Source organism: Oncorhynchus nerka, linkage group LG25 (assembly GCF_034236695.1).
Source record: "Oncorhynchus nerka isolate Pitt River linkage group LG25, Oner_Uvic_2.0, whole genome shotgun sequence".
Lineage (NCBI taxonomy): Eukaryota > Metazoa > Chordata > Actinopteri > Salmoniformes > Salmonidae > Oncorhynchus > Oncorhynchus nerka.
Genome location: NC_088420.1, coordinates 15,642,823 through 15,931,180, shown reverse-complemented (window position 1 = coordinate 15,931,180; position 288,358 = coordinate 15,642,823). Strand labels below are relative to the sequence as shown.

The following is a 288,358-nucleotide window of genomic DNA, read 5'->3' as shown; positions in this document are numbered from 1 at the left end:
AACCGTGGATTGATGGCAGCATTCGCGTGAAACTGAAAGCGCGAACCACTGCTTTTAATCAGGGCAAGGTGTCTGGTAACATGTCCGAATATAAACAATGCAGCTATTCCCTCCGCAAGGCTATTAAACAAGCTAAGCCTCAGTACAGAGACAAAGTGGAATCTCAATTCAATGGCTCAGACACAAGAGGCATGTGGCAGGGTCTACAGTCAATCACGGACTACAAGAAGAAACCCAGCCCAGTCACGGACCAGGATGTCTTGCTCCCAGGCAGACTAAATAACTTTTTTGCCCGCTTTGAGGACAATACAGTGCCACTGACACGGCCTGCAACGAAAACATGCGGTCTCTCCTTCACTGCAGCTGAGATGAGTAAGACATTTAAACGTGTTAACCCTCGCAAGGCTGCAGGCCCAGACGGCATCCCCAGCCGCGCACTCAGAGCATGCGCAGACCAGCTGGCCGGTGTGTTTACGGACATATTCAATCAATCCCTATACCAGTCTGCTGTTCCCACATGCTTCAAGAGGGCCACCATTGTTCCTGTTCCCAAGAAAGCTAAGGTAACTGAGCTAAACGACTACCGCCCCGTAGCACTCACCTCCGTCATCATGAAGTGCTTTGAGAGACTAGTCAAGGACCATATCACCTCCACCCTACCTGACACCCTAGACCCACTCCAATTTGCTTACCGCCCAAATAGGTCCACAGACGATGCAATCTCAACCACACTGCACACTGCCCTAACCCACCTGGACAAGAGGAATACCTATGTGAGAATGCTGTTCATCGACTACAGCTCGGCATTCAACACCATAGTACCCTCCAAGCTCGTCATCAAGCTCGAGACCCTGGGTCTCGACCCCGCCCTGTGCAACTGGGTACTGGACTTCCTGACGGGCCGCCCCAGGTGGTGAGGGTAGGCAACAACATCTCCTCCCGCTGATCCTCAACACGGGGCCCCACAAGGGTGCGTTCTGAGCCCTCTCCTGTACTCCCTGTTCACCCACGACTGCGTGGCCACGCACGCCTCCAACTCAATCATCAAGTTTGCGGACGACACAACAGTGGTAGGCTTGATTACCAACAACGACGAGACGGCCTACAGGGAGGAGGTGAGGGCCCTCGGAGTGTGGTGTCAGGAAAATAACCTCACACTCAACGTCAACAAAACTAAGGAGATGATTGTGGACTTCAGGAAACAGCAGAGGGAACACCCCTATCCACATCGATGGAACAGTAGTGGAGAGGGTAGCAAGTTTTATGTTCCTCGGCATACACATCACAGACAAACTGAATTGGTCCACTCACACTGACAGCGTCGTGAAGAAGGCGCAGCAGCGCCTCTTCAACCTCAGGAGGCTGAAGAAATTCGGCTTGTCACCAAAAGCACTCACAAACTTCTACAGATGCACAATCGAGAGCATCCTGGCGGGCTGTATCACCGCCTGGTACGGCAACTGCTCCGCCCTCAATCGTAAGGCTCTCCAGAGGGTAGTGAGGTCTGCACAACTCATCACCGGGGGCAAACTACCTGCCCTCCAGGACACCTACACCACCCGATGTTACAGGAAGGCCATAAAGATCATCAAGGACATCAACCACCCGAACCACTGCCTGTTCACCCCGCTATCATCCAGAAGGCGAGGTCAGTACAGGTGCATCAAAGCTGGGACCGAGAGACTGAAAAACAGCTTATATCTCAAGGCCATCAGACTGTTAAACAGCCACCACTAACATTGAGTGGCTGCTGCCAACACACTGTCATTGACACTGACCCAACTCCAGCCACTTTAATAATGGGAATTGATGGGAAATGATGTAAATATATCACTAGCCACTTTAAACAATGCTACCTTATATAATGTTACTTACCCTACATTATTCATCTCATATGCATACGTATATACTGTACTCTAGATCATCGACTGCATCCTTATGTCACTAGCCACTTTAACTATGCCACTTTGTTTACTTTGTCTACATACTCATCTCATATGTATATACTGTACTCGATACCATCTACTGTATGCTGCTCTGTACCATCACTCATTCATATATCCTTATGTACATATTCCTTATCCCCTTACACTGTGTATAAGACAGTAGTTTTGGAATTGTTAGTTAGATTACTTGTTGGTTATCACTGCATTGTCGGAACTAGAAGCACAAGCATTTCGCTACACTTGCATTAACATCTGCTAACCATGTGTATGTGACAAATACAATTTGATTTGATTTGATTTGATTGGTAGATGGGTAAATAAAAGCAGGCATTGGATATCCCTTTGAGCATGGTGAAGTTATTAATTAGGCTTTGAATGTTGTATCAATACACCCAGTCACTACGATGATACAGGCATCCTTCCCAACTCAGTTGGGAAGTAAATTGGCACATTTCTAGCGGCAAATGTGTTAAATTATAGCCATGATATAAAAAGGGTTATAATCAACATCCACTGAAGTAGCTAGGAAGTTTACTAGATAGCTACAGTAGTTGCCTTGGTAACCAAATACACAGACTTGCCAAGTAAGCTAACCAAACCATCAGTCCAAGCTTGCTATTATGAAAATCTAATTCAGCAATGCCAATAATGTTTCAATTTGACTTTTGCTTTCAAAAGCAGCTCAAACATAGAACATGCAAGAATTAACTATATAATTGAATTCTACCGTGCTGACATACTATGCGTTACAGGGAAATAATGCATGCTCTAGAATACCCTTCAAGATAATCAGAAACAGGTATTCAACAATGCCATGGTATAAGCTCAATTATAAACTGGTTGATTCGATCCCTGAGTGCTGATTGGCTGACAGTCGTGGTAAATCAGACCATATACCACGGGTATGACAAAACATGTATTTTTTTCTGCTCTAAAGTATTCAGATCCCTTGACCTTTTCCACGTTACAGCCTTATTCTAAAATGGATGAAATTATCCCTACCCCCATCAATCTACATAATGGCAAAGCAAAGACAAGTGCAGAACGCCACATGTGCTGGTCAAGGGCAGTCAAGTCTGGGGTGAACCAAGGGCTATATCTGTTCTTAGTTCTACATTTTTTGAACTGGGCATGCATATTTAAGATGGAGAGGAAAGCACTTTTGAAGAGCAACCAGGCATCCTCTACTGACGGGATGAGGTCAATATCCTTCCAGGATACCCGGGCCAGGTCGATTAGAAAGGCCTGCTCACTGAAGTGTTTTAGGGAGCGTTTGACAGTGATGAGGGGTTGTCGTTTGACCGCGGACTCATTGCGCACGCAGGCAATGAGGCAGTGATTTCTGAGATCATGGTTGAAGACAGCAGAGGTGTATTTAGAGGGCAAGTTGGTCAGGATGATATCTAAGAGGTTACGGATTTAGGGTTGTACCTGTTAGGTTCCTTGATCATTTGTGTGAGATTGAGGGCATCAAGCTTAGATTGTAGGACGACCGGGATGTTAAGCATGTCCCAGTTTAGGTCACCTAACAGGTGGTCTACACGGACAAGTTCTGGCCTGGTTTAGATCTTATCTGTCGGAAAGATATCAGTTTGTCTTTGCGAATGGTTTGTCATCTGACAAATCAACTGTAAATGTTGGTGTTCCTCAAGGTTCCTTTTTAGGACCACTATTGTTTTCACTATATATTTTACCTCTTGGGGATGCCATTCGAAAACATAATGTTAACTTTCACTGCTATGCGGATGACACACAGCTGTACATTTCAATGAAACATGGTGAAGCCCCAAAATTACTGCTAACCTACAAAGCATTACATGGGCTTGCTCCTACCTTTCTCTCTGATTTGGTCCTGCCGTACATACCTACACGTACGCTACGGTCACAAGACGCAGGCCTCCTAATTGTCCCTAGAATTTCAAAGCAAACAGCTGGAGGCAAGGCTTTCTCCTATAGAGCTCCATTTTTATGGAATGGTCTGCCTACCCATGTGAGAGAGGCAAACTCGGTCTCAACCTTTAAGTCTTTACTGAAGACTCATCTCTTCAGTGGGTCATATGATTGAGTGTAGTCTGGCCCAGGAGTCTGAAGGTGAACGGAAAGGCTCTGGAGCAACGAACCACCCTTGCTGTCTCTGCCTGGCTGGTTCCCCTCTTTCCACTGGGATTCTCTGCTCTCTAACCCTATTACAGGGGCTGAGTCACTGGCTTACTGGTGCTCTTTCATGCCGTCCCTAGGAGGGGTGCGCCACTTGAGTGGGTTGAGTCACTGTTGCCCCCCCCTTGGGTTGTGCCGTGACAGAGATCTTTGTGGGCTATACTCGGCCTTGTCTCAGGATGGTAAGTTGGTGGTTGAAGATATCCCTCTAGTGGTGTGGGGGCTGTGCTTTGGCAAAGTGGGTGGGGTTATATCCTTCCTGTTTGGCCCTGTCCGGGGGTATCATCGAATGGGGCCACAGTGTCTCCTGATCCCTCCTGTCTCAGCCTCCAGTATTTATGCTGCAGTAGTTTATGTGTCGGTGGGCTAGGGTCAGTTTGTTATGTCTGGAGTACTTCTCCTGTCTTATCCGGTGTCCTGTGTGAATTTAAGTATGCTCTCTCTAATTCTCTCTTTCTCTCTTTCTTTCTCTCTCTCTCGGAGGACCTGAGCCCTAGGACCATGCCTCAGGACTACCTGGCATGATGACTCCTTGCTGTCCCCAGTCCACCTGGCCGTACTGCTGCTCCAGTTTCAACTGTTCTGCCTGCGGCTATGGAATCCTGACCTGTTCACCGGTCGTGCTACCTGTCCCAGACCTATTATTTGACCATGCTGGTCATTTATGAACATTTGAACATCTTGGCCATGTTCTGTTATAATCTCCACCCGGCACAGCCAGAAGAGGACTGGCCACCCCTCATAGCCTGGTTCCTCTCTAGGAGAGAGGTTTCTTCCTAGGTTTTGGCCTTTCTTGGGAGTTTTTCCTAACCAACGTGCTTCAACACCTGCATTGCTTGCTGTTTGGGGTTTTAGGCTGGGTTTCTGTACAGCACTTTGAGATATCAGCTGATGTAAGAAGGGCTATATAAATATATTTGATTTGATTTGATTTAACAGTACGAATTCTGAAGATAGATGGGGGCGATCAATTCACATATGGTGTCCAGGGCACAGCTGGGGGCTGAAGGGGGTCTATAACAAGCGGCAACAGTGAGAGACTTGGACCTCAATTCCTTCGACCTCATGGCTTGGTTTTGCAATGACATGCACCGTCAACTGTAGGACCTTTTATGGACAGGTGTGTGCCTTTCCAAATCATGTCCAGTCAATTGAATTTACCACATGTGGACTCCAAGGATGATCAATCGAAACAGCATGCACTTGAGCTCAATTTCGAGTCTCATATCAAAGGTTCTAAATACTTATGTAAATAAGGTATTTCTGTTTTTTTTTATTTTTATAAAAATAATTTTAAAAACAATTAAAAATGTTTTGCTTTCTCAATATGGGGTATTACGTGTAGATTGATGAGGAAAATGTTTTATTTAATTTTTAGAGTAAGGCTGCAACAACCAAATGTGGAGAGGTCTAAATATTTTCTGAATTCACTGTACACTGGAGTTACTTAACAAGATAACGTTGAATGTTCCTGAGTGGATAGTTACAGTTTTGACTTAAATCAGCTTTAAGATCTATGGCAAGTCTTGAAAATGACTGTCTTGCAATGATCAACAACCAATTTGTATTTTAAAGAATGATGGACAAATTTTGTATATTCCAGGTTTGCAAAGCTCTTCGAGACTTACCCAGAAAAACTCACAGCTGTAATTTGCCGCCAAAGGTAATTCTAACATGTATTGACTCAGGGCTTTGAATACTTATCTAATCAAGATACAGTATAACGCACGCACGCACGCACGCACGCACGCACACACACACACACACACACACACACACACACACACACACACACACACACACACACACACACACACACACACACACACACACACACACACAAACACACTTTATTTGACTCTTATTACTATCTATCCTGATGCTTAGTCACTTTACCCTGCCTTCATGTACATATCTACCTCAAATACCTTATTATTATCTATTCTGATGCCTAGTCACTTCACCCTGCCTTCATGTACATATCTACCTCAAATACCTTATTATTATCTATCCTGATGCCTAGTCACTTCACCCTGCCTTCATGTACATATCTACCTCAAATACCTTATTATTATCTATCCTGATGCCTAGTAACTTTACCCTGCCTTCATGTACATATCTACCTCTAATACCTTATTATTATCTATCCTGATGCCTAGTCACTTTACCCTGCCTTCATGTACATATCTACCTCAAATACCTTATTATTATCTATCCTGATGCCTAGTCATTTCACCCTGCCTTCATGTACATATCTACCTCAAATACCTTATTATTATCTATCCTGATGCCTAGTCACTTTACCCTGCCTTCATGTACATATCTACCTCAAATACCTTATTATTATCTATCCTGATGCCTAGTCACTTTACCCTGCCTTCATGTACATATCTACCTCTAATACCTTATTATTATCTATCCTGATGTCTTGTCACTTTACCCTGCCTTCATATACATATCTACCTCAAATACCTTATTATTATCTATCCTGATGCCTAGTCACTTTACCCTGCCTTCATGTACATATCTACCTCAAATACCTTATTATTATCTATCCTGATACCTAGTCACTTTACCCTGCCTTCATGTACATATCTACCTCAAATACCTTATTATTATCTATCCTGATGCCTAGTCACTTCACCCTGCTTTCATGTACATATCTACCTCAAATACCTTATTATTATCTACCCTGATGACTTGTCACTTCACCCTGCTTTCATGTACATATCTACCTCAAATAGCTTGTACCTCTGGACAGAGATCTGGTACTGGTACTCCCTGTATATAGCTGCACAGTGATCTGGTACTGGCACTCCCTGTATATAGCTGCACAGTGATCTGGTACTGGCACTCCCTGTATATAGCTGCACAGTGATCTGGTACTGGCACTCCCTGTATATAGCTGCACAGTGATCTGGTACTGGCACTCCCTGTATATAGCTGCACAGTGATCTGGTACTGGCACTCCCTGTATATAGCTGCACAGTGATCTGGTACTGGCACTCCCTGTATATAGCTGCACAGTGATCTGGTACTGGCACTCCCTGTATATAGCTGCACAGTGATCTGGTACTGGCACTCCCTGTGTATAGCTGCACAGTGATCTGGTACTGGCACTCCCTGTATATAGCTGCACAGTGATCTGGTACTGGCACTCCCTGTATATAGCTGCACAGTGATCTGGTACTGGCACTCCCTGTATATAGCTGCACAGTGATCTGGTACTGGCACTCCCTGTATATAGCTGCACAGTGATCTGGTACTGGCACTCCCTGTATATAGCTGCACAGTGATCTGGTACTGGCACTCCCTGTATATAGCTGCACAGTGATCTGGTACTGGCACTCCCTGTATTATAGCTCCATCTTAGTGTATTTTATTCATCCTGTGTTACTACTTGTTTTTTAAACTTTTTAAAAAACGTTGCATCGTTGTGAAGGGGACATAAGCAAGCATTTCACTGTAAAGTTGACAAGTAACAGCTGATTTGATTTGGATTGTTACTCTGCTGAATATGTAATATAATCAATATCTGAGCTGTGTGTGTGTGTGTGTGTGTGTGTGTGTGTGTGTGTGTGTGTGTGTGTGTGTGTGTGTGTGTGTGTGTGTGTGTGTGTGTGTGTGTGTGTGTGTGTGCGTGTGTGTGTGCATGCGCGTGAGTGTGTGCATGTCTGTTCGTGCATGTGTGTTTGTACAGGCATGGGTGAGAGTATGTCCCTGTCGGCTTGCCTGCCAACTTACAGACCAGGTCTAGTTCGTTTATAGCCACCTTACAGACCAGGTCTAGTTCGTTTATAGCCACCTTACAGACCAGGTCCGGTTCGTTTATAGCCACCTTACAGACCAGGTCTAGTTCGTTTATAGCCACCTTACAGACCAGGTCTAGTTCGTTTATAGCCACCTTACAGACCAGGTCTAGTTCGTTTATAGCCACCTTACAGACCAGGTCTAGTTCGTTTATAGCCACCTTACAGACCAGGTCTAGTTCGTTTATAGCCACCTTACAGACCAGGTCTAGTTAGTTTATAGCCACCTTACAGACCAGGTCTGGTTAGTTTATAGCCACCTTACAGACCAGGTCTAGTTAGTTTATAGCCACCTTACAGACCAGGTCTAGTTCGTTTATAGCCACCTTATAGACCAGGTCTAGTTAGTTTATAGCCACCTTACAGACCAGGTCTAGTTCGTTTATAGCCACCTTACAGACCAGGTCTAGTTAGTTTATAGCCACCTTACAGACCAGGTCTAGTTCGTTTATAGCCACCTTACAGACCAGGTCTAGTTCGTTTATAGCCACCTTACAGACCAGGTCTAGTTCGTTTATAGCCACCTTACAGACCAGGTCTAGTTAGTTTATAGCCACCTTACAGACCAGGTCTAGTTAGTTTATAGCCACCTTACAGACCAGGTCTAGTTAGTTTATAGCCACCTTACAGACCAGGTCTAGTTCGTTTATAGCCACCTTATAGACCAGGTCTAGTTAGTTTATAGCCACCTTACAGACCAGGTCTAGTTCGTTTATAGCCACCTTATAGACCAGGTCTAGTTAGTTTATAGCCACCTTACAGACCAGGTCTAGTTCGTTTATAGCCACCTTACAGACCAGGTCTAGTTCGTTTATAGCCACCTTACAGACCAGGTCTAGTTCGTTTATAGCCACCTTACAGACCAGGTCTAGTTCGTTTATAGCCACCTTACAGACCAGGTCTAGTTCGTTTATAGCCACCTTACAGACCAGGTCTAGTTCGTTTATAGCCACCTTACAGACCAGGTCTAGTTCGTTTATAGCCACCTTACAGACCAGGTCTAGTTCGTTTATAGCCACCTTACAGACCAGGTCTAGTTCGTTTATAGCCACCTTACAGACCAGGTCTAGTTCGTTTATAGCCACCTTACAGACCAGGTCTAGTTCGTTTATAGCCACCTTACAGACCAGGTCTAGTTCGTTTATAGCCACCTTACAGACCAGGTCTAGTTCGTTTATAGCCACCTTACAGACCAGGTCTAGTTCGTTTATAGCCACCTTACAGACCAGGTCTAGTTCGTTTATAGCCACCTTACAGACCAGGTCTAGTTCGTTTATAGCCACCTTACAGACCAGGTCTAGTTCGTTTATAGCCACCTTACAGACCAGGTCTAGTTCGTTTATAGCCACCTTACAGACCAGGTCTAGTTCGTTTATAGCCACCTTACAGACCAGGTCTAGTTAGTTTATAGCCACCTTACAGACCAGGTCTAGTTCGTTTATAGCCACCTTACAGACCAGGTCTAGTTCGTTTATAGCCACCTTACAGACCAGGTCTAGTTCGTTTATAGCCACCTTACAGACCAGGTCTAGTTAGTTTATAGCCACCTTACAGACCAGGTCTAGTTCGTTTATAGCCACCTTACAGACCAGGTCTAGTTCGTTTATAGCCACCTTACAGACCAGGTCTAGTTAGTTTATAGCCACCTTACAGACCAGGTCTAGTTAGTTTATAGCCACCTTACAGACCAGGTCTAGTTCGTTTATAGCCACCTTACAGACCAGGTCTAGTTAGTTTATAGCCACCTTACAGACCAGGTCTAGTTCGTTTATAGCCACCTTACAGACCAGGTCTAGTTAGTTTATAGCCACCTTACAGACCAGGTCTAGTTAGTTTATAGCCACCTTACAGACCAGGTCTAGTTCGTTTATAGCCACCTTACAGACCAGGTCTAGTTCGTTTATAGCCACCTTACAGACCAGGTCTAGTTCGTTTATAGCCACCTTACAGACCAGGTCTAGTTCGTTTATAGCCACCTTACAGACCAGGTCTAGTTCGTTTATAGCCACCTTACAGACCAGGTCTAGTTAGTTTATAGCCACCTTACAGACCAGGTCTAGTTAGTTTATAGCCACCTTACAGACCAGGTCTAGTTAGTTTATAGCCACCTTACAGACCAGGTCTAGTTCGTTTATAGCCACCTTACAGACCAGGTCTAGTTCGTTTATAGCCACCTTACAGACCAGGTCTAGTTCGTTTATAGCCACCTTACAGACCAGGTCTAGTTCGTTTATAGCCACCTTACAGACCAGGTCTAGTTAGTTTATAGCCACCTTACAGACCAGGTCTAGTTCGTTTATAGCCACCTTACAGACCAGGTCTAGTTAGTTTATAGCCACCTTACAGACCAGGTCTAGTTCGTTTATAGCCACCTTACAGACCAGGTCTAGTTCGTTTATAGCCACCTTACAGACCAGGTCTAGTTCGTTTATAGCCACCTTACAGACCAGGTCTAGTTCGTTTATAGCCACCTTACAGACCAGGTCTAGTTCGTTTATAGCCACCTTACAGACCAGGTCTAGTTCGTTTATAGCCACCTTACAGACCAGGTCTAGTTCGTTTATAGCCACCTTACAGACCAGGTCTAGTTCGTTTATAGCCACCTTACAGACCAGGTCTAGTTCGTTTATAGCCACCTTACAGACCAGGTCTAGTTAGTTTATAGCCACCTTACAGACCAGGTCTAGTTCGTTTATAGCCACCTTACAGACCAGGTCTAGTTAGTTTATAGCCACCTTACAGACCAGGTCTAGTTCGTTTATAGCCACCTTACAGACCAGGTCTAGTTAGTTTATAGCCACCTTACAGACCAGGTCTAGTTCGTTTATAGCCACCTTATAGACCAGGTCTAGTTAGTTTATAGCCACCTTACAGACCAGGTCTAGTTCGTTTATAGCCACCTTACAGACCAGGTCTAGTTAGTTTATAGCCACCTTACAGACCAGGTCTAGTTCGTTTATAGCCACCTTACAGACCAGGTCTAGTTAGTTTATAGCCACCTTACAGACCAGGTCTAGTTAGTTTATAGCCACCTTACAGACCAGGTCTAGTTCGTTTATAGCCACCTTACAGACCAGGTCTAGTTAGTTTATAGCCACCTTACAGACCAGGTCTAGTTAGTTTATAGCCACCTTACAGACCAGGTCTAGTTCGTTTATAGCCACCTTACAGACCAGGTCTAGTTCGTTTATAGCCACCTTATAGACCAGGTCTAGTTCGTTTATAGCCACCTTACAGACCAGGTCTAGTTCGTTTATAGCCACCTTACAGACCAGGTCTAGTTCGTTTATAGCCACCTTACAGACCAGGTCTAGTTCGTTTATAGCCACCTTACAGACCAGGTCTAGTTCGTTTATAGCCACCTTACAGACCAGGTCTAGTTCGTTTATAGCCACCTTACAGACCAGGTCTAGTTCGTTTATAGCCACCTTACAGACCAGGTCTAGTTCGTTTATAGCCACCTTACAGACCAGGTCTAGTTCGTTTATAGCCACCTTACAGACCAGGTCTAGTTCGTTTATAGCCACCTTACAGACCAGGTCTAGTTAGTTTATAGCCACCTTACAGACCAGGTCTAGTTCGTTTATAGCCACCTTACAGACCAGGTCTAGTTAGTTTATAGCCACCTTATAGACCAGGTCTAGTTCGTTTATAGCCACCTTATAGACCAGGTCTAGTTCGTTTATAGCCACCTTACAGACCAGGTCTAGTTCGTTTATAGCCACCTTACAGACCAGGTCTAGTTCGTTTATAGCCACCTTATAGACCAGGTCTAGTTCGTTTATAGCCACCTTACAGACCAGGTCTAGTTAGTTTATAGCCACCTTACAGACCAGGTCTAGTTAGTTTATAGCCACCTTACAGACCAGGTCTAGTTCGTTTATAGCCACCTTACAGACCAGGTCTAGTTAGTTTATAGCCACCTTACAGACCAGGTCTAGTTAGTTTATAGCCACCTTACAGACCAGGTCTAGTTAGTTTATAGCCACCTTACAGACCAGGTCTAGTTCGTTTATAGCCACCTTACAGACCAGGTCTAGTTCGTTTATAGCCACCTTACAGACCAGGTCTAGTTAGTTTATACCTTACAGACCAGGTCCTTACAGACCAGGTCTAGTTCGTTTATAGCCACCTTACAGACCAGGTCTAGTTAGTTTATAGCCACCTTACAGACCAGGTCTAGTTAGTTTATAGCCACCTTACAGACCAGGTCTAGTTAGTTTATAGCCACCTTACAGACCAGGTCTAGTTAGTTTATAGCCACCTTACAGACCAGGTCTAGTTCGTTTATAGCCACCTTACAGACCAGGTCTAGTTCGTTTATAGCCACCTTACAGACCAGGTCTAGTTCGTTTATAGCCACCTTACAGACCAGGTCTAGTTCGTTTATAGCCACCTTACAGACCAGGTCTAGTTCGTTTATAGGGACTTAGTTTGTCTTCTTCTTTCCTTTCTGTCGATGTAGAAGGTGTTGTTTTTCATCAGTGGCCTCTTGTATTTTTCTGTCCTTCCTCACAATAAATCTCCCTATTCCATGGTTGACAATGGGACAACAGAGTACTGGGGAGTCCATTGGAGGAAACACACAGAGAGAGAGAGAATGGGAGGAAGTGTTTTAGTAAGGTATTATCTATTAAGGTCCTAAGAGATTCTACTAGGTGATTGAAATGGTCTGTGTGAACACTGTGAAAAGAGAGAGGCATTCGACCACAGAACTCACATGTAGAGTTGGGCTACATCCCAAATAGTACCTTATTCCCTACCTAGTGCACTATGGCCCTATGGCACCTGTGGGCTCTGTTCCAAAGTAGTGCACTATGTAGGAAATAGGGTACCATTTGGGATGCATCCCTGGAAGAGGAGTATTTCCCTTAGTCATTACTCTTCATTGGAGTCCAATAACTCTTTCTTTATTGAGGTCAGTTCACCAGCCTGTGGTAAAATGGATGACGCACACACACAGGCACACACATACACACACACACACACACACACGCACACACACAGGCACACACACATACTCTCTCTCTCCTCTCATTTCTCTCCTATCCCTCCCTCCCAAAATGGGGGTCGGTGAGAGGTAGGGCCCCAAATTCATTAGACCAATTTCATAATTTCACATCTTAACAGTGACCATTCACATCTTTTGCAGGCTTAGTGATTTTTGTATTTTAGTTTCTATCCGACTGAGGTCATGAAGGTTAGCCCTCTGGCTGCCAAATGTAGATCTCCACAACGTATTAATGCAAGGCCCGGGCGTGTTAATATTCTGCCAGAGTCCAGACCCAGACATTGTAGCAGGAGAGGAAAAAAGAGAAAGAGCCAGCAATCCATTTCTTTGTAAAGTAGTGCTGTCACAACCGTCCACTGTGTTGGGTAAAGGAGAGTAAGCGTGCTTCAGACTGGCTGCCAGGCTGGGCCGCAGTAGAAGGAATATGCACGGCAGTATGCATGGAAGCACACTGTGTGTGTGTGCGTGCGTGCATGTGCGCGTGTCTGCCTATGAGCCACCCCCCCCCAAAACAGGTGCTGCTTATTTCACGCCCGCTGCCTGTTTTTAAGTGGCTTGGCGGGCACAGAGAGAGATTAAATGGAAGACTTTGATAAGGCCTGTGTGTTATTGGTTTGGTTTATTTACCCTCTTGTTCTTCATATTGAGTCATTGAGCTTTTGTTAATATCCCAGCCCACATGTGCATTATAGTCTTACTGATTGACTGAGTGAGGCCACAATGAGGGTCTTTGTCAACCCCCTTCTGGGGGCTTTAAACACACACCCCTACTGCAGTTTGAGCTGTTGCTACGTGGCTCTGTTCAAAACGTCTTCCCTACTTCCATCAGAGACCTGAATGTCTTGAAGAAATGTGTTTCCACCATTGTGCAGGTGGACACATCCCTTAAGATGAGATCCAGAGGGATTTGTATTGCTTTATTAGAGCAGAACGTGAGGTTTAAGAACTGCATTTAAGATCTGCATTTAAGGGAGCAGGGGTAACCCAAAGCAATATGGGCATCATAACAATAATATACCATAAACCACCCACAGTCCCCCACCCGCCGTGACATAGTGCCCGCGGCGCCACTCTCATGCCAGCCTCCTCCAGCGCCAGGTTCCTGCTGGCAGGGAAGCCAAGTATCAGCTGAGTCGCTATGCCATACCATGCTATGCCTGAGCGCATGTGTGATTATTGAACTGGCTTATCTGGTACCACGCCAGCCTGAAATGGAAAACTAAAAGAAAGGGATTAGGAAGGGAGAGAGAGAGAGAAGGGGAGGGGGGCTGGGGGGAGAGAGACGGCAGGGCCTGAGGATTTATTTATTTATTAGCTCCTTTGATCAACACTTTATGAAGCCTGTCACCTTATCAGTGAATTCCTCTCCTGCACTTGGTCATGAGCGAAGTAACTGTAATTTCATGGCTTCTGTAACCTACGCAAATGTGCCAGTGAGGGGTGTTATGGGGGGGTAAACCATACTAAATCAAAATGTTGTTACTTTCCTTTTTTGTGTGCATTTCTTTACCACACCAACAAACAAACAAGGAAATTAAGTTTTATTTCAGTGATTAAATATCTCGTCTGGTGGTGACAGTTGACGTTGTCATTCTTTAAAGGGCTTTAATACTTGACCAATGTAGTCGAGTGGAGGAGACACCCACCCAGCTAGCATACAGACTCTGAGGAGGAGTCATTTCTTTATCCATCCTAAACAGATTGTTATTGAACAGCAGATTTCATCAGCCCCAGGGAGGGATGCGTAATGGAGTAGAGAGGAAAGGGTGTAAAATGGAGTGAGCCAAGATGAGGAGGAGGGAGCCAAGATAAGAAGAGAGGGAGCAAAGATAAGGAGAGAGGGAGTGAGCCAAGATTAGGAGAGAGGGAGTGAGCCAAGATACGGAAAGAGGGAGTGAGCCAAGATACGGAGAGAGGGAGTGAGCCAAGATAAGGAGAGAGGGAGTGAGCCAAGATAAGGAAAGAGGGAGTGAGCCAAGATACGGAAAGAGGGAGTGAGCCAAGATACGGAGAGAGGGAGTGAGCTAAGATAAGGAGAGAGGGAGTGAGCCAAGATAAGGAGAGAGGGAGTGAGCCAAGATAAGGAAAGAGGGAGTGAGCCAAGATACGGAAAGAGGGAGTGAGCCAAGATACGGAGAGAGGGAGTGAGCCAAGATAAGGAGAGAGGGAGTGAGCCAAGATAAGGAGAGAGGGAATGAGCCAGGAAGATGTTTGTGTGTGTGTGTGTGTGTGTTTGTGTGTGTGTGTACAAGAGAGGGAGATGAGGGTATTACATGCAGTGTTTCTAACGGTCCTCAAGTAGTTTATCTCTGATATTGAGACACATTTTTGTTCAAGTGTGTAAGATGAGAGAAAGAAAGAATGTGTAGTGGAAAGGTGTGTGTGTGTAGAAGAGGAGTAGAGAAAGTGTGTGTGTGTGCGCGCACAGGGTAAGGAAAAATAATTAGCTTATTGAGCAGTTTCAGACCACACCATTATCGCTGTGCACAGGGCCACGGTCCAATGAGACTGCAACATGACCTCCAGCCCTCCAATCAGCACATGATCAGGAAGTAGAAATGAGTTGTGACAGAGTCAACAAGCAGCTCTCAGAAGGCCTGGCGATGCACATGAATCAGTCTTGACCTGTGCTTACCAAACTGAACAGGGGTAATGAAAGCCCTCCTTTGGGCAGTAACGCAGGCACTGTGTGTGTGTTTGCTTGCGTGCCTGAGCATACTGTACGCCTTTGGGTGTGTGAGTGTGCACCTTTTCTTTTGTATGTGTGAGTGTGGTTTTGTGCATACGCCTGTGTGTGTATGTCTATGCATGTATGTCTGTGTGCGTACATCTGTGTGTGTACAGTAGGCTCATGCGTTGGAGGCTATGGGCAGAACAGTGCGCTCAAATACCTCAGAGAACCTTTAGCACAGGAAGTGATTCATCATAACATGTGTGGGGGAGATATTGTCCCCATACTGAACCAATTAGGGCCTGTCCTCTATGACCTGGGATGTGTCCCAACATAGTATTCCCACTAGGGAACCATTTGGGATGTAGTCCTGCTGCTGGGCTGAGAGGAGCTGAGGGGGCTCTGGAGCGTGGTACACTGCAATAATTACGTTGTGATTAAACACACATGGCTCGTGACCCTGCATGGATATACAGAGAGTCGTGACCTGTCCAGATATCTCTCTCTCTTGCTCTCGTTTTTCTCTTTCAGAGCTGAGAAGTTGCCAGAAACCAGGACGTACTTAAGGAGTGAAGGAGTGAAGGAGGGATGGACGGAAAGATGTATGAACTTTATGAAAATCAGGGACAGCTGGAGAACAAAGATTGCTTTATGTCCCAGCTGGCCACTGCTGCGGCTGTTTTGCTGCACTAGCGAACATGATGTGAAGCCTGGATATCTTCTCTAGTGTTCTACTGGAGCTGAAGACTAGGGCTCTATCCCAAATAATACTCTATTCCCTACATAGTGCACTACTTTTAGACCAGGGCCCTATGTAGGGAATAGGGTAACCTACATTTACAATGCGACCCCCCCCCCCACACACACACACACACACACACACACACACACCTCCAGCATGACGGTACAACACAGTCAGACTTTCAACTATCATAAGACTTTATAAAAATAGAATACAGTTTTATTCCCATTCAGTGCTCAGCTTTTCACCCATTGAAGTCTGTTTAAAACACAGCTGGTTTCTCAGGTAGAACTTAAGTCTCTAGTTAAAAGGCTTGGACTAAAACCACAGTGGTGCACTACTAGACTGGTTAAACTACTAGCCTGGTTAAACTACTACTCTTCCAATAAGGACAGACCCCTGGCTGTAGGCTCTTCCAATGACAGACCCCTGGCTGTAGGCCCTTCCAATAAGGACAGACACCTGGCTGTAGGCCCTTCCAATAGGGACAGACCCCTGGCTGTAGGGCCTTCCAATAGGGACAGACCCCTGGCTGTAGGCCCTTCCAATAGGGTTCTATTTGGGACATACCCCTGGCTGTAGGCCCAAGCCTTCCAACCCTGTCTCTGAGTAACCAAACCAGCTGGGACTCTCCCTGTGCCACTTTATGATTTCACTCACTTGACTTCTATAAAGACGAGCAAACGTTACTGAGGGGCCGGTGACATCATCCCAGCCTTCCTGTTATTTCAGCTTAGACTTTTCTCACAGTCCACTGTAGAGGTGCCTATAGGGGACAAGTTACTGCAGGGCCTCTCTGATTCTGAGAATGGAGTGTGTGTGTGTGAGAGAGAGCCTGGGAGAGAGGGAGGGAAGGGGGGATTGTGTTTAAACTCCTTGACATCAGGGTTTGCTTGGGTGTCAGTGTGAGTCTGTAGAGCAGCTACATCCTCCTCAGTCTGATTCAACTAGCACACACTAAGGCCTGCATGCACTTCACAAATCACTGCAGACCAAACTATTATCTACTCATCTCTCCCCACGCTCCTCTCTCTCCACGCTCTCTCTCTCTATGCTCGCTCCTTTCTCTCTCCTCTCTCTCCATGCTCTCTCTCTCTATGCTCGCTCCTTTCTCTCTCCTCTCTCCATGCTCTCTCTCTCTCTCCAGTCTCCATTGTCAGGCTGTGGGTGCAATCGATGGGGGTTGCAATGCAGGAGAATTTCTCCAAAGGGGTTGAGATTGTTTTCAGGGGAGCAGGTTTGGAGCGGGTGCTGGAGTCTGACAGTCTCTCCTCTCCTCTACACTCTGTGTGTGCTCTGTAATATCAGTGTTCCACACTAGAGGAATGTGAGGCTATAAAGCACTCTGCTATATGAGAAATGGCCCCCTCTTTGTCAGGCGTGTGGTGTGAGGGAGGGTTAGGCCCAGCTCAGCTCAGCCTCTACTCTGCAGCTCTCTCCTCTTCTGGGAAGTGCCCTATAAATCTCCTCACTCTTATCCCTGTACTGTATTGATGAGCTCTGGCTAGGGCGAAGGAAGAGGGAGAGTTGGGGTGAAGAGGTGGAGGGAGAGTTGGGGAGTGGAGGTGGAGAGCGAGACAGGGGAGTGGATTTGGGGGAGTTTTGAAATGAACTTAACCACTGTGTTTCAGACCACCACTTGGTTCTTTTCATACTAAAACAAACTTTATTCAGTTTAACTGCTAACAAGTTCCTTCCTTAGGATTGACCCATTATTGAACTTTAAAAAGTTATCCCTTCATAAAAATGTATTTCGCAAAGAAACCTTGAAAAGAGACTTCAAGTCCCACTGTCATTGAATATTATACATGTGCATCTGTAAACACACACTCAGCTCCTACACCCTGAAACAGTCAAAACAACACCGCGACACAACTCTTGCTATAACAAATTGCATGAGCCACTGTATCCACCACGGTGGTGTTGGACATCCATACTGACACATCTACAATCTCCAGCTGCACACTGTTGCCTTCTATTGCAGTGTTGATTAGGAGTGTCACATCCATACTGACACATCTACAATCTCCAGCTGCACACTGTTGCCTTCTATTGCACTGTGTTGATTAGGAGTGTCACATCCATCTAAAGATGGCTTTCAGGCTCCCGTATCCTGTATCAGGCCGTTCACACTATGGGTTGTGTTCCAAATGGCACCCTATTTTAACTCTAGTGCACTTCTTTTCACCAGCCTTATGGGCCTTGGTCAAAAGTAGTGCACCGTGAAATGATGATGCCATTTGGGACACAGCCTGTATCAGGTACCCGATCAGGCAGACACACAGCAGGAAAGCTCTGCCTTGTGACTCTTCCCAAGAACCCCCACTTGGACCCTTTGTAATAAAAATGACACGAGGGATGGTTCTGGGGGGAGCGGGAGAAGATCTGTCTTCATCTGCAGGATGATGCCGAGAGCTAGCGTGTCATTTCTTTGACCTCTGAACTCCCTGCAGGACAATCGGTCACTGCCACAGTTCCTCCAATGAGCTCAGAGTTCGCTAAATTAACTGCTACTGCTCTGTGTTGGACTTAAACGGCAAGTTTGAACAAAACTTAATTTACAAAAAGCGTCCATTTTCATAAAATTAAAATTTTATTACAAAAAAATAATAAAAATAAATCGCTAATGACAAATCAACAAAACAGTCACACAGAACATAAATAGTTCCCTTGCTGCCAAACATACTCAAATAATGCAATATATGACATATTTACAGAACTGTTCTCAGTGCAGATTCTAGATTCTTATAGGAGTATAACGATGACTTGAAGCTCTACGGCAGTGGTCATCAAGTCCTTGGTCCTGGAGAGCTACAGGGTGTGATAATGCTGGGTTGGAACAAAGGTCTGTACTCCTAACGCTCCAGGACCTGAGCTGGTGACCGCGGGTAAATATTAGTTTTTGCTTGATTCATTTGCCACCTCTATCCTCATCTCCTCTGATCTTTTAAAATGTGTTTTGAGGAGGTGGCAAGGAATGAAGGAAAGACTAAGGAGATGCTGGGTAAAGTCTAAACCAAAATGAACCTTCACTCTTAAGAGTATCCATTTTAAAAAGCCGAGCTTCACCACATTGGGGTACATGCAGACAGGATCAATGATCAATGTGTTGACTGGGATGGTCTTAGTGTCCGTGTATCGGAATGATCAAGTGAAAAAGATCCCAAAAAGAGCGGCATAATCGTCATGACAGGGTTGAGGGTAACGATAGTTGTTTTTCACTTTGGTCCTGAAACGAGAGAAAACAGGTTGTAAACAGTTGAACTTGGATACTCGAGGCAGTCAGTGTTACATTTTTATGTGGCCCTGAGATACATGCAGTAAAATGAAGGACTGAGAGACTGAAGAACTGTAGAGGTGTGGATGAAGACTTCATCTCTCTTTCTCGCTCTCTCTCTATTTGTCTGAGCGTAAACACTCAAGGGCTTGTAATGGACTCCACATGTGTATAATTGAACCCAACACCCCCGTCACCACAAACACACTGCAGCTTCTATAATACTAACCAGAAACTAAGGAGCCACAGACAACAGAGTGGGAGAGAGAAGGGAGAGCTGAAATCTTGGAGACTTAAAAATGTAGATATTTTGATGTTGTTGACAAACTGTGTGAAAGGGTGTGACTCTCGTTGCTCTGTGGTAGAGCTCAACCGATGAGGGACACCTATGCCAGGTATAATAACTGCACTCTCACGACCCTTTTCCCCCTCAGTCCTGAAGTGCCACCCTCCCCAAACATTTACTTAGCAGGCTGACATTTAAAAATTCCCTCCCCAGGGTAGAAGAACCGTCCTGGAGTACCAGAGGGGGGGGCAAGTTGTCCTTGGCTGGGTGTTTGCCTTTACCCCCCATAGGTCATACAAGCTACAGAGTGATGCAAAACCACACAACCTTGGGATCTGGTTCACTTTTAGTGTTTGAGCCGTTCAGAGTTTGTCTTTCCACTTGACTGTGTACATGTCATTTGGTATTTTATTTAACTCAGCAAGTCAGTTAAGAACAAATTCTTATTTACAACGACGTCCTAGGAACAGTGGGTTAACTGCCTTGAGCAGGGGCAGAACGACAGATATTGGGTTGTTAATTTCTGGGAACGTTCAATAGATTGGAAGGATGTAGAAGGCCAAAACATCAATCTTTTAAACTTGTCTAATAAAACTAGAGAGTGTTGTGAACTTCTCAATAGATTCCCTGGTTTTCCTGAAATCCCAGTTGGAGGGATTCATAGAATTATGAGGTAATAAGCAGGAAATCCAGAATCCTCCAGCAACGACTTCTGGAAAACCAGGGCATTTATTGAAAGTTAGAGAATTTCGCAACACTATACAGATGTAATAAATAGACAATCAAATGTACATTAATACAGGGGCAGGTGGAAAGACAAACGGTTACAGTGAATAATCATTTGTGGACAGACTACGTAATATACGTTGAAAGGTACAAAACATTAGGAACATCTTCTCTTTCCATGAAATAGACTAACCAGGTGAATCCAAGTGAAAGCTATGATCCCATAGGGCCTCCCGTGTGGCGCAGTGGTCTGTGCCACCAGAAATTATGGGTTCGAGCCGAGGCTCTGTCACGACCGGGAGGCCCACGGGGCGGTCACTTCAATCACTTCAATCAGTGTAGATGAAGGGGAGGAGACAGGTTAAATAAGGATTTTTAAGCCTTTAGACATGTATGTGTGCTATTCAGAGGGTGAATGGCCAAGACAAAAGTGCCTTTGAACGGGGTATGGTAGTAGGTGCACCGGTATGAGTGTGTCAAGAACTGCAACACTACTGGGTTTTTCACGCTCAACAGTTTCCTGTGTGTATCAAGAATGGCCCACCACCCAAAGAACATCCAGCCAACTTGACAACAGTGGGAAGCATTGGAGTCAACATGGGCCAGCATCCCTGTGGAACGCTTTCGGCACCTTGTAGAGTTCATGCCCCGACCAATTGAGGCTGTTCTGTCGGCAAAAGGGGGTGCAACTCAATATTAGGAAGGTGTTCCTAATGTGTTGTACACAGAGTACATGTAAATGGTAGCTGATGTTACATACAATTTTAGTTCTGAGTTTCCACAATTACACAGGGAATGACTCACCAAAGCCTATTGTCTGTCTAACTAACATGTTACTAGTGTAGCTACCTTCAGGGAGACATCTGGGTTCTTCTGTAAGTCTCATTGGTGATGGAGAGGCGTGTGAGTCTGGCACCGTAGTAGTCCACTACGTAGTCAGACTTATCTGACGGACCCACAATCTAAAGGAAGGAACGAGAAGAGACATCAGGGTACAGACGGTGAAAACCTAGGTACAGCAGGTAACACATATCTGGCAATCACAGCTGAGGGGGAGCAGTGACAGCACTCCACCTACTAGACTCTAGACCAACAGCACTCCACCTACTAGACTCTAGACCAACAGCACTCCACCTACTGGACTCCAGACCAACAGCACCCCACCTACTGGACTCCAGACCAACTTCAGCTCGGCTACCACTCAACTATGATGCATTCCAGCCTATATTTAATCCATAGCAGGTAGTGGCTTTAGTGATTGGGTTTTCAGAAGTGGGTTTGATTTTCACAACAACGTATGCCGGCCTGGAAACCCACTACCTTGTATTATTTAATCCCGTGCCTGACACACAGCTCCCTCCGTTCACGTTCCATCTATCTATCACATCTGTCTAGCTCCTTCCTCTGCCCAGTTTGAGAGTAAATTGGAAAATTCCCCAACATCATTCATCTGGTGTGGACCTCGGTCTTTCGATAGAGAGAAAGAGAGAGAGAGAAGCCTCAAACAAACGCTGTCCGGTCTCCTTTCCTCAAGCCCCGTCCAGCCAGAATCTATTAATAATAATCCCATTAGTTCATCTTCTCAAAAATGCATTTGCCCGCTCCGACTAGTTAGTCTTTCAAATATAGGGCAACGCCTCGCGCGAAGTTTAAATAGGTTCTCCGGACACGCAGAACTACTTATCAAAAGTGTCACTTTTACAACAGTTGAGCGAGCTCAGAGGCAGTGTATACACCTAATTGACAATGTAAGTGTTGCGCTGGGGCGTGCCAGCCAAAGCAGCATAAAAGCATTCCTCTCTCAGGGCCTTCAGTAATACATTAGGAGAACAATAAACAGTGTGACGGTCACCTCGTTTAATCAAAGTGGCCGAACGGACGCTGCTGCCGTTTTCAAATGAAATAGCGACTTTATACAGGCCTGCTACACAGTGGGATGTAGTGTAGAACTGGAGAGGAAGAGGAAGGGGTTAAATAGAGGAAGAGGGGTATTCTGTTTCTTTGAAGGGTGTATCATGATGTGTGTTTTGGTCTCAGATGTGATACAGGGTGACTCCAGCAGCATAGACCTTTGTTGAAATATTATTCAAGATGAAGGCATACAGTCCTAAAACTACACACACCACCACTAGTCTATATGACAAACTAATATATTTTTTCAAGGAACACGAGAAAAAAAATTAATCCCAAACAAATAAGCCTACTTTTCATTATAAACACATCCCACCATGTTGACGGAGTTCAAGCTGAAGGTCTGCTCTATATGCGTGCCGATGCTTGTCGTATTCATTAGTCAAATCAAATCGCATTAGTCAAATGCACCGAATACAACAGGTGTTGACCTTAGTGAAATGCTTACTTACAAGCCCCTAACCGACAATGCAGTTAACACAAATACGGATAAGAAATAAAAGTGGGGTACGAGTACAGAGTCAATGTGCAGGGGCACCGGTTAGTTTAAAGTATGTACATGTAGGTAGAGTTATTAAAGTGATTCTGCATAGATGATAACAACAGAGAGTAGCAGCGGTGTAAAGAGGGGGGGGGGGGGCAATGCAATAGTCTGGGTAGCCATTTGATCAGATGTTCAGGAATCTTATGGCTTGGGGTTAGAAGCTGTTTATAAGCCTATTGGACCGGGACTCAGCGCTCCGGAACTGCTTGCCGTGTGGTAGCAGAGTGTGGCTGGAGTCTCTGACAATTTTTAGGGCCTTCCTCTGACACCGCCTGGCGGTGGCCCAAGTGGTGTACTAGGCCGTACGCATTACCCTTTGTAGTGCCTTTGCGGTGGAGGCAGAGCAATTGCCATACCAGGCAGTGATGCAACCATGCTCTCGATGTTGGAGCTGAAGAACTTTGAGGATCTGAGGACCCATGCCAAATCCAGTTGCAGAGGGGAGTGTTTAGTCCCAGGGTCCTTAGCATAGCATCCTCACGTAGGTATTCCTTTTGTCCAGGTGGGAGAGGGCAGTGTTGAGTGCAATAGTGATAGAGATGGCAGGAAGCTTGGCCCCAGTGATGTACTGGACCGTTCGCACTACCCTCTGTAGCGCCTTGCGGTCGGAGGCCGAGCAGTTGCCGTACCAGGCAGTGATGCAACCATGCTCTCAATGGTGCAGCTGTAGAACCTTTTGAGGATCTGAGGACCCATGACAAGTATCTTTTCAGCCTCCTGAGAGGGAATAGGTTTTGTCGTGCCCTCTTCACGACTGTCTTGGTGTGCTTGGACCATGTTAGTTTGTTGGTGATGTGGACACAAAGGAACTTGAAGCCCTCAACCTGCTCCACTCCAGCCCCATCGATGAGAATGGGGGCGTGCTTGGTCCTCTTTTTCCTGTAGTCTACAATCATCTACTTTGTCTTGATCACGTTGACGGAGAGGTTGTTGTCCTGGCACCACACGGCCTACCTCTAAGTCCTCCTCCCTATAGGCTGTCTCATTGTTGTCGGTGATCAGGCCTACCACTGTTGTGTCATTGGCAAATTTAATGATGGTGGTGCAGTCGTGCCTGGCCATGCAGTCGTGGCTGAACAGGGAGTACAGGAGGGGACTAGGCACGCACCCCTGAGGGGCTCTTGTGTTGAGGATCAGCGTGGAGGATGTGTTGTTACCTACCCTTACCACCTGGGGGTGGCCCATCAGGAAGTCCAGGATCCAGTTGCAGAGGGAGGTGTCCTTAGCTTAGTGATGAGCTTTGAGGACAATATGGTGCTGAATGCTGAGCTGTAGTCAATGAATAGCATTCTCACATAGGTGTTCCTTTTGTCCAGGTGGGAAAGGGCAGTGTGGAGTGCAATAGAGATTGCATCATCTGTGAATCTGTTGGGGCGGTATGCAAATTGGAGTGGGTCTAGGGTTTCTGGGATAATGGTGTTGATGTGAGCCATGACCAGCCTTTCAAAGCACTTCATGGCTACAGACATGAGTGCTCCAGGTCGGTAGTCATTTAGGCAGGTTACCTTAGTGTTCTTGGGCACAGGCACTATGGTGGTCTCCTTAAAACATGTTGGCATTACAGACTTGGACAGGGAGAGGTTGAAAATGTCAGTGAAGACACTTGCTAGTTGGTCAGCGCATGCTTGCAGTACACGTCCTGGTAATCCATCTGGTCCTGCGGACTTGTGAATGTTGACCTGTTTAAAGGTCTTACTCACATTGGCTGTGGAGAGGGTGATCACACAGTTTTCCAGAACAGCAGGTGCTCCCATGCATGTTTGTGTTATTTGCCTTGAAGCAAGCATAGAAGTAGTTTAGCTTGTCTGGTAGGCTCATGTCACTGGGCAGCTCTCAGCTGTGCTTTCCTTTGTAGGCTGTAATGGTTTGCAAGTCCTGCCACATCTGACGAACATCAGGGCCGATGTAGTACGATTCAATCTTAGTCCTGCATTGACGCTTTGCCTGTTTGATGGTTCTTTGGAGGGCATAGCGGGTCCGGGTTAGAGACCCGCTCCTTGAAAGCGGCAGCTCTAGCCTTTAGCTCAGTGCGGCTGTTGCCTGTAATCCCTGGCTTCTGTTTGGGGTATGTACGTACGGTCACTGTGGGGACGACATCATCGATGCAGTTATTGATTAAGCCAGTGACTGATGTGGTGTACTCCTCAATGCCATCGGAAGAATCCCTTAACATATTCCAGTCTGTGCTAACAAAACACTCCTGTAGCTTAGCATCTGCATCATCTGACCACTTCTTTACTGGTCGAGTCACTGGTGGTTCCTGCTTTAATTTTTTGCTTGTAAGCAGGAGGATATAATTATGGTTAGATATACCAAATGGATGGCGAGGGAGAGCTTTGTATGCGTCTCGGTGTGTGGAGTAGAGGGGGTCCATTTTTCCCCCTTCTGGTTGCACATTTAACATGCTGATAGAAATTTGGTTAAACGGATTTAAGGTTCCCTGCATTAAAGTCCCCGGCTACTAGGAGCACCGCCCCTGGGTGAGTGTTTTCTTGTTTGCTTCCTGCTCCCACACTGGTTCCCCAATGAGGATGGAGAGGGGTAAGAGGGGTGAGGCCCTAACAGGGTGAAAAATGGATTGGCTTCTCTCCCTGTCAGGCTCTGTGGACTAAACAGGTTAGGGGGGTCCTGGGGGAACGAGGGACGGGGGGGAGAGAAGCCCTTCTGCGAAAACAAACCAGTCTCATTAACCCCCATTTATAGAGAGCTTAGTGCTGAGAAGAGCAGAGGGCTGCGGCTGCACTGATTGAGATACAGGTTCACTCTGAATACAAACAGACATTCACGCACGCACACACACACTCCTCCTGACTGGCTTGGCTATGCTTCTGCGCAATGTTCCATGGTTTACTCTGATTGGAGTGTGTGAAGCATGACCATTGTAGCAAAGCCCAGGCTGCTCTGTGATGAACAAAATGTGCTCCACTTCATTGATTACCACCACTGTTAGTGGGAGAAGGAGCTATGGTTTATACACGAGACTGTGCCCAAATTGAGCAACTTGTTTTTGAAATCTTAGAAGTTGTTCTGAAATCATACAATTATCAAACTTGCATGAAATCCATCCGATTCTGATATCACAGTTGTTCCCTAACTCACTTTGCAGTGTAACCCAACTCAACTTTTGTGTCTTGTGACCAACCAATGTAATCATCAGCTGTGACCCAATAGGAGTCAGCTTCTACCCAACATTAGGGAAACACTGACCTAACCCACCCTTGTCATCAACACACCACATAAACCATTCCTTTCATTTACATTTACATTTAAGTCATTTAGCAGACGCTCTTATCCAGAGCGACCTACAAATTGGTGCTTTCACCTTTCATGGTTACTGTGAAAAGAGCATCTTCACAGACATAACCAACAGATAAGAGGCATTACCTAACAGCTCTGTGTTCCACAGCTGTCTCCTGAACGCCACTCACCTGCATTGAGATCAACATGAAATCCACCAAGCTCCCAATCCCACAGAAGCCAACTGTGCAGAATTTGAGCAGCCCTAGAAAGAGAGAGAGAGAGAGAGACATGTTGGAGTTAAATAGGGTATAAAACAGGGAGGCCTCTCCAACCGTGTTACTGGAGAGCTACCCTCCCGTAGGTTTACACCAGGGCTCTCCAACCGTGTTACTGGAGAGCTACCCTCCCGTAGGTTTACACCAGGGCTCTCCAACCGTGTTACTGGAGAGCTACCCTCCCGTAGGTTTACACCAGGGCTCTCCAACCGTGTTACTGGAGAGCTACCCTCCCGTAGGTTTACACCAGGGCTCTCCAACCGTGTTACTGGAGAGCTACCCTCCTGTAGGTTTACACCAGGGCTCTCCAACCGTGTTACTGGAGAGCTACCCTCCCGTAGGTTTACACCAGGGCTCTCCAACCGTGTTACTGGAGAGCTACCCTCCTGTAGGTTTACACCAGGGCTCTCCAACCGTGTTACTGGAGAGCTACCCTCCCGTAGGTTTACACCAGGGCTCTCCAACCGTGTTACTGGAGAGCTACCCTCCCGTAGGTTTACACCAGGGCTCTCCAACCGTGTTACTGGAGAGCTACCCTCCTGTAGGTTTACACCAGGGCTCTCCAACAGTGTTACTGGAGAGCTACCATCCTCAAATCAAATCAAATCTTATTTGTCAGATACACATGGTTAGCAGATGTTAATGCGAGTGTAGCGAAATGCTTGTGCTTCTAGTTCCGACAATGCAGTAATAACCAACAAGTAATCTAACTAACAATTCCAAAACTACTGTCTTATACACAGTGTAAGGGGATAAAGAATATGTACATAAGGATATATGAATGAGTGATGGTACAGAGCAGCATAGGCAAGATACAGTAGATGGTATCGAGTACAGTATATACATATGAGATGAGTATGTAAACAAAGTGTGTAGTGGCTTCCTTTAGTCTTTACCATAGCCACTGCCCAAGCCTGAAGCGGGTTGTTTGGTACGCATACAGTCCACAGTCAAGGTTTCCAAATGGCCAAACATTCAATGACATCCAGGGATATGGTGCAACAAAAATGTTTATTCTTCTTATATCTAACAAATAAATGATTCTTCAATCAACTTGAAGCATAGAATACTTTATATGGAAAATACATATTATGACCTGTCTGTATGTCTGTCTATATGTCTGTATGGTCAAAAAACTATACCGCTCCCGCATCTAGCAAGGACTCTTCCCCTCCCGAAGGCCCAACTTCCTGCCTTTATCCTAACACACTTACCACAATACAATGAATAGGCAAGAGGGGGGGCCAAAAACTAAGTTACACTAACAACAAATGAATATATCTCAATCAGGTAAATATAAATCATAAAGGTACGTACCTAATATTTCATCATTTACATTATTATTTAATATATTTACACAAATATACAGGAGCTCCATATGTTCGGTCTTTTATACAAATATGTCCAAATCGGCTCTAACATACCGGCCCTAATTGTTGACTGCACTGAATGCACAACAATTACTTAATATTCAAACATAGAGCCAATACACAAAACATTCTATACCAGAGCACTATTACAGTTCATAGCTATATACAAATATACAAGGTGCCATATAGGAAAATAGTCCGTAGATCTCAGTCTGAGTTGAAAAATGTCAAGAGTTTGACGTCCAAAAATGTATGACATCAAAGAATGTAAGAGTACAACATCAACGAATCAGAGGTGCACGTGATTCTAAGATGGAGCACTGTGTGTGTGTGTGTGTGTCACTCCGTTGCCTCAAGGAGCAGACAGAGTTTATTGATAGGTCTCTGTAAGATATTGGTCTTAGTCTTAACCATGACGCTCCGGACAAGACCTTTGGCCCCTGGCAAAGCCTCCACCACACGCCCCATTAACCAAGAGTTCCTTGGGGCGGTGTCATCGACGATGACCACGAGGTCACCAGGACTGAAGTTTCTCTTAGTTTTGTTCCACTTGTTCCGCTCCTGCATAAGTGGAAGATACTCCCTGATCCATCTCTTCCAGAAGAGGTCAGTGATATATTGTACTTGCTTCCATCTCCTTCGTGAGTATAGGTCGCTTCTCTGGAATAGTCCTGGTGGCAGGACTGGCTTAGCTTTCAGATGAAGCAGATGGTTCGAGTCAGGGTTCTAGATCATTAGGGTCATTTGTTACAGTAGTGATTGGTCTGTCGTTCATAATCGCCTCAACTTCACACAAGGCTGTCTGCAAAGCCTCATCATCCAGTACTTGCTCTTTAAGGACTGAATAGAGGATCTTTTTCACCAGTCGGATCAACCTCTCCCATACCCCCCCATGCTGGGCTCCAGAGGAGGGTTGAATGACCATGTCACTCCTTTCTTCAGTAATTCATTTTGAATCTTGTTGTGATCCAGCTCTTTCATAGCTTCTCCTAGCTCTCTGTGTGTTCCAACAAAGTTGGTGCCATTGTCTGTTCTGATACTTGTTACTGGGCCCCTTCGACAGATGAACCTGCGCAGGGCATTGATGCAGGAATCAGTATCCAGATAACTAGCAACTTCTAGATGGACAGCTCGACTCACAAGGCAAGTAAAGATCACACCATAACGCTTCACATGAACGCGGCCTCGCTTCACCTCTATGGGGCCGAAGTAATCTATGCCCACATGGGTGAAAGGCGGCAAATCAGGTGACACCCGATCTTGTGGAAGGTCGGCCATCTTCTGTTCTCCAGCTCTAGCTTGCATCCGCCTGCAAAAGATACAGCTCTTAAGGATCTTCCTTGCTAAAGAGTTGGCACAGGGTATCCAATATCGCTGGCGAAGTCTAGAAAGCATGTGACCTCTCCCAGAGTGGCCAACCTGCTCATGGATGTGGAGTAAGATCAGTCTAGAGATGTAGGAGTCTTTGGGCAGGATCATAGGGTTCTTTAGTTCCGTAGGCATAGCAGCTTTGCTTAACCTTCCTCCTACTCTCAGAATGCCATTGTCAATAATTGGATCAAGCTCACAGATTGAGCCACTTCTCTTGGCACATTGTTTTCCTTTCACAACTAGTGCAATTTCTTGTTTAAAGTGCTGTCGTTGTTCAAATCGAATGATGACCTTTTCTGCTTCTTCTAGGTCATCCACAGACAGACTTTCTTTTCCAAACGTCAGTTTGAACTTGTCAATTTGTTCCTTCAGTGAGTTTGTCAGACTCTGATCTGATCTTGGATCAGTTTGAGAGAGAATGTTCCTTTTCTGGCTTAACTGTAGAAGACGTTTCTTCAGTTTCAGCATCCAGGCAACTGCTTTCTTCAAGCTGTTCCATGTGGAATAGTACTCAATCAGTTTGCTGGTTGGACACTTTTCTTCCACACTTGTATGGTTTACGATTACGTCTTTTCTCACCTCTGGATCGTCCGGAGGGATGGAGCTAAGCTCCTCGGGGACTTTCGGCCATTGAGTTTCTGGTTTCTCCAGGAATTCTGGTCCTTTGCGCCATCTCTTTGAGTACAGGAACATTTCAACATGTAATCCTCTTGAGGCATCATCGGCTGGGTTGTGTTTTGAGTTCAAATACCTCCTCTGTTTTGCTTTCGATAGGTCACGGATCATAGCAACCCTATTAGCCACAAAGGTATGGAATCTCTTGGTATCATTGCGGATGTATTTTAGCACAGACTGGCTGTCCATCCAAAAAGTTGACTCCTCAAGTTCAATCTGGAGTTCCAACCTTAACATCCTGTCCACTCGCACTGCCAATGTTGCTGCAGCAAGTTCCAGTCTGGGGATTGTCATCTGCTTGAGTGGAGTCACCCTTGATTTCCCCAGTATGAATGCAATGTGAACCTTTTCCATACCGTTTGTGAACCTAAGGTAACTTGCCGTGCCATAACCTTGTTCACTTGCATCACCGAAGTGATGCAGCTGTGCAGTCTGGACTTGACCAAAGTTCTCAGGCATCATACACCTGTCTATCTGGAATCTGGAGAGCTGGTCCAGCTCTGAGAGCCATCTCTGCCATGAAATAGAGTGTTCTTCAGGGATGACTTCGTCCCATCCACACTTTAGCTTGCAGAGCACTTGAAGAATTTGCTTTGCCTTTAATACAAATGGGGCGAGGAAACCTAATGGATCATAAATAGAGCTGACAGTTGAGAGAATACCTCTTCTTGTAAGGGGTCTGTTCTTGACAGTGACTCGGAAGGTAAATGCATCACTTTCAATGTTCCATCGGATTCCAAGTGCTCTTTCAACAGGCAGCTTTTCTCTGTCCAGGTCCAGTTCTTTTATCTGCTTGGCTTTGTGTTCATCAGGGATAGAAGCCAGCACAGTGCGGCTGTTGCTGACCCACTTGGTCAATTTGAACCCACCCTGAGAGCACACATCCCTGAGGTTTTCGTGAGAGCTATGGCTTGTTCTTCTGTGGCCACTGACTTGAGGCAGTCATCAACATAGAAGTTGGACTTGACTGTTTGAATTACCTCTTCATCGTACCTCTCACAGTTGTCTTCTGCAGTCTTTCGCAGTGCAAAGTTTGCACAACTTGGAGAGGATATAGCACCGAAAAGATGTACCGTCATTCTGTACTCCTCCAATCTTTTGTTAGTATCACCCTCCGGCCACCATAGGAATCGCAGGAAGTCTAAGTAATCTTCATGGACACGTACTTGATGGAACATTCCTTCGATGTCTGCCATCATGGCAATGTGCTCTTGCCGAAATCTTAGCAAGACTCCTATAAGCGTGTTTGCCAGGTCAGGGCCTTGAAGGAGTTCACTGTTAAGAGATATACCTTTATAGGATGATGAACAGTCAAACACTACTCGTATCGTTCCTTTGCGCTTATGGTGAACGCCATGGTGTGGTATGTACCATACCTTGCCTTTCTCTCTGAGGAGCTGTTCTTGTGGTACCTTCTCGGCGTAACCTTTTGTTATCATCTCTTCCATGAAGCCTTTGTACTCTGCAGCGTAACCTTTGTCCTTCTTGAACTTCCTGATAATATTTAGAGCCCGCTGCTTTGCCATGTCACGATTGTTTGGCAGGACTACATCTGTTTTGCGAAAGGGCAACGGTAAGTAGTAGTGATGGTCTTTGAGGGTTATGGAGCTTGATACGATCTCCATAAACCTACGATCCTCAGCTGACATCTCACTTTTCTCTTCATACCCTCTCTCAGGGAAGTCATGGTTGTACTGATTTACAAGAAGAACCCCCAGGTCGGCAATTGAGATACGATTGGCCATCACTGTAGGATGCCCAGATTCTTCTGCCATGGTACAATTGTTAAGAGGACCGTTCATCACCCATCCAAAGAGGGTTTTCACTGCATACGGTCCGTTGCCTTGACTATTTATGATTTTCCAGGGTTCCATTGCCTTTGGAGCATTTACGCCAATCAGGAGTTCGACGTCGGCGTCAATTTCCTTCAACTGAACTTCTTTCAGGTATGGCCACCTTTTGAGATCTTTCTGAGTGGGAATGTTCTCTCTTGTCACTGGGATCTTATTTTGGGTGTAGACCTTTGGTAATGCAAGAAATGTGTCACCTTCCACATTGCCAATCTCTAATCCAGATATCTCAAAACTCTTGGTAGGACTCTCCTGCCCCATTGTGCGTAGCAGAATTTCAGTCTCGCTGCCTTTAGCTTGCAACTGCCTCATGAGTCTCTCCGTACAAAATGTTGCGGAGCTACCAGAATCGAGAAATGCATAGGTTAACGTAGACTTGCTTCCATTTGCCATCTTTACTTGTACTGGCACAATCGCAAGTGCACAATCTGTACCGGCCCCGGTATCTTCACCAGCTTCCAGGGAAACAAGAGCACTGCTGACAGTCTCCTCCCGCTTTACTGCTACACCCCTCGTATCTGCCTTCAGAGATCTAAATCTCTCTCTTCCTTCAATGTGCAGGATAGTGGGGTGCCTTCTTTGACATTTCTGACAGGTCATCCTTCTTTTACATTCTTTGCTTAAGTGTCCTCTCATCAAACAGCCAAAACAAAGGGCTTTTGATCTCAGAAACCCAACCTTGGCTTCGTGTGGCTGTGCCTTCACCTGTTGGCAGTCGACCAGGAAATGCTCACCAGCGCAAAATACACATGAGACACTGGGAGCATCAGAAGGGTAGGCGCCTGGTTTCTTGATTTTGAATGTTTGTTCTTTTAGAGGTTTTCCGAGTTACAATCTGCCACTACATCTACTGCAGTGGCAAAGCTGCTTCCCTACTCTTGGATTTGAACTGCTGTTTAAAGTCAGCTTCTGTTTTGGTTTTAAAAAAACTTTTTGTTGGACAGGGGATCTTGGATATCTCCGTACAACGGATCCTGCAGTATTTTGGCCTGTTTTTCCATGAACGTCACAAGGTCACTGAACTGGGCCCTCAGGTGGCTTCTCTCTAAAATATCACATGCCGTAGACCTCCATTTTCCCCTTAGTTTGTAGGGAAGTTTTGACATGATCAACTTTATGTTGGAGGGAAGATTAAGCTCTTCCATGTTCTGTAGGTCTTGCATAGCGTTACAGCATCCTCTAAGATAGAGTGCATAGCCACCCAGTCCCTTTCCATCATCCGGTTTGATGTTTATCCAGTTCCAAGCTTTTTCCATGTAAGCAGTGGTGACTTTGATTTCATTGCCAAAGTGTTCCTTTAACAACCTCTTAGCCTCTGTATAGCCTCTTCTGGCTTCCATATGCAGACAACTACGGACCAGATCCTTGGGCTGACCAGAGGTGTACTGTTCCAGGTAATAGAGCCTATCCTGGTGACTGCTTGTTTTATCTTCTATTCCATGCTCAAATGCACGCATAAATGGCCTAAAGTTTAGAGGATCACCGTCAAACATAGGTATCTCCCTAACAGGGAGTGTGGCCTGTTTGTGCTGTAGTACAAGGAGGTCAGCAATTTCATTCTGCCTTTGCATGACAGTAGAGAGGTTATCATGGCTGGTATTATGGCTGATACCCGCAGTGTTGATTCTGTGTTGATTGCTAGACCTTGATGTTGGCTGCTGAAGGGTGTGGTTTATGACTGTTTTCTGAATAGGTTTTGATGGCTTTGTGGTCGGTTGTTGTAAAACTCTTTGTTGTGGGGTCTTTGGAACTGCACCTAATGCAGCAAACTCAACAGGTGATGGTTCAGGTTCCTTATAGACCTTGGGTTCCTGGTTCTCATAATAAGAGTTCATTCCATCTTCTTGGCTTAGAAAATGGGCTGCCACAGAATGGGATTGAGAAGTTGACTCACTCTCCAGAACCTTCAGTTTGGCATTATATGCTGCTATGTCCGTTTCCAGTGCCATTTTTTCCATCCTAACATTCAGTTGAGCTTTCTGTTGTTCCAGTTGAGCTTTCTGTTGTTCCAGTTGAGCTTTCTCCAGTTCCAATGCATGCTTGTCCTGTAATGATGCTTGGCGAGCTAGTAGAGCTGCTCGTTCTGCCTCAGCTTTTAGGCGTGCAGAGGACACTGAGGAAGCAGTTTTAGAAGACTTCGTTTTACTTGATGTTTTTGACACATTGGAAATGCTGTCGTGTGGTTCAATGAGCGTTTGTGGCTCGATTTCAGCTTTTTTCCATATTTCCACCTCTTTCAGGAAATGTTCATAAGTTCTCATTCTTGGTTGATAATAGTTAATGCTCTCCTGTTCGTGTTCCTCCTCTGTGACCAGCTCTAGCACAGAATCATGAGCATTCTTAAAGTCATTGAGAACAGCATGAAATGCTTCAAGACTCTCATCCACAGTTTCAATGTTTCCTCCATCAACAAGAAGGGCTTTTATTTCATTCATTTTGCGTGTACACACTCCAAGTTTGCCTCTCCGGGCTGCATAGAGTGAATTTAGATGCTCCTCTGCCCTCTCCAGTGGAGTCTTATTTGGGATTTCATCCTCCATCATTCACTTTTAGTTCACTCAATTTACAATGACACAGTTGTTGGTTTTTGATTGTTAAATGTAATGCCCCTTTAACCTCCTTTAATGCTTTAAAACACAGTCCTCCATTTCAGCATATCTGATCCATTTTGAATTGAACATGTGCAAGTTCGGCATTTTAGATGCGTTTTAAACATTTCATCCCATTATAAGTTGTCCCTTTAATGAAGTTTAAACACGCAGTATCTTTAGATCCTTAGATTGCATTCGTTGCGTTGATGCATTGCATTTCCACGTTAGGTCAAATATTAGACATAAGATTAGGCTACATTGTGCGTAGGATCTCAGTGTTTCCCAAACTTAAACTTCTTAATTGTTTTCACAGCGCGGTCTTTTGAATTCCATTCCCAAGTTTATCAAACATTCCAATTAAAAGCACATTTGCGCTTCCATAATATGCATGATCAAATGATCGCATTGAACAGGGCAGCTCATTCATTCGCAGTGGTTACTCACGGCTGGCGAATTCTAGGAGTTCAAATCCTTCCAAGCGAGCTGTCCTTACAATCCGAATGCAATTACAAATAGAACAATATCCAGCGTGTGTCCGAACCGGAGATTTCCTTCCGATAGTAATCCTTCCCGGAGTTTTTTGACTTGAATGTAGTGGCTTCCTTTAGTCTTTACCATAGCCACTGCCCAAGCCTGAAGCGGGTTGTTTGGTACGCATACAGTCCACAGTCAAGGTTTCCAAACGGCCAAACATTCAATGACATCCAGGGATATGGTGCAACAAAAATGTTTATTCTTCTTATATCTAACAAATAAATGATTCTTCAATCAACTTGAAGCATAGAATACTTTATATGGAAAATACATATTATGACCTGTCTGTATGTCTGTATGTCTGTCTATATGTCTGTATGGTCAAAAAACTATACCGCTCCCACATCTAGCAAGGACTCTTCCCCTCCCGAAGGCCCAACTTCCTGCCTTTATCCTAACACACTTACCACAATACAATGAATAGGCAAGAGGGGGGGCCAAAAACTAAGTTACACTAACAACAAATGAATATATCTCAATCAGGTAAATATAAATCATAAAGGTACGTACCTAATATTTCATCATTTACATTATTATTTAATATATTTACACAAATATACAGGAGCTCCATATGTTCGGTCTTTTATACAAATATGTCCAAATCGGCTCTAACAAAGTGGCATAGTTAAAGTGGCTAGTGATACATGTATTACATAAGGATGCAGTAGATGATATAGAGTACAGTATATACGTATACATATGAGATGAATAATGTAGGGTAAGTAACATTATATAAGGTAGCATTGTTTAAAGAGGCTAGTGATATATTTACATCATTTCCCATCAATTCCCATTATTAAAGTGGCTGGAGTTGAGTCAGTGTCAGTGTGTTGGCAGCAGCCACTCAATGTTAGTGGTGGCTGTTTAACAGTCTGATGGCCTTGAGATAGAAGCTGTTTTTCAGTCTCTCGGTCCCAGCTTTGATGCACCTGTACTGACCTCGCCTTCTGGATGATAGCGGGGTGAACAGGCAGTGGCTCGGGTGGTTGATGTCCTTGATGATCTTTATGGCCTTCCTGTAACATCGGGTGGTGTAGGTGTCCTGGAGGGCAGGTAGTTTGCCCCCGGTGATGCGTTGTGCAGACCTCACTACCCTCTGGAGAGCCTTACGGTTGAGGGCGGAGCAGTTGCAGTACCAGGCGGTGATACAGCCCGCCAGGATGCTCTCGATTGTGCATCTGTAGAAGTTTGTGAGTGCTTTTGGTGACAAGCCAAATTTCTTCAGCCTCCTGAGGTTGAAGAGGCGCTGCTGCGCCTTCTTCACGAAGCTGTCTGTGTGAGTGGACCAATTCAGTTTATCTGTGATGTGTATGCTGAGGAACTTAAAACTTGCTACCCTCTCCACTACTGTTCCATCGATGTGGATATGGGGGTGTTCCCTCTGCTGTTTCCTGAAGTCCACAATCATCTCCTTAGTTTTGTTGACGTTGAGTGTGAGGTTATTTTCCTGACACCACACTCCGAGGGCCCTCACCTCCTCCCTGTAGGCCGTCTCGTCGTTGTTGGTAATCAAGCCTACCACTGTTGTGTCGTCCACAAACTTGATGATTGAGTTGGAGGCGTGCGTGGCCACGCAGTCGTGGGTGAACAGGGAGTACAGGAGAGGGCTCAGAACGCATCCTTGTGGGGCCCCAGTGTTGAGGATCAGCGGGGAGGAGATGTTGTTGCCTACCCTCACCACCTGGGGGCGGCCCGTCAGGAAGTCCAGTACCCAGTTGCACAGGGCGGGGTCGAGACCCAGGGTCTCGAGCTTGATGACGAGCTTGGAGGGTACTATGGTGTTGAATGCCGAGCTGTAGTCGATGAACAGCATTCTCACATAAGTATTCCTCGTGTCCAGATGGGTTAGGGCAGTGTGCAGTGTGGTTGAGATTGCATCGTCTGTGGACCTATTTGGGCGGTAAGCAAATTGGAGTGGGTCTAGGGTGTCAGGTAGGGTGGAGGTGATATGGTCCTTGACTAGTCTCTCAAAGCACTTCATGATGACGGAGGTGAGTGCTACGGGGCGGTAGTCGTTTAGCTCAGTTACCTTAGCTTTCTTGGGAACAGGAACAATGGTGGCCCTCTTGAAGCATGTGGGAACAGCAGACTGGTATAGGGATTGATTGAATATGTCCGTAAACACACCGGCCAGCTGCTCTGCACATGCTCTGAGGGCGCGGCTGGGGATGCCGTCTGGGCCTGCAGCCTTGCGAGGGTTAACACGTTTAAATGTATTACTCACCTCGGCTGCAGTGAAGGAGAGACCGCATGTTTTCGTTGCAGGCTGTGTCAGTGGCACTGCATTGTCCTCAAAGCGGGCAAAAAAGTTATTTAGTCTGCCTGAGAGCAAGACATCCTGGTCCGTGACTGGGCTGGATTTCTTCTTGTAGTCCGTGATTGACTGTAGACCCTGCCACATGCCTCTTGTGTCTGAGCCGTTGAATTGAGATTCTACTTTGTCTCTGTACTGACGCTTAGCTTGTTTGATAGCCTTGCGGAGGGAATAGCTGCACTGTTTGTATTCGGTCATGTTACCAGTCACCTTGCCCTGATTAAAAGCAGTGGTTCGCGCTTTCAGTTTCACGCGAATGCTGCAATCAATCCACGGTTTCTGGTTAGGGAATGTTTTAATCGTTGCTATGGGAACGACATCTTCAACGCACGTTCTAATGAACTCGCACACCGAATCAGCGTATTCGTCAATATTGTTATCTGACGCAATACGAAACATATCCCAGTCCACGTGATGGAAGCAGTCTTGGAGTGTGGAGTCAGCTTGGTCGGACCAGCGTTGGACAGACCTCAGCGTGGGAGCCTCTTGTTTTAGTTTCTGTCTGTAGGCAGGGATCAACAAAATGGAGTCATGGTCAGCTTTTCCGAAAGGGGGGCGGGGCAGGGCCTTATATGCGTCGCGGAAGTTAGAGTAACAATGATCCAAGGTTTTCCCACCCCTGGTTGCGCAATCGATATGCTGATAAAAGTTAGGGAGTCTTGTTTTCAGATTAGCCTTGTTAAAATCCCCAGCTACAATGAATGCAGCCTCCGGATAAATGGTTTCCAGTTTGCAAAGAGTCAAATGAAGTTAGTTCAGAGCCATCGATGTGTCTGCTTGGGGGGGAATATATACGGCTGTGATTATAATCGAAGAGAATTCTCTTGGTAGATAATGCGGTCGACATTTGATTGTGAGGAATTCTAAATCAGATGAACAGAAGGATTTGAATTCCTGTATGTTTCTTTCATCACACCATGTCTCGTTAGCCATAAGGCATACGCCCCCGCCCCTCTTCTTACCAGAAAGATGTTTGTTTCTGTCGGCGCGATGCGTGGAGAAACCCGCTGGCTGCACCGCCTCCGATAGCGTCTCTCCAGTGAGCCATGTTTCCGTGAAGCAAAGAACGTTACAGTCTCTGATGTCCCTCTGGAATGCTACCCTTGCTCGGATTTCATCAACCTTGTTGTCAAGAGACTGGACATTGGCGAGAAGAATGCTAGGGAGTGGTGCACGATGTGCCCGTCTCCGGAGTCTGACCAGAAGACCGCCTCGTTTCACTCTTTTTCGGAGTTGTTTTTTTGGGTCGCTGCATGGGATCCATTCCGTTGTCCTGTTTGAAAGGCAGAACACAGGATCCGCGTCGCGAAAAACATATTCTTGGTCGTACTGATGGTGAGTTGACGCTGATCTTATATTCAGTAGTTCTTCTCGACTGTATGTAATGAAACCTAAGATGACCTGGGGTACTAATGTAAGAAATAACACGTAGGTTTACACCAGGGCTCTCCAACCGTGTTACTGGAGAGCTACCCTCCTGTAGGTTTACACCAGGGCTCTCCAACCGTGTTACTGGAGAGCTACCCTCCTGTAGGTTTACACCAGGGCTCTCCAACCGTGTTACTGGAGAGCTACCCTCCTGTAGGTTTACACCAGGGCTCTCCAACCGTGTTACTGGAGAGCTACCCTCCCGTAGGTTTACACCAGGGCTCTCCAACCGTGTTACTGGAGAGCTACCCTCCCGTAGGTTTACACCGGGGCTCTCCAACCGTGTTACTGGAGAGCTACCCTCCCGTAGGTTTACACCAGGGTTCTCCAACCGTGTTACTGGAGAGCTACCCTCCTGTAGGGCTCTCCAACCGTGTTACTGGAGAGCTACCCTCCCGTAGGTTTACACCGGGGCTCTCCAACCGTGTTACTGGAGAGCTACCCTCCCGTAGGTTTACACCGGGGCTCTCCAACCGTGTTACTGGAGAGCTACCCTCCCGTAGGTTTACACCAGGGCTCTCCAACCGTGTTACTGGAGAGCTACCCTCCTGTAGGGCTCTCCAACCGTGTTACTGGAGAGCTACCCTCCTGTAGGGCTCTCCAACCGTGTTACTGGAGAGCTACCCTCCCGTAGGTTTACACCGGGGCTCTCCAACCGTGTTACTGGAGAGCTACCCTCCCGTAGGTTTACACCAGGGTTCTCCAACCGTGTTACTGGAGAGCTACCCTCCTGTAGGGCTCTCCAACCGTGTTACTGGAGAGCTACCCTCCCGTAGGTTTACACCAGGGCTCTCCAACCGTGTTACTGGAGAGCTACCCTCCCGTAGGTTTACACAAGGGCTCTCCAACCGTGTTACTGGAGAGCTACCCTCCCGTAGGTTTACACCGGGGCTCTCCAACCGTGTTACTGGAGAGCTACCCTCCCGTAGGTTTACACCGGGGCTCTCCAACCGTGTTACTGGAGAGCTACCCTCCCGTAGGTTTACACCGGGGCTCTCCAACCGTGTTACTGGAGAGCTACCCTCCCGTAGGTTTACACCAGGGCTCTCCAACCGTGTTACTGGAGAGCTACCCTCCCGTAGGTTTACACCGGGGCTCTCCAACCGTGTTACTGGAGAGCTACCCTCCGTAGGTTTACACCGGGGCTCTCCAACCGTGTTACTGGAGAGCTACCCTCCCGTAGGTTTACACTCTCCAACCGTGTTACTGGAGAGCTACCCTCCCGTAGGTTTACACCAGGGCTCTCCAACCGTGTTACTGGAGAGCTACCCTCCCGTAGGTTTACACCGGGCTCTCCAACCGTGTTACTGGAGAGCTACCCTCCCGTAGGTTTACACCGGGGCTCTCCAACCGTGTTACTGGAGAGCTACCCTCCCGTAGGTTTACACCGGGGCTCTCCAACCGTGTTACTGGAGAGCTACCCTCCCGTAGGTTTACACCGGGCTCTCCAACCGTGTTACTGGAGAGCTACCCTCCCGTGGTTTACACCGGGGCTCTCCAACCGTGTTACTGGAGAGCTACCCTCCCGTAGGTTTACACCGGGGCTCTCCAACCGTGTTACTGGAGAGCTACCTCCCGTAGGTTTACACCGGGCTCTCCAACCGTGTTACTGGAGAGCTACCCTCCCGTGGTTTACACCGGGGCTCTCCAACCGTGTTACTGGAGAGCTACCCTCCCGTAGGTTTACACCAGGGCTCTCCAACCGTGTTACTGGAGAGCTACCCTCCCGTAGGTTTACACCGGGGCTCTCCAACCGTGTTACTGGAGAGCTACCCTCCTGGTTTACACCGGGGCTCTCCAACCGTGTTACTGGAGAGCTACCCTCCCGTGGTTTACACCGGGCTCTCCAACCGTGTTACTGGAGAGCTACCCTCCCGTAGGTTTACACCGGGGCTCTCCAACCGTGTTACTGGAGAGCTACCCTCCCGTAGGTTTACACCGGGGCTCTCCAACCGTGTTACTGGAGAGCTACCCTCCCGTAGGTTTACACCGGGGCTCTCCAACCGTGTTACTGGAGAGCTACCCTCCCGCAGGTTTTCGCTCCAACCGCAGTTGTAACTAACCGGATTCACCTTCTGAATCTGCTAATTATTAGAATCCGATGCGCTAGACTGGTTGAGTGTAAACCTATAGGACCGTAGCTCTCCAGGAACAGGGTTGGAGAGCCCTGGTATAAAGCTTTATGGGGTACTCCATGCCTCTTTAAAGTTGGCATAAATTAATCATAATTTGCTAGCTATTGTGTGAGGCGACTGGGCAAGGTTTCAGTTTATTCCCCATGTTCGGTTCCAACTTTGCCCATGTGTGGCTGAATGGGAAATTAACTTGCGAGGCAAAGGTGAACGATATTGAACTCTTTGACTGCTGAGCGGCGGAGTGGAGAGGCTATGTGGGTGTCTGGGTATTGGGTGTTTAGTTGTTTGCTGCCTGATTTGCTTTCAGAGGGAAATCGTGCCAAGTCAACTTTGTGTCCAAAACAACTTTGAGGATTGGGAATAACAGGTCTTTATCGTTGAGAGGAGCAGAGAAGAGTAAACATGAATGTGTGCAACTGAGCCGCTGTGAGCAGCTGAGGGTGTGAATTGGATGTATGAAAACACAGAGCACGGCGAGCAGGTCATTCAACTTAACACATCATCCTGTTAACATTCACACGGTCACTGACACAACTATGTAACATAACTGTAAGGTAGACCCGGAGATGACACTACTGCATGTCGGGGAGTACTCACTGCATCACTGGGAAATGACTACTGGCACTCACTAGCTCACTGACACACACACACACACACACAGCTAAAAACCACAGAGAATCTGAATTGCAGGCAAATTATGGAAACACCAACTCCAAATAATTGTTAACACTATTGTAAATTGCTCCATTGGGAGGTAACAGGGGTAGCTTTGTTGATTCCAGGGTGGACGTTTTTAAAAACAATGCCAGTCGGGTGGCTACTCTACAAAGCAGAAGCCCACTTAATAACCCACCGTTCCATGGTGATGCCCAAGCCAAGCCAAGCCAACCGTGCCAAACCAGGCCAGGTGTTGCTCAGTGCAGCCTCTAAAGCCGGCTCATGCCCGTCCTCAGTGTGGCTCTGCGATGCCAAAGTACTCCATGCTAGTTGGAAAAACTAACCCCCCTCCCCAAAAGAAAAGAAGGCAGGGCTTTCAGCCACCAGCCACTGTGTAATCTTGCAGGTGCCTAATTAAGAACAAGAATTAAGGAAAGGGAAGAAACAGCAGTGTTTCACTCCAGTGTCTGGGTTTACCACTGTTTTATAATGTCATGTAATAGTGGTTTCTTTCAGGTCCTCACAGGAAGTAGTGACCCTCTGTTTCTTATAAACCTGCTTCATTGATTAATGCTCAACTTTGATAAATGGTCTACTTTATACTAATCCACAAACATGCAAGTTGCGTTTCTGTCCAAAACCAGCAGATCTTTTCAAACTCTCTAATATCAATAAATCCAATAAATGAATGGGTAGCTAGTCATGCATTTAGACATGTGTTCTTCCTTTTTTTACAAAAGCAATTACAAAGAAAATCTTTCATTGTATTTAGACCGGTTTGTTAGCAGCAGATTTGAAAATGAATCTACATATAAATATAATATAAATTCATCCATTGCACCCCCATGTCAGTTATTGAACAGCAATAACAACAGTCAGACTGTACCTAAAGCTGGGTATCCCAAGTAGAAGCGATCTGCTCCTAACCATCCCAGGAAGAGCGACAGGGCCACCGCTACTTTGTAGGAGTAACCGCTCCTGTAAGGAAATAACATGTTAGCTCAAAACAGTTCAATAATGTTTCACATTTGTACAAAAACATCACATATGATGGTATAAGATTTAGCCTAATCAATATCAATTGAAAATAAAACATGTTCAGGGTCATCATAGCTAAAACGTTTTGCTATGGTCTGCCCTAATGAATACAGCCCTGACACAGCCTATACAAAACATTAAGAACACCTGACCAGGTGAAAGCTATGACCCCTTATTGATGTTGCGTGTTAAATTCACTTCAAATCAGTGTAGATGAAGGGGAGGAGACGGCTTAAAGACAGATTTTTAAGCATTTAAACAATTGGAGACATGGATTGTGTGTGAGCCAGTCAGAGGGTGAAAGGTCAAGACAAAAGATGTAAGTGCCTTTGAACGGGGTATGGTAGTAGGGGCCTTTGAACGGGGTATGGTAGTAGGGGCCTTTGAACGGGGTGTGGTAGTAGGGGCCTTTGAACGGGGTGTGGTAGTAGGGGCCTTTGAACGGGGTGTGGTAGTAGGGGCCTTTGAACGGGGTGTGGTAGTAGGGGCCTTTGAACGGGGTGTGGTAGTAGGGGCCTTTGAACGGGGTATGGTAGTATGGGGCCTTTGAACGGGGTATGGTAGTATGGGGCCTTTGAACGGGGTATGGTAGTATGGGGCCTTTGAACGGGGTATGGTAGTAGGGGCCTTTGAACGGGGTATGGTAGTAGGGGCCTTTGAACGGGGTATGGTAGTAGGGGCCTTTGAACGGGGTATTGTAGTAGGTGCAAGGCGTACTGGTTTGTGTCAAGAACTGCAACGTTACTGGGTTTTTCACGCTCAACAGTTTCCTGTGTGTATCAAGAATGGTCCGCCACCCAAAGGACATCCAGCCAACTAGACAACTGTGGGAAGCATTGGAGTCAACATGGGCCAGCATCCCTGTGGAACGCTTTCGACACCTTGTAGAGTCCATACCCCGACAAATTAAGGCTGTTCTAAGGGCAAAGGGGGTGGAAGTCAATATTAGGAAATTGTTCCTAATGTTTGGCATACTGGGTGTACACGTGCAACACTTCCACAGTGTCTGGTACTGTACATACACATTCCTGCAAGGGAGGCTTTTGTTAAAGCCCACTTCCTCTCCACTGAATCGAAACTCCGTCCCATTGGACAAGCGGCAGCTGACATTTGGAGAAGGTAGGCATTCCACTGAAAACCACAACAGATGGTTTAGGACAAAGCGACACAGAACAGCAGTTATGTGGGTTTCAATTTGTGTAGATTCTAATGGAAATACACATTGATAAAAGTCTTACAAAATATTATGACAGTTAAGAACCAGGACCTAAATGACCTATCAGGGCTTATAATTTCTTGTCCCTGCAAATTAGTCTTTCAATTTGAGTTAAGCTACGTGGTACCTCCATGCATATACTGTGTCAAATACATTCTAATTACCAAAGTCCTTATAGATGGAGAAACTATTAGAACCAATCATTATGGTGGTCCTCTGTAGCTCAGTTGGTAGACCATGACGCTTGCCGCACCAGGATAGTGGGTTCTATTCCTGGGACCTTCCGTACGTAAAATGTGTGCATGAAAGACTAATGGTCGTACAAACTCAAAAAGCACAAAAGAGGATTTCACCACCCATCATCTAAGATGGTTCTAAAATAATTGATGTTAGAAACAGATATGATTAGCAATCATTAAGTTCATTGATTGCATCCAAATTGGCCATTTCTCTTTTTAGGATTCATATAATACTCAATAAATATAGTACCTAACATCCAATTTTGGACCTAACTTTGTTCTGACAATGAGTTAGACATTGGTCAACAGCCACCCACGGACTCCCCACGCCAATCCCACCCCAACAATTGGTATATAGTATCAGTTCTGTGTCTGACCAGTAGTATGGAGCTGCGGCTCTAAGTGTTGTTTCTTCATACTATTCAATGTATTACCAGGGAATTTGGTGATGTTTGTTCTGAGAAATGTGTCATTTAAGTTGTTAGGTTAATGTCCCATCTTACATCCGGATATTACCGGATTCTGACCACTAGACGGTGCTGTTCCGACTATTAAGTTAAAGTTTCAAGACCCCAAACCCCCACCCTCAATGTTAAATGGATAGTTCACCCAAATGACTAAATTACATTGTTTCTTACACTGTAAGCAGTCTGTTGACAAGGTATGGCAGAAACATATGCTTTGGTTTTGTTGGCCACTGTTTGAAATGCTAACTTTTTAGAATTTGTGGCACAAACCCAATGCAAGTCAATGGTATCTCCATTAGCATTGTCACATGTCATGTTCAAATCATCCTAAAGTATCTAGAAATGTATTGCGTAACTCAATGGATGTTACTTATAGATGGATAGGAAGCGAGAAAATGCTAATATAGATAACATTGACTTGCATTGGATTGGTGCCACAAAATGCTAAAAAGTTACCATTTGAAACAGTGGCCAAGTAAACAAAACCAAAGCATAGGTTGCTGCCATACCCTGTGAGCAGTCTATGGACAAGGTAAGGAAACCAGTGGAACTTTGTCATTTGGGTTAACTATCCCTTTTAACATTGGGGTGGGGGAATTGGAACTGATGCTATATACTCGTTCTTGGGGTGGGATTGGCGTGGGGGGGGGGGGTCCGTGGGTGGCTTCTAAAAATGTCTTTGGAATCCTCATGTCTTACTAATTCTTAGAAAAACATAAGATACTATATTTATTGAATACTAAATGAATCATACAAATCTTTAAAAAAAAAATGATGTTTCAGGAATGCTTATCTATCTACAGAAACGATTTCAGAACAATCTGAGATGGTGGGTGCTAAACGGCATATTATTATTACAATGAACAAAAATAAACAACATGCAACAAATTCAAAGATTTTACTGAGTTACCGTTCATATAAGGAAACCAGTCAACTTAAATCCATTAACTAGGCCCTAATCTATGGATTTCACATGACTGGGAATACAGATATGCATCTGTTGGTCACAGATACCAAAAAAAAAAGTAGGGGCGTGGATCAGAAAAACAGTCAGTATCTGAGGAGACACCCATGTGGTCATGCACACATCTCCATCACATAGAGTTGATCAGGCTGTTGATTGTGGCCAGTGGAATTTTGTCCCACTCCTCTTCAATGGCTGTGCGAAGTTGCTGGATATTGACGGGAACTGGAACACGCTGTCGTACACGTCGATCCAGAGCATCCCAAAAATGCTCAATGGGTGACATGTCTGGCGACAGGTAGCCTAGTGGTTAGTGTGTTGGGCCAATAACAGAAAGGTTGCTGGATCGAATCCCCAAGCTGACAAGGTAAAAATCTGTCATTCTCCCCCTGAACACGGCAGTTAACCCACTGTTCCGCTGTCATTGTAAATAAGAATTTGTTCTTTAACTGACTTGCCTAGTTAAATAAAGGTTAAATATATAAAATAAAAATATGCAGGCAATGGAAGAACTGGGACATTTTCAGATTCCAGGAATTGTGTACAGATCCTTGTGACATTGGGCCGTGCATTATCATGCTGCAACATGAGCTGATGGTGGTCGATGAATGGCACGACAATGGGCCTCAGGATCTCTTCACAGTATCTCTGTGCATTCAAATTGCCATTGATAAAATGCAATTGTGTTTGTTGTCTGTAGCTTATGCCTGTCCATACATTTATCTGACCACCATGGTCACAAAGTTGACATCAGCAAACCGCTCGACCACACGATGCTGTCTGTCACCTGCCCGGGACAGTCGAAACCGGGATTTATCCATGAACAGCACACTTCTCCAGTGTGCCAGTGACCATTGAAGGTGAGCAGTCTGTTATGATGCCAAACTGCAGTCAGGTCAAGACACTGGTGAGGACAACGAGCACGAAGATGAGCTTCCCAGAGACGGTTTCTGACAGTTTGCGCAGAAATTCTTCAGTTGTGCAAACACAGTTTCATCACCTGTCCAGGTGGTTGGTCTCATCCCACAGGTGAAGAAAGTGGATGTGAGGGTCCTGGGCTGGCTTGGTTACATGTGTTCTACAGTTGTCAGGCCAATTGGACATACTGCCAAATTCTCTAAAACACTACTTATGGTTGAGAAATTAACATTACATTCTCTGGCAACAGCTCTGGTGGACATTCCTACAGTCAGCATGCCAATTGGACGCTCCCTCAAAACTTGATACATCTGTGGCATTGTATTGTGTTCCAAAACTGCACATTTTAGAATGGCCTTTTATTGTTCCCAGCACAAGGTGCATCTGTGTAATGATCATGCTGTTTAATCAGTTTCTTGATATGCCACACCTATCAGTTGGATGGATTATCTTGACAAAGGAGAAATGCTCACTAACAGGGATGTAAAAAAAATTGTTGCCAACATTTGAGAGAAATACGTCTTTTGTGCATTTGGAACATTTCTGGGATATTTTATTTAAGCTCATGAAACCAACACATTACATATTACACATTACAAAATGTTTCTAAAGTATATTATACATCACACAACCAGAACCACTTACCCCAAGCAATCATGTCCTTGCAATTCTCAGGTTCTTGAGTGGCATCATCTATCCTTGGTTCTTTACAAATATACTTGAACAGTATTAAGGCAACAACAAACTGTCATCCACAGCATAGTAAATAATGTTTGGACACACCTACTGAGTGTTAAACAAATCAAAATATATTTTAGATTCTTCAAAGTAGCTACCATTTGTCTTGACAGCTTTGCATTCTCTCAACCAGCTTCATCTGGAATGCTTTTCCAACAGTCTTGAAGGAGTTCCCACATATGCTGAGCACTTGTTGGCTGCTTTTCCTTCACTCTGTGGTCCAACTCATCCCAAACCATCTCAATTGGGTTGAGGTCAGGGGATTGTGGAGGCCAGGTCATCTGATGCAGCACCATCACTCTCCTTCTTGGTCATATAGCCCTTATTTAACCTTTATTTCACTATGCAAGTCAGTTAAGAACAAATTCTTATTTACAATGACGGCTTATCCCGGACGACACTGGGCCAATTATGCGCCGCCCTATTGGACTCCCAATCACGGCTGGTTGTGAATCGAACCAGGGTCTGTAGTAGCGCCTTTAGCACTGAGATGCAGTGCCTTAGACCGCTGCGCCACTCGGGAGCCCTCCATCACTCACCTTCTTGGAAAAATGATCCTTGCACAGCCTGGATATGTGTTGGGTCATTGTCCTGTTGAAAAAATTATGATAGTCCCACTAAGCGCAAAACAGATGGGATGGCGTATCGCTGCAGTATGCTGTGGCTGGTTAAGTGTGCCTTGAATTCTAAATAAATCACTGACAGTCTCACCAGCAACGCACCCCCAAACCACCTCCTCCATTCTTCACGTGGGAACCACACATGGAGATAATCCGTTCACCTGCTCTGCGTCTCACAAATACATGGCTGTTGCAACCAAAAAAATAATCAGACCAGAAGACATATTTCCACTGGTCTAATGTCCATTGCTCGTGTTTCTTGGCCCAAGCAAGTCTCCTCTTCTTATGGGTGGCCTTTAGTAGGGGTTTCTTTGCAGCAATTCGACCATGAAGGCCTGATTCACACAGTCTCCTCTGAAAAGTTGATGTTGAGATTTGTCTGTTAGTTGAACTCTGAAGTATTTATTTGGGCTGCAATTTCTGAGGCTCTAATGAACTGATCCTCTTCCTTTCCTGTGGAGGTCCTCATGAGACAGTTTCATCATAGCGCTTGATGGTTTTTGCGACTGCACTTGATGAAACTTTCAAAGTTCCTGAAATTTTCCAGAATGACTGACCTTATTTCATCAAGTAACAATGGACTGTTGTTTCTCTGCTTATTTGAACTGTTCTTGCCATAATATGGACTTTATTTTCTACCAAATAGGGCTATCTTCTGTAAACCTTGTCACAACACAACTGATTGGCTCAAACACATTAAGAAGGAAATTAACTTTTAACAAGGCACACATGTTAATTGAAATGCATTCCAGTTGACTACCTCAAGAAGCTGGTTGAGAGAATGCCAAGAGTGTGCAAAGCTGTCATCAAGGCAAAGTGTGGCTACTTTGAATAATCTAAAATCTAAAATGTGTTATTTCACAGTTGTCTTCACTATTATTCTACAATGTAAAACAAATAGTAAAACTAAAAAATGGAAGGTAGGCATGTCCAAACTTTTGATTGGTACTGTATATTCATCCATTCAGTCATCAGCATCGCTCAAGGGAACATATCCACATGATATTACAAAAATGCATACCAATGAATAATGGTTGACAGAAGAGTGGCGTTAGTTATCTATCTTACACATAATGAAACATGCGGTCAATAAAGACCCGAGAACATATATTGATGAAAAAACAAGACTCTTGCCAAGAGTTAACGTTACATGGAAGATGACTGGTGAATACAAACGAGAAAACATAGCTATACTATTCATCTGTTTCAAAATCGGATTAGTTATATTTTCCAAAAGTACACAACATGCAGGCTTATGTTTGCTAGCTAGCTAAATAAATGCATGCTAACGTCAGTTAGCCAGGTAACATTAGCTAGCTAGCGTGCATGAAAACCCTGTCATATTTTCGTGATTTGCAAGTAATCACGTATAAAAGGATATTGTCCCAGGCGTAGACTTTCACAACTATCGACATCATTTGCGAGAACAAATTGGAAATGGCAATACGTACAGTAAAACAAAATGCCCAACGACATGGTCCGTAAAGAGAACAGCCGACTTCCGGGAAACGCCATGTTGACGACGCGCCCACTCGGTCACGTGACATCGTTTTTAAACCTCTGTCTGAGTCCAAAACCAAAACCTTGTGAATTCGTACCAGTAAGACTTGTTTTCAACGTTAAAAGTAGTTTAACTGAAACATCTGAACAGGTTAAGCTATGAGATTGTTACAATGCAAGTGCTCAATAGAAATTTAATTAATGTATCATTGTAGTAGGATAATCTTACCCCATTTGCACACACTGTATATATATATTTTATATTGTGTTATTGACTGTACGTTTGTTTATTACATGTGTAACTCTGTTGTTGTTTGTGTTGCACTGCTTTGCTCTTGGCCAGGTCACAGTTGTAAATGAGAACTTGTTTTCAACTAGCCTACCTGGTTAAATAAAGGTGAAATAAAACAAAAAATAGTATGCAAAAACATGTTAGCTAGCAAATCAGTTTCTGTATCGCAACAGCTGGCTAATGTTAGCTAAATAGAACAGTAGCTGACTCATTTAAATTGGCTAGCTACTGACTGCTAGCTGACTCACTGAAGTTAGCGGAACATTTCGAGAAGCTCATTTAAAAGTTGTTTTATGGAGTTATTTGATGTTCAGACTAAGCTCCTGTTAAAGAGAACCTACACTTACTTAAAACAAAAGTTTAGTTCATAGATTTAGACTAGCTATGCTAGTTCGCTGGACAGAAAGAGATGATGATGTGCACCTGCTGATTGTAAAGCAAAGCAAGTGTTTGCTAACGTTGCTAACGCTAACTACATCTCTACATTTATAGGGCTCTCACAGCTTAAACCTTGCTCACAAACAAAGTGATAGTTCAGTGATTTTTGTGGAGCAGTTTCTCCAGTTTGTTATTTTTCTCTCGCCCCACTGATTCTTTTAAAACTTTACATCCTGGTTCAGGTAAGGGGCGGGTTCATTTATTAACTTCCGCTGTACCGGTAGGGTGGAACAAAGTCATATCTCTTCCTTTAGCTAGATAATTTAGTAGCTAGTTAGCTAGTTTTATCTTCTTTTGGGTTTAGCTAACACATTTGCTGTGGTTTGTTACCTTGAGACATCTGTGGCATTTGTGTTACTTGGCAAATATAAACGTGGCTTAGTTTACCTGTCGAAACTTGTTTACCACTGGCTATGTAAATAGTTAACCCATGCTAATGGCTTGCTGACTGACAGAAGGACAATTTGTGTATTTCTCACAAAGATTTGAACGTATACTTTTAGTGTTGTATTGTGAAGTGTTGCAAAAGGGCTGTAATTGTGATGATGCTTAGCCAACTTGATGGACCCAGCTCAAAAGCAGTACGGCCTTGTACTCCGTAGGAATGGAGACGATCACTAATTGTTCTTGATAGGCCTTTTATTCGATTCATCTGCCTAAAGATGATTAGAATTGTTGTTATGAGCTTTGTTTTTCATGTAAACTTGCCCTGCTTCCTCACAGGCTGCATCACAAAGATACTCTGAGACCGAGTTAGGACAATGTATGAAAATGTCCCAACAGGTACATTTAAGTCTGCTCCCATTAGTGAACTGTTTTATGAACAGTACTGGATATAAATGTGATACAAATTAACTTTTTCATAATCAACATTGTGTGTGTGTGTGTACGAGCACATGGGGCTGTGTTTTTATGATGTGTTTGTCAGTCTCCACAGTGGAGCGCCAGCAGGTATTGCAGGCTTTGGAGCGGCTGCAGGCCAAGATGGCCCAGAGGGAGGAGTGGACCCACAGTGAGAGGCTGGGGGTGCTGAGGGATGCTCTACAGAGCCCACTGCTAGGACACATCCTCACGCTGCAGCATTCAATCAAACAACTCAAAGACCAGGTAATGCTGAATACCTGCAGAGAAAGGGAAAACCTAATATTAAGACCCATGGCTTGTGAATAGCACATAGGATATTTCATTAGTGAGGGAAAGGGGGATACCTTGTCAGTTGTACAACTGAATGCATTCAACTGAATTGTGTCTTCTGTATTTAACCCAACCCCTCTGAATCAGTGAGGTGTGGGGGGTTGCCATAATCAACATATGTGTCTTCTGTGCCTGGGAACAGTGGGTTAACTGCCTTGCACAGAGGCAGAACGACAGATTTTTACCTTGTCAGCAACCTTTCGGTTACCGGCCCAATGCTCTAACCACTAGGCTACCTGCCACCCCATGTGGCCACATGATTATACTATGATTAAGCCAACTGTTCTGCTATTATATGTGGGCTTGAGCTTACATGCAGCAAGACAATGATCCAAAACACACAATCAAGTCTACATGAAAATGGCTAAAAAGCTAAAATTTGAAGTTTTGGAATGGAAGTGAAAGACCGGACCTAATCCTAATTGAGATGTTGTGGCAGGACTTGAAACGAGCAGTTCATGCTTGAAAACCCACAAATGTTGTTTAGTTAAAGCAGTTCTGCATTGAGGAGTGGTCCAAAATTCCTCCACAGAGATGTGAGAGACTGATTAAAAACTACAGGAAGTGTTTGAGTCATTGCAGCTAAAGGTGGCACAACCAGTTATTGAGAGTAAGGGGGCAATACATTTTTCACACAGGGGAATAATTTTGTTTATGAAATTAATGAAATAGGTATGTCATTTGTGTTATTTGTTCACTCAGGTTCCATTTATCTAACATTACAGTAGGTTATGGTTGAAGATCTGATAACATATAGTATAAAAATATATGCAGAAGAAGATCATTAGAAAGGGGGCAAATACTTTCACAGCACTTTAGCAACAAATAAACCTTGTTTTGGAATATGTAACATTTCAGATTGTGATGAAATGGTAAAACCACTCAATGTCAGTGTGCTTTATGTCTCCAGAACACAGCATTCTAAACCTTTTACTTGTGCTTAAAAGGAGGCATGGGAAAAACCGCCCAGCCACACTCCAATTCATTTGTATTCAGGTTGCATTATTATTGATGTAAAAAAAGAACCCTTAAAATAAACTATCCACATGCCAAATTAAGATAATGGCAATAACCAATGCCTGTCTTCATATTCTAAGTGCTGCGAAGGTCAGCCGAGTGTCTATGAATGCTTCAGGTAAAAACGTATGGCGTGATAGCGTGGCGGAGGGGCTTTTCTGTGCATCTATCAAGCTTTAATATCTACTGGCGCGGCTTGAGTAAGTGCCTTGTCCGAGATGTATTGATGAAATGGTGGAGGAAGGCTGCGTCGTCAGCCCGGGCAAAATGAGCAAGGAGACTGATAACTTTCATTAATGCAGTACCTGTTTGGGACCGGCCAGAGCTGCTGCAGAGGATTTTATTGCCCCCCCCCCCCTACCCTACAGTAGTGCTAATATGTGAAAGAATGTGTCTTACGGTTGTTGGTGAACGAAAGCAGCTTAGAATGTCTGCGTTTCCTTGGAGACTTTTTTTGTGTGGGTTTATCGAAATAGATGTTTCTGAACTATCTTAGTTCACAATCACATTAAATAATTCTACTGAATTTTTGTAAACAGTAAACAAAGCAGCTCTACCTTAGCTTTCTTTGTATCCTCCTCCACTGTGAAATGACATACCAAACCTCCCTCTCCTCCTCCTCTCCTCCCCCCCAGCTGAACTGCATGCCTCCAGACACCTGCAGTGATTTCAGCTTCTCTAGGAAGGGCCAGCTGATTGTCAGTGCCAGCCGCCCAGCCAGCAGCCTGTGCACGTCCAGCCCCGGCACTGTGTTGTCCAACGGCTCGGCCCTTGCCTCCCCCGACCAGCTCCAGAGATGGTTCTGCACCTCCGCTAAGGTGGGCGGCTGCACCGGTTCTGCCCACACACACCGCCCACCTGATGCTATGGTCACAGCTAGCTAGGATACTCCACGGTGGAGAGATGATGGTTTTAGAGTAGACTGTCATTTGTGTGTTGGTGTGCTGTAATTGGTGGAGAATCAAGACAATTATGGGTTTAAATAGTTTTACCTGGGTGTTTTATGTAGGGAAAACAGAGGTTAAATGGTTTGAATTGTTTTACTGCATCAGGGATAGGGTACACAGATGTTTCAGCTTTACAGCTTTCTTCAGTGTATAGGTACAATTTTCTTTCATTCAAAACAGCATTTACAAAGAACAACGGATGAGCAGCTGGTGCCTCTAATTAGGGTTTCCGCTCATCTGCCAATCCAACATATTGGTTAAATCATACGGGGTCAGAGAGAAAAGGATGCTTCCCCTGTAGATCGTGTGTCTCTTGTTGCACCATAAGGAAATGTTTTAACTTTGTATGCCCTCAGACTTCTAGGACCTATAAGATAAAGTCGTGTATAACTTGCACTACTAAATTAGTTATTTATATGTTAGTGTTCTTGTAGTAAGATTTTATATTGGAAAAACATCCCGCGCCTTGAAAGTACGTCTTGGAGAACATAAATCCGCTATTAGACGTCAAGATATCACCTCGCCAGTTGCGAGACACTTTATAGAACAGAATCATTCTATTAATGAATTGTGTTGAGTCGGGATGGAAAAAGTTCATCCAGCACGTAAGGGGAGGTAACTATGACAACAAAATACTGTGGCTATATAAATCACATTCTTTATCTCCACACAGTTTAAACAAAGAATTCGATTTCACCTCCTTCCTACGAGACACATTCAGACTGTTATACAAGAACACTGTCCATATCAGATTTAGCATTTAGCTTATGAGTTGGCCCCACATGTTTATGAACGGCTGTGCCTGATGTCCTTTGTGGTGGGCGATCTCATGAATTGATGTGATGTATTTAGGTGAGCAGACATCTGGGGCAATTGATTTGTGAGTTGCCCTTCATGCCTGCTCCCATAACCTATAATTCTGTATCTCTTTGTGACTCATTTGAATACAGTTAGGGTAGAAAAGCCACTTCCCTGATTGGCAGATGAGTGCCAACCCTGATTAGAAACACCTGCTGCTCATCTGTAGTTCTTTACAAATGCTGTTTTGAATTAAATAACATTGTACCTACGCACTGAAGAAGGCTGTAAAGCCGAAACATCTGTGTACTCTATCTCTAATGCAGTAATATCTATATATTTGTAAGAATGAGTTAAGTTTTATGCGACATACACCTCTTTTTGCTTGCCTGAGTTTGTGCGTTTTACGCATCAGCCAAGCTTCTGGGAAAGCGCCAAGGTTCCCTGTTGATTATGTAGGCCTACTGCTGTTGGTGGAGATATACATTCACCGGACAGTTTATTAGGTGGCTTGCTATATAAAGCTGGAAGACGGGAATCAAGGCATTCAGTTACTGTTCGATTGAACGTTACAATGGGCAAAACAAGTTAACTAATCGACTTTGAGCGTGGTATGATTGTCGATGCCAGGCGTGCCGGATCCAGCGTCTCAGAAACTGACACCCTCCTGGGCTTTTCACACACCACAGTGTCTAGGGTTTCCAGAGAATGGTGTGACAAACAAAAAACATCCAGTTAGCGGAAGACCTGTGGGCGAAAACCGCTTGTTGATGAAAGAGAATGGCCAATTCTCCCAGCGTCATCTCGGAACGCACAACTCGTCAATTCTTGTCACTGATGGGATTTTGCAACAGACGACCACACTGGGTTCCACTCCTATCAGTGGAAAACAACAAGAAGAAGCAGCTCAAGTGGGCTCGTAATCACCTACCTTGGACAATCAAGGAGTGGAAAAACATTGTCTGGTCCGACAAATCCCGATTCAGGATTTGGCGCAGGCAGCATGAGTCCATGGACTCATCCTGCCTGGTGCTAACGGTACAGGCTGGTGGTGGTTGTGTACCGCCGTCCAATATGCCACAGGGACCAACATCCCTGTGGAACATTTCCGACTTCTAGAATCCATGCACAAATAATTCAGGTTGTTCTGGAGGCAAAGGGGGGTCTGAACCAGTACTAGATGTGTGTACCTAATAAACTGGCTGGTGAGTGTAGCTTAAGGTTTTCCCTGGGTATTTGCAATGTGTAAATTATGACCTGATTTCAGATTTCTGGGATTGTTTTGGGATTTTTATTTGAAAGTGTTGACTGATGATTAATTCATTACCTATTTATTCACTGTGTCTTCTTGTGATGTAGGGGAGGCAGACAGAGCACATCAGCCTGCCTAAGCCCTTGTCTGGGGGCCTGGGCTTCAGTGTGGTGGGTCTAAGGGCCGGAGGGACAGGGGACCACGGGGTCTTCATCAGACACGTCCAGCCTAGGAGCATCGCACACGGGTACCGCCTACTCTCTTACCAGCTCCTCCTCTTCAATCTCTTTACCAAGCCAACACAATATTAGTCAATGATAACTCATGCTGATTTAGAATGTTTGACAGCTCGTATTAGAGCCCCTTTTAAAGGAAACATTTTTTTTTTTAATTGAGCATGCATGCACTCAACAATCATAAATGCTTCTATCAGCTCATGTTAACAACAAAGAGTATGCAGTGACATTTGTAGTTAAATTAGCACAGCTTGTAAAGGCACTGCCAAAAATGAAATACACAGACCTCATACCGTTCTAGAAAAAGTCACATGAACGTTACATGAAAAAAACATACAAGATACACTTCTTGGTAGCGACTCCTGTGGCTGGCCGGCCGCATGCACGCTGACACAGTCACCAGGTGTATGGTGTTTCCTCCGACACATTGGTGCGACTGGCTTCCGGGTTAAGTGGGCATTGTGTCAAGAAGCAGTGTGGCTTGGCGGGGTTGTGTTTCAGAGGACGCACGGCTCTTGACCTTCGCCTCCCCTGAGTCCGTACGGGAGTTGCAGCGATGGGACAAGACTCTTAACAACCAATTGGATACCACGAAAAAGGGGGTCAAAAAAGTACATACATTATAATATAGAAAAAAGTGTATATATAAAAAATAAAAATACACCTTTTGGGTTTTCTTGCTCTTTGGGATCAAGGCGGGGTTACTGTAAAAATACTTAGTGACCATTTCTGATGTACAAATTGCTTTATAAATACATTTGATTGATTTGTGTTCTGTGTGCCGGCAGGGATGGGCGCATACAGGTGAACGACCAGATCCTGGTGATCAACGGGACGCCCCTGGACCAGAGTGTCACCCAGCATCAGGCCATCGCTCTCCTGCAGCAGCCTGGGGACAGGGTGGATCTAGTGGTGGCCAGGGATCCTGCCGCCATCACACAGCATACACACACCCTCCCGCCTGGGCCCAGTCACAAGGTAAGTGTGGAGTACACATTTATGTATCTCAGTATGAAAATGTTTTTCTACTGCCATGTCTTGGTGCTATCAATCAATTAAGCTAGCATGGTGCTATCAATCAATCAAATGTATTTTGCAAAGCCCTTTTTACATAAGCAGTTCATTGGATTTAATCCTTAGAATAAATACCTTTAAGCCATTGCGTTTTCACTGTTTTCAGTGTTGCACGTGGGACTGTGACAATCATGGAATTTGGGAGGACTGTAATTGTCCAACCAAATGACTGTGGTGTCTGTAATAACCGTTTGGGAAAAAACTAAAACATTTACACACATTTTCTCCTCCTCTCCTGACTGCATGTGCTGCTATAGAAATATAATTAATAAAATGGGGAAACCCATTCAAGTCAATGATGGCTTAAGTGTGGACTGGCAACCACGGATGCAGTGAAGAGGTCAATCGGTAGAGGTCAATAATAGAATGCAGATGTTACATTGACCAGATTGGCACACATTCAACCATTGTTGCCAGGCCTACCTAGTTGCATGACACATAATCCGCCATTTAAGTGTCTTTTTCTCAGTTACATAAGTAGGTGAGAGAAATTCAGGAAACCCGTCAGAGAATATAGGAGGCAACTCTTTCTCATTTGAAAAGTTGTCGATTTATTTTGGTACATTTATTGTGGTACATTTTTTTCTCTCATGGTCTTCTGGTCAATGTTTTTAACCAGACCAATAAAGTACTAGAAAGGAGTATGGTCCAGAACAATGCGCTGTGGTTTCTGGCTGCACATCAACTCATGTTGTCTACTGACCTCTCGCCATTTGACTCCTATGCAGTGGTCAATAGGTCACAGGACGTTGTTATGTTTAACTTTGTCATAAAGTCTATTTCCTGTCACTCAAAATAGGCACTTGACCATCACTGGAGACTAACGTTTGGAGTTCAGTTTTTAGGTGACTACTTAACTCTGTAGCAGTCAAAATTCTGATTTATGCAGTATGGTACCGGACTATGGGCTGTTGACATTGAGTGTATGATGTTGATGTCCTTATAGCCTATAGGAAATTGAGTTAGTGCTTCATTTGCAGCTTTGCCCTGACTATCTATTGAAGTTCTACACAAATGTTTTTTTTTTTTTTACGGTTATGACTGTTATTTTAATTTAATGACAGTCTGTCCAGATCTGGAAGGACAACAGTATCTCTCATCTCCAGAGGTGTTTTCACTGTACTGTGTGGGAGGTATTTGGTCTCCAGGGGTGTTTTGACTGTACAATGTGGGAGGCAGTTTATGCTGAGGGTGATAGACAGGCTTTAAGAGATGTACAACGTGAGATCAAAAGACAGATACTGGTGGACAAGGAGGCACACAAGCAAAGGGTGGAGGGGACCCTCTCCTCAGGAAACGCAAGGGTGGCCTGGCAAGGGATTAAATCCATGGCTAGTGCCCCCATATAGACAGGGGAAAACCCAGTGCTGACCTTAGGAGACATGAGGGCCAGAACATGGCTAATGAACTGAATGTTTTCTTCTCAAGATTTGATTCAGACAATTTTGTGTCGGAGGTAAAACAAATGGAAGCATAATTACATGTTTGAGATGGTTGTTGTTAAACAGGCTGACGTTTGGAAGTTGCTCAGGGGATGTAACACACAAAAGCCCAGACAAAATAAGTGGACGTGTTAAAGTACTGTGCTGAACAATTGGCTGGTGTTTTTACAGACATTTTCCAATCCTTGCTCGACCACAACACGTGCCAGTATTGTGGAAAACCTCTAATTATACTCATTCCTAAAGCATCTAATCCCTCTGTGCTGAATGACTACCGCCCTGTTACCTTGACATCCTTAGGAATGAAATGCCTTAAGAAAATTATGAAAAGTCATATTCTCAGCGACACCCAGAAGCTCCTCGACCTGTTTCAGTTGACCAATCAGCCCAGTAGAGGAGTTGATGATGCCATTCTTACTCTCCTCAACATGGTCTATAGACATCTGGAGGGAGCCAAATCTCATGTCAGGGTTTTGTTGTTTGACTTTTCTTCTGCCTTCAACACAATCCAGCCTTACCAATAGATTATGTACAGCTGCAGCGATCGGTTAGCTGCTCAGATAGCTGATGTTTGAAGTTGGTGAGGGAGATCAAAGTCTCCAACTTCAGCGATTTTTGCAATTCGTTCCAGTCACAGGCAGCAGAGTACTGGAACGAAAGGCGGCCGAATGAGGTGTTGGCTTTAGGGATGATCAATGAGATACACCTGCTGGAGCGCGTGCTACGGATGGGTGTTGCCATCGTGACCAGTGAGCTGAGATAAGGCAGAGCTTTGCCTAGCATGGCCTTGTAGATGACCTGGAGCCAGTGGATCTGGCGACGAATATGTAGCGAGGGCCAGCCGACTAGAGCATACAGGTCGCAGTGGTGGGTGGTATAAGATGCTTTAGTAACAAAACGGATGGCACTGTGATAAACTGCATCCAGTTTGCTGAGAAGAGTGTTGGAAGCAATTTTGTAGATGACATCGCCGAAGTCGAGGATCGGTAGGATAGTCAGTTTTACTAGGGTAAGCTTGGCAGCGTGAGTGAAGGAGGCTTTGTTGCGGAATAGAAAGCCGACTCTTGATTTGATTTTCGATTGGAGATGTTTGATATGGGTCTGGAAGGAGAGTTTGCAGTCTAGCCAGACACCTAGGTACTTATAGGTGTCCACATATTCAAGGTCGGAACCATCCAGTGTGGTGATGCTAGTCGGGCAAGTGGGTGCAGGCAGCGATCGGTTGAAAAGCATGCATTTGGTTTTGCTAGCGTTTAAGAGCAGTTGGAGGCCACGGAAGGAGTGTTGTATGGCATTGAAGCTCGATTGGAGGTTAGATAGCACAGTGTCCAATGACGGGCCGAAAGTGTATAGAATGGTGTCGTCTGCTTAGAGGTGGATCAGGGAATCGCCCGCAGCAAGAGCAACATCATTGATATACACAGAGAAAAGAGTCGGCCCGAGAATTGAACCCTGTGGCACCCCCATAGAGACTGCCAGAGGACCGGACAACATGCCCTCCGATTTGACACACTGAACTCTGTCTGCAAAGTAATTGGTGAACCAGGCAAGGCAGTCATCCGAAAAACCGAGGCTACTGAGTCTGCCGATAAGAATATGGTGATTGACAGAGTCGAACGCCTTGGCAAGGTCGATGAAGACGGCTGCACAGTACTGTCTTTTATCGATGGCGGTTATGTCGTTTAGTACCTTGAGTGTGGCTGAGGTGCACCTGTGACCGGCTCGGAAACCAGATTGCATAGCGGAGAAGGTACGGTGGGATTCGAGATGGTCAGTGACCTGTTTGTTGACTTGGCTTTCGAAGACCTTAGATAGGCAGGGCAGAATGGATATAGGTCTGTAACAGTTTGGGTCCAGGGTGTCTCCCCCTTTGAAGAGGGGGATGACTGCGGCAGCTTTCCAATCCTTGGGGATCTCAGACGATATGAAAGGATATGAACAGGCTGGTAATAGGGATTGCAACAATGGCGGCGGATAGTTTCAGAAATAGAGGGTCCAGATTGTCAAGCCCAGCTGATTTATATGGGTCCAGGTTTTGCAGCTCTTACAGAACATCTGCTATCTGGATTTGGGTAAAGGAGAACCTGGAGAGGCTTGGGCGAGGAGCTGCGGGGGGGCTGGAGCTGTTGGCCGAGGTAGGAGTAGCCAGGCGGAAGGCATGGCCAGCCGTTGTGAAATGCTTGTTGAAGTTTTCGATAATCATGGATTTGTCGGTGGTGACCGTGTTCCCTAGCCTCAGTGCAGTGGGCAGCTGGGAGGAGGTGCTCTTGTTCTCCATGGACTTCACAGTGTCCCAGAACTTTTTGGAGTTGGAGCTACAGGATGCAAACTTCTGCCTGAAGAAGCTGGCCTTAGCTTTCCTGACTGACTGCGTGTATTGGTTCCTGACTTCCCTAAACAGTTGCATATCGCGGGGACTGTTCGATGCTATTGCAGTCCGCCACAGGATGTTTTTGTGCTGGTCGAGGGCAGTCAGGTCTGGAGTGAACCAAGGGCTGTATCTGTTCTTAGTTCTGCATTTTTTGAACGGAGCATGCTTATCTAATATGGTGAGGAAGTTACTCTTAAAGAATGACCAGGCATCCTCAACTGACGGGATGAGGTCAATGTCCTTCCAGGATACCCGGGCCAGGTCGATTAGAAAGGCCTGCTCACAGAAGTGTTTTAGGGAGCGTTTGACAGTGATGAGGGGTGGTCGTTTGACTGCGGCACCGTAGCGGATACAGGCAATGAGGCAGTGGTCGCTGAGATCCTGGTTGAAGACAGCGGAGGTGTATTTGGAGGGCCAGTTGGTCAGGATGACGTCTATGAGGGTGCCCTTGCTTACAGAGTTAGGCTTGTACCTGGTGGGTTCCTTGATGATTTGTGTGAGATTGAGGGCATCTAGCTTAGATTGTAGGACTGCCGGGGTGTTAAGCATATCCCAGTTTAGGTCACCTAACAGAACAAACTCAGAAGCTAGATGGGGGGCAATCAATTCACAAATGGTGTCCAGGGCACAGCTGGGAGCTGAGGGGGGTCGGTAGCAGGCGGCAACAGTGAGAGACTTATTTCTGGAGAGAGTCATTTTTAAAATTAGTACTTCGAACTGTTTGGGTATGGACCTGGAAAGTATGACATTACTTTGCAGGCTATCTCTGCAGTAGACTGCGACTCCTCCCCCTTTGGCAGTTCTATCTTGACGGAAGATGTTATAGTTGGGTATGGAAATCTCTGAATTTTTGGTGGCCTTCCTGAGCCAGGATTCAGACACGGCAAGGACATCAGGGTTAGCAGAGTGTGCTAGAGCAGTGAGTAAAACAAACTTAGGGAGGAGGCTTCTAATGTTGACATGCATGAAACCAAGGCTTTTTCGATCACAGAAGTCAACAAATGAGGGTGCCTGGGGACATGCAGGGCCTGGGTTTACCTCCACATCACCCGCGGAACAGAGGAGGAGTAGTATGAGGGTGCGGCTAAGGGCTATCAAAACTGGTCGCCTAGAGCGTTGGGGACAGAGAATAAGAGGAGCAGGTTTCTGGGCATGGTAGAATATATTCAGGGCATAATGCACAGACAGGGGTATGGTGGGGTGCGGGTACGGCGGAGGTAAGCCCAGGCACTGGGTGATGATGAGAGAGGTTTTATCTCTGGACATGCTGGTTGTAATGGGTGAGGTCACCGCATATGTGGGAGGTGGGACAAAGGAGGTATCAGGGGTCTGAGGAATGGGACTAGGGGCTCCATTGTGAACTAAAACAATGATAACTAACCTGAGCAACAGTATACAAGGCATATTGACATTTGAGAGGGACATACAGCGAGGCATACAGTAAACACAGGTGTTGAATTGGGAAAGCTAGCTAAAACAGTGGGTGAGACAACAGCTAATCAGCTAGCATAACAACAGCAGGTGAGATGGCATTGACTAGGCAACTCGGCCGACAGATAAAACAAACAAGCAGAATGGAGTACCGTGATTAATGGACAGTCCAGCGTGCATCAGCTATGTAGCCAAGTGATCAGAGTCCAGGGGGCAGCGGTGGATGGGGCAGGGGGGCTGGGCTGGCGAGTGTTATCCAGGTTAAGAAAACTAACAATGACTAAATAGCTTGTAGCTAGCTAGCTGGTTAGCTTCTGGAGGTTCTTGAGTGTGTTCTAAAAATAAAGATAATAGCGATTCCGTATCACATTGGGTGAGGCAGGTTTCCGGAAGGTATAAACAATTTTTTTTAAATCGGGAAGAGATAGAGTACATATGGGCCACTGCGTTTTTGGGACGCGGCGATGAAGACGGTTAGCAGGCCTGTGCTAACAAGCTAACAGATTAGCAGGCCGGGGTAAACAAGGTAGTAGTTAGCGGACCTGGGCTAAACAAGCTAGCAGTTAGCATGCCGAACTAGCAAGCAATGAGATAGCGAGGGCTAGAGAGTTAGCCTTTGGAGGACGTCGCGATGGGGTGAGTCTGCTTATTCCTCTTCATGCAGTGATATCGATAGACCGGTCGTAGTCAAGGTATTGTAGCCCAGGAGTATGCTAGGAGCTCTGGCCGGGCTAGCTTCAAGCTACGTGGGTGGGGGGAGGGGAGCTGGTTTTGTGGCTGGTGGACTTCCTGAGCCAGAGGTCACAACACAGCGGGTCAAAATAGGTCCCCACTTGTCGGACATACGCACCACCATCACAGGCTCTCCTCAAAGATGTCTTTAGTCCCCACTCCACCACCATCACAGCCTCTCCTCAGGGATGTGTTTCGTCCCCACTCCACCACCGTGTTCAGCCTCTCCTCAGGGATGTGTTTAGTCCCCACTCCACCACCATCACAGGCTCTCCTCAAAGATGTGTTTAGTCCCCACTCCACCACCATCACAGCCTCTCCTCAGGGATGTGTTTAGTCCCCACTCCACCACCGTGTTCAGCCTCTCCTCAGGGATGTGTTTAGTCCCCACTCCACCACCATCACAGCCTCTCCTCAGGGATGTGTTTAGTCCCCACTCCACCACCAACACAGCCTCTCCTCAGGGATGTGTTTTGTCCCCACTCCACCACCAACACAGCCTCTCCTCAAAGATGTGTTTAGTCCCCACTCCACCACCATCACAGCCTCTCCTCAGGGATGTGTTTAGTCCCCACTCCACCACCAACACAGCCTCTCCTCAGGGATGTGTTTAGTCCCCACTCCACCACCATCACAGCCTCTCCTCAGGGATGTGTTTAGTCCCCACTCCACCACCAACAAAGCCTCTCCTCAGGGATGTGTTTAGTCCCCACTCCACCACCAACAGAGCCTCTCCTCACTCCTGTACATCTTGTTCACTAATAGTTGTACTTGTTCCCATCCTCACAGCCTCTCCTCAGGGATGACACCGTTTCAAATCAAATCAAATCAACCACCATACACATGCCTAGCAGATGTTAATGCAGGGATGCTTGTGCTTCTAGTCCCAATGCAGTGATAACCAACACCAACAACAATTCCAAAACTACTGTCTTATACACAGGGGGGATGTATGTTTATATGAATGAGTGATGGTCCACCACCAACAGTAGCCTCTATCACTACAGTATATCTTGGGATGACTAGACAAAGTAAACAAAGTGGCATAGTTAAAGTGGCTAGTGACATAAGAATGCAGGACACCTAGAGTACGTTAAGTATGCATATGAGATGATAGACAATAGTGTAACATTATATAATAGCCTTGTTTAAATGATGGCTAGTGAACACCATTTCCCATTCCCAGATTAAAGTGGCTGGAGTGGTGTCATGAATCAATGACAGTGTGGTCCTCAATACAGCAAGACCAAAGAGATTGTTGTTTAACAGTCTGAGGCCTTGAGATAGAAGCTTTTTCAGTCAACACCTACTTGTGCAACATCCTATCAGAGGTCAGAACAGAAATTTGTGTTTGATGTCCTTGAATCTTTATGGCCTTCCTGTAACATCTGGTGTGTCCTGGAGGGCAATAGTTTGCCCCAGTGATGTAAATGTGCAGACCTCACTATCTGGAGAGCCTTAGGTTGAGGGCGGAGCAGTTGCCGAGAGGCTGTGCCCGCCAGGATTTCGATTGTCAAAATGGTGGGATTTTTGACATGCTGAGCCTGAGGTTGAAGAGGCGCTACTGACTCTGTTTTACAAATCAGTTTCATTGAGAATATTTGAACTTTTGTATTCCACTTTGATCCATCGTTTGGCAATGTTCCACTGCAGCCAGATAAATATGCTTAGTTTTGAAGGATTATCACCACAGCAAGCAAGGTCCTCCCTGGAGTCAAACAGACCAGTTGCCTGGAAACTGATGATCTTTAAGGTCAGGGCCCTCCGCAAGGCTCAGAAAATCATTTTAGACCTAAGCCACCACCTGTGGGCCCGGAAGTCCAGTACCCAGTTGACACGGGGTCGAGACCCAGGGTCTCTGGGTTGCAGGGTACTATGGTATTGAACCCCGAGCTGTAGGAAGAACAGCAGAACATAGGTATTCAATCCATTTAGGGCAGTGTGCAGTGTGGTTGATATCCTGTGGACCTATTTGGGCTAAATGGGGGTCTAGGGTGTCAGGTAGGGCTGGAGGTGTATGGTCCTATCCACCTTCAGTAAGACCAGCAGGCTAATGTTCCTATCCACCCAGTAAGACCAGCAGGCCCTCTTGTTCCTATCCAACAGTAAGACCAGTAGGCTAATGTATGTCCGTAAACCACCCCAGCTGGTCTGACCAGCAGGGCTAATGTTCCTGCATCCACCCAGGGTTAGACAGCGGCTAAATGTTCTATCTCACCCAGTAAGACCAGAGGCCAATGTTTTCCTATCCACCCAGTGGCAGATCCTCAGCAGGGCAAATGTTCCTAGTCCACCTGGGAGCAAGACCAGCAGGCTGATCAGCCTGTTCCTGATCCACCATGGCCCAGTAAGATCAGCAGGCTGTGATGTTCCATCCACCCAGTAAGACCAGCAGGCTCATGTTCCTATCCACCCAGTAAGATCAGCAGGCTCAAATATGTTCCTCCACCCAGTAAGACCAGCAGAGCTAATGTTCAGACTATCCACCCAGTAAGACCAGAGACTGTGCTTTCTCAAAATGGTGGGATCTGATGGTACCTGACTCTGTTTTAAAATCTTTCAGAGGAACTTTTTGTATTGTTTGTTGGTTTGGCAATGCCACCCAGTAAGATCAGAGGCTAATGTTATCACCACAGCAAGTAAGACCAGTCAAACAGGGCCTGGATGTTCCTATCCACCCAGTAAAAATCATTTTAGGCCTAATGTTCCTTTGAACTCCACCTCTGGGTGCAGGTAAGATCAGCAGGCTCAGAACAGAACTATCCAATCATTTGTGCCAGTAAGATCAGCAGGCTCATGTTCCTATCCACCCAGTAAGACCAGTAGGCTAATGTTCCTATCCACCCAGTAAGACCAGCAGGCTAATGTTCCTATCCACCCAGTAAGATCAGCAGGCTAATGTTCCTATCCACCCAGTAAGACCAGTAGGCTAATGTTCCTATCCACCCAGTAAGACCAGCAGGCTAATGTTCCTATCCACCCAGTAAGATCAGCAGGCTAATGTTCCTATCCACCCAGTAAGATCAGCAGGCTAATGTTCCTATCCACCCAGTAAGATCAGCAGGCTAATGTTCCTATCCACCCAGTAAGATCAGCAGGCTATGTTCCTATCCACCCAGTAAGACCAGCAGGCTAATGTTCCTATCCACCCAGTAAGATCAGCAGGCTAATGTTCCTATCCACCCAGTAAGACCAGCAGGCTAATGTTCCTATCCACCCAGTAAGATCAGCAGGCTAATGTTCCTATCCACCCAGTAAGATCAGCAGGCTATTGTTCCTATCCACCCAGTAAGACCAGCAGGCTAATGTTCCTATCCACCCAGTAAGATCAGCAGGCTAATGTTCCTATCCACCCAGTAAGACCAGCAGGCTAATGTTCCTATCCACCCAGTAAGACCAGCAGGCTAATGTTCCTATCCACCCAGTAAGATCAGCAGGCTCATGTTCCTATCCACCCAGTAAGATCAGCAGGCTAATGTTCCTATCCACCCAGTAAGACCAGCAGGCTAATGTTCCTATCCACCCAGTAAGACCAGCAGGCCAATGTTCCTATCCACCCAGTAAGACCAGCAGGCTAATGTTCCTATCCACTCAGTAAAATCAGCAGGCTAATGTTCCTATCCACTCAGTAAGATCAGCAGGCTAATGTTCCTATCCACTCAGTAAGATCAGCAGGCTAATGTTCCTATCCACCCAGTAAGATCAGCAGGCTAATGTTCCTATCCACCCAGTAAGACCAGCAGGCTAATGTTCCTATCCACCCAGTAAGATCAGCAGGCTAATGTTCCTATCCACCCAGTAAGACCAGCAGGCTCATGTTCCTATCCACCCAGTAAGATCAGCAGGCTCATGTTCCTATCCACCCAGTAAGACCAGCAGGCTAATGTTCCTATCCACCCAGTAAGACCAGCAGGCTAATGTTCCTATCCACCCAGTAAGACCAGCAGGCTAATGTTCCTATCCACCCAGTAAGATCAGCAGGCTAATGTTCCTATCCACCCAGTAAGATCAGCAGGCTAATGTTCCTATCCACCCAGTAAGATCAGCAGGCTAATGTTCCTATCCACCCAGTAAGACCAGCAGGCTAATGTTCCTATCTACCCAGTAAGATCAGCAGGCTAATGTTCCTATCCACCCAGTAAGACCAGTAGGCTAATGTTCCTATCGACCCAGTAAGACCAGCAGGCTAATGTTCCTATCCACCCAGTAAGACCAGTAGGCTAATGTTCCTATCCACCCAGTAAGATCAGCAGGCTAATGTTCCTATCCACCCAGTAAGATCAGCAGGCTAATGTTCCTATCCACCCAGTAAGACCAGCAGGCTAATGTTCCTATCGACCCAGTAAGATCAGCAGGCTAATGTTCCTATCCACTCAGTAAGATCAGCAGGCTAATGTTCCTATCCACCCAGTAAGACCAGCAGGCTAATGTTCCTATCGACCCAGTAAGACCAGTAGGCTAATGTTCCTATCCACCCAGTAAGATCAGCAGGCTAATGTTCCTATCCACCCAGTAAGACCAGCAGGCTAATGTTCCTATCGACCCAGTAAGATCAGCAGGCTAATGTTCCTATCCACTCAGTAAGATCAGCAGGCTAATGTTCCTATCCACCCAGTAAGATCAGCAGGCTAATGTTCCTATCCACCCAGTAAGATCAGCAGGCTTGTCTCTTTTTATTGGTATGTAACTGTTATGAAAGTTGTATTGTCAATTTGTTTTGTATTTAAATGCCACGTTAAACGTGTACATGACACTGGAACAAAATGTCCCCATGGGAACAATAAAGTCAGTGAAGTCGCTGTACACTGCTTTAATCAATGTAGACATGAGATGGAAGTCAAAGAGATGGAAGCAGAGAGCGTTAGAACACGTAGACCTAGATCACAGATTTACTGTTCTTTTTAAAACTACGGTGAGCGATATGGTTCAATGTGCCGATATATCAACACAATCTACTTTTTTAATTTAAAAAAAAACTTTATTTCACCTTTATTTAACCAGGTAGGCAAGTTGAGAACAAGTTCTCATTTACAATTGCGACCTGGCCAAGATAAAGCAAAGCAGTTCGACAGATACAACGACACAGAGTTACACATGGAGTAAAACAAACATACAGTCAATAATACAGTATAAACAAGTCTATATACAATGTGAGCAAATGAGGAGAGAAGGGAGGTAAAGGCAAAAAAGGCCATGGTGGCAAAGTAAATACAATATAGCAAGTAAAACACTGGAATGGTAGTTTTGCAATGGAAGAATGTGCAAAGTAGAAATAAAAATAATGGGGTGCAAAGGAGCAAAATAAATAGAGGTAGTTGTTTGGGCTAAATTATAGGTGGGCTATGTACAGGTGCAGTAATCTGTAAGCTGCTCTGACAGTTGGTGCTTAAAGCTAGTGAGGGAGATAAGTGTTTCCAGTTTCAGAGATTTTTGTAGTTCGTTCCAGTCATTGGCAGCAGAGAACTGGAAGGAGAGGCGGCCAAAGAAATAATTGGTTTTGGGGGTGACTAGAGAGATATACCTGCTGGAGCGTGTGCTACAGGTGGGAGATGCTATGGTGACCAGCGAGCTGAGATAAGGGGGGACTTTACCTAGCAGGGTCTTGTAGATGACATGGAGCCAGTGGGTTTGGCGACGAGTATGAAGCGAGGGCCAGCCAACGAGAGCGTACAGGTCGCAATGGTGGGTAGTATATGGGGCTTTGGTGACAAAAAGGATTGCACTGTGATAGACTGCATCCAATTTGTTGAGTAGGGTATTGGAGGCTATTTTGTAAATGACATCGCCAAAGTCGAGGATTGGTAGGATGGTCAGTTTTACAAGGGTATGTTTGGCAGCATGAGTGAAGGATGCTTTGTTGCGAAATAGGAAGCCAATTCTAGATTTAATTTTAGATTGGAGATGTTTGATATGGGTCTGGAAGGAGAGTTTACAGTCTAACCAGACACCTAAGTATTTGTAGTTGTCCACGTATTCTAAGTCAGAGCCGTCCAGAGTAGTGATGTTGGACAGGCGGGTAGGTGCAGGTAGCGATCGGTTGAAGAGCATGCATTTAGTTTTACTTGTATTTAAGAGCAATTGGAGGCCACGGAAGGAGAGTTGTTTGGCATTGAAGCTTGCCTCGAGGGTTGTTAACACAGTGTCCAAAGAAGGGCCGGAAGTATACAGAATGGTGTCGTCTGCGTAGAGGTGGATCAGAGACTCACCAGCAGCAAGAGCGACCTCATTGATGTATATAGAGAAGAGAGTTGGTCCAAGAATTGAACCCTGTGGCACCCCCATAGATACTGCCAGAGGTCCGGACAGCAGACCCTCCGATTTGACACACTGAAATCTATCAGAGAAGTAGTTGGTGAACCAGGCGAGGCAATCATTTGAGAAACCAAGGCTGTCGAGTCTGCCGATGAGGATGTGGTGATTGACAGAGTCGAAAGCCTTGGCCAGATCAATGAATACGGCTGCACAGTAATGTTTCTTATCAATGGAGGTTAAGATATCGTTTAGGACCTTGAGCGTGGCTGAGGTGCACCCATGACCAGCTCTGAAACCAGATTGCATAGCAGAGAAGGTATGGTGAGATTCGAAATGGTCGGTAATCTGTTTGTTGACTTGGCTTTCGAAGACCTTAGAAAGGCATGGTAGGATAGATATAGGTCTATAGCAGTTTGGGTCAAGAGTGTCCCCCCCTTTGAAGAGGGGGATGACCGCAGCTGCTTTCCAATCTTTGGGAATCTCAGACGACATGAAAGAGAGGTTGAACAGGCTAGTAATAGGGGTGGCAACAATTTCGGCAGATAATTTTAGAAAGAAAGGGTCCAGATTGTCTAGCCCGGCTGATTTGTAGGGGTCCAGATTTTTCAGCTCTTTCAGAACATCAGCTGAACGGATTTGGGAGAAGGAGAAATGGGGAAGGCTTGGGCGAGTTGCTGTTGGGGGTGCAGTGCTGTTGACCGGGGTAGGAGTAGCCAGGTGGAAAGCATGGCCAGCCGTAGAAAAATGCTTATTGAAATTCTCAATTATGGTGGATTTATCAGTGGTGACAGTGTTTCCTATCTTCAGTGCAGTGGGCAGCTGGGAGGAGGTGTTCTTATTCTCCATGGACTTTACAGTGTCCCAGAACTTTTTTGAGTTAGTGTTGCAGGAAGCAAATTTCTGCTTGAAAAAGCTAGCCTTGGCTTTTCTAACTGCCTGTGTATAACGGTTTCTAGCTTCCCTGAACAGCTGCATATCACGGGGGCTGTTCGATGCTAATGCAGAACGCCATAGGATGTTTTTGTGTTGGTTAAGGGCAGTCAGGTCTGGGGAGAACCAAGGGCTATATCTGTTCCTGGTTCTAAATTTCTTGAATGGGGCATGTTTATTTAAGATGGTTAGGAAGGCGTCTTGAAACTAAAGTTGGGTTCATGTATATTCTGCTAATGACCATACCAAAAAGAGTAATGTACAATACAGCAAACTTAGCAAAACAAGGAATTAGTGGTAAGTGCATGGGAGCTGCCATCTTCATGCACCTCAGCTATTGCAATCATTAGGCCTACAATCTGACAAAATGCAATACTTAACCTAACACTTTTCAGCAATATTAATCTTGAAACTCTATGACTATAGCAAGCTCTGTTTTTTAGTGAATCCATTTTTCATTCAAACAATTAAATGAGGTTTACACATATTATGGTGATTCAGTGTAGGGTGACCCATACTTAATTCAGTGTAGGGTGACCCATACTTAATTCAGTGTAGGGTGACCCATACTTAATTCAGTGTAGGGTGACCCATACTTCATTCAGTGTAGGGCGACCCATACTTAATTCAGTGTAGCACGACCCATACTTAATTCAGTGTAGCGCGACCCACACTTAATTCAGTGTAGGGCGACCCACACTTAATTCAGTGTAGGGCGACCCACACTTAATTCAGTGTAGGGCGACCCACACTTAATTCAGTGTAGGGCGACCCACACTTAATTCAGTGTAGCGCGACCCACACTTAATTCAGTGTAGGGCGAACCACACTTAATTCAGTGTAGCGCGACCCATACTTAATTCAGTGTAGGGTGACCCACACTTAAGCAAAGAGCAGCGGTCTATTAACAAAGCATAATTATCATTCATCTCAATAGGATAAAATGGGTGGTAATTTACATCAGACCTGACAAGCAAAGGGAGGAGTAGAATGAAAAGCAACACAGACCGGCTGACCCCTCTGTTTTCTTACGGACGGAAAATAAACGTGAGCGGATGAAAGCGAGACTGGGATAGATCAACACTGGGGTGATCGACATGATTAACCTGAAGCTCCGACAACAAACAGAACCAGCTCTACCCGCCACAAGTTTAATTAAATAACCCCAAAGAAAAGCCTTCAGAAATCCCTCCTGAAAAACAATTATCGTGGGGATAAAAATATGAGAAACTAGTGCCAGACGCCCAAATCTTAGTTTAATGAGAAGGATACGTCACAGACAAGTTAGGCTGCCTAGTTCCAGCCATTATTATAATGTAGTGCCTATTTCTTGGTCATTACTGTGTGCTATTTCACTCTTCCTGTTGTTTTTAATCCTGTTTGGATCCAGGCCATATCCTGCATTGTATCAAGCCTGGGCCTTGTGTTTTATTCATGTGCTGTTTCTCTTGAGGTTGTTTAATGAAACGCTGGTTTAAAAAAAAGACTGATGTCTGGATTTGATTTTTATTGCCGTTTTCCCCGGCCTAACTACCTGTCACCCGAGCCAAGCTTCTACAAAAACCCAGATTCCGGCCCTGAGTCTCTTTATTAAAATGTTTAAGTGTCAGCTTGGCACCACTCCCTCTATTAGCTCTCTCCGTTCTGATTTGTCAGAAAAACCTGACAATAAATACTGAAAATGTGGGAATAACCAACTCTTGAAAAGCCATTTTAAATTACTTATACAGAACAAAAATATAAATGCAACATGCTTAATTTTAAAAGATTTGACTGATTTGCAGTTTATGAGGAAATCAGGCAATTGAAATAAATTCATTCGGCCCAAATCTATGAATTTCACATGACTGGGAATACAGATATGCATCTGTTGGTCACAGATACCTTAAAAAAAGGTAGGGGCGTTGATCAGAAAACCAGTCAGTATCTGGTGGGACCACCATTTGCTTCATGCAGCGCAACACATCTACTTCACAGAGTTGATCATGGTGTTGATTGTGGCCTGTGGAATGTTGTCCCACTCCTCTTCAATGGCTGTGTGAAGTTGCTGGATATTGGCAGGAACTGGAAAACTCTGTTGTACATGTCGATCCAGAGCATCCCAAACATACTCAACAGGTGACATGTCTGGTGAGTACGCAGGCCATGGAAGAACTGGGACATTTTCAGCTTCCAGAGATTGTGTACAGATCCTTATGACATGAGGCTGTGCATTATCATGCTGAAACATGAGGTGATGGTGGCGGATGAATGGTGCGACAATGGGCCTCAGGAACTCATCACGGTATCTCTGTGCATTCAAATTGCCATTGATGAAAATGCAATTGTGTTCGTTGTCCGTATGTCTGCCCATACCATAACCCGACCGCCACCATGAGACACTCTGTTCACAACGTTCACTTCAGCAAACCTCTTATCCACATGACGCCATACATGTGGTCTGTGGTTGTGAGACCGGTTGAACGTACTGCCTAATTCTCTAAAACAACATTTGAGGTGGCTTATTGTAGTGAAATTAACATTCAATTCTCTGGCAACAGCTCTGGTGGATATTCCTGCAGTCAGCATGCCAATTGCACACTCCCTCAAAACTTAACATATGTATTATATGTTATGTGGTATTTCATACTGTTGATGTGTTCACTAGTATTCTACAATGTAAAAATAAACAAAAACCCTTGAATGAGTAGGTATCTAACCTTTTGACTGGTACTGTATATCAGAAGTCAAATCGCTCTGCCGCGATCATGTTTATTTGCGTGTTTATTCTGTCATTGTTTTCCGTCTGTACAGGACCCTGTCACACTGACAAATGATCTCCTCTTTCCTCTTGAGGAACTCTACAGGCAACCTGAACTCCGCACGATGAGTCGCATGTCAATCAAAGATGTCATTCTGCCCCTCTCAACCCCAATACCCATTAAGTGATTGTTCCCCTTAAAAACAAATGTTCCTAATCCCTACTCTCCCCTTTAAACAAGCCCCCCTGCCCATCCAAACCGGCTCTCTAATTGTGAAAAGCTGAGAAAATATTGAGTTAGGTTGGCTTCAGGGATTCGTTCCCTTCCGTGCCTGAAATGGCAGATTGCACAGTCTGTTTCTCTGGTGCGTTGCTCGCTCTCATACACCCACCTGACCTCATACCTGTCATTCTCACCGAACATGGCTTCTAGAGGTTGTTGCCGTTGTCTTGAACCCTAAGTTCCTTGAAACATTTTAAAACAAGTCTGACATCCATTTCTACACTGAAATGAGAGGCAATATTCACAGTGTCAGAGTAGGAGTGCTGATCTAGGATCAGTTTAGCCTTTTAAGTCATGATAAATAGTATTATATTAACAAGGGTGATCTGATCCTAGATCAGCACTCCTACTCCAAGATGAATGATCTAGATGCCATGTTGTCCCAGGTTCACAGTAGAACAGTTTTTTTTCTTTTCTTCCTGAAACAGAGTGCCTGGAATTCACGTTCCCATTATGGCTTTCTCATTAAAACCGGCATTAACCCACATTCTCTGTTTGTCTAATAATTCTGTAACGTCTCATGGGGCAGAACTGTCAATATGGAAGGGCATGGAATTTTAGGCCAAACCTTGCAATCAGGATAAGGTTTTGTATGTGTGGTTGAGATTATCTCGAATATGTTTAGTATTTAGTTCCTTTAATGAAGTGTGTTTAATTCAATCTCATAATGTGTAGTGAATATTTAATGTCCTGACAATCATAATTCTGTTTTCTGATCATTCAGACTCTGTTCCATTGTCATGTTAACCCAGTAGTATATAAACATACCATATTTCGGTGCTCAAATGAATTAAGCCACAGAATGTCTTTTTGAATACTGTAAAACCAGCAAGTAGACTCTCTTCACATCTAGATGTTGAGTCTTCAGCAGGGCTATTTTTATATAGAATAAATTCAAAAAATTCAAATGTAAGATTTACTGCAATGTTCCAAATTTCTATATCGCAAGAATCAATTTATTTTTATTTTTTAATGAGTGTTTGTCTTTTTGTCCTCGTCTCCTCCCCCTTCAGTGCTGTGTGCACTGTGTACCTCCCCACTCACACAGACACCAAGCCCCTCCTCCTGTGCTGTGTGCACTGTGTACCTCCCCACTCACACAGACACCAAGCCCCTCCTCCTGTGCTGTGTGCACTGTGTACCTCCCCACTCACACAGACACCAAGCCCCTCCTCCTGTGCTGTGTGCACTGTGTACCTCCCCACTCACACAGACACCAAGCCCCTCCTCCTGTGCTGTGTGCACTGTGTACCTCCCCACTCACACAGACACCAAGCCCCTCCTCCTGTGCTGTGTGCACTGTGTGCCTCCCCACTCACACAGACACCAAGCCCCTCCTCCTGTGCTGTGTGCACTGTGTACCTCCCCACTCACAGACACCAAGCCCCTCCTCCTGTGCTGTGTGCACTGTGTACCTCCCCACTCACAGACACCAAGCCCCTCCTGTGCTGTGTGCCTCCCCACTCACACAGACACCAAGCCCCTCCTCCTGTGCTGTGTGCACTGTGTACCTCCCCACTCACAACAACAAAGACGAAAGACGTCTGCCTCTCTGACAACAAGCAATTTCAACTCGCTCTTTGCATTTGAGGTTCCAACAGAATCGATCTATTCCCCTTCCAACGATAACGTTTTAAATATCAACTCCCAAAATTTAGAACAGAGCAAACCCTACTACAATGGGAGTATCAATTAACATGATTGTGGAAAATGTGTTTGCCGCCCATGGCATTGCGGTACCAAGTACTGCTAACAGCCTTTTAGTCTCCTGCTGTTATGTGCTGTCTAAGCTGTGTTTATAAATGTGCAATGACTGTAAAAATACACATTTATATAAGGAATTGGCAATTCATTCTCATTCTGAGAAATAAGCGTCTTCTTATCCAGGTAGGCCACTGGATTTCAACATGGTAACAAAGTGAACAGGCCATGTTGTTGAAACAGTTGGAGACGGACAGGAGGGTCTATTCATACGTTTTACCTGGTTAGAAAGCAAATACATCTGAGTTGTCCAGACCTTAAATACAAAGATTAGCTGGCTACTAAGTAGCACATGGGCTTGTACTTGAGAGATTGTTTATGAGACCTGTGTTAATTTTCTATAATGTTTGCTACCAGAAGTGGATCATTATTAGTGAATGTGCATGGTTCTGGTTAAATTTGTCAAAAAAATACATTTTCATCGACAGACTTGAAAGCCAGATCCGTAATTATTTCAAAACAGCATGTTTAAACTATTATGGTAAATGGAATACAGTTATTAGTGGGTGTTATGGTTGTGGAAGTCTTATTTAGCCGTGGTATCATTTTACAAGCCCTAAACTCATTAGGTTATTCCTGACTGTTTGAAATGCGATGTATTGACCATTAATTGTGCAACAAAGCCTTTTTTAGAGAACTTTTTGTTGTTGTTGATCTACAGTATATTGTGAATCACCCATAAGTTGGGAAAAAAATCAAGAACGTGTCTTATTTTCAGAGTAAACTCTCACAGACCGTACAAATTGTCAAACAATCTGTACGGAATTTGATGTTTGATGGAATCTGTTGTTTCACGAAATTGCTTATTGAACTAAACCAAGCCTGCTTTACATCTCCACTTGTAAGGAAACAGGAAACACTTGTTAATTTGGCCTGAAAGCTGTAGACGAAAACCAGCCCTCGACAACAACAAAAAACACATCTGTGTTACTGACTGTGAAGCTCCACTTCTTATCTTGGGAAATGGCTCTTAGTCTTTCCCGTAGACGGGATGAGCAGTGAGCAGGAGGAGGAGAAAAGCTTTGTCTCGCCAGGGGCTGCAGTACGTAAGACACCACAGTAAGGTTTCATTAGATAGAGAGCAAACTGCACAGGAAGTTAACTATCAGATAACGCTGTGTAATAAGAAAAAGAGCTGCTGTGATTGCAGCCTGCTGGTTGGTTAATAAAGAGCCTAGGAGGAGACGTTGTGGTGATTAGGCTGGGGATAGTGTGTGTGTGTGTTTGTGATCAAGGAGGTAGTAACGGGGGCTAGACAACAGGACACAAGGGATTCCCTGACCTGGACATGAATCAGCCTCTGCTGCTCGTTTGTATTTCAAACGTTTAGAGAAAACCATTAAAAGTTGGTCTGATAATGCTCCACAGCCATGTGCAGTTAGACACAATGGTTAAGTTAATATCGCAGGTCACGTACGCACTGATAATTATTAAGGCTTGACTCTGGCAGGGACCAGACTAAATGTTCAGAGCTGCTTCTAGTGAATGTATGGTGTGTCAGTGGACCTGCTGTACCATCCTACATGTATGCACAAATGTATGCATCGTCATTGGAGATGTGATTTCCCCCCGATTTAATCAGGTTTACCTGATATTTTTACCTGAAAAAATCTGTAATACTTACATCTGTGTTTTATCATTAAACTGGACCAGTAGCCTTTAATCACAGCTTCTTTATTGTACCAATCACGGCCCTCCTTAGGCTATATCTTGGGTTATATCCACCAATCACGGCCCAGTTTAGGCCATATATTGAGTTATATCCACCAATCATTCACGCTGTCTTCTCTTTATCTCTTCCTCTATTGAGCGTCCAGGAGCAGTGGGGCCACATGGAGGAGATGGAGCTGCTGAACGACGGCTCGGGCCTGGGCTTTGGGATTGTTGGAGGCAAGGCCACTGGGGTGGTGGTGCGGACTCTGGTTCCAAACAGTGTGGCTGACAAGGTACGATACTGGACATTACATACACTCTAAACAATCAAAGCTAACAGACAAAGCAGTCTGCTAAGACTGGTACCTGGGTTGTGTTTATTAGGCACTAAACAGAAGAAAACGGTCTAATCTGAACTGGTCCAATAAGACATGGGTTTTCAAACTTTTCTTGACCAAGGACCCATGCTCCGGCAAACTGGCGACCCAGGGACCCCCATCGTATGTTAGCAAGAAATGGTCACGTCTTTGAAAACCCATGTCTTATTGGACCAGTTCAGATTAGACCGTTTTCTTCTGTTTAGTGCCTAATAAACACAACCCAGGTACCAGTCTTAGGTGAATGATCATGGCAAGTAGAAGTAATCAACATTTTAAAAGGAATAGATTTGGAACCAGAGTCCTGTTTCAATATGAAACAGTCTACCGCAGTTCATTGGAAGAGGAAGTGTAAACTCTAATAGTCTATTACCTAGAAAGGTAATGGTATCTTGGTGGCGTAGAGGAAATGTTGCTGTTGTAAAGCACATTTTCTGCAATATATATTTATTTATTTTTTAGCTGAGAGACAATTTAGCAATTTTGAAGCTCATTTCCAGCAATTATCTATAGTTTATCATGGAACTGAGACTATTCGGCAGTTTAAAGCACATTTTCTGCAATTCTATGCATTTTGCCATGGCTAATACTGTTTTCCTCTGCTTAAACATTGTAACAATCAATGGCCATGTGCCCTGAATGCCTGATTCTGCCTGACTGTCTAGCTTTTATTTAATTCTTAGTTCTTCTCAAGATGGTATTATTAAAACACATATATATATATATATATATATATATATATATCTTAATATCTTAAAATGAAGAATGAAGATGATCTGGGCTCCACAATCCCCCAACCTCAACCATAATATATATATATGTGTTTTAATAATACCATCTTGAGAAGAACTAAGAATTAAATAAAATCTAGACAGTCAGGCAGAATCAGGCATTCAGGGCACATGGCCATTGATTGTTACAATGTTTAAGCAGAGGAAAACAGTATTAGCCATGGCAAAATGCATAGAATTGCAGAAAATGTGCTTTAAAACTGCCGAATAGTCTATATATATATATATATATATATATATATTATGGTTGAGGTCGGGGGATTGTGGAGGCCAGATCATCTTCATTCTTCATTTTAAGATATTAAGATAAATCGACAAGACGATTAAGATATAGGCTGTGAACTTGCACATTGCACAACAGTTCTCCGCAGTAGGCCTACTAAACCATTACATACTCGGGGCTTCCTTCTCTCTCTTCCTCCTGATCCTTTGGTAACAGACCGGTCTTCCCCTATGAATAGTAACAGCCAGTTTAGCTGAATTAATGCTGAGCGTGTCCCATAAAGGGCTCAGTTACATTATAATAGCCATTGAGCCGGAGGGAAAAAAATGATCACCTTGTAAGGGGATTACATCCTGGCTACACAGAGCACGCTAGGCCTGCATCCGGCTCGAAGGACCACTTTTCTGTTCACAATTACAGAGATGTTGGCGAAAGGTTTATTCGCAGACGCCCAAAGTCCCTGACACAGCCGATGCTCATTTACAAGCAGACCCTTTCTTTTCTCTTCCCACTTAGCGCTTGGCTTTTGTCCTTCGTTTTGTGAGCTTGGGGTGTATTCAGTTATTCAGCGAGTTAACATGGGAACATGTCATTTGATTTGTAAAAAAAAAAACAGTCTGTCGGTTATAACCTTTTATAATAAAGTGTTATCCAAGAGGGATCTGGATTTAAAAAACCTTATCCCTTGTTTCTGAAACCGCTTTGCACCACTCCTCTCTTTTTTCTTTCTCTCTCGCTCTCGACCCCTCCCTCCTTTCCTTTTCACTCTCTCTCACTCTGTCTACCACACCCTCCCTTTCTCTCTGTCTCTCTCTGTCTCTCTCTCTCTTTCTCTCTTTCTCTTTGAATGTCCAAGAGAGCCCAGGCTGGGCAACAAAACCCCGCTTGTTCAAAAGGCACAGTGCAGCATTTCACACATCACTGGATCTTATGCTCCAAAAAAGCTGTCAAAATTGGGTCTTTGTTAGACCCTGGCGTTTCCCATTTCAATGTTTAATGGCCAGGGCTGGCTTCAATGCGCCCCCGTTGTCCCGTGCACAGACCCAGGGAGAGAAGTTGGGGAGATTTCCTGCACCACGGTTATGCATCAAACACTTTTCATCCCTCTTTCCACAAAGGATGCTGTTCTCCCCTCTCTTTTGACTTTTTCCTATTTTTCCCTCGCTGAGTTTATTCTGCTTGACCTGCGAGTCGGTGAATACATTTCCCAGCTTAGTACCGCGGGCCAGGCCCAGACCAGGGTGGGACTGGCCTGTTCAAGTGGGATGTAAAATGCGTTGGACAACATTGGCTGAAATTATCAAATGGTCCAACTAAGCGAAATGTTGAATATGAGCACATTTTTGGGGTAGTCCTTTCATGTACTAGCAACCAACAGTGGTGGATAAAGTACCCAAATGTCATGCTTGAGTCATTTTCTATTGACGTATCTTTTCTTTTACTCAAAGTAAAAGTCACCCAGTAAAATTCTACTTGAGTAAAAGTCTAATTAATTGCTGTTATTGCTAGACCCTGAACTTAACTATAATGCATTGTGTATTATTCATATTTCCAGTTTGTACAAATGTTAACATTGTCTTTCTTTCTTTCTCCCCCCCCCCTATAGGATGGGCGCCTGCGTACAGGTGACCACATCCTGCGTATTGGTGAGACCCCCACTGGTGGCTTGACCAGCGACCAGGTGGTCAAGGTGCTGCAGGGCTGCGGGAGCCACGTGTGCATGCTCATCGCCCGTGACCCCTCAGGACAGTACTCCACCTCCCCCGCCGCCCCCTCCCCCGCCCTCCGCCAGCCCCGTCTCTGTCTCACCCTCTGGAGTCGAACCCCAGAGTAGGATCCACAGGACGGTGAGTGAGACAGGAGCATGGGGAACGCACACACACACACACAAACCTAGACATGCACACACCTTCTCCTGTGGCCCCTGCCCCTCCACTGCCCTACCTATTGTGGTGAATATGTCCGTGACATTAGAACGTCAGTACATGTACAGCATATCTCTATGGTTTTCCAGCCCAACCTGGAGGGTTATGAGATCCATAAAGTGCCTCTGAGGAAGAAGGAGGGCCAGAGCCTGGGGATCACCATCATCGGATACAACTCCTTAACCCGCGAAGGTAGGCCGATGCCCAATACCATGTCAACTCCTGGCTCCCTAGCCTTTTACCCTTAACCCAGCCCCCTAGTTCTAGTCCCCTAGCCTCTTACCCTTAACCCAGCCCCCTAATCCTAGTCCCCTACCCTTAACCCAGCCCCATAATCCTAGTCCCCTAGCCTCTTACCCTTAACCCAGCCCCTAATCCTAGTCCCCTACCCTTAACCCAGCCCCCTCATCCTAGTCCCCTAGCCTCTTACCCTTAACCCAGCCCCTAATCCTAGTCCCCTACCCTTAACCCAGCCCCCTCATCCTAGTCCCCTAGCCCCTATTTGTACTCCGATCCTGTATTGTTGACTCTGTTTGAGATGTATTGTTTTGATGGTGTCTTGTCTCTCTATTCCCCTCTCCTTGGTCTCTCTCTCTGCTCTCTCATTCTTTCCTTCCATCTGTCTCACTTTCTCCACCTCCCCTTCTCTCTCTCCTAGACGCGGTCGGGGTGTTTGTGAAGAACGTGGTTCCTGGGAGTGCCGCTGAGCAGAGCGGAAACATCCGGATCTATGACAGGATAATAGAGGTGAGACCATTAATCAGATTTTAATGAGCGCAACCCTCATTAACCCCAAGGTGTGTGTGCTAGAGAGAGTGAGAGAGTGAGAGTGAGAGAGTGCGTGAGAGCATTAGAGTGAATGAGTGAGCGAGTGTGAGAGAGTGAACCATACACCACACTATAACACAACCATATTGGGTCTTCATTGTCAGTTCAGATTTCTATTGAAAATCTGTTCTCACTGTCTTACCTGCTTAAAATAGAAAAATGTCAGAAACCCCCTGTCAGAGTTTACGGGGACAAGGGTGAGAATTAATTTTGGCCTGTTTCATTGTGCCAGCTGGACGGGGTGAGCCTGCAGGGCTTCACTAACCAGGAGGTTCTGGAGGTGATGAAGCAGACAGGCCAGACGGTCCTCCTCACCCTGGTCAGGAAGATAGCCTCGCCCAAACCGTCACTGGAGAGGTCCCTGGACAAAGGTAAGGACTACTAGTACTCTTTACCAGTTACCTGTGAGTGTGTATCACTAGTCCTACTAGAACAGAAATACAGCCGGTATTATGTGTTTTGCATCTCATAATGCTACATTTTGCATCACATAAGGATCTGTTTTGCGTCACGTCAGAGTGCGTTTTGCGTCACGTCAGGGTGCGTTTTGCGTCACGTAAGGGTGCGTTTTGCGTCACGTAAGGGTGCGTTTTGCATCACTTAAGGGTGCGTTTTGCGTCATACCGGCTGTATTTCTGTATTTTGAAATGTGTATATATATCTTGATAACTTGATTGCTGACATGAAAAACATTTTGGGACTATATCAACAATGGACTAATGAAACAAATACCAATTTGGTGGAATTTTCCTGTAAGACCAATGGACTTATTCAGAAATGCAGACTTTCATAAGGGTACATTGGTGGCTCGGAATGTGCACCGGTGTAATTAGTGAAAGGACATCCCTAAACCCTCGGGAGTGTACATGTAACTGTGACAGGATGATAAGGTGGACACGAAGACAGGGCCTTTTAAACTACCATCCTAATAGATACGTACTCCACTGTCCTGCAGTCCAATGAGTTCAACCTTCCTCCTGCCATCTGCAGTCCAATGAGTTCAACCTCCCTCCTGCCATCTGCAGTCCACTGAGTTCAACCTCCCTCCTGCCATCTGCAGTCCACTGAGTTCAGCCTCCCTCCTGCCATCTGCAGTCCACTGAGTTCAGCCTCCCTCCTGCCATCTGCAGTCCACTGAGTTCAACCTCCCTCCGGCCATCTGCAGTCCACTGAGTTCAGCCTCCCTCCAGCCTTCTGCAGTCCACTGAGTTCAACCTCCCTCTGGCCATCTGCAGTCCACTGAGTTCAACCTCCCTCCGGCCTTCTGCAGTCCACTGAGTTCAACCTCCTCCGGCCATCTGCAGTCCACTGAGTTCAGCCTCCCTCCGGCCTTCTGCAGTCCACTGAGTTCAACCTCCCTCCGGCCATCTGCAGTCCACTGAGTTCAACCTCCCTCCTACCATCTGCAGTCCACTGAGTTCAGCCTCCCTCCTACCATCTGCAGTCCACTGAGTTCAACCTCCCTCCAGCCTTCTGCAGTCCACTGAGTTCAACCTCCCTCCGGCCATCTGCAGTCCACTGAGTTCAGCCTCCCTCCGGCCTTCTGCAGTCCACTGAGTTCAGCCTCCCTCCTACCATCTGCAGTCCACTGAGTTCAACCTCCCTCCAGCCTTCTGCAGCCCACTGAGTTTAACCTCCCTCCAGCCTTCTGCAGTCCACTGAGTTCAGCCTCTTTCCTGCCATCTGCAGTCCACTGAGTTCAACCTCCCTCCAGCCTTCTGCAGTCCACTGAGTTCAGCCTCCCTCCTGCCATCTGCAGTCCACTGAGTTCAACCTCCCTCCGGCCTTCTGCAGTCCACTGAGTTCAACCTCCCTCCGGCCTTCTTCAGTCCACTGAGGTCAACCTCCCTCCGGCCTTCTGCAGTCCACTGAGTTCAACCTCCCTCCGGCCTTCTGCAGTCCACTGAGTTCAACCTCCCTCCGGCCTTCTGCAGTCCACTGAGTTCAACCTCCCTCCTGCCATCTGCAGTCCACTGAGTTCAACCTCCCTCCGGCCTTCTGCAGTCCACTGAGTTCAACCTCCCTCCTGCCTTCTGCAGTCCACTGAGTTCAACCTCCCTCCGGCCTTCTGCAGTCCACTGAGTTCAACCTCCCTCCAGCCATCTGCAGTCCACTGAGTTCAACGTCCCTCCTGCAGTTCACTGATTTCAACCTCCCTTCTGCAGTCCACTGAGTTCAACCTCCCTCCTGCCATTTCTAATTACCATCCAGCATCAGAGGGGAAGATTACTGTGACAAATTTGTTTACTACTCTATACAGTAATTTTCAAAACGTCTCTGGGAAAGCATCCAAAGATCTATGAACTAATTTCCTGTGACTTCTCAGATGCTTGCTGCATTGGTCACTTCATTGGCCATTGGTCAGCTGAGCAGTGTGACAGAGGTGATTTAGAAGAGGTTGAATCACTGTGGAACTCTTATCTCTCCTGGGCTCTTTGTTTCATTACACCGGTTAGGGAGAGGGATACAACACCCTCTGAGCTAACTGGAGACTGCTAACCTTGTAAAGTGAGCGGTCTGATTTCACACACGCACGCGCACACACACACACACACACACACACAGGCACTGGTGTTTTCCCTCACGTACAGTCTGCTTGACTTGTCGTACTTGGATGGCCCAGTGCCTTCAGAAAGTATTCACACCCCTGGACTTTTTACATATTTTGTTGTTACAGCCTGAATTTTGTCAACACACAATACCGCATAATGAAAACGTGCTTCTATAAATTCTTGCATATTTATTGGAAATAAAATACAGAAATATCTGATTTTACATAAGTATTCACACCCCGAGTCAGTACATGTTAGAATCAACTTTGGCAGCGATTACAGCTGTGAGTATTTCTGGGTAAGTCTCCAAAAGCTTTGCACACTTTGATTTTTACAATATCTGCACATTATTCTTCAAGCTCTGTCAAGTTGGTTGTTGATCATTTCTAGACAGCTATTTTCAAGTCTTGCCAAAGATTTTCAAGTCGATATAAGTCAAAACTGTAACTAGGCCACTCGGGAACATTCAATGTCCTCTTGGCAAGCAACTGTATATTTGGCCTTGTTTTAGGTTATTGTCCTGCTGAAAGGTGAATTTGTCTCCCAGTGTCTGTACAGCAGGGATCATCAACTATACTGAACAAAAATATAAACGCAACATTTGACAATTTCAATGATTTTACTGAGTTACAGTTCATATAATAAAATCAGTCAATTGAAATAAAGGAATTAGGCCCAAATGTATGGATTCCACATGACTAGGAAGGGGCGTAGCCATGGGTTAGGCCCAGGCCCAGCCACTGGGGAGCCAGGCCCAACCACTGGGGAGCCAGGCCCAACCACTGGGGAGCCAGGCCCAACCACTGGGGAGCCAGGCCCAACCACTGGGGAGCCAGGCCCAACCACTGGGGAGCCAGGCCCAGCCACTGGGGAGCCAGGCCCAGCCACTGGGGAGCGCCAGGCCCAGCCACTGGGGAGCCAGGCCCAGCCACTGGGGAGCCAGGCCCAGCCACTGGGGGCCAGGCCCAGCCACTGGGGAGCCAGGCCCAGCCACTGGGGAGCCAGGCCCAGCCACTGGGGAGCCAGGCCCAGCCACTGGGGAGCCAGGCCCAGCCACTGGGGAGCCAGGCCCAGCCACTGGGGAGCCAGGCCCACCCACTGGGGAGCCAGGCCCAGCCACTGGGGAGCCAGGCCCAGCCACTGGGGTTTATAGCTGTGATTGAAGAAAACAATGGAGGATGGATCAACAAGATTGTAGTTACTCCACAATACTAATCTAAATGACAGACGGAAAGAAGGAAGCCTGTACAGACTAAAAATATTCCAAAACATGCATCCTGTTTGCAATAAGGCACTAAAGTAATACTGCAACTAATGTGGCAAATAAATGTACTTATTGTCCAGAATACAAAGCATTATGTTTGTGGCAATCCAACACATCACTGAGTACCCTCTGTTAAAATGTTCAAACATGGTGGTGGATGCCTCATAATAGGGGCATGTAATCAGCAAGGACTAGGGAGTTATTTTAGGATAAAAAGAAACAGAATAGAGCTAAGCACAGGCAAAATCCTAGAGGAAAACCTGGTTCAGTCTGCTTTCCAACAGACATTGGGAGACAAATTCACCTTTCAGCAGCACAATAACCTAAAATACAAGGCCAAATATACACTGGAGTTGCTTACAAGATGACATTGAATGCTCCCGAGTGGCCTAGTTACAGTTTTGACTTAAAAATCTATAGCAAGACTTGAAAATGGCTGTCTAGCAATGATCAACAACCAACTTGACAGAGCTTGAAGAGTTTAAAACAGAATAATGTGCAAATTGTACAATCCAGGTGTGCAAAGATCTTAGACTCACGGGTGTAATCGCTGCTAAAGGTGATTCTAACATGTATTATTTACTCAGGGGTGTACAAAAATACATTTGCACAAAATATTCCAAAAATCTGTTTTTACTTTTTCATTATGTGCTATTGTCTGTAGATGGGTGTGACAAATTCAGTCTGCAACAACAAAATGTTGAATAAGTTATTGGGTTTGAATACTTTCTGAAGGCACTGTACATGTCTCCCCTTTTCATGTGTCTGGTGTTAGCTAGTTACTGGATGGAACAAAAGAGGGTTATGATTTTGGAAAGAGATGTACGACGATCAGGTGTCCACATACTGTTGGTCATGTAGTGTATGTTTGTCTCATTTAAAGGTGATAGCTAGGGAAGTAACACCTGAAGCAGAAATACATGAGTTCTGTCCCAAATGGTAGTAAGTACCAGGCGCACCGATTTTTTTTGAGTGTGTCAAGAACTGCAAAGCTGCTGAGTTTTTACACGCTCAACAGCTTCGTGTGTCTATCAAGAATGGTCCACCACCGAAAGGACATCCAGCCAACTTGACACACTGTGGGAGGCATTGGAGTCAACATGGGCCAGCATCCCTGTGGAACACTTTCAACACCTTGTAGAGTCCATGCCCCGAGTGCAACTCAATATTAGGAAGGTGTTCCTAATGTTTTGTACACTCAGTGTATAGTGCACTTATTTTGAACAGAGCCCTATGTGCTCAAAGTAGTGTCCTAGGGAATAGGGTGTCGTTTGGGACAAATACATGCGTTGTTATATGTATTAGAATCATTGAAAGTTGAAGATGTTAGAAACTGATTCTAGTCTATTCCACTGCAGAACAACTGTTGGCTGATGTCCACGTGGAGGTTTTGAGTGAGTCTTAACTGAAGCGCTGATGTGGGCTTTTTAGTTTTTACTGTAGTTCAGTGTAGTGGCACAATGAGCTGTCAATCACGTAGAACAATGTATGTCTGAACCATTGACATTCACAGTACATTACACAACACATTTGCAAAAATATCTCTTACGGTAGTGCCACTGTGCCAGTACAGTAACTTAACACTTGAACCAGTCTGATTGTGCTCGTCCACCCTGACTCCACCGTCCACCCTGACTCCACCGGCCACCCTGACTCCCACGTCCACCCTGACTCCAACCTGGCTCTACCCTGACTCCCACGTCCACCCTGACTCCAACCTGGCTCCACCCTGACTCCACCGTCCACCCTGACTCCACCCTGACTCCCACGTCCACCCTGACTCCACCCTGACTCCCACGTCCACCCTGACTCCACCCTGACTCCACCCTGACTCCCATGTCCACCCTGACTCCACCCTGGCTCCACACTGACTCCACCGTCCACCCTGGCTCCCACGTCCACCCTGGCTCCCACGTCCACCCTGGCTCCCACGTCCACCCTGGCTCCCAAGTCCACCCTGACTCCCACGTCCACCCTGGCTCCACACTGGCTCCACCCTGACTCCACCCTGGCTCCACCCTGACTCCCACGTCCACCCAGGCCCCCACGTCCACCCTGGCTCCACCCTGACTCCCACGTCCACCCTGACTCCCACGTCCACCCTGACTCCCACGTCCACCCTGACTCCCACGTCCACCCCGACTCCCACGTCCACCCCGACTCCACCGTCCACCCGACTCCACCGTCCACCCCGTCTCCACCGTCCACCCTGACTCCACCGTCCACCCTGACTCCACCGTCCACCCTGACTCCACCGTCCACCCTGACTCCACCGTCCACCCTGACTCCACCCTATCTCCACCCTGACTCCACCGTCCACCCTGACTCCCACGTCCACCCTGGCTCCCACGTCCACCCTGGCTCCCACGTCCACCCAGGCTCCACCCTGGCTCCCACGTCCACCCTGACTCCCACGTCCACCCTGGCTCCACCCTGACTCCACCCTGACTCCCACGTCCACCCTGGCTCCCACGTCCACCCTGACTCCCACGTCCACCCTGGCTCCACCATGGCTCCACCCTGACTCCACCCTGACTCCCACGTCCACCCAGGCTCCCACGTCCACCCTGACTCCACCGTCCACCCTGGCTCCACCCTGACTCCACCGTCCACCCCGTCTCCACCGTCCACCCCGTCTCCACCGTCCACCCCGTCTCCACCGTCCACCCCGACTCCACCGTCCACCCCGACTCCACCGTCCCACCCTCGACTCCACCGTCCACCCTGACCCACGACTCCACCCCGACTCCACCGTCCACCCCGACTCCACCGTCCACCCCGACTCCACCCCGACTCCACCGTCCACCCACGACTCCCACCCGTCCACTCCACCGTCCACCCCGACTCCACCGTCCACCCCGACTCCACCGTCCACCCCACCCCGACTCCACCGTCCACCCCGACTCCACCCCGACTCCACCGTCCACCCCGACTCCACCGTCCACCCCGACTCCACCCCGACTCCACCGTCCACCCACCCCGACTCCACCGTCCACCCCGACTCCACCCCACCTGACTCCACCGTCCACCCCGACTCCACCCCGACTCCACCGTCCACCCCCGACTCCACCCGTCCACCCCGACTCCACCCCCGACTCCACCGTCCACCCCGACTCCACCCCGACTCCACCGTCCACCCCGACTCCACCGTCCACTCCACCGTCCACCCCGACTCACACCCGACTCCACCGTCCACCCCGACTCCACCCCGACTCCACCGTCCACCCCGACTCCACCGTCCACCCCGACTCCACCCCTTCTCCACCGTCCACCCGACTCCACCGTCCACCCCGACTCCACCCCCTTCTCCACCGTCCACCCCTTCTCCACCGTCCACCCCGACTCCACCGTCCACCCCGACTCCACCCCTTCTCCACCGTCCACCCCTTCTCCACCGTCCACCCCTTCTCCACAGTCCACCCCGACTCCACAGTCCACCCCGACTCCACAGTCCACCCCGACTCCACAGTCCACCCCGACTCCACAGTCCACCCCGACTCCACCCCTTCTCCACCGTCCACACCTTCTCCACCGTCCACCCCTTCTCCACCGTCCACCCCACCCTGACTCCACAGTCCACCCCGTCTCCCACCGTCCACCCCGTCTCCACCCACCCGTCCACCCCACCCCTCTCCACCGTCCACCCCGTCTCCACCGTCCACCCCTTCTCCACAGTCCACCCCGTCTCCACCCCGTCCACCGCCACCCTGACTCCACCGTCCACCCCGAGACTCCACCGTCCACCGCGACTCCACCGTCCACCGCGACTCCCCGTCCACCCGACTCCACCGTCCACCCCGACTCCACCCTGTCCACCCCGACTCCACCCCGACTCCACCGTCCACCCGACTCCCCCGTCCACCCTGACTCCACCGTCCACCCCGACTCCACCCCACCCCGTCCACCCTGACTCCACCGTCCACCCCCACCGTCCACCCTGACTCCACCGTCCACCCTGACTCCACCGTCCATCCCGACTCCACCCGACTCCACCGTCCACCCCGACTCCACCCGACTCCACCGTCCACCCTGACTCCACCCGACTCCCACCGTCCACCCCTGACTCCACCGTCCACCCGACTCCACCGTCCACCCTGACTCCACCGTCCACCCTGACTCCACCCCGTCCACCCTGACTCCACCGTCCACCCCGACTCCACCCGACTCCACCGTCCACCCCGACTCCACCCGACTCCACCGTCCACCCCGACTCCACTCCGACTCCACCGTCCACCCCGACTCCACCGTCCACCCTGACTCCACCCCTCTCCACCGACTCCACCGTCCACCCGACTCCACCGTCGACTCCACCGTCCACCCCGACTCCACCCGACTCCCACCGTCCACCCCGACTCCACCCCACTCCTGACCCACCCCGACTCCACCGTCCACCCCGACTCCACCGTCCACCCTGACTCCACCCCGACTCCACCGTCCACCCCGACTCCACCGTCCACCCCGACTCCACCGACTCCACCCCACTCCACCGTCCACCCCGACTCCACCGACTCCACCCTGACTCCACCCCGACTCCACCGTCCACCCTGACTCCACCGTCCACCCTGACGCCACCCGACTCCACCGTCCACCCCACCCCGACTCCACCGTCCACCCCGACTCCACCCCGACTCCACCGTCCACCCCGACTCCACCGTCCACCCCCACCCCGACTCCACCGTCCACCCCGACTCCACCCACCGTCCCACCCCGACTCCACCCCGACTCCACCGTCCACCCCGACTCCACCGTCCACCCCGACTCCACCGTCCACCGACTCCACCCCGACTCCACCGTCCACCCCGACTCCACCGTCCACCCCGTCCACCGACTCCACCCCGACTCCACCGTCCACCCCGACTCCACCCCACCCCACTCCCACCCTGACTCCACCGTCCACCCTGACTCACCGTCCACCCTGACTCCACCGTCCACCTGACTCCACCGTCCACCCTGACTCCACCCCGTCCACCCCGACTCCACCGTCCACCCCGACTCCACCGTCCACCCCGACTCCACCCTGACTCCACCGTCCACCCGACTCCACCCGACTCCACCGTCCACCCGACTCCACCGTCCACCCCGACTCCACCCGACTCCACCGTCCACCCTGACTCCACCTTCCACCCGACTCCACCGTCCACCCTGACTCCACCCCGACTCCACCGTCCACCCCTCCTCCACCGTCCACCCCACCCCTGACTCCACCCGACTCCACCGTCCACCCCGACTCCACCGACTCCACCGTCCACCGTCCACCCTGACTCCACCCGACTCCACCTTCCACCCCGACTCCACCGTCCACCCCGACTCCACCCCGACTCCACCGTCCACCCCGACTCCACCGTCCACCCCGACTCCACCGTCCACCCTGACTCCACCCTGACTCCACCGTCCACCCCGACTCCACCGTCCACCCCGACTCCACCGTCCACCCCCCCACCCGACTCCACCGTCCACCCCGACTCCACCGTCCACCCTGACTCACCCGACTCCACCGTCCACCCCGACTCCACCCTGACTCCACCGTCCACCCCGACTCCACCCGACTCCACCGTCCACCCTGACTCCACCCCGACTCCACCGTCCACCCCGACTCCACCGTCCACCCCGACTCCACCCCGACTCCACCGTCCACCCCGATTCCACGTCCACCCCGACTCCATCGTCCACCCCGACTCCACTGTCCACCCCGACTCCACCGTCCACCCCGAGTCCACCCCGACTCCACCGTCCACCCCGACTCCACCCCGACTCCACCGTCCACCCCGACTCCCACGTCCACCCTGACTTCCACGTGCAGCTGTTCTCTTTCTTTCTCTCTTGCCTCTCTCTTCCTTCCCTCTATTTGTCTTTGCTAACTGACTGAAATGTATTGTAAATATTTAGGGTGTGTGTATTACATTCATCAGGGATGCCCATTAGCTGTTGCCAAGGCAGCTACTCTTCCTGCGGTCCGAACACATTAAGGCACCCAACTTTGTGGCAACAGTTTGTGGTGGGTATGTGTGTTTGTGCGTGTCCTCCGCCTGGCCCACAGATGTTCCTTCCTTCTTGACATCCCAAAACCATGTATTAGGCTATTTATTCAGTGAAACATTGGAGAGGAATTGCTCAGCGGCGAGTGGTTAGCCATGTTAATTAATCAGGTACAGTACTGGAGCTCATGTCACAAGCCTTTGGGTTTTTATACACTGGGCTGACAGAAAGCGAGAGAGACACACACACACCATGTAGGACTCAAACGGTTCCATATGTGTTGGGAGTGGTTGTGGTCAGTCCCAGGGAGCTAGCTCTGAGGAGTTTCTCTTTACATCTTTACACTGGTAATGAACACGCAGCGTAAAATAATTCCTCCTTCATGTCCTGCTGCTGATTTCCCCCCAGGTTCACTGTAAAAAGTCCTACAGTACAGTTGTGGGGGAGCCGAACTCATGTCTCTCATTACTTCCTGGATCACAAGCAGCAATCTTGTTACCCTGTCAGTGTCCCGGGGTTGACTTCTCACTCAGTTAAGCTTAAAGGGAAATTCTGCCACCAGGATCTGCGTAGACTATGTGAAAACAGCAGGTTTCTATAGTCTGTGGTTAAAAATACTGTATAATAAGAATGGTCCTAAAAAAAAATGCTTCTCTGTGACAGGTAGGATTAAAAGTAAAAAACAATGATTTCTTAGCCCAAACAAGTTTTATTTTGTTTGAACTTTTGCTGTTTTCTACAAAATGTAAATGTGCCGTTTTCACACATGTTGACGCTGGTATTGTGCCGGGGATGATGAAAGTGAGGTTGTAAAGTGGTGGAATTGCCCTTAACAGCGAAGTTCCACTCAAAATACAATTGAACATGTTTTGTGTCGTTCCTCACGTCCCAGAGTTATTAACATGTGCATTGACACTGTCCTTGTGTCCTACAGGTGTGGAGGAGATCTCTCTGTCTGAGCTGAAGGACAAATGGGAGCAGTCTCTGGGGCCACAGTACGATGTTCTGGTGAGATTCTAACTGACAGCAGGAAATGAACATATGGACAGAATACCAACACACCATAGACAAGCTCAGAGAAATCAGTCTTGTCAATCAGTAACAGTTTGATTTGATATCAAGCAAGGTTTGATCATCCCATAGGGAAGGAATTATATAATTAAGCAATAAGCTACGAGGGGTTGTGGTATATGGCCAAATATACCACAGCTAACATGCTGACCAGACCGCTCGCACAACCGCTATCACACGCATGTTGATTTTGTTCACCCACACCAGACGCGATCAAGACCCATGTTGCTATATCAAAATGAACTCTGAACCAACTTTATTCATTTCTTTCAATTTAGCTAGCTAGCTTGCTGTTGCTAACTAATTTGTCCTGGGATATAAACATTGGGTTGTTATTTTACCTGAAATGCACAAGGTCCTCTACTCCGACAATTAATCCACAGATAAAAAAGGTAAACCGAGCCTGTTTCTAGTAATCTTTCTTCCTTCAGGCTTCTTGGGATTTTATATGATGGTTGCAACCAACTTTAAGGTGCATCACCACCACCAACTGGACTGGAGTGTAAACCTTAGTTCATCTTTCAATCACCCACGTGGGTATATGCTCCTAAAATACAATGAGGAGATGGGAGAGGCAGGACTTGCAGCGTGTCAAGCGTCAAATAAAACCACTATTTTAGCGCCTGGCTACGCAGGTGCTTGTTGACGTGCGCGATCAGTGTGGGTGCAATGATTGAATAACATGTATGTGTACATTTATTTTGCCATGCTTATGTACGCGTCAGCATGTAAGGGCTGTCCTTGGACGTGGATACAGCCTGTTGCCGTGGTATATTGGTCATATACCACAAATTATTGCTATTATAAACTGGTTACCAATGTAATTAGAACAGTAAAAATAAATGTTTTGTCAGCCAATCAGCATTCAGGGCTCAAACCACCCAGTTTATAATGACCATTGTTTGTGTGTTTTCCCTCCCAGGTGGTTGAACTGGACCCTGTTATTGAAGATGATGCTGAACTACAGAATTACTCCAAGGTGACCACCAGTTACCATAAAATATTGGAGCTTAATGCTTATGCCACACAGTTCCCTTTGACAAAACGTCCCCAGTTATCACAGGGATGTTAAAGAAAGGCGCCGGAGGGGGATGACTGCCATTTACGGGCTCCCAACCAACTGTGCTATTTTGTGTGTTTTCTCACGTTGTTTGTAACTTATTTTGTACATAATGTTGCTGCTACCGTCTCTTATGACCGAGAAGAGCTTCTGGACATCAGAACGGCGATTACTCACCTCGAACTGGATGAAGATTTTTTCCTTTAATGAGTCTAAAGCAAAGGACATACTGTTTCTCCGAGACCAGGCCCAAATCCCCATCATTCACATGAAGAACAGACTGAGGTACAGGGTGTGGAGATCGATGTGCCTTGTGAACATTTGTTGGTGAGTGGGTAAGAATAAACTGGATGAGGTCCGTTCGAGACTATCCTACCAGCGGGACATTAAAATTGTGATATCTGATGTTTTGCCAAGTCATGGCTGAACGACGATACGGATAATATGGCTGGGTTTTCCATGCACTGGCAGGACAGAACTGCTACGTCCGGTAAGACGAGGTGTGTCTATTTGTCAATAACAGCTGGTGCGCGATGTCTAATATTAAGCCTTGAGGTATTGCTTGCCTGAGGTAGAGTACCTCATGATAAGCTCGGTTTTGTTATTTTGGATTAAAACAAAACCACTATTCATTAAATACGAATACCTAACTTGTTTTTGCGTGAATTCCACGAAGCGGTTAGCTTTTAACAGCTAGGACCGCTATTTTTTTGTCCCAGAATCCTGCTTAACAGACAGGTTGAAGCCTGCTTGACAGAGACGCTACGCTGCCATCAAGCTAACGAAGTTGCTACCAGATGAGTTTAGCAATGGAGCCCTCTTTGTCTGGAGAAATAAATCAACGGTTCCTGCGCTGTAGGAGCTGTATCTACTACGCTTTGTTTCGGGACAAACCGGATCACTCAGAGTTCCGATGTGGCAATTGTTTGCTTGCCGAGGATTATAGGCTTGAGGTGGCTTCCTTGATCACGCAGGTCACCAGCCTACGTAAGAAACTGGGGAAAACGCAGAGTGGAACATTTACTTGCGCTGGTGGCTGGAAGGCGTTCCTGCATGTTGGATGTAAACAACAAATATTTTGGCCGTCCTGGATCTTCTTGCACCTTCGTCGCTGGGGTGCCTGTGTCTTGTCGGCCGCAGTGCCTACTACGATTTTGAAGTCGATATCGCCAACCTTCCGTCCCTGCTCTGGATCTCCATCTGACGGAGGACTGCGCCAGGAGAAATGAGCTCAAGTTATCCTTCTTCCTGCCCGTCCATAAAGGGTTCTCTGAATTCTGTGAAGCAAGGGTGTGGGCGGATTTCCTTGTCATTCTTGCCAGCTGTGATTTTGGGCAGCTCCATGGTAAGGAATGTGACTGTTTTTGCACCAGGAACAATGTCCTATCCAGGAGCTTGAGTAAAGGACGTGGGTTTTAATTACATGAAGGGTAGCTCTGAACAGTTGAAACTGGATTTTAAAGAGCCGATTGACTCTCTGCTAGACCCATCTGGCCCTGTGCCCTCTCTGAATCATGGCATTAAATGCTTAAGCAGGATTATTTCTCTTCACAACTGGCTATGTGATTATTGCAGCTCAATGGGTATAACTTTTGTTGACAATTTCAATACCTTTTGGAAACAAAACACGTTTTATAAGGAGGATGGGATCCACCCAAATCATTTGGGATCCTGGATCCTTTCACAGCATTGTAAGGCTGCGTTGAGACAATGATTTATCAATGACCCAAGCCCAGCTCAGCTCATCCCTACCATTGTGACGTGGAGTTGTCATAATGCTTCAGCAAATGTACATTACACCAGAGGCGTTGGTAGACCCAATCTTCCCAGTAACGCAATGAAAACAAGTAAGCATCCCTGAAGAAAAGTGCTCACAATAGCCCACTTTAACATGAGAGGCTTAAGAAACAAGGTTCATGAAATCAATAATTTGCTAGACTTCAGTGTGGCTTTTGACATTATCGAGCATAGCCTGCTGCTGGAAAAATGTATGTGTAGGCTTTACACCCTCTGCAATATTGTGGATCATTTTTAATTTTTTTATTTTACCTTTATTTAACCAGGCAAGTCAGTTAAGAACAAATTCTTATTTTCAATGACGGCCTAGGAACAGCGGGTTAACTGCCTGTTCAGGGGCAGAACGACAGATTTGTACCTTGTCAGCTCGGGGGTTTGAACTTGCAACCTTCCGGTTACTAGTCCAACGCTCTAACCACTAGGCTACCCTGCCGCCCCAGGGGTACCTGTCTAACAGAACACAGAGGATGCTATTTAATGGAACATCAGTTATTCCCCAGGGCAGCTGTCTAGGCCCCTTACTTTTTTCAATCTTTACTAATGACATGCCACTGGCTTTAAGCATTATTTCAAATCAAATCAAACTTTATTTGTCACATGCGCAGAATACGGGATGTGTAGACTTTACCGTGAAATACTTACTTGCAATCCCTTAACCAACAGTGCAGTTCAATAAAGAATTAAGAAAATATTTACCAAATAAACTAAAGTAAAAATAAAAAGTAACACAATAAAATAACAGTAATGAGGCTATATACAGGGGATACTGGTACTGAGTCAATGTGCGGTGGTACAGGTTAGTCAAGGTAATTTGTACAGTTAGGTAGGGGTGTAGAGACTATGCATAGATAATAAACAGATTGATTTGGGACAAATCATTCACTAAACCCTAAACTTCACTAAACCCTAAAATTAACTAAATCTTGTAATAAATAATGTGGAATTTATTTTATTTTATTTCACCTTTATTTAACCAGGTAGGCAAGTTGAGAACAAGTTCTCATTTACAATTGCGACCTGGCCAAGATAAAGCAAAGCAGTTTGACACATACAACAACACAGAGTTACACATGGAGTAAAACAAACATACAGTCAATAATACAGTAGAAAAATAAGTCTATATACATTGTGAGAAAGTGAGGTGAGATAAGGGAGGTAAAGGCAAAAAAGGCCATGGTGGCGAAGTAAATACAATATAGCAAGTAAAACACTGGAATGGTAGATTTGCAGTGGAAGAATGTGCGATAATGTAGAGATAGAAATAATGGGGTGCAAAGGAGCAAAATAAATAAATACAGTAGGGGACGAGGTAGTTGTTTGGGCTATGTACAGGTGCAGTAATCTGTGAGCTGCTCTGACAGCTGGTGCTTAAAGCTAGTGAGGGAGATTGAATTGAGCAAGTTGAGGTGACTAAACTGCTTGAAGTAACCCTGAATTGTAAACTGTCATGGTCAAAGCATATTGATACAACAGTAGCTAAGATGGGGAGAAGTCTGTCCATAATAAAGCGCTGCTCTGCCTTCTTAACAGTACTATCAACAAGGCAGGTCCTACAGGCCCTAGTTTTGTCGCACCTGGACTGCTGTTCAGTCATGGGGTCAAAAAGGGACTTAGGAAAATTGCAAGGACCAGCACGGCTGGATGTACACCGAGAGCTAATATTAATAATATGCATGTCAATCTCTCCTGGCTGAAAGTGGAGGAGAGATTGACTTCATCACTACTTTTATTTGTGAGAGGTGACATGTTGGACGCACAGAGCTGTCTAAACTACTGGCACACAGCTCAGACACCCGTGCATACCCCACAAGACGTCTCTTCACAGTCCCCAAGTCCAGAACAGACTATGGGAGGCCCACAGTACTACAGAGCCATGACCACATCAAGTAACCGATGCAAGTAGTAAAATTAGATTTAAAAAACATGTAACAAACACCTTATGGAACAGGGGGGACTGTGAAGCAACACAAACATAGACACATACACACACACACACACACACAGGATAACATACGCACTGTACACACACGTACACATGGATTTAGTACTGTAGATATGTGGTGGAGTAGGGGCCTGAGGGCACACAGTGTGTTGTGAAATCAGTGAATTTATTGTAATGTTTATAAAATAGTTTTTACACTGCTGCTACTCACTTTTTATTATCTATGCATAGTCACTTTACCCCCACTTACATGTACAAATTACCTCGACTTTTACCCCCGCACACTGACTTTGTATATAGCCTCGGTATTGTTATTTTATTTTTGTTACAATTTTTATAAAATTGTACTTCCATTTATTTAGTAAATATTTTCTTAACTCCATTTCTTGAGCTGCATTGTTGTCTACTACACCTGTTGTATTCGGCGCATTTGATTAGATGATAAAGTATTCTATTATTTTTTTTAATCCTAGCTGCTACCCATCCACACCATGCGTCTGGGGGTGGAGTTGGACTCGTTTGACGGCCACCACTACATCTCCTCTGTGGCCCCAGAAGGCCCTGTGGCCAAACACGGCCTCCTGAGACCAGAGGACGAACTACTAGAGGTACTGGACAGGCATCAAACAACAACACACCACATCGAACAACAACACACCACATCGAACAACAACACACCGCATCGAACAACAACACACCGCATCGAACAACAACACACCACATCGAACAACAACACACCACATCGAACAACAACACACCGCATCGAACAACAACACACCGCATCGAACAACAACACACCGCATCGAACAACAACACACCTCACAACACACACACACAACATCGAACAACAACACACCACATCGAACAACAACACACCACATCGAACAACAACACACCTCACAACACACACACACCACATCGAACAACAACACACCACATCGAACAACAACACACCTCACAACACACACACACAACATCGAACAACAACACACCGCACAACACACACACACAACATTTTCCTTGTCTAAAGGCATACAAAGTAACCAAACCATGACATTTAAAATTAGATGGGATGTAGCATAAAGATCAGGAAGTGATAGAAAACCCGTGATCTGTCAGTCATAATGCACTGGTTATACATACAGTCTTTACCTGGCAGAACCTCTAGATTATGGTAGCACACATCTAATGTGTCATAACTTCAAATCATTTCCTAGTATATTTTGTTCCCTATCACCTTGAGCCTGTCCAATGACCTTGGTGGTCAGGCGATGTCTCTGGCTCCAGTTCAGATGTAGCTGTGACTGGAGGGGGTTAGTTAGACCCGTGTCTAATGTACACTACAGGGGAACTCTGGGCTGTTGTATTTTCTGTTGTTCATTGGGCTTTTTTGCATTATAGGTGTGTGTGTTTGTCTATGTGAGTGTGTGGTTGGGGGAGTGTGTGTGTTTGTCTATGTGAGTGTGTGGTTGGGGGAGTGTTTATGTGTGGGTACATACTCCTGTGAAGAGGGGTTAGCAGGCTAACCGAGGCCATCTGTACGTCTCCCTCGCCCCCTCCGTGCCACCCCCTGCGCACCCCTACCCCTCTTCCTGCCCGCTCCCCTCCCTGGCACGGCTTGGTGCAGATTCACCACTGTGCCCTCAGCCTGTTGCTGTTGGCAGTCGTGGCAGAAGCAACCACCATGGTACTGTCGCACAGGACAGGAATACTCTGTGAGAGGAGGAGAGGAGAGCGAGGAGGGAGGTTAGTTTGTAGAGCTCCAAATGTATTGCTAGATTCATGTTTTAAATGCCCGAAGGTATAGCTCAATTTTATGTCAGGCTTCGTCACATCCCCAACCCTGCATACTAGTACACACACATTTGTCTGAGCCGCAGTCTCCCGGTAAGATGGCAGGCCGCTAAACCTTAGTAGAGGTGGCCAGGTTTCACCTACATCTCTGGGCAGATGGCACGGAGCAGCCAGCGTCAGCCGGGCTCTCCAGATGCTCCTGCACATCCCGCTCCATTAAACAGCAATCAAGAGGCCCAGCGGCTCCCTGAGTCCCCTCACTGAGAATAGGGCTATACCACTGGGTTGGCCCCTCTGATCTCACACACGCGCGCACACACACACACACACACACACACACACACACACACACACACACAGGCGCGTGTACAGGCGCACACACAGGCGCAAGTACCAACACACACCCTCCTGCGGGCTACTATATCTCTCTTGGTTCACTTCATTAACAGTGAGAGAACCTTTGTTGGGAATTGTTGAAGTCACAAATTGACCTCCATTAGCTTCTGATGTCTTACACTACATGACCAGAAGTATGTGGACACCTGCTCGTCGAACATCTCATTCCAAAATCATGGGCATTAACATGGAGTTGGTCCCCCCCCTGCTGCTATAACAGCCTCCACTTTTCTGGGATGCCTTTCCACTAGATGTTGGAACATTGCTGCGGAGACTTGTTTCCATTCAGCGACAAGAGCATTAGTGATGTTACTGATGTTGCGCGATTAGGCCTGGCTTGCAGTCGGCATTCCAATTCATCCCAAAGGTCTTCGATGGGGTTGAGGTGAGGGCTCTCTGCAGGCCAATCAAGTTCTTCCACACCGATCTCGACAAAACATTTCTGTATGGACCTTGCTTTGTGCATGGGGGCATTGTCATGCTGAAAGAGGAAAGGGCCTTCCCCAAACTATTGTCACAAAGTTGGAAACACAGAATTGTCTAGAATGTCATTGTATGCTGTAGCGTTAAGATGACAGCTTTGCACACTCTTGGCTTTCTCTCATCCTAGAACTCCTTCAAGACTGTTGGAAAAGCATTCCATGTGAAGCTGGTTGAGAGAATGCCAAGAGTGTTCCATCAAGGCAAAGGGTGGCTAAAATCTCAAATATATTTGGATTTGTTTAAAACTTTTTTGGTTACTACAGGATTCCATATGTGTTATTTCATAGTTTAGATGTCTTCACTATTATTCTGTGTCCAAACTTTTTGAATTGTACTGTATAGTGTATCTTCCCTTTTGAAGCTGGTCACCAGTGTATTTACTCTAAGTGAATTGTGTGTGTGTGTGTGTGTGTGCACACTGTGCAGGTGAATGGCCTGCTTTTCTGTGTGTCTGCCTTGTGCAGGAGATAGAGCACCTCTGTGTGTTATTGTGTTTATGATAACTTAAGGGAATTTCCTGTACGCTACATGTGAATTGTGTTTGTGTCGCTGAACGTGCTTACTTGTGTCTCTGTCTACAGGTAAACGCGGTGCAGCTGTACGGCAAGTCGAGGCGCGAGGCGGTGGCGTTCCTTCGTGAGGTTCCCCCTCCCTTCACCCTGGTGTGCTGCAGACACCTGACAGAGGAGAACTCAGACTACCAGCATGACCGGGACGATAAGTGGCGCTCGCCCAGCACTGCTGCCAGCCTCTCTGAGGTCAGGACACACATTCAGACAGTCACACACGTGCACATACACACACTCACATATGTAAGCATGCACACACATGTACACACACACATACGTATGATAGCCATGCTGCATGTCCTTCTAGATGGAAGCCAAGCTGTCTTCTGTATGGGTTAGTCAGGCATACCGCCGAGACCCTACTATTGACCAGCTTCAGGTATGCTACTCTATAATTTCACTGCAGTGCTGACACTTACTGGACAGCTTACTGTGTGTAACGTAGCCAATGACGGTTGCCAGGTGATAGTCTGTGTTGTAGCATGATGTACTGCAGTACAACACATATCTGTTTTTATCTGGTAAAGATGTTCTGGAATCTAAAATATCCTGTCTTAAACGTGTTCATTTTTCACCCAGCAGGACCGAGCCACCCTAAAGGAGATCTCAGAGGAGGACCAAGCCACCCTGAAGGAGATCTCAGAGGAGGACCAAGCCACCCTAAAGGAGATCTCAGAGGAGGACCAAGCCACCCTGAAGGAGATCTCAGAGGAGGACCAAGCCACCCTGAAGGAGATCTCAGAGGAGGACCAAGCCACCCTAAAGGAGATCTCAGAGGAGGACCAAGCCACCCTGAAGGAGATCTCAGAGGAGGAGCAAGCCACCCTGAAGGAGATCTCAGAGGAGGAGCAAGTGCCCACATGGAATGAAGAGGGAGAGCTGGCTCTGTGGTCCCCAGACATCCAGTTGTTGGAGCTGGAGAAGAGAGAGAGAGGCCTGGGCTTCAGCATACAAGACTACCAGGTAGGGAGGGAGAGAGAGAGAGGCCTGGGCTTCAGCATCCTAGACTACCAGGTAGGCAGAGAGAGAGAGGCCTGGGCTTCAGCATCCTAGACTACCAGGTAGGGAGAGAGAGGCCTGGGCTTCAGCATCCTAGACTACCAGGTAGGGAGAGAGAGGCCTGGGCTTCAGCATCCTAGACTACCAGGTAGGGAGAGAGAGGCCTGGGCTTCAGCATCCTAGACTACCAGGTAGGGAGAGAGAGGCCTGGGCTTCAGCATCCTAGACTACCAGGTAGGGAGAGAGAGGCCTGGGCTTCAGCATCCTAGACTACCAGGTAGGGAGAGAGAGAGAGAGAGAGGCCTGGGCTTCAGCATCCTAGACTACCAGGTAGGGAGAGAGAGAGAGAGAGGCCTGGGCTTCAGCATCCTAGACTACCAGGTAGGGAGAGAGAGAGAGAGAGGCCTGGGCTTCATCATCCTAGACTACCAGGTAGGGAGAGAGAGAGAGAGAGAGGCCTGGGCTTGAAAAGTTGAAACAGAAGAGGAAAACGAGCGCGTTTTATTGTCGTCCCTCCCTATTTTTCATTTTGGTGCCTAATCAACACGACCCGACCAAAGTCTTCCCCCTCGGCAGGTTCTCTTCAGGGATTGGGGGATGCAACAGGAGGAGGGAAAATAAGCTAATGAAATTCCGCTTGTCTTTTCTCCTATAGTCCGATCGGAAAAGGACGTGTGCACGACCTTGTCACATGTCATCGAGTAAGGGACAACAAAAGGAAACAGTCTGTAGTTGGGCTTGGCAAGGGGCCGCGGTGTTGCCTGGAGCTGGGCCAACCGCCCAACATCACACACGTCAGACACAGGCACCCAGCTCCATATCAGTTCATTGTGACTGGAAACTTTTTGCCCCCTTTCTGATTTTCTCTATTTTTGCATATTTTTGATTCTGAATGTTATCAGATCTTCAACCAAAACCTATTAGATAAACGGAACCTGAGTTTACAAATAAAGATAAGTATACTTCATTTTTTTCTTCACATTTCTTACTTATTTAATTTATTATTTAATTGTTGTTATTTGATCACTCAGGTTCCTTTTACCTAATATTAGATTTAAGGTTGAAGATCTGGCAAAACATTTGGTATAATAATTTTTTTTTTAAAGTAGAGAAAATTAGAAAGGGGGCAAGTACTTTTCACAGCACTGCATAATAAGGCCTTAATCACAGTCAGTATGAAATCATTTTAAATGATCAATGGAGTAGACCTAGGGTACTGTTCAATCAAAATCTGATATCCAGGTATACCAGATAACTAAAAACTTTTCAATATAACATTCACCTGCTAACAATACAAACAGAACACTCACCCGCTAACGATACAAACAGAACACTCACCCGCTAACGATACAAACAGAACACTCACCCGCTAACGATACAAACAGAACACTCACCCGCTAACGATACAAACAGAACACTCACCCGCTAACGATACAAACAGAACACTCACCAAACAGAACACTCAACGAACACTACAAACAGAACACTCACCCATGCAAAACAGAACACTCACCCGCTAACGATACAAACAGAACACTCACCCGCTAACGATACAAACAGAACACTCACCCGCTAACGATACAAACAGAACACTCACCCGCTAACCATACAAACAGAACACTCACCCGCTAACAATACAAACAGAACACTCACCCGCTAACAGTACAAACAGGACACTCACCCGCTAACAATACAAACAGTGTCTTCATGTTGGCCACCATTGGCAGCAGAAAGGATGCATCGTTAGCCTTTATTTCTTAGTGTTAAAATAAAAGTCACAACAAAAGTTAAGGCTACACATCACCACCTCATAACTATTACCAAGAGTCGTTCAGGAATGAGTGAAGTCAGAAAGAACGAAGTCGCTCACAAATGAACTAAAGGAAGAATCCATAGGACTACAGTGCCTTCAGAAAGTAGTCATACCTCTCAACTTATTTCACTTATTGGCCTAGTATTTGGTGTCACTATGTACCTCATCGTTGTGATTGTCTAGCTCTTTTTCTCATTACTTTAGTTTGCAACAAGCTTGAAAACACAAAGACAACTGAAATACGCAGCATTGGGAGAAATAGGACATTTAAAAAGTATTATTCATATTGTCCCAATTTCTATCATTTATAGATGGCATTGAACAGATAAGACAAGACACAAGATTAGATGAGAGAGATTCAAGGAAGATGGGAAAGACTGTTGTGAACAAGTCAGAATTGCAGAGGCTTTATATGAAGGGTTTAATGGATTGTTTGTGAATGTGTTATGGGGCCCCTTGTGTTTAAGAACAACTGTATCCTGGGGCCTTGAATCCTTAAATATAGGCATAGCTTCACCTCGAACACCTCTATTTCTACTCTCTCTCCCTCCTTTCCTACTCCACTCCTCTTCTCCTCCTTCTCTCTCTCCCTCCTTTCCTACTCCACTCCTCTTCTCCTTCCCTCTCTCCCACTTCTCCTCCAGCCCTCTCTCCCTCCTCTCCTCCTCCAGCCCTCTCTCCCTCCTTTTGTCCTCCAGCCCACTCTCCCTCCTCTCTTCATCCTCCGTCTATCTCTCCCTCCTCTCCTCCTCCTCCGTCTATCGCTCCCTCTCCTCCTCCAGCCCTGTCTCCCTCCTCTCCTCCTCCACCGATCTCTCTCCTCTCTCTCTCTCTCTCTCTTGCGTCCCTCTTGCCCTCCCCTCCTCCATTCCTCTCTCCCTCCTAATGGAAGTTACGCATCACTGCATATTAATGTAAAGAATGAGGTGTTCACACACTAATTAATATGAATGAGATGAGGCTTTGTACATTGACAACAATAACACAAGTTATATCATAGCAGCACGACATAGTTAAAGTGTCGGTCTTGCCTTATCACTCTCTCTTTGTCTTTTGCAGTCTCTCTCCTTCCCTGTTCTCTCTCCCCCTCCTTCCCTGTTCTCTCTCCCCCTCCTTCCCTGTTCTTTCTCTCGCTCTCTCTCCTTCCCTGTTCTCTCTCTCGCTCTCTCTCCTTCCCTGTTCTCTCTCTCTCTCTCTCTCCTTCCCTGTTCTCTCTCTCGCTTCTCTCCTTCCCTGTTCTCTCTCTCTCTCGCTCCTTCCCTGTTCTCTCTCGCTCTCTCCCCTTCCCTGTTCTTTCTCTCGCTCTCTCTCCTTCCCCGTTCTTTCTCTCGCTCTCTCTCCTTCCCCGTTCTCTCTCTCGCTCTCTCTCCTTTCCCGCTCTCTCTCCTTCCCTGTTCTTTCTCTCTCTCTCTCTCCTTCCCCGTTCTTTCTCTCGCTCTCTCTCCTTCCCCGTTCTTTCTCTCGCTCTCTCTCCTTCCCCGTTCTCTCTCTCGCTCTCTCTCCTTCCCCGTTCTTTCTCTCGCTCTCTCTCCTTACCCGTTCTCTCTCTCGCTCTCTCCTTACCCGTTCTCTCTCTCGCTCTCTCTCCTTCCCTGTTCTCGCTCTCTCCCCTTCCCCGTTCTCTCTCTCGCTCTCTCTCCTTCCCCGTTCTCTCTCTCTCTCTCTCCTTCCCCGTTCTCTCTCTCGCTCTCTCTCCTTCCCCGTTCTCTCTCTCCTCTCTTCTCCTTCCCCGTTCTCTTCTCTCTCTCTCTCTCCTTCCCGTTCTCTCCCGTTCTCTCGCTCTCTCTCCTTCCCCCGTTCTCTCTCTCCTCTCTCTCCCTCCCCGTTCTCTCTCTCGCTCTCTCTCCTTCCCCGTTCTCTCTCTCGCTCTCTCCTTCCCCGTTCTTTCTCTCGCTCTCTCCTTCCCCGTTCTCTCTCTCGCTCTCTCCTTCCCCGTTCTCTCTCTCGCTCTCTCTCCTTACCCGTTCTCGCTCTCTCTCCTTACCCGTTCTCTCTCTCGCTCTCTCCCCTTACCCGTTCTCTCTCTCGCTCTCTCTCCTTACCCGTTCTCTCTCTCGCTCTCTCCCTTCCCGTTCTCTCTCTCGCTCTCTCTCCTTCCCCGTTCTCTCTCTCTCCTTCCCCGCTCTCTCTCTCCTTCCCGTTCTCTCTCTCCCTCCTTCCCGCTCTCTCTCCTTCCCGTTCTCTCTCTCGCTCTCTCTCCCTTCCCCACTCTCGTTCTCTCTCCCCGTTCTCTCTCTCTCTCTCCTTCCCGTTCTCTCTCTCGCTCTCTCTCCTTCCCCGTTCTTTCTCTCGCTCTCTCCTTCCCGTTCGTTCTTTCTCTCGCTCTCTCCTTCCCGTTCTCTCTCTCTCCTTACTCTCTCCTTCCCGTTCTATCTCTCGCTCTCTCTCCTTCCTTACCCGTTCTTTCTCTCTCCTTACCCCGTTCTCGCTCTCTCCCCTTACCGTTCTCTCTCGCTCTCTCCCCTTACCCGTTCTCTCTCTCGCTCTCTCCCCTTACCCGTTCTCTCTCTCGCTCTCTTCCCTTACCCGTTCTCTCTCTCTCTCTCGCTCTCTCTCCTTCCCCGTTCTCTCTCTCGCTCTCTCTCCTTCCCCGTTCTTTCTCTCGCTCTCTCCTTCCCGTTCGCTCTCTCTTCCCGTTCGCTCTCTCTCCTTCCCGTTCTCGCTTCTCTCCTGTCTCGTTCTCTCTCTCTCCCTCTACCGTTCTCTCTCTCGCTCTCTCTCCTTACCCGTTCTCTCTCTCGCTCTCTCTCCTTCCCCGTTCTCTCTCTCGCTCTCTCTCCTTACCCGTTCTCTCTCACGCTCTGTCTTCCCCGTTCTCTCTCTCGCTCTCTCTCCTTACCCGTTCTCTCTCTCGCTCTCTCTCCTTACCCGTTCTCTCTCTCGCTCTCTCTCCTTCCCCGTTCTCTCTCTCGCTCTCTCTCCTTCCCCGTTCTTTCTCTCGCTCTCTCCTTCCCCGTTCTCTCTCTCGCTCTCTCCCTTCCCCGTTCTCTCTCTCGCTCTCTCTCCTTCCCGTTCTCGCTCTCTCGTTCCCTGTTCTCTCTCTCCTTACCCGTTCTCGCTCTCTCTCCTTACCCGTTCTCGCTCTCTCTCCTTACCCGTTCTCGCTCTCTCTCCTTACCCGTTCTCGCTCTCTCTCCTTACCCGTTCTCGCTCTCTCTCCTTCCCGTTCTTTCTCTCGCTCTCTCTCCTTCCCCGTTCTTTCTCGCTCTCTCCTCCTTCCCCGTTCTCTCTCTCTCTCTCTATCCTTCCCCTGATCTCTCTCTCCCCTTCCCGTTCTTTCTCTCGCTCTCTCTCCTTCCCGTTCTTTCTCGCTCTCTCTCCTTCCCGTTCTTTCTCTCGCTCTCTCTCCTTCCCTCCTTCTTTCTCGCTCTCTCTCCTTCCCGTTCTTTATCTCGCTCTCTCTCCTTCCCGTTCTTTCTCTTTCTCGCTCTCTCTCCCCTTCCCCGTTCTCTCTCTCTCTCTCGCTCTCTCTCCTTCCCGTTCTCTCTCTCGCTCTCTCCTTCCCGTTCTTTCTCTCGCTCTCTCTCCTTCCCGTTCTTTCTCTCGCTCTCTCTCCTTCCCGTTCTCCTTCCCCTTCCCGTTCTTTCTCTTGCTCTCTCTCTTCCCCGTTCTTTCTCTCGCTCTCTCTCCTTCCCCGTTCTTTCTCTCTCGCTCTCTCCCCTTCCCGTTCTTTCTCTCGCTCTCCCCTTCCCGTTCTCTCTCTCCTCTCTCTCTCTTCCCGTTCTTTCTCTCGCTCTCTCTCTTCCCGTTCTTTCTCTTCGCTCTCTCTCCTTCCCGTTCTTTCTCTCGCTCTCTCTCCTTCCCGTTCTTTCTCTCGCTCTCTCTCCTTCCCGTTCTTTCTCTCGCTCTCTCTCCTTCCCGTTCTCTCTCTCTCCCCCCTCCCCGTTCTTTCTCTCGCTCTCTCTCCTTTTCCCGTTCTTTCTCTCGCTCTCTCTCCTTCCCTGTTCTCGCTCTCTCCCTTCCCGTTCTCTCTCTCGCTCTCTCTCCTTCCCGTTCTCTTCTCGTTTCTCTCTCCTTCCCCGTTCTCTCTCTCGCTCTCTCTCCTTCCCCGTTCTCTCTCTCGCTCTCTCCCCTTCCCCGTTCTTTCTCTCGCTCTCTCTCCTTCCCCGTTCTTTCTCTCGCTCTCTCTCCTTCCCCGTTCTCTCTCTCGCTCTCTCTCCTTTCCCGCTCTCTCTCCTTTCCCGCTCTCTCTCGCTCTCTCCCCTTCCCGTTCTTTCTCTCGCTCTCTCTCCTTCCCCGTTCTCTCTCTCTTCTCTCTCCCCTTCCCGTTCTCTCTCTCGCTCTCTCTCCTTCCCGTTCTCTCTCGCTCTCTCTCCTTCCCGTTCTCTCTCTCTCTCTCTCCTTCCCCGTTCTCTCTCTCGCTCTCTTTCCTTCCCCGTTCTCTCTCTCGCTCTCTCTCCTTCCCCGTTCTCTCTCTCTCTCTCTCCTTCCCCGTTCTCTCTCTCGCTCTCTCCTTCCCCGTTCTCTCTCTCGCTCTCTCTCCTTCCCTGTTCTCGCTCTCTCCCCTTCCCGTTCTTTCTCTCTCTCTCTCTCTCCTTCCCGTTCTTTCTCTCCTTCCCTGCTCTCTCTCCTTCCCCGTTCTTTCTCTCGCTCTCTCCTTCCCGTTCTTTCTCTCGCTCTCTCTCCTTCCCGTTCTCTCTCTCGCTCTCTCTCCTTCCCGTTCTTTCTCTCGCTCTCTCTCCTTCCCGTTCTTTCTCTCGCTCTCTCCTTCCCGTTCTCTCTCTCGCTCTCTCCCCTTCCCGTTCTCTCTTCTCGCTCTCTCCCCTTCCCGTTCTTTCTCTCGCTCTCTCCCCTTCCCGTCTTTCTCTCGCTCTCTCCCCTTCCCCGTTCTTTCCCCTGCTCTCCCCTTCCCGTTCTTTCTCTCGCTCTCTCTCCTTCCCGTTCTTCTCGCTCTCTCCTTCCCTGTTCTCTCTCCCTTCCCGTTCTTTCTCTCGCTCTCTCTCCTTCCCGTTCTTTCTCTCGCTCTCTCTCCTTCCCGTTCTCTCTCTCGCTCTCTCTCTTCCCTGTTCTCTCTCTCTCTCCCCCTTCCCGTTCTTTCTCTCGCTCTCTCTCCTTCCCGTTCTTTCTCTCTCTCTCTCCTTCCCGTTCTTTCTCTCGCTCTCTCCTTCCTCTGTTCTTTCCCTGTTTCTGCTCTCTCTCCTTCCCGTTCTTTCTCTCGCTCTCTCCTTACTTTGTCTCTCTCTCTCTCTCTCCTCCTCCCTCTTCTCTCTCTCGCTCTCTCCCTTCCCGTTCTCGCTCTCTCTCTCCCTTCCCGTTCTCGCTCTCGCTCTCTCCCTTTCCCGTTCTCTCTCTCGCTCTCTCTCCTTCCCGTTCTCTCTCTCGCTCTCTCCTTCCCGTTCTTTCTCTCGCTCTCTCTCCTTCCCGTTCTTTCTCTCGCTTCTCTCCTTCCCTCTCTCTCGCTCTCTCTCCTTCCCCGTTCTCTCTCTTGCGCTCTCTCTCCCGTTCCCTGTTCTCGCTCTCTCCCCTTTCCCGTTCTTTCTCTCGCTCTCTCTCCTTCCCCGTTCTTTCTCTCGCTCTCTCTCCTTCCCCGTTCTTTCTCTCGCTCTCTCTCCTTCCCCGTTCTTTCTCTCGCTCTCTCTTTCCCGTTCTCTCTCTCTCTCTCCTTCCCGTTCTCTCTCGCTCTCTCTCCTTCCCGTTCTCTCTCTCGCTCTCTCTCCTTCCCCGTTCTCTCTCTCGCTCTCTCTCTTCCCGTTCTCTCTCTCTCTCTCTCCTTCCCGTTCTCTCTCTCGCTCTCTCTCCTTTTCCCGCTCTCTCTCTCGCTCTCTCTCCTTCCCTCCCCGTTCTTTCGCTCTCTCTCCTTCCCCGTTCTTTCTCTCGCTCTCTCTCCTTCCCGTTCTTTCTCTCGCTCTCTCTCTTCCCGTTCTCTCTCGTCTCTCTCCTTCCCGTTCTTTCTCTCCCATTCTCGCTCTCTCTCCCCTTCCCCTTCCCTCTCTCTCTCCTTCCCCGTTCTCTCTCTCGCTCTCTCTCCTTCCCCGTTCTCTCTCTCGCTCTCTCTCCTTCCCCGTTCTCTCTCTCGCTCTCTCTCCTTCCCCGTTCTCTCTCTCGCTCTCTCTCCTTCCCCGTTCTCTCTCTCGCTCTCTCCCTTCCCCGTTCTCTTCTCTCTCTCTCTCGCTCTCTCCCCTTCCCCGTTCTCTCTCTCTCGCTCTCTCTCCTTCCCCGTTCTCTCTCTCGCTCTCTCTCCTTCCCTGTTCTCGCTCTCTCCCCTTCCCCGTTCTTTCTCTCGCTCTCTCTCCTTCCCCGTTCTCTCTCTCGCTCTCTCTCCTTCCCCGTTCTTTCTCTCGCTCTCTCTCCTTCCCTGTTCTTTCTCTCGCTCTCTCTCCTTCCCGTTCTTTCTCTCTCTCTCTCTCCTTCCCCGTTCTTTCTCTCGCTCTCTCTCCTTACTCTTCGCTCTCTCTCTCTCCTTCCCCGTTCTCTCTCTCGCTCTCTCTCCTTACCGTTCTCTCTCTCGCTCTCTCCTTCCCCGTTCTCTCTCTCGCTCTCTCTCCTTCCCCGTTCTTTCTCTCGCTCTCTCCTTACCCGTTCTCTCTCTCGCTCTCTCTCCTTACCCGTTCTCTCTCTCGCTCTCTCTCCTTACCCGTTCTCTCTCTCGCTCTCTCTCCTTACCCGTTCTCTCTCTCGCTCTCTCTCCTTCCCGTTCTCTCTCTCGCTCTCACCTTCCCGTTCTCTCTCTCGCTCTCTCCTTACCCGTTCTCTCTCTCTCTCTCTCCTTCCCCGTTCTCTCTCTCGCTCTCTCTCTTACCCGTTCTCTCTCTCGCTCTCTCTCCTTCCCTCTCGTTCTCTCTCCCGTTCTCTCTCTCCTCTCTCTCCTTCCCTGTTCTCGCTCTCTCCCCTTCCCGTTCTTTCTCTCGCTCTCTCCTTCCCCTTCTTTCTTCCGTCTCTTTCCCTTCTTTCTCTCTCCTTCCCGTTCTTTCTCTCGCTCCTCTCCTTCCCTGTTCTTTCTCTCGCTCTCTCTCCTTCCCCGTTCTCTCTCTCGCTCTCTCTCCTTCTCGCTCTCTCTCTCTCCCCTTCCCCGTTCTCTCTCTCGCTCTCTCTTCCCCGTTCTTTCTCTCGCTCTCTCTCCTTCCCCGTTCTCTCTCTCGCTCTCTCTCCTTCCCTGTTCTTTCTCTCGCTCTCTCTCCTTCCCCGTTCTCTCTCTCGCTCTCTCTCCTTCCCCGTTCTTTCTCTCGCTCTCTCTCCTTCCCGTTCTTTCTCTCGCTCTCTCTCTTCCCGTTCTCTCTCTCGCTCTCTCTCCTTCCCGTTCTCTCTCTCGCTCTCTCTCCTTACCCGTTCTCTCTCTCTCTCTCTTCCCCGTTCTTTCTCTCGCTCTCTCTCTCCTTCCCGTTCCTCTCTCTCTCTGTTCTCCTTCCCGTTCTCTCTCTCGCTCTCTCTCCTTCCCGTTCTCTCTCTCTCTCCTTCCCGTTCTTCTCTCTCTCTTCCCGTTCTCTCTCTCGCTCTCTCTCCTTCCCGTTCTCTCTCTCGCTCTCTCTCCTTCCCGTTCTTTCTCTCGCTCTCTCTCCTTCCCCGTTCTTCTCTCGCTCTCTCTCCTTCCCCGTTCTTTCTCTCGCTCTCTCTCCTTCCCCGTTCTTTCTCTCGCTCTCTCTCCTTCCCCGTTCTTTCTCTCGCTCTCTCCTTCCCCGTTCTCTCTCTCGCTCTCTCTTCCCTTCTCTCTCGCTCTCTCTCCTTCCCCGTTCTCTCTCTCGCTCTCTCTCCTTCCCCGTTCTCGTTCTTTCTCTCGCTCTCTCTCCTTCCCGTTCTTTCTCTCGCTTCTCTCTTACCCGTTCTCTCTCTCGCTCTCTCCTTCCCTCTCTTCTTCTCTCTCTCCCTTCCCGTTCTTTCTCGCTCTCTCTCCTTCCCGTTCTTTCTCTCGCTCTCTCTCCTTCCCCGTTCTCTCTCTCGCTCTCTCTTTTCCGCTCTCTCTCCTTCCCTGTTCTTTCTCTCGCTCTCTCTCCTTCCCCGTTCTTTCTCTTTCTCTCTCCTTCCCGTTCTTTCTCTCGCTCTCTCTCCTTCCCCGTTCTCTCTCTCGCTCTCTCTCCTTCCCCGTTCTTTCTCTCGCTCTCTCCTTACCCGTTCTCTCTCTCGCTCTCTCTCCTTACCCGTTCTCTCTCTCGCTCTCTCTCCTTACCCGTTCTCTCTCTCGCTCTCTCTCCTTTCTCTCTCTTCCCTCTGTTTTCTCTCTCTCCTTCCCGTTCTTTCTTCTCGCTCTCTCCTTCCCGTTCTTTCTCTCGCTCTCTCTCCTTCCTTCTTTCTCTCGCTCTCTTTCTCCCGTTCTCTCTCTCCTTCCCGTTCTCTCTCTCGCTCTCTCTCCTTCCCGTTTCTCTCTCGCTCTCTCCCTTCCCCTCTCTCTCTCGCTTTCTCTCTCTCTCCTTCCCTTCTGTTCTCTGCTCTCTCTCCTTCCCTGTTCTCGCTCTCCCCTTCCCGTTGTTTCTCTCGCTCTCTCTCCTTCCCATTCTTTCTCTCGCTCTCTCTCCTTCCCGTTCTTTTCTCTCGCTCTCTCTCCTTCCCGTTCTTTCTCTCGCTCTCTCCTTCCCGTTCTCTCTCTCTCTTCTCCTTCCCTCTCTCTCTCTCGCTCTTCTCCTTCCCTCGTTCTCTTCTCTCGCTCTCTCCCTTCCCGTTTCTCTCTCGCTCTCTCCCCCCCGTTCTTTTTCTTCTTCTTTCTCTGCTCTCTCCCTTCCCCGTTCTTTCTCTCGCTCTCTCCTTCCCGTTCTTTCTCCCTGCTCTCTCCCTTCCCTTCTTTCTCTCGCTTCTCTCCTTCCTTCCTTCCTTCTCTCTCTCGCTCTCTCTCCTTCCCGTTCTCTCTCTCGCTCTCTCCCCTTCCCGTTCTTTCTCTCGCTCTCTCTCCTTCCCCGTTCTCTCTCTCTCTCTCCTTCCCCGTTCCCCGTTCTCCTTCTCGCTCTCTTCCTTCCCTGTTCTCGCTCTCCTTCCCTTCCCCTTTTTTCTCTTCGCTCTCTCTCCTTCCCCGTTCTCTTCTCTCTCCTTCCCCGTTCTTTCTCTCGCTCTCTCTCTTCTCCTTCCCGTTCTTTCTCTCGCTCTCTCTCCTTCCCGTTCTCTCTCTCGCTCTCTCCCTTCCTCGTTCTCTCTCTCTGCTCTCTTCCCCTTCCCCGTTCTTTCTTCTCTCTCGCTCTCTCTCCTTCCCGTTCTCTCTCGCTCTCTCTTCCCCGTTCTCCTCTCTCTCTCCTTCCCCCGTTCTTCTCGCTCTCGCTCTCTCTCTCCTTCCCGTTCTTTCGCTCTCTCTCCTTCCCCCGTTCTCTCTCTCGCTCTCTCTCCTTCCCCGTTCTTTCTCTCGCTCTCTCTCCTTCCCCGTTCTTTCTCTCTCGCTCTCTCTCCTTCCCGTTCTCTCTCTCGCTCTCTCTCCTTCCCTCGTTCTCCTTCGCTTCTCTCTTTCCGTTCTCTCTCTCGCTCTCTCCCTTCCCGTTCCTCTCGCTTCTCTCTTCCCCGTTCTCTCTCTCCTTCCCTGTTCTCTCTCTCTCTCCTTCCCTTCTTCTCTCGCTCTCTCCCCTCTCTCTCCTTCTTCCTCTTCTCGCTCTCTCCCTTCCCGTTCTTTCTCTCGCTCTCCCCTTCCCTTTCTCTCTCTCGTTCTTTCTCTCGCTCTCTCTCCTTCCCGTTCTCTCTCTCGCTTCTCTCCTTCCCTGTTCTTTTCTCTCCTCTTCTCTCTCTCGCTCTCTCTTCCCTTTCTCTCTCGCTCTCTCTCCTTCCCCGTTCTCGCTCTCTCCCTTCCCCGTTCTTTCTCTCGCTCTCTCTCCCCTTCTCTCTTCGTTCTTTCCTTCTCCTTCCCGTTCTTTCTTCTCTCTTCCTTCCCTTCGTTCTCTCTCTCTTTCCTCTCCTTCTCCTTCTTTCTCTCGCTTTCTTCCCCGTTCTCTCTTTCTCTTCTCTTTCCTTCCCCATTCTCTTCTTCTCTCTCGCTTTCTCCTTCCCGTTCTCTCTTCTCTCTCTCTCTCTTCCCCGTTCTTCTCTCTCGCTCTCTCTCCTTCCCGTTTCTCTCGCTTCTCTCCTTCCCGTTCTCGCTTTCCTCCTTCCCCGTTTTTTTTTCTTCGCTCTCTCTCCTTCCCTGTTTCTTTTCTCGCTTCTCTCTCTTCCCCGTTTTTCTCGCTCTCCTTCCCCGTTCTTTCTCTTCGCTCTCTCTCCTTCCCCTGTTCTCTCTCTCGCTTCTCTTTCCCTCGCTCTCTTCTCCTTCCCGTTCTCTCTCTCGCTCTCTCTCTTCCCCGTTATTTCTCGCTCTCTTTTCCCTCGTTCTCTCTCTCGCTCTCTCTCCTTCCCTGTTCTTTCTCTCGCTCTCTCTCCTTCCCGTTCTTTCTTCTCGCTCTCTCTCCTTCCCCCTCTCGCTTTCTCCTTCCCCGTTCTTTCTCTCTCTCGCTTCTCCTTCCCGTTCTTCTCTCGCTCTCTCTCCTTATTCCCGTCTTTCTCTCGCTCTCTCTCTTTCCCCGTTCTCTCTCTCGCTCTCTCTCCTTCCCGTTCTTTCTCTCGCTTCTCTCCTTCCCGTTTCTTTCTCTCTCTCTCTCTCTCCTTCCCTGTTCTCTCTCGCTCTCTCCTTCCCGTTCTCTCTCTCGCTCTTTCTCTCCTTCCCCGTTCTCTCTCTCGCTCTCTCTCTTCTCTCGTTCTTTCTTCTCGCTCTCTCCTCCCCCTTCTGTTTCTCTCGCTTTCTCTCCTTCCCTTCTCTTCTCTCGCTTTCCCCGTTCTCACTTTCCTTACTTTCCCTTCCCCGTTTCTTTCTCTCGCTTCTCTCTTCCCCCTTCCCGTTCTTTCTCCTTCTCTTCTCTCTCTTCTTCCCCGTTCTTCTCTCTCCTTCCTCTCTTACACCTCCTTTTCTTCGCTTCTCCTTCTCTGTTCTTTCTCTCGCTCTCTCTCCTTCCCGTTCTTTTCTCTCGCTTCTCCTTCTCTCTTTTCCCGTTCTCTCCTTCCTCTTCTCTCTCTCGCTTTCTCTCCCTTTTCTCTCTCACTCTCTTCCCCGTTCCCTTGTTCTCTCTTCTTCCCCTTCCCGTCTTTCTCTCGCTCTCTCTCCTTCCCCGTTCTTCTCTCGCTCTCTCTCCTTCCCCGTTCTCTCTCTCGCTTTCTCCTTCCCTATCTCTTCAGCTTCTCCTTCCCCGTTCTCTCTCGCTCTCTCCTTCTCCCGTTCTCTCTCTCTCTTCTCGCTTCTCCTTCCCTTCCCGTTCTTCTCTCTCTCTCGCTCTCTCCTTCCCGTTCTTCTCGCTTTCTCTTCTCCTCTCTCTCGCTCTCTCTTCCTTCCCTGTTCTTTCTCTCGCTCTCTCTCCTTCCCGTTCTCTCTTCTCTCTCTCCTTCCCGTTCTCTCCCCTTCCTCCGTTCTCTTCTCGCTCTCTCTCCTTCCCCGTTCTCTCTCTTTGCTTCTCTCTTCCTTCTCTCTCTCTCTCCTTCCCACTGTTTCTTCTCTCTCCTTTCCTTCTTTCTCTTCTCTTCTTTCTCTCCTTCTCTCTTCTTTCTCTTTCTCTCTCCCCGTTCTCTCTCTCTCTCTCTCTGTTCTCTCTCTTTCTCCTTCCCCGTTCTCTTCCTTCTCTCTGTTCTCCTTTTCTTCTCTCTTCCCCTTTCTTTCTCTCGTCTCTTTCCCGTTTTTTTCTCGCTTCTCTCCTTCCCTGTTCTCTTCGCTTTCTCCTCCTTCCCTGCCTTTCTCCTTCCTCTTTCTTCTTCGTTCTCTCTCCTTCCCCGTTTTTTCTTCTCGCTCTTCTCTCCTTCCCGTTCTTCTCTTCGCTTTCTCCCTTTCCCTTCTCTCGCTCTCTCCTTCCGTTTTTTCTTCTCGCTTTCTCCTTCCCGCTTCTCTTCTCTCTCCTTCTTCTCTTCGCTTTCTCTCTCTCTCTGCTTCTCTCCTTCCCGTTCTTTTTCTCGCTCTCTCCTCTTCCCCTTTTCCCTCTCTCTCTCCTTCCCCGTCTTCCCGTTTTTTCGCTCTCTCTTCTCTTCTTCCCCGTTCTCTCTCTTCTCTCTCTTCTCCCGTTCTCTCTCGCTTCGCCGCTCCTTCCTCTCGCTCTCTCCTTACCCCTGTTCTTCTCTCGCTCTCTTCTAATCCATCTCTCACTGCAAGCCGAGGCAGGCTGCCCTGGGCGAGAGGGTGAATTGATTTTTCAGATCTGTATGAGTATCCGTTAGAGGCTTTAGGCTGATGAGACTGAATGGGATCCACTGTGCAGTCTGCAGCACCACTGTCTGTAGACACACTCTGGGCTGTAGTCTGCAGTACAGGAGGCTGTGTTTGTCTGTCTGCTGAACGAATGTTGGGGTCAGCAGCAACAGACACACACACACAAATAATCACACAAACTATCCCCGCACAGTTCAATATAGTGCACAATACATTCAGCACACAATTTATGCCCCTAGGGCTATCGTTTGTTAAATGTTTCATTAGTACACACTGTTGTAAAAGGTTTTGCAACGGCATACGAAAATAAATGTTTCTTATTTGACGCGTTCCCGTTTCCCAGGACAGTACAACTTCATTCTTTTAAATTTATGGAACGGACCTCATCATAGTGAGATGTCATATGGCGTTACACCACGACCAGCGGCTTCTCTCTCTCGCTCTCTCCCCTTCCCCGTTCTCGCTCTCGCTCTCTCCCCTTCCCCGTTCTCTCTCTCGCTCTCTCTCCTTCCCCGTTCTTTCTCTCGCTCTCTCTCCTTCCCATGAGACAGCATGTCACGGTTGTCGTAAGAACCGGGACCAAGGCGCAGCGGATATTGAGTTCCACATATTTAATCCAAAGTGAAACATAAGCCAAAACAATAAATCAAATAAACGAACAACGGAACGTGACTACGTGGTGCACAAACACAGAATAATATCCCACAAACACAGGTGGGAAAAAGATCTACTTAAATATGATCCCCAATTAGTGACAATCATTCACCAACATAGGAAACATAAACTGGAACACAACATAGAAATTATCAACTAGAACACCCCCTAGTCACGCCCTGACCTACTACACCATAGAGAAACAAGGGCTCTCTATGGTCAGGGCGTGACACAGCACGCGTGTTTTAAAGGCGTGACAGGGATCAGAGCTAACGTTAGTGGGGAGGAGGGACCCCTCACCGGCACCTCTTAATGGAGATAAAGGGCCGCTTTTCAAACGGCCGTTTGGCGCAGTGGGCCCAGGCTTAGTTTTACTTCAGTGGTATCAGGTTTGACCCAGCTCTTCTTACGACCCAGACATTTAAAAGTCCTTATTCTCTTGTTCTCCCCATTTATTTTACTGAGTGGCGTAATCCGTGAAGTCATAGGATTTCCTTCTCTGTAAAGGATCTTGATTGAGGACCCTGTGTGTGCGCGTGTGCGTGTGTGTGTGTGTGTGTGTGTGCGCGTGTGTGTGCGCGTGCGTGTGTGTGTGCGCGTGCGCAGCTGAAAGTGTGTGTTTTGCGTTCATTTGTTCAGTATCACTTGTTCCAATTAGGGATCAAAGGTCAACCTACTGTTTTGAAATCCTTTTACACACACTATGACCTGTATGTTGTTGGCATTGGCCTGTTCATTTCTATATGATGCAGACGTTGCAAAAGTGCACTTTGTAAATTCCATAGAACCAAATATTTGAGACAAAAAAGGGAAGCTTCCACCCCTTTGTAGTCTGTGACTACAGCCAAATGTTTTGTCTCAAATGGCACCATCTTCCCTATGTAGTGCACTCCTTTTGTTGTGTGCCCTACATAGGGAAGTTGTGCCCTACATAGGGAATAGGGTGCCATTTGGGACTCACTCAGACAAAATAACTGTACTTCCGACCTTGTCATAAACCAATGCTATGTTTAGTTTAGTTCTCCCTATATAAATCAGTGTGTGGCTACGTTCCCTTTGTTGGGACAAATGTACATTACCTCCATGCCAAAATAAATCACTGGGAGGAGTAAGAAACCGAGAATTCAGTCTGAAACGGAATCCATTTTGAATTTTCGACCGGCAGTTGAAAAATAGCCTCACATGCACATCAATACAGCGTTTAGTTCAGGACAAACATAAATCATCCTCTGTATTTGTTATTACTTAATTATACAGTTGTTACTGTAGCTCCGGTAGAATCCGGTCAAATAAATGTTATTTACGTGAGTGGTCGACTGGTAAATCGCTGAGTAAGTTAGATTGGATGACGATGGACATTAAAACGCATTGCTAAGCAGATGGCTTCGTCACACACTGCAATGATAAACAATAGTCCTAAGCACAGATCTAGGATCAGATAACCTAGCCCTAAAGTCTAGCCTTAACTGTTAGGTAGGAGGATTAGATCTGAACCTTGGTCAGTCGTTGGGGGCAGCTGCTATGTTATTAAGTGTGGCTGTCGGGATGTTATGAAACAGGTTCCCAGCATACACATATCAGGGATGTTGGAGGAGGAAGAGGTGTGTGTGTGTGTGTGTGTGTCTCCCTCTGTCTGTGTGTGTGTGTGTGTCTCCCTCTGTCTGTGTGTGTGTGTCTCCCTCTGTCTGTGTGTGTGTGTGTGTCTCCCTCTGTCTGTGTGTGTGTGTGTGTCTCCCTCTGTCTGTGTGTGTGTGTGTCCCTGTGTGTGTGTATGTCTCCCTCTGTCTGTGTGTGTCTCCCTCTGTCTGTGTGTGTGTGTGTGTGTGTGTCTCCCTCTGTCTGTGTGTGTGTGTGTGTGTGTGTCTCCCTCTGTCTGTGTGTGTGTGTGTCCCTGTGTGTGTGTGTGTGTGTGTGTCCCTGTGTGTGTGTGTGTGTGTGTCCCTGTGTGTGTGTGTGTGTGTGTGTCTCCCTCTGTCTGTGTGTGTGTGTGTGTGTGTGTGTGTGTCTCCCTCTGTCTGTGTGTGTGTGTGTGTGTGTCTCCCTCTGTCTGTGTGTGTGTGTGTGTGTGTGTCCCTCTGTCTGTGTGTGCCAGGGTTTCTGTCAGGAAGTGTTAATTTACTGGACATTAGACAAACCGTATGCATTGGGTGCGTAACCTGATTAGGACATCCACCCACGGTGCTCAGAATGACAGAAGATTATTGTCTTTCATATTAACAGAACATGCAAGTCGAGGATGCAACAATGTGCAGTCCTTCCTACCCAATTCTGTTCCTACCCAATTGTGACTCCAATGCTTCCCACGGTTGAGTGTGATAAATCCAGCACCTGCTACCATACTCCGTTCAAAGGCACTTACAGTGCATTCGGAAAGTATTCAGACTCCTTGACTTTTTCCCACATTTTGTTACCTTACAGTCTTATTCTAAAATGGATGCAATAATTTTTTTCAGTCATCAATCTATACACAATGCCCCATAAGAACAAAGCAAGAAAAAGTCTGCAGAGAAGATGGGAGAAACTTCCCAAATACAGGTGTACCAAGCTTGTAGCATCATTCCCCAAAAGACTAGAGGCTTTAATCTGCCAAAGGTGCCTCAACAAAGTAATGAATAAAGGGTCTGAATAAATGTCTAAAAACATGTTTTTGCTTTGTTATTATGGAGTGTTGTGTGTAGATTGATGAGGGATTATTTAAAACAATTCAAATTAAATTAGAATGAGGCTGTAACATAACAAAATGTGGAACAAGTCAAGGGGTCTGAATAATTTCAGGATGCTCTGTAAATCTTTTGTCTTGCCCATTCACCCTCTGAATGGCTCACAATCACAATCCATGTCTCAATTGTCTCGAGGCTTAACAGTCCTTCTTTAACCTGTCTCCTCCCCTTCATCTACACTGATTGAAATGGATTTAACAGGTGGTATTAATATGGATTCATAGCTTTCCCCATGAATTGACCTGGTCTGTCATGGAACGGGCCGTTGTTCCTAATGTTTTGTACACTGTGTCCTGTGTATTCACGCCCCTTAACTTTTCCACATTTTGTTGTGTTACGGCCTGAATTTAAATGGATTTAAATTGATATTGTGTATTGCCTCCCGAGTGGCGCAGTGGTCTAAGGCACTACAGATCCTGGTTCAATCCCAGGCTGTGTTGCAGCCGGCCGCGACTGGGTGACCCATGAGGCGGCGCACAATTGGCCCAGCATCGTCCGGGTTACGGGAGGGTTTGGCCAGCCGGCTTGTCCTTGTCCAATCACACTCTAGCGACTCCTGTGGCGGGCCGGGGCGCAGTGCACGCTGACACGGTCACCAGGTGTATGGTGTTTTCCTCCGACACATTGGTGCGGCTGGCTTCCGGGTTAAATGGGCATTGTGTCAAGAAGCAGTGTGGCTTGGCGGGGTTGTGTTTCAGAGGACGCACGGCTCTCGACCTTCGCCTCCGTACGGGAGTTGCAGCGATGGGACAAGACTTTAACTACCAATTGGATATCATGAAATTGGGTAGAAAAGGGGGGTATTTAAATAAAAAAAATACAAATACATTAAAAACATATTTAAAAAATAATTGATTGTGTCACTGGCCTACACACACAGGACAGTTTCTGAGTAACCTAGTTACAGTTTTGACTGCTGTTGGCTTGAGAATCTATGACAAGACTTACAAAATGGCTAACGAGCAGTGATCAACAACCAACTTGACAGATCTTGAAGAATTTTAAAAAGAATAATGTGCAAATATTGTACAATCCAGGTGTGCCAAGTCTTAGAGACAAAAAACCTCACAGCTCTAATCGCTGCCAAAGGTGATTCTGAAATGTGTTGACTCAATGGAGTGAATACTTATGGTACTGCATGTCAAACTAACATAAGCATTTTTTCAATGGTAGGACGTGTCCCCTATGGTCCCTGGTCAAAAGTAGTGCACTATAAAGGGAATAAGGGGCCATTTATAGGGCAGAGGCGTAATGTTCCTACTCCCCTTTGGTGAAGCAAAGGTTTAATCTCAAACACCTTCGCCAAACGCTCCAGTTCAAAGGCCTAACTGGGATCTTAGCTAGCCGCTCTGCTTATCTCGTTTTCGGTCACTGCTAGTGGCTAGGTCATCCACCACGTTCCACTCAGAGAACACTCAGTCTATGTCTATGTCCCAAATGGGCCCCTATTCACTACGTAGTGTACTACTTTTGACCAGAGGGAATAGGAGGACCATGTGGAACTCTTTGTTCTCCTCCTGAGACCAGAACAAAAAACAAACCCAAAGAGACATCCAGGCTGAGATGGATGAGAGAAGGAGAGAGCGAGAGAGGAGATGAATAGGGCGAGAGAGCAAGAGTTCCAGGAATTGCGCTGAGGGAGATTTGCAGACGAGCTGAAGCGTTGCCTACGCAGAGAGACAGGCGGACAGAGAGACAGTAGTGGAGCAGACAGTCGGACAGACACACAGTAGTGGAGCAGACAGTCGGACAGACAGACAGTAGTGGAGCAGACGGTCGGACAGACAGACAGTAGTGGAGCAGACAGGCGGACAGACAGACAGTAGTGGAGCAGACGGTCGGACAGACAGTAGTGGAGCAGACGGTCGGACAGACAGACAGTAGTGGAGCAGACGTTCGGACAGACAGACAGTAGTGGAGCAGACGGTCGGACAGACAGACAGTAGTGGAGCAGACGGTCGGACAGACAGACAGTAGTGGAGCAGACGGTCGGACAGACAGACAGTAGTGGAGCAGACGGTCGGACAGACAGCTCCAGTTTGACCATCTGTCAGTCTTACATCATGGCCCACCGTCTCACTACTTCCACCACAGCCCCACTTTTCTCCACACGGAGGCCCTGGCTGGAACACACAGCCTATGGCCCATACTCGAGCTGGGACAATAAACCCAAAATTAAAACGGCCATACCGATCACTTAAGCAGGCATTTTTCTGATTATTGTTCTTCAGCTCTTCTCATGATTTTCTTATGTACACACAGTGAAAACCTTCTGCAATTTAGCCCAATTTCTCCCTTTCACTGTAGAGAAAATTGCATCACCCAGCACCATAAACCCACTGCTGACGTTGTCATTGGCTACGTCCCAAATGACACCGTCCCAAATGGCACCCTATTCAATTCATAGTGAAGTGCACTTCATGGGTAGTAGGGTGCAATTTGAGATTCAACCATTCTTTTTGAATCATAACTGACCTCAAGGTTGTTACATGGAAAGCAGCTGTTCCCTTTACAGAACCCCCCTCTAAACCCCTCCAACCCGATGAGACACTATTTTATATAGAGCCTTAAATCTCCTGCGCACTCCAGCAGAAACATAAATAAAAATGTCCGATTTATTTCAAACTGACAGGCTTGAGAATCCATATTGGATGCGATAGGCTCGCCGTGCCGCGGCCGGCAGTTTCTCTCGCTTTCTCTCTCTCACTCTCTCTCTGTCCCTCTCGCTCTTTCTGTCCCTCTCTCCCTCTCGCTTTCTCTCTGTCCCTGTCGCTCTCTCTGTCCCTCGCTCCCTCGCTCTCTCTGTCCCTCTCTCGCTCTCTCTGTCCCTCTCTCGCTCTCTCTGTCCCTCTCCCTCTCGTGCTCTCGTGCTCTCTCTGTCCCTCTCCCTCTCGTGCTCTCTCTGTCCCTCTCGCTCTCTCTGTCCTCTCCCTCTCGTGCTCTCTCTGTCCCTCTCGCTCTCTCTGTCCCTCTCCCTCTCGTGCTCTCTCTGTCCCTCTCACTCTCTCTGTCCCTCTCCCTCTCGCTCTCTCTGTCCCTCTCTGTCGCTCTTTTTCATTGACATGTTATGTTGCCATCTGTGGGCCCTAGTCCCCCCCCCACACACAAACTCAACCCCACGTCCCATTCCCTACTTTAAGAGCCACTCTGCTGACATCTCCGGCCCTGTGGGGGGTGTGTGCGTTTCTTGTGTGTGTTTTCTTTGTGTGTGACTGGGGTGAGGCGAAGTGAGGTGAATCACTCTTGGCTGAAACGCCGGAGCAGGACAATGTGTCCTGTGTCTCTGGAAAGGACCAGCTGGAGTACAACTTACTTGTATACAAGTACAAATACCCCCTTCTTCTTCATCCTCTACTTCTTCTTCATCCTCTAAAATCAAATCAAATTTATTTGTCACATACACATGGTTAGCAGATGTTAATGCGAGTGTAGCGAAATGCTTGTGCTTCTAGTTCCGACAATGCGGTAATAACCAACAAGTAATCTAACTAACAATTCCAAAACTACTGTCTTATGCACAGTGTAAGGGGATAAGAATATGTACATAAAGATATATGAATGAGTGATGGTACAGAGCAGCATAAGCAAGATACAGCAGATGGTATCGAGTACAGTATATACATATGAGATGAGTATGTAAACAAAGTGGCATAGTTAAAGTGGCTAGTGATACATGTATTACATAAGGATGCAGTAGATGATATAGAGTACAGTATATACATATGAGATGAGTATGTAAACAAAGTGGCATAGTTAAAGTGGCTAGTGATACATGTATTACATAAGGATGCAGTAGATGATATAGAGTACAGTATATACATATTCATATGAGTTGAATAATGTAGGGTATGTAAACATTATATTAGGTAGCATTGTTTAAAGTGGCTAGTGATATATTTGACATCATTTCCCATCAATTCCCATTATTAAAGTGGCTGGAGTTGAGTCAGTGTGTTGGCAGCGGCCACTCAGTGTTAGTGGTTGCTGTTTAACAGTCTGATGGCCTTGAGATAGAAACTGTTCTTCTTCTTCTTCTTCTTCTTCATCCTCTACTTCTTCTTCTTCATCCTCTACTTCTTCTTCCTCTACTTCTTCTTCATCTACTTCTTCTTCTTCTTCATCCTCTACTTCTTCTTCTTCTTCATCCTCTACTTCTTCTTCTTCTTCATCCTCTGCTTCTTCTTCTTCATCCTCTGCTTCCTCTTCTTCATCCTCTGCTTCCTCTTCTTCATCCTCTGCTTCCTCTTCTTCATCCTCTGCTTCTTCTTCTTCATCCTCTGCTTCTTCTTCTTCTTCATCTGCTTCTTCTTCTTCTTCATCTGCTTCTTCTTCTTCATCCTCTGCTTCTTCTTCTTCATCCTCTGCTTCTTCTTCTTCTTCATCCTCTACTTCTTCTTCATCCTCTACTTCTTCTTCTTCTTCATCCTCTGCTTCTTCTGCTTCCTCTACTTCTTCCTCTACTTCCTCTTCTTCATCCTCTGCTTCTTCTTCTTCTTCATCCTCTGCTTCTTCTTCTTCTTCATCCTCTACTTCGCCGTTACACTGGATCCCAGTGTTTGTGTTCTCTTTTCCAGCAGCCTCAGTTCTCCTCTTCCCCTAAATCCTCACTCACTCACTCACTCACTCACTCACTCACTCACTCACTCACTCACTCACTCTCGCTCTCACCTCTCTCTTTAAATTTCAATTCAATTTGTTTTATTGGCATGACGTAACAATGTACATATTGCCAAAGCTTACTTTGAAAATGTACAATATTAAAATAATAATAATCAATATTGTCAATGGGACAACGCTAACAAATATAATCATGGGTCTAAATAACCATACATTGAACAATAACAATAAGCACAGAGGTCATGTGCAAGTTGGTTGGTCTGTCAGACACTGTCCCTCATCTTGTGGCAGGCAGCTATGTAGTGCGCTGGCCAGGTCGCAGTTGTAAATGAGAAGTTGTTCTCATTAAATAAAGTCAGATCTAGATGTGGCCACTCTGGAACCAGGTTGCTTGGCACGCAGCACATACATGTGTGCAGGCTTGGCTTGTGCAAGTGTGTTTGTGTGTGTGATTGTGCGAGCCCTGAACGTGACTCCAATTGAGCTGCAACTAAAGACACACTCCCTTTCTCTGCTGCTTCCATGGACAGAGTCATGATGGTAATGACTTGTATCTTCCCATACTGGTACCTGACTCACCCCACTAATTACACTTGTATAGCTTTAGTTTTTATATAAATAACCACTTGTTAATCACTTTTATATCGGTGATCGTCACATAAAAAGCCGCCCATATGGGTCGTCTAATATATTGTGTGAGGCATTAAATTGGTGCTGAATTACAGTTTTATGGCGCAGGCTGTCCAGGCCGTGATTGATACCAGTGACACTTGGCCTGAGAGGGGATGTGTGGCTGTGTTTGGCCATTCCATAAATGTACCTAACTCTCTGTAGGATGGTGATGGAGCGAGCAGAGCTTTCTGCTAGTGCTCTCAACTTCCCCATGGCTCAGCATAGGGCCAGGCTAGCAAGCAACCCAGACCTGGGTGTGGAAAGGGTTTTTCTTTTAAATAGTTTGCTTCATTTATCTTAGTGGGTTTTGCACTTTGGGGGGTATTCCATTGGTTCCATTATGCTGCTCATATAAATGCACAATGTACTCATAACACGTTGGTGGCTAATAGGAACTAAGAAGTCCCAGAAGGTCTCGAGGCTCCATGAAATGGCCTGTGTTTTGCTTTCAGGTGATTTCTGACTTTGTTTTGTTTGGCGGTGCCAAGCCTTTTTCCTGTTGCGCACGCACACACACACACACACACACACACACACACACACACACACACACACACACACATACATGAACGTAGTCACACACACACACTCATGAACACACACACAGGACGCGTGCATGCACAAACACACACAGAACAACTGTTTCTCCCCAGATCAGCCCCATTCATTTCCTTTGCTTTATTGGCTATGGACTGTTCAAGGACACGGCTCATGTTGCTAGTGGTTACTGTTAGCGAAGTGACCCGTCAGAAACCTGTCACATTTTGTGTGAAAGACAGACCCAGAGACATCTTTCCTGGAACTGCTGTTTCTTCTTCACGTGTGTGTGCCTTACTGTTTGTCAGTGTCAACACGCGAGTGTCAACATGCTTGTGACTCTCTCGTTCTTTGTCATGTCTCTCATTCTTTCACTCTCCTCTCTTTCTTTTTCTTTCTTTCTTTCTTTTCTTACTCTGTCTCCTTGTCATCCATCCTTCTGACTCGGATGACTACGGTTCAATTTCCAAGCTATCTTGCCTTGTTTTAGACTTTTAGAGTCCTGTTTATCTCTTTTTAAACTTCTCATGATATACACTGCTCAAAAAAATAAAGGGAACACTTAAACAACACAATGTAACTCCAAGTCAATCACACTTCTGTGAAATCAAACTGTCCACTTAGGAAGCAACACGGATTGACAATACATTTCACATGCTGTTGTGCAAATGGAATAGACAACAGGTGGAAATTATAGGCAATTAGCAAGACACCCCCAATAAAGGAGTGGTTCTGCAGGTGGAGACCACAGACCACTTCTCAGTTCCTATGCTTCCTGGCTGATGTTTTTGTCACTTTTGAATGCTGGTGGTGCTTTCACTCTAGTGGTAGCAAGAGAGTCTACAACCCACACAAGTGGCTCAGGTAGTGCAGCTCATCCAGGATGGCATATCAATGTGAGCTGTGGCAAGAAGGTTTGCTGTGTCTGTCAGCGTAGTGTCCAGAGCATGGAGGCGCTATCAGGAGACAGGCCAGTACATCAGGAGACGTGGAGGAGGCCGTAGGAGGGCAACAACCCAGCAGCAGGACTGCTACCTCCGCCTTTGTGCAAGGAGGAGCAGGAGGAGCACTGCCAGAGCCCTGCAAAATGACCTTCAGCAGGCCCCAAATGTGCATGTGTCTGCTCAAACGGTCAGAAACAGACTCCATGAGGGTGGTATGAGGGCCCGACGTCCACTGGTGGGGGTTGTGCTTACAGCCCAACACCGTGCAGGACGTTTGGCATTTGCCAGAGAACACTAAGATAGGCAAATTCGCCACTGGCGCCCTGTGCTCTTCACAGATGAAAACAGGTTCACACTGAGCACATGTGACAGACGTGACAGAGTCTAGAGACGCTGTGGAGAACGTTCTGCTGCCTGCAACATCCTCCAGCATGACCGGTTTGGCGGTGGGTCAGTCATGGTGTGGGGTGGCATTTCTTTGGGGGGCCACACAGCCCTCCATGTGCTCGCAAGAGGTAGCCTGACTGCCATTAGGTACCGAGATGAGATCCTCAGACCCCTTGTGAGACCATATGCTGGTGCGGTTGGCCCTGGGTTCCTGGAGTGTGTCAGCAGTTCCTGTAAGAGGAAGGCATTGATGCTATGGACTGGCCCGCCCGTTCCCAGACCTGAATCCAATTGAGCACATCTGGGACATCATGTCTCGCTCCATCCACCAACGCCACGTTGCACCACAGACTGTCCAGGAGTTGGCGGATGCTTTAGTCCAGGTCTGAGAGGAGATCCCTCAGGAGACCATCCGCCACCTCATCAGGAGCATGCCCAGGCATTGTAGGGAGGTCATACAGGCACGTGGAGGCCACACACACTACTGAGCCTCATTTGGACTCGTTTTAAGGACATTACATCAAAGTTGGATCAGCCTGTAGTGTGGTTTTCCACTTTAATTTTGAGTGTGACACCAAATCCAGACCTACATGGGCTGATACATTTGATTTCCATTGATCATTTTTGTGTGATTTTGTTGTCAGCACATTCAACTATGTAAAGAAAAAAGTATTTAATAAGAATATTTCATTCATTCAGATCTAGGATGTGTTATTTTTGTGTTCCCTTTATTTTTTTGAGCAGTGTACTTAATCAGCACCAGACTGTTTTTAGACCTTGACATAGCAGTGTTTCAGCATCTACACTCTTAGACCAGGGATGGGCAACTCCAGTCGTCGGAGGCCTGATTGGTGTCACGCTTTTGCCCCAGTCCCAGCTGACACACCTCAATCCAATAATCACCTCATCATGATCTTTAGCTAGTTTAATCAGCTGTGTTTTCTAGGGATGTGGACAAAGTGTGACATCTCTCCATCCCCTGAGGACTGGAGTTGTCCATCCCTGTCGTAGATGATGAGTTATATGTTTTAGACAATAAAAGTGTGACGTCTCTCCATCCCCTGAGGACTGGAGTTGTCCATCCCTGTCGTAGATGATGAGTTATATGTTTTAGACAATAAAAGTGTGACGTCTCCGTCCCCTGAGGACTGGAGTTGTCCATCCTTGTCGTAGATGATGAGTTATATGTTTTAGACAATAAAAGTGTGACGTCTCTCCATCCCCTGAGGACTGGAGTTGTCCATCCCTGTCGTAGATGATGAGTTATATGTTTTAGACAATAAAAGTGTGACGTCTCCGTCCCCTGAGGACTGGAGTTGTCCATCCTTGTCGTAGATGATGAGTTATATGTTTTAGACAATAAAAGTGTGACGTCTCTCCATCCCCTGAGGACTGGAGTTGTCCATCCCTGTCGTAGATGATGAGTTATATGTTTTAGACAATAAAAGTGTGACGTCTCCGTCCCCTGAGGACTGGAGTTGTCCATCCTTGTCGTAGATGATGAGTTATATGTTTTAGACAATAAAAGTGTGACGTCTCTCCATCCCCTGAGGACTGGAGTTGTCCATCCCTGTCGTAGATGATGAGTTATATGTTTTAGACAATAAAAGTGTGACGTCTCTCCGTCCCCTGAGGACTAGAGTTGTCCATCGCTGTCGTAGATGATGAGTTATATGTTTTAGACAATAAAAGTGTGACATCTCTCCATCCCCTGAGGACTGGAGTTGTCCATCCCTGTCGTAGATGATGAGTTATATGTTTTAGACAATAAAAGTGTGACGTCTCTCCGTCCCCTGAGGACTGGAGTTGTCCATCCCTGTCGTAGATGATGAGTTATATGTTTTAGACAATAAAAGTGTGACATCTCTCCATCCCCTGAGGACTGGAGTTGTCCATCCTGTCGTAGATGATGAGTTATATGTTTTAGACAATAAAAGTGTGACGTCTCTCCGTCCCCTGAGGACTGGAGTTGTCCATCCCTGTCGTAGATGATGAGTTATATGTTTTAGACAATAAAAGTGTGACATCTCTCCATCCCCTGAGGACTGGAGTTGTCCATCCTGTCGTAGATGATGAGTTATATGTTTTAGACAATAAAAGTGTGACGTCTCTCCGTCCCCTGAGGACTGGAGTTGTCCATCCCTGTCGTAGATGATGAGTTATATGTTTTAGACAATAAAAGTGTGACGTCTCCGTCCCCTGAGGACTGGAGTTGTCCATCCCTGTCGTAGATGATGAGTTATATGTTTTAGACAATAAAAGTGTGACGTCTCTCCATCCCCTGAGGACTGGAGTTGTCCATCCCTGTCGTAGATGATGAGTTATATGTTTTAGACAATAAAAGTGTGACGTCTCTCCATCCCCTGAGGACTGGAGTTGTCCATCCCTGTCGTAGATGATGAGTTATATGTTTTAGACAATAAAAGTGTGACGTCTCCCGTCCCTGAGGACTGGAGTTTCCCATCCCTGTCGTAGATTATGAGTTATATGTTTTAGACAATAAAAGTGTGACATCTCTCCATCCCCTGAGGACTGGAGTTGTCCATCCCTGTCGTAGATGATGAGTTATATGTGTTAGACAATAAAAGTGTGACGTCTCTCCATCCCCTGAGGACTGGAGTTGTCCATCCCTGTCGTAGATGATGAGTTATATGTGTTAGACAATAAAAGTGTGACGTCTCCGTCCCCTGAGGACTGGAGTTTCCCATCCTTGTCGTAGATGATGAGTTATATGTGTTAGACAATAAAAGTGTGACGTCTCTCCATCCCCTGAGGACTGGAGTTGTCCATCCCTGTCGTAGATGATGAGTTATATGTTTTAGACAATAAAAGTGTGACGTCTCTCCATCCCCTGAGGACTGGAGTTGTCCATCCCTGTCGTAGATGATGAGTTATATGTTTTAGACAATAAAAGTGTGACGCGTCTCCGTCCCTGAGGACTGGAGTTTCCCATCCCTGTCGTAGATTATGAGTTATATGTTTTAGACAATAAAAGTGTGACATCTCTCCATCCCCTGAGGACTGGAGTTGTCCATCCCTGTCGTAGATGATGAGTTATATGTGTTAGACAATAAAAGTGTGACGTCTCTCCATCCCCTGAGGACTGGAGTTGTCCATCCCTGTCGTAGATGATGAGTTATATGTTTTAGACAATAAAAGTGTGACGTCTCTCCATCCCCTGAGGACTGGAGTTGTCCATCCCTGTCGTAGATGATGAGTTATATGTGTTAGACAATAAAAGTGTGACGTCTCCGTCCCTGAGGACTGGAGTTTCCCATCCTTGTCGTAGATGATGAGTTATATGTGTTAGACAATAAAAGTGTGACGTCTCTCCATCCCCTGAGGACTGGAGTTGTCCATCCCTGTCGTAGATGATGAGTTATATGTTTTAGACAATAAAGTGTGACGTCTCCGTCCCCTGAGGACTGGAGTTTCCCATCCCTGTCGTAGATTATGAGTTATATGTTTTAGACAATAAAAGTGTGACATCTCTCCATCCCCTGAGGACTGGAGTTTCCATCCCTGTCGTAGATGATGAGTTATATGTTTTAGACAATAAAAGTGTGACATCTCTCCATCCCCTGAGGACTGGAGTTGTCCATCCCTGTCGTAGATGATGAGTTATATGTTTTAGACAATAAAAGTGTGACATCTCTCCATCCCCTGAGGACTGGAGTTTCCCATCCTTGTCGTAGATGATGAGTTATATGTGTTAGACAATAAAAGTGTGACGTCTCTCCATCCCCTGAGGACTGGAGTTGTCCATCCCTGTCGTAGATGATGAGTTATATGTGTTAGACAATAAAAGTGTGACGTCTCTCCATCCCCTGAGGACTGGAGTTGTCCATCCCTGTCGTAGATGATGAGTTATATGTGTTAGACAATAAAAGTGTGACGTCTCTCCATCCCCTGAGGACTGGAGTTGTCCATCCCTGTCGTAGATGATGAGTTATATGTTTTAGACAATAAAAGTGTGACGTCTCCGTCCCCTGAGGACTGGAGTTGTCCATCCTTGTCGTAGATGATGAGTTATATGTTTTAGACAATAAAAGTGTGACATCTCTCCGTCCCCTGAGGACTGGAGTTGTCCATCCCTGTCGTAGATGATGAGTTATATGTTTTAGACAATAAAAGTGTGACGTCTCCGTCCCCTGAGGACTGGAGTTGTCCATCCTTGTCGTAGATGATGAGTTATATGTTTTAGACAATAAAAGTGTGACGTCTCTCCATCCCCTGAGGACTGGAGTTGTCCATCCCTGTCGTAGATGATGAGTTATATGTTTTAGACAATAAAAGTGTGACGTCTCTCCGTCCCCTGAGGACTAGAGTTGTCCATCGCTGTCGTAGATGATGAGTTATATGTTTTAGACAATAAAAGTGTGACATCTCTCCATCCCCTGAGGACTGGAGTTGTCCATCCCTGTCGTAGATGATGAGTTATATGTTTTAGACAATAAAAGTGTGACGTCTCTCCGTCCCCTGAGGACTGGAGTTGTCCATCCCTGTCGTAGATGATGAGTTATATGTTTTAGACAATAAAAGTGTGACATCTCTCCATCCCCTGAGGACTGGAGTTGTCCATCCCTGTCGTAGATGATGAGTTATATGTTTTAGACAATAAAAGTGTGACGTCTCTCCGTCCCCTGAGGACTGGAGTTGTCCATCCCTGTCGTAGATGATGAGTTATATGTTTTAGACAATAAAAGTGTGACGTCTCTCCGTCCCCTGAGGACTGGAGTTGTCCATCCCTGTCGTAGATGATGAGTTATATGTTTTAGACAATAAAAGTGTGACATCTCTCCATCCCCTGAGGACTGGAGTTGTCCATCCCTGTCGTAGATGATGAGTTATATGTTTTAGACAATAAAAGTGTGACGTCTCTCCGTCCCCTGAGGACTGGAGTTGTCCATCCCTGTCGTAGATGATGAGTTATATGTTTTAGACAATAAAAGTGTGACATCTCTCCATCCCCTGAGGACTGGAGTTGTCCATCCCTGTCGTAGATGATGAGTTATATGTTTTAGACAATAAAAGTGTGACGTCTCTCCGTCCCCTGAGGACTGGAGTTGTCCATCCCTGTCGTAGATGATGAGTTATATGTTTTAGACAATAAAAGTGTGACATCTCTCCATCCCCTGAGGACTGGAGTTGTCCATCCCTGTCGTAGATGATGAGTTATATGTTTTAGACAATAAAAGTGTGACGTCTCTCCGTCCCCTGAGGACTGGAGTTGTCCATCCCTGTCGTAGATGATGAGTTATATGTTTTAGACAATAAAGTGTGACGTCTCCGTCCCTGAGGACTGGAGTTGTCCATCCCTGTCGTAGATGATGAGTTATATGTTTTAGACAATAAAAGTGTGACGTCTCTCCATCCCCTGAGGACTGGAGTTGTCCATCCCTGTCGTAGATGATGAGTTATATGTTTTAGACAATAAAAGTGTGACGTCTCTCCATCCCCTGAGGACTGGAGTTGTCCATCCCTGTCGTAGATGATGAGTTATATGTTTTAGACAATAAAAGTGTGACGTCTCCGTCCCCTGAGGACTGGAGTTTCCCATCCCTGTCGTAGATTATGAGTTATATGTTTTAGACAATAAAAGTGTGACATCTCTCCATCCCCTGAGGACTGGAGTTGTCCATCCCTGTCGTAGATGATGAGTTATATGTGTTAGACAATAAAAGTGTGACGTCTCTCCATCCCCTGAGGACTGGAGTTGTCCATCCCTGTCGTAGATGATGAGTTATATGTTTTAGACAATAAAAGTGTGACGTCTCTCCATCCCCTGAGGACTGGAGTTGTCCATCCCTGTCGTAGATGATGAGTTATATGTGTTAGACAATAAAAGTGTGACGTCTCCGTCCCCTGAGGACTGGAGTTTCCCATCCTTGTCGTAGATGATGAGTTATATGTGTTAGACAATAAAAGTGTGACGTCTCTCCATCCCCTGAGGACTGGAGTTGTCCATCCCTGTCGTAGATGATGAGTTATATGTTTTAGACAATAAAAGTGTGACGTCTCCGTCCCCTGAGGACTGGAGTTTCCCATCCCTGTCGTAGATTATGAGTTATATGTTTTAGACAATAAAAGTGTGACATCTCTCCATCCCCTGAGGACTGGAGTTTCCCATCCCTGTCGTAGATGATGAGTTATATGTTTTAGACAATAAAAGTGTGACATCTCTCCATCCCCTGAGGACTGGAGTTGTCCATCCCTGTCGTAGATGATGAGTTATATGTTTTAGACAATAAAAGTGTGACATCTCTCCATCCCCTGAGGACTGGAGTTTCCCATCCTTGTCGTAGATGATGAGTTATATGTGTTAGACAATAAAAGTGTGACGTCTCTCCGTCCCCTGAGGACTGGAGTTGTCCATCCCTGTCGTAGATGATGAGTTATATGTTTTAGACAATAAAAGTGTGACGTCTCCGTCCCCTGAGGACTGGAGTTGTCCATCCTTGTCGTAGATGATGAGTTATATGTTTTAGACAATAAAAGTGTGACGTCTCTCCATCCCCTGAGGACTGGAGTTGTCCATCCCTGTCGTAGATGATGAGTTATATGTTTTAGACAATAAAAGTGTGACGTCTCTCCGTCCCCTGAGGACTAGAGTTGTCCATCGCTGTCGTAGATGATGAGTTATATGTTTTAGACAATAAAAGTGTGACATCTCTCCATCCCCTGAGGACTGGAGTTGTCCATCCCTGTCGTAGATGATGAGTTATATGTTTTAGACAATAAAAGTGTGACGTCTCTCCGTCCCCTGAGGACTGGAGTTGTCCATCCCTGTCGTAGATGATGAGTTATATGTTTTAGACAATAAAAGTGTGACATCTCTCCATCCCCTGAGGACTGGAGTTGTCCATCCCTGTCGTAGATGATGAGTTATATGTTTTAGACAATAAAAGTGTGACGTCTCTCCGTCCCCTGAGGACTGGAGTTGTCCATCCCTGTCGTAGATGATGAGTTATATGTTTTAGACAATAAAAGTGTGACATCTCTCCTTCCCCTGAGGACTGGAGTTGTCCATCCCTGTCGTAGATGATGAGTTATATGTTTTAGACAATAAAAGTGTGACGTCTCTCCGTCCCTGAGGACTGGAGTTGTCCATCCCTGTCGTAGATGATGAGTTATATGTTTTAGACAATAAAAGTGTGACGTCTCTCCGTCCCCTGAGGACTGGAGTTGTCCATCCCTGTCGTAGATGATGAGTTATATGTTTTAGACAATAAAAGTGTGACATCTCTCCATCCCCTGAGGACTGGAGTTGTCCATCCCTGTCGTAGATGATGAGTTATATGTTTTAGACAATAAAAGTGTGACGTCTCTCCGTCCCCTGAGGACTGGAGTTGTCCATCCCTGTCGTAGATGATGAGTTATATGTTTTAGACAATAAAAGTGTGACATCTCTCCATCCCCTGAGGACTGGAGTTGTCCATCCCTGTCGTAGATGATGAGTTATATGTTTTAGACAATAAAAGTGTGACGTCTCTCCGTCCCCTGAGGACTGGAGTTGTCCATCCCTGTCGTAGATGATGAGTTATATGTTTTAGACAATAAAAGTGTGACATCTCTCCATCCCCTGAGGACTGGAGTTGTCCATCCCTGTCGTAGATGATGAGTTATATGTTTTAGACAATAAAAGTGTGACGTCTCTCCGTCCCCTGAGGACTGGAGTTGTCCATCCCTGTCGTAGATGATGAGTTATATGTTTTAGACAATAAAAGTGTGACGTCTCCGTCCCCTGAGGACTGGAGTTGTCCATCCCTGTCGTAGATGATGAGTTATATGTTTTAGACAATAAAAGTGTGACGTCTCTCCATCCCCTGAGGACTGGAGTTGTCCATCCCTGTCGTAGATGATGAGTTATATGTTTTAGACAATAAAAGTGTGACGTCTCTCCATCCCCTGAGGACTGGAGTTGTCCATCCCTGTCGTAGATGATGAGTTATATGTTTTAGACAATAAAAGTGTGACGTCTCCGTCCCCTGAGGACTGGAGTTTCCCATCCCTGTCGTAGATTATGAGTTATATGTTTTAGACAATAAAAGTGTGACATCTCTCCATCCCCTGAGGACTGGAGTTGTCCATCCCTGTCGTAGATGATGAGTTATATGTGTTAGACAATAAAAGTGTGACGCTCTCCATCCCCTGAGGACTGGAGTTGTCCATCCCTGTCGTAGATGATGAGTTATATGTTTTAGACAATAAAAGTGTGACGTCTCTCCATCCCCTGAGGACTGGAGTTGTCCATCCCTGTCGTAGATGATGAGTTATATGTGTTAGACAATAAAAGTGTGACGTCTCCGTCCCCTGAGGACTGGAGTTTCCCATCCTTGTCGTAGATGATGAGTTATATGTGTTAGACAATAAAAGTGTGACGTCTCTCCATCCCCTGAGGACTGGAGTTGTCCATCCCTGTCGTAGATGATGAGTTATATGTTTTAGACAATAAAAGTGTGACGTCTCCGTCCCCTGAGGACTGGAGTTTCCCATCCCTGTCGTAGATTATGAGTTATATGTTTTAGACAATAAAAGTGTGACATCTCTCCATCCCCTGAGGACTGGAGTTGTCCATCCCTGTCGTAGATGATGAGTTATATGTTTTAGACAATAAAAGTGTGACATCTCTCCATCCCCTGAGGACTGGAGTTGTCCATCCCTGTCGTAGATGATGAGTTATATGTTTTAGACAATAAAAGTGTGACGTCTCTCCGTCCCCTGAGGACTGGAGTTGTCCATCCCTGTCGTAGATGATGAGTTATATGTTTTAGACAATAAAAGTGTGACATCTCTCCATCCCCTGAGGACTGGAGTTGTCCATCCCTGTCGTAGATGATGAGTTATATGTTTTAGACAATAAAAGTGTGACGCTCTCCGTCCCCTGAGGACTGGAGTTGTCCATCCCTGTCGTAGATGATGAGTTATATGTTTTAGACAATAAAAGTGTGACGTCTCCGTCCCCTGAGGACTGGAGTTGTCCATCCCTGTCGTAGATGATGAGTTATATGTTTTAGACAATAAAAGTGTGACGTCTCTCCATCCCCTGAGGACTGGAGTTGTCCATCCCTGTCGTAGATGATGAGTTATATGTTTTAGACAATAAAAGTGTGACGTCTCTCCATCCCCTGAGGACTGGAGTTGTCCATCCCTGTCGAGATGATGAGTTATATGTTTTAGACAATAAAGTGTGACGTCTCCGTCCCTGAGGACTGGAGTTTCCCATCCCTGTCGTAGATTATGAGTTATATGTTTTAGACAATAAAAGTGTGACATCTCTCCATCCCCTGAGGACTGGAGTTGTCCATCCCTGTCGTAGATGATGAGTTATATGTGTTAGACAATAAAGTGTGACGTCTCTCCATCCCCTGAGGACTGGAGTTGTCCATCCCTGTCGTAGATGATGAGTTATATGTTTTAGACAATAAAAGTGTGACGTCTCTCCATCCCCTGAGGACTGGAGTTGTCCATCCCTGTCGTAGATGATGAGTTATATGTGTTAGACAATAAAGTGTGACGTCTCCGTCCCCTGAGGACTGGAGTTTCCCATCCTTGTCGTAGATGATGAGTTATATGTGTTAGACAATAAAGTGTGACGTCTCTCCATCCCCTGAGGACTGGAGTTGTCCATCCCTGTCGTAGATGATGAGTTATATGTTTTAGACAATAAAAGTGTGACGTCTCCGTCCCCTGAGGACTGGAGTTTCCCATCCCTGTCGTAGATTATGAGTTATATGTTTTAGACAATAAAAGTGTGACATCTCTCCATCCCCTGAGGACTGGAGTTTCCCATCCCTGTCGTAGATGATGAGTTATATGTTTTAGACAATAAAAGTGTGACATCTCTCCATCCCCTGAGGACTGGAGTTGTCCATCCCTGTCGTAGATGATGAGTTATATGTTTTAGACAATAAAAGTGTGACATCTCTCCATCCCCTGAGGACTGGAGTTTCCCATCCTTGTCGTAGATGATGAGTTATATGTGTTAGACAATAAAAGTGTGACGTCTCTCCATCCCCTGAGGACTGGAGTTGTCCATCCCTGTCGTAGATGATGAGTTATGTGTTAGACAATAAAAGTGTGACGTCTCTCCATCCCCTGAGGACTGGAGTTGTCCATCCCTGTCGTAGATGATGAGTTATATGTGTTAGACAATAAAAGTGTGACGTCTCTCCATCCCCTGAGGACTGGAGTTGTCCATCCCTGTCGTAGATGATGAGTTATATGTTTTAGACAATAAAAGTGTGACGTCTCCGTCCCCTGAGGACTGGAGTTGTCCATCCTTGTCGTAGATGATGAGTTATATGTTTTAGACAATAAAAGTGTGACATCTCTCCGTCCCCTGAGGACTGGAGTTGTCCATCCCTGTCGTAGATGATGAGTTATATGTTTTAGACAATAAAAGTGTGACGTCTCCGTCCCCTGAGGACTGGAGTTGTCCATCCCTGTCGTAGATGATGAGTTATATGTTTTAGACAATAAAAAACAACGTGCTGCTTTATCTATTCACCTGCACAAGGTGTTTGATACGGTTGACCATTTCTTACTTGTTCAAAGGTTGTCTGAAATAGGTGTAAATCAGGCATGTTACAATTGGTTCAAGAGCGGACAGGACACAATGTGTGCCTACTGATGGCATCAATTCTAGTGTCCTCAATATTATGAAACGTTTTTGGGCCTGTTTTCATCACTATTTCTGTAAGTAATATTGGTCTGTCTGATAAAACCTGTAACATTCATCTCTATGTGGATCCTATAGTTATTTACTTCTGTGCCATTCATGACCTTCAGCATGGTTTTGACTCAATACAAAAATCACTCATCTTAAATTAGTGCTAAATGCTAATAAAACCAAGCTCATGTTGTTCTCTAGGTCTCATAATAGTGACCTGCATATTTGCACATTGAAAGGACCCCAAATTGACAAAGTTCCCTATTATAAGTACTTGGATTGCCGATTTAAACTCTCTTTTAAAACACACGTTGAAAAATGGACAAAAAGGCTGAGTTAAGATTTGGTTTCTTTTATAGAAATAAATCATGCCTCACTTTGGAAAGTAGAAGGAAGGACAGCCTGTTTTCAAATCAAATGACATTTTATTAGTCACATGCGCTGAATACAACAGTGAAATGCTTACATAGAAGCCCCTAACCAACAATGCAGTTAAAAAATACCAATAAGAACAAGAAATAAAAGTAACAAGTAGTTAAAGAGCAGCAGTGAAATAACAATAGAGAGACGATATACAGGCGGTACTGGTACAGAGGGCATACCGGGGTTCCTTTGAAACCGTTGTATTGTCTATTACACTGCGTTTTGTATAGTTCTGTTGCCGGGAATCTTTGGCTACCAGAAGCGCCCAGCATTGGCTACGTTTTGTATATAAGTCGGTTCTTCAGATACTACCTCATTTAACGTTTAAATTGGAGATCCAGCCATTTTTCAGATCTGCTCTCGGGACTGGCTGATCTGTTCTCGGGACTGGCTGATCTGTTCTCGGGACTGGCAGATCTGTTCTCGGGACTGGCTGATCTGTTCTCGGGACTGGCTGATCTGTTCTCGGGACTGGCAGATCTGCTCTCGGGACTGGCAGATCTGCTCTCGGGACTGGCAGATCTGCTCTCGGGACTGGCTGTTTCTGGAGGTCCCGCGGGTCTCCACTGACCTGAGGAAAAGTGCTTTTAGATTTTATGCCCCCAGCTCATGGGATGGCCTTCAAATTTTAAATTAGACTTGCTTGTTTAGATGGAGTGTAAGGAAGGTGATATGTGAGAGTTGTTTGTTTTGATTCATCTTGTTGTATTCATTGTGTTGGTATTTTATCTTTCATGATGTGTATTAAATTGTGTGTGTTCATGTTCACAGGCCTCTCTTGTAAATGACACCCTTGCCTCGGTAGTGACCCATCCTCAATAAAAATAATAAAAAACGTATCTCCACCTGTTCTCTCTGTCCATGGACTCTAACGTGTTTCTACTTCCTGTGTTGCCCTCTGCAGGACCCTCTGGACAGGGCAGGCTCGGTCATCGTCATCCACTCCCTGGTGCCTGGCAGTGTGGCAGAGCGCCATGGGTACATGCTCCCCGGGGACCAGCTGGTGTTTGTCAACGACACCTACCTGGACACGGTGAGCCTGTCCCAGGCTGTGGAGGTGCTGAATGCTGCCCCATCTGGAACAGTCTACCTGGGCATCCGCAAGCCACTGGTGGTACGTGAGGGATCAGGGTCTTTACTTACTTGATTTGGGAGATGTTTTTTATACAATACAACTTCATTGTCCCAAAGGAATATGAATTTGACAGAGATGATCCACACATTTAATCAACCATTTCAAAAAATGTCTTTTGTTTTTCATTTTGTGCGTCTATTTCTTGTTTCTTTTTTTAACTTTTCCCAATGCAAGCAATTGTCTGGATTTCCTTTTAGTTTTTTGAAGAATACTGAAATAGCTTAGTACTACAGTATATATATATATATATATACACTGCTCAAAAAAATAATGGGAACACTTAAACAACACAATGTAACTCCAAGTCAATCACACTTCTGTGAAATCAAACTGTCCACTTAGGAAGCAACACTGATTGACAATACATTTCACATGCTGTTGTGCAAATGGAATAGACAAACAGGTGGAAATTATAGGCAATTAGCAAGACACCCCCAATAAAGGAGTGGTTCTGCAGGTGGAGACCACAGACCACTTCTCAGTTCCTATGCTTCCTGGCTGATGTTTTTGTCACTTTTGAATGCTGGTGGTGCTTTCACTCTAGTGGTAGCAAGAGAGTCTACAACCCACACAAGTGGCTCAGGTAGTGCAGCTCATCCAGGATGGCATATCAATGTGAGCTGTGGCAAGAAGGTTTGCTGTGTCTGTCAGCGTAGTGTCCAGAGCATGGAGGCGCTATCAGGAGACAGGCCAGTACATCAGGAGACGTGGAGGAGGCCGTAGGAGGGCAACAACCCAGCAGCAGGACTGCTACCTCCGCCTTTGTGCAAGGAGGAGCAGGAGGAGCACTGCCAGAGCCCTGCAAAATGACCTTCAGCAGGCCACAAATGTGCATGTGTCTGCTCAAACGGTCAGAAACAGACTCCATGGGGATGGTATGAGGGCCCGACGTCCACCCTCTCCCTCTCTATCTTTCCATACCTCATACTCTCTCACTACCTCACACCTTCTCTTTCTCTCTCTTTCTCCCTCTCTCACTACCTGCCACCTTCTCTTTCTCCTTCTTTCTCCCTCTCTCACTACATCCCACCCTCTATCTTTCCATACCTCCTACTCTCTCACTACCTCACACCTTCTCTTTCTCTCTCTTTCTCCCTCTCTCACTACCTCCCACCTTCTCTTTCTTTCTTTCTCCCTCTCTCACTACCTCCCACCTTCTCTTTCTCTCTCTTTCTCCCTCTCTCACTACCTCACACCTTCTCTTTCTTTCTTTCTCCCTCTCTCACTACCTCCCACCTTCTCTTTCTCTTTCTTTCTCCCTCTCTCACTACCTCCCACCTTCTCTTTCTCTTTCTTTCTCCCTCTCTCACTACCTCCCACCTTCTCTTTCTCCCTCTCTCACTACCTCCCACCTTCTCTTTCTCTCTCTTTCTCCCTCTCTCACTACCTCCCACTTTCTCTCTCTTTCTCCCTCTCTCACTACCTCCCACCTTCTCTTTCTTTCTCCCTCTCTCACTACCTCCCACCTTCTCTTTCTTTCTCCCTCTCTCACTACCTCCCACCTTCTCTTTCTTTCTCCCTCTCTCACTACCTCCCACACTCTTTCTTTCTTTCTCCCTCTCTCACTACCTCCCACACTCTTTCTTTCTTTCTCCCTCTCTCTCACTACCTCCCACCTTCTCTTTCTTTCTCCCTCTCTCACTACCTCCCACCTTCTCTTTCTCCCTCTCTCACTACCTCCCACTTTCTCTTTCTTTCTCCCTCTCTCACTACCTCCCACACTCTTTCTTTCTCTTTCTTTCTCCCTCTCTCTCACTACCTCCCACACTCTTTTCTTTCTCTTTCTTTCTCCCTCTCTCTCACTACCTCCCACACTTTTCTTTCTCTTTCTTTCTCCCTCTCTCTCACTACCTCCCACACTCTTTCTTTCTCTTTCTTTCTCCCTCTCTCTCACTACCTCCCACACTCTTTCTTTCTTTTTCTTTCTCCCTCTCTCTCACTACCTCCCCTCTTTCTTTCTCTTCTTTCTCCTCTCTCACTACCTCCCACTCTTTCTTTCTCCCTTTTTCTCTTTCTTTCTCCCTCTCTCTCACTACCTCCCACACTCTTTCTTTCTGTCTCTTTCTTTCTCCCTCTCTCTCACTACCTCCCACACTCTTTCTTTCTTTCTTTCTTTCTCCTCTCTCTCACTACCTCCCACTCTTTCTTTCTTTCTCTCTTTCTCCTCTCTCTCACTACCTCCCACACTCTTTCTTTCTCTCTTTCTTTCTCCCTCTCTCTCTCACTACCTCCCACACTATTTCTTTCTTTTTCTTTTCTTTCTCCCTCTCTCTCACTACCTCCCACACTCTTTCTTTCTTTCCACACTTTCTCTTTCTTTCTCCCTCTCTCTCTCACTACCTCCCACACTCTTTCTTTCTTTCTTTCTCTTTCTTTCTCCCTCTCTCTCACTACCTCCCACACTCTTTCTTTCTTTTTTCTTTCTTTCTCCCTCTCTCTCACTACCTCCCACACTCTTTCTTTCTTTCTCTTTCTTTCTCCCTCTCTCTCACTACCTCCCACTCTTTCTTTCTTTCTTTCTCTCTTTCTTTCTCCCTCTCTTTTTTCTCCCTCTCTCTTTCTTTCTTTCTTTCTTCTTTCTTTCTCCCCTCTCTCTCACTACCTCCCACACTCTTTCTTTCTTTCTCTCTTTCTTTCTCCCTCTCTCACTACCTCCCACACTCTTTCTTTCTTTTCTTTCTTTCTCCCTCTCTCACTCACTACCTCCCACACTCTTTCTTTCTCTCTTTCTTTCTCCTCTCTCTCACTACCTCCCACTCTCTTTCTTTCTCCCTCTCTCTCACTACTCTCTTTCTTTCTTCTCTTTCTCCCTCTCTCACTACCTCCCACACTCTTTCTTTCTTTCTTCTTTTCTTTCTCCCTCTCTCTCACTACCTCCCACACTCTTTCTTTCTTTCTTTCTCTCTTTCTTTCTCCACTCTCTCTCACTACCTCCACACTCTTTCTTTCTTTCTTTCTCTTTTCTTTCTCCCTCTCTCTCACTACCTCCCACACTCTTTCTTTCTCTTTCTCTCTTTCTTTCTCCCTCTCTCTCTCACTACCTCCCACACTCTTTCTTTCTTTCTCTCTTTCTTTTTCTCCCTCTCCTCTCTCTCACTACCTCCCACACTCTTTTCTTTCTCTCTTTCTTTCTCCCTCTCTCTCACTACCTCCCACACTCTTTCTTTCTCTTTTTCTTTCTTTCTCCCTCTCTCTCACTACCTCCCACACTCTTTCTTTCTTTCTTTCTCTCTTTCTTTCTCCCTCTCTCTCACTACCTCCCACACTCTTTCTTTCTCTTTCTCTTCTCTCTCTCCCTCTCTCACTACCTCCCACACTTTTTCTTTCTTTCTTTCCTCTCTCACTACCTCCCACACTCTTTCTTTCTCTCTTTCTTTCTCCCTCTCTCACTACCTCCCACACTCTTTCTTTCTTTTTCTTTTCTTTCTCCCTCTCTCTCACTACCTCCCACACTCTTTCTTTCTTTTTCTTTTCTTTCTCCTCTCTCACTACCTCCCACTTTTCTTTCTTTCTTTTCTTTCTCACTACCTCCCACACTTTTCTTTCTTCCTCTCTCTCTCACTACCTCCCACACTCTTTCTTTCTTTCTCTCTTTCTTTCTCCCTCTCTCTCACTACCTCCCACACTCTTTCTTTCTCTTTCTTTCTCCCTCTCTCTCACTACCTCCCACACTCTTTCTTTCTCTCTTTCTTTCTCCCTCTCTCACTACCTCCCACACTCTTTCTTTCTTTCTCTCTTTCTTTCTCCCTCTCTCTCACTACCTCCCACACTCTTTTTCTTTCTTTCTCTCTTTCTTTCTCCCTCTCTCTCACTACCTCCCACACTCTTTCTTTTCTTTCTCTTCTTTCTCCCTCTCTCTCACTACCTCCCACACTCTTTCTTTCTCTCTTTCTTTCTCCCTCTCTCTCACTACCTCCCACACTCTTTCTTTCTCTCTTTCTTTCTCCCTCTCTCTCTTTCTTTCTCCCTCTCTCACTACCTCCCACACTCTTTCTTTCTTTCTTTCTTTCTCTCTTTCTTTCTCCCTCTCTCTCACTACCTCCCACTCTTTCTTTCTTTCTCTCTCACTACCTCCCACACTCTTTCTTTCTCTCTTTCTTTCTCCCTCTCTCTCACTACCTCCCACACTCTTTCTTTCTCTCTTTCTTTCTCCCTCTCTCTCTTCTTTCTCCCTCTCTCACTACCTCCCACACTCTTTCTTTCTTTCTCTCTTTCTTTCTCCCTCTCTCTCACTACCTCCCACACTCTTTCTTTCTTTCTCTCTTTCTTTCTCCCTCTCTCTCACTACCTCCCACACTCTTTCTTTCTCTCTTTCTTTCTCCCTCTCTCTCACTACCTCCCACACTCTTTCTTTCTTTCTCTCTTTCTTTCTCCCTCTCTCACTACCTCCCACACTTTCTTTCTTTCTCTCTTTCTTTCTCCCTCTCTCACTACCTCCCACACTCTTTCTTTTTTTCTCTCTTTCTTTCTCCCTCTCTCTCACTACCTCCCACACTCTTTCTTTCTCTTCTTTCTTTCTCCCTCTCTCTCACTACCTCCCACACTCTTTCTTTCTTTCTCTTTCTTTCTCCCTCTCTCTCACTACCTCCCACACTCTTTCTTTCTTTCTTTCTCTCTTTCTTTCTCCCTCTCTCACTACCTCCCACACTCTTTCTTTCTTTCTCTCTTTCTTTCTCCCTCTCTCTCACTACCTCCCACACTCTTTCTTTCTTTCTCTCTTTCTTTCTCCCTCTCTCTCACTACCTCCCACACTCTTTCTTTCTTTCTCTCTCTCACTACCTCCCACACTCTTTCTTTCTTTCTCTCCCTCTCTCTCACTACCTCCCACTTTTTCTTTCTCTTTCTTTCTCCTTTCTCTCTCACTACCTCCCACACTCTTTCTTTCTTTCTCTTTCTTTCTCCCTCTCTCTCACTACCTCCCACACTCTTTCTTTCTTTCTCTCTTTCTTTCTCTCCCTCTTTCTTTCTCCCTCCCTCTCACACCTCCCACACTCTTTCTTTCTTTTTCTCTTTCTCCCTCTCTCTCACTACCTCCCACACTCTTTCTTTCTTTCTCTTCTTTCTCCCTCTCTCACTACTCCCACACTCTTTCTCCCTCTCTCTCACTACCTCCCACTCTTTCTTTCTTTCTTCTCTTTCTCTCTTTCTTTCTCCCTCTCTCTCACTACACTCCTCCCACACTCTTTCTTTTCTCTTTCTTTCTCCCTCTCTCTCACTACCTCTCCCTCTTTCTCTCCCTCTCCTCCCACACTCTTTCTTTCTTTCTCTCTTTCTCCCTCTCTCACTACCTCCCACACTCTTTCTTTCTCTCTTTTCTTTCTCCCTCTCTCTCACTACCTCCCACACTCTTTCTTTCTTTCTCTCTTTCTTTCTCCCTCTCTCACTACCTCCCACACTCTTTCTTTCTTTCTCTCTTTCTTTCTCCTTTCTCTCTCTTTCTCCTCTCTCTCACTACCTCCCACACTCTTTCTTTCTCTTTTCTTTCTCCCTCTTTCTTTCTCCTCTCTCTCTCACTACCTCCCACACTCTTTCTTTCTTTCTTTCTCTCTTTCTTTCTCCCTCTCACTACCCTCCCACACTCTCTTTCTTTCTCTCTTTCTTTCTCCCTCTCTCTCACTACCTCCCACACTCTTTCTTTCTTTCTCTCCTCTTTCTCTTCTTTCTCCTCTCTCACTACCTCCCACACTCTTTCTTTCTTTCTCTCTTTCTTTCTCCCTCTCTCTCACTACCTCCCACACTCTTTCTTTCTTTCTCTCTTTCTTTCTCCCTCTCTCTCACTACCTCCCACACTCTTTCTTTCTCTCTTTCTTTCTCCCTCTCTCTCACTACCTCCCACACTCTTTCTTTCTCTCTCTTCTTTCTCCCTCTCTCTCCTACCTCCCTCTTTCTTTCTTTTCTCTTTCTTTCTCCCTCTCTCACTACCTCCCACACTCTTTCTTTCTTTCTCTCTTTCTTTCTCCCTCTCTCTCACTACCTCCCACACTCTTCTTTTTCTTTCTCTCTTTCTTTCTCCCTCTCTCACTACCTCCCACACTCTTTCTTTCTTTCTCCCTCTTTTCTTCTCCCTCTCTCTCACTACCTCCCACACTCTTTCTTTCTTTTTCTCTCTTTCTTTCTCCCTCTCTCTCACTACCTCCCACACTCTTTCTTTCTTTCTTTCTTTCTCTCTTTCTTTCTCCCTCTCTCTCACTACCTCCCACACTCTTTCTTTCTTTTTTCTCTTTCTTTCTCCCTCTCTCTCACTACCTCCCCACTCTTTCTTTCTCTTCTCTTTCTCCCTCTCACTACCTCCCACACTCTTTCTTTCTCCTCTTTCTCCCTCTCTCACTACCTCCCACACTCTCTTTCTTTCTCTCTTCTTTCTCCCTCTCTCTCCCTACTACCTCCCACACTCTTTCTTTTTTCTTTCTCTCTTTCTTTCTCCCTCTCTCTCACTACCTCCCACACTCTTTCTTTCTTTTTCTCTTTCTTTCTCCCTCTCTCTCACTACCTCCCACACTCTTTCTTTCTTTTTCTCTTTCTTTCTCCCTCTCTCACTACCTCCCACACTCTTTCTTTCTTTCTCTCTTTCTTTCTCCCTCTCTCACTACCTCCCACACTCTTTCTTTCTTTTTCTCTTTCTTTCTCCCTCTCTCTCACTACCTCCCACACTCTTTCTTTCTTTTTCTCTTTCTTTCTCCCTCTCTCTCACTACCTCCCACACTCTTTCTTTCTCTCTTCTTTCTCCCTCTCTCACTACCTCCCACACTCTTTCTTTCTTTCTCTCTTTCTTTCTCCCTCTCTCTCACTACCTCCCACACTCTTTCTTTCTTTCTTTCTTTCTCCCTCTCTCTCACTACCTCCCACACTCTTTCTTTCTCTCTTCTTTCTCCCTCTCTCTCACTACTCTCCCACCTCTTTCACTCTTTCTTTCTCTCTTTCTTTCTCCCTCTCTCTCACTACCTCCCACACTCTTTCTTTTCTTTCTCTCTTTCTTTCTCCTCTCTCTCACTACCTCCCACACTCTTTCTTTCTTTCTTTCTCTCTTTCTTTCTCCCTCTCTCTCACTACCTCCCACACTCTTTCTTTCTTTCTTTCTTTCTTTCTCCCTCTCTCTCACTACCTCCCACACTCTTTCTTTCTTTCTCTCTTTCTTTCTCCCTCTCTCTCACTACCTCCCACACTCTTTCTTTCTCTCTTTCTTTCTCCCTCTCTCTCACTACCTCCCACACTCTTTCTTTCTCTCTTTCTTTCTCCCTCTCTCTCTTTCTTTCTCCCTCTCTCACTACCTCCCACACTCTTTCTTTCTTTCTTTCTCTCTTTCTTTCTCCCTCTCTCTCACTCCTCCCTCTCTTTCTTTCTCTTCTCTCTTTCTTTCTCCCACTTTCTTTCTTTCTCTCTTTCTTTCTCCCTCTCTCTCACTACCTCCCACACTCTTTCTTTCTCTTCTTTCTTTCTCCCTCTCTCTCTTCTTTCTCCCTCTCTCACTACTCCCTCTTTCTTCTTTCTTTCTCTCTTTCTTTCTCCCTCTCTCTCACTACCTCCCACACTCTTTCTTTCTTTCTCTCTTTCTTTCTCCCTCTCTCTCACTACCTCCCACACTCTTTCTTTCTTTCTTTTTCTTTCTCCCTCTCTCACTACCTCCCACACTCTTTCTTTCTTTCTTTCTCTTCTTTCTCCCTCTCTCTCACTACCTCCCACTCTTTCTTTCTTTCTCTCTTTCTTTCTCCCTCTCTCTCTCACTACCTCCCACACTCTTTCTTTCTTTCTCTTTCTTTCTCCCTCTCTCTCACTCCTCCCACACTCTTTCTTTCTTTCTCTCTTTCTTTCTCCCTCTCTCTCTTTCTTTCCTCCCACACTCTTTCTTTCTCTTTTCTTTCTCCCTCTCTCTTTCTTTCTCCCTCTCTCACTACCTCCCACACTCTTTCTTTCTTTCTTTCTCTCTTTCTTTCTCCCTCTCTCTCACTACCTCCCACACTCTTTCTTTCTCTCTTTCTTTCTCCCTCTCTCTCTCACTACCTCCCACTCTCTTTCTTTCTCTCTCTTCTTTCTCCCTCTCTCACTACCTCCCACTCTTTCTTTCTTTCTCTCTTTCTTTCTCCCTCTCTCTCACTACCTCCCACACTCTTTCTTTCTCTCTTTCTTTCTCCCTCTCTCACTACCTCCCACACTCTTTCTTTCTTTTTCTCTTTCTTTCTTTCTCCTCTTTCTCTCTTTCTTTCCCTCTCTCTCACTACCTCCCACACTCTTTCTTTCTTTCTTTTCTTTCTTTCCCTCTCTCACTACCTCCCACACTCTTTCTTTCTTTTTCTCTTTCTTTCTCCCTCTCTCACTACCTCCCACACTTTTTCTTTTTTCTCTTTCTTTCTCCCCTCTCTCTCACTACCTCCCACACTCTTTCTTTCTTTCTTTCTCTTTCTTTCTCCCTCTCTCACTACCTCCCACACTCTTTCTTTCTTTTCTTTCTCTCCCTCTCTCTCACTACCTCCCACACTCTTTCTTTCTCTCTTTCTTTCTCCCTCTCTCTCACTACCTCCCACACTCTTTCTTTCTTTCTCTTTCTCCTCTCTCCCACACTCTTTCTTTCTCTCTCTTTCTCTCCTCTCTCCCCTCCTACTCTTTCTTTCTTTCTTTCTCTTTTCTTTCTCCCTCTCTCTCACTACCTCCCACACTCTTTCTTTCTTTCTCTCTTCTTTCTCCCTCTCTCTCACTACCTCCCACTCTTTCTTTCTTTCTCTCTTTCTTTCTCCCTCTCTCTCACTACCTCCCACACTCTCTTTCTTTCTCTCTCTTTCTTTCTCCCTCTCTCTCACTACCTCCCACACTCTTTCTTTCTTTCTCTTTCTTTCTCCTCTCTCTCACTACCTCCCACACTCTTTCTTTCTTTTTCTCTTTCTTTCTCCCCTCTCTCTCACTACCTCCCACACTCTTTCTTTTCTCTTTCTCTCCTCTCTCTCACTACCTCCCACACTCTTTCTTTCTCTCTTTCTTTCTCCCTCTCTCTCACTACCTCCCACACTCTTTCTTTCTTTCTTTCTTTCTCTCTTTCTTTCTCCCTCTCTCACTACCTCCCACACTCTTTCTTTCTTTTCCCCACTTCTTTCTTTCTCCTCTCTCTCACTACCTCCCACTTTCTTTCTCTTTTCTTTCTCCCTCTCTCTCACTACCTCCCACACTCTTTCTTTCTCTCTCTCTCTCTTTCTCCCACTCTCTCTTTCTTTCTTTCTCTCTTTCTTTCTCCCTCTCTCTCACTACCTCCCACTCTTTCTTTCTTTTTTTTCTCTCTTTTTTCTCCTCTCTCACTACCTCCCACACTCTTTTTCTTTCTCTCTCTTCTCCCACTTTCTTTCTTTCTCTTCTTTCTCCTCTCTCTCACTACCTCCCACACTCTTTCTTTCTTTCTCTCTTTCTTTCTCCCTCTCTCACTACCTCCCACACTTTTTCTTTCTCTCTTTCTTTCTCCCTCTCTCTCACTACCTCCCACACTCTTTCTTTCTTTCTCTTTTCTTTCTCCCTCTCTCACTACCTCCCACACTCTTTCTTTCTTTCTTTCTTTCTTCTCTCTTTCTTTCTCTCACTACCTCCCACTCTTTTTCTTTCTTTCTTTCTTTTTCTCCCTCTCTCACTACTACCTCCCACTCTTTCTTTCTTTCTTTCTTTCTTTCTTTCTCCTCTCTCTCACTACCTCCCACACTCTTTCTTTCTTTCTTTCTCTCTTTCTTTCTCCCTCTCTCACTACCTCCCACACTCTTTCTTTCTTTCTCTCTTTCTTTCTCCTCTCTCTCACTACCTCCCACACTCTTTCTTTCTCTCTTTCTTTCTCCCTCTCTCTCACTACCTCCCACACTCTTTCTTTCTCTCTCTCTCACTTCTCCCTTTCTCTCTTTTTCTCCTTTCTTTCTCTCTCACTACCTCCCACTCTTTCTTTCTTTCTCTTTCTTTCTCCCTCTCTCTCACTACCTCCCACACTCCCTTTCTTTTTTCTTTCTCCCTTCTCTCACTTTCTTTCTCCTTTCTCTCTCTCTCTCACTACCTCCCACACTCTTTCTTTCTTTTTCTTTTCTTTCTCCCTCTCTCTCACTACCTCCCACACTCTTTCTTTCTTTCTCTCTTTCTTTCTCCCTCTCTCTCACTACCTCCCACACTTTCTTTCTTTCTTTCTCTTTCTCCCTCTCTCCTCACTACCTCCCACACTCTTTCTTTTTCTCTCTTTTTCTTTCTCCCTCTCTCTCACTACCTCCACACTCTTTCTTTCTTTCTCTCTTTCTTTCTCCCTCTCTCTCACTACCTCCCACACTCTTTCTTTCTTTTTCTCTTTCTTTCTCCCTCTCTCACTACCTCCCACTCTTTCTTTCTTTCTCTTTTCTTTCTCCCTCTCTCTCACTACCTCCCACACTCTTTCTTTCTTTCTCTTTCTTTCTTCTTTCTCCCTCTCTCTCACTACCTCCCACACTCTTTTCTTTCTCTTCTTTCTCCCTCTCTCTCACTCACTACCTCCCACACTTTCTTTCTTTCTTTCTCTCTTTCTTTCTCCCTCTCTCTCACTACCTCCCACACTCTTTCTTTCTTCTTTCTTTCTCCCTCTCTTTCTTTCTTTCTCTCTTCTCTCCCTCTCACTCTACCTCCCACACTTTTCTTTCTTTCTTTCTTTTTCTCCCTCTCTCTCACTACCTCCCACACTCTTTCTTTCTTTCTCTCTTTCTTTCTCCCTCTCTCTCACTACCTCCCACACTCTTTCTTTCTTTCTCTCTTTCTTTCTCCCTCTCTCTCACTACCTCCCACACTCTTTTTCTCTTTTCTTTCTCCCTCTCTCACTACCTCCCACACTCTTTCTTTCTTTCTTCTCTCTCTCTTTCTCCCTCTCTCACTACCTCCCACACTCTTTCTTTCTTTCTTTCTCTTTCTTTTCTCCCTCTCTCTCACTACCTCCCACACTCTTTTCTTTCTCTCTTTTTTCTCCCTCTCTCTCACTACCTCCCACACTCTTTCTTTCTTTCTTTCTCTCTTTTCTTTCTCCCTCTCTCTCACTACCTCCCACACTCTTTCTTTCTTTCTCTTTCTTCTTTCTCCCTCTCTCTCACTACCTCCCACACTCTTTCTTTCTCTCTTTCTTTCTCCCTCTCTCTCACTACCTCCCACACTCTTTTCTTTTTTCTTTCTCTCCCTCTCTCTCACTACCTCCCACACTCTTTCTTTCTCTCTTTCTTTCTCCCTCTCTCACTACCTCCCACACTCTTTCTTTCTCTCTTTCTTTCCTCTCTCTCACTACCTCCCACACTCTTTCTTTCTTTCTCCCTCTCTCTCACTACCTCCCACACTTTCTTTCTTTCTCTCTTTCTTTCTCTCTTTCTCTCTCTCTCTCACTACCTCCCACACTCTTTCTTTCTTTCTTTCTCCCTCTCTCTCTCTTTCTCACTCTCTCCTCTCACTACCTCCCACACTCTTTCTTTCTTTCTCTCTCTTCTTTTCTCTCCTCTCTCTCACTACCTCCCACACTCTTTCTTTCTTTCTCTCTTTCTTTCTCCCTCTCTCTCACTACCTCCCACACTCTTTCTTTCTTTCTCTTTCTTTCTCCCTCTCTCACACTCTTTCTTTCTCTCTTTCTTTCTCCCTCTCTCTCACTACCTCCCACACTCTTTCTTTCTTTCTCTTTCTTTCTCCCTCTTCACTACCTCCCACACTTTTCTCCTTTCTCTCTTTCTTTCTCCCTCTCTCTCACTACACTCCCACACTCTTTCTTTCTCTCTCTTTCTTTCTCTCTTTCTTTCTCCCTCTCTCTCACTACCTCCCACACTCTTTCTTTCTTTCTTCTCTCTCTCTCACTACCTCCCACACTTTTCTTTCTCTCCTTTCTCTCTCTCACTACCTCCCACACTCTTTCTTTCTTTCTCTTTCTTTCTCCCTCTCTCTCACTACCTCCCACACTCTTTCTTTTCTTTCTCCCTCTCTCTCACTACTCCCACTCCTCTTTCTTTCTCCCTCTCTCTCACTACCTCCCACACTCTTTCTTTCTCTTTCTCTTTCTCACTCCACACTCTTTCTTTCTTTCTCTCACTTTCTCTTTCTCCCTCTCTCTCACTACCTCCCACACTCTTTCTTTCTTTCTTTCTCTCTTTCTTTCTCCCTCTCTCTCACCACACTCCTCTTTCTTTCTTTCTCTTTTCTTTCTCCCTCTCTCTCACTACCTCCCACACTCTTTCTTTCTTCTTTCTCCCTCTTTCTCCCACACTCTTTCTTCTTTCTTCTCCCTCTCTCACTACCTCCCACACTCTTTCTTTCTTTCTTTCTCTCTTTCTTTCTCCCTCTCTCACTACCTCCCACACTCTTTTTCTTTCTCCCTCTCTCTCTTTCTTTCTCCCTCTCTCACTACCTCCCACACTCTTTCTTTCTTTCTCTCTTTCTTTCTCCCTCTCTCACTACCTCCCACACTCTTTTTCTTTCTTTCTCTCTTTCTTTCTCCCTCTCTCTCACTACCTCCCACACTCTTTCTTTCTCTTTTCACTCTCTCACACTTTCTTTCTCCCTCTCTCACTACCTCCCACACTCTTTCTTTCTTTCTTTCTCTCCTTTCTCCCTCTCTCACTACCTCCCACACTCTTTCTTTCTCTTTCTCTCTCCTCCCTCTCTCACTACCTCCCACCTTCTTTCTCTTCTCCCTCTCTCACTACCTCCACACTCTCCCACCTTCTCTTTCTTTCTCCCTCTCTCACTACCTCCCACACTCTTTCTTTCTTTCTCCCTCTCTCACTACCTCCCACACTCTTTCTTTCTTTCTCCCTCTCTCACTACCTCCCACACTCTTTCTTTCTTTCTCTCCCTCTCTCTCACTACCTCCCACACTCTTTCTTTCTTTCTCTCTCACTACCTCCCACCTCTCTCTTTCTCCCTCTCTCACTACCTCCCACCTCTCTTTCTTTCTCACTACCTTTCTTTTCTCCCTCTCTCTCACTACCTCCCACACTCTTTCTTTCTTTCTCTCACTCTTTCTTTCTCTCCTCTCTCTCACTACCTCCCACACTCTTTCTTTCTCTTTCTTTCTCCCTCTCTCTCTTTCTACTCCCACACTCTTTCTTCTTTCTCTCTTTCTTTCTTTCCTCTCTCTCTCACTACCTCCCACACTCTTTCTTTCTTTTTTTCTCCCTCTCTCTCACTACCTCCCACACTCTTTCTTTCTTTCTCTTTCTCCCTCTCTCTCACTACCTCCCACACTCTTTCTTTCTTTTTCTCTCTTCTTTCTCCCTCTCTCTCACTACCTCCCACACTCTTTCTTTCTTTTTTCTCTTTCTTTCTCCCTCTCTCTCACTACCTCCCACACTCTTTCTTTCTCTTTCTTTCTCCCTCTCTCTCACTACCTCCCACACTTTTTCTTTCTCTTTCTTTCTCCCTCTCTCTCACTACCTCCCACACTCTTTCTTTCTCCCTCTCGCTCACTACCTCCCACACTCTTTCTTTCTCTCTTTCTTTCTCCCTCTCTCTCACTACCTCCCACACTCTTTCTTTCTTTTTCTCTTTCTTTCTCCCTCTCTCTCACTACCTCCCACACTCTTTCTTTCTTTTTCTCTTTCTTTCTCCCTCTCTCTCACTACCTCCCACACTCTTTCTTTCTCTCTTTCTTTCTCCCTCTCTCACTACCTCCCACACTCTTTCTTTCTCTCTTTCTTTCTCCCTCTCTCTCACTTTCTCCTCCTCACTACTCCCACTCTTTCTTCTTTTTTCTTCTTTCTTTCTCCCTCTCTCTCACTACCTCCCACACTCTTTCTTTCTTCTTTTCTTTCTCCCTCTCACTACCTCCCACACTCTTTCTTTCTTTTTCTCCTCTCTCTCACTACCTCCCACACTCTTTCTTTCTTTCTCTCTTTCTCCCTCTCTCTCACTACCTCCCACACTTTTCTTTCTTTCTTCTTTCTTTCTCCCTCTCACTACCTCCCACACTCTTTCTTTCTTTCTTCTTTCTCCCTCTCTCTCTCACTACCTCCCACACTCTTTTTCTTTTTCTTTCTTTCTCTTTTCTTTCTCCCTCTCTCTCACTACCTCCCACACTCTTTCTTTCTCTCTTTCTTTCTCCTCTCTCTCACTACCTCCCACACTCTTTCTTTCTTTCTCTTTTCTTTCTCCCTCTCTCTCACTACCTCCCACACTTTCTTTCTCTCTTTCTTTCTCCCTCTCTCTCACTACCTCCCACACTCTTTCTTTCTCTCTTTCTTTCTCCCTCTCTCACTACCTCCCACACTCTTTCTTTCTTTCTCTCTTTCTTTCTCCCTCTCTCTCTACCTCCCACACTCTTTCTTTCTTTCTCTCTTTCTTTCTCCCTCTCTCTCACTACCTCCCACACTCTTTCTTTCTTTCTTTCTCTCTTTCTTTCTCCCTCTCTCTCACTACCTCCCACACTCTTTCTTTCTTTCTCTCTTTCTTTCTCCCTCTCTCACTACCTCCCACACTCTTTCTTTCTCTCTTTCTTTCTCCCTCTCTCTCACTACCTCCCACACTTTTCTTTCTTCTTTCTTTCTCTCTTTCTTTCTTTCTCCCTCTCTCACTACCTCCCACACTCTTTCTTTCTTTCTCCTCTCTCTCTCACTACCTCCCACATTCTCCTTCTCTCTTTCTTTCTCTCTCTCACTACCTCCCACACTTTTTCTTTCTTTCTCTCTTTTCTTTCTCCCTCTCTCTCACTACCTCCCACACTCTTTCTTTCTCTCTTTCTTTCTCCTCTCTCTCTCTTTCTCCCTCTCTCACTACCTCCCACACTCTTTCTTTCTCTCTTTCTTTCTCCTCTCTCTCACTACCTCCCACACTCTTTCTTTCTTTTTCTCTTTCTTTCTCCCTCTCTCTCACTACCTCCCACACTCTTTCTTTCTCTTTCTTTCTCCCTCTCTCTCACTACCTCCCACACTCTTTCTTTCTTTCTCTCTTTCTTTCTCCCTCTCTCTCACTACCTCCCACACTCTTTCTTTCTCTCTTTCTTTCTCCCTCTCTCTCACTACCTCCCACACTCTTTCTTTCTTTCTCTCTTTCTTTCTCCCTCTCTCTCACTACCTCCCACACTCTTTCTTTCTTTCTTTCTTTCTCCCTCTCTCTCACTACCTCCCACACTCTTTCTTTCTTTCTTTCTCTCTTTCTTTCTCCCTCTCTCTCACTACCTCCCACACTCTTTTTTCTTTTTTCTTTCTCTCCCACCTTTCTTTCTCCTCTCTCTCACTACCTCCCACACTCTTTCTTTCTCTCTTTCTTTCTCCCTCTCTCTCACTACCTCCCACACTCTTTCTTTCTCTTTCTTTCTCCCTCTCTCACTACCTCCCACACTCTTTCTTTCTCTCTTTCTTTCTCCCTCTCTCTCACTACCTCCCACACTCTTTCTTTCTCTCTTTCTTTCTCCCTCTCTCTCACTACCTCCCACACTCTTTCTTTCTTTTTCTCTTTCTTTCTCCCTCTCTCACTACCTCCCACACTCTTTCTTTCTTTTTCTCTTTCTTTCTCCCTCTCTCTCACTACCTCCCACACTCTTTCTTTCTTTTTCTTTTCTTTTCTTTCTCCTCTCTCACTACCTCCTCCCACTCTTTCTTTCTTTCTCTCTTTCTTTCTCCCTCTCTCACCCTCCCACACTCTTTCTTTCTTTCTTTCTTTTCTTTCTCCCTCTCTCTCACTACCTCCCACACTCTTTCTTTCTTTTCCCTTTCTTTCTCCCTCTCTCACTACCTCCCACACTCTTTCTTTCTTTTTCTCTTTCTTTCTCCCTCTCTCACTACCTCCCACACTCTTTCTTTCTTTTTTCTTTCTTTCTCCCTCTCTCACTACCTCCCACACTCTTTCTTTCTTTCTCTCTTTCTTTCTCCTCTCTCTCACTACCTCCCACACTTTCTTTCTTTCTTTTCTTTCTCCCTCTCTCACTACCTCCCACACTCTTTCTTTCTTTCTCTTTCTTTCTCCCTCTCTCTCACTACCTCCCACACTCTTTCTTTCTTTCTCTCTTTCTTTCTCCCTCTCTCTCACTACCTCCCACACTCTTTCTTTCTTTCTCTCTTTCTTTCTCCCTCTCTCTCACTACCTCCCACACTCTTTCTTTCTTTCTCTCTTTCTTTCTCCCTTCTCTCCCTCTCTCTCACTACCTCCCACACTCTTTCTTTCTTTCTCTCTTTCTTTCTCCCTCTCTCACTACCTCCCACACTCTTTCTTTCTTTCTCTCTTTCTTTCTCCCTCTCTCTCACTACCTCCCACACTCTTTCTTTCTTTCTCTTTCTTTCTCCCTCTCTCACTACCTCCCACACTCTTTCTTTCTTTCTTCTTTCTTTCTCCCTCTCTCTCACTACCTCCCACACTCTTTCTTTCTTTCTCTTTCTTTCTCCCTCTCCCTCTCTCACTACCTCCCACACTCTTTCTTTCTTTCTCTCTTTCTTTCTCCCTCTCTCTCACTACCTCCCACACTCTTTCTTTCTTTCTCTCTTTCTTTCTCCCTCTCTCTCACTACCTCCCACACTCTTTCTTTCTTTCTTTCTCTCTTTCTTTCTCCCTCTCTCTCACTACCTCCCACACTCTTTCTTTCTTTCTTTCTCTCTTTCTCCCCTCTCTCTCACTACCTCCCACACCTCTTTCTCTCTTCTTTCTTTCTCCCTCTCTCTCACTACCTCCCACACTCTTTCTTTCTCTCTTTCTTTCTCCCTCTCTCTCTTTCTTTCTCCCTTTCTCACTACCTCCCACACTCTTTCTCTTTCTTTCTCCCTCTCTCACTACACTCCCTTTCTTTCTCTTTCTTTCTCCCTTCTCTCACTACCTCCCACACTCTTTCTTTCTCCCTCTCTCTCTTCTTTCTCCCTCTCTCACTACCTCCCACACTCTTTCTTTCTTTCTCTCTTTCTTTCTCCCTCTCTCTCACTACCTCCCACACTCTTTCTTTCTCTCTTTCTTTCTCCCTCTCTCTCACTACCTCCCACACTCTTTCTTTCTCTTCTTTCTCCCTCTCTCTCACTACCTCCCACACTCTTTCTTTCTCTCTTTCTTTCTCCCTCTCTCTCTTCTTTCTCCCTCTCTCACTACCTCCCACACTCTTTCTTTCTTTCTTTCTTTCTCTCTTTCCTTCTCCCTCTCTCTCACTACCTCCCACACTCTTTCTTTCTCTCTTTATTTCTCCCTCTCTCTTCTTTCTCCATCTCTCACTACCTCCCACACTCTTTCTTTCTTTCTTTCTCTCTTTCTTTCTCCCTCTCTCTCACTACCTCACACACTCTTTCTTTCTTTCTTTCTCCCTCTCTCTCACTACCTCCCACACTCTTTCGTTCTCTCTTTCTTTCTTTCTCCCTCTCTCTCTTTCTTTCTCCCTCTCTCACTACCTCCCACACTTTCTTTCTTTCTCTCTTTCTTTCTCCCTCTCTCTCACTACCTCCCACACTCTTTCTCCCTCTCTATCTTTCTTTCTCCCTCTCTCACTACCTCCCACACTCTTTCTTTCTCTCTTTCTTTCTCCCTCTCTCTCTTTCTTTCTCCCTCTCTCACTACCTCCCACACTCTTTCTTTCTTTCTCTCTTTCTTTCTCCCTCTCTCTTACTACCTCCCACAGTCTTTCTCTCTTTCCTTTCTTTCCTCTCTTTCGCTCGCTCTCTCTCTTTCCTCTTTCTTCTCTCTCCCCCTCTCCCCCACTCCCTGTCCCATATTATCTTGAATTTGAGTAAAGATGTAATGATGGCGCGTGAGAAATAAAGTGATGGTCAGCCGTAAATCCACCAGAAATGAGACTAATTGTGCCATTAAGGTTAGTTCCCTCGCTCTCTCTCATCTCTCCCCCCCTCCCTGTCCCATATTACCCTTGAATTTGAGTAAAGATGTAATGGCGGCGCGTGGGAGTCAAAGTGGCGGCCGGCCGTAAATCCACCAGAAATGAGACTAATTTTACCATTAAGATTTTAGACTCGGCACATTTCTCACTGTAAATTGTCCGGGTGGGGGGGGGTCTGGGTGTTGGGAAGAGCTCCTTTCGGGATGAAAGGCGCTGAGTCGGCGGGACGGTCTGAGGGGAGAGCAGTGATAAAAGTACTCTCTCAGCTTCACGGGATGTCTTAAGTGCGTTCTAAGGACACAGCTCCTAACTAACTCTTGCTGAGATTGGCTAGGCCACCACAAGTTTTGCGGTGTGTGTGTATGTTTGCGTAAAACAGCCAGGTTGTCTTGACACCAGAGTTCTCTTTTGATCTGGGAGGGATGTGGGATTGTACTCTAGTAATAAACTTAGAGGGAGATATATTATTACTAGAGTACAATCCCACATCCCTCTCAGATCAAAAGAGAACTCTGGTGTCAAGAGAGGGTATATATACATACATATACACGCACAACATTCTCAGTCAGACAAGGTTGGTCTTGAATGTGCTTCTAGCCAAAGTGCTTCTACACCTGCATTGCTTGCTGTTTGGGGTTTTAGGCTGGGTTTCTGTACAGCACTTTGAGATATCAGCTGACGTAGGAAGGGCTATATAAATACATTTTGATTTGATTAGAAGCACCTATTGTGACGACATAGCTCCAGTTGTTCCTTTACATTTCTCCTAAAACATTGGGGCCCCAATTCAATCTATTGCAGTTAAAGGAAACTGCACTGCAGGGTCACTCCTCAATACAACTGCAGTACATTAGAATGTCTGGAACACAAATGTGTGTTTCTCCAGGGGTTTGGCAATTGCTCCATCCTCCCAGAAGTCCTTGTACATAAGGAGGACGAAACCGAGCTGATCCTGGACAGTGGCATTCTCGCGCTATGTCTCACCTCTGATCCCTGCCTTGACCCCACTCCCACTTGACCTCTAAGACTTTTAACCCCACCCCAACTCCTACCCTGACCACCATCCCCCTCCCTCCAGGAGAGGAGAGGGAAATGGTAGTGGATGAAGAGGAAGAGGAGGAAGAGAGGGGCAAACCGTGGATTCCTACCCCAGAAAACCTCCACCGTCGTGGGGAGAGTGGGAGAGGGTCAACAGAGGCCCTGTCCCCCCCCTCCCCCAGTCCTCTCTGGAGCTCAGGAGCAGGTGAATGCTCTACTCCTCTGCAGTATTGTGCCTTGGCAAGTCAGACGACAGATAGAGGCTTCCACCTCTACATCAGTGCTGGCCAACAGGGGGCAGCAGTGTGTGCAGACTTACTCCAGCCTAGCTGTCAAATCAAATCAAAGTTTATTTGTCACGTGCGCCAAATACAACAGGTGTAGGTAGAACTTACAGTGAAATGCTTATTTACAGGCTCTAACCAATAGTGCAAAAAAGGTATTAGTTGAACAATAGGTGAGTAAAGAAATAAAAACAACAGTAAAAAGACAGTGAAAAACAGTAGTGAGGCTATAAACAGTAGAGGCTATATATATTTTTTTTTTAAATTTATTTTACCTTTATTTAACCAGGTAGGCAAGTTGAGAACAAGTTCTCATTTACAATTGCGACCTGGACAAGATAAAGCAAAGCAGTTTGACAGATACAACGACACAGAGTTACACATGGAGTAAAACAAACATACAGTCAATAATACAGTAAAAACAAGTCTATATACAATGTGAGCAAATGAGGTGAGAAGGGAGGTAAAGGCAAAAAAGGCCATGGTGGCAAAGTAAATACAATATAGCAAGTAAAACACTGGAATGGTAGTTTTGCAATGGAAGAATGTACAGTATACAGTAGAATATACAGTAGAGAGCTATAAACAGTAGAGGTTATATACAGTGTAGAGGTTATATACAGTAGAGAGGCTATATACAGTAGAGAGGTTATATACAGTAGTGAGGCTATATACAGTAGTGAGGCTATATACAGTAGAGGCTATATACAGTAGAGGGGCTCTATACAGTAGAGAGGCTCTATACAGTAGAGAGGCTCTATACAGTAGCGAGGCTACATACAGTAGTGAGGCTATATACAGTAGCGAGGCTATATACAGACACCGGTTAGTCAGGCTGATTGAGGTAGTATGTACATGTAGATATGGTTAAAGTGACTGCATATATGATGAACAGAGAGTAGCAGTAGCGTAAAAGAGGGGTTGGCGGGTGGTGGGTGGGACACAATGCAGATAGCCCGGATAGCCACATTGCGGGAGCACTGGTTGGTCAGGCCAATTGAGGAAGTATGTACATATATACATGAATGTATAGTTAAAGTGACTGTGGATATATGATAAACAGAGAGTAGCAGCAGTGTAAAAGAGGGTTTGGGAGGCACACAATGCAAATAGTCCGGGTAGCCATTTGATTACCTGTTCAGGAGTCTTATGGCTTGGGGGTAAAAACTGTTGAGAAGCCTTTTTGTCCTTGACACTCCGGTACCGCCTGGGGTGGCTGGGGTCTTTGACAATTTTTAGGGCCTTCCTCTGACACCGCTTGGTGTCGAGGTCCTGGATGGCAGACAGCTTAGCCCCAGTGATCTACTGGGCAGTTCGCACTACCCTCTGTAGTGCCTTGCGTTCGAAGGCCGAGCAATTGCCGTACCAGGCAGTGATGCAACATGCTCTCGATGTTGCAGCTGTAGAACCTTTTGATGATCTCAGGCCCCATGCCAAATCTTTTTAGTTTCCCGAGGGGGAATAGGCTTTGTCGTGTCCTCTTCACGACCGTCTTGATGTGTTTGGACCATTCTAGTGTGTTGTTGATGTGGACACCAATGAACTTGAAGCTCTCACCCTGCTCCACTACAGCCCCGTCGATGAAAATTGGGGCGTGCTCAGTTCTCCTTTTCCTGTAGTCCACAATAATCTCCTTTAGTCTTGGTTACGTTGAGGGATAGGTTGTTATTCTGGCACCACCCGGCCAGGTCTTTGACCTCCTCCCTATAGTCTGTCTCGTTGTTGTCGGTGATCAGGCCTACCACTGTTGTGTCATCTGCAAACTTAATGATGATGTTGGAGTTGTGCCTGGCCATGCAGTCGTGGGTGAACAGGAAGTACAGGAAGGGACTGAGCACGCACCCCTGAGGGGCTCCAGTGTTGAGGATCAGCGTGGCAGATGTGTTGCTACCTACCCTCACCAGCTGGGGACGGCCCGTCAGGAAGTCCAGGATCCAGTTGCAGAGGGAGGTGTTTAGTCCCAGGATCCTTAGCTTAGTGATGTGCTTTGAGGGTACTATGGTGTTGAACGAAGACCACCGTTGCTTATTGGGTCAGTATTATATTAAACATGTTACTGCTATACATTCAAAGGGCTGACCGTTGTTATTTAGGGAGAAGGTGGTGGGAGTGTGGCTGGGGACAGGATGAAACCATTTTGTCTTGCCATCTTGACAGGTGAAGGAGGAAGGTGGAGATGGTACTGTGGAGAAGCTGGAGTCCAGAGCCCTCTTTGATCAGCTCTCTCTAGGTCAGTCTGTGAATTCCTGGGTGGAGACTGGGGACAGCGAGGCGGACTCGGACTCCAGGAACGGAAGATCAGAACTCATCCTCACTGACACAGAGTTAGTACCGCTCTTCTTCGGAATACCAATATTGGTTTAAATGTTTTACAAAATACCAACACTCAATCCAAAAAATATTAGTCACATGCTTTGTAAACTGCAGCTGTAGACTAACAGTGAAATGCTTACTTATGGGCCTTCCTAACAATGCAGAGAGAAAGAAAATAGAGAAATAATAGAAAATTAAAACCACGTAATAATAAACACACAATGAGTAATGATAACGTGGCTATATTCCGGCGCCGACAGAGATGGCCGCCTCGCCTCGCGTTCCTAGGATACTATGCAGTATTTTGCAGTATAAGGTAGTTGTTGTGAAATTGTTAGGTTAGATTACTTGTTAGATATTACTGCATGGTCGGAACTAGAAGCACAAGCATTTCACTACACTCGCATTAACATACATTTGTATGTGACATTTGATTTGATTTGGTACAAGTACCGAGTCGATGTGCAGGGGTACCAGGTAATTGAGGTAGATATGTACATATAACTAGGAATAAATTGACAAGGCAACAGGATTGATAATAAACAGTAGCAGCAGCATATGTGATGAGTCAAAGTGCAAAAATGGTGTGCAAATAGGGTCAATGCAGATAGTCGGGGTAGCTATATGGTTAACTATTTAGTAGTCTTATGGCTTGAGGGTAGAAGCTGTTCAGGGTCCTGTTGGTTCCACACTTGGTGCATCGGTACCGTGCAGTAGCAGAGAGAACAGTCTATGACCAGGGTGGCTGGAGTCTTTGACCATTTTTAGAGCCTTCCTCTGACATCGCCTGGTATTGAGGTCCTGGATGGCAGGAAGCTTGGCCCCAGTGATGTACTGGGCCGTACACACTGCCCTCTGTAGTATTTTGTGGTCGGATGCCAAGCAGTTACCATACCAAGCGGTGATGCAGCCAGTCAAGATGCTCTTGATGGTGCAGCTGTAGAACTTTTTGAGGATCTGAGGGACCAAGACAAATCTTTTCAGTCTCCTGAGGGGCCTCCGTGTTGAGGGTCAGCGTGGTTGAGGTGTTCAGTCCCAGGGTCCTTGGACACATGTACTCATTCAAGGGTTTTCCTTTATTTTACTATTTTATACATTATTATTCTACAGTGAGGACATCAAAACTATGAAATAACACATGTGAAATCATGTAGTAACCAAAAAAGTGTTGAACAAATCCAAATATATTTTAGAATTTAGATTCTTCAAAGTAGCCACACTTTGCCTTGATGACAGCTTTGCACACTCTTGTAATTCTCTCAACCAGCTTCACCTAGAATGCTTTTCCAACAGTCTTGAAGGAGTTCCCACATATGCTGAGCACTTGTTGGCTGCTTTTCCTTCACTCTGCGGTTCAACTCATCCCAAACCATCTCCGTTGAGTAGGGGTTGGGTGATTGTGGAGGCCAGGTCATCTGATGCAGCACTCCATCACTCTCCTTCTTGGTAAAATAGCCCTTACACAGCCTGGAGTTTTGTGTCATTGTCCCTAGATAAATCACAGACAGTGTCACCAGCAAAGCACCACCTCCATGCTTGACGGCGGGAACCACACATGCGGAGTTCATCCGTTCACCTACACTGCGTCTCACAAAGACGTAATCTCACATTACGACTCATCAGACCAAAGGACAGAGTTGCACCGGTCTAATGTCTATGGCTCAAGTTTCTTGGCCCAAGAAAGTCTCCTCTTATTATCGTTGTCCTTTAGGAGGGGTTTCTTTGCAGCAATTCGACCATGAAGGCCTGATTCACACAGTCTCCTCTGAACAGTTGATTTTGAGATGTCTGTTACTTGAACTCTGAAGCATTTATTTGGGCTACAATCTGAGGATAGTAACTCTAATGAACTTGTCCTCTGCAGCAGAGGTAACTCAGGGTCTTCCTTTCCTGTGGCGGTCCTCATGAGAGACAGTTTCATCATAGCTCTTGATGGTTTTTGCCACTGCACTTGACAAAACTTTAAAAGTTCTTGACATTTTCCGTACTGACTGACCTTCATGTCTTAAAGTAATGATGGACTGTCGTTTCTCTTTGCTTATTTGAACTGTTCTTGCCATAATATGGACTTGATCTTTAACTAAATAGGGCTATCTTCTGTATACCACCTCTACCTTGTCACAACACAACTGATTGGCTCAAATGCATTAAGATGGAAAGAAATTCCACAAATTAACAAGGCACACCTGTTAATTGAAATGCATTCCAGGTGACTACCTCATGAAGCTGGTTGTGAGAATGCTAAGAGTGGGCAAAGCTGTCATCAAGGCAAAGGGTGGCGACTATATAAAATATATTTGTATTTGTTTAACACTTTTTTGTTGACTACATGATTTGGTATGTAGTATGTCATAGTTTTGATATCTTCACTATTATTCTACAATGTAGAAAATAGTCAAATGAAAGAAAAACCCTTGAATGAGTAGGTGTGTCCAAACCTTTGACTGATACTGCATATCATCCATGTCTTTTTTCAGCCACGACTCCGTGAAACAGTTCTTCAGGTCCCGTTGATAGGATAGTCTCGACCGGCGCTTGTTCAGTTTGTTCTGTACGATTGCCAAATGAACGGAAGGTAGAGGCAAATGATTTATGTGTCAGGGTGCCCGTACATCGCCCTCTTTTACGCCACCTCTTCCTTTTAGTGAAAGCTTCTGGCCTTCAGAAAAGCTATGTTCGGTGGAAACATGCACAAAAAACTAAAAATCTAAAAGTTTGAAATGACAAAATGAATAGAATGTAATCTACCTTGTTTAGTGTCATTTATATCAGACAGTGGGTTGAGTAAGAGTTACATGTCATTACATTAATTCTCAAAAATGTAGTTGATCTGCTCATTCTCTGGCTCTCTAGTAGGCTTGGCGCTCCCCCTGCTGGTAACATGATGGTATGGCAGGCAGTGACTCCAGTGACATTGCCTGAGTCAGTCATACACACAGTATATCTGAACCATGATCTGAAAATACAGGATTGGACAGTGTTTCCCAACTTGTTTTTGCACTAGCACTAACAAACCTGATTCAAATCAAATGTATTTATAAAGCCCTTTTTATATCAGCAGGTGTCACAAAGTGCTGTACAGAAACCCAGCCTAAAAACCCAAACAGCAAGCAATGCAGATGTAGAAACACGGTGGCTAGGAAAAACTCCCTGGAAAGGCAGGAACCTAGGAAGAAACCTAGAGAGGAACCAGGCTCTGAGGGGTGGCCAGTCCTCTCCTGGCTCTCACTCACATCCATAACAGTCTCACTCACGTCCATAACAGTCTCACTCACGTCCATAACAGTCTCACTCACGTCCATAACAGCCTCACTCACGTCCATAACAGTCTCACTCACGTCCATAACAGCCTCACTCACGTCCATAACAGCCTCACTCACGTCCATAACAGCCTCACTCACGTCCATAACAGCCTCACTCACGTCCATAACAGTCTCACTCACGTCCATAACAGTCTCACTCACGTCCATAACAGTCTCACTCACGTCCATAACAGCCTCACTCACGTCCATAACAGCCTCACTCACGTCCATAACAGTCTCACTCACGTCCATAACAGTCTCACTCACGTCCATAACAGCCTCACTCACGTCCATAACAGTCTCACTCACGTCCCAGCCTGTCCATAACAGTCTCACTCATCCCATAACAGCTCACCACGTCCATAACAGCCTCACTCACGTCCATAACAGTCTCACTCACGTCCATAACAGCCTCACTCACGTCCATAACAGTCTCACTCACGTCCATAACAGCCTCACTTCACGTCCATAACAGCCTCACTCACGTCCATAACAGTCTCACTCCGTCCATAACAGTCTCACTCACATCCATAACAGTCTCACTCACGTCCATAACAGCCTCACTCACGTCCATAACAGCCTCACTCACGTCCATAACAGTCTCACTCACGTCCATAACAGTCTCACTCACGTCCATAACAGCCTCACTCACGTCCATAACAGTCTCACTCACGTCCATAACAGCCTGTCCATAACAGTCTCACTCATCCCATAACAGCCTCACTCACGTCCATAACAGCCTCACTCACGTCCATAACAGTCTCACTCACGTCCATAACAGCCTCACTCACGTCCATAACAGTCTCACTCACGTCCATAACAGCCTCACTCACGTCCATAACAGCCTCACTCACGTCCATAACAGTCTCACTCACGTCCATAACAGTCTCACTCACATCCATAACAGTCTCACTCACGTCCATAACAGTCTCACTCACGTCCATAACAGTCTCACTCACGTCCATAACAGTCTCACTCACGTCCATAACAGTCTCACTCACGTCCATAACAGTCTCACTCACGTCCATAACAGTCTCACTCACGTCCATAACAGTCTCACTCACGTCCATAACAGTCTCACTCACGTCCATAACAGCCTGTCCATAACAGCCTGTCCATAACAGTCTCACTCACGTCCATAACAGCCTCACTCACGTCCATAACAGCCTCACTCACGTCCATAACAGCCTCACTCACGTCCATAACAGTCTCACTCACGTCCATAACAGTCTCACTCACGTCCATAACAGTCTCACTCACGTCCATAACAGCCTGTCCATAACAGCCTCACTCACATCCATAACAGCCTCACTCACGCCCATAACAGCCTCACTCACGTCCATAACAGCCTCACTCACGTCCATAACAGCCTCACTCACGTCCATAACAGCCTCACTCACGTCCATAACAGTCTCACTCACGTCCATAACAGTCTCACTCACGTCCATAACAGTCTCACTCACGTCCATAACAGTCTCACTCACGTCCATAACAGTCTCACTCACGTCCATAACAGTCTCACTCACGTCCATAACAGCCTCACTCACGTCCATAACAGCCTCACTCACGTCCATAACAGCCTCACTCACGTCCATAACAGCCTCACTCACGTCCATAACAGCCTCACTCACGTCCATAACAGCCTCACTCACGTCCATAACAGCCTGTCCATAACAGTCTCACTCACATCCATAACAGCCTGTCCATAACAGTCTCACTCACATCCATAACAGCCTCACTCACGTCCATAACAGCCTCACTCACGTCCATAACAGCCTCACTCACGTCCATAACAGCCTCACTCACGTCCATAACAGCCTCACTCACGTCCATAACAGCCTCACTCACATCCATAACAGTCTCACTCACATCCATAACAGTCTCACTCACGTCCATAACAGTCTCACTCACGTCCATAAGTCTCACTCACGTCCATAACAGTCTCACTCACGTCCATAACAGCCTCACTCACGTCCATAAGTCTCACTCACGTCCATAACAGTCTCACTCACGTCCATAACAGCCTCACTCACGTCCATAACAGTCTCACTCACGTCCATAACAGTCTCACTCACGTCCATAACAGCCTCACTCACGTCCATAACAGCCTCACTCACGTCCATAACAGCCTGTCCATAACAGTCTCACTCACATCCATAACAGCCTGTCCATAACAGTCTCACTCACATCCATAACAGCCTCACTCACGTCCATAACAGCCTCACTCACGTCCATAACAGCCTCACTCACGTCCATAACAGCCTCACTCACGTCCATAACAGCCTCACTCACGTCCATAACAGCCTCACTCACGTCCATAACAGCCTCACTCACATCCATAACAGTCTCACTCACATCCATAACAGTCTCACTCACGCCCATAACAGTCTCACTCACGTCCATAAGTCTCAGTCCATAACAGTCTCACTCACGTCCATAACAGCCTCACTCACGTCCATAAGTCTCACTCACGTCCATAACAGTCTCACTCACGTCCATAACAGCCTGTCCATAACAGTCTCACTCACGTCCATAACAGCCTCACTCACGTCCATAACAGCCTCACTCACGTCCATAACAGCCTCACTCACGTCCATAACAGTCTCACTCACGTCCATAACAGTCTCACTCACGTCCATAACAGTCTCACTCACGTCCATAACAGCCTGTCCATAACAGTCTCACTCACATCCATAACAGCCTCACTCACGCCCATAACAGCCTCACTCACGTCCATAACAGCCTCACTCACGTCCATAACAGCCTCACTCACGTCCATAACAGCCTCACTCACGTCCATAACAGTCTCACTCACGTCCATAACAGTCTCACTCACGTCCATAACAGTCTCACTCACGTCCATAACAGTCTCACTCACGTCCATAACAGTCTCACTCACGTCCATAACAGTCTCACTCACGTCCATAACAGCCTCACTCACGTCCATAACAGCCTCACTCACGTCCATAACAGCCTCACTCACGTCCATAACAGCCTCACTCACGTCCATAACAGCCTCACTCACGTCCATAACAGCCTCACTCACGTCCATAACAGCCTGTCCATAACAGTCTCACTCACATCCATAACAGCCTGTCCATAACAGTCTCACTCACATCCATAACAGCCTCACTCACGTCCATAACAGCCTCACTCACGTCCATAACAGCCTCACTCACGTCCATAACAGCCTCACTCACGTCCATAACAGCCTCACTCACGTCCATAACAGCCTCACTCACATCCATAACAGTCTCACGCCTCCATAACAGTCTCACTCACGTCCATAACAGTCTCACTCACGTCCATAAGTCTCACTCACGTCCATAACAGTCTCACTCACGTCCATAACGCCTCATAATAAGTCTCACTCCCGTCCATAACAGTCTCACTCACGTCCATAACAGCCTCACTCACGTCCATAACAGTCTCACTCACGTCCATAACAGTCTCACTCACGTCCATAACAGCCTCACTCACGTCCATAACAGCCTCACTCAATAACAGCCTGTCCATACAGTCTCACGCCCCATAACAGCCTGTCCATAACAGTCTCACTCACATCCATAACAGCCTCATAACAGCCTCACTCACGTCCATAACAGCCTCACTCACGTCCATAACAGCCTCACTCACGTCCATAACAGCCTCACTCACGTCCATAACAGCCTCACTCACATCCATAACAGTCTCACTCACATCCATAACAGTCTCACTCACGTCCATAACAGTCTCACTCACGTCCATAAGTCTCACTCACGTCCATAACAGTCTCACTCACGTCCATAACAGCCTCACTCACGTCCATAAGTCTCACTCACGTCCATAACAGTCTCACTCACGTCCATAACAGCCTCACTCACGTCCATAACAGTCTCACTCACGTCCATAACAGTCTCACTCACGTCCATAACAGTCTCACTCACATCCATAACAGTCTCACTCACGTCCATAACAGCCTGTCCATAACAGTCTCACTCACATCCATAACAGCCTCACTCACGTCCATAACAGCCTCACTCACGTCCATAACAGTCTCACTCACGTCCATAACGGTCTCACTCACGTCCATAACAGCCTCACTCACGTCCATAACAGCCTCACTCACGTCCATAACAGTCTCACTCACGTCCATAACCGTCTCACTCACGTCCATAACCGTCTCACTCACGTCCATAACCGTCTCACTCACATCCATAACAGCCTCACTCACGTCCATAACAGCCTCACTCACGTCCATAACAGCCTCACTCACGTCCATAACAGCCTCACTCACGTCCATAACAGCCTCACTCACGTCCATAACAGCCTCACTCACGTCCATAACAGCCTCACTCACGTCCATAACAGCCTGTCCATAACAGTCTCACTCACATCCATAACAGCCTGTCCATAACAGTCTCACTCACATCCATAACAGCCTGTCCATAACAGTCTCACTCACATCCATAACAGCCTCACTCACGTCCATAACAGCCTCACTCACGTCCATAACAGCCTCACTCACGTCCATAACAGTCTCACTCACGTCCATAAGTCTCACTCACGTCCATAAGTCTCACTCACGTCCATAACAGTCTCACTCACGTCCATAACAGTCTCACTCACGTCCATAACAGTCTCACTCACGTCCATAACAGTCTCACTCACGTCCATAACAGCCTCACTCACGTCCATAACAGCCTGTCCATAACAGTCTCACTCACATCCATAACAGCCTCACTCACGTCCATAACAGTCTCACTCACGTCCATAACAGTCTCACTCACGTCCATAACAGTCTCACTCACGTCCATAACAGTCTCACTCACGTCCATAACAGCCTCACTCACGTCCATAACAGCCTCACTCACGTCCATAACAGCCTCACTCACGTCCATAACAGTCTCACTCACGTCCATAACAGTCTCACTCACGTCCATAACAGTCTCACTCACGTCCATAACAGCCTCACTCACGTCCATAACAGCCTCACTCACGTCCATAACAGTCTCACTCACGTCCATAACAGTCTCACTCACGTCCATAACAGCCTCACTCACGTCCATAACAGTCTCACTCACGTCCATAACAGCCTGTCCATAACAGTCTCACTCACATCCATAACAGCCTCACTCACGTCCATAACAGTCTCACTCACGTCCATAACAGCCTCACTCACGTCCATAACAGCCTCACTCACGTCCATAACAGCCTCACTCACGTCCATAACAGCCTCACTCACGTCCATAACAGCCTCACTCACGTCCATAACAGTCTCACTCACGTCCATAACAGTCTCACTCACGTCCATAACAGTCTCACTCACGTCCATAACAGTCTCACTCACGTCCATAACAGTCTCACTCACGTCCATAACAGCCTGTCCATAACAGTCTCACTCACGTCCATAACAGTCTCACTCACGTCCATAACAGTCTCACTCACATCCATAACAGTCTCACTCACGTCCATAAGTCTCACTCACGTCCATAACAGTCTCACTCACATCCATAACAGTCTCACTCACATCCATAACAGTCTCACTCACGTCCATAACAGCCTGTCCATAACAGCCTGTCCATAACAGTCTCACTCACGTCCATAACAGTCTCACTCACGTCCATAACAGTCTCACTCACGTCCATAACAGCCTCACTCACGTCCATAACAGCCTCACTCACGTCCATAACAGTCTCACTCACATCCATAACAGCCTCACTCACGTCCATAACAGTCTCACTCACATCCATAACAGTCTCACTCACGTCCATAACAGTCTCACTCACGTCCATAACAGCCTCACTCACGTCCATAACAGCCTCACTCACGTCCATAACAGCCTCACTCACGTCCATAACAGTCTCACTCACGTCCATAACAGTCTCACTCACGTCCATAACAGTCTCACTCACGTCCATAACAGTCTCACTCACGTCCATAACAGTCTCACTCACGTCCATAAGTCTCACTCACGTCCATAAGTCTCACTCACGTCCATAAGTCTCACTCACGTCCATAACAGTCTCACTCACGTCCATAACAGTCTCACTCACGTCCATAAGTCTCACTCACGTCCATAACAGTCTCACTCACGTCCATAACAGTCTCACTCACGTCCATAACAGTCTCACTCACGTCCATAACAGCCTGTCCATAACAGTCTCACTCACATCCATAACAGCCTCACTCACGTCCATAACAGTCTCACTCACGTCCATAACAGTCTCACTCACGTCCATAACAGTCTCACTCACGTCCATAACAGTCTCACTCACGTCCATAACAGCCTCACTCACGTCCATAACAGCCTCACTCACGTCCATAACAGCCTCACTCACGTCCATAACAGTCTCACTCACGTCCATAACAGTCTCACTCACGTCCATAACAGCCTCACTCACGTCCATAACAGCCTCACTCACGTCCATAACAGTCTCACTCACGTCCATAACAGCCTCACTCACGTCCATAACAGTCTCACTCACGTCCATAACAGCCTGTCCATAACAGTCTCACTCACATCCATAACAGCCTCACTCACGTCCATAACAGCCTCACTCACGTCCATAACAGCCTCACTCACGTCCATAACAGCCTCACTCACGTCCATAACAGCCTCACTCACGTCCATAACAGCCTCACTCACGTCCATAACAGTCTCACTCACGTCCATAACAGTCTCACTCACGTCCATAACAGTCTCACTCACGTCCATAACAGTCTCACTCACGTCCATAACAGTCTCACTCACGTCCATAACAGCCTCACTCACGTCCATAACAGTCTCACTCACGTCCATAACAGCCTGTCCATAACAGTCTCACTCACATCCATAACAGCCTCACTCACGTCCATAACAGTCTCACTCACGTCCATAACAGTCTCACTCACGTCCATAACAGTCTCACTCACATCCATAACAGTCTCACTCACATCCATAACAGTCTCACTCACGTCCATAACAGTCTCACTCACGTCCATAACAGTCTCACTCACATCCATAACAGTCTCACTCACATCCATAACAGTCTCACTCACGTCCATAACAGCCTGTCCATAACAGTCTCACTCACGTCCATAACAGTCTCACTCACGTCCATAACAGCCTCACTCACGTCCATAACAGCCTCACTCACGTCCATAACAGTCTCACTCACATCCATAACAGCCTCACTCACGTCCATAACAGTCTCACTCACATCCATAACAGTCTCACTCACGTCCATAAGTCTCACTCACGTCCATAAGTCTCACTCACGTCCATAACAGTCTCACTCACATCCATAACAGTCTCACTCACATCCATAACAGTCTCACTCACGTCCATAACAGCCTGTCCATAACAGCCTGTCCATAACAGTCTCACTCACGTCCATAACAGTCTCACTCACGTCCATAACAGCCTCACTCACGTCCATAACAGCCTCACTCACGTCCATAACAGTCTCACTCACGTCCATGACAGTCTCACTCACGTCCATAACAGTCTCACTCATGTCCATAACAGTCTCACTCACGTCCATAACAGCCTGTCCATAACAGTCTCACTCACATCCATAACAGCCTCACTCACGTCCATAACAGCCTCACTCACGTCCATAACAGCCTCACTCACGTCCATAACAGCCTCACTCACGTCCATAACAGTCTCACTCACGTCCATAACAGTCTCACTCACGTCCATAACAGTCTCACTCACGTCCATAACAGTCTCACTCACGTCCATAACAGTCTCACTCACTTCCATAACCGTCTCACTCACATCCATAACAGCCTCACTCACGTCCATAACAGCCTCACTCACGTCCATAACAGCCTCACTCACGTCCATAACAGCCTCACTCACGTCCATAACAGTCTCACTCACATCCATAACAGCCTGTCCATAACAGTCTCACTCACATCCATAACAGCCTGTCCATAACAGTCTCACTCACATCCATAACAGCCTCACTCACGTCCATAACAGCCTCACTCACGTCCATAACAGCCTCACTCACGTCCATAACAGCCTCACTCACGTCCATAACAGCCTCACTCACGTTCATAACAGCCTCACTCACATCCATAACAGTCTCACTCACATCCATAACAGTCTCACTCACGTCCATAACAGTCTCACTCACGTCCATAAGTCTCACTCACGTCCATAAGTCTCACTCACGTCCATAACAGTCTCACTCACGTCCATAACAGTCTCACTCACGTCCATAACAGTCTCACTCACGTCCATAACAGTCTCACTCACGTCCATAACAGTCTCACTCACGTCCATAACAGTCTCACGCACGTCCATAACAGTGTCACGCACGTCCATAACAGTCTCACTCACGTCCATAACAGTCTCACTCACGTCCATAACAGCCTGTCCATAACAGCCTGTCCATAAGTCTCACTCACGTCCATAACAGCCTTATTCATATTCGACTACATCTCTTGTCGCTTGAGATGGATACCAAATTCAATTTATCAGCTCGTCTTTGCCCGTTGGAATAGGAGATCACATACTAGTTAAATCGGGATTCGTTACTCTGAAATCTCTATCATTTCCCCCTTTGGCAAAGGTCTGTATTCAAAGTGTCTCAGAGTAGGGGTGCTGATTTCAGGTCAGTTTTGCCTTTTTAGATCATCATGAATAATATTACATGAACACACAGGGAAGCTGATCCTAGAACAGCACTCGTACTCTGAGATGCTTGATACGATCCCTGTTAAGGTATGAGGTTTATTGCAGAGTAAATTATTTAAATTGAATGGTTATACAGACCCACTAGCCGCACATATTGTAGGAGGGAACATTTCTACCTGGGGAACATAAAGGGTTGTGTTATTTCCAGTGCTACTGTTTAAACAGTGGGAATAAGTTGCAAAAATGTCTTGCCATGTCATATCCTCACGCGATACATAATAATAATAATAATAATAATACAGTATCAAAACTGAACATCGTATCGTACTGCACTACCAATATCCCAACTGGTACAGTAAAGTGGTTGATTCATTTATGAATGGATAGATTGATTGATATACCTAATGGTTGATGTGTTCTCCTCTAGCTCGGTGCATTTGATTGGCACAGAGAGGAGAAAGAGGAGGGGCCAGGGAGGAGGACGACACAGGTAGGACAACAGAACTCGCTGTAGAGCCACAGGCAACACACACGTATTCTACATTCACCATCACCTCTGGTTGTTATTTAAAGTGTCTCATGGGGGACAAACATAATTAACCAAACCCAGAATCGGTCAGGAAACACCCCTCCAAGACCGAAATATCCTTTTTTCTAATGAGCAACAGAAAAACACATGTTCCAATCGACGTGTTCAGTCACTCTTTAACCTTTCGTTAACTGGGAAAAGACCCTTGGGGTCAGAAACCTCTTTTGCAAGGGGGAGCTGGCAAGAGGTCAGTAGGAAGCAGTCAGCGTGTAGACAGGGACATTAAAATCAATTAGTGGTTAACAACATCTTGGCGTATGCTCTCAGTGATCTACCTGAGAGGGAGGAAGGAGAGGGAGAGGAGACCCCTGCCTTCAGTCACTGGGGACCCCCACACAGGTAAGTGTCCATGTGTGTCCATTTGTCTGTCTGGATGTGTCCAAGTGGATACTGACAAAGTATCTTTTTTTAATGAAACATTTAACAGATTCACTAAATTCACCTTGTTTTTTGGGTCACGGTTTGTTTTTAGTTTATCGGGTACAGAAGGACTGGGGAAAGAATCGTTAGAAAACGTGTAGTTTGGAACGTGGACGATGATTTCTCACAGTTTAAAAGAAATGTCAAACTCCAGGCCCACCTAATAGAGAGCAATGTGATCATAACTGCAGTGGTTGTGTGTGTACCCGGACCTGTGTGAGTGTGTGTGGGGTAGTGTGCAGGGCCATAACCAGGGTTTGTGTTTTAGTGTTAGTAGATGGACTGAGGTGAATGAACCAACAGCAGACAAGGTCATAATGGCTGGTGTTTTTGTAGATGGACTGAGGTGAATGAACCAACAGCAGACAAGGTCATAATGGCTGGTGTTTTTGTAGATGGACTGAGGTGAATGAACCAACAGCAGACAAGGTCATAATGGCTGGTGTTTTTGTAGATGGACTGAGGTGAATGAACCAACAGCAGACAAGGTCATAATGGCTGGTGTTTTTGTAGATGGACTGAGGTGAATGAACCAACAGCAGACAAGGTCATAATGGCTGGTGTTTTTGTATTGAAAATGAACCAACAGTCAAATGGCTGGTGTTTTTGTAGATGGACTGAGGTGAATGAACCAACAGCAGACAAGGTCATAATGGCTGGTGTTTTTGTAGATGGACTGAAGAATGAACCAACAGCAGACAAGGTCATAATGGCTGGTGTTTTTGTAGATGGACTGAGGTGAATGAACCAACAGCAGACAAGGTCATAATGGCTGGTGTTTTTGTAGATGGACTGGGTGAATGAACAACAGCAACAAGGTCATAATGGCTGTCTGAGGTGAATTCATAATGGCTGGTGTTTTTGTAGATGGACTGAGTGAATGAACCAACAGCAGACAAGGTCATAATGGCTGGTGTTTTTGTAGATGGACTGACCAACAGCAGACAAGGTCATAATGGCTGGTGTTTTTGTAGATGGACTGAGGTGAATGAACCAACAGCAGACAAGGTCATAATGGCTGGTGTTTTTGTAGATGGACTGAGGTGAATGAACACCAGACAAGGTCCAATGGCTGGTGTTTTTGTAGATGGACTGAAATGAACCAACAGCAGACAAGGTCATAATGGCTGGTGTTTTTGTAGATGGACTGAGGTGAATGAACCAACAGCAGACAAGGTCATAATGGCTGGTGTTTTTGTAGATGGACTGATGAATCAACAGCAGACAAGGTCATATGGCTGGTGTTTTTGTACTGAAATGAACAACAGCAGACAAGGTCATATGGCTGGTGTTTTTGTAGATGGACTGAGGTGAATGACCTTCATAATGGCTGGTGTTTTTGTAGATGGACTGAGGTGAATGAACCAACAGCAGACAAGGTCATGGACTGAGGTGTCATGGCTGTGTTTTTGTAGATGGACTGATTGAACCAACAGCAGACAAGGTCCATCTGGTGTTTTTGTAGATGGACAAATGAACCAACAGCAGACAAGGTTAATGACCTTGTTTTTGCTGTTGGTTCTCCAAATAGACTTTGGATGTTTCTTTTATTATATTGAAATGCAGTAAATGAGCTTGAACTTTCCAAAACGGTGGGGAGGGAAGGTTTCCCCCCAGCATTGTTTTGGGGAAAGTTTAAACAAATTTACTTCATTTCTATACAATAAAAGAAACGTTCAAAGTCTATTTGGAGAACAACAAAAAGAAGCAAAAACACCAGCCATTATGACCTTGTCTGCTGTTGGTTCATTCACCTCAGTCCATCTACAAAAACACCAGCCATTATGACCTTGTCTGCTGTTGGTTCATTCACCTCAGTCCATCTACAAAAACACCAGCCATTATGACCTTGTCTGCTGTTGGTTCATTCACCTCAGTCCATCTACAAAAACACCAGCCATTATGACCTTGTCTGCTGTTGGTTCATTCACCTCAGTCCATCTACAAAAACACCAGCCATTATGACCTTGTCTGCTGTTGGTTCATTCACCTCAGTCCATCTACAAAAACACCAGCCATTATGACCTTGTCTGCTGTTGGTTCATTCACCTCAGTCCATCTACAAAAACACCAGCCATTATGACCTTGTCTGCTGTTGGTTCATTCACCTCAGTCCATCTACAAAAACACCAGCCATTATGACCTTGTCTGCTGTTGGTTCATTCACCTCAGTCCATCTACAAAAACACCAGCCATTATGACCTTGTCTGCTGTTGGTTCATTCACCTCAGTCCATCTACAAAAACACCAGCCATTATGACCTTGTCTGCTGTTGGTTCATTCACCTCAGTCCATCTACAAACACACAGCCTATTAGCTATACAGTTTTAATGTTATACCCCTGAAAGGATGGAAATATGACAAATGATTCACACTGACACATAGAATCAGCGACGAAATGAAAACCGAGGACATTTTTTGCAACTATTGTTTGCGTGTTTATTGCATTTTAATGTCAGGCCTATAAGGAAGATGGGTCAATGGGAGATGTTCATATATGAAACATATCTTATGTGTTTCAGTTCCTAACTTGTTTGATAAGATTAGTACAGATTTTCTCAGGGGTCCCCACATGGGGCCACGACCTCCAGTTTGGGAACCACGGTACTAACTTTTCCCTCTGCTCCCTCCCTCCCTCCTGCGTTGCGTCCCGCCTCAGCCTCACCACTGAGCACCACATCATCACTGTCTTCCTCAGTAGCCTACTCTCTGTAAAGCAAAGTTATTGTGTGAATTTAGAAGCGTATTTTTTGCTCCGGCTGAGGTAGGCTCCGTTTAACGTTAGCTTTTGCTTCTTGCGTCATCTTTCTAGCTGGCTAGGTAATATTAGCCAGAACCCTGCCGACAGACCCACCTGACTGACTGACATATCTATAAGCTTGTGCACTCATTCTCCGAGTGTCGATATTTGTTTGTGTGGGGGTTGTCTGTTACACACGGCAGGAGTCGCTGGATCGTTTTCAAATGGCCTTTTGTCCGGCATTTCGCAAACACAGCAGCGTCTCTATTGCCTACTTGAGCCGACTGCGAGCTGGTTTAGTTTGTTCCTGGTCGGCTCTCGGCCTGTGCCACGAGAGGGCAGAGTTAGCCGTTTGAGAGTGTGGTGAATGTGCTTTTAAAAAGGCATATCTGGGGATGCAGGCAAACATAATGAATAAACCACTGTTCATGATTCCACTGGTACACATAGAGGCAGGTGAACATAATGAATAAACCACTGTTCATGATTCCACTGGTACACATAGAGGCAGGCGAACATAATGAACAAACCACTGTTCATGATTCCACTGGTACACATAGAGGCAGGTGAACATAATGAACAAACCACTGTTCATGATTCCACTGGTACACATAGAGGTAGGTGAACATAATGAACAAACCACTGTTCATGATTCCACTGGTACACACAGAGGCAGGCGAACATAATGAGCAAACCACTGTTCATGATTCCACTGGTACACACAGAGGCAGTTCATGATTCCACTGGTACAACATAATGAACAAACCACTGTTCATGATTCCACTGGTACACACAGAGGCAGGCGAACATAATGAACAAACCACTGTTCATGATTCCACTGGTACACACAGAGGCAGGCGAACATAATGAACAAACCACTGTTCATGATTCCACTGGTACACACAGAGGCAGGTGAACATAATGAACAAACCACTGTTCATGATTCCACTGGTACACACAGAGGCAGGCGAACATAATGAACAAACCACTGTTCATGATTCCACTGGTACACATAGAGGCAGGTGAACATAATGAACAAACCACTGTTCATGATTCCACTGGTACACATAAAGGCAGGTGAACATAATGAACAAACCACTGTTCATGATTCCACTGGTACACATAGAGGCAGGTGAACATAATGAATAAACCACTGTTCATGATTCCACTGGTACACATAGAGGCAGGCGAACATGATGAGCAAACCACTGTTCATGATTCCACTGGTTTTTGAAAGAAAAGCACATTTTTTGTTCACTAAAATAGCATCATATTGATCATAAATACAGTGTAGACATTTGTTAATGTTGTAAATGACTATTGTAGCTGGAATATGGAATATCTACATAGGCGTACAGAGGCCCATTATCAGCAACCATCACTCCTGTGTTCCAATGGCACGTTGTGTTAGCTCATCCAAGTTTATAATTTTAAAAGCTAATTGATCATTAGAAAACCCTTTTGTAATTATGTTAGCAAAGCTGAAAACTTATTATGATTAAAGAAGCAATAAAACTGGCCTTCTTTAGACTAGTTGAGAATCTGTAGCATCAGCATTTGTGGGTTTCGATTACAGGATCAAAATGGCCAGAAACAAATAACTTTCTTCTGAAACTCGTCAGTCTATTATTGTTCTGAGAAATTAAGGCTATTCCATGTGATAAATTGCCAAGAAACTGAAGATCTCGTACAACGCTGTGTACTACTCCCTTCACAGAAGCTGAGTTTATATACATACAGTACCAGTCAAAAGTTTGAACACACCTACTCATTCCAGGGTTTTTCTCTATTTTCTAGATTGCAGAATAATAGTGAAGACATCAAAACTATGAAATACCACATATGGAACCATGTAGTAACCAAAAAAGTGTTAAACAAATCAAAATATATTTTATATTTGAGATTCTTCAAAGTAGCCACCCTTTGCCTTGATGACGTCTTTGCACACTCTTGGCATTCTCTCAACCAGCTCCGTGAGGAAGTCACCTGGAATGCATTTGAATTAACACGTATGCCTTGTTAAAAGTTCTTCAAATGCAGTCACAAAAACCATCAAGCGCTATGATGAAACAGGCTCTCATGAGGACCGCCACAGGAAAGGAAAGGAAGACCCAGAGTTACCTCTGCTGCAGAGGATAAGTTCATTAGAGTTACCTGTCTCTCATGAGGACCGCCACAGGAAAGGAAGACCCAGAGTTACCTCTGCTGCAGAGGATAAGTTCATTAGAGTTACCTGTCTCTCATGAGGACCGCCACAGGAAAGGAAGACCCAGAGTTACCTCAGCTGCAGAGGAGAAGTTCATTAGAACTTACATGATTCCATATGTGTTATTTAATAGTTATTTCATATTAAATAACTCAATTAATATTTGGTAGCATTGCCTTTAAATTGTTTAACTTGGGTCAAACATTTCAGGTAGCCTTCCACAAGCTTCCCACAATAAGTTGGGTGAAGTTTGGCCCATTCCTCCTGACAGAGCTGGTGTAACTGAGTCGGGTTTGTAGGCCTCCTTGCTCGCACACGCTTTTTCAGTTCTGCCTACAAATGTTCTATAGGATTGACTTCAGGGCTTTGTGATGGCCACTCCAGTACCTTGACTTTGCTGTCCTTAAGCCATTTTGCCACAACTTTGTAAGTATGCTTGGGGTCATTGTACATTTGGAAGACCCATTTGCGAGCAAGCTATAACTGATGTCTTGAAACGTTGCTTCAATATATCCACGTAATTTTCCTCCCATTTTGTGAAGTTCACCAGTCCCTCCTGCAGCAAAGCACCCCCACAACATGATGCTGCCACCCCCGTGCTTCACGGTTGGGATGATGTTCTTTGGCTTGCAAGCCTCCCCCTTTTTCCTCCAAACATAACGATGGTCATTATGGCCAAACAGTTCTATATTCATCAGACCAGATTTCTCCAAAAAGTGTGATCTTTGTCCCCATGTGCAAACCGTAGTCTGGCTTTTTTTATGGTGGTTTTGGAGTAGTGGCTTCTTCCTTGCTGAGCTGCCTTTCAGGTTATGTCGATATAGGACTCGTTTTACTGTGGATATAGACACTTTTGTACCTGTTTCCTCCAGCATCTTCACAGGGTCCTCTGCTGTTGTTCTGGGATTGATTTGCACTTTTCACATCAAAGTACGTTGATCTCTAGGAGACAGAACGCATCTACTACCTGAGCGGTATGACGGCTGTGTGGTCCAATGGTGTTTATACTTGCATACTATTGTTTGTTCAGATGAACATGGTACCTTCTGGTGTTTGGAAATTGCTCTCAAGGATGAACCAGACTTGTGGAGGTCTACAATTCTTTTTATGAGGTCTTGGCTGATTTCTTTTGACTTTCCCATGATGTCAAGCAAAGAGGCACTGACTTTGAAGGTAGGCCTTGAAATACATCCACAGGTGAACCTCCAATTGACTCAAAGGATGTCAATTAGCCTATCAGAACCTTCTAAAGCCATGACATCATTTTCAGGAATTTTCCAAGCTGTTTAAAGGCACAGTCAACTTAGTGTATGTAAACTTCTGACCCACTGGAATTCTGATACAGTGAATTATAAGTGAAATAATCTGTCTGTAACCAATTGTTGGAAAACTGACTTGTGTCATGCAAAAAGTAGATCTAACCGAGTTGCCAAAACTATAGTTTGTTAACAAGAAATTTGTGGAGTGGTTGAAAATGAGTTTTAATGACTCCAGCCTAAGTGTATGTAAACTTCAGACTTCAACTGTATTTCCTTCTCTCAATATCTTCTATGTGGAATAGCACACCACATCTGCAGCCTGTCAGTGTGTGGTTATAGATGTTCACTGTACCTCCTACTAGTGTATGTAAACTTCCGACTTCAACTGTATATACGTTGTCATTTTTTCTAATTATAAATTTTTCTGAGGTCCGAGACTCGTCCTCATAATAGTTAGGGCCATGGTTGTGTGTGTGCCTGGCTCATCCCGGGAGCAGTCATGACTCATGAACACTTTAATGAGCTGTTCTGCTACATAATGGATGTAGGCGAGATGCCTGAGTAATGGAGATCACAGGATTTGTGTGTGTGTGTACGTGTGTCTGTACGTGCATCTGTCTCTCTGTGTGTATGTGTACGTGCATCTGTCTCTTTCTCTGTGTGTGTGTGTGTACGTGCATCTGTCTCTTTCTCTGTGTGTGTGTGTACGTGCGTCTGTCTCTTTCTCTGTGTGTGTGTGTACGTGCGTCTGTCTCTTTCTCTGTGTGTGTGTGTACGTGCGTCTGTCTCTTTCTCTGTGTGTGTACGTGTGTCTGTACGTGCATCTGTCTCTGTGTGTGTGTGTACGTGCGTCTGTCTCTTTCTCTGTGTGTGTGTGTGTACGTGCATCTGTCTCTTTCTCTCTGTGTGTGTGTACGTGCGTCTGTCTCTTTCTCTGTGTGTGTGTGTACGTGCATCTGTCTCTTTCTCTGTGTGTGTGTGTGTACGTGCGTCTGTCTCTTTCTCTGTGTGTGTACGTGTGTCTGTACGTGCATCTGTCTCTGTGTGTATGTGTACGTGCATCTGTCTCTTTCTCTGTGTGTGTGTGTACGTGCGTCTGTCTCTTTCTCTGTGTGTGTGTGTACGTGCATCTGTCTCTTTCTCTGTGTGTGTGTGTACGTGCGTCTGTCTCTTTCTCTGTGTGTGTGTGTACGTGCGTCTGTCTCTTTCTCTGTGTGTGTGTGTACGTGCATCTGTCTCTTTCTCTGTGTGTGTACGTGTGTCTGTACGTGCATCTGTCTCTGTGTGTATGTGTACGTGCATCTGTCTCTTTCTCTGTGTGTGTGTGTACGTGCGTCTGTCTCTTTCTCTGTGTGTGTGTGTACGTGCGTCTGTCTCTTTCTCTGTGTGTGTGTGTACGTGCATCTGTCTCTTTCTCTGTGTGTGTGTGTACGTGCGTCTGTCTCTTTCTCTGTGTGTGTGTGTGTGTGTACGTGCGTCTGTCTCTTTCTCTGTGTGTGTACGTGTGTCTGTACGTGCATCTGTCTCTGTGTGTATGTGTACGTGCGTCTGTCTCTTTCTCTGTGTGTGTGTGTACGTGCATCTGTCTCTTTCTCTGTGTGTGTGTGTATGTGCGTCTGTCTCTTTCTCTGTGTGTGTGTGTGTGTACGTGCGTCTGTCTCTTTCTCTGTGTGTGTACGTGTTTCTGTACGTGCATCTGTCTCTGTGTGTATGTGTACGTGCATCTGTCTCTTTCTCTGTGTGTGTGTGTGTATGTGTGTGTACGTGCGTCTGTCTCTTTCTCTGTGTGTGTGTGTGTGTGTACGTGCGTCTGTCTCTTTCTCTGTGTGTGTGTGTGTGAACTTACCCTGGCATGTGCCCACGTGCTTCCAGAGTGGAGGTGTGGCAGGAGGATTGCGAGTCTCTTGGCATCAGCATCGTGGGCGGGCACAGCGTCATCAAGAGACTGAAGAATGGAGAGGAACTCAAGGGCATCTTTATCAAACAGGTGACGCTGTGCTGACATTCTCCCTCCCTCGACTTTATATTGATTCAGAAATGTATCATAACTTGTATCTTTTTATTTCATTAATGAATTTAATTAATGAAATAAATGACAGGTACTGCCGGAGAGCCCAGCGGGACGCACTCGCTCCCTCAAGACTGGAGACAAGATAGTGCAGGTGAGGAGGAGATAACGCTAGCACAATTCTATAGCAGTGACATAGCAATGATACAGGAATGATTGATACAGGAATGATACAGGAATGATACAGCATTGATACAGGAATGATACAGGAATGATACAGGAATGCTAATTCAACACTGTAGCAACGCTAGAGGAACACTACTTACGACACCATGTCTATGCTACAGAAACGCAAACCGCAAATTCCAGACAGGTTGGTGACCTCTGTTGTATCCTCTCCCCAACCCCCCCCCCCCCCCCTCTCTCTCTCCCCCTCTTTCGCTCTCTCTCCTCTTTCTCTTTCTGGCGTGTTCTCTCTCTTTTGACCCCTTTTCTTACTCTTTCCTCTTTCCATCTCTATCCCCTTCCTCACCACTCGATCTCATGCCATCCCCTTTTCTTTCTGTATGTTCTTTCCCTTCTCCTATCTCTCCTCTCCTCTCCTCTCTCTCTCTCTCTCTTCCTCCTCTCTCTCTTCCCCCTCTCCTCTCTCTTCCCCCTCTCCTTTCTCTTCATCCTCTCTCTCTCTTCTCTCTCTTCTTCCTCTCTCTCGCTTCCCCCTCTCCTCTCTTTCTGTGTGCGTGTGTGCCTGTGTCTGTATGTGTGTGTGTGTGTGTCAGGTATCAGGTGTGGACCTCCAGAATGCCAGTCATGAGGAGGCAGTCCAGGTCATCAAGACAGCTCCCAGTCCCGTGGTCTTCATCGTTCAGAGCCTCTCTGCCACGCCAAGGGTAAACATACACCCCCCCCCACACACACATGCAGCACAAATCATGACCCAACAAAATGTATTTCTATTTTTATATGCCTCAGATGCTCAAGTGTTTTCTAAGAGGATAGGCAGTTTATTGGTGGGCGTCTCTTCAGTGATACAGTGTGTCATGAATGTGTATCACTGTTGTAGTTCGTGGTGCCCCCTCTTTGCCTTAGAGAATTGGTTGTGTTTGCTCTGCGGCTTCTCTTCTAGGTTAGAATTTCTTGTAGTTGTTTTTATTTCAGCTGGTGCTTGGTGCATGAATGGAGTTTGACGTTCTTCCTTTCGCATGTCTATGTGGCTGTCCGTGTATGTGTGTGTGTGTCTGTTGGTGTGTGTCTGTCTTTGTCCTTGTCTGTCCGTGTATGTGTGTGCGTTTGTCTGTGTGTGTCTGTCTTTGTGCTTGTCTGTCCGTGTATGTGTGTGTTTGTCTGTGTGTGTCTGTCTTTGTGCTTGTCTGTCCGTGTATGTCTGTGTGTGTCTGTCTTTGTGCTTGTCTGTCCGTGTCTGTCTGTGTGTGTCTGTTTGTGTGTGTCTGTCTTTGTGCTTGTCTGTCCGTGTATGTGTGTGCGTTTGTCTGTCTGTGTGCTTGTCTGTCTGTCTGTCTGTGCTTGTCTGTCTGTCTGTCTGTGTGCTTGTCTGTCTTTCTGTGTGCTTGTCTGTCTGTGTGCTTGTCTGTCTGCCTGCCTGTCTGTCTGTCTGTCTGTCTGTCTGTCTGTCTGTCTGTCTGTCTGTCTGTCTGTCTGTCTACACACCTCTGTCTGTCTGTCTGTCTGTCTGTGTCTGTCTTTCTGTTTCCAGCCTGTCTCACTAACGGCGCCCAGTTACAGAAAACACAAGGCAAAGAGCAGAGTCATGCCGGTAAGCAGCCACCCACTTTCTGAGATCATTTGATGGTGGTGAAAATGTCACAGGCTTGGTTATAACTTGGTTATAACTTTTAAAATGTGTTTATTAGGACTGACCCCAAATAGTCGGCTGGTCGATTGTTTGGTCGATCGGCAGTTGGTCGACCAAGATTTCTTTGGTCGAGCTTTAGCTGTTTGTGTGTGTATATGTGTGTATATATATATATAGTGTGTCATGAATATATATATCATGGTGCACAAGACACCTGTCTGAGTGGACTGATCCATTGTGGAGGCCTTTGGGATGGCACAGTCCAAATCTTGTGCTACTGAAATTGTATATGGTTATATTACATAAGAACAATGAGTCAACACTAAATTGTATATGGTTATATTACATAAGAACAATGAGTCAACACTAATACAAATAATATTATTTAATAACAAATGTGCTTTCTCCCGCATTGGATAGCGGTCGCTGTCCGCGGTTCAGAAACACGTCAGTGCTCTGTTGAATTGGAGCCTTTTCCTAGACCATGTTGCTATGAGCATAATAGCAAAGTTAACCAGCATATTGGTGTTGAGAAAACAACCCCAACCTAATTAGGTCAATAGCCTAACTGTTAAATGTGCCTGGCTTTATAAATCATCAATATACTGTATCGACGGAAATGAGACTGATCCTGCTTCTGTTGCCTGTTTGAGTGTTTAACGGCCTGCTGACTCCATGAGCACCAAACTTCACACAACTAGAAAATCATTTGACAAATGTGTCTGTTTTTAATCTTTGCTTTGCTGTAATAAAGGCTTTACTCTTCTTTTTGTTAGAACAGACTTTTCCAAATGGTCAGAAAAATAATGTTTATAATAAGAATAATAACACTCCTTTTTCTCCTTTCTCCTTCTTATTGTTGTCATGATCATCATTATAATAATAAGTCATGTCATTATCATTAGTAGGGTTAGTATAGCAGCCTTGTATAACCACCATTGATCTAAGAGCCTAAGAGCCCATCCTGTTTAGTCTTAATACCATATCTTACTGAGGCCTATATTTCAATATACTGTATAGGCTACTGTATCTGTCAATCAATCATTCATTCCTTCATGCCATCACACAGTATACGAGCCAAATGCAAATCAAGCATTTCGTTTTAAAATACAATAAAGCAAGCCATGAATAATTAGCTTAAACAATAAATAAAACGTTCCAATTCGGAAATTGCATTCACTAATGAATGTGACTGTTTTTAGTCTTTGCTGTAATAAATGCTTAACAAAGAAAACATTACAACAGACTCTCTGGCACACTTATAATTTATTGAGTGTTTACATTGTTCCAAACGCTCAGGGAAATTGTATTTTATTCTATACAGCAGCTGTTTGGCAGAGACATAATATACACGCAGCGCTTGCTCCTCACCTTCTTTTTCTTGATCTCCAGAATTTTCCACAACTAAGTCAAATTTATTCCACACATCCGACTTCCCCTTTACCTCCTGAGCAACCAGTAAACATTCCCCGGTTCAACTTTGTCACTTCTTCTGCATCCATTTTTCTGTCACATGTATTACGGTGTTCAGAGTTTGTTATAACTGTCGTGACTTTCATTAATCTGATGACTGTTATTTACCTAATCCACTAACTATGTTTAATTGTTATCCGATTTAAAGTAAGCATGTAACAATTAACTCATTAGGATTTGGGGCACCACGATCGCGGTTGTTTAAAGAGTTTCGATCTCCCGAATTAAACTCTAAAGGTCTTGGAAAAATGGAAAAATACATGTTTTAAAATGTTGACCAATAGATTGGTCGAAAGAACAGACGACTCTTGGTCAACCCAAACTTCTTTTAGTCAGGGACAGCCCTAATGCTTATTACCTTGTATTTCCTTTTAAGTTACCAGGATGAAAGGAGGGAGGGAGAAAGGAATCTTATCCCTATAAAAGTGCCTTAGTGAGCCTAGCTTGATTAGAACAGTCCGTCTGCAATTAACCTTTAATCATTTGGCTTAATAGACCCAGATCTATTAGCGTCACGTCCAACTCTGGAGGATGGAGGGCTGTTAAGCACAATTCATTTGCCAGTTTAATTACATTGAGATCATATGTCCCGAGTTGAACTGGATACTTCAGTATATATCTCCCTTTGGATAATGTTTGATATGTAAAGTGCATTAGATGGATGGGGAAATGACATTAGGGAACGTTGAGGAATAGACCCCATTTAGAGGTCTGAGAAGGCAGACAAGGAGCCCATTCATGTACTGTACAGTTACATTTCCCAAATGCTTTAGTTCAATAGAGAGGTGCTGGAGTGCTGCCTGGCACCAAACACACCACACTTCATCTTTTCCCCTGTCATCTACTACCCCTCCTGGAGGCCCTCATCCTTTCCCCTGTCGTCTCCTACCCCTCCTGGAGGCCCTCATCCTTTCCCCTGTCGTCTCCTACCCCTCCTGGAGGCCCTCATCCTTTCCCCTGTCATCTCCTACCCCTCCTGGAGGCCCTCATCCTTTCCCCTGTCATCTCCTACCCCTCCTGGAGGCCCTCATCCTTTCCCCTGTCGTCTACTACCCCTCCTGGAGGCCCTCATCCTTTCCCCTGTCGTCTCCTACCCCTCCTGGAGGCCCTCATCCTTTCCCCTGTCGTCTCCTACCCCTCCTGGAGGTCCTCATCCTTTCCCCTGTCGTCTCCTACCCCTCCTGGAGGCCCTCATCCTTTCCCCTGTCGTCTACTACCCCTCCTGGAGGCCCTCATCTTTTCCCCTGTCATCTACTACCCCTCCTGGAGGCCCTCATCCTTTCCCCTGTCGTCTCCTTCCCCTCCTGGAGGCCCTCATCCTTTCCCCTGTCGTCTCCTACCCCTCCTGGAGGCCCTCATCCTTTCCCCTGTCGTCTCCTACCCCTCCTGGAGGCCCTCATCCTTTCCCCTCTCGTCTACTACCCCTCCTGGAGGCCCTCATCCTTTCCCCTGTCGTCTCCTACCCCTCCTGGAGGCCCTCATCCTTTCCCCTGTCGTCTCCTACCCCTCCTGGAGGCCCTCATCCTTTCCCCTGTCGTCTACTACCTCTCCTGGAGGCCCTCATCCTTTCCCCTGTCGTCTCCTACCCCTCCTGGAGGCCCTCATCCTTTCCCCTGTCGTCTACTACCCCTCCTGGAGGCCCTCATCCTTTCCCCTGTCGTCTCCTACCCCTCCTGGAGGCCCTCATCCTTTCCCCTGTCGTCTCCTACCCCTCCTGGAGGCCCTCTCTCTTTTCTCTCGTCTTTTTTCTCTCCAAGGCTTCTCTTTATGATGTTTCCAAGGACAGGGTCACATCTTCTCTTGGGTGAACACTTCCTCTTGCAGAGAGTTAAAAGTTCAAGTCAGCTGTCCAGTTCCTGGTGCAGATGAATGGCAGGAGAGGAAGGAAGCCGTTTTAGACTGTGTCAGGGATGGACAGCGTTGGTCCCAGAGTGCTGCAGGTCCAGAGTTGCCCACATCCTAATCTACACGTCATATCTTTGGTTTCCCCCCCAGCAGAAAGCAGAAGTAGGAGGTGCCCCTCCCCCGATGAGACTCCCCCCGCCCTACCGGCCACCCGGTCAGCTGACAGAGGACCAGGACGAAGAGCTGGAGGGAGTCAAAGGTCAGTCTCTATTCTCTTGACCAATCGGAAACTGTGTTGTTGGGTACCTCCGCCTCTTCCCTCGTCTCATTCACGCCTCATAAGCATGTTGAAATTCTGTTGACTTGTGCATGGATCTTCTCAGTAATGACTGCCAGTGAAAACACTTTCTTGCTGTGTGTATATAGGCCTTAAAGGGATAGCTCAAGGCAATGCTACCAAATACTAATTGAGTGTATGTACACTTGGAATGTGATGAAATAAATAAAAGCTGAAAGAAATAATTCTCTCTACTATTATTCTGACATTTCACATTCTTAAAATAAAGTGTTGATCCTAACTGACCTAAGAAGGGGAATTTTTACTAGGATTAAATGTCAGAAATTGTGAAAAACTGAGTTTAAATGTATTTGCCTAGGTGTATGTAAACTTCCGACTTCAACTGTATGTGAACCACCGCTTCCTCTCGTGTGTGTGTGTGTGTGTGTGTGGAAGCTTATGTGAATAACCTTTGCCTCTCGTGTGTGTACTTGTGTGTGTGACTGGTCATTGGGGACTTTCTGGATACACGTGTGTGTGTGTGTGCATGTTTGTGTACGTGCGTTACATGCCTAACCCGTGCATGTTACATGCCTAACCCTTAGCGTGTTACATGCCTAACCCGTGTGTGTTATGTGCCTAAACCTTAGCGTGTTACATGCCTAACCCTTAGCGTGTTACATGCCAAACCCTTAGCGTGTTACATGCCTAACCCCTTAGCGTGTTACATGCCTAACGTGTTACATGCCTAACCCGCGTGTGTTACGTGCTTATCCCTTAGCTTGTTACATGCCTAACCTGCGTGTGTTACGTGCTTATCCCTTAGCGTGTTACATGCCTAACCCTTAGCGTGTTACATGCCTAACCCCTTAGCGTGTTACATGCCTAACCCTTAGCGTGTTACATGCCTAACGTGTTGCATGCCTAACCCGTGTGTGTTATGTGCCTAAACCTTAGCGTGTTACATGCCTAACCCTTAGCGTATTACATGCCTAACCCTTAGCGTGTTACATGCCTAACCCGTGTGTGTTACATGCCTAACCCTTACCGTGTTACATGCCTAACCCTTAGCGTATTACATGCCTAAACCTTAGCGTGTTACATGCCTAACCCTTAGCGTGTTACATGCCAAACCCTTAGCGTGTTACATGCCTAACCCCTTAGCGTGTTACATGCCTAACGTGTTACATGCCTAACCCGCGTGTGTTACGTGCTTATCCCTTAGCTTGTTACATGCCTAACCTGCGTGTGTTACGTGCTTATCCCTTAGCGTGTTACATGCCTAACCCTTAGCGTGTTACATGCCTAACCCCTTAGCGTGTTACATGCCTAACCCTTAGCGTGTTACATGCCTAACGTGTTGCATGCCTAACCCGTGTGTGTTATGTGCCTAAACCTTAGCGTGTTACATGCCTAACCCTTAGCGTATTACATGCCTAACCCTTAGCGTGTTACATGCCTAACCCGTGTGTGTTACATGCCTAACCCTTACCGTGTTACATGCCTAACCCTTAGCGTATTACATGCCTAACCCTTAGCGTGTTACATGCCTAACCCTTAGCGTGTTACATGCCAAACCCTTAGCGTGTTACATGCCTAACCCCTTAGCGTGTTACATGCCTAACGTGTTACATGCCTAACCCGCGTGTGTTACGTGCTTATCCCTTAGCTTGTTACATGCCTAACCTGCGTGTGTTACGTGCTTATCCCTTAGCGTGTTACATGCCTAACCCTTAGCGTGTTACATGCCTAACCCTTAGCGTGTTACATGCCTAACCCTTAGCGTGTTACATGCCTAACGTGTTGCATGCCTAACCCGTGTGTGTTATGTGCCTAAACCTTAGCGTGTTACATGCCTAACCCTTAGCGTATTACATGCCTAACCCTTAGCGTGTTACATGCCTAACCCGTGTGTGTTACATGCCTAACCCTTACCGTGTTACATGCCTAACCCTTAGCGTATTACATGCCTAACCCTTAGCGTGTTACATGCCTAACCCTTAGCGTGTTACATGCCTAACGTGTTGCATGTCTAACCCGTGTGTGTTACATGCCTAACCCTTAGCGTGTTACATGCCTAACCCTTAGCGTGTTACATGCCTAACCCTTAGCGTGTTACATGCCTAACGTGTTGCATGCCTAACCCGTGTGTGTTATGTGCCTAAACCTTAGCGTGTTACATGCCTAACGTGTTACATGCCTAACCTGTGCATGTTACATGCCTAGCCTGTGCATGTTACATGCCTAACACGTGCGTGTTACATGCCTAGCCTGTGCGTGTTACATGCCTAACACGTGCATGTTACATGCCTAGCCTGTGCGTGTTACATGCCTAACCTTAGCGTGTTACATTTCTAACGTGTTACGTGCCTAACCTGTGCATGTTACATGCCTAGCCTGTGCGTGTTACATGCCTAACACGTGCGTGTTACATGCCTAGCCTGTGCGTGTTACATGCCTAACACGTGCGTGTTACATTTTTTTTTTTTTTTTTTCCAAGATGGCATAGCAGTTCAGACGTCTTTTGTCCTCGTCTTGTCGTGTCGTGTATATATATATATTTACAACTTTTTTTTTCACATACATTTTATTTTTATTTTCCATCAACTCATCTTCAATACACTCTCCTGCAACCTGCCTCACCAATTGATATGTATAAATAAGTATTATTTACCTCAAATCTGCAATCAAATCTGCAATCCTCCAAGAAGCTAGCCAGGAGCTAGCCAGAAGCTAATCAGAAGCTAGTTAGCTTCTTTACTGGCAACTCGTTCGTATTCAGCTAACCACGGTTTGTGGTCATTAGCTATCCTTTAACTCGAAAATCTATCGCCAGTTTTGTACGGCGCAGCGCGGCTCGGAACGGAACATACCGGACCGATTTTTTCTCTCCATGTCCCTGGATTTCAACTGCTCTCTGGACATTCACTCCCGGATCTCACAGCTAGCTGGCTGCTATCCGTGTGTCTATCTGCTTTCGTCGATTCCGGAGCAAACATCAATTACTCCGGAGCTAGCGAGCTCCGTCAACCACTCCTGAGCTCCGTCAATCACTCCTGGGCTGCAGTCACCTATCCGGACCCGTTTTACTGCCTACACGGAGCCCCTCCGGGCCTTCACAACTGGACTGCCGACGTTATCTACCCGAAGGAGATCCGGCTGGCTCCTCCGTCGCGACGTTACCTGAATGCCCATCTGCGGCCTGCTAACCGTTAGCTGTCTTACCGGATGCTCTCAGAATAGACAATCGGACAATTTATTTATTTTTATTATTAACATGTTTCTTCTTGGGCCTCTATAACTATATCTATTGTTTTTATTTTTTTGTTGTTGTGTGATTTGGACTAATCCCCTCTACAACACGGAACTCTACTAATCTACTGACGGAACGCAAGAGGTGGCTAACAAACAGACCTCCATCCTATGCTAGCTTGCTACCGATGTCCTGGCTAGCTGTCTAAATCGCCGTGACCCCCAAACCAACCTCTCCACTCCCTGGACCCTTTTTGATCACTCGACTAAGGATGCCTCTCCTTAATGTCAATATGTCTTGTCCATTGCTGTTCTGGTTAGTGTTTATTGGCTTATTTCACTGTAGAGCCTCTAGTCCTGCTCACTATACCTTATCCAACTTATTAGTTCCACCACCCACACATGCAATGACATCTCCTGGTTTCAATGATGTTTCTAGAGACAATATCTCTCTCTTCATCACTCAATACCTAGGTTTACCTCCACTGTACTCACATCCTACCATACCTTTGTCTGTACATTATACCTTGATGCTATTTTATCGCCCCCAGAAACCTCCTTTTACTCTCTGTTCCAGACGTTCTAGACGACCAATTCTTATTGCTTTTAGCCGTACCCTTATTCTTCTCCTCCTATGTTCCTCTGGCGATGTAGAGGTGAATCCAGGCCCTGCAGTGCCTAGCTCCACCCTATTCCCCAGGCGCTCTCTTTTGATGACTTCTGTAACCGTAATAGCCTTGGTTTCATGCATGTTAACATTAGAAGCCTCCTCCCTAAGTTTGTTCTTTTCACTGCTTTAGCACACTCTGCCAACCCGGATGTTCTAGCTGTGTCTGAATCCTGGCTTAGGAAGACCACCAAAAATTCAGAAATTTTAATTCCAAACTACAACATTTTCAGACAAGATAGAACTGCTAAAGGGGGCGGTGTTGCAATCTACTGCAAAGATAGCCTGCAGAGTTCTGTCCTACTATCCAGGTCTGTACCCAAACAATTTGAACTTCTACTTTTAAAAATCCACCTCTCTAAAAACAAGTCTCTCACCGTTGCCGCCTGCTATAGACCACCCTCTGCTCCCAGCTGTGCTCTGGACACCATATGTGAACTGATTGCCCCCCATCTGTCTTCAGAGCTCGTGCTGCTAGGCGACCTAAACTGGAACATGCTTAACACCCCAGCCATCCTACAATCTAAACTTGATGCCCTCAATCTCACACAAATTATCAATGAACCTACCAGGTACCCCCCCAAAGCCTTAAACACGGGCACCCTCATAGATATCATCCTAACCAACTTCCCCTCTAAATACACCTCTGCTGTCTTCAACCAAGATCTCAGCGATCACTGCCTCATTGCCTGCATCCGTAATGGGTCAGCGGTCAAACGACCTCCACTCATCACTGTAAAACGCTCCCTGAAACACTTCAGCGAGCAGGCCTTTCTAATCGACCTGGCCGGGGTGTCCTGGAAGGATATTGATCTCATCCCGTCAGTAGAGGATGCCTGGATATTTTTAAAAAATGCCTTCCTAACAATGTTAAATAAACATGCCCCATTCAAGAAAATTAGAACCAGGAACAGATATAGCCCTTGGTTCTCCCCAGACCTGACTGCCCTTAACCAACACAAAAACATCCTATGGCGTTCTGCATTAGCATCGAACAGTCCCCGTGATATGCAGCTGTTCAGGGAAGCTAGAAACCGTTATACACAGGCAGTTAGAAAAGCCAAGGCTAGCTTCTTCAAGCAGAAATTTGCTTCCTGCAACACTAACTCTAAAAAGTTCTGGGACACTGTAAAGTCCATGGAGAATAATAACACCTCCTCCCAGCTGCCCACTGCACTGAAGATAGGAAACACTGTCACCACTGATAAATCCACCATAATTGAGAATTTCAATAAGCATTTTTCTACGGCTGGCCATGCTTTCCACCTGGCAACTCCTACCCCGGTCAACAGCACTGCACCCCCAACAGCAACTCGCCCAAGCCTTCCCCATTTCTCCTTCTCCCAAATCCATTCAGCTGAAGTTCTGAAAGAGCTGAAAATCTGGACCCCTACAAATCAGCCGGGCTAGACAATCTGGACCCTTTCTTTCTAAAATTATCTGCCGAAATTGTTGCCACCCCTATTACTAGCCTGTTCAACCTCTCTTTCGTGTCATCTGAGATTCCCAAAGATTGGAAAGCAGCTGCGGTCATCCCCCTCTTCAAAGGGGGACACTCTTGACCCAAACTGCTACAGACCTATATCTATCCTACCATGCCTTTCTAAGGTCTTCGAAAGCCAAGTCAACAAACAGATTACCGACCATTTCGAATCTCACCATACCTTCTCTGCTATGCAATCTGGTTTCAGAGCTGGTCATGGGTGCACCTCAGCCACGCTCAAGGTCCTAAACGATATCTTAACCGCCATCGATAAGAAACATTACTGTGCAGCCGTATTCATTGATCTGGCCAAGGCTTTCGACTCTGTCAACCACCACATCCTCATCGGCAGACTCGACAGCCTTGGTTTCTCAAATGATTGCCTCGCCTGGTTCACCAACTACTTCTCTGATAGAGTTCAGTGTGTCAAATCGGAGGGTCTGCTGTCCGGACCTCTGGCAGTCTCTATGGGGGTGCCACAGGGTTCAATTCTTGGACCGACTCTCTTCTCTGTATACATCAATGAGGTCGCTCTTGCTGCTGGTGAGTCTCTGATCCACCTCTATGCAGACGACACCATTCTGTATACTTCCGGCCCTTCTTTGGACACTGTGTTAACAACCCTCCAGGCAAGCTTCAATGCCATACAACTCTCCTTCCGTGGCCTCCAATTGCTCTTAAATACAAGTAAAACTAAATGCATGCTCTTCAACCGATCGCTACCTGCACCTACCCGCCTGTCCAACATCACTACTCTGGACGGCTCTGACTTAGAATACGTGGACAACTACAAATACTTAGGTGTCTGGTTAGACTGTAAACTCTCCTTCCAGACCCATATCAAACATCTCCAATCCAAAGTTAAATCTAGAATTGGCTTCCTATTTCGCAACAAAGCATCCTTCACTCATGCTGCCAAACATACCCTTGTAAAATTGACCATCCTACCAATCCTCGACTTTGGCGATGTCATTTACAAAATAGCCTCCAATACCCTACTCAACAAATTGGATGCAGTCTATCACAGTGCTATCCGTTTTGTCACCAAAGCCCCATATACTACCCACCATTGCGACCTGTACGCTCTCGTTGGCTGGCCTCGCTTCATACTCGTCGCCAAACCCACTGGCTCCATGTCATCTACAAGACCCTGCTAGGTAAAGTCCCCCTTATCTCAGCTCGCTGGTCACCATAGCATCTCCCACCTGTAGCACACGCTCCAGCAGGTATATCTCTCTAGTCACCCCCAAAACCAATTCTTTCTTTGGCCGCCTCTTTCCAGTTCTCTGCTGCCAATGACTGGAACGAACTACAAAAATCTCTTAAATTGGAAACACTTATCTCCCTCACTAGCTTTAAGCACCAACTGTCAGAGCATCTTACAGATTACTGCACCTGTACATAGCCCACCTATAATTTAGCCCAAACAACTACCTCTTTCCCAACTGTATTTAATTTATTTATTTATTTTGCTCCTTTGCACCCCATTATTTTTATTTCTACTTTGCACATTCTTCCATTGCAATACTACCATTCCAGTGTTTTACTTGCTATATTGTATTTACTTTGCCACCATGGCCTTTTTTGCCTTTACATCCCTTCTCACCTAATTTGCTCACATTGTATATAGACTTGTTTTTTTTTTTTTTTTTTTACTGTATTATTGACTGTATGTTTGTTTTACTCCATGTGTAACTCTGTGTCGTTGTATGTGTCGAACTGCTTTGCTTTATCTTGGCCAGGTCGCAATTGTAAATGAGAACTTGTTCTCAACTTGCTTACCTGGTTAAATAAAGGTGAAATAAATAAAAAATTAAAAAATAAAACATGCCTAACCCTTAGCGTGTTACATGCCTAACCCGTGCATTTTACATGCCTAACTCTTAGTGTGTTACTTACCTAACCCTTAGCGTGTTACATGCCTAACCCTTAGCGTGTTACATGCCTAACCCTTAGCGTGTTACATGTCTAACGTGTTACATGTCTAACCCTTAGCGTGTTACATGCCTAACGTGTTACATGCCTAACCCTTAGCATGTTACATGGCTAACGTGTTACATGCCTAACCCTTAGCGTGTTACATGGCTAACCCTTAGTGTGTTACATGGCTAACGTGTTACATGCCTAACCCTTAGCGTGTTACATGGCTAACCCTTAGTGTGTTACATGGCTAACGTGTTACATGGCTAACGTGTTACATGCCTAACCCTTAGCGTGTTACATGGCTAACCCTTAGCGTGTTACATGGCTAACGTGTTACATGCCTAACCCTTAGCGTGTTACATGGCTAACGTGTTACATGCCTAACCCTTAGCGTGTTACATGGCTAACGTGTTACATGCCTAACCTAATAGGGTGCCATTTGGGATGCATCCAGCAACTGGCAGCATTATTTTCTAATCTAATGAAGATTTGATGAATTTCTCATGAATGTGGTCGGCTGAAATTTTGAAATCACTACTCAAACTACTATCAGATAATTGCTATCAGGCAGGCACTTTGAATAGACCTCTTTTTAAATGCCCTTCATTATAGCCCTAATATCATTGTTAAATTGTCGTAAACATTGTTCTATCAAATGGGTGGAGGCCCAATAACCACACAAAACATCCTCTATCCATTCAACCTTGAGATGTACGTCCCTGATTTATAGGCTCTGGGCTGGCAAGGGCTTTTGGCCTGAAGTCTGTTTGTGGTCGCTGTCGTGTGTGTCTGTGTTGACACACACACACACACCTGCAAAGGCTTCTGGACTGAACTGGTGTGTGTGTGTGTGTGTGTGTGTGTGTGTGTGTGTGTGTGTGTGTGTGTGTGTGTGTGTGTGTGTGTGTGTGTGTGTGTGTGTGCTGAATAGATGTGTGCATCGTTGCAGTGAATGAATGGCACCATCCAGGCTGTATCACATCTGGCCGTGATTGGGAGTCCCATAGGGCGGCGCACAATTGGCCCAGCGTCGTCCGGGTTTGGCCAGGGTAGTTCGTCAATGTAAATAAGAATTTGGTCTTATTTGTGCAACAATACTGGATCTGAGTACAAATAGGGGCTAGGGGACTAGGATTAGGGGCCTGGGTTAAGGGTAGGGGACTAGGATTAGGGGGCTGGGTTAAGGATAGGGGACTAGGATTAGGGGCCTGGGTTAAGGGTAGGGGACTAGGTTTAGGGTCCTGGGTTAAGGGTAAGAGGCTAGGGGACTAGGATTAGGGGCTGGGTTAAGGGTAGGGGACTAGGATTAGGGGCCTGGGTTAAGGGTAGCGGACTAGGATTAGGGGCCTGGGTTAAGGGTAGGGGCCTGGGTTAAGGGTAGGGTACTAGGATTAGGGGCCTGGGTTAAGGGTAGGGGACTAGGATTAGGGGCCTGGGTTATGGGTAGGGTACTAGGATTAGGGGCCTGGGTTAAGGGTAGGGGACTAGGATTAGGGGGCTGGGTTAAGGATAGGGGACTAGGATTAGGGGCCTGGGTTAAGGGTAGGGGACTAGGATTAGGGGCCTGGGTTAAGGTTAGGGGCCTGGGTTAAGGGTAGGGTACTAGGATTAGGGGCCTGGGTTAAGGGTAGGGGACCAGGATTAGGGGCCTGGGTTAAGGGTAGGGAACTAGGATTAGGGGCCTGGGTTAAGGGTAGGGGACTAGGATTAGGGGTTAGGGGCTAGAGAGAGAGAGATAGAGACCCAGTTGAGCAGGCATTTATCCCAGTCAGTCAGAACCTGGCACCATTTCTGCTAGCTGGATGAATAATGGAGGAGCCAGCGTTGTACAGTGTGTATGCTATGCTACAGTTGCCAAGGGGCTAGACCTTGACCACCCCTACTCAGTCGGGTTCAGCCCATCACTTACTTGCATCAACACAAATGATACAGATCCATAAGTGGGCAATGTACGTAGACACTTGCCACGCAAACTGTGACTCATACTTGTGTTTACCAACTCAAACATGGGGACATTTCAGTCATTTAACAGACACATATCCAGAGTGACTTGGTCAGTGAGAAATTACAGAAGTGAGAACTTACAACATTACATTACATTCTATATGGAGTTACGGCAGTTTACATCTGTAAGGAGAAGTCAGAAGTGAGAACTTACAACATTACATTACATTCTATATGGAATTACGGCAGTTTACATCTGTAAGGAGAAGTCAGAAGTGAGAACTTACTACATTACATTCTATATGGAGTTAAGGCAGTTTACATCTGTAAGGAGAAGTCAGAAGTGAGAACTTACAACATTACATTACATTCTATATGGAGTTAAGGCAGTTTACATCTGTAAGGAGAAGTCAGAAGTGAGAAATTACAACATTACATTACATTCTATATGGAGTTAAGGCAGTTTACATCTGTAAGGAGAAGTCAGAAGTGAGAACTTACAACATTACATTACATTCTATATGGAGTTAAGGCAGTTTACATCTGTAAGGAGAAGTCAGAAGTGAGAAATTACAACATTACATTACATTCTATATGGAGTTAAGGCAGTTTACATCTGTAAGGAGAACTCAGAAGTGAGAACTTAGACATATAGCCCACCTACCTACAGTGTAATAAATAACATATTTTAATAGTTTCTTTACTGTTTGTTTTGTTTTGATAAAAGACCTTGCCCCAGTTGCTCCCCTGTACTTACAAAAAAAAGAGATGGTATGTCATTATAGTATGAAGCTATCTGTGGTCTTACAAAGCCAGAAAGCATGTTTTGAGTTGGTACGCAATTGAGTTTTGTTTTGTTTCATACTATGAAATTGGTTTCCGATTGATTGTTGTGCAGAGCAATTCCAAGGTGTGTGTGTGTGTGTGGTGTGGGTGGCACTTGTAACTGGTCATGTTTGCAGTGACTCATTGTAAACCAGTGAGAATAAAGGGAAGTATCATTGTGTCCCCAGTGTGCAGGAGAATTTGTATTACTGTAGTATAGCCTCTTTGTTTTCTTGATTGATTCTACCTTCTTTGCTCAGGAAAATCTATAAAATACGCAGTCAGAGGCGTATATAAGTCGGTGCCAGCACACAAACACCAGGGCTCAGAACTGCAACCAAAACACCTGCATTTGTGACCCTTTGACTTGGCAGTTCATTCTAATAAACACAACCATTTGACCGTTGCCCAAAATGCAATTGTGGGATAAAGACAGTTTTCAAAGGAACTATTTTTGTTATCGTTACAGAGAGGATAGTCACAACTTTCTGTGAGTATATAGTTTATTTCTCACCTCTCAGTATTGAGTTCATAGCACCACTTTACAACCGGAGTATGCTATGTACAGTAATAGGCCTATATGGTTTTAATGCAGCCTTGGAGCCAAGCGGAGTGTGCCATTTGTGGTGAATAGGCCTACAAAGCAGCCTGTTGTAGGCCTAGCGCTGGAGAGTTTCTGTGGGACATTACATTTACGGATAGCCATTTAGGCTAATTGACTAATCTATCTAGCAACATGATCTGGTGAATAATAATATAGCCTTGGCTAATATGCACAAAAAATAAATCGGATAACCCTGGATGATTACCCTGGATGATAACCCTGGATGATTACCCTGGATGATTACCCTGGATGATTACCCTGGATGATTACCCTGGATGATAACCCTGGATGATAACCCTGGATGATAACCCTGGATGATTACCCTGGATGATTACCCTGGATGATTACCCTGGATGATAACCCTGGATGATAACCCTGGATGATTACCCTGGTTGATTACCCTGGATGATAAGGCTAGACTAATGTAGGTTTTGGCTAGACTACTGTAGGTCATGGCTAGACTAATGTAAGTCTTGGCTAGCCTACTGTAGGTCATGGCTAGACTAATGTAGGTCTTGGCTAGCCTACTGTAGGTCATGGCTAGACTAATGTAGGTTTTGGCTAGACTACTGTAGGTCTTGGCTAGACTACTGTAGGTCTTGGCCATATCAGATATCTTGAGTGTGCTTTGAGCTCAATAATGATGGTTGAGAAATACATCCCCTCTCTTGAACAACGACAACTAGTTGCTTCCAAAGAGGTTTTTCCCCCCGCAGTAGCATTTTGAAATGTTATACAGTCGAAGGGCAGTTGAGGGGGAGAGAGATGTTGAGGCTTGCTCATTACAGCAGAAGGCCCCAGTGGAACATGCAGGCACTGCAGCAGGGCAGACAGTTATATAATAGGAATCATGAGGATAATGCACTTTGCTGTTTAACAAATTCCAGAGAGTCTGGGTTCGCGCCCAGGCTCTGTCGTAACCGGCCGCGACAGGGAGGTCCTTTTGGCCTAGCGTCGTCCGGGTTAGGGCGGGTTTGGCCGGTAGGGAAATCCTTGTCTCATCGCGCACCAGCGACTCCTGTGGGGGGCCGCTAACTTAGGTTGCCAGGTGCACTGTGTTTCCTCCGACACAGCGGTGCGGCTGGCTTCCGGGTTGGATGCGCGCTGTGTTAAGAAGCAGTGCGGCTTGGTTGGGTTGTGTATCGGAGGAAGCATGACTTTCAACCTTCGTCTCTCCCGAGCCCGTACGGGAGTTGTAGCGATGAGACAAGATAGTAGCTACTAAAACAATTGGATACCACGAAATTGGGGAGAAAAAAGGGTAGAATTCAACAAAAAAAAACTATTTTTATCCTCCCCAAAAATAGGACGTTTTGATCGAGGTGAATGTGCAGGTAGAATGTGCAGCTCACACCAGTGCGACCAATTACATTTTTCATCTGTTTAATAGCCAAGTTAAAAGGGTCGCTAAATGAGACCAAATAGTTGCAGTATGGAGCCCTGTGATGACTAGAATGTTTTATAAGATTGATGTGTGATGTAATAGTGGTATTAACTCCTGGTCCATATTTAAAGTGAGCTGTGTGATGTAATAGTGGTATTAACTCCTGGTCCATATTTAATGTGAGCTGTGTGATGTAATAGTGGTATTAACTCCTGGTCCGTATTTAATGTGAGCTGTGTGATGTAATAGTGGTATTAACTCCTGGTCCGTATTTAATGTGAGCTGTGTGATTTAATAGTGGTATTAACTCCTGGTCCGTATTTAATGTGAGCTGTGTGATTTAATAGTGGTATTAACTCCTGGTCCATATTTAATGTGAGCTGTGTGATGTAATAGTGGTATTAACTCCTGGTCCATATTTAATGTGAGCTGTGTGATGTAATAGTGGTATTAACTCCTGGTCCGTATTTAATGTGAGCTGTGTGATTTAATAGTGGTATTAACTCCTGGTCCATATTTAATGTGAGCTGTGTGATGTAATAGTGGTATTAACTCCCGGTCCATATTTAATGTGAGCTGTGTGATTTAATAGTGGTATTAACTCCTGGTCCATATTTAAAGTGAGCTGTGTGATGTAATAGTGGTATTAACTCCCGGTCCATATTTAAAGTGAGCTGTGTGATTTAATAGTGGTATTAACTCCTGGTCCATAGTTAATGTGAGCTGTGTGATTTAATAGTGGTATTAACTCCCGGTCCATATTTAAAGTGAGCTGTGTGATTTAATAGTGGTATTAACTCCCGGTCCATATTTAAAGTGAGCTGTGTGATTTAATAGTGGTATTAACTCCTGGTCCATAGTTAATGTGAGCTGTGTGATTTAATAGTGGTATTAACTCCCGGTCCATATTTAAAGTGAGCTGTGTGATTTAATAGTGGTATTAACTCCCGGTCCATATTTAAAGTGAGCTGTGTGATTTAATAGTGGTATTAACTCCCGGTCCATATTTAAAGTGAGCTGTGTGATTTAATAGTGGTATTAACTCCCGGTCCATATTTAAAGTGAGCTGTGTGATTTAATAGTGGTATTAACTCCCGGTCCATATTTAAAGTGAGCTGTGTGATTTAATAGTGGTATTAACTCCTGGTCCATATTTAATGTGAGTTGTGTGATTTAATAGTGGTATTAACTCCTGGTCCATATTTAATGTGAGCTGTGTGATGTAATAGTGGTATTAACTCCTGGTCCATATTTAATGTGAGCTGTGTGATTTAATAGTGGTATTAACTCCTGGTCCATATTTAATGTGAGCTGTGTGATTTAATAGTGGTATTAACTCCTGGTCCATAGTTAATGTGAGCTGTGTGATTTAATAGTGGTATTAACTCCTGGTCCATATTTAATGTGAGCTGTGTGATGTAATAGTGGTGGAGAGACCGGTGGCAGAAGGACGTATATGGATTTCTCTAATTACACTGTGTGTGTGTGTGTGTGTGTGTGTGTGTGTGTGTGTGTGTGTGTGTGTGTGTGTGTGTGCATACGTGCATGCATTTGTATGCTTGTCTGTGTGTGCATGTACATCACTCAGAGACTCAGTGTGTGTGTAAAGTCTCCAGTGTGTTGTGTTCCTGGACAGCTTGTTATTGACTGTGTGTGTGATTGTGTGTTGAGGACTGAAGTGGGTCGACAGCCAGCTACACTGCACTCTGTGTCACAGTGACTGGCACTCAGTCCCATCCCAGCCTCCAGTTGTGTCTAAGAGTCTGGCTGGCTGGCTGTTTGGCTGGCTGTCTAAGATTCTGGCGGCCTGTGAGTTTCAAGTTTGGGAAAGCATACAATTTATCTGAGTGTGTCTGTCTGTATGGTCTGAGAGTTTATCTGTCTCCATCTGTAGATGCTCTGCTTGCCAAGGTTACGGTTAGGTTCAGAATAAGGGTTAGGATTTGGGTTAGGATAAGGGTTAATGTTAGGGTAAGGTTTAGGTTAGGATAAGGTTTAGGGTTAGGATAAGGGTTAAGGTAAGGGTTAAGGTTAGGGTAAGGTTTTGGTTAGGATAAGGGTTAAGGTTAGGGTAAGGTTAGGGTAAGGTTTTGGTTAGGATAAGGGTTAAGGTTAGGGTAAGGTTGGGTTTAGGGTAAGGTTTGGGTAAGGGTTAAGGTTAGGGTTAAGGTATGGTAAGGTTTGGGTAAGGTTAGGGTAAGGGTTAAGGTTTGGGTAAGGTTTGGGTAAGGGGTAAGGTTTGGGTAAGGTTAGGGTAAGGTTTGGATAAGGGTTAAGGTTAGGGTAAGGTTTGGATAAGGGTTAAGGTTTGGGTAAGGGTTAAGGTTTGGGTAAGGGTTAAGGTTTGGGTAAGGGTTAAGGTTTGGGTAAGGGTAGGGTAAGGTTAGGGTAAGGGTTAAGGTTAGGTTAGGGTAAGGGGTAAGGTTTGGGTAAGGGTTAAGGTTTGGGTACGGGGTAAGGTTTGGGTTAGGGTTAAGGTTAGGGTAGGGTAAGGTTTGGGTTAGGGTTAAGGTTAGGGTAGGGTTAGGGTAAGGTTAAGGTTAGGGTAAGGGTTAGTAGATGTTTGAAATGATAGTGATAGTCTATAGAGCATCTACGGATGGACTATCCAGATAGTGTTATTCTCAGTCTCCACTGCTGCAGTCCAGCTCCCACAGAGTCCTTATGAACATAGCGTTGGTCTCTGTAGTTGGAAGACTGCTGGCTCTGAACGATTGCATTTGACTCTGGGAGCCTTTGGTAAGGATTACACGACAGAGAAGGAAACAGTATTGGCATGAACATGATAACACATTATCTGGGTCGCAATTGGCACCCTATTCCCTTCATAGTGTGCACTACTTTTACAGTTGAAGTCAGAAGTTTACATACACCTTAGCCAAATACATTTAAACTCAGTTTTTCACAATTCCTGACATTTAATCCTAGTAAAAATTCCCTGGCTTAGATCAGATAGGATCACCACTTTATTTTAAGAATGTGAATTGTCAGAATAATAGTAGAGAGAAGGATTTATTTCAGTCTTTATTTCTTTCATCACATTCCAAGTGGGTCAGAAGTTTACATACAATCAATTAGTATTTGGTAGCACTGCCTTTAAATTGTTTAACTTGGGTCAAACGTTTCGGGGAGCCTTCCACAAGCTTCCCACAATAATTTGGGTGAATTTAGGCCCATTCCTCCTGACAGAGCTGGTGTAACTGAGTCAGGTTTGTAGGCCTCCTTGCTCGCACACACATTTTCAGGGCTTTGTGATGGCCATTCCAATACCTTGACTTTGAGGTCCTTAAGCCATTTTGCCACAACTTTGGAAGTAAGTAGGCCGAGCGACCTTTCAGGTTATGTCGATATAGGACTCGTTTTACTGTGGATATAGACATTTTTGTACCTGTTTCCTCCAGCATCTTCACAAGGTCCTTTGCTGTTGTTCTGGGATTGATTTGCACTTTTCGCACCAAAGTACGTTAATCTCTAAGAGACAGAACACGTCTCCTTCCTGAGCGGTATGACGGCTGCGTGGTCCCATGGTGTTTATACTTGTGTACTATTGTTTGTACAGATGAACATAGTACCTTCAGGCATTTGGAAATTGCTCCCAAGGATGAACCAGACTTGTGGAGGTCTGAGCCAGACTTTTCTGAGGTCTTGGCTGATTTCTTTTGATTTTCCCATGATGTCAATCAAAGAGGCACTGAGTTTGAAGGTAGGCCTTGAAATACATCCACAGGTACACCTCCAATTGACTCAAATTATGTGAACTAGCCTATCAGAAGCTTCTAAAGCCATGACATAATCTTCTGGAATTTTCCAAGCTGTTTCAAGGCGCAGTCAACTTAGTGTATGTAAAGTTCTGACCCACTGAAATTGTGATACAGTGAATTATAAGTGAGATAATCTGTCTGTAAACAATTGTTGGAAAAATGACTTGTGTCATGCACAAATTAGATGTCCTAACCGACTTGCCAATACTAGTTTTTTAACAAGACATTTGTGGAGGTGTTGAAAAACGAGTTTTAATGACTCCAACATAAGTGTATGTAAACTTCCGACTTCAACTGTGTATAGGGTTGTGGTCAGAAGTAATGCACTATATAGGGAACAGGGTGCCGTTTTGGGACGAGACAACTAATTGTCATTCATTGATGTCCTGATACCCAACAATATCTATGAGGTGTCCTCTGGGGTCTGGTGTAATGGTTGACTGTGGGGTAAACTGTCCCTTTGTGGTCTGTGTATCCAGGGTAACGGGAGCTCAGCTTTGTCTTGGTGTGTGTGTGTGCGCGGCGTTGAATATGTGTGTGGAGGTGAATGGTCAGTCAGTGTTGATGAATGTGTGGTGGTGGTGGGTGAAGGGTCAATCAGTCAGTGTTGATACGTGTGTGGTGGTGGTGGGGTGAAGGGTCAGTCAACCAGCCAAGCTCTGGGTAGGACTGATGATGTCTTAGAAGTAGCTTGCAGGACTATCTTTTCAAATAAAATATGTGAGTGCTCTGTTGCTGTTTTCAAAGTTGCTTATGTTCAAAATGTAACAGAAACTAAATGTACTCATACTCTTTGTTGTATTAACCAATACAAAATGTGCCTAAATCACTTTAATAGCCTTCCGGGCTTGACCAGTCATCACTACCGGTCTTGAGCATTAAATAACCCAGCAGAATACATTTACATTTGAGTCATTTAGCAGACTCTCTTATGCAGAGCGACGTATAGTAGTGAGTGCATACATTTACATACTGGTTCCCCTTTGGAATCTATCCCACAACCCTGGCGTTGGAAGCTCCATGCTCTATCGACTGAGCTACACGGGACAGCTACCACTACCGCTACCTCACAGTTCCACTAAGTCCATGATTTAAAGAACAAAGGCAATGCAAGACAACTGACTTCAAAAGTGCTCCTTTGACTACTAAGGTGTTTTGGCGTAAAGCCTTCATTGGTGTGCTGGCCCTGCCTTGACAGACCAGACTAGAGCTTCAAGGCTATATTCTCTGGCTGTATGTGTACATGTCTTGTTCCTTGTCCTGAGCTGTGATGCTCTGTTCCTCAGTCTTATTTAGGTCAGCCTTAATTAACAACAAGTAGGCCTAGCGAGCGAGCAAGCAGGCAGTGGAGCGAGAGCTCTCTCTCTCTCTCTCTCTACCCTTCTTCCTGTCTCTCTCTCTCTCTCTCTACCCTTCTTCCTATGTCTCTCTCTCTCTCTCTCTACCCTTCTTCCTGTCTCTCTCTCTCTCTCTCTACCCTTCTTCCTATGTCTCTCTCTCTCTCTCTACCCTTCTTCCTATGTCTCTCTCTCTCTCTCTACCCTTCTTCCTATGTCTCTCTCTCTCTCTCTCTCTCTCTACCCTTCTTCCTATGTCTCTCTCTCTCTCTCTCTACCCTTCTTCCTATGTCTCTCTCTCTCTCTCTCTCTCTCTCTCTCTACCCTTCTTCCTATGTCTCTCTCTCTCTCTCTACCCTTCTTCCTATGTCTCTCTCTCTACCCTTCTTCCTATGTCTCTCTCTCTCTCTCTCTCGCTCTCTCTACCCTTCTTCCTATGTCTCTCTCTCTGTTTCGCTGTACCCCTCTTCCTTTCTGTCTCTCTCCTGCCTTTATTGAGTGTTTTCTCTATCTTCTTGTCCTCCTCCTTCCTGCCATCTCTCACCTCTTTTTCACCACCTCGTTTACGCCTCTTGACTCATTCTCGTTCCCTTTCTGTTTCTTTTTACCCCCCCACCCCTTCCCTTCTTCTCTCCTCTCTCTCCAGTTCTGTCTCTTACCCTTTGATCTGTCACTTCTGGTCATCTTCCTCCCTTGTCCCCCTCTTCTGTCAGTCTCTTTTTCTCTCTGTCTCTTCCTTGTTTTTTCTAAATCCCCCACTCCTTCTTCCCCCTTCCCTTACACCTCCTACCTCTCCCCGGAATCCTGTGGCCACAAGACAGTGGAGTCCCCTCTCTCCCCCCTCTCCTTTCTTTCTTTATTTCTTTCTTTCTTTCTCTCGCTCTCTCTCCCGCTCTCCCTTCCCCCTCTGTTCCTCGCTCCTTCCTCTGGGTGTTGATTTGTGGTTAGAGTGCTGTCTAATGGATCGTTCTGTAGCAGATAGCTGAATATCAGCATCTATCTGGCTGGGGCCGATAGCCTGACAGCCCAGCACCTCCCCTGTATACACTATATATATGGACACCCCTTCAAACTAGTGGATTTCGGCTATTTCAGCCACACTCGTTGCTGACAGGTTTGGGCATACAGCCATGCAATCTCCATAGACAAACATTGGCAGTAGAATTGCCTTACTGAAGAGCTCAGTGACTCTCAACATGGCACTGTTATAGGATGCCACCTTTCCAACAAGTCAGTTCGTAAAATGTCTGCCCTGCTAGACCTGCACCAGTCAACTGTAAGTGCTATTCTGAAGTGGACCACCTAAAGCAACAACGGTTCAGCCACGAAGTGGTAGGCAACACAAACTTACACAACGGGACACTGAAGCGCGTAGCGCCTAAAAATGGTCTATTCTCCGTTACAACACTCAGTACTGGCACAAGAACTGTTCGTCAGGAGCTTCATGAAATGTGCTTCCATGACCGAGCAGCCACACGCAAGCCTAAGATCACCATGCGCAATGCCAAGCATCAGCTGGTGTGGTGTAAAGCTCGCTGCCATGGGACTCTGGAGCAGTGGAAATGCGTTCTCTGGAGTGATGAATCACGCTTCACCATCTGGCAGTCTGACGGATGAATCTGGGTTTAGCGTTCTCCTGGCATCCGCCAAACCCAGATTCGTCCGATGCTTTGGGGCTACCTGCCCCAATGCATAGTGCCAACTGTAAAGTTTGGTGGAGGAGGAATAATGGTCTGGGGCTGTTTTTCATGGCTTAACGCTACAGCATACAATGACATTCTAGATGATTCTGTGCTTCCAACTTTATGGCAACAGTTTGGGAAGGACCTTTCCTGTTTCAGCATGACAATGCCCCCAAGCACAAAGCAAGGTCCATACAGAAATGGTTTGTCGAGATCGGTGTGGAAGAACTTGACTGGCCTGCACAGAGCCCTGATCTCAACCCCATCGAACACCTTTAGGATGAATTGGAACACCGACTGCGAGCCAGGCCTAATCGCCCAACCTCACTAATTTTCTTGTGGCTAAATGGAAGCAAGTCCCCGCAGTAGTGTTCCAACATCTAGTGGAAAACCTTCCCAGAAGAGTGGAGGCTGTTTTAGAGGCAATGGTTGGACCAACTCCATATTAATGCCCATGATTTTGGAATGAGATGTTCGACGAGCAGGTGTCCACATACTTTTGGTCATGTAGTGTATTTATGACTCGCCTCAGCATTTTACAGAAGACAGACAATGTCAGGGGGTAGAGGTTAGAGCCCTGTTTTCAGTTCTCGGTTGTAACACTCAGTTTGAGGGTATTAGTTTTCTCTCGTATTCTGTAGGACTTAAAATAGGATTAGCCCATAGTGGACATAGCAATTTTGAAAACAGCAACAGGCATTATTAACATGAAGTGAAAAACTAGTGATCTTTTAGCTTTAATGTAAGAGGTGGATAATAAATGTTCTACGATGGCTGGTGGTAATTGTATCTCTAATTCAGGCTAATGCTAATATTTAGCCCCATTTTTCATTAGCCTTGCTAAAGAAGTTAGCACTTTTTGTAATGCCTGCTTATTATCAAACTTGTTATTAGTAGGATTGCTAAGAAAGTTAGCGCTGTTAGCCCTGTTATCATTACCTTGATAAGGAAGTTAGTGAGTAGCAGCAAAGGAAAATGCTTTAATCTGTGTTTCTCTCTTTGTCTTTGCAGGGGGGCGTATTGGCTGACTGTTGTATCGGTTGCCTGGCGACTGAGGGAGGGTCAGGGATGCAACCTAACCAATAGAACTACTATATTAACATGAGAGAGTGGGGAAGGTGGCCATCTTGACTTGTCACTGCACTGTGTGTTGTTCCCTCTCTTTTACAGCTTTTTACTCTAATGCAGTGCATTCAGAAAGTATTCAGACCCCTTGTCTTTTTCCACATTTTGTTACATTACATCGTTATTCTAAAATTGATTAAATTGTTTTTCCCCTCATCAATCTACACACAATTCCCCATAATGACAAAGCAAAAACATTATTTTGACATTTTTGCAAATGTATAAAAAATAATCAAATTTACAGAAGTATTCAGACCCTTTACTGAGTACTTTGTTGAAGCACCTTTGGCAGCCAGATCCTCTCAAGCTCTGTCAGGTTGGGAAAGGGAGGAGGATGCCTAGTCAGTTGTCCAACTAAATGTATTCAACTGAAATGTGTCTTGGGGAGCTTTGCTGCACAGCTATTTTCAGGTCTCTCCAGAGATGTTCGATCGGGTTCATGTCCTGGCTCTAGCTGGGCCACTCAAGGACATTCAGAGACTTGAGTGAGTGCTCTGGAGCAGATTTTCATCAAGGATCTCTGTACTTTGCTCTGTTCATCTTTGCCTTGATCCTGAGTAGTTTCCCAGTCCCAGCAGCTGAAAAACATCCTGACAGCATGATGCTGCCACCGCCGTGCGTCACTGTAGGGATGGCGCAAGGTTTCGTTCAGATATTACGCTTGGCATTCAGGCCAAAAGAGTTCAATCTTGGTTTCATCAGACCAGAGAATCTTGTTTCTAATGGTCTGAGAGTCCTTTAGATGCCTTTTGGCAAACTCCAAGCGGGCTGTCATGTGCCTTTTACTGAGGAGTGGCTTCTGTCTGGCAACTCCATAAAAGCCTGATTGGTGGAGTGCTGCAGAGATGGTTGTTCTTCTGGAAGATTCTGCCATCTCTACAGAGGAACTCTGGAGCTCTGTCAGAGTGACCATTGGGTTCTTGGTCACCTCCCTGACCAAGGCCCTTCTCCCCTGATTGCTCAGCATGGATGGGCGGCCAGTTCAAGGAAGAAACAGTGGTGGTTCCAAACGTCTTCCATTTAAGAATGATGGAGGCCACTGTGTTCTTGGGGACCTTCAAAGCTGCAGAAATGTTTTGGTACCCATCCCCAGATCTGTGCCTCAACAAAATCCTGTCACGGATTGTGACTTGGGTTATGCCCTGGCATGCACTGTCAACTGTGAGACAGGTGTGTGCCTTTCCAAATCATGTTCAATCAAATGAATTTACCACAGGTGGACTCCAGTCAAGTCGTAGAAATTTCTCAAGGATGATCAATGCAAACAGGATGCACCTGAGCTCAATTTCGAGTCTCATAACAAAAGGTCTGAATACTTATTTAAACAAGGTATTTTTGTTTTTTATTTTGAATACATTTGCAACAAACCTGTTTTCACTTTCTCATTATAGGTTATTGTGTGTAGATTTCTGAGCATGTTCTTTTTTAAATCCATTTTAGAATAAGGCTGTAATGTAACAAAATGTTGAAAAAGTCAAGGGGTCTGAATACTTTCCGAAGGCATTGTATATAGTTTCCTGAGGGCCGTCCCCTTAGGTTATGCACCTTTTTGTTACTCCCTAGCATTACACCATTTACACCATGGCTTGGTGATTTGTTGACTAGTTGAATCAGGTGTGTTATCGCTGAGCTTGAACAAAAGGTTACGACGTGAACTTTGTCAGCGTTTCCACTTGTTCCTAGGGATACCTTGCTGTAGATTTCTGTCTGGTTTCAGTATTGGGCCTCTATCTCTATGCTTCAATGGGCTTATACCTCTAAATACTATTTTGCTGTATCAAACACCGGCTTTAACTTTACAGTGGCTTACTTTCAATTCAGTGCCATCTGGTCTTCTCTATGTTGCTTCCCCAGTGGTGATGTATAGAAACCTGTTTAACTAGCTGTTGTCATGAACATTGTAAAGAGCGTACTTGTCGGCTTTATCTCTCGCAGTGTCTTACACCGGCTCTTGTCAAGGTCTGCTATGGCAGGCATGCCACAATGGGGATATGTTCACACTGTTGTGGGTTGAATGCAGGCTCCATTTTGAAAGGAGTGACCTTGGCTAAGGTGAGATCCAACAACATTGACCTTTCCCCACTCTCCTCCTCCCTGAGGTTCCCTCCATTTGTTATGTCATGTTGCCACGACAATCAATCACGATGACTGTTGCTAAATCAGTCTGCTGCTCTCCTGCCATATTCTTCATATCTATACTATACTGAACGGAAATATAAACGCATCAAGCAACATTTCCAAAGATTTTACTGAGTTACAATTCATATAAGGAAATCAGTCAATTGAAATGAATGCATTAGGGTAATCTATGGATTTCACATGACTGGGAATACAGATATGCATATTCTGGTCACAGACACCTTAAAATAAAAGTAGGGGCCGTGAATCAGAAAACCAGTCTGTATTTGGTGTGACCACCATTTGCCTCATGCAGTGTGACACACCTCCTTCACATACAGTTGACCATGCTGTTGATTGTGGCCTGAGTAATGTTGTTCCCACTCCTCTTCAATGGCCGTTTGAAGTTGCTGGATATACACATCGATCCAGAGCATCCCAAACATACTCAATGGGTGACATGACTGGTGAGTATGTAGGTCATGGAAGAACTGGGACATTTTCAGCTTCCAGGAATTGTGTACAGATACTTGCAACATGGATCATGTTATCATGCAGAAACATGAGGTGATGGCGGCGAATGAATGGCACGAGAATGGGCCTCAGGATCTCATCACGATATCTCTGTGATTTGAAATTGCCATTGGTAAAAATGCAATTGTGTTCATTTTCTGTAGCTTCTGACCTTCTCCCACACTGTTGACATCAGCAAATCCCTCAACCACACAATGTCATACACGTGTCTTGCCGTTGTGTGGCCGGTTGGACGTACTGCCAAATTCTCTAAGACGACGTTGGAGGCGGCTTATGGTAGAATGTAATGTTAATTTCTCTCTGGCAACAGCTCTGGTGGACATTCCTGCAGTCAGCATACCATTTGCATGTTCCTTCAAAACTTGAGAAATTGGTGGAATTGAGTTGTGTAACAAAACTGCATTTTTGAGTGGCCTTTTATTGTCCCCAGCGCAAGGTGCACCCATGTAATGATTATGCTGTTTAATCAGCTTCTTGATATGCCACACCTGTCAGATGGATGGATTATCTTGGCAAAGGAGAAATGCTCACTAACAGTTATGTACTGTAAACAAATTTGTGCTCAACATTTTAGAGAAATTAGCTTTTTGTGTGTATGGAATATTTCTAGGATCTTCAATTTTATTTCTATAAAACATTGGACCAACACTTCACATGTTGCATTTATATTCTTGTTCGGTGTATTTTGTACAATAAATCAGACTTGTTACTTGATTTTCTTTTCTTTCTAAGGTGGTTTAATTAATTAAAAGCTTGTTTGTTTCAAGTACCAGCATGTCAGGTGGGTGGAGTTCGTACTTTTGGGACTAATTGATGTTAACCTATATATTTTTTTGTAAATCCAACATGGTGGGTTTGTTTTTACTTTTTCGAGAGATGAGCACCCTATTAAAAAGTGTTGTCAAGGGTGGGAGCTGTTACTATAGGTGTTACGCCACAAATAAAAGTATCCAAAGCACCACTCTACCAATTTTTCTATTTTTCCAGGGCTCTACCGAGCTTTCATTCCTACAGCTTTCTTCCAGACATTATTTTGGAAGCATGACACGCTCTACTCTCTCTGCGAGTGGCGATGGATGCAGCTAATGTTGACTTTTTCAGTGGCAGTCTTCTCTTCAACGTGTTTTTCCACTAGAGCTGAGCAGTGTCAGGAGGAGAACGGGATGGAGGGATGAAAAGGGAGGAGATTGACTGAGATTAAATACTGTATAGCTGCTTGCCTGTCTGCCTCAATGCGTAAGGCAGACAGATTTAACTCCTCAGTCAGTCTCATGCAGCCTCAAGTGCACCCAGCTGGTTAGTGTACTAAACAATAGTATCAGGGTATATGTACTGACAAGGGAAGGTAAACACAAAGCCCATGGTGTTAAAACAGTGTGTGCGTTGATTGTACTTTGTGTGCCTTGCCTGCTAATACTTGTTCACTCATTACGAGCAAGATGGCGCAAAACTGAAAGGGCGAACCACCTCATTTAACCATGGAAAGAGGTCTGGGAATATGACTGAATATAAACAGTGTAGTTATTCCCTCCGCAAGGCAATCAAACAAGTGAAATGCCGGTACAGGGACAAAGTGGAGTCGCAATTCAACGGCTCAGACATGAGACATAGGTGGCAGGGTCTACAGGAAATCACGAACTACAAAAAGAAAACCAGCCACGTCACGGACACCAACGTCACGCTTCTAGACAAACTAAACACGTCCTTTGCCCGCTTTGAGGATAATACAGTGCCACCGTCGCGGCCCACTAACAAGGACTGCACCCCTCTCCTTCTCCATGGCCGACGTGAGTAAAACATTTAAACGCTTTAACCCTCGCAAGGCGGCTGGCCCAGATGACATCCCTAGCACGTCCTCAGAGCATGCTCAGACCAGCTGTCTGGTGGGTTTACAGACATATTCAATCGCTCTCTATCCCGGTCTGCTGTCACCACATGCTTCAAGATGGCCACAATTGTTGCTGTACCCAAGAAGGCAAAGATAACTTAACTAAATGACTTCCGCCCCGTAGCACTCACTTCTGTCATCATTTGAGAGACTAGTCAAGGATCATATCACCTCCACCTTACCGGCCACCCTAGACCCACTTCAATTTGCATACCGCCCCAACAGGTCCACAGAGGATGCAATTGCCATCACACTGCACACTGCCCTATCCCATCTGGACAAGAGGAATACCTATGTAACAATGCTGTTCATTGACTACAACTTAGCATTGAACACCATAGTAACCTCCAAGCTCATCATCAACAGGGAGGTCCTGGGTCTCAACCCCTCCCTGTGCAATTGGGTCCTGGACTTTCTGATGGGCAGCCCCCAGGTGGTAAAGGTGGGAAACAGCATCTCCACTTCACTGACCCTCAACACTGGGGCCCCACAAAGGTGCGTGCTCAGCCCCCTCCTGTACTCCCTGTTCACACAAAATTGCGTGGCCATGCACGCCACTAACTCAATCATCAAGTTTTCAGACGACACAACACTAGTGGGCTTGATTACCAACAACGATGAGACAGCCTACAGGGAGGAGGTGAGGGCACTCGGAGTGTGATGTCAGGAAAACAACCTCTCAACGTCAACAAAACAAAGGAGATGATCGTGGACTTCAGGAAACAACAGAGAGAGCACCCGCCTATCCACATCGAAGGGACAGCAGTGGAGAAGGTGGAAAGTTTTAAGTTCCTCTGTGTACATATCACAGACAAACTGAAATGGTCCACCCACAGTTTCTGTGATTATGCGCCTCTTCAACTTCAGGAGGCTGAAGAAATGTGTCTTGTCACCCAAAACTGAAAAACTTTTACAGATGCACAATCGAGCATCCTGTCGGGCTGTAATTTTCATCATAGGTACACTTAAACTATGACAGACAAAATGAGAAAAAAAATCCAGAAAATCACATTGTAGGATTTTAATGAATTTATTTGCAAATTATGGTGGAAAATAAGTATTTGGTCAATAACAAAAGTTTATCTCAATACTTTGTTATATACCCTTTGTTGGCAATGACAGAGGTCCCAAACACACAATGAAGGCAAAGAAGGAGTGGCTTCGTAAGAAGCATTTCAAGGTCCTGGAGTGGCCTAGCCAGTCTCCAGATCTCAACCCCATAGAAAATCTTTGAAGGGAGTTGAAAGTCCGTGTTGCCCAGCATCAGCCCCAAAACATCACTGCTCTAGAGGAGATCTGCATGGTGGAATGGGCCAAAATACCAGCAACAGTGTGTGAAAACCTTGTGAAGACTTACAGAAAATGTTTGACCTCTGTCATTGCCAACAAAGGGTATATAACAAAGTATTGAGATAAACTTTTGTTATTGACCAAATACTTATTTTCTACCATAATTTGCAAATAAATTCATTAAAAATCCTACAATGTGATTTTCTGGATTTTTTTTCTCTTATTTTGTCTGTCATAGTTGAAGTGTACTTATGATGAAAATTACAGGCCTCTCTCATCTTTTTAAGTGGGAGAACTTACACAATTGGTGGCTGACTAAATACTTTTTTGCCCCACTGTATATGTACATATTCTAATTCCATCCCTTTAGATTTGTGTGTATTAGGTAGTTGTTGGGGAATTTTTAGATTACTTGTTACATATTACTGCACTGTCAGAACTAGAAGTACAAGCATTTCGCTACACTCACATTAACATCTGCTAACCATGTGTATGTGACCAATAAGATTTGAGTTGATTTAATTTGACACTGTGGTGTAAATAGTTTAGGGGCAGAGCTACACTGGGTCTTGTTTAGTTGATTGCCCTGGGTGGCCTGGCATTGTCCTTGGTGGCCTGGCATTGCCCTGGGTAGCCTGGCATTTCCCTGGGTGGCCTGGCATTACCCTGGGTGGCCTGGCATTACCCTGGGTGGCCTGGCATTACCCTGGGTGGCATGGCAGGCAGCTCTCTCTCATCCATCAGCCCGGCCCACATGCTGGCAAGGTGCTGGGCCTAATTTATCTGTGCCCCAGGCCCTGGCACTAAGTGTAGTGCACAACCTTTGACCTGAGCCCTGTCTGAAGGTAGTGCACTACATAAGGACTAGGGTGGCATTTGGGAAGCAGAAGGGTTGTGTCTGAAAGCAACAACAAAAAAACAAGGGGGTTAGGGCCCGACACCGTTCTGCTGTGTAGAATCCTCCCAGACATACACCGTGGGCTGGGTTTAGAATAGCACCGCTGCCTGCTTGTAAATCCATCACTTTCAGTTTCTTCAAAACACGCACATACACTCTTAAAACCAGTCAACCGTACACACACACACACAGAGTGATAAACCATCATCACTATCCCATCTTTTTTTACCGCTATGTTTTTTTTTTACCTTGCTGTCAGGCCCTAGTGTCAATTCCAGAGCAGACACCCCAGATGTGTTCAGACAGATTGGGGATAAGAGAAGAGAGAAAATAGCATGGCTTCCTGTGGCCAACGGGGAATGGGAGGGAGGGAGAGAGAGGGGAGGGAAGCTTAAATGAATACTTGTCCTCAAACTTTTTTCTCCCCATCCTACTTTAATTATCCATCACTTCATCTCTATATATACATTTTCCCTTCCTCTCCGCTGTTCAACTTCTCCCCTTCTTCTCTCTCTCCCTCCTTTCTTTTGCTCTCCCACTCTGTCAAGAGTCTAGTATGTCCTCAATCAGTCATTATTAAAGACACTGCATCTCGGCGCTAGACGCGTCACTACAGACACCCTGGTTTGAATCCAGGCTGTATCACAACCGACCGTGATTGGGAGTCCCATATGGCGGCGCACAATCGGCCCAGCGTGGTCCGGTTTAGGCCGTCATTGTAAATAAGAATTTTGTTCTTAACTGACTTGCCTACTTAAATTGATGTTAAATTTTTAAAATGTAAAATCGTCCTGAGCCTGCTTCACACGTAATCATAGACACAGACATGCACATTCCCTGTCCCAATCATCTGAGGACCTAGCCGTCTGACGCAAACAAGGCAGCCAGGGGAGATACTGTTGTTGACGAGGTCGGAACCATGGGAGCATGGGGTGGCTTAATGTGAGATAGCACTGACAACCACAGGCCACATTCATAGAGGCGATCTTGTTAGTGAATGACACCGCCAGCTTGGAACCACCAGATTGAAATTTACTTTACTTTTTTTTTTTTTTTGCTAGTGCTCTTTCCCATAATAGGTTTGCTCTTGTCAAATTGGCAGTTGAATGCATTTAGTCTTACTGAAACAGAGGAAGAGATGGGCCTGTGTGTGTACATGTGTTAATGTCTGTTAGTCATCACTCTCTGATGTCTCCTCATGTTTAAACCATGCAGAGCCTTGTGCTGTGTCTCTCTCTCTCTCTCTCTCTCTCTCTCTCTAGCCTTAGCCTTAGCCTTATTCTGAAATTGATTAAATCGTTTTTTTTTCTCATCAATCTACACATTTGCAAATAAATTAAAAACTGAAATATCATATTTACATAAGTATTCAAAACCTTTACTCAGTACTTTGTTGAAGCAACTTTGGCAGCGATTACAGCCTCGAGCCTTCTTGGGTATGATGCTACAAGCTTGGCACACCTGTATTTGGGGAGTTTTTCCTCTGCAGATCCTCTCAAGCTCTGTCAGGTTGCATGGGGAGTGTCACTGCACAACTATTTTCAGGTCTCTTCGATCAAGTTTAAGTCCAGGCTCTGGCTGGGCCACTCAAGAACATTCAGAGACTTGTCCCGAAGCCACTCTTGCTTTATCTTCCCTGTGTGCTTAGGGTCGTTATCCTGTTGGAAGGTGAACATTCGCCCCAATCTGAGGTCCTGAGCGCTCTGCAGCAGGTTTTCATCAAGGATCTCTCTGTACTTTGTTCCGTTCATCTTTCCCTAGATCTTGACTAGTCTCCCAGTCCGTGCTGCTGAAAAACATCCCCACAGCATGATGCTGCCACCCCCATGCTTCACCGTAGGGATGGCACCAGGTTTCCTCCAGAATTGAGGCATTCAGGCCAAAGAGTCCAATCTTTGTTTCATCAGACCAGAGAATCTTGTTTCTAATGGTTTGGAGTCCTTTAGTTGCCTTTTGGAAAACTCCAAGCGGGCTGTCATGTGCCTTTTACTTAGGAGTGGCTTCCGTCTGGCAACTCTACCATAAAGGCCTGATTGGTGGAGTGCTGCAGAGATGGTTGTCCTGGAAGGTTCTCCCATCTCCACAGAGGAACTCTGGAGCTCTGTCAGAGTGACCATCGGATTCTTGGTCACCTGCCTGACCAAGGCTCTTCTCCCCCGATTGCTCAGTTTACCCAGGCGACCAGCTCTAGGAAGAGTCTTGGTGGTTCCAAATGTCTTACTTTTAAGAATGATGGAGGCCACTGTGTTCTTGGGGACCTTCAATGCTGCAGAATTGTTTTTGTACCCTTCCACAGATCTGTGCCTCAACACAATCCTGTCTCGGAGCTCTATGGACAGTTCCTTCGACCTCATGGCTTGGTTTTGTCTCTGATATGCACTGCCAACTGTGGGTGGGACCTTATATAGACTGGTGTGTGCCTTTCCAAATCATGTTCAATCAATTGAATTTAGCACAGGTGGACTCCAATCAAGTTGTAGAAACATCTCAAGGATGATCAATGCAAACAGGATGCACCTTGCTCAATTTTGAGTCTCATAGCAAAGTTAAGTTTAGAAGGTATTTTTTGAATTTTTTAAAATAAATTTGCCAACATTGCCAAAAACCTGTTTTCGCTTTGGCTTTGTGGGGTATTGTGTGTAGATTGTTGTGACAAAATTATAATCTAATCCATTTTAGAATAAGGCTGTAACGTATCAAAATGTGGAAAAAGTCAAGGGGTCTGAATACTTTCCGAATGCACTGTTTTTGTGTGGGAAGCAGGCTTAGGCCAAGGCTTTGATGACTTTGCAATTCTCATCTCCCAAGTTGAAAATTAACAATCTTCTATATAAAGGGCTGCTTCTCCGCTCAAAGGTTCAACTGCCTCTTAATTTGTAGCTTTGTATGCTTTTTATAAATCTAGGATGGAGACTGTAACATTTCTCCCATTTTATTTTGTGTATACATATTATTCATTTTCTCATTCTCTTTGGATTTCGATTGTCTGTAGCTTATGCTTGCCCATAACCCCACCAATGTTGACATCATCAAACCGCTCACCTACCGGTCGCCGGTTGGACGTACTGCAAAAACGGCAGAGGAATGGTAGAGAAATTAGCATTCAATTATCTTTAACAGCTCTGGTGGACATTCTTGCAGTCAACATGCCAATTGCACACTCCCTCAAAACTTGAGACATCTGTGGCATTGTGTTGTGTGGCGAAACTGCACATTTTAGAGTGGCCTTTTATTGTCCCCAGCAGAAGATGCACCTGTGTAATGACCATACAGTTTAATCAGCTTCTTGATGTGCCACACCTGTCCGGTGGATGGCAAAGGTACATTTGTGCACAACATTTTAGAGGAATAAGATTTTTTTTCAAATGGAACATTTTCTGGGATCTTTCATTTCAGCTCATGAAACAAGGGACCAACACTTTACATGTTGTGTTTATATTTTTGTTCAGTAGTGTTGCTGTTGCTAATGCTCTGAAAGGCCCAGTGCAGTCAAAAATGCATATTTCCACACTGAGGTTGGAATAATACTGTGAAAATGATGATGATGATGATGCACTTTTAGAGTAAGAACTGTTTGAAAATTGAAGCTAGGGGGCAGTATTTTTTATGTTTGGAAAAATAACATTCCCAAAGTAAACGGCCTATTTCTCAGGACCAGATGCTAGAATATGCATATAATTGACAGATTAGGATAGAAAACACTGTAACGTTTCCAAAACGGTCAAACTATTGTCTGTGAGTATAACAGAACTGATATTGCAGGCGAAAGCCTGAGAAAAATCAAACCAGGAAGTGGCTTCTATTTTGAAAACTCCATGTTCCATAGCCTCCCATTGCTCCATTTAAAGGGATATCAACGAGATTCCTTTTCCTATCGCTTCCTCATGGTGTCAACAGTCTTCAGACATAGTTTCAGGCTTTTATTTTGAAGATTGAGCGTGAACGACCACATTGCGTAAGTGGATAGGTGGGGGCTCTGAGTGAATTGTGCGCAAAAGAGAAAGGCGGCCATTGTTACTTCCGGTCCTAGTGAAAAGCCAACTGTCCCGGTTGATATATTATCGAATAGATATTTGAAAAAACCCCTGAGGATTGATTATAAAAACGTCTGACATGTTTCTGTGGACATTATGGATATAATTTGGAATTTTTGTCTGCGTTGTCGTGACCGCTCTTTCAGGTGGATTCCTGGGCATAATGCACCAAACTAACGGAGGTATTTTGATATAAAAAAATATCTTTATGGAACAAAAGGAACATTTGTTGTCTAACTGGGAGTCTCATGAGTGAAAACATCCGAAGATCATCAAAGGTAAACGATTAATTTGATTGCTTTTCTGATTTTCGTGACCAAGTTACCTGATGCTAAGTGTACTTATTGTTTGAGTCGAGCGATCGATAAACTTACACAAACGCTTGTATTGCTTTCGCTCTAAAGCGAGACGACAGGTGGATTAACAAAAGGCTAAGCTGTGTTTTGCAATATTGCACTTGTGATTTCATGAATATTAATATTTTCTAGTAATATTATTTGACTGTGGCGCTATGGTATTCAGCGTTGCTGATGACAATTATCCCGGATCCGGTATGGGTGGTTCAGAGATGAACTATTTTAACCTATATAAATCATCGCTATATATTCTATTTACTTTGTCCTTGTCCTTGAATATGCTGTTTATTTCTCCTGGGGAGAGGATGTTTTGATATTGAGTTATATTTATCCTGGAGAGATGATGACTTGTCCTACTATGTATGCAGGCCAGAGGCAGAGTAATGGAGTTTTCAAGCAGCCCGTTGGTCTGTGGATGGGTATTCTGCATCACTGTTCCACTCAATGACTGGCTAATTGAAGTGCAGAGACGACGAAGCAGCGATCACTAAGTTCCTGAAATGACTTAACCTAGCAATATTTTCTGAAAGGGATTTGTTTCTACGAGTTGTCAAGGACAGTTTAGGAAAACACAAACAAACATTACTTTGGGGCAATTTCGACTGCCTTTCTGCATGTGTTTTATTTGATAAACATTTTCTTATTTTTTTTGTATTTTACCCCTTTTTTCTCTCAAGTTTCGTGATATTCAGTTACGGTCTTGTCTCAACGCTGCAACTCCCCAACGTGCTCGAGAGAGGCAAAGGTCGAGTAATGCGTCCTGCGAAACATGACCTGCCAAACCTCGCTTCTTAACACCCGCCCACTGAACCCGGAAGCCAGCCGCACAAATGTGCCGGAGGAAACACCGCTCAACTGATGAGTGAGGTCAGTCTGCAGGCGCCCGGTCCACCACAAGGAGTCGCTAGAGCACAATGAGCCAAGTAAAGCCCCCCCGACCAAACCCTGCCCTAACCCGGACGACGCTGGGCCAATTGTGTGCCGTCCTATGGGACTCCTGGTCACTGCCAGTTTTGACACAGCCTGGGATCAAACCCGGGTGCAGTGCAGTGCCTTTGACCGCTGCGCCACTCGGAAGGCCGATTTAACAGTTTCTTGATTGAAAGCGGGATGATATGCTGTGTGTGTGCGTGCGTACAGGTGTCTGAGATGCTGCTGCAGACGGTGTTTGTAAACTGGTAATTGAAATTGTACTGATATCAGATGATGTAGAAATACATATTTTTTGATGTAGGAGTCGTTGGGAGGGTCAGATTATGTGTTTGATGTATGAGTCATTGAGACGGTTGTTGAGTATATTTCTTCTCCTAAACAGTCAGTCAACTGTTGATGTCTGTCTGTTTGACAGTGAGTGAGCGGCGTCACGTTGGATTTGTGACACCAGTTTGTCAGACAGGTGCTATGAGGAGAATAGCAATATCTGTGTGTGTGTGTGTGTGTTCCAGTGGGCGGACTGGGCTGCCAAATCGTGAAGTGACTCAATAAGCCATCATAATGTGCTAAACAGACGGTAATGAAACGTTTGCTCTCGCACCCCACAGCTAGCACACAACACACACCAGTCCCTCTACTCTTGATTAATGAACCATATCTGTTAAATGGTGCCCACATACACACACAGCTCCTGCTGTGCCAGCTAGAGCAGTGGTGCAGAGCATTCTCAATCACCACCAGTTTGTCGTGTCATTCCCCCCTCCCTCCCCTCAACCCCCATTGTCTCTACTGCAGCGATAGCTCCCTCCTCTCTGCCTCTCACTTTCTCTAACACAAACACACACAAACTATTATACACATGCAAGTTTACACACATGTAATAAAGGGATGGATCAATGATTACAGCCTCACACAGGCACACAAACTGACGCACACCAAATCCAATCAGCCCTACCACATGCTTGAGAGAGGTAGAGACAAGTGGCGAGGGCAAGATAGAGTAAAATATAATGATTCTCTATGGAGCAAGTGGGATAGATAAGACTAGTTGTCTCTTCTACGGTTTCTCATAGTGTGGAGAGGGAGAGAGAGGGGTAGAGAGGATGCTGAGGCATGTGAATGTGGTGCACTCCGCACAGGAGCTGGATGGCAAGCAGTCGCTCTCCTCTCTCCTCCTCCCTTCTCTCTCATTTCTATGTGTGTTCTCTGTAGATTCTCACCATACTTCAGCCTTGCTCAAGGCAGCGCTGCCAACCAACACCACGAGGTTGACAACCGACAAACACACACAAACACACACTGGCGCATGGGGATGTTAAGCTCAGGATTGCTGGGTGAAGAGTGAAGCATGGACCATGCTGCCAGGTCAGTGTGTATCTTTAATAAGCTTGTTTGGCTTTCTAGTCTGGGCAGGCAGGGAATCAGGAGGTGTGTGTCAGAGTGTGTGTGTTGCTGTTCTTGCCAGTCTCATGTGAAGACATCCCTTTATTTTTAGTTGTTTGTTTCTAGTTTGTGTGTGTGTGTGTCCTCAGCGTGCTCTAAGGGGAGTGTTTGCCGGCCGCTGTGCAGTAACACAGGGGGACGAGGGAGTTAAGAGCGAGGGGCCAGTGGGTTGACGTGTGTGTAGACTGCAATATGGAGACATTGAGCCCACTTTGTCACCAATGCAAACACTCAGAAGATAGCCAAGAGTCACCCACACCAATGTAGAGTTCAGACTGCTCTGATGAGACGTCGGCAGCCTTTTATCTCTGTCCCTCTATTCATATGTTTTACTCTCCTTTTATGTCCATCTCTTTTTTTCCTCTCATTTGATCTATTCTCTCTCTCTCCCTCTATTCCTCCCCCTTTTTCTCTCTCTCTCTCCCTCTCTCGCTCCCCATTTCTTCCTCCCTCTCTATCTGCTACTCCTCTCCCTGTGCAAGGACCATTCTGTAGAAACAGGTGTTGAGGAGTGGAGGAACTCTCAGATAAACACTTGTCCTTACTGTGGTGTTTCACCTCAGCTAAACCAGGCAATTATCTCTCTCACACATACAGTACATACACAATCTTCTGGTGTGTGTGTGTGTGTGTGTGTGTATGGTAGAGATCATTTAGTTTATCCATGTCTAATATATATATTTTTATATCCTTTATTTTTTACGGGGTGGATCAGCTTTAATATTGCAGATAGACTGTGTCTTCTCCCAATGTAATTGTCTATATAATTTCCAATCCCCCATTTGTTTGTAATATATTTTCCTATTATCCCTGTCTACAATTAATTCTAACCAATGAGGGTCAGAGCAGAGGCAGCCACTTGTGAATTCTTCCAATTACATCCCAAGTGAATGCAATGACATGGAAGTTCTCTCGATCAGTGTTTTAAAAGGAGAAGGTAGATGTCTGACTGATAGGAGAAACAGTCTAGCTTTGTGTTTATGTGGGACAATGTATATGTGTGCATGGCAGCCTCTTTGTGCGCTCCACCCTTGTGTGTGTGTCTGTGTACTGTACGTGCCAGCTCATCTGTGTGTGTGTGTGTGTGTGTACAATACGTGTCAGCTTATCTGTGTGTGTGTGTGTGTGTGTGCCAGCTTATCTCTGTGTGCCTGCCTCTCTCTCTCTCTGTGTGTGTTTGTCTGCCCCTGCCCTCCCCCTGTCGTTGAGTCCCCTACACCTGTGTTCCCTGGTGAATGTAAATCAGTACTCTCATGGGAAGGTTTATGTGGTAAATGATGATAGCAGTGTGCTGCTGCTCACTGGGCATGGTGGACTTGTCTTCCCCATGTTGGTGCTGCACCACCACTCATTCATCATAGAGGGAGCATGGAGACACACACATTCATCGTCTTCGAGGAAGCATGGACACACGCACAAACACACACAGAGAGAGACACTCACACCCACATATTAATCTTGGATGAAGCCAATTAGCTCAGTTGGTTGGGTGTGTGGTGCCTAGTTGGAACAAAATCCTGCAGTACCTGCAGTCTTCCTCTCTCTGCGTCTACATGTCTCCCTGTTAGATAAGCAGAATGATTACTGTATTCAGTAATTGGTCAGAAGTGTCTGGGAATGACTTCAATTCCCGCTAATAGTCACACAAAATCCCTGGAAAACTGTCTAGTTGTGCTTTACCAGAGAGCTTCATTTACTTTCACCATGCGTAGCCCTCTCTTAACTCAAGCATCACTTCCTAGAAAGCAGCCGTGATGCTTTAGGGAAAGCTCTGAATAGAAAGTAGCATTTACTCGTCTCTGTTGGAGCTGGATGGTACTGGATGGAGCTACAATGGAGGACAGTGAGGACCACACCGCAGCATGCTACTCTGCTTCTTCAAGTTTAACTGCACTGTTCACTGGGAGTTCCCTGAGAGGGCATCCGTCTCGTCTACTGTGGGCTATGCTAATGGGGGCATAGAATGTCTTGGTCATTAAGACCAGTGTTTCTCAATTCGCGTCATATTGTAGGCTCGTTCTGAGGTTACACATTTTTATTCCAGTAATATGCAACATCACAAGCAAAGGAAACCCGGCACACTGCTGAAAAGGAGATACCGGCTGAAAAGAGGATACCGGTTGAAAAGGAGATACCGGTTGAAAAGGAGATACCGGTTGAAAAGGAGATACCGGCTGAAAAGGGGATACCGGCAAGATCAGTGTGCAGGTTTTCATTTTCTCTTAAGATATCATCAAATTATTCCCACGCACCTGCAACAATCAGACTCCGATGTGAACAATGTCAAAAGTACAGAAAAAAGGAACACGTAATTCATAAGAGACTAGCAAAGATTTCCACAATGTACTGTGAGGAATCTACACAGTGAACTCTATTCCCCACATAGAGAGGAGATACTTTGTAATGGGCAGAAACATTTCTGCTACTTAATAAGGGGCTGTAGCCATGCAGAGTTGGCTGTCATGTTTTAATGAGCTTTCATAGTGAGATGTGCTCCCTTTCCTCCCGCATTAATATGATGCTACGCTACTATAGCACACAGAGCTACATCCCGCTCCAGGTAGCCTATTCCTAATTACACACCCTGCTAGCTATCATAATAATGTAGCAATAGCCAGCATGGTTTCTGAATGGGAATTCATTTTAGGGGATAGAAGCTTTGTAGTCAACAGTTGGAACTGGTGTGTGTGTGTTTGGAGGGACACACTGCAGGAGAGGACACATCCACTCTGTGTGTATGTGAGTTGAGCAATGTTTGTGTGTTTATCCACTTCCGCCAACACCAAATGTAATATTTAATGTCTAGGGGAAACGTGTGTGCGTGCGTGTGTGTCGATCTGGTGTTGTGGGTGTTTTAAGTGTTTGCATGTCCAGCTAATCAGATTGTCCTTATAACTTGACGAAATCCAATTCCACTGACAAATGCTGAGTTATCACAAACTACAACTGTGAGTCTGTCCTGATTTAGCAGCCCTGTTTCCATGTGCAACACAAAATGGATTCTCACCTTCCCTTAACATAATGCAATCACTCCCCCCCAGTAGAATGGCTGTGTTGCCTGGACTGATAGACAGGCTTTTCCTAGGGTTCATCCCAAATGGCACCCTATTCACTATACAGTGGACTTTTGACCAGAGCCCAGGATTTGGGATGCAGACCTAGTCAATAATCAACAGGCTTGTATATATTTGGGATGCAGACCTAGTCAATAATCAACAGGCTTGTATATATTTGAAGAGAGATATGCTAATATTAGTGTGATGTGGACAGTTTGTGCATCCTGCTTGTTCTAAAGCCCCGATGGGTTAGTAATGGAAGAAGCTTTTCCCACTGTCACCTTCAATGATTTTTTTGTAGGGATTGTCTTTTTTTGTTTGTTTTTTTAACCTTTATTTAACTAGGCAAGTCAGTTAAGAACAAATTCTTATTTACAATGACGGCCTACCCCGGGCCAAACACCTAACCTGGACAACGCTGGGCCAATCACGGCCGGTTGTGATACAGCCTGGAATCGAACCAGGGCCTGTAGTGACACCTCTAGCACTGAGATGCGGTGCCTTAGACCGCTGCACCACTCGGTGCCAGTTTAATTCTACTGAATTATATAAATGGCCCTATAGACCGATAAGCATGACCGGTCAAATCTATTTTTCGCGGGTAACCTATTAACGGTTACCCGTTAACATCCCTAACTGACACCCCATCACACACACACACACACTTTCACACTCACAACGTACGCTGCTGCAACAGCTCAGTCTTATCTGTCCTGTTGCCAAGTCACTTTACCCCTACCTAAATGTACATAGCAAACTGAATTACCTCGTACCCCTGCACATTAACTCAGTACTGGTACTCCCTGTATGTAGCCATGTTATTACCTGGTACTCCCTGTATGTAGCCATGGTATTACCTGGTACTCCCTGTATGTAGCCATGGTATAAACTGGTACTCCCTGTATATAACCATGTTATTACCTGGTACTCCCTGTATGTAGCCATGGTATAAACTGGTACTCCCTGTATATAGCCATGGTATAAACTGGTACTCCCTGTATATAGCCATGTTATTACCTGGTACTCCCTGTATGTAGCCATGTTATTACCTGGTACTCCCTGTATGTAGCCATGTTATTACCTGGTACTCCCTGTATGTAGCCATGGTATAAACTGGTACTCCCTGTATATAACCATGTTATTACCTGGTACTCCCTGTATGTAGCCATGGTATAAACTGGTACTCCCTGTATATAGCCATGGTATAAACTGGTACTCCCTGTATATAGCCATGGTATAAACTGGTACTCCCTGAATATAGCCATGTTATTACCTGGTACTCCCTGTATGTAGCCATGTTTTTACCTGGTACTCCCTGTATGTAGCCATGTTATTACCTGGTACTCCCTGTATGTAGCCATGTTATTACCTGGTACTCCCTGTATGTAGCCATGGTATAAACTGGTACTCCCTGTATATAACCATGTTATTACCTGGTACTCCCTGTATGTAGCCATGGTATAAACTGGTACTCCCTGTATATAGCCATGGTATAAACTGGTACTCCCTGTATATAGCCATGGTATAAACTGGTACTCCCTGAATATAGCCATGTTATTACCTGGTACTCCCTGTATGTAGCCATGTTTTTACCTGGTACTCCCTGTATGTAGCCATGTTATTACCTGGTACTCCCTGTATGTAGCCATGTTATTACCTGGTACTCCCTGTATGTAGCCATGTTTTTACCTGGTACTCCCTGTATGTAGCCATGTTATTACCTGGTACTCCCTGTATGTAGCCATGTTATTACCTGGTACTCCCTGTATGTAGCCATGTTATTACCTGGTACTCCCTGTATGTAGCCATGTTATTACCTGGTACTCCCTGTATGTAGCCATGTTATTACCTGGTACTCCCTGTATATAACCATATTATTACCTGGGACTCCCTGTATATAGCCATGTTATTACCTGGGACTCCCTGTATATAGCCATGTTATTACCTGGTACTCCCTGTATATAGCCATGTTATTACCTGGTACTCCCTGTATATAGCCATGTTATTACCTGGTACTCCCTGTATATAGCCATGTTATTACCTGGTACTCCCTGTATATAACCATGTTATCACCTGGTACTCCCTGTATGTAGCCATGTTATTACCTGGTACTCCCTGTATGTAGCCATGTTATTACCTGGTACTCCCTGTATGTAGCTGGTACTCCCTGTATATAGCCATGGTATTACCTGGTACTCCCTGTATATAACCATGTTATTACCTGGTACTCCCTGTATGTAGCCATGTTATTACCTGGTACTCCCTGTATGTAGCTGGTACTCCCTGTATATAGCCATGGTATTACCTGGTACTCCCTGTATATAACCATGTTATTACCTGGTACTCCCTGTATGTAGCCATGTTATTACCTGGTACTCCCTGTATGTAGCCATGTTATTACCTGGTACTCCCTGTATATAACCATATTATTACCTGGGACTCCCTGTATATAGCCATGTTATTACCTGGGACTCCCTGTATATAGCCATGTTATTACCTGGGACTCCCTGTATATAGCCATGTTATTACCTGGTACTCCCTGTATATAGCCATGTTATTACCTGGTACTCCCTGTATATAGCCATGTTATTACCTGGTACTCCCTGTATATAACCATGCTATTACCTGGTACTCCCTGTATGTAGCCATGTTATTACCTGGTACTCCCTGTATGTAGCCATGTTATTACCTGGTACTCCCTGTATGTAGCTGGTACTCCCTGTATATAACCATATAACCATATTACCTGGTACTCCCTGTATGTAGCTGGTACTCCCTGTATATAACCATGTTATCACCTGGTACTCCCTGTATGTAGCCATGTTATTACCTGGTACTCCCTGTATGTAGCCATGTTATTTTTACCCCTTATTTGTCTTTGTTATTCACTGTGTATTTATTCCTCATGTCACTATTTAAAAATATCTATGATCTTTAACTCTGTGGAGAGAGAGGGATGGAAAGGGGGACAGTGGCTGGGCTGTCCTATATTCTAATGCCACACCTATTATCCATAGAAACCATGTATTTTGTTCAGGGAAAGGCCAGAGTCCCACTTCTGCCATTGTTTTGCATCCAACCATTCTGATCAGTACAGCTTCAGTATGCTAAACTAACTCATATTCTGGGTCACTGACTCCCTACTGTAGGTGTCCAGGGAAGTGGATGCTTATTGTAGTGAGATGGCAGTTATGTGTTTTTTACATTTGTATTGTGTGTTCTCCCTTCCAGCAAGAAGACAGTGAATCAACAAACATTAAACACCAGAGGACAACTACAATTGATCAATTTATGGACATGTGGTGTTTTGTCATGAGTCATTGGGTTTGTTTTGATTTTCTGTGTGTGTGTGTGTGTGTGTGTGTGTGTGTGTGTGTGTGGTGTGGTGAGTGCGTCTTTGTGTGCACCTGTGTGTGCGTATGTGTTCCTCCGTAATTGAGGCATCAGTGTGTGACAGTGTCAACACTCTAGAGGCTGAGCAACGCTCCATGTGTTATACACCCCCTACTGTGTCTGTGTGTCATCTTTGGTTTCGGGGGAGGTTAATTCATATAACTCATTGGCACTGGCAGTTCTATTTACAAACAAGTGCAAGGGGCTGTAGTGTCCGACTGTTGGCGCTATCATGCCAACTCCCTGCCACTCATTGTCATGACTTGATAATGACAGCAAACAAGTTTCAATGTCAAGTGCACAAGTACAGTGAAATGTCTTTCTTGTAAACTGTAAGGTCACGAACAGAGCTGGGGCCAGACTACAGGGGCTGTACTTCTAACTGGAAACTAAAGTTACAGATTAATGCCTTTAACAAATGTACAGTTGAAGTCAGAAGTTTACATACACCTTAGCTAAATACATTTAAACTCAGTTTTTCACAATTCCTGACATTTAATCCCAGTAAAAATTCCCTGTTTTAGGTCAGTTAGGATCACCACTTTATTTTAAGAATGTGAAATGTCAGAATAATCGTAGAGAATTATTTGTCAGCTTTTATTTCTTTCATCACATTCCCAGTGGGTCAGACGTTTACATACACTCAATTAGTATTTAGTAGCATTGCCTTTAAATTGTTTAACTTGCGTCAAACGTTTCAGGTAGCCTTCCACAAGCTTCCCACAATAAGTTTTGTGAATTTTGGTCCATTCCTCCTGACAGAGATGGTGTAACTGAGTCAGGTTTGTAGGCCTCCTCGCTCGCACACACTTTTTCAGTTCTGCCCACACATTTTCTATAGGATTGAGGTCAGGGCTTTGTGATGGCCATTCCAATACCCTGACTTTGTTGTCCTTAAGCCATTTTGCCACAACTTTGGTAGTATGCTCGGTGTCATTGTCCATTTGGAAGACCCATTTGCGACCAAGCTTTAACTTCTTGACTGATGTCTTGAGATGTTGCTTCAATATATCCACATCATTTTCCTGCCTCAGGATGCCATCTATTTTGTGAAGTGCACCAGTCCCTCTTGCAGCAAAGCACCCCCACAACATGATGCTGCCACCCCACAACATGATGCTGCCACCCCCGTGCTTCACGGTTGGGATGGTGTTCTTCGGCTTACAAGCTTCCCCCTTTTTCCTCCAAACATAACGATGGTCATTATGGCCAAACAGTTCTATTTTTGTTTCATCAGACCAGAGGACATTTCTCCAAAAAGTACAATCTTTGTCCCCATGTGCAGTTGCAAACCGTAGTCTGGCTTTTTTATGGTGGTTTTGGAGCAGTGGCTTCTTCTTGCCGAGCGGCCTTTCAGGTTATGTCAATGTAGGGCTCGTTTGACCTGTTTCCTCCAGCATCTTCACAAGGTCCTTTGCTGTTGTTCTGCGATTGATTTGCACTTTTCGTACCAAAGTACGTTCATCTCTAGGAGACGGAACACGTCTCCTTCCTGAGCGGTATGCCGGCTGCGTGGCCCCAGGGTGTTTATACTTGTGTACTATTGTTTGTACAGATGAACGTGGTACCTTCAGGCATTTGGACATTGCTCCCAAGGATGAACCAGACATGTTGAGGTCTACAATTTTTTTTCTGAGGCCTTGACTGATTTCTTTAGATTTCCCCATGATGTCAAGCAAAGAGGCACTGAGTTTGAAGGTAGGCCTTGAAATACATCCACAGGTACACCTCCAATTGACTCAAATTATGCCAATTAGCCTATCAGAAGCTTCTAAAGCCATGACATCATCTTCTGGAATTTTCCAAGCTGTTTAAAGGCAGGGTCAACTTAGTGTACGTAAACTTCTGACCCACTGGAATTGTGAGACAGTGAATTATAAGTTAAATAATCTGTCTGTAAACAATTGTTAGAAAAATTACTCATGTCATGCACAAAGTAGTCACCCGCGCTAACCTACTTGCCGAAACTATAGTTTGTTAACAAGAAATGTGTGGAGTTGTTGAAAAACGAGCTTTAATGACTCCAACATAAGTATGTAAACTTTCGACTTCAACTGTATCTGACATGTGTAATGCATTACTTTTGACCAGAAGTAGGCACACACTAACACACACACACTGAGAGACACACTGTCACGCCCTGACCATAGAGAGCCCTCGGTCCGGAGCTTCCGGCGACGGTCTCCGGCCCGGAGCCTCCGGCGAGGGTCAACGGTTCGGAGCTTCCGGCGACGGTCCCCGGTCCGGAGCTTCCAGGCAAGGCGTCCAGTCCAGCTCCATGGCCGGAGCCCTCCTTTGCGCGGGTGCCCAGTCCAGGCACTGCGTTCAGTTCCGCCCCAAGGCCGGAGCCTTCCTCTGCGCCGGTCACCAGTCCAGGCACGGCGTCCAACCCAGCTCCATGGCCGGAGCCCTCCTTTGCACCAATGCCCAGTCCAGGCACTGCGTTCAGTTCCGCCCCAAGGCCGAAGCCTTCCTCTGCACCGGTGCCCAGTCAAGAGCCCTTGGTTCTCTATGGTGTAGTAGGTCAGGGTGTGACTATGGGGTGATCTAACATATTTCTATGTTGGTGCTAATGTGGTTCCCAAGTAGAGGCAGCTGTTTATCGTTGCCTCTGATTGGGGATCATATTTAGGTAGCTATCTCCCCACCTGTGTTTTGTGGGATATTGAGTGTTGGTTAGTGTGTTTGGGCACTACTTCCTCAAGTTAAGTTTTGTTATGTTGTTTTATTAGTTTCACTTAAATAAATATGTGGAACTATACTCACGCTGCGCCTTGGTCTGCTCATTTCCAAGATCGTGACACACACACACACACTACACACAGACATTCTCTCTCACTCACTCGCACACTCACATACACCGGCCCTTCTGAGATGAGTGATCACTAATTAAGCCAGCAGCAGCTGTCCTGCCTCCCACACTGTTCCGATAGTGCTCCTTAACTGTGTGCGTTTGCGTGTGCGTGCCTCAAGGTCACAAAGAGTTCACGGTTGGTATTCTTATCAAAACTAAATTAAATGTCAATTAACCATTTTTAAAGAATGTGGATTTTACCTACATTTGATTCTATAACAATCCACCTTTGACCTTTTGCTCTTTGTGCCACTGTTTTCTACTCAATGCAGATGTCTATCCCCAAAATCAAACAGCTGACTGAGATTAAAGCCTCTGCTGCCATCATGACTCAAATATCAAATGGTGATTAAGAAGAAAGACGTTTCGGACCAGTTCCCTACACTTTACACCTCTATTTTCACAATCTTCCCTTTCTCACTATCCCCCTCTCTCTTCATCCCTCTATCTGTCAACATGTCTCTGCCTGCCTTCTTTCCGGTCTCCCCTTTCTCACTATCCCCCTCTCTCTTCATCCCTCTATCTGTCAACATGTCTCTGCCTGCCTTCTTTCCGGTCTCCCCTTTCTCACTATCCCCCTCTCTCTTCATCCCTCTATCTGTCAACATGTCTCTGCTGCCTCCCCTCTTTCTCACTATCCCCCTCTCTCTTCATCCCTCTATCTGTCAACATTTCTCTGCCTGCCTTCTTTCCGGGTCTCCCCTTTCTCAACTCATCCACTTTCTTCTACCTCTTTCTTTCCCTTTAGTTTCTCTGTCTTTCTCCCTCCCAACTCCACCCTTGATCTCTTTTCCACTCTTCCTACTTTTCTCCACATTTACTATAACAGTCTATCTCCCTCTTTTCCCTCCTTCCCTGCCTCTTTTCTCCTGTTCTCTCATCCTACTTTTTTTGTTTTCTCAACCCATCCATACGTACTACCTCTAAAGTCTCTCTCTCTCTTCCTCTTTTCCCTCGTTCCCTCTGTTTCTGACCTCCTTTACTCCCATGGAGTGTTTCTCTCCCCCTCCTTTTTATTGGTTGGAATTGATGAACCTCTTGGGACTTTTAATTACTCTTCTTATAGCGTGACAGGAATGAAAGCCTTCTCTCTCGCTCTCTCTGTTTCTCTCTCCCTCCCTCTTTTCTTTCTCTTTGTCTCTTTCACTCCCTCTCGTTCTCTCTCTCTTTTCCCCTCTCTCACCACTGTAAAAAAAATAGCTCTCAATGTTTTTATTTTCTATCTCTGTTCTCTCACCTTCCTCTCTCTCTCCCCCTCCTTCTCTAAGTGCCTAAAGAAAGTATTCACACCCCTTGTTCTTACAGCCTAAATTTAAAATGGATTAAATTGTCCTCAACCCAATTGAGATGGTTTGGGATGAGTTGGACCACAGAGTGAAGGAAAAGCAGCCAACAAGCGCTCAGAATATGTTGGAACTCCTTCAAGACTGTTGGAAGCTGGTTGAGAGAATGCCAAGAGTGTGAAAAGCTGTCAAAACAAAGGGTGGCTACTTTGAAGAATCTCAAATATAAAATATATTTTCATTTGTTTAACACTTTTTTGGTTACTACATGATTCCATATGTGTTATTGAGCAGGCCGTTTAGTTTGGGCAACTTATTCATCCAAGCTACTCAATACTGCACCCCAGCCATAAGAAGTTAATGAGCATTTCTCCTTTGCCAAGATAATCCATCCACCTGACAGGTGTGGCATATCAAGAAGCGGATTAAACAGCATGATCATTACAAAGGCGCACCTTTTGCTGGGGACAATAAAAGGCCACTCTAAAATGTGCAGTTTTGTCACACAACACAATGCCACAGATGTCTCAAGTTTTGAGGGAGCGTGCAATTGGCTTGCTGACTGTAGGAATGTCCACCAGAGCTTTGGCCAGAGAATTGAACGTTAATTTCTCTACCATAAGGCTCCTCCAACGTCATTTTAGAGAATTTGGCAGTACGTCCAACCGGCCTCCAACCGCAGACCACATGTAACCAGCCCAGGATCTCCACATCCGGCTTCTTCACCTGCGGGATCATCTGAGACCAGCCACCTGGACAGCTGATGAAACTGTGGGATTGAACAACCAAAGAAGTTCTGCACAAATGGTCAGAAACCGTCTCAGGAAAGCTTATCTACATGGGTCAACACCAGGGCTGATCCTGCGTTCAGAAAGTATTCAGACCCCTTGACTTTCTTCTAATTCCTAATTGTTTTCCCTCATCAATCTACACACACGACCCCATTATGACAAAGCAAAAACAGGTTTTTAGAAACGTTTGTAAATGTATACAAAAACAAAAATAGAATTATCACATTTACATAAGAATTCAGACCCTTTACTTTGTTGAAGCACCTTTGGCAGCGATAACAGTCTTGAGTCTTCTTGGGTATGACGCTACAAGCTCCCATTCCTCTCTGCACATCTTCTCAAGCTCTGCCAGGTTGGATGGGGAGCTTTGCTGCATAGCTATTTTCAGGTCTCTCCAGAGATGTTCGATCGAGTTGAAGTCCGGGCTCTGGCTGGGCCACTCAAGGGCATTCAGAGACTTGTCCCGAAGCCACTCCTGCATTGTCTTGGCTGTGTGCTTAGGGACGTTGTCTTGTTTGAAGGTGAACATTTGCCCCCAGTCTGAAGTCATGAGCACTCTTGAGCAGGTTTTCATCAAGGATCTCTGTACTTTGCTCAGTTAATCTTTCCCTCGATCCTGACTATTCTCCCAGTCCCTGCCGCTGACAAACATTCCCACAGCATGATGCTGCCGTCACCACACTTCACCGTAGGGATGAGGCCAGGTTTCCTCCATACGTGACGCTTGGCATTCAAGCCAAAGAGTAAAATATTGGTTCCATCAGACCAGAGAATCTTGTTTCTCATGGTTTGAGAGTCCTTTAGGTGCCTTTTGACTGTCATGTGCCTTTTACTGACGAGTGGCTTCCGTCTGGCCACTCTACCATAAAGGCCTGATTTGGTGGAGTGCTGCAAAGATGGTGGTCCTTCTGGAAGGTTCTCCCTCTCCACAGAGGAACTCTAGAGCTTTGTCAGAGTGACCATCGGGTTCTTGGTCACCTTCTCCCCCGATTGCTCAGTTTGGCCTGGTGGACAGCTCTAGGAAGAGTCTAGGTGGTTCCAAACTTCTTTCATTTAAGAATGATGGAGGCCACTGTGTTCTTGGGGACCTTTAATGCTGCAGACATTTTTTGGTACCCTTCCACAGTTCTGCGCTCGACACAATCCTGTCTCGGAGCTCTACGGATAATTCCTTCGACCTCAAGCCTTGGTTTTTGCTCTGACATGCACTTTCAACTGTGGGACCTGATATAGACAGGTGTGTGCCTTTCCAAATCATGTCCAATCAATTGAATGTACCACAGGTGGACTCCAATCAATGTGTAGAAAAATTGTAATGATGATCAATGGAAACAGGATGCACCTGAGCTCAATTTTGAGTCTCATAGCAAAGGGTCTGAATATTTATGTAAGTAAGCTATCTCTGTTTTTATTTTCAATGCATTTTTCTAAAAGCTTGTTTTCGCTTTGTCATTATGGTTTGTTGTGTGTAGATAGATTTTTTTATTAAATCCATTTTATAATAAGGCTGTAACATAACAAAATGTGGAAAAAGGGAAGGGGTCTTAATACTTTCCGAATGCATTGTACGTGCTCATCCTCGTCCTCCTCACCAGCATCTTGACCTTACTGCAGTTCGGTGTCGTTACCAACTTCAGTGGACAAATGCTCACCTTCGATGGCCGCTGGCACGCTGGAGGACTGTGCTCCTCACGGATGAATCACGGTTACAACTGTATCACATGTATGGTGTTGTGTGGGCGAGCGGTTTGCTGTTGTCAACGTTGTGAACAGAGTGCACCATGGTGGCATTAGGGCTATGGTATGGGCAGGCATAAGCTACGGATAACTAACACAATTGCATTTTATTGATAGCAATTTTAATGCAAAGAGATACTGTGACGAGATCGTAAGGCCCATTGTCGTACCATTCATCTGCCGCCTTCACTTCATGTTTCAGCATAATAATGCACGGCCCCATGTCACAAGGATCTGTACATGATTCCTGGAAGCTGAACATGTCCCAGTTCTTCCATGACCTCCATTCTTACCAGACATGTTACCCATTGAGCATGTTTGGGATGCTCTGGATCAACGTGTACAACAGCGTGATCCAGTTCCCTAACAATATCCAGCAACTTCGCACAGCCATTGAAGAGGAGTGGGACAACTTTCTACAGGACAAAATCAACAGCCTGAACTCTATACAAAGGAGATATGTCGCCCTGCGTGAGTCAAATGGTGGTCAGACCAGATGCTGACTGGTTTTCTGAATTTATGTATCTGTGACCAACTGATGCATATCTATATTCCCAGTCATGTGAAAGGCGTAGATCAGAGCCTAATGTAGTTATTTAATTTGACTGATTTTCTTATAATGAACTGTATGTAATTCAATTGAATCTTAGAAATTGTTGCATGTTGTGTTGATATTTTTGTTCAATGTAAATCTACTTGAAAATCTACAGCAAGACAAGAAAATGGTTGTCTAGCAATGATCAACATCCAATTTGACAGAAGTTTAAGAATTTTGTAAAGAATAATGGGCAAATGTTGCACAATTTAAAAAAAAATAATGTTTTAACCTTTATTTCATTAGGCAAGTCAGTTAAGAACAAATTCTTATTTACAATGACGGCCTACCCTGGCCAAACCCGGACGACACTGGGCCAATTGTGCGCCACCCTATGGGACTCCCAATCATGACCGGATGTGATACAGCCTGGATTCAAACCAGGGTCTGTAGTGATGACTCTTGCACTGAGATGCAGTGACTTAGAACGCTGCGCCACACGGGAGCTACAATCCAGGTGTGGAAAGCTCTTAGAGACTTACCCAGAAAGACTCACAGCTGTAATCGCTGCCAAAGTTGCTTCTACAAAGTATTGACTCAGGAGTGAAAACTTATGTAAATGAGATATTTCTGTGTTTCAGTTTCAATACATTTCCCAAAATTTCTAAAAACATGTTTTCATTGTGTTATTATGGGGTATTGTGTATAGATGGGTGAGGGAAAAAATGATTTAATCCATTTTAAATTCAGGATGTAACACAACAAATGTTGGAATAAGTCAGAGTATGAATACTTTCTGAAGGCACTGTGTCTCTCGCTCTCTTGCCATTTCATGTTCACTGTGTGACAGCTGCAGGTTTTGATGCAAAACAGGAGTTGGAACACTATGCTGGGCAGAAATACAAAGAAAGAGAGAAGAGAGGAAGGGGTGGTCTGAGCCAAATAAAGACCTGTATATACAGTACCTCTGCTGATTGGATGATTGGGTAATGGATAAACGATGGGGGAATCACTGTGCAATGGATTGGGTGGAAGAGTGGCTTTTTACAAGGTGTTGCAGCACCTTACACAAACACACACACACATACAGCGTACATGCACAGGGGTTGTTTGATCAGAAGATTTGAATCTCATTCTTTTGATTGGCATCTGCCTTTGAGGGTCATCTAATATGATCCTTTCATGAAAGATGGGCAGATCTTAAATGGGAGACACACAGAGGAGTTTAAGTCTGGACCTCCGCTCTACCCAGACCTTTAGCTGTGGACAGAGAGGGGAAGAGCAAAGATAGAGAGGGAGGACAGATAAGAGAGGGAGGACAGATAAGAGAGGGAGGACAAATAAGAGAGAGAGGACAGATAAGAGAGGAAGAGCAAATACAATAGGAGAAGAAAGTGAGGACAGATGAGATTGGAGAAGAGCGGAGGACAGATAAAATAGGAGAAGAGGAATAGGACAGATAAGATAGGAGAAGAGAGAGAGGCATGTGGTCAGCCAGGCCATCCCTCCCTAAACCAGAGGATTACAGAAAGGAACAGCTAGTGTAGAAGCCTTTCTTCAGTAACCTAGGGCTAGGCGATATGGCCAAAATATCATATCACTGTATTTTTCAAAATGTGTATTTTGTAAATTTGCTCTATAAGTAGTGTGTGACCCTAGGCTGCATTCTCACCAGACATGTCACCCATGTTTGGGATTCTCTGGATTGATGTGTACGACAGCGTGTTCCAGTACCAAATTCTAAGTGATTTAATGGGCCTTCTCCATTCTGATTTGTTTTATACTGTTCAATTAAACTTCAACAAAAAATCATTTTCATCAATTTCTGCATTTCCTGCATTCATTTGAGGTCATTTCCACATTGCCACGTATGGCTGCACGATATTGGCAAAACATCTAGGCCTTATTTTTGTGATTTGACTTAAAACAAAAAACGCTTTGATGAACTGTTGGAATCATGGAAATAGAATGATTATTATAATTCTATAGTTAGAATATAATAGTGGGCACTTTGAATACAGTGTTTGACATGACAACGAATGAAAATGCCAGAGAGGAGTTATTGTGACAGTATAGGAACCAAAGTGTTGGTCAGTGTTTCCTAGGGGACCCTATAATCTTTGGCTACATTAAATGTTTTCTCATAGCTACTTCATGTAGCTAACATATTCATGCTTTGCCTAATCCTCTTTTGGTTTAGAAAATACTGTTGCACAAACAACTAGCTGATTTAGTCCTCACCCTCACTGGTATAATCAGGCTGTATAGCCAGGTACATTTGCTCTGACTCAGTACATTTATTAGCTAACCAGCTAACTTGTTATTAGCATTAGTGGCTAACAGGTTTTAGCCACAATTTGCTAAGAAAAGACAAACTAGCTGTTTGCAGATGTAAGAAACACCAACTAATAGTGTTATTATAGAACGCTTGTGGATTTATATAAAGATGTGAAGTGGAAACGTCATCGTTGGCATCAACGCAAGTGTCTCCTCGTCAAGCAACAACAAATGTGCTCCTTGTGTGAAAGGGGGCAAGGCTAGGTCTGTGTGGAAAGCGGCATGGATAGGCAGAGAGAGAGGACTCAAGTAGCGGAGCAAATTATAAAAATGGACGTTACACAGGGCTTACCACATTTAATAAACCAAACATTCAAATACCATTATAGAAGGTAAAGTAAAAACCCAAACCGGTCCGTGAATTAATACTGGTATAAAGTAAAATACAGTATACAGCCCAGCCCTACTGTAACTTGACACCTGTGTAGCTCTATCAGAACTACAGCAGGACTCAGCCACAGCCCTGGGGTACCCCAGAATGGATTGAAGATGACATTGTGTTAAATAGATGGCATGGTACATCCACTGTGACTTGAATACTGCAATTATAGGTATTATTGCATAGCAGAACTAGCTAGCATTATAAAACTAGAAAGCAGAGATGAACCTGTTCTGTGTATTGGAGGCAGCCCAGGGCCTCCTCAGTCAGGGAGATATTGTAATAATTGCCCTCATGTTTAATGGAACAGACCAGGGTATTCCACCGACTGGACATATCAAATAGATTCATCACAGGAAAGAAAAATAAGAAACTTGTGTGTGTGTAACGGTTTTCTGTATGTGAAGGAGAGTCAGACCAAAATGCGGCGTGGCTATTGCAATCCATGTTTAATGAAACAAAGTAAACACGAATCAAATACAAAAACAATAAACGTACCACGAAAACCGAAACAGCCTAATACTGGTGCAAAGTAACACAGAGACAGTAACAAGGACAATCACCCACAAAACCCAACAGGCTACCTAAATATGGTTCCCAATCAGAGACAATGACGAACACCTGCCTCCGATTGAGAACCATATCAGGCCAAACATAGAACTAGACAAACTAGACATGTAACATAGAATGCCCACTCAGCTCACACCCTGACCAACCAAAACATAGAAACATACAAAGCAAACTATGGTCAGGGTGTGACAGTACCCCCCCCCACCCAAGGTGCGGACTCCGGCCGCAAAACCTGAACCTATTGGGGAGGGTCTGGGTGGGCATCTGTCCGCGGTGGCGGCTCTGGTGCTGGACGTGGCCCCCACTTCACCGTAGTCCTTGTCCCCCACCTTGTCCGCCTCAGTGGCCTCCTAGCCACGGCGACCCTATTTAATGACCCCACTGGACTGAGGGGCAACTCGGGACAGAGGGGCGGCGGCTCGGGACAAGAGGGGCGGCGGCTCGGGACAAGAGGGGCGGCGGCTCGGGACAAGAGGGGCGGGGGCTCGGGACAAGAGGGGCGGGGGCTCGGGACAAGAGGGGCGGGGGCTCGGGACAAGAGGGGCGGGGGCTCGGGACAAGAGGGGCGGGGGCTCGGGACAAGAGGGGCGGGGGCTCTGGCGCCTCTGGGCTGAGGGGCTCTGGCGCCTCTGGGCTGAGGGGCTCTGGGCTGAGGGGCTCTGGCGCCTCTGGGCTGAGGGGCTCTGGCGCCTCTGGGCTGAGGGGCTCTGGCGCCTCTGGGCTGAGGGGCTCTGGCGCCTCTGGGCTGAGGGGCTCTGGCGCCTCTGGGCTGAGGGGCTCTGGCGCCTCTGGGCTGAGGGGCTCTGGCGCCTCTGGGCTGAGGGGCTCTGGCGCCTCTGGGCTGAGGGGCTCTGGCGCCTCAGACTCCGGCAGCAGCGCCGGACAGGCGGGAGACTCCGGCAGCAGCGCCGGACAGGCGGGAGACTCCGGCAGCAGCGCCGGACAGGCGGGAGACTCCGGCAGCAGCGCCGGACAGGCGGGAGACTCCGGCAGCAGCGCCGGACAGGCGGGAAGCTCAGATGGCGCCGGGCAGACGGGAAGCTCTGGTGGCGCCGAACAGGCGGGAGACTCCGGCTGCGCTGGAGAGGAGGAAGGCTCTGGCAGCGCTGAAGAGGCGGGAGCCTCTGTAAGGATGAGCCGGAGAGACAGCCTGGTGCGGGGGGCTGCCACCGGAGGGCTGGTGCGTGGAGGTGGTGACGGATAGACCGGACCGTGCAGGCGCACTGGAGCTCTTGAGCACCGAGCCTGCCCAACCTTACCCGGTTGAATGGTCCCGGTCGCCCTGCCAGTGCGGCGAGGTGGAATAGCCCGCACTGGGCTATGCAGGCGAACCGGGGACACCGTGCGCAAGGCTGGTGCCATGTAAGCCGGCCCAAGGAGACGCAGTGGAGACCAGATGCGTAGAGCCGGCTTCATGGCACTTGGCTCGATGCCCACTCTAACCCGGCCGATGCGCGGAGCTGGAATGTACCGCACCGGGCTATGCACCCGCACTGGGGACACCGTGCGCTTCACAGCATAACACGGTGCCTGCCCGGTCTCTCCAGCCCCCCGGGAAGCACAGGAAGTTGGCGCAGGTCTCCTACCTGGCTTCACCACACTTCTCGTGAGCCCCCTCCCAAGAAATTTTTGGGGCTGACTCTCGGGCTTCCTTGCCAGCCGTGTTCCCTCATATCGCCGGCTCCGCTCTCCGGCTGCCTCTGCTCTCCTAGCTGCCTCCACCTGTTCCCATGGAAGGCGATCCTTTCCCGCCAGGATCTCCTCCCATGTGTAGCAACCCTTGCCGTCCAATACATCGTCCCATGTCCATTCCTCTTTGCGCCGCTGTTGCCCGTTACCACGCCGCTTGGTCCTGTTGTGGTGGGTGATTCTGTAACAGTTTTCTGTATGTGAAGGAGAGTCAGACCAAAATGCGGCGTGGCTATTGCGATCCATGTTTAATGAAACAAAGTAAACACGAATCAAAAACAATAAACGTACCACGAAAACCGAAACAGCCTAATACTGGTGCAAAGTAACACAGAGACAGTAACAAGGACAATCACCCACAAAACCCAACACCAAACAGGCTACCTAAATATGGTTCCCAATCAGAGACAATGACGAACACCTGCCTCCGATTGAGAACCATATCAGGCCAAATATAGAACTAGACAAACTAGACATGTAACATAGAATGCCCACTCAGCTCACACCCTGACCAACCAAAACATAGAAACATACAAAGCAAACTATGGTCAGGGTGTGACAGTGTGTGCCGCCTTCATGTGTCTATGTCCAGTATTCAGTCAGGGTGATTGCCTTTAAGAACTTGTCTAGTGCGTGTGTAAAACTAGATGTATGGTTGGCACTGTTCTCTTTCACATGTTACTCTCTTCAACACTGAAACATAGAGCATTAGAACTAACACCTCTCTTTTGCTCCTGTCCCCCCAGAGCTGATCAGGTTGCGTTACGGGGAGCTGTGCGGGGAGCTGCTGTGTGTGGAGCTGGACAGGGAACGCCAGGGCCTGGGTCTGAGCCTGGCTGGAAACAAGGACCGCTCCTGCCTCAGCATCTTCGTGGTAGGCATCAGCCCCGGGGGCCCCGCCGCCAAGGACGGACGCATCCGCGTAGGGGACGAGCTGCTGGAGGTGAGGGGGTGCCACACCTAAACACACACACTAGTGATGTGCGGGTCAACTCATAACCCGCAGGCAGCTTTTGGGTCATGAAATATTGTGTGGATGAAGTGTGGGTGGGTTGAATAAAGAGAAAACGATGCATTAAAAATCCATGAATGTCTAATTACTGTGCAGTTGATATCTATAGGATACAGTGAGGTTTATATTTTGTTCTCTGTATCTGGCGTTAGTGTGTAGCCTAACAAATACACGCCAGCTGCCAAATACACGCCAACTGACAAATACACACCAACTGACAAATACACGCCAACTGACAAATACACGCCAACTGACAAATACACACCAACTGACAAATACACACCAACTGACAAATACACACCAACTGACAAATACACACCAACTGTCAAATACACACCAACTGTCAAATACACGCCAACTGACAAATGCACGCCAACTGACAAATGCACGCCAACTGACAAATGCACACCAACTGACAAATACACACCAACTGACAAATACACACCAGCTGACAAGTACACGCCAACTGACAAATACACGCCAGCTAACAAGTACACGCCAACTGACAAATACACGCCAACTGACAAATACATGCCAACTGACAAATACACGCCAACTGACAAATACACGCCAACTGACAAATACTTTTGGAAAAAGTGAAATGGAGAGTTGAAAATAAATAGAAGGAGGGCCAGAACAGTAGTCTAATGTTTGGGAAAGATTTGGTGAATAGCAGAGGATGATAGCAGTGCCGGCTATGTTATGTAGGCTGTAATGATTGTGAGGCGCTATACAAATTCAACAGTCACAAGACGGCGACTTCAAAATGGCAGGTCAAGGGAAATGTAGTCATAGGCGGGGCGTGAGTTTCCAGTTTGGAGGTGCTAATTTTCACCATAAAAATGTGTATTTTATCATAAAGCATTCCATTCATAACATAACATTTGCAGACTTATGTAAAATAGCCTACTAATTCATAATGTGATGAAGATTGGATAGTCATCATTTAGGCAAGAAAGACCTTTCAATGTATGGCTGAGTGCGTAGTGGCATAGATTAGGCCTAGGTTATAGGCTATATCAGATACGTTTTTCTGTACAGAAATGAATGAACGCATTTCATGCAATTCTACTGCACTTTATATGACTGGAGAGATTAGCAGTCTTTTTTAATACTATAAAAATGACATGGTAGCCTACTCTGCAGTGGCTGAGACAGCAGATGTTCTGACTTTATACACTGTACTCTTCGAGAGAGGTAGGTAGTAAACCAGGCCAAAGACCTCTCAGAGACACAAGAATGGAATGGTCTACTGTATCAAAAGCTTTGGCCAAGTGAAAAAAAATAGCAGTACAACATTGCTTAGAATCAAGGGCAGTGGTGATATCATTGAGGACCTTTAAGGTTGCAGTGACACATCCATAACCTGAGCGGAAACTAGATTGCATACCAGAGAGAATATTATAGACATCAAGAAAGCCAGTCAGTTGATTATTGACAAGTTTTTCCAACACTTTTGATAAACAAGGCAAAATAGAAATAGGCCTATAACAGTTAGGATCAGCTTGATCTCCCCTTTAAATAAAGGACGAGAGAGACAGGAGAGACAGGTTAAAAAGGTTGGAGATAGGCTTGGCGATGATAGTGGCAGCAACCTTAAAGAAGAAAGGGTCTAAACCACCTGACCCAGTTTCAAGAGCTCCTTTAAAACCTTCGACTGAGTAACTGCCTGCAGGGAGAAACTTTGTAGCGGTTGCAGGGGAAAAAGAGGGAGAAGCATCGTGGATAGTCACATTAGAAAGGGTGGGAGATGTGGAAATGTTGGCTGGTAAAGGAGGAATGGCTGAGTCAAATAGGAATCCTGACTTAATGAAGTGGTGATGAAAGAGCTCAGCCATGTGCTTCTTGTCAGTAATCAACCATAAGGGACATGGGAAGCTGTGAGGAAGAGGGTTTATTCTCCAGGTCTTTAACCGTTATCCAGAACTTCTTGGGGTTAGACCCACAGAGAGAGAACTGAACTCCTTAAAGTAACTAGCTTTGGCCTTCTGGTAGCCTGAGTGCACTTATTTCTCATTTACCTCAATGAGAGCCAGTCAGCCCGAGTATGCGTGCGTGTGCCGAGCCTTTCGCCAAATGCATTTCTTGAGGTGGAGTAATTTCAAGATAACGTTTGAACCAGGGGCTGAACCTGTTTTTAATTCTCATTTTCTTTATAGGGGAGTGTTTAACAATACCACTGAACATATCAAAAAAGAAGGTCCAATAGAGGGGATAAAGCTGATTCTATACCATTTTACAGAGGTTAGTTCATGAAGGAAGAATAGTTTTTTAGCAAGGGTCAATGACAAGTTAGGACAGGTCGTTTCACTGAGCAGCCATTATGAACACAGGCTGTAAAACAATGATCACTTAGGTCATTACAGAAAACACCAGACTGATCAGGATTATTTGTGAGGATAATATCGAGGAGAGTAGCCTTTCCTGGGTGTTTGGAGTCATACCTTGTGGGATTGGTAATAATCTGAGAAAGATTTAGGGAGTCCCATTGCTTTAGGACTAAATCAGGTGGTTTAAGCATGTCCCAGTTTAGGTCACCTAGCAGGACAAATTCAAATGTAGTGTAAGGGGCCAGGAGAGAGCTTAGGGCAGATAGGGTACAGGCCAGTGCTGATGGAGAACGATAGCACCCAGCAACAGTCACCCAGCAACAGTCACCCAGCCACGACAAAGAGCCATTTGAAAGTTTAATACTTAAAACCAGCAAATCAAATTGTTTGGGGACAGACTTAGTGGAGACAACCGAGAACTGAAGGTGATCCTTGGTGAAGATAGCCCCCCCCCCCCCCCCCCACACACACATTTGGATGATCTGTCTTGCCGAAAAAGGTGATAACCAGGAAGGTTAACATCAGTATTTAAATCACTCTTCCTTAACCACGTCTCAGTAATGACCAACACATCTGGATTGGAGCTGTGAACCCACACTTTCAATTGATCCATTTTAGGCAATAAGCTTCTAGTGTTAATGTGCAGAAAACCGAGGCTTTTACGAGAGCAGAAATCAGTGAAGTAGATATCAGAGCACAAGTCAGAATTGGGGCTAGCAACAGTAGATGGGCCAGGGTGTACATGCACATTTCCAGATATCATCAACAGTAGATGGACCAGGGTGTACATGCACATTTCCAGATATCATCAACAGTAGATGGGCCAGGGTATACATGCACATTTCCAGATATCATCAACAGTAGATGGGCCAGGGTGTACATGCACATTTCCAGATATCATCAACAATAGATGGGCCAGGGTGTACATGCACATTTCCAGATATCATCAACAGTAGATGGACCAGGGTGTACATGTACATTTCCAGATATCATCAACAGTAGATGGGCCAGGGTATACATGCACATTTCCAGATATCATCAACAGTAGATGGGCCAGGGTGTACATGCACATTTCCAGATATCATCAACAATAGATGGGCCAGGGTGTACATGCACATTTCCAGATATCATCAACAGTAGATGGGCCAGGGTGTACATGCACATTTCCAGATATCATCAACAATAGATGGGCCAGGGTATACATGCACATTTCCAGATATCATCAACAGTAGATGGGCCAGGGTGTACATGCACATTTCCAGATATCATCAACAGTAGATGGGCCAGGGTATACATGCACATTTCCAGATATCATCAACAGTAGATGGGCCAGGGTGTACATGCACATTTCCAGATATCATCAACAGTAATACAATCAAGGCACGGCATAGGACAAGGAGAGCTCTGCAGTGCTGATTTATGACATCTGAATGTGCATCAGATGGCAACAAGATCATATTGCACAGCAATTTCATCAGGTAACATGAATACAAAGCTGGCGAGAGGTGGTTAGAATAGGATGGGAGGCTAAAAGTCTGTGTAACCAATAGAGAGTCAGAGTCCCGAGTGTGGGAACAAACATAGTATGTCCCGCGGTTGGGTAAAGAACGTTTGTAGTCAACAAAGCATGCAGGAGGCAAATAGCAAAATGAAAAATGAAAAAAAATGTAATATATAACGACTTCTAGCCATTGGGGGCGTACCTGTACCAGACAGGGAGAGACAGGCCAGGGCAGACGATGAACAGATCGCCAGGTGGATCCAAGCAGCAGGCAACGGAAGTAGGTGTGCGAAGGTCTTTCCTCTTCCCACCTCTGTGGTTCTCAGAGAGACACAGATTCCAGGAAAACCTCTATCACAATGTTTGGCCACAAAACACAACGCGAGTGTCGAGTCTTTAGATTTTCACCACGACAACGTCAAAATAGTCTTGTCTTTTCTTATCCTTATCCGTTATTCCCCTTACTCCAGTTTCTCCTTCCTTCGCGATCGTTCAACTTCTTTATTCAAGCTACTTTGTATGAACTTCGAAGTCCAGAGTAAGAGCAGTGTTTCCCTCTCCGTTACTGAGGCAGGCCTCCATAGCAATTATAGCCTAACTAAAATCTGGACACTGACTGTATAACCTCTCACATAGCCTGATTTTAAAATGAAGTCCTGCAGAATTAAGCATTTATTTAAGTAAAATTATACACCAAATATACATTTTGATTCGGGGGCAGGAGTGGAGAAATATTATTTCTTTCTTTCAGCATCTTGAGAGCATGGCTGGAGTGATTATGGACATATTCAATCTCTCCCTGTCCCAGTCTGCTGTCCCCACTCGCTTTAAGATGTCCACCATTGTTCCTGTAACCAAGAAAGCTAAGGTAACTGAACTAAATGACTATCGCCCCGTAGCACTCACTTCTGTCATCATGAAGTGCTTTGAGAGGCTAGTTAAGGACAATATCACCTCTACCTTACCTGACCCTCTAGACCCACTTCAATACGCATATCGTCCCAAAAGATCCACGGACGATGCAATAGCCATCACACTGCCCACTGCCCTATCCCACCCGGACAAGAATTCTGTTCATTGACTCTATAGCTCAGTATTCAACACCATAGTACCCTCCAAGCTCATCATTAAGCTCGAGGCCCTGGGTCTGAACTCCGCCCTGTGCAACTGGGTCCTGGACTTCCTGACGGGCCACCCCCCAGGTGGTGAAGGTAGGGAACAGCACCTCCACTTCGCCGATCCTCAACGTAGGGGTCCCACAAGTGTGCGTACTCAGTCCTCTCCTGTACTCCCTGTTCACCCATGACTGCGTGGTCGCACACGTCTCTAACTCAATCATTTTCAGACGACAGGACCAAAGTAGGCCCGATAACCAACAATGACCTCCTCCTACAGGGCCCTGGTGGAGTGGTGCCAGGAAAATAACCTCTCCCTCAACGTCAACGAAACGAAGGAGCTGATCATGGAAGTGGAAAAATCAGAGGGAGCACGACCCTATCCACATTGATGAAACTGCAGTGGAGAAGGTGGAAAGCTTCAAGTTCCTTGGCGTACACATCACTGACGATCTGAAATGGTCCACCCACACAGACAGTGTGGTGGAGAAGGCGCAACAGCGCTCGATGTCACAGGAAGGCCAAAAAGATCATCAAGGACATCAACCACCCGAGCCACGGCCTGTTCAGCCCATTATCATCCAGAAGACGAGGTCAGTACAGATGCATCAAAGCTGGGACCGAGAGCCTGAAGAACAGATTCCATCTTAAGGCCATCAGACTGTTAAATAGCCATCACTAGCCGACTACCACCTGTTTACTCAACCCTGCATCTTAGAGGCTGCTGCCCTATATACATAGACATGGAATCACTGGTCACTTTAATAATATTTACATACTGCTTTACTCATCTCATATGTATATACTGTATTCTATTCTACTGTATTTTAGTCAATGCCACTCTGACATTGCTCGTCCTAATATTTATATATTTCTTAATTCCATTATTTTACTTTTAGATTTGTGTGTGTTGTTGTGAATTGTTAGATACTACTGCGCTTTTGGAGCTAGAAACACATATTTTGCAGATGTTATTGTGGATGTGACCAATAAAATTTGATTTGATGAATGTGCAGTTAGGGTCCGTCTGTAAAGGTGGTGTTGCTGTCTTTATCAGCATCATAAAAGCTGATTACTATTTCAACCACATAAAGTATGCATACAAGCCAAACTGAAATCTTATCAAAAACATGTTTAATTTCCTTACAACCGGTCAAACTGATTTTCTGCATGGAAAATTGTTCCTGTTTTTTTTGTTAATGCATTTTCTCCCCGGTCCCTAAGCATCTTTGCTGCCCAAGAGAAGCAGAGATGAAAGAGGAAAGAGAAAACAAACTTTACCGATGTCAACTCGGTTGAAGCAGTCATTCTATCGATATATGACATTATTCTGGTGAGCTAGGGTTTATTTAGTCTTCTAGGGCAACATGCAATGACAGAAGAGAAGCGGCATGTATCTAATTATAGTCAAGTTGACTGACTAATAGCCTATCAAAATGTTGGAAATTATATGCAGAAACAATAGCCTATCAAAATGTTGGAAATTATATACAGAAACATATCTAAAAGGGCCTGTCAAAAAAAGGTTCTCCCATCTTTGACTGTACAGTGAATTTTCTATATTTGCGGGTCAGGTGCCGGCCTCAGATTTTCACTTTATCCCATATAGTTGGACAGTCCCAACTCCCAACACAACACTGTCACTGTTGATGCCAGGGCTCCTCTCAGGCCACACAATTCATCACAACACAACAGCTGTGTGTGTGCGTGTGTGTGTCTGCCTCTGAGGAATGATGGGGGAATAGCTGTCACTAAGGCCACAGGGTCTAACCTAAAACACTTTTCTCTATCCTCTCGCCATTCTCTGTCTATTGATGTTAACTTCTCTTTTCTGTATCTCCTCTTCTGTCTTCCTCAGGGAGGTTCAGCTTCTGAAAAGACTGCCTAGGCAGCGAGGAGCCATGCAATATAGATGTGATTGATTATTATGATTTGATTAGAGTAGTTGCTTGGTTTGAGCACTGCTACTGAATGCAATGAATTATATATGTGTCTACATAGAGCTGTAGTGTTTTGATGTGTTCGTCGTAGATTATCTTCAACAACATTAATAGTAACATCGAAGAGCCTGAATTGGAACTGACAGTTGGCCCTTTGTCTGGTGTGTCTGTTGTCTTCCTTTTCGTGCCAATTCATTCATTCCATCATATCGCTTTCTCCTCCCTCCCACTGTCAACCCTGTTGTTTATTCTCTCCATTCCTCCCACCCTCTCTGTCATGCCAGCTTTACTCATTACAACAAAGTCACTGCTGCTATGAAACATGTATGTGGCTCGCCACAAGCAGCGGGAGAGGAGGGGGGCAGACCCGACACACTGCAATACACACACAGTCACAGGCTGATGCATGTGGACACACATTCACACGGACACACTCACACACACACACACACACACACACAGTCACAGGGACACACACACACACACACACACACACTCACACACACACACACACAGTCACAGGCTGATGCATGTGGACACACATTCACACGGACACACACACACACACTCACACACACACACACACACACACACACACACACACACAGTCACAGGGACACACACACACACACAGTCACAGGCTGATGCATGTGGACACACATTCACACGGACACACTCACACACACACACACACACACACACACAGTCACAGGGACACACACACACACACAGTCACAGGGGACACACACACACACACAGTCACAGGGACACACACACACAGTCACAGGGACACACACACACACACACACACACACACAGTCACAGGGACACACACAGTCACAGGGACATGCATGCACGTGCACACACACACACACAAACACCACCTCAAACATTTTAAGCCATCATTGGGCTTTATGTACCAATTATTTATGTTGACATTGCCTTGTGAATCCTGTCCAATAGGAACCGATGGAGCTAGTCGGTTTTATTTAGACTTTTACTAAAGGTTGAATGGTATCATGCGTGCGTGCGTAATCATGTGCTGATGCCTGAGCAGAGGAATCAGGCAGAAATTTGCATCCTGTAGCTCTAACTCCATAAAGTTCTGGGACACTGTAAAGTCTATGGAGAACAAGAGCACCTCCTCCCAGCTGCCCACTGCACTGAGGCTAGGTAATACGATAACCACCAATAAATCCATGATTATCGAAAACTTCAACAAGCATTTTTCAATGGCTGGCCATGCCTTCCTCCTGGCTACTCCAAACTTGGCCAACAGCTCCCCCCCCCCCCCCCCCTCTATTTCTGAACCTATCCGCTGCCATTGTCGCAACCCCTATTACCAGCCTGTTCAACCTCTCTTTCATATCGTCTGAGATCCCCAAGGATTGGAAAGCTGCCGCAGTCATCCCCCTGGAACCAAACTGTTACAGACCTATATCCATCCTGCCCTGCCTATCTAAGGTCTTCGAAAGCCAAGTCAACAAACAGGTCACTGACCATCTCGAATCCCACCGTACCTTCTCCGCTGTGCAATCGGGTTTCCGAGCCGGTCACGGGTGCACCTCAGCCACGCTCAAGGTACTAAACGATATCATAACTGCCATCGATAAAAGACAGTACTGTGCAGCCGTCTTCATCGACCTGGCCAAGGCTTTCGACTCTGTCAATCACCATATTCTTATCGGCAGACTCAGTAGCCTCGGTTTTTCTAATGACTGCCTTGCCTGGTTCACCAACTACTTTGCATAGAGAGTTCAGTGTGTCAAATCGGAGGGCATGTTGTCCGGTCCTCTGGCTGTCTCTATAGGGATGCCACAGGGTTCAATTCTCGGGCCGACTCTTTTGTCTGTATATAGCAATGATGTTGCTCTTGCTGCGGACGATTCCCTGATCCATCTCTACGCAGACGACACCATTCTGTATACTTCTGGCCCTTCCTTGGACACTGTGCTATCTAACCTCCAAACGAGCTTCAATGCCATACAACACTCCTTCCGTGGCCTCCAACTGCTCTTAAACGCTAGTAAAACCAAATGCATGCTTTTCAACCGTTCGCTGCCTGCACCCGCACGCCCGACTAGCATCACCACCCTGGATTGTTCCGACCTAGAACATGTGGACACCTATAAGTACCTAGGTGTCTGGCTAGACTGTAAACTCTCCTTCCAGACTCATATCAAACATCTCCAATCTAAAATCAAATCAAATTCGGCTTTCTATTCCGCAACAAAGCCTCCTTCACTCACGCCGCCAAACTTACCCTAGTAGAACTGACTATCCTACCGATCCTCGACTTCAGGGATGTCATCTACAAAATAGCTTCCAATACTCTACTCAGCAAACTGGATGCAGTTTATCACAGTGCCATCCGTTTTGTTACTAAAGCACCTTATACCACCCACCACTGTGACCTGTATGCTCTAGTCGGTTGGCCCTCGCTACATATTCATCGCCAGACCCACTGGCTCCAGGTCATCTACAAGTCCATGCTAGGTAAAGCTCTGCCTTATCTCAGTTCACTGGTCACGCTGATTCGGTGTGCGAGTTCATTAGAATGTGCGTTGAAGATGTCGTTCCCATAGCAACGATTAAAACATTCCCAAACCAGAAACCGTGGATTGATGGCAGCATTCGCGTGAAACTGAAAGTGCGAACCACTGCTTTTAATCAGGGCATGGTGACTGGAAACATGACCGAATACAAACAGTGTAACTATTCCCTCCGCAAGGCAATCAAACAAGCTAAGCGTCAGTATAGAGACAAAGTAGAATCTCAATTCAATGGCTCAGACACAAGAGGTATGTGGCAGGGTCTACAGTCAATCACAGATTACAAAAAGAAAACCAGCACCGTCACGGACCAGGATGTCTTGCTCCCAGGCAGACTAAATAACTTTTTTGCCCGCTTTGAGGACAATACAGTGCCACTGACACTGCCCGCAACTAAAACATGCGGACTCTCCTTCACTGCAGCCGACGTGAGGAAAACATTTAAACGTGTCAACCCTCGCAAGGCTGCAGGCCCAGACGGCATCCCCAGCCGCGCCCTCAGAGCATGCGCAGACCAGCTGGCTGGTGTGTTTACGGACATATTCAATCAATCCCTATCCCAGTCTGTTGTTCCCACATGCTTCAAGAGGGCCACCATTGTTCCTGTTCCCAAGAAAGCTAAGGTAGCCGTCATCATGAAGTGCTTTGAGAGACTAGTCAAGGACCATATCACCTCCACCCTACCTGACACCCTAGACCCACTCCAATTTGCTTACCGCCCAAATAGGTCCACAGATGATGCAATCTCAACCACACTGCACACTGCCCTAACCCATCTGGACAAGAGGAATACCTATGTGAGAATGCTGTTCATCGACTACAGCTCGGCATTTAACACCATAGTGCCCTCCAAGCTCGTCATCAAGCTCGAGACCCTGGGTCTCGACCCCGCCTTGTGCAACTGGGTACTGGACTTCCTGACGGGCCGCCCCCAGGTGGTGAGGGTAGGTAACAACATCTCCACCCCGCTGATCCTCAACACTGGGGCCCCACAAGGGTGCGTTCTGAGCCCTCTCCTGTACTCCCTGTTCACCCACGACTGCGTGGCCACGCACGCCTCCAACTCAATCATCAAGTTTGCGGACGACACAACAGTGGTAGGCTTGATTACCAACAACGACGAGACGGCCTACAGGGAGGAGGTGAGGGCCCTCGGAGTGTGGTGTCAGGAAAATAACCTCACACTCAACGTCAACAAAACTAAGGAGATGATTGTGGACTTCAGGAAACAGCAGACGGAACACCCCCCTATCCACATCGATGGAATCGATGGAACAGTAGTGGAGAGGGTAGTAAGTTTTAAGTTCCTCAGCGTACACATCACAGACAAACTGAATTGGTCCACCCACACAGACAGCATCGTGAAGAAGGCGCAGCAGCGCCTCTTCAACCTCAGGAGGCTGAAGAAATTCGGCTTGTCACCAAAAGCACTCACAAACTTCTACAGATGCACAATCGCCTGGTACGGCAACTGCTCCGCCCACAACCGTAAGGCTCTCCAGAGGGTAGTGAGGTCTGCACAACGCATCACCGGGGGCAAACTACCTGCCCTCCAGGACACCTACACCACCCGATGTCACAGGAAGGCCATAAAGATCATCAAGGACAACAACCACCCTAGCCACTGCCTGTTCACCCGCTTTCATCTAGAAGGCTAAGTCAGTACAGGTGCATCAAAGCTGGGACCGAGAGACTGAAAAACAGCTTCTATCTCAAGGCCATCAGACTGTTAAACAGCCACCACTAACATTGAGTGGCTGCTGCCAACACACTGACTCAACTCCAGCCACTTTAATAATGGGAATTGATGGGAAATGATGTAAAATATATCACTAGCCACTTTAAACAATGCTACCTAATATAATGTTTACATACCCTACATTATTAATCTCATATGTATACGTATATACTGTACTCTATATCATCTACTGCATCCTTATGTAATACATGTATCACTAGCCACTTTAACTATGCCACTTTGTTTACATACTCATCTCATATGTATATACTGCACTCAATACCATCTACTGTATCTTGCCTATGCCGCTCTGTACCATCACTCATTCATATATCTTATGTACATATTCTTTATCCCCTTATACTTGTGTCTATAAGGTAGTCGTTTTGGAATTGTTAGCTAGATTACTTGTTGGTTATTACTGCATTGTCGGAACTAGAAGCACAAGCATTTCGCTACACTCACATCTGCTAACCATGTGTATGTGACAAATAAAATTTGATTTGATTTGACCCGTAGCACGCACGCTCCAGCAGGTGTATCTCACTGATCATCACTAAAGCCAAAACCTCATTTGGCCGCCTTTCGTTCCAGTTCTCTGCTGCCTGTGACTGGAACGAATTGCAAAAATTGCTGGAGTTTGAGACTTTTATCTCCCTCACCAACTTCAAACATCTGCTATCTGAGCAGCTAACCGATCGCTGCAGCTGTACATAGTCTATCGGTAAATAGCCCACCCATTTTTACCTACCTCATCCCCATACTGTTTTTATTTATTTACTTTTCTGCTCTTTTGCACACCAGTATTTCTACCTGTACATGACCATCTGATCATTTATCACTCCAGTGTTAATCTGCTAAAATGTAATTATTCGCCTACCTCCTCATACCTTTTGCACACAATGTATATACTCTTTTTTTTCTTCTTTTTTTTCTACTGTATTATTGACTGTATGTTTGTTTATTCCATGTGTAACTCTGTGTTGTTGTCTGTGTCACACTGCTTTGCTTTATCTTGGCCAGGTCGCAATTGTAAATGAGAACTTGTTCTCAACTAGCCTACCTGGTTAAATAAAGGTGAAATAAAAATAAAAATCATCCTGTCATTTTCATCACCAACAATACTGTGTGTGTGGTGTCTGTGTGGTGTGTGTTTGGTGCACGCTTGCTTACAGGGTGTATTTGTGTTTGCATGCGTGTGTTCATGTTTATGTTGCTGTGTCTTTGTTAGAGAGATAAAAAAATGAAACCCATCCTTCTTCCGGTATATGATATGGGTAGTGTTTATTTGGCATCAAACGGAAGTAAACTGACCGAAGCAGGGAGGGACCACCTGAACTTGTCCATTAAGAAATGTTATTTTTTACCGTAATCTTCTTTTTTTTTGCTACGGTGTGCCCTAATGAATAATCTCTATTGTAGTTTAATGCTCTCTCCTTCTCTCCTACCCCATCAGATCAACAACCAGGTCCTGTATGGCCGCAGCCACCTGAACGCCTCGGCCATCATCAAGAGTGCCTCGTCCAAGGTCAAGATCACCCTGATCAGGTAGGGCAAGCCTTTGGGACCAGAGATCACCCTGATCAGGTAGGGCTAGCCTTTGGGACCAGAGATCACCCTGATCAGGTAGGGCTAGCCTTTGGGACCAGAGATCACCCTGATCAGGTAGGGCTAGCCTTTGGGACCAGAGATCACCCTGATCAGGTAGGGCTAGCCTTTGGGACCAGAGATTACCCTGATCAGGTAGGGCTAGCCTTTGGGACCAGAGATTACCCTGATCAGGTAGGGCTAGCCTTTGGGACCAGAGATTACCCTGATCAGGTAGGGCTAGCCTTTGGGACCAGAGATTACCCTGATCAGGTAGGGCTAGCCTTTGGGACCAGAGATTACCCTGATCAGGTAGGGCTAGCCTTTGGGACCAGAGATTACCCTGATCAGGTAGGGCTAGCCTTTGGGACCAGAGATTACCCTGATCAGGTAGGGCTAGCCTTTGGGACCAGAGGCGTTAATGCCTATCCTACTGAGGGGACCTCTGCCCTCCTTAGTTTCAAACCGTTTAAGCTTGAAGGTGCTCTAAGTCCCATCTGCATTGCTGCTTCAGAAACACCTTAGCAGTGTTGTAGTAGCGGAGACCGGTCCCAAGACCACATTTTCAGTGTTTCGGTCTTGTCTCTGTGTTGGATACATTTGTATTCGGTCTTGACTCGGTCTTGGACACTGAGGACTAATTTCTTCCTGATACCAGCTGAGTAAAAAACTCATTATCAGCTTCCATTCAGTAAGCGCATAAAACCGCTTCGCCAGGCCAAATACACTATATGAACAAAAGTACGTGGACACCTGCTCGTCAAATATCTCATTCCAAAATCATGGGTATTGATATGGTGTTGGTCCCCCGTTTACTGCTATAACAGCCTTGATTCTTCTGGGAAGGCTTTCCACTAGATGTTGGAACATTGCTGCAGGGACTTGCTTCCATTCAGCCACAAGAGTATTAGTGAGTTTGGGCGATTAGGTCTGGCTCACAGTCGGTGTTCAAATGTATTCCAAAGGTGGGGTTGAGGTCATTGCTCTGTGCAGGCCAGTCAAGGTCTTCCACACCGGTCTTGACAAACCATTTCTGTATGCACCTTGCTTTGTGCATGCTTAAACAGGAAAGGGCCTTCCCCAAACTGCTGCAAAGTTGGAAACACAGAATTGTCTAGAATGTCATTGTATGCTGTAGCGTTAAGATTTCCCTTCACTGGAACTAAGGGGCCCAAACCATGAAAAACAGCCCCAGTAAGAACATTCTACTGCCAATATTTGTCTATGGAGATTGCATGCCGTGTGCTCGATTTTATATACCTGTCAGCAACGGGCGTGGCTGAAGTAGCCGAAACCACTAATCCACTAACATACTTTTGTATATATAGTGTACTTTATGTGTATATACACTCCTGTGTGTATATATATATATATATATCTGTATATAGACTGTGTATCTACAATAGACATGTGGAGAACCTACTGGACCTGATGCTGAACGGACAGCATCAGTAACAACGGTAATACCAGCTCACTCATGTACAGTAGGAGAGTGCTCTTACTGTAAAACACAAAGGACCTGTAGTGTAGAGGAGTGTAGAAGAGGGGAGTAGAGTGTGGAGTAGAGGAGTGTAGTTTAGTGTAGAAGAGTGGAGTGTAGAGTAGAGTGGAGTGTAGAGTAGAGGAGTGTAGAATAGAGGAGTGTAGAATAGAGGAGTGTAGAGTAGAGGAGTGGAGAGGAGTGGAGTGTAGAGTAGAGGAGTGTAGTGTAGAGGAGTGTAGTGTAGATGAGTGGAGTTGAGTGGAGTGGAGGTATACGACTTGTCATGTAGTACAATAGTGAAATCATGCACAAAGTAGCCTCCACAATCGCAAAGCATGTTGAACTACATTCATATGCGCGCTGCCATACACATAGTCTAGTTTCAGCAGGAATATCATCTGCAGGCAGGCAGCAAGAGCATGCAGCTCTCAGCTGGTTTTAGCACAGAGCAGCTCACAGCTGTAGCTGGTAGGGTAGGAAAGAGATTTTAACTTATGATATCTACCAGTAAATGCTAACTAAGGCAACAATGGCAATGCAAACCAGGTGTTGAGAAAGTATGGTCCGAAGTCTTGTTCAGTAGGCTATTTATGATGTTGCAATTCAGTCATCATGCACTGTTTGCATCAGGGGCGTAGGCATGAGTGGGCTTGGGTGGTTAACTTTGCACGCTCTGGGCATTCTCTTGATGACAGCTTTGCACACTCTTGGCATTCTCTCAATCAGCTTTACCTGGAATGCTTTTCTAATAGTCTTGAAGGAGTTCCCACATATCTTGAGAACTCGCAATTTGGTTGAGGTTATGTGATTGTGGAGGCTAGGTCATCTGATTCAGCACTCCATCACTCTCCTTCTTGGTCAAATAGCCCTTACACAGCCTGGGGGTGTGTTAGGTCATTGTCCTGTTGAAAAACAATTGATAGTCCCACTAAGCGCAAACCAGATGGGATGGCGTATCGCAGCAGCATGCTGTGGTAGCGATGCTGGTTAAGTGTACCTTGAATTCTAAATAAATCACAGACAGTGTCACCAGCAAAGTACCATCACACCTCCTCCTCCATGCTTCATGGTGGGAACCACACATGCAGAGATCATCTATTTACCTACTCTGCATCTCACAAAGATGCAGCGGTTGGATTCAAAAATCTCAAATTTGGCCCAAGCAACTATCTTCTTAGTGGTTTCTTTGCAGCAAAGGCCTGATTCATGCAGTCTCCTCTGAACAGTTGATGTTAGGATGTATCTGTTACTTGAACTCTGTGAAGCATTTATTTTGGCTGCCATTTCTGAGGCTGGTAACTCTAATGAACTTACTCTCTGCAGCAGAGTTGACTCTGGGTCTTCCTTTCCTGTGGCGGTCTTCATGAGAGCCAGTTTCATCATAGCGCTTGATGGTTTTTGCGACTGCACAACTTTCAAAGTTTTTGACATTTTCTGGATTGACTGACCTTCATGTCTTAAAGTAATGATGGACTGTCGTTTCTCTTTGCTTATTTGAGCTGTTCTTGCCATAATATGGACTTGGTCTTTTACCAAATAGCTATCTTCTGTATACCACCCCTACCTTGTCACAACACAACTGATTGTCTCAAATGCATTAAGAAGGAAAGACACAAATGAACTTTTAACTTAGGGCTAGGCCCTTTTTTTTCTCAATTTCCGCCTGAATGACATACCCAAAGTAAACTGCCTGTAGCTCAGGCCCTGACGCCAGGATATTCATATAATTGGTGCCATTATAAAAAAATTAAAAACTTTGTAGAAATGTTAAAATAATGTAGGAGAATATAACACAATAGATAAGGTAGGAGAAAATCCAAAGAAAAACCAACCAGATTTTTATTTTAGAAATGCAAGTGAAAGCTCATATTGTAAAATTGCTCCCTGAATGCAATTCCTATGGCTTCCACAGGGTGTCAGCAGTCTATGTTCAAGGTTTCAGGCTTGTAACTTCAAAAACAAATAAGAAATAACCGTTTTTGTATGAGGACACAGTGTTGGAAATCTGTGTTTTTGCTCACCATGATGAAGTTGCACACCTGTTAAAATCAGTTTCCTATTGAACATACTTGTATCTGAAATAAATATTATAGTTTGATTACTGTTTAAGGTGTCTGAGGAGTAAATAGAAATGTATTTTGACTTGTTGAAACAAAGTTTAGGGGTAGATTTTTGGATTCCTTTCTCTGCCTCTCTGTCTGTCTCTCTGTCTATATACCTCTCTATACCTATCTATCTCTATATAGCGCTATATACCTCTCTATATATCTCTATTCCTCTCTACCTCTATATACCTATACCTCTTTATGTCTATATACCTCTCTGTCTATATACCTATATATCTCTATATATCTCTCTACCTCTAGGGTAGCCTAGTGGTTAGAGCGTTGGACTAGAAACCGAAAGGTTGCAAGTTCGAATCCCCGAGCTGACAAGTGTTACGCACGCCTCTATGAAGAGGCAACGCAACACCCTGCTACAACTAAACTCTCTGTGAAGCGAAAAAGGTATGGACTGTAGGTGCGAGTAAAAATGACAACAAGCAGAATGTGGTACCGTTTACAAGGACTTTATTCCTTTACACGGTAATATGGGGAAAAGGGGCTGGACGGAACCAAAGCAAAGAAAGTACATCTCAAAACCTCCCCCTCTCCTCCTTACCTGCCTACCCACTACTTACCTAATTTAGCACCACCTGGTGCCCTAACCAAAATACAGGGGGTGGTCCGCCCAGGTCTTACCTAGTGTGCCTAGACAGCGAATATGCTACGGGTATATGTATGCCCGCGGGCCTCTTGCCTAAGCACTCCCAAGGTGCCTTCCCATTCTCCCCCTGGGAACAAATGAAACAGAATATTAAACCATTTTCAAACAAACTAACAAACGACATCAAATAAGCTCTATCTGAGCAACAAACTCACAAAATATACCAACTCTCAGCAAAATCAACCTCTAGCAAAACCTCTAGCAAAATCTCTCTACAAAAATCTCTCTACAAAAAGCTCTCTACAAAAAGCTCTCCCTCCTGAACAGAACACTGGCTTTTATATAGCTTCAGATTGAATGGGTAATTGGCGACAGCTGCATCTTGACGAGGGTGCGGAGTCAGCTCTCCAATTAGCCATGGAGTCGACCAATCAGCTGCTTGAGGGATTTCAGGAAGCCATTTCCTGAAATAAACACATGAAAATACACAAACTACAACACATAAACTGGGGAACGTAACAACAAGATACAAAGCTGTCGTTCTGCCCCTGAACAGGCAGGTAACCCACTGTTCCTAGGCCGTCATTGAAAATAAGAATTTGTTCTTAACTGACTTGCCTAGTAAAATAAAGGTAAAAATATATATATATATATTCCTCTCTACCTCTATATACCTATACCTCTATCTCTATATACCTATCTATCTCTATATAGCTCTATATACCTCTCTATATTTATATATCTCTATATACCTCTATTCCTCTCTACCTCTATATACCTATACCTCTACATACCTCTATATACCTCTATCTGTATATACCTATCTATCTCTATATAGCGCTATATACCTCTATTCCTCTCTACCTCTATATACCTCTCTATGTCTATATACCTCTCTATCTCTATATACCTCTATATACCTCTATCTCTATATACCTATCTATCTCTATATAGCTCTATATACCTCTCTATATCTATATATCTCTATATACCTCTATTCCTCTCTACCTCTATATACCTATACCTCTACATACATCTCTATGTCTATATACCTCTCTATCTCTATATACCTCTCTACCTCTATATACCTCTCTATTTCCCCTTCTCTCTACCTCTCCTTCTCTCTACCTCTATTTACCTCTCTACCTCTCTCTCTTTCTCTGTTCCTCCCCCTCTCTCTACCTCTATGTACCATTCTACCTCTATATACAGTTGAAGTCAGAAGTTTACATACACCTTAGCCAAATACATTTAAACTCAATTTTTCACAATTCCTGACATTTAATCCCAGTAAAAATTCCCTGTTTTAGGTCAGTTAGGATCATCACTTTATTTAAAGAATGTGAAATCTCAGTATAATAGTAGAGAGAATGATTTATTTCCACTTTTCTTTCTTTCATCACATTCTCAGTGGGTCAGGAGTTTGCATACACTCAATTAGTATTTGGTAGCATTGCCTTTAAATTGTTTAACTTGCTTCAAACGTTTCAAGTAGCCTTCCACAAGCTTCCCATTATACGTTGTGTGATTTTTGGCCCATTCCTCCTGACAGAGCTGCTGTAACTGAGTCAGGTCTGTAGGCCCCATTCCTCCTGACAGAGCTGGTGTAACTGAGTCAGGTCTGTAGGCCCCATTCCTCCTGACAGAGCTGGTGTAACTGAGTCAGGTTTGTAGGCCCCATTCCTCCTGACAGAGCTGCTGTAACTGAGTCAGGTCTGTAGGCCCCATTCCTCCTGACAGAGCTGGTGTAACTGAGTCAGGTCTGTAGGCCCCATTCCTCCTGACAGAGCTGGTGTAACTGAGTCAGGTCTGTAGGCCCCATTCCTCCTGACAGAGCTGGTGTAACTGAGTCAGGTTTGTAAGGCCTCCTGACAGAGCTTGTGTAACTGAGTCAGGTTTGTAGGCCTCCTGACAGAGCTGGTGTAACTGAGTCAGGTTTGTAGGCCTCCTGACAGAGCTGGTGTAACGGAGTCAGGTTTGTAGGCCTCCTGACAGAGCTGGTGTAACTGAGTCAGGTTTGTAGGCCTCCTGGCAGAGCTGGTGTAACTGAGTCAGGTTTGTAGGCCTCCTGACAGAGCTGGTGTAACTGAGTCAGGTTTGTAGGCCTCCTTGCTCACACACACTTTTTCAGTTCTGCCCACAAATGTTCAAAAGGATTGAGGCCAGGGCTTTGTGATGGCCACTCCAAAACCTTGACTTTGTTGTCCTTAAGCCATTTTGCCACAACTTTGGAAGTATGCTCGGGGTCATTGTCCATTTGGACGACCCATCTGCGACCAAGTTTTAACTTCCTGACTGATGTCTTGAGATGTTGCTTCAGTATATCCACATCATTTTCCTTCCTCATGATGCAATCCATTTTGTGAAGTGCATCAGTCCCTCCTGCAGCAAAGCACCCCCACAACTTGATGTTGCCACCCCCATTCTTCACGGTTGGGATGGTGTTCTTCGGCCTGCAAGCCTCCCCCTTTTTCCTCCAAACATAACATTCATTATGGCCAAACAGTTCTATTTTTGTTTCGTCAGACCAGAGGACATTTCTCCAAAAAGTACGATCTTTGTCCCCATGTGCAGTTGCAAACCGTAGTCTGGCTTTTTTTATGGCGGTTTTGGAGCAGGGGCTTCTTCCTTGTATTTAAACTTCTGACCCACTGCAATTTTGACACAGTGAATTTTAAGTGAAATAATCTGTCTGTAAACAATTGTTGGAAAATGTACTTGTTTCATACACAAAGTAGATGTCCTAACTGACTTGCCAAAACTATAGTTTTTTATCAAGAAACTTGTGGAGTGGTTGAAAAACGTGGTTGAAAACCTAAGTGTATGTAAACTTCCGACTTCAACTATACCTCTCTATCTCTCTATCTCTATATACCTCTCTACCTCTATACACCTCTCTACCTCTATATACCTCTCTACCTCTATATACCTCTATATACTACCTCTCTACCTCTCCTTCTCTCTACCGCTATATACCTCTAAACCTCTATATACTTCTCTACCTCCCCTTCTCTCTACCTCTATATACCTCTCTGCTAATATATACATATCTCTCTCTCCTTCTCTCTACCTCTATTTAAACCTCTACCTCTATTTAAACCTCTAACTCTATATATACCTCTCTCTCTCCTTCTCTCTACCTCTCATTCATTCTCTTCTTCTCTCTACCTGTCCTTCTCTCAGAAAGCTTATTTCACTCTACCTCTTTCTTACTCCCTCTCGCCAAAGCCGCCCCACCGCTCTCAAACCCTCCGTCTCTTATCCTAATCTCTCTCTCAACCTCTCTCTCTCTCCCCCCGCACCCCCCATCTTCTGCTTAATCATCTCTCTGAGGAGCGAGGAGCACACAGAGCACAATGGCGATGCAGCACTTCATTTCCTCCCCGCTCCTCTTCTGTCCGCTCGTCGCAATCCTTAAGTCCCTTTAATTGAACACAGTGGGCCAGAGCCAATCACATATTAAAACGAGAGAGAGCGAGAGAGAGAGAGAGCTAGAGAGAGGAGTTGAACATGCCCAATTTGACTGGAGCGTGGAGACAGATTCCCAAAGTGAGGCGCGTCGGCATCTCACCCGCTCCAGTAGCTACTGTCATGGAGTTCAATACATATTTTCACTAAAGAAGCTGATAAAACACACAGGTGCAAAATCAAGATGACTTACATAGACGAGGGCCAAGAGAGGGAGTGTGGTGATGTACACTTTTAAAAGTTGCATCATACTGCAGCACAGCTTGGTACAGCATGTTACAATGCATGATGTCATAGTATTTTACAGTCAGCCATTGTTGCCGTTAATGCTCGTTGAAACCACCAGAGGGCGTCTTTATGAGGGTTGTTGGCACTTACTTTCCCAAATAGTCCTACAGAGGTCAACGCAGACCAGACATTTTGATTGGTATACCCTATCAGAGGTCCGCGCAGACCAGACATTTTGATTGTTATACCCTATCAGAGGTCAACGCAGACCAGACATTTTGATTGTTATACCCTATCAGAGGTCAACGCAGACCAGACATTTTGATTGTTATACCCTATCAGAGGTCAACGCAGACCAGACATTTTGATTGTTATACCCTATCAGAAAGAGCAAAACAATTAATTAATTTCATGGACATGAAGCAACCGTATCCTCAGCTACTATAGCACAGAGAAATACATCTTAAAACATGCTTTTCTGTTCTTTGGAAATAAAATGTCTTAGTATCATGTTTATTTTATGACCTTCCTAAACAAAGTATGAATGTCTTTCTTTGTGACTCCTTGAGTCCCGGGCTATTCTACTGTGAATATGCTAACTGCACAGCAGTCCTTCATGGTGCTTTGAGGATGAAATGCTCAATATGTTTTTGTCTTTTATGATATTTATCTTAATGTAGGCCTACTGCTAGAGTGTAAAATACACATATTTCGGTAAATTCCGTTTCTATTGAAATGACATAGCGCTGTAGGCCTAAGAGTCCTGTTGACTGTAGCTGTTTCAGTCTAAGTTAATTATTGTATAAAGGCCTACTTCAAGTTACACTATATCAATCATTCATTTGTGCATGTCATCAGACAGCATACAAGTCATCCATGTATTTAAATAAGGTCAAACATTTTAGTTATTAATCAAAATAACAAAGGGAGCCTTGAATAATTAAACAATGAATAAACCGCAACATGTGAAAGCGATTGAATTCAGGAATGCATTTGACTGTTCTTAATTTGACTATACTTGAAACTTTAAAACCTTTTTTTTTGTTAGAACAGACTATATGCGATTCATTATAATTATTTTGTAAATTATTTTTGTATTTGTTGTGCATTTTATACTGTTGGAAATGTAGCTTAATTAAATTGATTAATATTATGGTGTTTCCATTTCAAGGAAAACGAAAATGCATTTTACATTGGCCTATGTAGGCACTGGGAGTGAAGAGCAAAATAATCCTAACATTCCCACGACCTAATTGTAGGCTAACCAATATACTGTAAGGGTTTTCTTCTGGTGAAAGAGAGGCGGACCAAAATGCAGCGTGGTGGTTATTCATGTTTTTAATAAAGACGACTATACATGAACAGACTATACAAAACAAGAAAAGTGAAAACCTAAACAGTCCTATCTGGTGCAAACACAGAGACAGGAACAATCACCCACAAAACCCAACACAAAACAGGCTACCTAAATATGGTTCCCAATCAGAGACAATGACTAACACCTGCCTCTGATTGAGAACCATATCAGGCCAAACATAGAAATAGACAAACCAGACACACAACATAGAATGCCAACCCAGCTCACGTCCTGACCAACACTAAAACAAGGAAAACACATACGAACGATGGACAGAACGTGACATATACAGTGAAAATAAAAATCTGATTGATTTATCAAGACCAGTCCCCATGCTTATAGTTGACCACACATGGGTAGGCTATCAGTAAGCAACAATTTGTTGCCTTCAATTGCATTAGCCTGCTTTATTCCAATATTTTATGCTGTTTAGTATGACATGTAACCTATTTAGAGTGTTTATATGCTGTTTAATATGACATGTAACCTATTTATAGTGTTTACATGCTGTTTAATATGACATGTAACCTATTTATAGTGTTTATATGCTGTTTAATATGACATGTAAACTATTTATAGTGTTTATATGCTGTTTAATATGACGTGACCTATTTATAGTGTTTATATGCTGTTTAATATGACATGTAACCTATTTATAGTGTTTATATGCTGTTTAATATGACGTGACCTATTTATAGTGTTTATATGCTGTTTAATATGACATGTAACCTATTTAGAGTGTTTATATGCTGTTTAATATGACATGTAACCTATTTAGAGTGTTTATATGCTGTTTAATATGACATGTAACCTATTTAGAGTGTTTATATGCTGTTTAGTATGACATGTAACCTATTTATAGTGTTTATATGCTGTTTAATATGACATGTAACCTATTTATAGTGTTTATATGCTGTTTAGTATGACATGTAACCTATTTATAGTGTTTATATGCTGTTTAATATGACTATTTAGAGTAAAATATGACTAATTTTTAGAGTGTTTATATGCTGTTTAATATGACATGTAACCTCTTTATAGTGTTTATATGCTGTTTAATATGACATGTAACCTATTTACAGTGTTTACATGCTGTTTAATATGACATGTAACCTATTTACAGTGTTTACATGCTGTTTAATATGACGTGACCTATTTATAGTGTTTATATGCTGTTTAATATGACATGTAACCTATTTATAGTGTTTATATGCTGTTTAATATGACATGTAACCTATTTATAGTGTTTATATGCTGTTTAATATGACATGTAACCTATTTATAGTGTTTACATGCTGTTTAATATGACATGTAACCTATTTATAGTGTTTATATGCTGTTTAGTATGACATGTAACCTATTTATAGTGTTTATATGCTGTTTAATATGACGTGACCTATTTATAGTGTTTATATGCTGTTTAATATGACATGTAACCTATTTAGAGTGTTTATATGCTGTTTAATATGACATGTAAACTATTTATAGTGTTTATATGCTGTTTAATATGACATGTAACCTATTTATAGTGTTTACATGCTGTTTAATATGACATGTAACCTATTTATAGTGTTTATATGCTGTTTAGTATGACATGTAACCTATTTATAGTGTTTATATGCTGTTTAATATGACATGTAACCTATTTAGAGTGTTTATATGCTGTTTAATATGACATGTAACCTATTTATAGTGTTTATATGCTGTTTAATATGACATGTAACCTATTTAGAGTGTTTACATGCTGTTTAATATGACATGTAACCTATTTATAGTGTTTATATGCTGTTTAATATGACATGTAAACTATTTATAGTGTTTATATGCTGTTTAATATGACGTGACCTATTTATAGTGTTTATATGCTGTTTAATATGACATGTAACCTATTTATAGTGTTTATATGCTGTTTAATATGACGTGACCTATTTATAGTGTTTATATGCTGTTTAATATGACGTGACCTATTTATAGTGTTTATATGCTGTTTAATATGACGTGACCTATTTATAGTGTTTATATGCTGTTTAATATGACATGTAACCTATTTAGAGTGTTTATATGCTGTTTAGTATGACATGTAACCTATTTATAGTGTTTATATGCTGTTTAATATGACATGTAACCTATTTATAGTGTTTATATGCTGTTTAGTATGACATGTAACCTATTTATAGTGTTTATATGCTGTTTAATATGACATGTAAACTATTTAGAGTGTTTACATGCTGTTTAATATGACATGTAATCTCTTTAGAGTGTTTATATGCTGTTTAATATGACATGTAACCTATTTATAGTGTTTATATGCTGTTTAATATGACATGTAACCTATTTACAGTGTTTACATGCTGTTTAATATGACATGTAACCTATTTACAGTGTTTACATGCTGTTTAATATGACGTGACCTATTTATAGTGTTTATATGCTGTTTAATATGACATGTAACCTATTTATAGTGTTTATATGCTGTTTAATATGACATGTAACCTATTTATAGTGTTTATATGCTGTTTAATATGACATGTAACCTATTTATAGTGTTTACATGCTGTTTAATATGACATGTAACCTATTTATAGTGTTTATATGCTGTTTAGTATGACATGTAACCTATTTATAGTGTTTATATGCTGTTTAATATGACGTGACCTATTTATAGTGTTTATATGCTGTTTAATATGACATGTAACCTATTTAGAGTGTTTATATGCTGTTTAATATGACATGTAAACTATTTATAGTGTTTATATGCTGTTTAATATGACATGTAACCTATTTATAGTGTTTACATGCTGTTTAATATGACATGTAACCTATTTATAGTGTTTATATGCTGTTTAGTATGACATGTAACCTATTTATAGTGTTTATATGCTGTTTAATATGACATGTAACCTATTTAGAGTGTTTATATGCTGTTTAATATGACATGTAACCTATTTATAGTGTTTATATGCTGTTTAATATGACATGTAACCTATTTAGAGTGTTTATATGCTGTTTAATATGAATGTAACCTATTTCAAATGATGTGCGCTTCTTACATTCACCTTTTCATTTTTATTCAAATACTTTTCATTCAAATCCATATAGTTTGGTTTCAATACATCAAAACCAAAAGGTAGATCCTGGTCATCACAAAAATAGATGGGTGTTGGATAAATTGGGATTTTAATGAATGGAGCGAATTTGGAGGGGCATTTTTTCCCCCTGTGTGCACGGAGCCCTTGGAAAGGACGTGGAGCGCCATAAGCAGTGTGCAAGCACCACTCCATGATCAATGAGAGGGATTTCCAACTGCTCAACTCCTCTCACATGCTCTGCTTGACAGCACCTCACAGAATCAGTGAGCAGCACATCCATTATTTCTGAGCCGCTGGAGGAAAAAACGGTTGCGGAACAGATAACAACATGCTGATTTATGCTTCACCGATGTGAGGTTTTCTGACATGAGGTTTTCTGTGGGTGTAATGTTTTTACCACTGACTGCTAGGCAGCCCTGCTCAATTTGTCTGACAACCAAAATGTCATGTTTAGCATGAAATCAGTGCTCGTAGTTATCCTCATTGCTTTCTGTTAAGTTATGCGTCTCATGGCAGAAACAGAGTGACAGCGGCTCCAAGGAAACCATGCATCTCAAATGGTACCCTGTTCCCTTTATAGTGCACGGTTAAGTGGATAGGGCACCATTTCAGACACAGCCATAGTGTAACTGTCTGACCCACCCAGGTCCCAATTACCGCGCTAGAGAATAGTAAGGGACTTGACCTGATAGTAAAGGACTTGACCTGATAGTAAGGGACTTGACCTGATAGTAAGGGACTTGACCTGATAGTAAGGGACTTGACCTGATAGTAAAGGACTTGACCTGATAGTAAAGGACTTGACCTGATAGTAAGGGACTTGACCTGATAGTAAGGGACTTGACCTTATAGTAAGGGACTTGACCTTATGGTAAGGGACTTGACCTTATGGTAAGGGACTTGACCTGATAGTAAGGGACTTGACCTGATAGTAAAGGACTTGACCTTATAGTAAGGGACTTGACCTGATAGTTAGGGACTTGACCTGATAGTAAAGGACTTGACCTGATAGTAAAGGACTTGACCTGATAGTAAGGGACTTGACCTTATAGTAAGGGACTTGACCTGATAGTAAAGGACTTGACCTGATAGTAAAGGACTTGACCTGATAGTAAGGGACTTGACCTGATAGTAAGGGACTTGACCTGAAAGTAAAGGACTTGACTTGATAGTGAAGGACTTGACCTGATAGTAAGGGACTTGACCTGATAGTAAAGGACTTGACCTGATAGTAAAGGACTTGACCTGATAGTAAGGGACTTGACCTGATAGTAAGGGACTTGACCTTATAGTAAGGGACTTGACCTGATAGTAAGGGACTTGACCTGATAGTAAAGGACTTGACCTGATAGTAAAGGACTTGACCTGATAGTAAGGGACTTGACCTTATAGTAAGGGACTTGACCTTATAGTAAGGGACTTGACCTTATGGTAAGGGACTTGACCTGATAGTAAGGGACTTGACCTGATAGTAAGGGACTTGACCTGATGGTTAGGGACTTGACCTGATGGTAAGGGACTTGACCTGATAGTAAGGGACTTGACCTGATAGTAAGGGACTGTTACGAATCCCTTTTGGCCCGACAGTCTAGGGGGGATGGTAATGGTGACAAAGTAAAAGTGTGCACGAAATAACCACGACAACAGAAATCTACCGTCAAACTCTAGGTTTATTTATAAACACACGGTAATGGGGGGAGCAGGAAAAGGGGCTGAGCTGGACCCAAGAAAAGAAACAATAAGTATTCAAAAACACCCCTAAGCTAGACTAGCCTACTTTAACAACAGCTAACTAACTAACCAAAAATACAGTTGGTGGTCCGCCCAGTTCTAACTAGTGTATTTAACAAAGTTCACCTACGGGTAGTGTATGCCCATGGGCGACTTGTCTTGGTTTCCCCTTTTCCCACCAGCAAACAAACACAAACACCATAACCAAAAACAATACTCACAGGTGATGACAAAGTGCTATGGAGGTGCTTAAACAAAAGAGAGGTTAAGACAAAAAAGCGAGAGTGAAACACAGAGACCTACAGACATGGCATTTACAGAGAGATTGAGCTAGAGATTGCTCTAGAGCAAACAAATGATGGGGTTTTTAAACCATGGGGAAGGAACTGTGATAGGGTAGGAAATAGGAGGAGGTGTGTCTTCTGATTGATGATTGATTGTTGACTGATTGGGGAGTGATGGTTTTCACCTGTGAGGGGAGAAGGAGAGAAAAGAAACACACACAGGATACACACACACACAGGATAACTGTATCCGTAACAGGGACTTAGGATACAGTGACAGTACAGAGAGAAATAATGTCCTTCATCATGTTTATACCGGATGTCTCTCTCTGCTGTCCTGATCAATCAATACCACTACACGTGTACACACTTTTTAAGTGGGAGAACTTGCACAATTGGTGGCTGACTAAATACTTTTTTACCCCACTGTATGGACATGTGTGTGCCTTTCCAAATCATGTCGAACCAATTTAATTTACCACAGGTGGACTCCAAACAAGTCCTAGAAACATCTCATGGATGATCAGTGGAAACAGGATGCACCTGAGCTCAATTTCGAGTCTCATAGCAAAGGGTCTGAATACTTATGTAAATAAGATATATATGTTTTTATTTTTAATAAATGTCTAAAAACCTATTTTCACTTTGTCATTATTGTAGATTGATGAGGAACATTTTTTATTTAATCAATTTTAGAATAAGGCTGTAACTTTAAAAAATGTGGAAAAAGTGTAGTGGTCTGAATACTGTCCGAATGCGCTGTATATATCGAGTCAAAGATCATTCGGCAATGAGCAATGGGACGTCGAAAGGTCAGGGCGCTTCGGAGCCAGCCAGACTGTCGAAAGGACAGGGCGCTTCGGAGCCAGCCAGACTGTCGAAAGGACAGGGCGCTTCGAAGCCAGCCAGACTGTCGAAAGGACAGGGCGCTTCGAAGCCAGCCAGACTGTCGAAAAGACAGGACGCTTCGGAGCCAGTCAGACTGTCGAAAGGACAGGACGCTTCGGAGCCAGTCAGACTGTCGAAAGGACAGGGCGCTTCGGAGCCAGCCAGACTGTCGAAAGGACAGGGCGCTTCGGAGCCAGCCAGACTGTCGAAAGGACAGGGCGCTTCGGAGCCAGCCAGACTGTCGAAAGGACAGGGCGCTTCGGAGCCAGCCAGACTGTCGAAAGGACAGGGCGCTTCGGAGCCAGCCAGACTGTCGAAAGGAAGGAATAAATGTTGGCCGGGAATGCAAACGATAAGTATATGAGTTAGTGCCGTGACGCAAGCGAGCGGGTTTCATTCCACAAATACACACACACAAGAAAACAACAGGTCCTATGACCTTGTCACCTTGCTATGGCTTGGACACAATTTCTTATAGCTGTGGGAGAAAGGGCATGTGTGGGGTAAGGCAACACAAGCAACAGATTGATTCATCAATTCCCACTGTCCTTACTGTCACCCTCGTGGAAGAGGAAATAAAACTATTAAACCTAATTGGAAAAGGGTCACTTACTGGGCAGAGACAGGAATGGTAAAGGAAAGGAGGGGAGGTAGAGAGATGGAGGAAGAGAGAGAGAGGCGAAGACAGGAAAGGAATATGGAGAGAGGGAGGGAGAGAAAGAGGCGAGGACAGGGACGGAATATGGAGGGAGGGAGGGAGGGAGAGAGGGGGAGAAAGAGGTGAGGACAGGGAAGGAATATGGAGAGAGGGAGGGAGAGAGGTAGAGAGAGAAGCGAGGACAGGGAAGGAAGGGGGAAGAGAGAGAGTGGAGGGTCTGAAGTGAGGGAACCACAACACTACTGACAACCACATAAGAGGTGAACAGGAAGGATAGCAGGGTATCATTACCGGCTACTGGACTGGGTGGCAAACTGAGCACCCTCCTTGTGGATTGGAGAAGCCAGCTGTTCCTGCTCTTCTTGGCCTTTCCCTGTGTTTGTCTGGCTGTCTGACGGTCTATCAGTCTATTGGAGACGACAAAGTCAAGATATACTCAGGCCCAGAAGCTAAGATATGCATATTATTAGTAGATTTGGATAGAAAACACCCTGAAGTTCCTAAAACTGTTTGAATGATGTCTGTGAGTATAACAGAACTCATATGGCAGGCAAAGACCTGAGAAAAAATCCAACCAGGAAGTGGGAAATCTGAGGTTTGTAGTTTTTCATCTCTTTGCCTATCCAAGATAGTGTAAATTTGGACCGATTGCACTTTCTAAGACTTCCACTAGATGTCAACACTCTTTAGAACCTTGTTTGATGCTTCTACTGTGAAGGAGAAGAGAAAGAGAGCTGATTGAGAAAGAGGTCTGCCAGAGTGCCATTCAGGCGCGCTCCCGTGAGAGGTAGCTGCGCTCCATTGCAATTCTAAAGACAAAGGAATACTCCGGTTGAAACATTATTGAAGATTTATGTTAAAAACATCCTAAAGATTGATTCAATACATTGTTTGACATGTTTCTACGAACTGTAATGGAATTATTTAACTTTTTACCTGGCCTGCGCATCGTAAATTTGGATTTGTTAACTCAAGGCGCGAACAAAAAGGAGGTATTTGGAAATAAATTATGGACTTTATTGAACAAAACCAACATTTATCATGGAACTGGGATTCCTGGGAGTGCATTCTGATGAAGATCATCAAAGGTAAGTGAATATGTATAATGCAATTTCTGACTTCTGTTGACTCCACAACATGGCGGATATCTGTATGGCTTGTTTTTGTGTCTGAGCGCCGTACTCAGATTATTGCATGGTGTGCTTTTTTGGTAAAGCTTTTTTGAAATCTGACACAGCGGTTGCATTAAGGAGAAGTTTATCTAAAGTTCCATGCATAACACTTGTATTTTCATCAACATTTATGATAAGTATTTCTGTAAATTGATGTGGCTCTCTGCAAAATCACTGGATGTTTTGGAAGCAAAACATTACTGAATGTAACGCGCCAATGTAAACTGAGATTTTTGTATATAAATATGAACTTTATCGAACAAAACATACATGTATTGTGTAACATGAAGTCCTATGAGTGTCATCTGATGAAGATCATCAAAGGTTAGTGATTCATTTTATCTATTTTTCTGCTTTTTGTGACTCCTCTCTTTGGCTGGAAAAATGGCTGTGTTTTTCTGTGGCTAGGTACTGACCTAACATAATCGTTTAGTGTGCTTTCGTCGTAAATCCTTTTTGAAATCGGACACTGTGGTGGGATTAACAACAAGTTTATCTTTGAAATGGTGTAAAATACTTGTATGTTTGAGGAATTTCAATTATGAGATTTCTGTTGTTTGAATTTGGCGCCCTGCACTTTCACTGTCTGTTTTCATATCGATCCCGTTAGCGGGATCTAAGCCATAAGAAGTTTTAAGAGCGCATCCCCATCGGTTCGGACTGAAACCAGATAAAAGAGGAGATGACAAGAAAGGAGAGGAGGTAATGGGACAAGGACAGGAGAAAGGAGAGGAGGCAATGGGATAAGGACAGTACAGAGGAGAGGAGGTTATGGGACAAGGACAGTAGAGAGGAGAGAAGGTAATGGGACAAGGACAGTAGAGAGGAGAGAAGGTAATGGGACAAGGACAGTAGAGTGGAAAGGAGGTTATGGGAAAAGGACAGTACAGAGTAGAGGAGGTAATGAGACAAGGACAGTAGAGAGGAGAGGAGGTAATGAGACAAGGACAGCAGAGAGGAGAGAAGATAATGGGACAAGGACAGGGACTGTACAGAGAGAAATAATGTCCTTCATCATGTTTATACCGGATGTCTCTCTCTGCTGTCCTGATCAATCAATACCACTACACGTGTACACACACACACACACACACTCGCTAATATCACGCTCAGATACGCAGGAGGAAATACTCCCATTAACCTCGGCTGTCTGCACGTCACACTTTCCACACCATTGATTACTGCTAATGCAATTCTATTGATAGTGCTTTCTCTCTCCCTTCTCTCTCACTATCGTTCTATCCCTCTCTAACTCTTTCTCTATCCCTCCTATGTCTCTATCCCTCTGCCTCTATCTCTCCCTCTCTATAACTCTATCCCTCCATCTCTCTCTCTATCCTCTATCCCTCTCTCTATCCCTCTATCCCTCTCTCTCTCTCTATCCCCCCTCTCACTCACTCTCTCTCACTCACTCTCTCTCACTCACTCTCTCTCTCTCTCTCTATCCCTCTCTCTCTCTCTCTCTCTCTCTCTCTCTCTCTCTCTCTCTATCCCTCTCTCTCTCTCTCTCTCTCTCTCGCCCTTTCTCTCCCTCTCTCTCGCCCTTTCTCTCCCTCTCTCTATCCCCCCTCTCTCGCTCTCTCTCTCTCTCTCTGTCTCTCTCTATCCGTCTTTAACTCTCTCTCTCTCTCTCTCTCTCTCGCTATCCCTCTATCCCTCTCTCTCTCTCGTCTCCTCTTTTTCTCCTACCCCCTGTCCCTTCCTATAGGAATGAAGATGCTATCAACCAGATGGCCGTTCCCCCCTTTCCAAACCCTCCTGTTGTCCTCTCCTCCACTGAAGTGAGTCCTATTCACACACACACAGACACACACACACACACACAGACACACACACTCTGCTATGACCGAATGGTCATCCAAAATCTGACGGAGCAGGGCGCTGGCCATGACCTTATGCGAAAGCATCTGCTCAGGCCTAAACACAAATGCACTCCCAAAAGCAAGAAAACAATATCTGAAATCGTCGGCCCTTGGTCCAAAATGGACCCTTCTTAACCAAAACATGCATGTTTTCTTTGGGGGGGGGCACATATCTGATTAGTGCACTTATCTGGAGAAATCAATAGGAAGGAATGGCAGTGTATTAGACAACTTTCTATTTTGAATGTGTTGACTCAATGGTGTCATCACCACATTCATCATCACCATCATCATGATTATTGTTATCCCAGACCCCCAAACCAGCCGCAGTAGCATCCCCGGCCCCCACAGAGAAGTCTCAAACCCCAGAGAGCCTGGCCCTCGGCAGGGGACCCCTGGAGGCCTCCATCTCCATCAGTGAGGTAAGAGGCTCCACTCCCCATGTCCCCATGTTACCTGTCCTAAGAACTGATGGAAACAGGGAGGGACTACTAGGATTTGTCCAATAACAAACGCTTGTTTTATTTTTCTGTTTTGCTACATTTTGCATGTACTTTCCTAAATAGGAACCTGATGTTGGATTGAAGTGTTCCGTCTAGCATCTTCTTAATACATTTTCTGCTCAGTGTCTGGCAATTCTGTTGCTCAACCCTGTATTTCTCTGCCACTTTCTCTCTCTCCCTCTCTCTCCCTCTCTCTCTCTCCCTCTCTCTCCCTCTCTCTCTCTGTCTCTTTCTCTGTCTCTCTCTCCCTCTCTCTCCCTCTCTCTCTCTCCTTCTCCCTCTCTCTCCCTCTCTCTCTCTCTGTCTCTTTCTCTGTCTCTCTCTCCCTCTCTCTCCCTCTCTCTCCCTCTCTCTCCCTCTCTCTCTGTCTCTTTCTCTGTCTCCCTCTCTCTCCCTCTCTCTCTCTCCCTCTCCCTCCCTCTCTCTCTCTGTCTCTTTCTCTGTCTCTCTCTCTCTGTCTCTTTCTCTGTCTCTCTCTCCCTCTCTCTCCCTCTCTCTCCCTCTCTCTCCCTCTCTCTCCCTCTCTCTCTCTCTCTGTCTCTTTCTCTGTCTCTCTCTCCCTCTCTCCCTCTCTCTCTGTCTCTTTCTCTGTCTCTCGCTCCCTCTCTCTGTCTTTTTTTCTGTCTCTCTCCCTCTCTCTGTCTTTTTTTCTGTCTCTCTCTCTCCCGCTCTCTGTCTCCCTCTCTCTCTCTCTCTCTCTCTCTCTCTCTCTCTCTCTTTCTCTGTCTCTCTCTCCCTCTCTCTCTTTCTCTGTCTCGTTCTCTCTCTCTCTCTTTCTCTGTCTTTCTGTTTTTTTCTGTCTCTCTCTCTCCCGCTCTCTGTCTCGTTCTCTCTCTCTCCCTCTCTCTCCCTCTCTCCCTCTCTCTCCCTCTCTCACACTCACTTTCTCACTTTCTCTCTCTCTCACACACACACACACACACACACACACACACACACACACACACACACACACACACACACACACACAGGTGAAGTCCAGTGTTGGGTCCAGTGGGAGCACAGCTACGGAGCTTGTGTCCAGAGAAGCAACACTCAAGATCCTCCGAGAGACTTTGTCAAAGGTCATCTGACTGGAAGCCCATGTGTTACATCCTCTTTGCTCCCTACACATCCCTACCAGCCTGAGAGCCTCTCTCTGTGTCCCGGCAACAAGCCACTGAGTTGTTTACTGACTTGGTTTCTCAGGTCAAAATGAGTTGAGCAACTTCAAACCCCCAACATGAACACCAGGCAGACACTACAAACCCCCAACATGAACACCAGGCAGACACTACAAACCCCCAACATGAACACCAGGCAGACACTACAAACCCCAAACATGAACACCAGGCAGACACTACAAACCCCCAGCATGAACACCAGGCAGACACTACAAACCCCCAACATGAAAACCAGGCAGACACTACAAACCCCCAACATGAACACCAGGCAGACACTACAAACCACCAACATGAACACCAGGCAGACACTACAAACCCCCAACATGAACACCAGGCAGACACTACAAACCACCAACATGAACACCAGGCAGACACTACAAACCCCCAGCATGAACACCAGGCAGACACTACAAACCCCCAACATGAACACCAGGCAGACACTACAAACCCCCAACATGAACACCAGGCAGACACTACAAACCCCCAACATGAACACCAGGCAGACACTACAAACCCCCAACATGAACACCAGGCAGACACTGCAAACCCCCAACATGAACACCAGGCAGACACTACAAACCCCCAACATGAACACCAGGCAGACACTACAAACCCCCAGCATGAACACCAGTGTATGTGTGTGTGTGTGTGTGTGTGTTTGTGTTGTGGTGTGTGTGTGTGTGTGTTGTGGTGTGTGTCTTGTGTGTGTGTTGTGGTGTGTGTCTTGTGTGTGTATGTGTGGTATGTGTGTTCATGTTTGTACCTCTTGTTTGTGCTCTCTGCAGAAGGCCTCAGAGAACGAGGCCGAGTCTTCAGAGAGTGTGACTGTGCTGGCTGCCGAGACCCCCCTGGGGCAGGTGAGCATCGCAGTGGATTTGGGTTACCTGTGTACCTAACGGCACTCCATGTAGTACAATGGAATCCACTCTGTGGAAGGAAGAATGAATCAGAACGAGCTCATAGTATAAGACAACGTGTGTTTTAATATGCATTATTCAGTTATTCACAACTATTTTAAAGACAAAGATCTGGATAATATTTTTGTTTCTGTTGTGTCTTGCCGTTAGTGTGCGTATGCGCACGCGTGTGTGTGCGTGCGTGTGTGTTTGTGAAGCAGCTGACAGAGCCAATCCCACTCAGGGTTAGCATAAAAACCATCTGCCCATGGAGTGCTGTGAACTTCATCCATCAACCATTGGCTGAAATGCCAGTGTGCCCCAGCCCATGTGTGGTCACTGAACCCAGTACAGGGCTATGCTGAAGACGTTCACATCTCCTCCAGAGAGGACCATGCTATCAACGACATGCTCTCTCGCACAGATTACTTTTTGAAAAGGTCTGGAAGTGAAAGACAGTGAATGTGCTGTGTTGTATAAAAGACAGAGGTAAATGCTGGTACAAGTCTAGAACTGATAAACACCCAACATTTACACTAACGAATAAACCAATCAGAGTTTACTCTCATCACGATACATATAGTTATCTTTGACATAAGTTTAATGTTGCTGGTGAGTGGGCGGAACAAGTTGAGGAGCTTGTTAATGAGTATTCAACCAGGCTTGATATGATTGACGTTTCCCCTCTGCCTGTGGTCATGAAGCTAGAAGCTGTGAGAGAGGTGGCCCTAGTAAAGATTCAACATCTGCTTACAAATGTGCCTCTCCCACAGAAGGTTGTGGGGGAAATGAATAACAAAACTGTTCAGGTGGTGAGAAAGTGGCTATGCTTCAACACACACCACACGTGACTTTGTCTTCATGAGCCAGAGAGAGCGGCGTTTAGAAGTCCCGAATATTGAGTGGATTTACACTGCTGCCAGACAGACTCACATGTTGAACATGCTCAACAGTGATGATGTGACAGTCAAGGAGTCCAGAGCCGTCCCTCCTTCTGGACCTACGGAGGAGGACGGTTACACTGGCCAGGGACACTGAGGACAACTTCCTGGGCTTCAGGAGGACGGTTACACTGGCCAGGGACACTGAGGACAACTTCCTGGGCTTCCGGAGGACGGTTACACTGGCCAGGGACACTGAGGACAACTTCCTGGGCTTCAGGAGGACGGTTACACTGGCCAGGGACACTGAGGACAACTTCCTGGGCTTCAGGAGGACGGTTACACTGGCCAGGGACACTGAGGACAACTTCCTGGGCTTCAGGAGGACGGTTACACTGGCCAGGGACACTGAGGACAACTTCCTGGGCTTCAGGAGGACGGTTACACTGGCCAGGGACACTGAGGACAACTTCCTGGGCTTCAGGAGGACGGTTAGACTGGCCAGGGACACTGAGGACAACTTCCTGGGCTTCAGGAGGACGGTTACACTGGCCAGGGACACCGAGGACAACTTCCTGGGCTTCAGGAGGACGGTTACACTGGCCAGGGACACTGAGGACAACTTCCTGGGCTTCAGGAGGACGGTTACACTGGCCAGGGACACTGAGGACAACTTCCTGGGCTTCAGGAGGACGGTTACACTGGCCAGGGACACTGAGGACAACTTCCTGGGCTTCAGGAGGACGGTTACACTGGCCAGGGACACTGAGGACAACTTCCTGGGCTTCAGGAGGACGGTTACACTGGCCAGGGTCACTGAGGACAACTTCCTGGGCTTCAGGAGGACGGTTACACTGGCCAGGGACACTGAGGACAACTTCCTGGGCTTCCGGAGGACGGTTACACTGGCCAGGGACACTGAGGACAACTTCCTGGGCTTCAGGAGGACGGTTACACTGGCCAGGGACACTGAGGACAACTTCCTGGGCTTCCGGAGGACGGTTACACTGGCCAGGGACACTGAGGACAACTTCCTGGGCTTCAGGAGGACGGTTACACTGGCCAGGGACACTGAGGACAACTTCCTGGGCTTCAGGAGGACGGTTACACTGGCCAGGGACACTGAGGACAACTTCCTGGGCTTCAGGAGGACGGTTACACTGGCCAGGGACACTGAGGACAACTTCCTGGGCTTCAGGAGGACGGTTACACTGGCCAGGGACACTGAGGACAACTTCCTGGGCTTCAGGAGGAAGGCAAATGGAATATTGGACATTCGTGCTGCTGGCTTCGGTGTCTGGTCAGACTGGCCGGACCTCAACGACCTGTGCAACCGGACTGGAGTGGAGCTCAGGTGGACACGGACTGATATGCAAACTGAGCCAGTGACTGATTCTGATGCAGTTGTGGCAGATCGGTGTTGTTGTGGAGACGTCTGTCACCCATCATGGAACATCTCATTCTACATGCAGGACAACACTCCTCGGTATCAGATGGATGCAGCTCCTGTAACACTGGACTGGCCTGAGGCTGCAGGGGAAACTCAATGCTCTAGACTGTGATGTCCACTCTGTCTCCCAGCTCCTGTAACACTGGACTGGCCTGAGGCTGCAGGGAAAACTCACTGCTCTGGACTGTGCTGACCACTCTGTCTCCCATTCCATTTACCAGAACGGTGCCATTGGCGAGGACATTCTCACCTTTATTTTTAAGTTGAGGCTGCAAGTTCTACAAACAAAATATAATGTAGCACTCTGGTACCCTGCAAACCATGACCCATTTTGTATTCTACATGAGTCAAATGTAATGAGTCCATTGTCCATGTTGTGAATGGCTGCTGTTCATACAAGGATTTGTACATTGCTAGACATGGCCACCTTGTCTACCTGATAGCCAGCGAGCGAGCGAGACAAGTGGATGCACAAACATTCTTGTGTAAGGGGAAGCTGGTTTGATGTTGATGATGGTGTGTTTTCCTGTGTGTCAAATACACCAGATATTGTTGTTGGGGGGGGGTCATTTTGGAAGTGGGCTGCTCATTGGACGGCTACATGGACAAGGCCTTTGCAGAGAAGCTGCTTCAGGACCAGCCCCTCGTGGCATGCTGGGACATCCTCGGGTTTAGGTGCAAGCTGGTGGTGCTGATATTTGGCAGTCTCGGCCACGTTCACAGGCTTGCAGTGCGTGGCCTCCAGATTGAGGCCCTGACAAAAATTATGGCAAAGCAATTGGCTAGGTACTGCTCTGTTTCAGCTGTCATGGGCAGCCTAGCTGATTGGAGAAGGAGGTGCTTTCTTTACCTTTGAGTGGCATGCATACAGGGACCTTTAAAATGGTTGCATCCTTTTTTTGTCAATTTGATTGGTGGATTCAAATTAAGTATTTAAAATGTGTGTGTGTGCGCAGACTGCGAACCTGTCCAAAACCTGTCGGCTCTCCTGTAAGCTGCCTGTGGTGAGCTCTGTGAAAGGGGAGCTGGTGCCCCCCCCTGCCTCTTTCCTACCTTCCTCCTGCAGCAGCCCAGACTTTGAGTACTGCAGCAAAGGTATGGAGCCACACTCACAAGCAGCAGGCCATTTACAGGGCTACATTAGGGACCCTAAGAGTACAAGGTATTTTCAACATCTTGTGCTCACTGGGGAAGAACTGACTGTTTTACTCAACTGTCTTATTTTATCTATTCAATTCTTTGTGCAGAAAGTTGTGAATCAAATCAAATGTTATTGGTCACGTACACGTGTTTAGCAGATGTTATTGCAAGTGTAGAGAAATGTATATTATTCATTATAAAGAGGACAGCCAACAACATAAAGACTTGCATTGAGGTTTGATAACAAAATCTCTCTCCTCCCTCTCTCTATGCTGTAGACACAGCCACGTGCCCTATCGTTCCAGGCCAGGAGATAATCATAGAGATCGCCAAGGGTCGCTCTGGCCTGGGTCTCAGCATTGTAGGGGGAAAAGACACCCAGCTGGTAAGACTGCTAGCCTTGCTCAGGGGCTACCATGTTGACCATGACAGGTTACGTAAATTTGTCTCCGTCTCAGCCAGAGATGAGAGCCACAGCTACACTGCATAGTAGTGGTGGTTTTAGTGTAATGAGGATGTCTCATTAAAGTAAGACAAAAAGTCAACAGTCTCTCTCGCTCTCTTTCTCTCTCGCTCTCTTTCTCTCCATCTCTCTCTCAAGGATGCCATAGTGATCCATGAGGTATATGAGGAGGGGGCGGCGGCACGTGATGGACGACTCTGGGCTGGAGATCAGATCCTGGAGGTTAGTCTCTCTCTTTTATCTCTCTCTTTATCTCTCTCCCTCTGTTTGTCTCTCTCTCTCTCAGTGTATGCTGGGAGTGTTTTGTATTTGAGAGGCCTTGTGGAGGGCTCTGTACTTACTTATTTTCTTGGTCTTTTTTTCAATTTGTATTTTCTTTGGTGGAGGGTTAACGCAATGTTAGTTAACGCACTGGTACCTACTGTTTTCGTTCAAAGTTAGGGAGGAAGAGGACAGAGTTTTAGTTGCCTGGTGATTGAATGGTGTGGTGTGCGCGATGCCTTCGCAGCCTAGCGTGGAGGAGACGCTGTGGTTACGGCATGGATTCAGGTGTGTTCCTGAGAATGGAGTTAAGGTGGAGGAGGTTCTGCTCGCGGTCGGCGAACAGGTGGGAGCTGAATTTATACATTCCGCATCCAGAATTAACAAAGCTGTGGTTGTGTTCATGAAAACGCTGATTGCTAGGTGGCTCCCATTTTGGCTGTAGTGTTTCCAAGCGCCTGAATGAGAGCGCGTTCTTTGGTAGTTTTCTCCGGTAAAGACAATAAAGATTCTCCGTCTTAAATTCTATCGTTTATTTGCGTATTAAGGTACCTAAGGTTTGATTATAAATGTTGTTTGACTTGTTTGGAAAAGTTTATTTGTCACTTTTGGGATTAATTTTGTATGCATTCTGATGGAGGGAAACTGGGTGGATTATTGACTGAAGCGCGCCAACTAAACTGGGTTTTTATGGATATAAAGATGGACATTATCGAACAAAAGGACCATTTGTGATGTAACTGGGACCTTTTGGAGTGCCATCAGAAGATCATCAAAGGTTATGTGTTTATTATATTGCTATTTCTGACTTTCGTGTCGCACCTGCCTGGTTGAAATATGTTTTTCATGGTTTTCTATGCGGGGCGCTGTCCTCAGATAATCGCATGGTGTGCTTTCGCCGTAAAGCCTTTTTGAAATCGGACACAGCGGCTGGATTAGCAAGAAATTAAGCTTTGTTTCGCCCGGCAATTTCACCGGATGTTCGACGCTACCGTCCCACCTGCCTATAAGAAGTTAAATTGAGGCATGGGGACGGGCTCTACGCAGGGTTTGCGGGCACAGGTAGTCTGCTGTGTTTTGAGTGTGGGGATTTGGGGCACGAGAGCTTTGCGTGCCCACATAAAGGCCGTAGACAAGGTGAGGATACAAGCTCCAGTGGGGGAAATCGAGGTAAACGTGCAGGGGGCCATGAGACACAGGCAGCAGAGGCTGGATCTTGTCATGTTATAGATGGTGGTGTAGACGAGGCTGGGTCTAGTCTAGAGGTCGACCGATTAATCGGAATGGCCGATTAATTAGGGCCGATTTCAAGTTTTCATAACAATCGGAAATGGGTATTTTTGGACACCGATTTGGCCTATTTTTTTATTTATTTTTTATGTAAAAAAATAAATAATACTTTATTTAACTAGGCAAGTCAGTTAAGAACACATATTTTCAATGACGGCCTAGGAACGGTGGGTTAACTGCCTTGTTCAGGGGCAGAACGACAGATTTTTACCTTGTCAGCTCGGGGATTCAATCTTGCAACCTTACAGACAACTAGTCCAACGAGCTAACGACCTGCCTCTCATTGCACTCCACGAGGAGCCTGCCTGTTACGCGAATGCAGTAAGAAGCCAAGGTAAGTTGCTAGCTAGCATTAAACTTATTTTATAATAAACAATCAATCATAATCACTAGTTAACTACACATGGTTGATGATATTACTAGTTTATCTAGCATGTCCTGCGTTGCATATAATCGATGCAACGCTGGGGGATGATTTAACAGGAGCGCATTTGCGAAAAAGCACAATCGTTGCACGACTGTACCTACCAATAAACACAGATGCCTTTCTTAAAATAAATACACAGAAGCCTATATTTTTAAACCTGCATATTTAGCTAAAAGAAATCCAGGTTAGCAGCCAATATTAACCAGGTGAAAGCAAACGATGCTATCACCTGAGGATAGCACCTCCGTTGGCACTCCAATATGTCCCATAAACATCACAAATGGTCCTTTTGTTCAATTAATTCCGTCGATATATATCCAAAATGTCCATTTATTTGACGCGTTTGATCCAGAAAAACACCGGTTCCAACTTGCGCAATGTGACTACAAAATATCTCAAAAGTTACCTGTAAACTTTGCCAAAACATTTCAAACTAATTTTGTAATACAACTTTAGGTATTTTTTTACATAAATAATAGATCAAATTGAAGATGGGATGATCTGTGTTCAATACAGGAGGAAAACAAACTGTAGCATGCTTTCAGGTCACGCGCCTCTATCTAAACAGTACACTTCGTGACCCTCGTTCAAGATGGCCGTACTTCTTCATTACACAAAGGAATAACCTCAACCAATTTCTAAAGACTGTTGACATCCAGTGGAAGCAATAGGAACTGCAAGAAGGTCCCTTAGAAATCTGGATTCCCAATGAAGGCCCATTGAAAAGAGAGTGACCTCAACAACAACAAAAAATCGGAATGGTTTGTTCTCGGGGTTTCGCCTGCTAAATAAGTTCTGTTATACTCACAGACATGATTCAAACAGCTTTAGAAACTTCAGAGTGTTTCCTATCCAAATCTATCCAAATCCAAATACTAATAATATGCATATCTTATCTTCTGTGGATGAGTAGCAGGCAGTTGAATTTGGCATGCATTTCATCCGGACGTGAAAATACTGCCCCCTGTCACCAAGAAGTTAATGACCAAAGGCTCATATTTCTGTGTGTTATTATGTTATAATTAAGTATATCATTTGATATTTGATAGAGCAGTCTGACTGAGCGATGGTAGGCACCAGCAGGCTCATAAGCATTCATTCAAACAGCACTTTCGTGCGTTTTGCCAGCAGCTCTTCACTGTGCTTCAAGCATTGAGCTGTTCATGACTTCAAGCCTATAAACTCCTGAGATTAGACTGGTGTAACTGATGTGAAATGGCTAGCTAGTTTGCGGGGTGCGCGCTAATAGCGTTTCAAACGTCACTCGCTCTGAGACTTGAAGTGGTTGTTCCCCTTGCTCTGCATGGGTAAGGCTGCTTCGAGGGTGGCTGTTGTTGATGTGTTCCTGGTTCGAGCCCAGTTAGGAGCGAGGAGAGGGACGAAAGCTATACTGTTACACTGGCAATACTGAAGTGCCTATAAGAACATCCAATAGTCAAAGGTATATGAACTACAAATGGTATAAAGACAAATAGTCCTATAAATACTATATTAACTACAACCTAAAACCTCTTACCTTGGAATATTGAAGTCTCATGTTAAAAGGAACCACCAACTTTCATATGTTCTCATGTCCTGAGCAAGGAACTTAAATATTAGCTTTTTTTACATGGCACATATTGCACTTTTACTTTCTTCTCCAACACTTTGTTTTTCCATTATTTAAACCAAATTGAACATGTTTATTATTTATTTGAGGCTAAATTGATTTTTATTGATGTATTATATTAAGTTAAAATAAGTGTTCATTCACTATTGTTGTAATTGTCATTATTACAAATAAATGTTAAAAATCGGCCTATTAATTGGTATCGGCATTTTTTGGTCCTCCAATAATCGGTATCGGCGTTGAAAAATCATAATCGGTCGACCTCTAGTCTAGTCATAATATAGATGGTGGTGTCGGTGAGACTGGGTCTAGTCATGTTATAGATGGTGGTGCAGATGAGGCTGGGTCTAGTCAGGCTATAGATGGTGAATAGCAGCACTGTAAAAACTATTACACTCAACTGAACGACTTGACTAGTGTAGTGTTAGCTAGCTACATAGTTGTCTTTGCTGTCTTCGTATCCAAGATAATTGTGTAGTTTAGAGTGTGTAGTCTTAGAGTGATTATCTTAATTTACCGAGGTTAGCTAGCCAGCTATTTGTCGTCCTTAACGTAGGAGACACTGCTAGCTAGCCAACAGCTAGCCAACGTCTACCGAACAGAACTTCCTCACTCAACAACCCGGTCGCATTCCGCTTCGCTCCACAGGTAGTATCACATTTTCATTTCATTTCATTACAGTACAACGGTTTGATTTGTTTGATCGTAGCTAGCTACATAGCTAGCTACATAGCCGTCTTTGTATCAAAGATAATTGTGTAGTCTAGAGCGATTTTCTAGGTTAGCTAGCCAGCTATTGTCGTTCTTTTAACGCAATGTAACGTAATCAACACTGCTAGCTAGCCAGCTAGCCCCCGAATAGCAGCATTGTAGAAACTATCACACTCAACGGAACGACTTGATTAGTGTAGTGTCAACAACGCAGCCACTGCCAGCTAGCCTACAAAGTCAACAACGCAGCCACTGCCAGCTAGCCTACTTCAGCAGTACTGTATCATTTTAATCATTTTAGTCAATAAGATTCTTGCTACGTAAGCTTAACTTTCTGAACATTCGAGACGTGTAGTCCACTTGTCATTCCAATCTCCCTTGCATTAGCGTAGCCTCTTCTGTAGCCTGTCAACTATGTGTCTGTCTATCCCTGTTCTCTCCTCTCTGCACAGACCATACAAACGCTCCACACCGCGTGGCCGCGGCCACCCTAATCTGGTGGTCCCAGCGCGCACGACCCACGTGGAGTTCCAGGTCTCCGGTAGCCTCTGGAACTGCCGATCTGCGGCCAACAAGGCGGAGTTCATCTCAGCCTATGCCTCCCTCCAGTCCCTCGACTTCTTGGCACTGACGGAAACATGGATCACCACAGATAACACTGCTACTCCTACTGCTCTCTCTTCGTCTGCCCACGTGTTCTCGCACACCCCGAGAGCTTCTGGTCAGCGGGGTGGTGGCACCGGGATCCTCATCTCTCCCAAGTGGTCATTCTCTCTTTCTCCCCTTACGCATCTGTCTATCGCCTCCTTTGAATTCCATGCTGTCACAGTTACCAGCCCTTTCAAGCTTAACATCCTTATCATTTATCGCCCTCCAGGTTCCCTCGGAGAGTTCATCAATGAGCTTGATGCCTTGATAAGCTCCTTTCCTGAGGACGGCTCACCTCTCACAGTTCTGGGCGACTTTAACCTCCCCACGTCTACCTTTGACTCATTCTGCCTCCTTCTTTCCACTCCTCTCCTCTTTTGACCTCACCCTCTCACCTTCCCCCCCTACTCACAAGGCAGGCAATACGCTCGACCTCATCTTCACTAGATGCTGTTCTTCCACTAACCTCATTGCAACTCCCCTCCAAGTCTCCGACCACTACCTTGTATCCTTTTCCCTCTCGCTCTCATCCAACACTTCCCACACTGCCCCTACTCGGATGGTATCGCGCCGTCCCAACCTTCGCTCTCTCTCCCCCGCTACTCTCTCCTCTTCCATCCTATCATCTCTTCCCTCTACTCAAACCTTCTCCAACCTATCTCCTGATTCTGCCTCCTCAACCCTCCTCTCCTCCCTTTCTGCATCCTTTGACTCTCTATGTCCCCTATCCTCCAGGCCGGCTCGGTCCTCCCCTCCCGCTCCGTGGCTCGACGACTCATTGCGAGCTCACAGAACAGGGCTCCGGGCAGCCGAGCAGAAATGGAGGAAAACTCTCCTCCCTGCGGACCTGGCATCCTTTCACTCCCTCCTCTCTACATTTTCCTCTTCTGTCTCTGCTGCTAAAGCCACTTTCTACCACTCTAAATTCCAAGCATCTGCCTCTAACCCTAGGAAGCTCTTTGCCACCTTCTCCTCCCTCCTGAATCCTCCTCCCCCTCCCCCCTCCTCCTCTCTGCAGATGACTTCGTCAACCATTTTGAAAAGAAGGTCGACGACATCCGATCCTCGTTTGCTAAGTCAAACGACACCGCTGGTTCTGCTCACACTGCCCTACCCTGTGCTCTGACCTCTTTCTCCCCTCTCTCTCCAGATGAAATCTCGCGTCTTGTGACGGCCGGCCGCCCAACAACCTGCCCGCTTGACCCTATCCCCTCCTCTCTTCTCCAGACCATTTCCGGAGACCTTCTCCCTTACCTCACCTCGCTCATCAACTCATCCCTGACCGCTGGCTACGTCCCTTCCGTCTTCAAGAGAGCGAGAGTTGCACCCCTTCTGAAAAAACCTACACTCGATCCCTCCGATGTCAACAACTACAGACCAGTATCCTTCTTTCTTTTCTCTCCAAAACTCTTGAACGTGCCGTCCTTGGCCAGCTCTCCCGCTATCTCTCTCAGAATGACCTTCTTGATCCAAATCAGTCAGGTTTCAAGACTAGTCATTCAACTGAGACTGCTCTTCACTGTATCACGGAGGCGCTCCGCACTGCTAAAGCTAACCCTCTCTCCTCTGCTCTCATCCTTCTAGACCTATCGGCTGCCTTCGATACTGTGAACCATCAGATCCTCCTCTCCACCCTCTCCGAGTTGGGCATCTCCGGCGCGGCCCACGCTTGGATTGCGTCCTACCTGACAGGTCGCTCCTACCAGGTGGCGTGGCGAGAATCTGTCTCCTCACCACGCTCTCACCACTGGCGTCCCCCAGGGCTCTGTTCTAGGCCCTCTCCTATTCTCGCTATACACCAAGTCACTTGGCTCTGTCATAACCTCACATGGTCTCTCCTATCATTGCTATGCAGACGACACACAATTAATCTTCTCCTTTCCCCCTTCTGATGACCAGGTGGCGAATCGCATCTCTGCATGTCTGGCAGACATATCAGTGTGGATGACGGATCACCACCTCAAGCTGAACCTCGGCAAGACGGAGCTGCTCTTCCTCCCGGGGAAGGACTGCCCGTTCCATGATCTCGCCATCACGGTTGACAACTCCATTGTGTCCTCCTCCCAGAGCGCTAAGAACCTCGGCGTGATCCTGGACAACACCCTGTCGTTCTCAACTAACATCAAGGCGGTGGCCCGTTCCTGTAGGTTCATGCTCTACAACATCCGCAGAGTACGACCCTGCCTCACACATGAAGCGGCGCAGGTCCTAATCCAGGCACTTGTCATCTCCCGTCTGGATTACTGCAACTCGCTGTTGGCTGGGCTCCCTGCCTGTGCCATTATAAACCCCTACAACTCATCCAGAACGCCGCAGCCCGTCTGGTGTTCAACCTTCCCAAGTTCTCTCACGTCACCCCGCTCCTCCGCTCTCTCCACTGGCTTCCAGTTGAAGCTCGCATCCGCTACAAGACCATGGTGCTTGCCTACGGAGCTGTGAGGGGAACGGCACCTCAGTACCTCCAGGCTCTGATCAGGCCCTACACCCAAACAAGGGCACTGCGTTCATCCACCTCTGGCCTGCTCGCCTCCCTACCACTGAGGAAGTACAGTTCCCGCTCAGCCCAGTCAAAACTGTTCGCTGCTCTGGCCCCCCAATGGTGGAACAAACTCCCTCACGACGCCAGGACAGCGGAGTCAATCACCACCTTCCGGAGACACCTGAAACCCCACCTCTTTAAGGAATACCTAGGATAGGATAAAGTAATCCTTCTCACCCCCCTTAAAAGATTTAGATGCACTATTGTAAAGTGGCTGTTCCACTGGATGTCATAAGGTGAACGCACTAATTTGTAAGTCGCTCTGGATAAGAGCGTCTGCTAAATGACTTAAATGTAAATGTGTAGATGAGGCTGGGTCTAGTAAGGCTATAGAGGGTGGTGTAGATGAGGCTGGGTCTAGTCATGTTATAGATGGTGTAGATGAGGCTGGGTCTAGTCAGGCTATAGATGGAGGTGTAGATGAGGCTGGGTCTAGTCATGTTATAGATGGAGGTGTAGCTGAGGCTGGGTCTAGTCATGTTATGGATGGTGGTGTAGATGAGGCTGGTTCTAGTCAGGCTATAGATGGAGGTGTAGATGAGGCTGGGTCTAGTCAGGCTATAGATGGAGGTGTAGATGAGGCTGGGTCTAGTCAGGCTATAGATGGAGGTAAAGATGAGGCTGGTTCTAGTCAGGCTATAGATGGAGGTGTAGATGAGGCTGGGTCTAGTCAGGCTATAGATGGAGGTGTAGATGAGGCTGGTTCTAGTCAGGCTATAGATGGAGGTGTAGATGAGGCTGGGTCTAGTCAGGCTATAGATGGAGGTGTAGATGAGGCTGGTTCTAGTCAGGCTATAGATGGAGGTGTAGATGAGGCTGGGTCTAGTCAGGCTATAGATGGAGGTGTAGATGAGGCTGGGTCTAGTCAGGCTATAGATGGAGGTGTAGATGAGGCTGGGTCTTGTCAGGCTATAGATGGAGGTGTAGATGAGGCTGGGTCTAGTCAGGCTATAGATGGGGGTGTAGATGAGGCTGGTTCTAGTCAGGCTATATAGGGTGGTGTGGATGAGGCTGGGTCTAGTCAGGCTATAGATGGAGGTGTAGATGAGGCTGGGTCTAGTCAGGCTATAGATGGAGGTGTAGATGAGGCTGGTTCTAGTCAGGCTATAGATGGAGGTGAAGATGAGGCTGGGTCTAGTCAGGCTATAGATGGAGGTGTAGATGAGGCTAGGTCTAGTCAGGCTATAGATGGAGGTGTAGATGAGGCTGGGTCTAGTCAGGCTATATAGGGTGGTGTGGATGAGGCTGGGTCTAGTCATGTTATAGATGGAGGTGTAGATGAGCCTGGGTCTAGTCAGGCTATAGATGGAGGTGTAGATGAGGCTGGTTCTAGTCAGGCTATAGATGGAGGTGTAGATGAGGCTGGTTCTAGTCAGGCTATAGATGGAGGTGTAGATGAGGCTGGTTCTAGTCAGGCTATATAGGGTGGTTTGGATGAGGCTGGGTCTAGTCAGGCTATAGATGGAGGTGTAGATGAGGCTGGGTCTAGTCATGTTATAGATGGAGGTGTAGATGAGGCTGGTTCTAGTCAGGCTATAGATGGAGGTGTAGATGAGGCTGGGTCTAGTCATGTTATAGATGGAGGTGTAGATGAGGCTGGTTCTAGTCAGGCTATAGATGGAGGTGTAGATGAGGCTGGGTCTAGTCAGGCTATATAGGGTGGTGTAGATGAGGCTGGTTCTAGTCAGGCTATAGATGGAGGTGTAGATGAGGCTGGGTCTAGTCAGGCTATAGATGGAGGTGTAGATGAGGCTGGGTCTAGTCATGTTATAGATGGAGGTGTAGATGAGGCTGGTTCTAGTCAGGCTATAGATGGAGGTGTAGATGAGGCTGGTTCTAGTCAGGCTATATAGGGTGGTGTGGATGAGGCTGGGTCTAGTCAGGCTATAGATGGTGGTGTAGATGAGGCTGGTTCTAGTCAGGCTATAGATGGAGGTGTAGATGAGGCTGGGTCTAGTCAGGCTATAGATGGAGGTGTAGATGAGGCTGGGTCTAGTCAGGCTATAGATGGAGGTGTAGATGAGGCTGGTTCTAGTCAGGCTATACAGGGTGGTGTGGATGAGGCTGGGTCTAGTCAGGCTATAGATGGAGGTGTAGATGAGGCTGGTTCTAGTCAGGCTATATAGGGTGGTGTGGATGAGGCTGGGTCTAGTCAGGCTATAGATGGAGGTGTAGATGAGGCTGGGTCTAGTCAGGCTATAGATGGAGGTGTAGATGAGGCTGGGTCTAGTCAGGCTATATAGGGTGGTGTGGATGAGGCTGGGTCTAGTCAGGCTAACCTAGTGGATGAGGATAGTGTAGTGGGGAAGGGTAAGCAACTGGGGGGGTGGAGGAGAGTATCAAGCGGAAGAGAATAAGGGGGAGAAGAAAAAGGTAGGAGAGGAGAGGCTGGTGTGGTCAAAGGCACCAAGGAACCGTTGCCTGGTGCTGGGGGGGGGGGGGGGGGGGGCAGGTGATCAGGATGGCAGATGGAGACGAGGAAGTGGAAGGGGAGTTTGAGGAAGAGGACGATGAGGAGGTTGTCTGTTCAGACTCATCCTCAGTGGGCCCGGAGCTGACAGCCAGTCAGGCAGAGGTGTCAAAGTACACTGTGAGGGAACTGTCAAGGTTCCTGAGTGAGACTAAAGGGAAAAAGAAGGTTCAAATTTAAGCTTTTTTTTTGCAATCTGGTACCCACTGTATATATCCTCCACATTGACTCTGTACCGTAACACCCTGTATATATCCTCCACATTGACTCTGTACCGGTACCCCCTGTATATAGCCTCCACATTGACTCTGTACCGGTACCCCCTGTATATAGCCTCCACATTGACTCTGTACCGTAACACCCTGTATATAGCCTCCACATTGACTCTGTACCGTAACACCCTGTATATAGCCTCCACATTCACTCTGTACCGTAACACCCTTTATATATCCTCCACATTGACTCTGTACCGTAACACCCTGTATATAGCCTCCACATTGACTCTGTACCGTAACACCCTGTATATAGCCTCCACATTGACTCTGTACCGTAACACCCTGTATATAGCCTCCACATTGACTCTGTTCCGTAACACCCTGTATATAGCCTCCACATTGACTCTGTACCGTAACACCCTGTATATAGCCTCCACATTGACTCTGTACCGTAACACCCTGTATATAGCCTCCACATTGACTCTGTACCGTAACACCCTGTATATAGCCTCCACATTGACTCTGTGCCGTAACACCCTGTATAGCCTCCACATTGACTCTGTGCCGTAACACCCTGTATATAGCCTCCACATTGACTCTGTACCGTAACACCCTGTATATAGCCTCCACATTGACTCTGTACCGTAACACCCTGTATATAGCCTCCACATTGACTCTGTGCCGTAACACCCTGTATATAGCCTCCATTGACTCTGTGCCGTAACACCCTGTATATAGCCTCCACATTGACTCTGTACCGTAACACCCTGTATATAGCCTCCACATTGACTCTGTACCGTAACACCCTGTATATAGCCTCCACATTGACTCTGTGCCGTAACACCCTGTATATAGCCTCCACATTGACTCTGTACCGTAACACCCTGTATATAGCCTCCACATTGACTCTGTGCCGTAACACCCTGTATATAGCCTCCACATTGACTCTGTACCGTAACACCCTGTATATAGCCTCCACATTGACTCTGTACCGTAACACCCTGTATATAGCCTCCACATTGACTCTGTACCGTAACACCCTGTATATAGCCTCCACATTGACTCTGTACCGTAACACCCTGTATATAGCCTCCACATTGACTCTGTACCGTAACACCCTGTATATAGCCTCCACATTGACTCTGTACCGTAACACCCTGTATATAGCCTCCACATTGACTCTGTACCGTAACACCCTGTATATAGCCTCCACATTGACTCTGTACCGTAACACCCTGTATATAGCCTCCACATTGACTCTGTACCGTAACACCCTGTATATAGCCTCCACATTGACTCTGTGCCGTAACACCCTGTATATAGCCTCCACATTGACTCTGTACCGTAACACCCTGTATATAGCCTCCACATTGACTCTGTGCCGTAACACCCTGTATATAGCCTCCACATTGACTCTGTACCGTAACACCTGTATATAGCCTCCACATTGACTCTGTGCCGTAACACCCTGTATATAGCCTCCACATTGACTCTGTACCGTAACACCCTGTATATAGCCTCCACATTGACTCTGTACCGTAACACCCTGTATATAGCCTCCACATTGACTCTGTACCGTAACACCCTGTATATAGCCTCCACATTGACTCTGTACCGTAACACCCTGTATATAGCCTCCACATTGACTCTGTGCCGTAACACCCTGTATATAGCCTCCACATTGACTCTGTGCCGTAACACCCTGTATATAGCCTCCACATTGACTCTGTACCGTAACACCCTGTATATAGCCTCCACATTGACTCTGTGCCGTAACACCCTGTATATAGCCTCCACATTGACTCTGTACCGTAACACCCTGTATATAGCCTCCACATTGACTCTGTGCCGTAACACCCTGTATATAGCCTCCACATTGACTCTGTGCCGTAACACCCTGTATATAGCCTCCACATTGACTCTGTACCGTAACACCCTGTATATAGCCTCCACATTGACTCTGTGCCGTAACACCCTGTATATAGCCTCCACATTGACTCTGTACCGTAACACCCTGTATATAGCCTCCACATTGACTCTGTACCGTAACACCCTGTATATAGCCTCCACATTGACTCTGTACCGTAACACCCTGTATATAGCCTCCACATTGACTCTGTGCCGTAACACCCTGTATATAGCCTCCACATTGACTCTGTGCCGTAACACCCTGTATATAGCCTCCACATTGACTCTGTGCCGTAACACCCTGTATATAGC

At 45.7% G+C, this 288,358-nt stretch overlaps 2 protein-coding genes across 2 annotated transcripts; one reads left to right on the top strand and one right to left on the bottom strand.

The window, feature by feature from the left end:
- Positions 1 to 18,906: 18,906 nt before the first annotated feature.
- On the bottom strand, positions 18,907 to 49,255 carry LOC115122793 (TM2 domain-containing protein 1-like). The gene is made up of 7 exons (XM_065009607.1): positions 49,097 to 49,255; positions 47,008 to 47,076; positions 43,581 to 43,689; positions 42,407 to 42,498; positions 26,509 to 26,582; positions 21,475 to 21,587; positions 18,907 to 19,565 (listed from the first exon to the last, which is right to left on the bottom strand). Exons 1-6 carry the CDS (start codon positions 49,233 to 49,235, stop codon positions 21,477 to 21,479), a joined length of 594 nt encoding a protein of 197 aa, XP_064865679.1. The 5' UTR covers positions 49,236 to 49,255; the 3' UTR covers positions 18,907 to 19,565; positions 21,475 to 21,476.
- Positions 49,256 to 79,456: 30,201 nt separating this feature from the next.
- Positions 79,457 to 206,103, top strand: LOC115124876 (inaD-like protein). The gene is made up of 19 exons (XM_065009922.1): positions 79,457 to 79,571; positions 80,038 to 80,126; positions 80,440 to 80,578; positions 90,934 to 91,007; positions 91,993 to 92,049; positions 96,343 to 96,477; positions 99,124 to 99,300; positions 99,419 to 99,490; positions 99,694 to 100,074; positions 136,515 to 136,724; positions 157,968 to 158,134; positions 170,464 to 170,526; positions 170,893 to 170,964; positions 179,123 to 179,237; positions 179,350 to 179,412; positions 180,038 to 180,148; positions 180,973 to 181,032; positions 184,540 to 184,648; positions 204,540 to 206,103. Exons 1-19 carry the CDS (start codon positions 79,457 to 79,459, stop codon positions 204,554 to 204,556), a joined length of 2,226 nt encoding a protein of 741 aa, XP_064865994.1. The 3' UTR covers positions 204,557 to 206,103.
- Positions 206,104 to 288,358: the final 82,255 nt, after the last annotated feature.

Excerpts from the sequence above, each read along its gene's own strand:
- LOC115122793 (XM_065009607.1), bottom strand. The coding sequence starts at position 49,235 with ATGGCGTTTCCCGGAAGTCGGCTGTTCTCTTTACGGACCATGTCGTTG. Across the intron at positions 43,690-47,007 it reads CAAGGACATGATTGCTTGGG|TGGAATGCCTACCTTCTCCA; the intron begins GTAAGTGGTTCT and ends TGTGGTTTTCAG. Across the intron at positions 21,588-26,508 it reads TCATGTTGATCTCAATGCAG|ATTGTGGGTCCGTCAGATAA; the intron begins GTGAGTGGCGTT and ends TCCTTCCTTTAG.
- LOC115124876 (XM_065009922.1), top strand. The coding sequence starts at position 79,457 with ATGGTTTTCCAGCCCAACCTGGAGGGTTATGAGATCCATAAAGTGCCT. Across the intron at positions 79,572-80,037 it reads CAACTCCTTAACCCGCGAAG|ACGCGGTCGGGGTGTTTGTG; the intron begins GTAGGCCGATGC and ends TCTCTCTCCTAG. Across the intron at positions 91,008-91,992 it reads GGCCACAGTACGATGTTCTG|GTGGTTGAACTGGACCCTGT; the intron begins GTGAGATTCTAA and ends TTTCCCTCCCAG.